The 257,534-nt window shown below is 34.2% G+C and overlaps 27 protein-coding genes, 1 long non-coding RNA gene, 1 other non-coding gene and 3 pseudogenes across 36 annotated transcripts; 12 read left to right on the top strand and 20 right to left on the bottom strand.

Moving 5' to 3' along the window:
- Positions 1-7,185: 7,185 nt before the first annotated feature.
- LOC120213303 lies at positions 7,186-9,970 on the top strand. The gene is made up of 3 exons (XM_039211475.1): positions 7,186-7,555; positions 8,434-8,650; positions 8,980-9,970. The coding sequence occupies exons 1-3, from the start codon at positions 7,328-7,330 to the stop codon at positions 9,468-9,470; spliced, it is 936 nt and encodes a 311-aa protein (XP_039067406.1). The 5' UTR covers positions 7,186-7,327; the 3' UTR covers positions 9,471-9,970.
- A 2,458-nt stretch (positions 9,971-12,428) lies between these two features.
- On the top strand, positions 12,429-13,228 carry LOC120213059 (glucan endo-1,3-beta-D-glucosidase-like). Its single transcript, XM_039211197.1, has 2 exons — positions 12,429-12,687; positions 13,143-13,228. Exons 1-2 carry the CDS (start codon positions 12,444-12,446, stop codon positions 13,166-13,168), a joined length of 270 nt encoding a protein of 89 aa, XP_039067128.1. The 5' UTR covers positions 12,429-12,443; the 3' UTR covers positions 13,169-13,228.
- A 13,566-nt stretch (positions 13,229-26,794) lies between these two features.
- On the top strand, positions 26,795-27,675 carry LOC120213028. The gene has a single exon (XM_039211177.1). It carries the CDS (start codon positions 26,869-26,871, stop codon positions 27,541-27,543), a length of 675 nt encoding a protein of 224 aa, XP_039067108.1. The 5' UTR covers positions 26,795-26,868; the 3' UTR covers positions 27,544-27,675.
- Positions 27,676-34,249: 6,574 nt separating this feature from the next.
- Positions 34,250-36,814, bottom strand: LOC120213302. Its single transcript, XM_039211474.1, has 5 exons — positions 36,677-36,814; positions 35,700-35,883; positions 35,455-35,581; positions 34,969-35,370; positions 34,250-34,420 (listed from the first exon to the last, which is right to left on the bottom strand). Exons 2-5 carry the CDS (start codon positions 35,806-35,808, stop codon positions 34,282-34,284), a joined length of 777 nt encoding a protein of 258 aa, XP_039067405.1. The 5' UTR covers positions 35,809-35,883; positions 36,677-36,814; the 3' UTR covers positions 34,250-34,281.
- A 1,862-nt stretch (positions 36,815-38,676) lies between these two features.
- Positions 38,677-40,363, top strand: LOC120213301 (KIN17-like protein). Its single transcript, XM_039211473.1, has 2 exons — positions 38,677-38,789; positions 39,122-40,363. The coding sequence occupies exon 2, from the start codon at positions 39,142-39,144 to the stop codon at positions 40,327-40,329; it is 1,188 nt and encodes a 395-aa protein (XP_039067404.1). The 5' UTR covers positions 38,677-38,789; positions 39,122-39,141; the 3' UTR covers positions 40,330-40,363.
- A 1,406-nt stretch (positions 40,364-41,769) lies between these two features.
- Positions 41,770-44,166, top strand: LOC120213300 (very-long-chain enoyl-CoA reductase-like). The gene is made up of 4 exons (XM_039211472.1): positions 41,770-42,095; positions 42,217-42,256; positions 42,938-43,698; positions 43,905-44,166. Exons 1-4 carry the CDS (start codon positions 42,027-42,029, stop codon positions 43,971-43,973), a joined length of 939 nt encoding a protein of 312 aa, XP_039067403.1. The 5' UTR covers positions 41,770-42,026; the 3' UTR covers positions 43,974-44,166.
- A 5,020-nt stretch (positions 44,167-49,186) lies between these two features.
- Positions 49,187-62,674, bottom strand: LOC120213432 (putative receptor-like protein kinase At3g47110). The gene is made up of 6 exons (XM_039211585.1): positions 62,431-62,674; positions 61,807-62,352; positions 60,249-61,492; positions 49,477-49,777; positions 49,254-49,384; positions 49,187-49,195 (listed from the first exon to the last, which is right to left on the bottom strand). Exons 1-6 carry the CDS (start codon positions 62,672-62,674, stop codon positions 49,187-49,189), a joined length of 2,475 nt encoding a protein of 824 aa, XP_039067516.1.
- Positions 62,675-65,418: 2,744 nt separating this feature from the next.
- Positions 65,419-68,184, bottom strand: LOC120213431 (putative receptor-like protein kinase At3g47110). Its single transcript, XM_039211584.1, has 3 exons — positions 66,612-68,184; positions 65,670-66,521; positions 65,419-65,573 (listed from the first exon to the last, which is right to left on the bottom strand). The coding sequence occupies exons 1-3, from the start codon at positions 68,182-68,184 to the stop codon at positions 65,419-65,421; spliced, it is 2,580 nt and encodes an 859-aa protein (XP_039067515.1).
- Positions 68,185-78,426: 10,242 nt separating this feature from the next.
- Positions 78,427-79,965, bottom strand: LOC120213297 (dof zinc finger protein DOF3.6-like). Of its 2 annotated transcripts, none has more exons than XM_039211469.1 (3): positions 79,813-79,965; positions 78,747-79,656; positions 78,427-78,662 (listed from the first exon to the last, which is right to left on the bottom strand). In XM_039211469.1, the coding sequence occupies exons 1-3, from the start codon at positions 79,861-79,863 to the stop codon at positions 78,631-78,633; spliced, it is 993 nt and encodes a 330-aa protein (XP_039067400.1). In that variant the 5' UTR covers positions 79,864-79,965; the 3' UTR covers positions 78,427-78,630. The 2 variants fall into 2 exon arrangements, with proteins under 2 accessions (XP_039067400.1, XP_039067401.1); XM_039211470.1 differs by having other exon boundaries at positions 78,747-79,647.
- Positions 79,966-90,550: 10,585 nt separating this feature from the next.
- Positions 90,551-94,717, bottom strand: LOC120213299. Its single transcript, XM_039211471.1, has 9 exons — positions 94,541-94,717; positions 94,382-94,443; positions 93,544-93,634; positions 92,808-92,894; positions 92,598-92,651; positions 91,809-91,993; positions 91,230-91,312; positions 91,016-91,116; positions 90,551-90,762 (listed from the first exon to the last, which is right to left on the bottom strand). The coding sequence occupies exons 1-8, from the start codon at positions 94,589-94,591 to the stop codon at positions 91,034-91,036; spliced, it is 696 nt and encodes a 231-aa protein (XP_039067402.1). The 5' UTR covers positions 94,592-94,717; the 3' UTR covers positions 90,551-90,762; positions 91,016-91,033.
- A 1,064-nt stretch (positions 94,718-95,781) lies between these two features.
- Positions 95,782-101,476, top strand: LOC120213293 (geranylgeranyl transferase type-1 subunit beta-like). The gene is made up of 11 exons (XM_039211466.1): positions 95,782-96,027; positions 96,417-96,492; positions 96,604-96,662; positions 96,741-96,880; positions 97,088-97,143; positions 97,235-97,311; positions 97,415-97,460; positions 97,765-97,889; positions 98,140-98,207; positions 98,284-98,371; positions 101,217-101,476. The coding sequence occupies exons 1-11, from the start codon at positions 95,782-95,784 to the stop codon at positions 101,367-101,369; spliced, it is 1,134 nt and encodes a 377-aa protein (XP_039067397.1). The 3' UTR covers positions 101,370-101,476.
- Positions 101,477-103,641: 2,165 nt separating this feature from the next.
- Positions 103,642-104,045, bottom strand: LOC120213430. Its single transcript, XM_039211583.1, has 2 exons — positions 104,041-104,045; positions 103,642-103,966 (listed from the first exon to the last, which is right to left on the bottom strand). The coding sequence occupies exons 1-2, from the start codon at positions 104,043-104,045 to the stop codon at positions 103,642-103,644; spliced, it is 330 nt and encodes a 109-aa protein (XP_039067514.1).
- A 25-nt stretch (positions 104,046-104,070) lies between these two features.
- LOC120213296 lies at positions 104,071-116,773 on the bottom strand. The gene is made up of 3 exons (XR_005524781.1): positions 116,740-116,773; positions 105,565-105,567; positions 104,071-104,223 (listed from the first exon to the last, which is right to left on the bottom strand). It is a non-coding gene; the product is annotated as an uncharacterized LOC120213296 (long non-coding RNA).
- On the top strand, positions 113,309-114,678 carry LOC120213294 (CASP-like protein 4C1). Its single transcript, XM_039211467.1, has 2 exons — positions 113,309-113,725; positions 114,480-114,678. Exons 1-2 carry the CDS (start codon positions 113,517-113,519, stop codon positions 114,670-114,672), a joined length of 402 nt encoding a protein of 133 aa, XP_039067398.1. The 5' UTR covers positions 113,309-113,516; the 3' UTR covers positions 114,673-114,678.
- A 695-nt stretch (positions 116,774-117,468) lies between the features above and the next one.
- Positions 117,469-118,891, bottom strand: LOC120213295 (dolichyl-diphosphooligosaccharide--protein glycosyltransferase subunit 4A-like; the record flags this gene model as incomplete). Its single annotated transcript, XM_039211468.1, has 2 exons — positions 117,469-117,702; positions 118,796-118,891. Coding segments are annotated over 2 exons (210 nt in total), but the record flags the coding sequence as incomplete, so codon positions are not given.
- Positions 118,892-119,043: 152 nt separating this feature from the next.
- TRNAH-GUG lies at positions 119,044-119,115 on the bottom strand. The gene has a single exon. It is a non-coding gene; the product is annotated as a tRNA-His (tRNA).
- A 1,189-nt stretch (positions 119,116-120,304) lies between these two features.
- On the bottom strand, positions 120,305-125,672 carry LOC120213292 (elongator complex protein 1). Its single transcript, XM_039211465.1, has 6 exons — positions 125,466-125,672; positions 124,704-125,037; positions 121,442-124,517; positions 121,219-121,317; positions 120,821-121,139; positions 120,305-120,513 (listed from the first exon to the last, which is right to left on the bottom strand). Exons 1-5 carry the CDS (start codon positions 125,622-125,624, stop codon positions 120,824-120,826), a joined length of 3,984 nt encoding a protein of 1,327 aa, XP_039067396.1. The 5' UTR covers positions 125,625-125,672; the 3' UTR covers positions 120,305-120,513; positions 120,821-120,823.
- Positions 125,673-128,309: 2,637 nt separating this feature from the next.
- Positions 128,310-144,285, bottom strand: LOC120213429 (annotated as a pseudogene).
- Positions 144,286-156,834: 12,549 nt separating this feature from the next.
- On the top strand, positions 156,835-166,361 carry LOC120213291 (annotated as a pseudogene).
- Positions 166,362-167,673: 1,312 nt separating this feature from the next.
- On the top strand, positions 167,674-168,656 carry LOC120213047 (putative expansin-A17). The gene is made up of 3 exons (XM_039211192.1): positions 167,674-167,818; positions 167,869-168,190; positions 168,297-168,656. The coding sequence occupies exons 1-3, from the start codon at positions 167,674-167,676 to the stop codon at positions 168,604-168,606; spliced, it is 777 nt and encodes a 258-aa protein (XP_039067123.1). The 3' UTR covers positions 168,607-168,656.
- An 8,910-nt stretch (positions 168,657-177,566) lies between these two features.
- Positions 177,567-180,141, top strand: LOC120213029 (shikimate O-hydroxycinnamoyltransferase-like). 3 transcript variants are annotated; one of them, XM_039211179.1, is made up of 3 exons: positions 177,572-177,680; positions 177,800-178,245; positions 179,138-180,141. In XM_039211179.1, the coding sequence occupies exons 2-3, from the start codon at positions 177,832-177,834 to the stop codon at positions 180,023-180,025; spliced, it is 1,302 nt and encodes a 433-aa protein (XP_039067110.1). In that variant the 5' UTR covers positions 177,572-177,680; positions 177,800-177,831; the 3' UTR covers positions 180,026-180,141. The 3 variants fall into 3 exon arrangements, with proteins under 3 accessions (XP_039067109.1, XP_039067110.1, XP_039067111.1); XM_039211180.1 differs by lacking the exon at positions 177,572-177,680 and having other exon boundaries at positions 177,882-177,929; positions 178,000-178,245; XM_039211178.1 differs by having other exon boundaries at positions 177,567-178,245.
- Positions 180,142-182,272: 2,131 nt separating this feature from the next.
- On the top strand, positions 182,273-191,970 carry LOC120213290 (shikimate O-hydroxycinnamoyltransferase-like). 4 transcript variants are annotated; one of them, XM_039211460.1, is made up of 3 exons: positions 182,273-182,409; positions 182,529-182,974; positions 185,658-186,716. In XM_039211460.1, exons 2-3 carry the CDS (start codon positions 182,561-182,563, stop codon positions 186,543-186,545), a joined length of 1,302 nt encoding a protein of 433 aa, XP_039067391.1. In that variant the 5' UTR covers positions 182,273-182,409; positions 182,529-182,560; the 3' UTR covers positions 186,546-186,716. The 4 variants fall into 4 exon arrangements, with proteins under 4 accessions (XP_039067391.1, XP_039067392.1, XP_039067395.1 ...); XM_039211461.1 differs by lacking the exons at positions 182,273-182,409; positions 182,529-182,974; positions 185,658-186,716 and adding exons at positions 182,422-182,461; positions 189,969-190,382; positions 191,003-191,970; XM_039211464.1 differs by lacking the exon at positions 182,273-182,409 and having other exon boundaries at positions 182,468-182,974.
- A 381-nt stretch (positions 191,971-192,351) lies between these two features.
- Positions 192,352-200,802, bottom strand: LOC120213289 (protein ALP1-like). The gene is made up of 3 exons (XM_039211459.1): positions 200,792-200,802; positions 195,220-195,406; positions 192,352-193,557 (listed from the first exon to the last, which is right to left on the bottom strand). Exons 2-3 carry the CDS (start codon positions 195,374-195,376, stop codon positions 192,512-192,514), a joined length of 1,203 nt encoding a protein of 400 aa, XP_039067390.1. The 5' UTR covers positions 195,377-195,406; positions 200,792-200,802; the 3' UTR covers positions 192,352-192,511.
- Positions 196,854-202,711, bottom strand: LOC120213428. The gene is made up of 2 exons (XM_039211582.1): positions 202,336-202,711; positions 196,854-197,398 (listed from the first exon to the last, which is right to left on the bottom strand). The coding sequence occupies exons 1-2, from the start codon at positions 202,709-202,711 to the stop codon at positions 196,854-196,856; spliced, it is 921 nt and encodes a 306-aa protein (XP_039067513.1).
- A 440-nt stretch (positions 202,712-203,151) lies between these two features.
- Positions 203,152-203,541, bottom strand: LOC120213427. Its single transcript, XM_039211581.1, has one exon. The coding sequence runs from the start codon at positions 203,539-203,541 to the stop codon at positions 203,152-203,154; it is 390 nt and encodes a 129-aa protein (XP_039067512.1).
- Positions 203,542-204,880: 1,339 nt separating this feature from the next.
- LOC120213426 lies at positions 204,881-205,864 on the bottom strand. Its single transcript, XM_039211579.1, has one exon. The coding sequence runs from the start codon at positions 205,862-205,864 to the stop codon at positions 204,881-204,883; it is 984 nt and encodes a 327-aa protein (XP_039067510.1).
- Positions 205,865-208,304: 2,440 nt separating this feature from the next.
- On the bottom strand, positions 208,305-215,680 carry LOC120213287 (ABC transporter B family member 20-like). 2 transcript variants are annotated; one of them, XM_039211457.1, is made up of 11 exons: positions 215,065-215,680; positions 213,835-213,889; positions 213,561-213,736; positions 213,253-213,453; positions 212,201-212,460; positions 211,817-212,127; positions 211,518-211,738; positions 211,069-211,409; positions 210,146-210,924; positions 209,815-210,056; positions 208,305-209,594 (listed from the first exon to the last, which is right to left on the bottom strand). In XM_039211457.1, the coding sequence occupies exons 1-11, from the start codon at positions 215,461-215,463 to the stop codon at positions 208,365-208,367; spliced, it is 4,215 nt and encodes a 1,404-aa protein (XP_039067388.1). In that variant the 5' UTR covers positions 215,464-215,680; the 3' UTR covers positions 208,305-208,364. The 2 variants fall into 2 exon arrangements, with proteins under 2 accessions (XP_039067388.1, XP_039067389.1); XM_039211458.1 differs by lacking the exons at positions 213,835-213,889; positions 215,065-215,680 and having other exon boundaries at positions 213,545-213,661.
- Positions 215,681-217,139: 1,459 nt separating this feature from the next.
- LOC120213286 (60S ribosomal protein L23a) lies at positions 217,140-218,902 on the bottom strand. The gene is made up of 4 exons (XM_039211456.1): positions 218,841-218,902; positions 218,693-218,732; positions 217,477-217,843; positions 217,140-217,394 (listed from the first exon to the last, which is right to left on the bottom strand). The coding sequence occupies exons 2-4, from the start codon at positions 218,706-218,708 to the stop codon at positions 217,310-217,312; spliced, it is 468 nt and encodes a 155-aa protein (XP_039067387.1). The 5' UTR covers positions 218,709-218,732; positions 218,841-218,902; the 3' UTR covers positions 217,140-217,309.
- A 1,569-nt stretch (positions 218,903-220,471) lies between these two features.
- Positions 220,472-221,893, bottom strand: LOC120213425 (annotated as a pseudogene).
- Positions 221,894-239,163: 17,270 nt separating this feature from the next.
- Positions 239,164-240,104, bottom strand: LOC120213040. Its single transcript, XM_039211187.1, has 2 exons — positions 239,442-240,104; positions 239,164-239,365 (listed from the first exon to the last, which is right to left on the bottom strand). Exons 1-2 carry the CDS (start codon positions 240,063-240,065, stop codon positions 239,249-239,251), a joined length of 741 nt encoding a protein of 246 aa, XP_039067118.1. The 5' UTR covers positions 240,066-240,104; the 3' UTR covers positions 239,164-239,248.
- Positions 240,105-241,511: 1,407 nt separating this feature from the next.
- Positions 241,512-242,351, top strand: LOC120213424. The gene is made up of 2 exons (XM_039211578.1): positions 241,512-242,141; positions 242,241-242,351. The coding sequence occupies exons 1-2, from the start codon at positions 241,512-241,514 to the stop codon at positions 242,349-242,351; spliced, it is 741 nt and encodes a 246-aa protein (XP_039067509.1).
- A 6,479-nt stretch (positions 242,352-248,830) lies between these two features.
- On the bottom strand, positions 248,831-252,809 carry LOC120213278 (protein-tyrosine-phosphatase MKP1-like). The gene is made up of 3 exons (XM_039211447.1): positions 250,248-252,809; positions 249,685-249,868; positions 248,831-249,027 (listed from the first exon to the last, which is right to left on the bottom strand). Exons 1-2 carry the CDS (start codon positions 252,723-252,725, stop codon positions 249,812-249,814), a joined length of 2,535 nt encoding a protein of 844 aa, XP_039067378.1. The 5' UTR covers positions 252,726-252,809; the 3' UTR covers positions 248,831-249,027; positions 249,685-249,811.
- Positions 252,810-257,534: the final 4,725 nt, after the last annotated feature.

The following is a 257,534-nucleotide window of genomic DNA, read 5'->3' as shown; positions in this document are numbered from 1 at the left end:
CTGACACTTGTAGTAAAGATTAATATATAAACCCCGTACAAGAGTGAGGAAGGAATTTTAAACCCTGTTTCGCTCATTTAGCCTAGTATTATTCATCATCGTTTTCCATTCATATTTTTTTAATAAAATCACTGATTGTGGCTCTTCTTTCAAATAAAAAATGAATCGTTTAAAGTTGTTGTAACCCACATTTTAGTATCAACAGGAACAAATGCACAATATAGTGGAGTCACTCATGCAACCAATGTGTTGATAGAATTGCAATTTGGATGTACATGATTGTGCTGTTGTCTAGGCTGTACATGGTTTGGATACGCATCTCCTTTTCATGTTGAAAACTAAAGTACTTTTTCATATTTAATTTAATAGTATTGCTATTAGCATGGTGAGCTGTTTGATGTATAAAATAAAGTTGAATCCCAATCCATAGGAATGGTCCCAAGGCATATTCCTTGTCTCCATCACATCCATTGCGCCAAATGTCTATCCTTTTGTGCAATAAGTCATAAAAGATAATCCTCATTTGTGTTTAAAAAAGGATGTGAGACCCCAAGAGACAGATATGGGTATTCTTGAGAAGCCAACTAGAAAAGTAATTCATGTTCCTATGCCAATTTTTTTGAATTTAATAAATTTTAATTCAATTTGATTTTATAAGGGTTAGTTTTCCTAAAATTTATATTCGAGATGGATTGAAGTGGGTTTTCTAAAAGTAAGAGTTGGGATTAGAGTAGAGTCGAGTTTAAGTTACAAAATCATTGACTCAACTTGAAATAATTAGTATAATGCCTCTTTATATAAGAGCCAAGTTACCCGAATCGGATGAATTTCAACCTGAAAAGTATGTTATGTCCCTAAATGGACAAGTTACTTGAATCCAACAGATTTTAATCTGATTTTATAAGTGTTAATTTTTTGTTGTTGTTGAAATTTATTGAATTTGAGTGGGTTTTGTGAAGGTGAGAATTTGAGTTGAAGTATAGTCATGTTTCAAGTGAAATTTATTGGACTCAATATGAAATAAATACTATAATACTTTTTTATATATTTAAAGATGATTACTGTAATGCTATTCTATATTTTATATTCAATTATTTTTTTATTTTCGGAAAAAAAAAGGCAAATGAATTTTTATTTCAAAAATCAACAAATGTGAAACTAACCTGTCTCGTGTCCAACACTACATGCTCCCTTATCTAACTTGATGGGAGAAATTGTAAATTAGTGTTTTTAAGTGCGCACATGCTGTGGGTCCTCTAGCTTTCTTTTTCTTTATTATTGAGATTAAAAAGAATATGAACCATAAACTAAAAGGATTGCTATCATCCACAACTTCCTAGGAAAGCAAAACCATATATTAAATTAAAGAAATGAATCTTAACATGATTAGGTTTGTTGATTGAGCTGTGTGAGCTTGAGGACGTGTCAGAAGCTCAGCTTATTTGTGTTTCAAAATCTTAGCCATGGAAGTTATATAGCAAGAGAATAAAACTGTTACTTGCCCTTTACATTATTCTCTTCTTCTCCTATCTTGTGTGCTTTATTTCTAAGGTATAATTGAGTTCATCTTTAGAAGAATTCAAGTGTCATCTGAGTTCATTATAAAAAGTCAATAATTTGAATTTGAATTTCAATCGATCCAAATTTATAATAATTTGTCCAAAAAGTTTTAAACTTAAAATAGTTTTGAATTTAAAATAAGAGAAAATAACCTCAGTGACAAAAAATGTCTTATAATATTAATTTTAACCAACTTTTTTTGGATTTGCCAAAATGACCAACTAAATCGCAATGCGATCGATAATTCGAAAGGCGATCTCCGGTATCGCAAATCAGTTTCCAGATTCGCAACGCGAACATCGACTATCGCAATGCGCTTTTCCAAATTCATTGCGATAGTCCAAGTTCGCGGTGCGATTTATTCCAAATTCGTTGCGATAGTCCAAGTTCGCGTTGCGATAGTCGAAGTTCGCGCTGTGATTTATTCTAAATTCGTTGCGATAGTCCAAAATCGCAACGACTGGTGGTATTGCATTTGTTTCTTAAGAATTTTCTCTAAAAAGATAGTCTTCGCGCGGACGTGTCGAAGACACATATTACCACGACCCGAGACGAGACGAGATGGACGGCGGCGGCGACGCGCGAGAGTCCCCCTTGTTCTCTATCACTCAACAAGAAAGTGGGAAATCCAAGCCTTAAATACCATTCTCAATAGTATTTCCAATACTATGTGGCATTGAGCATTACCAACACTTGTTCCCAATACTATGTGAGATTGAGCCTTAAATAGTGATATTATTTGTGAATTATAGTTAATGACTTTAGTATTTGTATAAAAAGTATTTGTTCGTTTAGTTTTCATGCAATTTTAATTTATTTTCAATTGATTGGTATTGTACGATAACAATTTTTTTATTCTCGCGAGTGATGCAATTTTTTTTAAATGTTTTGCTTAAAATTGCAATAATCGTGATTGATTGTAGATTGACTTTTAATTATGACATATTTAATCGTATAATACTAATGCAATCGGTTGTTGATTCAGTTGTTTTAAGGTGCATGATTGTTAATTGTTTCCTGAATAATTACATAGTATTGTAAACAAGTGTTGGTAATGCTCAATTTCACATAGTATTGGAAACACTATTGAGAATGGTATTTAAGGCTTGGCTTTCCCACTTCTTTATTGGGTGATAGAGAACAAAGGGGACTCTCGCGCGCCGCCGCCACCGCCGTCCGTCTCGTCTCGTCTCGTGGTCGCGGTAATACGTGTCTTTGACACGTTCGCGCGAATACTATCTTTTTAGAGAAAATTCTTAAGAAACAAATGCAATACCACCAGTCGTTGCGATTTTGGACTATCGCAACGAATTTAGAATAAATCGCAACGCGAACTTCGACTATCGCAACGAATTTGGAATAAATCGCAACGAATTTGGAATAAATCGCAACGCGAACTTGGACTATATCAACGAATTTGGAAAATCGCATTGCGATAGTCGATGTTCGCGTTGCGAATCTGGAAATTGATTTGCGATACCGGAGATCGCATTGCGATTTAGTTGGTCATTTTGGCAAATCCAAAAAAATTGATTAAAATCGTATATTATAAGGTATTTTTGATAACTGAAGTTATTTTCTCTTAAAATAAATGATGTGAAAATTTTAAAGTCTGAATTCAAATATGAACACTAGTATAAATATTTGAAGAAAAATAAGAACAAAAAGTAATTTAAATTTGGATCTTAGTAAACCATTTGCCTGTCAATGATAGGAGGGTTTTATTTATTGACTCAATCGGACATAGCCTACATATTTACCTACTAATAGCAAAGGCAGTTAGTTTATTATCTATGTCATTTGGTATTTAAACTAGTATTTGTTACGATAGATGAATAGATATAATTGTAAATAAAAATATATATAAATTTATGTAAAAGAATTACGAAAAAAATTATTATATCTACGATATATATAAGAGATTTTACAATGTATATAATACTTTAAAATTCTAATTATATATATATATATATATATATCTTAATTTAATTGTATTTTATTGTATTGTGAGATTATGCCCTCACGCTTTTACAAGATCAATGGTGAATTATGGCTCAGACTTTCACACTTACCATATATCTTTATTTTTCTTTTAATTTATTTTTTATTAAAATAATCATAACATGAATTTTTCAAATTAAATCATAATAAAATCCAAATAATAAATCTTAATAATTTGTACACAACGTTAGCTGGCATTGCAATATTATTTTAATATTTGATTTTCTTTTTGAAGGTCCGCTTTTTATGTAATTATTAGATTCCCTTTTGATGGAGATTCAACAGCTGTCGCCGGTATTCCACACAAGCCGGCTGCCTATAATCAATCATTAACGTTGTTATAATAATAAAAAAAATTACAAAATAATTATTTGATTATAGAATTTTATTTTATTAAATCTCATAATTATTAATAGTTATAATTAGTCTTTTGAACATAAAAAATTATTTTGTTAAATTTTTTTAACTATTAAAAGTTATAAAATAGTTCATTGATTATTAAAAATTATAAGATTATCACTTGACTATTTATATATTCTAAATTTTATCTTAGACGAGATAAAAAAATGACAAGTTTGAATATATGAATAGTCGAGTAACCATTTTGTAACTTTTAATAGTATGATAATTCAATAAAATAACGTCATTTTTAGCCATTGACAGTGTGCGCACATCTTACAAATATAATTATTTAAACTCAGGATTTTAAAAAAAATAATACTCCACTTAACCACTGAAGTCACTTAATCATATCTAATTTGTTTTTATTTTTGAAGATGATGTGGTTGAATAATGTTTGATAATTGAGAATTATTTATTAAATGGGAGGGCTGCCTGAGTAACGTCAACTTGCTTTAGTTATTCGGTATGATCAAATCAAACTTTAAATTTATCATCAATGATTGATCGAATTTTAGTTTAATTGATCTATTTATTAGTATAATATTTTAAAATATATTTAATCATATATTATATTTTGATTTATAAATAGAATAAATTATAAATAATTTAGTTATCGTATTTTAAAAAAAATTACTACTAATAACTAATACTTAATTACAAATTATTCGATAAATTCGATAATGTTGAGCTTGACATAATATAATAATCAAAACATTAAAAAGTAACATGAAATCTACATGACACGATATGTAAGTAAAGTTTTGTTTTGAAAAATTTGATAGTTTAATTCACCTATAGTTGTTGATGAATTTGATAAAATCATCATCAACATGAACAACTGGTAATGAGTTATAAATTCAAAATATGCCCTCCACTTTCGAGACGCACAAGACTGATTTTATTAAATTCGTATTCAGCTTATGACGACTTTATATGTTATCGTAGATTTTAATATATATTTTTAAATAATTTCACGAAACCTAAAACGTTAAATTTTATTTTTATTTTTAATGTTATTTCCTTAAAAAGCCAATACATACATATATTTAAAATTTTTAAGTAACAACACGGTATAATCTAACAATATCATATCAGAAGAAATAATATAAAAATTCAAGTTTAAAGATTCAAGTTGAAAAACTTAGGGGTAAACTACGAATTTAGTACATAAATTATTAGTTTTAATATGTTTTAGTACCTAAACTTTCATTTTTTTTCAAAACTATATCTAATGTTTAGTTTTTGTTTCATTTTAATACCCCGCCGTTAAAAACTTAACGGACGAGCTTGTCGGTCATCGCATCCAGCAATCAATGAAGCCCAAACTTTTCACAATGCACCTTTTTGACCACCTGAACGTGATTCAGGCCTCTGTTTCATCGGAAAACAACTTAATATCCTCAAATCGACGATGGACTCTTCGATTTATTCATCCTTCGATCTCCATGGTCCACTGTTCGATGAATTTGAAACGGGACTATGTTGATCAACACATCATTCTCTCTTGATCCACTATTTGGATTGATCGTCAGTCCACCGAATCTATGTCACGTCAGTCCGCCCGTTAAGTTTTTAACAACTTGTACTAAAATGAAACAAAAACTAAACATTATGAATGATTTTGAAAAAAATTTGAAAGTTTAGGTATAAAAATATACCAAAACTGATAGTTTAGGTACTAAATGCGTAATTTATCCAAAAAATTAAGTTTGGGGACTAATGATAAAACATTTATGAAACAAGAAGAGAAAAATTATTAAATTTAAAGACTAATTTACATTGAAATTGATTTTTTTCCTTATCAAAGCCTAAGTTGAATTATGTCAAATTGCTTGACCTAATAAGTTGCCTAATTTTTGTGAACATATTTAATTATACACTCATAAATGAGTCATAATTGGTCATGTGAAGTTAGGTGAATTCAATTGTTCTCTTTTTCATCCCCTAAAGTATTTAGAGTTTTCACACAAATAATGTGATTAATGTATTTGTTCATCTAACATTATTTGTAAAAGAAACAATAAATCATCTTTCCATTAAAAATGATTTTTTTTTATTTTCAGTCGAAATATATTTTTTTACGAACAATCAGTTGGTATAGTTGAATGAAACTAGATCTCTTAAATATGATCATTATTAGATATTATATTTTTTAAACATGGTCAATATGTGACAATAGATCTCTAACATTGTGAATGGAGTAAATTGGGTATTTAGTGGACCTATACAATACTTGATCCAAACTAGTAGATACTTTTGATATTTATGTGCAATGTTGTACTTATTTTTTTTATTCAATTAGGTATCTGACATTTTTTTAATCACACATCAAATTTGATTGGTTTATACATATAATTATGACATTGTTTAGTTAAAGAGAGAACATGTATAACAAATTCATAAGTTATGCGTTAAAATTATGAATATAAACATTGTATTTTTTTTCTTTAAAAAAACGTTAAGTATCTAATTGTATCAAAAAGATAAAATATTGGGTATCTAATTGCACTCAAAAAGTTTAAGTACTTAAATGCATCATCAAGAAAAGTTAAGTATCTAATTGTATAAGAAAAAGGGGTACCACATTGCACATAAATTCCAAAGTTAGGTACCGAGATTTATATTTACCCATAAAAACCCATAAAAAACAGAAGGAAAGTTCAATGAACTACCCTCTGTTACGTCCTCTATTCAACAAAAAAAAAAAACGTTTTGAACCTTATTTAGAATAATATAAAATTTTCAATTGTGAAATTTATCAGGTAAAATTAATTTTTTTAAAATAATTATTTGGTTTCATGAGATAAGACATTAAATTTTTTAAGTGAAATCAATTTTTTTAAAAAATTTTAAAGATATAAATGAAATAAAATGAAATGTCTTTTCATAATAAAACTATACAATCTTTAATCGAAATTAATCAATTAATAAATTAAATATTAATGATTAATTTTTAATCTAAATTATAATAAATAGTATAAAAACATTCTATAAATAAAACAAATTTAACTAACACTATTCATGTTAGTTATCCAACAACAAATTATTTGTAATGAAAACAGCAAAACTTCACATCTGTTATAACAAAGAGATCTCAAGCCCATTTTCGTCATTTCAAATTTCCGCCATTAAAAATAAAAAGCTCTTCGTCTCCGTCAAATTTCGTTCGCAATTTCCCCCTTCCCTTTCTTTTTTCAATTTTCTTTGCCTTACCCCCCCCCAAAAAAATAGCCTCTGATTTTCAATCTAAATTACGCGCACGGCCCCCTCCCGGGTTTTTTTTCGGTGGTTGGTGTTGAAATTGTAAGGAGGAAACGGGGAAATTTGCGATCGGACGACGGCGGCGGAGGTATTTTGGCTAACGATGACGGAGTGCGGCTTATGGATATCCGCGGGGGATCATCAGAACAATAAAGGAAATTCTAATAACAATAGTTTGTGGAGGTTTAGCAACGAAAGCGAACATGATTTGGCTTTGATGGTTAGTGATTTCTTGGAAAACAACGGGGGTAGTGCCGGCGCCGATTCTTGGTGTAGCAGTGATAGCGAGTCCAGTTTCTCCGATCTTATCCACCTCGCTGATAAAATATCTGTTAGTTTTTATCCATTTTCCCTTTGAGAATAATTGTTTCCTTTTCTGTTTTTTTTAATTCATATGTTTCATAATGGGTTTTGTTGTTATTTTTTTCATAAGGCTGAATATGCAAGGAAATTTACGTTATTGAGGTTGCAAATTTGAATATGATTGGTTTTTTGAATTCACCTTTTTGAGATTGAGGGAAATGAATTCTGGATTCATCTGTTTGGAGATTGAAGAGTACGTCAATTCTTTAGAAATCCTATATACGGCTATTGTTCATGATTCAGATCATGGAGGGATACATGATTTTCTGTTTAAGCGGGGCGAGTTTAGAAACTTATTTTAGTAATTTGGAGGTGGCGGTGCGGAATTATAAAACTTTAGGAGATGCGAAATTATTTTATTAGTAGAAAATGCAAAGAAAATTTCCAGGACCTCAGTCCCTCACAGATTTAGATATGCTTATCGTTATTGTGATTTGCCTCTCTTCATTAGCATAAATGATAAATGATTTTTTAGGTTAAATTGTATGAATAAATTCTGGATACCGACAAGGGATGGACACAAGATTCAACATCGGGTGGGGCCAAATTGCTAAACTTAAAAAATACAAGGGCTTGTTAAGTGTTTAAACTCAAAATTTAAGGGGGGACAAGGCCTAAATTGTCTAATATATAAACTTATAGGACCTAAATTGCCATTAGACCAAAAATACCGACTTCCGAGCTTGTGTAACACAATCCGAGATATTTGATATAGTTCAGAGTATTTGGGAATCTATAAGCATGGGAGTTTTGTGATTCTTTGTATTTTTAACCTCTTATTTTCCTACCAAAACCATTTGCTTATTGGCATCTAATTCTCTTTTGTTTTGTTCTGTTGTGTTGCAGTACCATAAGCACTCGGTCTGTCAATATGATTTGGACTTGTTATCAGTGGTTCATTCGCTTATATTATCGATGGCTGAGACGGACCTACACTATGTGAAGTCGGGTCCATGTAATGCCAGTTGCATCAGATATTATCTGGTAAAGCTGTTGAGGCTTTCCGGCTATGATGCGGCTGTTTGTGTATCGAAGTGGCAGCGTACTGGCAAAGTTCCTGGAGGTATGGCAATAGCCTCTGAATCCGAAATTATGCACTCGTATGCATATATACATTATTTTGTTTCTGGATCATTTGATACACTCTACTCTGTTGTTTCCTTGAGGGTAGAATATGTTGTGTGCTTGCATGAGAGTTTGTTGTGGAGAATCTATATTCTGCTGCATCCCTATCTTTGTTGCCTGTATCAGAGTGTCCATCCATGCCGTTCATAACGAAAATCGGTTTCTACATTCTGTTCGATTGGTCTAAAAATGTACGATTCATGGCAATTTTTTTTTATCTGAGCTGTAAAAGTAGTGACAAAACCAGTTCGTGACATATATGTGCAGGTGATCATGAGTATATTGATGTGGTCAATTACAACAACGGGAATTTAGAGCGTTTGATTATCGATATCGACTTCAGAAGCCATTTTGAGATAGCTAGAGCGGTTGATTCTTACGATCAAATATTGAATTCACTACCGGTTGTCTATGTTGGCTCCTGGACTCGGTTGAAACAGTTGCTTCAACTTATGGTTGAAGCTGCTCGGTCGTCTCTCAAGCAGAACTCAATGCCGTTCCCTCCATGGAGATCTCTTGCTTATTTGCAGGCAAAGTGGCAATCACCGTACCAGCGACAGATTGCTCCTCTTGAACACAATATTAGCGGCGGCAATGTTTCGTCCGGCCATAAACAGTGCAAAGGGCATTTAAGGAGGCTGCAGCCTTCGCTCCTGTCTGAATTAGAAGCAGAACGACTATTGAAACCCATAAACATCGATAATACCCGAAGATTGAAGCATGAGAGGGCTCGACGCTCTTCATTCAGGGCTCTCTGACATGCAAAGATTTTGATCCGAAAGATTGAAATTCTTTTTGTCATTTTTGTGAGAGATGAATTGTATCGCGGCGTTTCTTTTAGCTATTCTTTTTTCTCGACAGTGAATAACACGGGCCTCGGAATGAAATGTAGGTTCATAAAGCCGAAAATGGAGTCAATAACACACCATGTTATGTCGTTCGAACATTTCCATTTCTTATTTCGACTCGGGGAGCTATGCATACGCTTCTCGTCGTGTCGGTAAGTAACTGTACTGCGGAGTCGTTTGGTCCGAAACAACCCGGAAAGTCAACTACACTATATAGATTCTTATTTGCTTCCCCTAGCCTATTGTTTTTACGAGCTCGGGAAGTTTGTTCTTAGAATTTTTCTTTCTTCTTCATATGTGATTTGGTTGTGGAAAACGTAGCTTCATATCTCATGCAGCCATCAAGAACATATGCTTTGATTACAAATATTCAACAATGTGAAATAGTATACAGCTCTCTTTTTGTGCGATGTTTTATTTGGATGGACTGTGAGATTAATTCTGTTGATATTGAAAATAACGGTGACCGTGAGATTAAATAATGGCAAGCCTAGGGTTTTCAAGAACCAACAGATTAAATTTTCTTATTTTCAGTTTAATTTTTCAACTTTATATTTATTCAATTTGACCATCTGACAATAATTTATATATTTCATAAATTACGCGTGAATTATCAGTACTTTTATAAATTATACGTGGATTATCTTTAGAATTTATATTTATTTTATTTTTTATATATCAATTTTATAAATTAAAATATTAATAATTATTTTAATAGTTTTGAGGGTAAAGTACACAAATGGTCCTTTGACTATAAGGTACTGTTTTATTGAGTCTTCCGATTATTAAAACTTACAAAATAGCCATTTGATTATTCCTATATTCCAAACTTGTCCTTTTTTTTGTTAACAATTGACATCAATCTGAGTTAGATATATGAATAATCGGGTACCCACTTTATAACTTTTAATATCTGAGGTCTCAACAAAGTAACATCCTATAATCGAATGGCTATGAACACCCAATCACCCTAGCAGTCGCTGGTGTTCGAACCTATGACTTCTAGGAACAATAATGATTTCTTTAATCACTAAGGTAAGTTGGTTCGTCCTTGAATATCGCAAATTATTACCGTTGAGTTGGTAGAGAATTAATGGTCAGCCATTCATGGTTATGACAGAAAACAATTAGCCAATCGTGTCTTAAAAATGGCTATATCATTAATTATTTGAGATTTTTCTTTTTCTCCCAAGAATTCTAACGTTTTCCAGTTGGGTCCACTTCTTGTCAAGTGGTTGGTATAAAATGTTGTTACCTTTTATTCCACTTATTTCCTTAATAGTCCCCATTAATTATCTGAGGTGGATTTTCCATATTAATCTCTTAAATAATTTTATTATTATTTAATCAATCCTTCATATTTCATATTTTATTATATTAACACAAATAATATATGTTATATTATTGGTTAAACAATACTTGAATTTTCTGATTCCACAAGCAAAGGATAGTGTCAGGATCAAATACTCAGAGGGCAAATTATATAAGTTTTAAATAATAGGACCTATTAATCTAAAAATCAGATGATAAAAGTTTAATATTACTTAAATTTAAATTGATAGGGATCTAAAATATTATTAGATCCCTTCAAGAGTTCGGATACACTAGATGTAGGCGAACACGAGGATTTAGTGCTTCTAACAATTAAAATTACTCATTTCAATCAAAAAATGGCTAGAAATCAATTACATGATATTATGATTGATCCCTGTATTGTTGTTGCTGTTAGTTTGCCATTTAAGCAGGTTAATTCATGGCTTTCTCCTCCTCTCGGTTTCTTCAATTCAATTCAATTCAATTCAACGACGTCCTTCTCTTTTAAAAACTACCTAAGAAATTAAAGAATAAGTAATGGACCTTTTGTAGACTGTATAAAAATATTTTAGATAACATAAATATTTGGACTTTAAATTCATAAAAAGCCATTACTCCTTACCATTTTTATCCAGAGTACTCAAACCTCTATTCATGATTTTCTCATCTCTAGAAATTAAGTAATTTTTTAAATTTACTTTCATAAAATTAAATCAACTGAAATATTTAAAATAACCAAATTCAAAGAAAGATTTACAAAAAAAAAATTTTAATTAATGAGTTTATGTTTTAAATTAAAGAAAATTAATGAATTCTTCTCAAAGTTAATATATGCTTGAATTAAATACAAATTTAAAAGGCTTAATTTTACTTGAATTAAAAATAATTTAATTTGAAATTAACATTATAGTTTTAGAGTAAGTTACACGTTTAATACTTAAACTATTATCTCTGTTCCGTTTGGTATTTAAATTTTATTTTTTTTCAAAATCATACATAACGCTTAGTTTAGGTTTCAATTTGGTATCTGCTGTTAAAAAATTATTAGAATTGTTAACGTGACATTTTTTGTATTTTCAATGATGATGTGACATTATTTTATGGTGACACGTCAACATCACCATTAAGTTTTTAATGACGGGGTACCAAAATTAAATCTAAACTAAACGTTAGGGAAGATTTTGAAAAAAATATAAAGTTTAAGTATCAAAATGGAACAAAAATAATAGTTTATGTGCCTAAACATGTAGTTTACCCTAGTTTTTAATAGATATTTTACGAAAAATACATTAAATTAAATTAAAATTTAGTTATACTTACCCTAAAACTTAGGATACATTAATGGATGAAGATATAAACTCTCAGAGCCTCCCATATGTCAAAAATATTGATCATAAACTACTTTTCCATGGTTGATCCATCTTTCCTATATATATACACACAATTTACAACCCAAAAACAAGATCAAATATCAAAGTAAATTTGCAATAAAATAATAAAATAAAACAATAAAATTGGATTCATGAAGTTATCGAGCAGCGTTTTGTAATTCGAAGGTGTATAAATAATATGGGGAAGAAGTTGTGTGTGCCGAAAGATGGAGTTGGCGATGCTAAATTTCAGAAAAACCTCGATTGGTCACGTGGCCGAGGCATCGATTGTGGTCAGATTCAATCCGGTGTCATCTGCGTCGAACCGGCGATCGTCAGGTATCGTGCAACATTCGCCATGGGTTCTTACCATCGGAGGAAAGGAGAAATTGATAGCGCCAGTGATTTTAGTAACACTGCTCAGACAACAACCAAGGATCCAAGTAAGATTAACAAAAGGAAGTTACACATTTAGTACCCCTACTATCATTTTTGTTCTGTTTTAGCCACCCAACTATCTTTTTTTCAAAATCATATCTAACGTTTAGTTTTGGTTTCATTTTGGTCACCCGTCGTTAAAAAATTTAAGAGTGAAGCTGATGTGTCACCATAAGATAATGTCACATCATTATTGAAGAAAATAAAAAATGTCACGTCAATAGTTCTGTTAATTTTTTTAACGATAGGTGATCAAAATGAAATCAAAACATAATGTTATGTGTGCTTTTGAAAAACAAATAGTAGGGTGACAAAAAAGAAATAAAAGTGATAAATGGAGTACTAAATGTGTAGTTTACCTAAAAAGAAATATTTTGGTCAAATTTTGATTTTCATCCCCTATTATGTTTAAATTTGTTATTTAATCCTTATACTTTAATTTCGTGTTTATTTTATTCAGGTGAAGGGAAATGCAAACATGTTTGAAGGTTACTAGGAAAGATCATTTATGAGTGAAGGTTTTTACTTTGCTCCAAAAAAAATTCCAAAAAAGGATCTATTTATTTTTCTTTTTGTAAGTAAATGGATTCTTATCGTACAATGTAATTCTAATATATAATTTGATGAAATAGTCAAATTCTTGCTTCATTTTATTATTTAAAATTGATCAAATTCTATTTATTAGTCCTTATACTATTAATAAGTTACTGATTTAGTCTTTGCTTTGATTTGATCGACAGACAATTGAAGACAATTGAAATTCTATTGGTAGTCCTTGTATTATGCTTAGTTGTAGATTTAGTTTTTGTTCTCTAAAAGATTATTTTTTTTTATCCTTATTATGTAGTCATAACAATTTATATTAAATTTTAAATTTTGAAAAATTTAAAAAATTAAAATTAATTAAACTAAAATACAATGATTGAGATCTAGATATAAATTAATTGATTGATTTAGTAAACTCAAAATTTTTAGTAATTAGTTAATTGATTTTCAAGTTTGAGTCGAGTCTCTCGATTCTGTATGTATTTTATATGGTTAAAAATATTTAAATTGGAATCAAATAATATCATAATATTTATTAATATTTATAATTAAATTTAAACAAAAACTCAAAAATTCGACTTGACTTTACTCAAATTTTATAAACTTGACTTGACTAAAAAAAACTAAAGTCAACTTTTGAGGTATAAAATAGTACTCGTCAACTCGAATAACTCAAAATTATTTTACTCGACTCGACTAAATCGAACGTCACCCATAAACAACACCACCTCCTATAGATTTTTTAGTTTCACAAACTAGAAAATCTAGAAATATTTTTTAAGGTAAACGCGTATATTAACACCATAAAATTTTTATAAATGGAATAAGCATAAATAAAATTTCAATATGAATAAAATCAAAATAAATAAATAAAGCTATTGACAACAGACACACTCTCACGGGTATAATTACTTGAACCCAAGACAAACACCATGGGAGGGGGCCATGCCTCCCAATTTTTTATTTTTTATTTTGAACTTTAAATTTTTTTTAAAAAAACAACTAATTTGGCCCCTAATTTCTTTTTTAGAAATTCATATTAAACTTTAAAAATTTTAATTAAACCCTCCCATAATTTTTAAAAATTTTCCATTAAGCCTTTAAATTTTTCAAAAATTTTAATTACACCCCAATTTTTTTGAAAAATATAAACTGAACTCTTCAAAAATTTAGGAAATTTTAATTTACACCTCTAATTTTTTTAAAATTTTAAGTTGGTCATCCAAACTCTAATCAAGTTACACCACTGTTAAACTTTTAGGGAGAACAACACTTCCTTCAACCACTAAATCACTTGACGTGTTCACTTAACTAAAAATGTTTGGTTCATGTATTTTCTTAAAAAATAATTATTTGTATGATATATGTATTATACTTAATTCTTCAATATCATATAAATCATTTCTTAATTTCATATATAAATTATCGTGAAACATTTTACCCATTTTCGTCATAGAATCTTTCATGGCAATAGTGAGCCATTAAGAAATTGACACGTGATAATTTCCAAAATCTTTTTATTTGCTTAGAGTATGATAACAGGATTAACACTCAAAGATTCGATTTTTTTCAATTTTACCGTTAATCTTTAAAACTATACAATTAAAGATTATATAAAATATTCAAACCAATCAATGATTGGCATGTGACACTTCCCCCCAATAACACCTTTTACTTTGGTATAAAAGTAAGATTAATCATCAAAATTTTATTATTTTTGGGTAAATTATACCGTTTCTCACTGAACTTTATTATCTCTCCTATTTTACTCACTTAACTTTTAATTTTTCCAATATACTATTTAAATTTCTCCAATATACTATTTAACTTTATAGATCGAATTATTTTGCTCACTCAACTGTTTTATTTTTTACAATTGGATGATGTGGCTTTTTTTATTAATACATAATGATGATATATCTTTTTTATTAATATTTAATTATGACATGCAATATTTAAAATAAAATAAAAATGAAAATTCTTAAATTTTTATTCCTAAACCCTATTCCCAAATTACAGCCCCACCCCACCCTCACCCTCCAACTGCCGCCGTATCTCGTTTTAGCTTGCGTTTAAGCATTAGAAAAGCTATCGTTGATATGATTTATGAACTACGTTTTACCCTTGGACTTGAATCGTTTCCTTTACACCCATGGAGAATATTAGGCAGCAAAAACTACTGTATATGGCTTTAAAGTTTATGTTCAGTTGTTTGAGAGGGATCGGTGGCAGACGAAGGGTGATAGAAATGAAGAGGTTGATCGACAATGCCAGGCAGTCGATGAGCCCCCGTCGTTGGTGGAAGAGTGTGACTGTCAACGACGAATGACAAATATCTAATAAAAAAATAAAAAAGTATTCAACGTTAGATCCATTAAATTTAAGGGATTTTAGGTTAAATGGACACCGTATTTATGTTTAAGAGGACAAGACGAGTTAGGTGGAAAATTTTAGGGCTCATTGGTCACTGTCAACGATGGCCAACGGTGGTCGGCCACGACGAACAATGATCGAAATTCTACCATGTTGAGAGAAAATGAAAGAAATAAAAAGAAGAGAAGAAAATAAGGAAAATGAAGGAAATTTCAGGTATTTCAGGTTTTGTATAGATGCAAAAACGACGTCGTTTTAGTAAAAATTTAATTTTTTAAAAATGATGCCGCTTTGATGTCATGTGCCATGTTATAACGCCGTTAATTTTTTAACGACAGGGTGACAAAAACAAGATCAATGTCAAAGTTTAGTGAGCAAATTGAAAAAAACTAAAAGTTCAGTGTGTAAAATAAGAGAGAATAAAGTTGAGTGAGGAATAGTATAATTAACCCATTATTTATTAACCCATCAAATAAGGTTAGAGAGAATGTTGTTTTTATTAAAGATCTTAATTTCAAACAAGTACGATTATAAGGTGTGTAAGTAATATCTTATAATCACTACATATTATTTTAAATTTTTTTCACTATTACTTATTTCCACCTTCAGTTTTTTTAACAATGTTAATATCATTATTTCAAAAGTTTATAAATAATCATTTTAATTCTTTACATTCTTAAGGCATAATAGCAAAATTAAGCATAGTTATTTAATTAAATTTCCAATTGCATCCTTAATTTTTTATTTGATGTAATACACATGTCAAACAAACAATTAATCTTTTTCTTTTTTATAAATCCAAGATGAATAAATGTAATATTTTTTTATTGACAATGATGTTGGAAGCGTAGGTGGGCTCTCGGTAATTTATATAACTCGAACCATTATTGATACGAGGTAAAATCCGTTACAACGACGTTACCCCAATATTACAATACTACAACACTAGCTACGGCTTGTTTACAAACACAACCTCGCTATTCTAAGCTTTGCTAAGCTTTACTCAATTCTCTCTAATAGCTTTGCTAAGCTATCTCTCATTCTTGATTTTCTAAGTTTTTCCTCTTATTCCTTCTCTTGTATTCCATCTCATACATTGCATATATTTATGAGTTAATTAAACCGACGTATAGTTGGTTCTACATTCTTCATGCCGACTTATAATTCTTCACGTATTTTCTTGCTTTGTCGTCATGCTAGTATTCTCCTCTTTGGACAGCTGCAATTTTTGACTTTTCAAAGTCCATCCATTGTTATTTTCCACATGTTGGATAATTGAATTAATCTTTAAGTAATTCAAGAAGTTTCTCGTTAGTTGTTTGTCACGGTTTTAAATCACTTTCCTCATTGTCAAGTGTTTGTCAATATTCTAGAAATCAAGTTTGATTTCTAACAATGAATGTTCATACTTCTATATATATGGTGTTCAAATTCAAGACCTTAAAAAAATAACAAATCTCTTAATCACTAAATCACTTAATTCGTGTGTAATTAACCTTTTAAATAAACCAAATTTTTATATGGATAAGCGAAACCGTTGATTATTTGTTCCCCGTATGTCAAAATACTGATTAAAAAAACTAACTTCTATGGTTTATTCAGCTTCTCTGTATATCCACGAATTATACCCCCAGAAACAAAATCAAACGTCTAATAAAAATTGCAATAAAGAAATAATAAAATAATAAAATTGGAATCATGAAGCCATTGGGCAGTGTTGCTTTCCTCCTGCACGGCACCGTAGTCTTCCACCTCTTCTCCTCCGCCGCATCAGGGACGATAAGATGAGGAGGATCATTAGTGGACAATAGAATGAAGTTTTGTCTGCCGAAACCGGGAGTAAGCGAAGCCCAACTGCAGAGAAACCTGGATTGGGCATGCAAACACGGCATCGATTGCCGTCCGATTCAACCCGGCGGCGCTTGTTCTGTACCGTCCACCGTCAAGTCTCGTGCCGCATTCGCCATGAATTCTTACTTCAAGTTTAAAGAAAGCGATAGCGCCTGCGATTTTCATGGAACTGGTGCGATCACAACCACCAAACCAAGTAAGCTGGAAAAACTTTTAGGTCAAATTTTGGTTTTGATCCCTCGATTATGTTTAAATTTAGTATTTAATCTCTATATTTTAATTTGGTATAATTTGATCTTTAATTATATTATGTCATAGCTAGTAGTGTTTATTTCAATAAAAATGTCGACATGGACATTTTAAATAAATATTTTAATTAAAATAATTAGTAATATTAATAATATTCTATTTTTTTAATTTGAAGCTTTAAAAATTTTAAAATCAATGATAATATAGTTTAATTTACTTTACTTGATTGTTTTTTTATAATTGATTCGGGTTATCTCATATGCATATATGTTTGAAGAAACGGATAAAGTTGATCTAATGCGATGAGGTGTTAGGTTCTTAAACGAGACATTAGGTTTTTTAAACAATACCAGATCTAAAACGAGTTTGAATTTTCGTATGGTGAATGAATTAAACTGAATTAGGAGGATTATTGTCATAATAGGTTTCTACAAAATTAAATATGAATTAATCAATCAATAGATCAAATATCGATGAATATATATATATATATATATATATATATATATATATATATATATATATATATATATATATATATATATATATATATATATATATATATTAACTATTCATGTTCTTTATCCTCACTCACATCACATTGTTTGAATTTTTTTTCTTTTTTTTATGAAAATTCTAATTTCTTATTAAACTTAGTAAAATCTACTCTTTAAATTACTCTTATCGGAGTAGGCTGACTTTTGGAGTATATAAATATATACATTTAATCGAGATAAACACAAATTAGGGTAAATTCAAAACGAATTAATTTTAAATTTGTTTATAGATTAAATCCCCTTTAACATTCATAATCTTAATATTAAATAAATGTAATATTAAATAAATGTAGAATTATATACGTGACTTGCATATTTTGATATATCAAGAATTAACGCATCTCAAATCAGTAAATTGATAGTTGATATGTTGAATATGTATATTTGATATAGTTACATTTATAGATATGAAATCTAACTTGATTAAAGAGTAAAACATGCACTTTCAATGACATTATATGATTTTAAAAGAATTAAAATGTGAAAATAATTAATTCAGGTTGAATGATTTAATTATTATTTTATATATAATATTAATTCTTATTATATGAAATGTAATAGAATATTAAGATAAAAATAATCAAATTAGGCGAAAAAACAAAAGTTCAAGGGATCATGAATATCCTATTAAAATAATATATTTTTGATAAATTGTTAAATAAAAACCTTAAAATAAAATTAGCTCTTTATATAATTTATATATATATATATAGTTCGATCATAATATTCTAAGAGATGATTTTTTAACTTAAATAATCATGTAATTAATAGATAAAAAGTTGGAACTTGATTACATATAAGTTTAGCTTATATTATATAATTTTAAATGGTCCCTTGGCTAGCTCAATATTACTCGTGTTATGTATGGCTCATAAAAAGTCTCGTTGTGGGGTTACGAATTATGTGGGTTGGGGGTGTGGGGGCGCAGCCCCCGGTACGGTACAGGGTTGATTTTGTAATTATGTACCAGGGTTTTCTATTATAAATAGAGATGTAACCTAGACCTAAAATATCATTGAATAAAACTTCTAGCGCCGCCTAGGCACCGAGGACGTAAGCACATTGCCGAACCTCGTAAAATTCTCGTATTCTTTCGTTTTCTTTACCCGTTTTCGTCAACAATTGGTATCAGATGTCAGGAGCAAAATTCGAAGTCGCGAAATTCGATGGTCAGGGTAACTTCGGATTATGGCAAACGAGGGTGAAGGATCTATTGGCACAGCAAGGGATCTTGAAGGCTTTGCGACCTACAAAGCCGGCGTCGATGGATGAGGAAGATTGGGAAGAATTGCAGCAGCGAGCGGCAGGAACCATACGATTATGCTTGGCGGACGAGGTCATGTATCACGTCATGCATCTATCGTCTCCAGACGAAATTTGGAGGAAGTTGGAAAGTCAGTTTATGTCCAAATCCTTAACGACAAAACTGTATCTGAAGCAGCGGCTGTATGGGCTGAAGATGCAGAACGATCACGATTTGGCGCAACACGTGAATGTCTTCAATCAAATCGTTTCTGATCTGGCTCGGCTTGATGTGAAAATTGAGGATGAAGACAGAGCGATGATTCTGTTGTGTTCGTTGCCTTCCTCTTACGAACACATGGTGACTACTCTTACATATGGGAAAGAGACTATCAACGTTGAAGAGATTACTGCAGCCTTGTTGGCTCACAACCAGCGGAAGCAGAATACAGGGGAAAGCTCTCAAGCCGATAGCTTATATGTCAAGGGTAATCGAGATCGTGGACGGAAGCCAGAGAAGACAGGGTCCGGGAAGCGGAATTCCAGATCCAAATCCAGGGATAAGAAAACGATTCACTGTTACAAGTGCAAGGAGGCGGGACATATGAAGCGAGACTGTCCGAAGTTGAAAAAGCAGACCGATGAGAAGCGTGATGGCTCATCCAAGTCTGTGAACGTGGTCGAGGATGATACTTCTGATTGCAGTGAGGGTGATATGCTTTCTATTTCAACGACACAATTGACGGATGCTTGGATTCTTGATTCTGGATGTTCTTATCACATCACGCCAAATAGGGAATGGTTTTCGACATACAGGCCGGTTAATTCTGGTTCGGTTTATTTGGGTGATGATCGATGTTGCAATATTGTTGGTATTGGTGATGTCAGAATTAAGATGCACGATGGCTCCGTTCGGACGTTGAGTGGTGTTCGACATATCCCAAACTTAAAGAAGAATTTGATTTCCTTGGGCACTTTGCACAAGAATGGTTTTATCCCTAAGGCTGACGAGGATAGGGAAACCATTCGGATTGTTAAAGGAGCATTGACTGTGATGAAAGGCAAGATGACTGCAGGGAATATCTACAGATTGTTAGGGAGTACCGTTGCAGGTGGAGTTCACTCTGTTGAGTCCTGTGATGATACGACAAAATTATGGCATATGCGCCTTGCTCATCTTAGTGAACGTGGTATGGCAGAATTACACAAGAGAAACTTGTTGCATGGTGTCAAAAGCTGTAAGCTCGATTTTTGCAAGTATTGTGTTCTTGGTAAACAGACTAAAGTCCGTTTCAAGACTGCGAAGCACACAACTCAAGGGATTCTTGATTATGTGCATTCTGATGTATGGGGGCCTTCCACGACATCGTCTTTGGGTGGATCTAGGTACTATGTTACTTTTATTGATGATTTTTCACGGAAAGTTTGGGTGTATTTTTTGAAACAGAAATCTGAAGTTTTTGAGAAGTTCAAGCTGTGGAAAGCTGAGGTAGAAAACCAAACAGGACGAAAAATCAAGTGTTTGCGGTCTGATAATGGTACGGAGTACACAGATTCACGGTTCCTACAATTCTGTAAGGAGCATGGGATTCAGAGGCATTTTACAGTGCGCAAGACACCACAACAGAATGGTGTTGCGGAACGAATGAACAGGTCGTTGAATGAAAGAGCCAGATGTTTGCGGTTGAATGCGGGGCTTCCCAAACACTTCTGGGCTGAGGCTGTTAACATGGCGTGTTACCTTATCAACAGATCGCCAAGGGCATCGCTGGCTGGGAAAGTTGCAGAAGAGGTATGGACTGGTCATGATGTTAGTTTTGATAACTTACGGATTTTTGGTTGTCCTGCTTATGTGCATGTACCTGCTGATGAGAGATCCAAACTTGATGCAAAATCGAAGGAGTGCATTTTTCTGGGTTACAAGAAAGGTGTCAAAGGATTCAAGTTCTGGGATCCAGTTGCGAAGAAAGTTGTGATTAGTAGAGATGTCGTTTTTGATGAACAGTCTATGTTGCAGCAGAAGCAAGACACGACAGTGGTAGATTTCGAGCAGTTTCCAGTTGAGAAACCAGAAACTTCTCAACCGACTTCTGGTGGTTCCACTACGGATGATTTGCAGGATTATAGTCTCGCCAGAGACAGGGTGAGACGGACGAATATAAAGCCTCCGAACAGATTGGGTTTTGAAGACTTGGTATCTTTTGCACTTACTGTTAGCAGTGATGATCCAATTACTTTTCATGATGCCGTTACTAGTCAGGAAAACGACAAGTGGATGGCAGCCATGGTTGAGGAGATGGAGTCTTTGAATCACAATCGCACATGGGAGTTAGTTCCCCTTCCTGAGGGTAAGAAGCCGATTGGTTGCAAATGGGTGTATAAGAAGAAACCAGCAGTAACAGAAAAAGAGGGGGAGAAGTTCAAGGCTCGTTTGGTAGCGAAGGGTTTTTCACAGCAGAAAGGAGTTGATTATGATGAAATCTTTTCTCCTGTGGTCAGGCACACTTCAATCCGAGCAGTACTTGCATTGGTGGCTAGTTGGGATTTGCATTTAGAGCAGATGGATGTTAAAACTGCTTTTTTGCATGGTGATTTAGAGGAGCAGATCTACATGCGGCAACCTGAAGGTTTCACTCAACCTGGAAACGAGCATTTAGTTTGCAGATTGAAGAAATCTTTGTACGGGTTAAAACAGTCTCCGAGACAGTGGTATAAACAGTTTGACTCCTATATGATCAAGATTGGCTACAACCGATGTGAGTATGATTGTTGTGTCTATGTTAAGAGCCTTGATGATGGTTCTTTTATTTTTCTATTACTGTATGTTGATGATATGTTGATTGCTGCGAAGAACATGGATGATGTTATCGGTTTGAAAACTTTATTGAGTCAGGAATTTGATATGAAAGATTTAGGTGCTGCAAAGAAAATTCTTGGAATGGAAATTTGCAGGGACATAGACTCAAGGAAACTGCGGCTATCTCAACGGGGTTATGTTGAGAAAATGCTAGAAAGGTTTGCGATGAGCAGCGCGAAACCAGTTAGCACTCCATTGGCGAATCACTTTAAGCTCTCATCAGAACAGTGCCCTAAGACAGATAAGGAAGCTGAAAATATGGCAAAGGTTCCGTATTCTAATGCTGTTGGCTGCTTGATGTATGCGATGGTATGTACTCGTCCTGATTTAGCTCATGCTGTTAGTCAAGTTTGTAAGTACATGTCTAAACCTGGTAAGCAACATTGGGATGCAGTCAAGTGGATCTTTCGGTACTTAAAGGGTACTGTGGGACATGGAATTGTTTTGGGAGTCAGCGGGATAATCCTTTGGTTGTAGGATATGTGGATTCAGATTATGCAGGTGACTTGGATAATAGAAGATCTACGACAGGGTATGTGTTTACTCTTGGTGGAGGGCCTATTTGCTGGAAGTCTACTGTTCAATCTGTCGTGGCACTATCTACAACTGAAGCTGAATACATGGCAGTGGCTGAAGCTGCAAAAGAAGCTTTATGGCTTACTGGTTTAGTGAAGGAGTTGGGTGTTCAACAAGGTGGAGTTCAGTTGCTTTGTGATAATCAAAGTGCTATTCACTTGGCTAAGAATCAGGTGTATCGTGCTAGAACTAAACATATTGATGTAAGGTTCCACAAGATCAGAGAGTTGGTTGCATCTGGAGAGGTTTTGTTTCAGAAGGTACATACTGATGAGAATGCCGCTGATATGTTCACCAAGCCAGTTACGACAAACAAGTTCAAGCATTGCTTGGACTTGTTGAATGTTTCGAGTTGTTAAAGAAGCAAGGTAACCCAACCCACATTGAAGTTTCCAAGGGGCAGGATATTCGCCAAGGTGGAGATTTGTTATGTATGGCTCATAAAAAGTCTCGTTGTGGGGTTACGAATTATGTGGGTTGGGGGTGTGGGGGCGCAGCCCCCGCGGTACGGTACAGGGTTGATTTTGTAATTATGTACCAGGGTTTTCTATTATAAATATAGATGTAACCTAGACCTAAAATATCATTGAATAAAACTTCTAGCGCCGCCTAGGCACCGAGGACGTAAGCACATTGCCGAACCTCGTAAAATTCTCGTATTCTTTCGTTTTCTTTACCCGTTTTCGTCAACAACTCGTGAATAAAATACATGTTAAATTACGAACAGAGGGAAAGATTCTAGATGAGAAATAGATTAAAATTTTAATTAATTAATTAATAATTTCTAAATAAATGATAGGTGATTTAAGAATTAATTTAATTAAACTTAAAGTAAAAAAACATTAATAAACAATTATTGTTAGAATTAAAAAAAAGTTGAAATATAAAATTATAATTAAATATTTTTTACATATAAACATTATTATAATAAAATTAGTATTGAATATTTAAAATTATTTTATTAGGAAAATTTTATTATTACAATTATTTTAGTAGTGTGCAAAGATAATATTTGTTTAAAAAAAATTTAATTAACTGACAACATACACACACCCTACAAATACAACTACTTGAACTCTAAACTTTTAAAGAAAATAACATTTCATTTTATCTCGGGACTACTTGATGGTTTCCAAGTATTGCAAATTCTTTTTGAACAATTTCTACCCATGAGAGAGGGAATGGAAGTTTGCTCCTAACGAGTATTGAACCCACGACCTTGAGAAGATAAGAGATGTCAATTGAGAGCTTTTAACTATATGTTGTAGAGATTGTTGATCATTTATTGCAAATCTTTTTTCTTTAAATTATTCTTACCTAAATAAAAGAGGAAGGAGAATCTTACTCTTCACAGATATTGAACTCATCATCTAAGAGAAAGAAAATATCAGCTGTGATCTTTTAACACATATTCTAAAAATGGTTGATTGTTTATTGTAAATCCTAAATATGGATACAATTGATGTGGATTGTAATGTCCTTTCAAGGGGTAGTGTTGGTGTTTTATTGCAAAAGGAAGCATCGTTAGTATAAATCATTATTGCTACCTAATTAACTATCAATTTTAGGTGCTTGGATTTACAATGAAAAGGGAAATGCTTTGATCTAAAGAATCTCATAATATTGATTTTTTAAAATATAAAAAAACCGAATCACAATTTGAAGATGAGGTAAGAATTTAATTAAATCGGTTAAAAATCATCAAATTTAGTTGATTAATTTTTTTGAGTGTATGAATTTTGATAATATAGATGTATGTTAATAGAATGATCAAATATGATAAATTATTAAATGATAGTAGGATAAGACGTTAAGTCTCTTTAATAAAATTAGAGGCTTGAATCTTGACAATGATAATAGAGAAACTTTAATTGAGAAGATCGTCTTATAATAAATTTACGTAACATTTAATCCTGATTAATCAATTAATGAATCTAAAATTTTGGGTGAAAAAAAGAGAGAGTTGTTTTAGGCTCCATTGGTGGCCCCGGTTTGCTAGACTTGTGCTTTTAGTTGGTATCAAGAGACCTATGAAAGTTGTGTCCTATGAATGATTAAAGGCAATGGTGCCTGCCTTTTGAAGGAAACTACTTTAATGGGATGACTTATTGCTTTGCTTTACAACTCCAACCTACATGGAAAATGAGATTCATATTAAGCTAAAATTATTGAAAATAATGATTTTTTTAAAATAAAAAGATGAGTTATTCGGGATTAAAATTGAGATTTAATGTCAATCGAATTTAAAATGATATCTTTTATCAGTACATCACATAATTGATTATCTTAAACTAAAGGTTAATACATTTTAAATATGTTCGAATCTATAATTTTATTAATACTATAATAACAATTATATCAATTAAATTAATATTCAATTAACAATGTAAAATGTTATTATAATTATTCAATAATTTATAAAACTAAAATTAACATATACATTTAATTTGTGGGTCAAGAAAATTAAATCATTATTTAAAGAGAGAGAATTAATATTTGTAGTGGTTTTCCAAACAGGGATGTCCAAAATAGATAATTACATTTTTCATCATTTTTAAATGAAATTGTTGCTATAATATTATAGATATATCATTTTTATTTTATAATTTTATTTTTTGGGTTAATTACTTAATGAATTATTGGCCTTTATTTGCGACATTAATTCAATGAAGAGTTTTATAAGTATAAAAAAATGATAAAATATGAAAAATAATAATAAAAATATAAAATTAATAATGAATCACATCTTGTGTACATACACACTTGTTATTAAATAGACTATATCTTAGATGAATATCATATGAATTGGTATACGAATCAAACGACATTTGTGGTAAATGAATTGTTTTTATTTCTTGAGGTATTGGGTTCAAGCTCAATAACTACCTATTTAATTTCCCCATATATACATATCAACTACAAAAATTTATTAATTTATTTTTATAAAATATACCTGATTAATATTAAAATATTATTTAAATTATTAATAATATATTAATATAGTAAAATAACATATTAAATATTTAAATCCCTCTAATATTTAAATTAATCTAAAAATGCTATTTAAATTAGACCAAGTTATTACCAAATTAAGTTAAATAATAGAAAAGAATGTCAATGTAATACAACAAAGATATTCAAAAAGATAACATATAAAAATAATAATAATAAATTATTTAAAAAATATATAATAATAAATTATTATCAAATTTATGCAAAAGTGGTATAGTCATAGCTTTTTATTTTTAAATTTTGGATAACACTTATTTGTTATTATTTTAATATTTTTGCTTTGAATTTTTAAATTAAAATTGGATATATAATTTATGTTCAGAGATAGTTTATGAAAACGTTCGACTATCATTTTGATTTTCGATAGTCTTTCAATAATCTGATCATCTGTTGCGATTCGTTTATCGATGCAGTCAGATTTATTCATATTTATATCTTACTCGAATATTTTAGATTTTTTTTTAATAATTTTCTTATATGATCCTTATTTAATTTTAAATGACTACTTTTTATATATTAATAGTTATAAGAAATGTCATAGTTATATGTTTAATTTACATTTACAATTCTAAATCTTCATTATTGTTTTTAAAAATTATTTGTTTTTTAATAAAACTAATAGATTATATTTACGTCAAAAGATATCAATTATCAAACATATCCAACTCAATGTATTTTTAAAAAAATATAATTTCTTAAATAATTAAATATGGATATAAAATATTTAATTAAAAATAATATTTTTGAGTGAAAAATCATATCCTTGTGCTAATACAAATGAAATAAAAGAGTAATGACTGACAATAGCCAACAAACAAACTTCACACACCAAAGGAATTATTATTAAGTTTTCTCAGCACACTCAAATCAAAAACCCTTCGCCTCCACCAAACTTAGAAACCCAGAAAAAAAGGAGAATAATAATGGCAGAGAAGGAGAAGAAGAAGAAGAAGCAAAAACACCAACACCCAAATGGCCAGACAACAAAATCTGCACCAGCAGCAGCAGAGTTCTCATTCAAGCCAAGCTCCGAGGTAAAAGGTCTAAGATTCGGCGGTCAGTTCATAGTGAAATCCTTCACAATCAGGCGAGCAAAGCCACTCGAGCTCCTAAAACTCCTCGATTTCCCTCCATTCTCAAACAAATCCAACAACAACAAGGTACCCTTCCCTTCAACAACAGCGTTTTTGCCGACGAATTTCACAATCTTAGCTCACCAGGCCTGGCACACACTCACTCTGGGTCTGGGCACCAAGAAATCAAAGGTACTTTTATTCGTTTTCGAATCGGAAACCATGAAGGTTGCCGTCGATAGGATTTGGCCGACCGAGATCCCGCTCGGGGAAGTTAATAAGAAGCTCATAAGAGGGTTGAAAGGGTGTGAAATGGCGAGGTTTAAGTTCAGGAAAGGGTGCTTAACGTTCTACGTTTATGCTGTTAGAGGTAATGGAAATCTGGGTTTTTGTTGCGCTGATGATCTGAGAATCGTTTTGCAATCTGTTGTTGAACTCAGAGATTTCTTGGATCATACTACCATGCTTGCTGTGCCTAACCAGAGAAGCATTAATTACAGTCATCATGTTGCAATGGCTCACTAACTTTTTTATTTTTACCTTTTGAAATGTTTGGGGGAATTGGTTTATTTGTTGGATGACCTTTGTTCATGTTAATCTTCTTTTTTCTTGAACAAATTTGCAGTATGAATAAATTTGCAGTAGCTTATGTGGTAGCAATTTGTTTTGATCTTCCATGGTTTGGATGATTTAAGCAAAACACTTATGAATTTTGATCAAATGATTATGTGTATATTTTTAGATTAATCATCCAAATTTGATTTATTATTATACCAATTTAAATCAAATACTACAAATATTCATTATGAGAATAATTCTCACAATTTACTCTATTCATACTATTAGTATTATTTTTATATTTGGACGGACTATGCAATTTTAGTAGCTAAAAAAATAATTTTTTTAAGTATCGAGTTTAAATATTATGTTTAAATATATAAGTGTTTATTGTTTAATAATACTAAATCTTTCAAACTTATACGATCTTAGATCATCTTATATTAATAAAAAAATAATTATATATTCTTAAACCACAACTTATTTTAAATTGATCTTTAAAGTTTTAGATATTTTAATTTTATTCTTAAACTATAAATTTTATTTTAAATTAGTATCTTAATTTTGAATTCATTTCAAATTAATTTTTAAATATTTTAATTTCATTTTTACTATGGGTACATGTTAATCGCATTTCATACTAATCAAATCGTATCGACATTCAATATTTTGTAATAATAACATACTCGACTGTCTTGCAATAAGAACATTTGATTTTTGTAATGAATTAGAGTTTAATAAAAAAAATTAACAGTGTCAATAGTCAATTGAATTTTATAATTTGAGAAGTTAAGGGACCATTTTTTATAAATTTAAATACGAGTTAAATTTTAAATGTAAAGAGTATATGTACTTGAATTATATTTTAATTTTTAGCATTTAAAAATAATAAAAAGGCTAAAATAATAGTTTATTAATATCTATGAGGATTGAAAATTTAATGGCTAAATACGTCCAAAGGCTTGCCTCAATAACGATGGTGAATTTCTTGGAAAGTGTGCCCTGTGAATGAAACACGTGAAACCAATCGGCTGAGCTGCCTGCCTTGCGGTGCCGCGCTGTTCCCCAACGCCGTCAGGGCTGTAAATTGGTTGGTGTTGCAGAATGTGATAGAAGAAGGGTGCATGAATTTACAGTTTTGATGATAATAATGATGGCAAATTGCTAATGATTATTAAATATTTTATTCCTTGAGAAAATATAATAATAAGAGTTAACTATGATTCTTATTTTAAGTTGATTCATAAACTTTAAAATAATTTAATTATATTTATAAATTATTATTCTTATTCTAAATCGGTCTCTAAACCTTTGAGCATTTTAATTTTAGTTCAAATAATCAATATATATTAACCATATCTCCTGTCGACAAAATAGTTTTTTCAAAATATATTATTATATTTTTGAAAATAATAAAATTTAGGTTAAACTATGATTGAAACTAATTATATGTTTGGATGAATTTGAGGATGAAATTAAAAGATTTAAACGTTTGAGGACAATTTAAAATGGACCATAGTTAAAATATTCAAGAGTTTAAGGACTAATTTAAAATAAGAGTCATAATTTAAGGATAAATTTGAGTTATTCAAAAATTTAAGAATTGATTTAATATAAAAGTTATAATTTGAAGATATGTGATGTAACTTTATAATAAGAGTTAATTGTATCACACATTCTCAAAGTATAACCCTCATTTTAAATCGATCCCTAAATTTTTATGTCACACCTCAATATAGGGTTAGATTTCTTTAAATTTAAAAATATGTGAAGTGATATGGAGTTTGACTGGTAAATAATGGTGTTATCATACTATTATTATATTAAACAAATTGAGGGCCATTGATTAAGAGATATATTTTTTTAGTAGTAAGGATAAGGGTATGGCAGACAAGGTTGGAATCCATTGTTATCTTTCAATTCAAGCTTTGCCCGTTTGTTCACGGAGACTTCAAACAGAAGTTGAGATCGCTTCATAGTTATTACTCTTCTCCATAGATCTCTAACCATCACATACTCAGCTCAGCTCAATATATCAATTTATCATCAGCCGAAGAATGACCGCCCTCGCAGTTCAAAAGTTCGCTCAGTGCATCACTTGCCATGCTTGGAGTCCTGATCAATCCATGGTAACATTTTGTCCAAACAATAATGAGGTTCACATTTATAAATTGGTGTAGGACAAGTGGGAGAAAGTTCACGTTCTTTAGAAGATCCGTAGAATTGAAGTTTTGCCAGAAGAAAAACAAAAATAGCGGCTTCTCCTGTCAAGTTTCTCTTCGGATTCTTTATGACTTCCATATCATTGTGGATGGTTTTCATTTTTTTATTCAAGGTTGCTGACTTGGATTCTAAGAAGGATACTTGGAGCATCTGTTGGATTCCGTGTTGGTGGATTGAAATGTTTGAAGGATGTTGTGGTGAAGTTCAATAAGGGTGCTGTTGAATCCCTATTAGTGGGTGAAATCAAACTCTGAAATTAAATGAAATTGTCATATGGGAGATGAATTTAGTTGGTGACACTGCATAGTTTTGGGGGTTTCTAGAGGGGAGGCGGTCAAATCTTAACTTTAGTCATCCAATTAAGGTAAGAATGTGATCTTATCCCCACATTTCAATATATTTATATATATATAGCTCTAGTTAGACTAATTCAATTTAGTCCAAAATTGATAAATAAAGTATTCATTCAATCCTAAGTCATTGATTTTTTTTAGCGAATAAGACCCTCATTTATTAATTAGTTCTAATAAGTTATCTTTATGGCGAGGGAAAAATTAATTGGATTCAAGTTCGATGGCGATCGGATGGGGTTTAAACAATCGAGTAATATAGCTTGAAAATGCGAGGTAATACTTTACTACCTCTTTATGCTTTATGGAACATGTTGATATCAGTAAATGCATGAATAAGATAATGTTGATCACTTTTGTGGAGTTGAATAATTTATACACTTGATATGAATGTGGTAGAAATTCTGTAACTAAATACGGATCGAATGACTAAGATAAGAGATTGATAATTGTCAGAATTAAATTACAAGTTTGTGATTGGTGATAAAGAAATTAGCTCTGGATTTGTAACTTATATTTTGTATCATCAAGGGTTAAATGTTAAAGGTACTTGGATGAAAAATTATGAGAATACTCCGATATGGTAAAATTACGAAATTACCCTTATGTTGGAAAATGATAAGAATTTTCCCTGGAAGTTGATTAGTAAATCTGAAAAGACATTGATATGATAAAACTACTTATGTGCATAAGAAATGCTAGTTTTGTATAGGAAATGCGAATAACCGGTTTTTAAAACCAAGAGGGTTTGTGTAAGATATTAGAATTATATTAAGGAATTATTTCAAGATAAGAGAATGTTCGGGAAAGCAATTGATCATAGGATCTCTAAATTATAATTATTTTCGTTAAGAGCTAATATTGAAATTATCTGGTTAAAAAATTACGAAAATGCCCTTGAGAGATAAAATAGTCTGAATTGACCCTGAATGAGAAAGTACTTTGAGGATTTATACTTAACTCGATTAAGTACGAATTTAATTGTTAAGATCCTGTCTTTGTACAGAAAAATTTATAATATTCCGTTTGTAAAATCTGAGAAGACACTTGACCCGAAAATATTCGAATAAGGAGTAAATACTTGAAGAGTAATTTATCGGAGGTATTCTGCTGACAGAATTGTTCGAAAAGACTGAAGTAAATGATAAGATTGAATTAAATAATAAGACCGGATGGAAGGAAATGATTGAAATATTCTAGAATTATAAAATGACCAAATTACCCCTGTAATGGAAATGATTCAAGAATGTCACCAAGCTCAGGAATGAATGGATATACTCAAGCTTTGAAATGAATAGAAAAATGTTGAGCACCAAAATGACCTAGAATAAGTAAATGTCTTGGATTAATTAAGAAATCCAAATAAACATGGATGTTGTGCTACCAGTAAAAGTTGTGGAACGCAACTTAAGTGATCAACCAACGTTAGTACTATATCATTACCTGAATGATATAAGTATCACTTGAATGTTTGTTCATCTTCTCAATTTTGGATCGTTGATAATTCTGGAAGTACTTGGCTCATCTCAACTCTAGAGCGCATATAATACTATTAAGTGGGTATTCGTTAGTCAAATCAACCACGAATACCAGAATGACTTTATTATATGAATAAATTGAAATGAAATGAAGTACAACGTGTATTTGAAATTCAGAAACGTCTGAATTATTCTGGAAAACTTTAAAGTAATCGAGATAGACTTGCTTCCCAAACGAACTAAGTAACATCAATGACTAAGGATTAAATAGGTGATTTGATGAGTTTGGAAACACTGTTGAACTTACATGATGAATTGTCATTATGGGTTATGAGCCGTGGATCAAGAACGTCAGTATTTCCTGATATTGTTGAAACATGGAAATGAAATAAAGACCGTTGGAAGATTTAGTCAGTGATGATTATGGGGATGATCTATGGATCTGCATTATGGTATTAAAGAGTGAATACACTGGAAGGATAATGAATTGACTTGTTGACATGCATCAATTTGAGAGTTGTGTAACTCGAGTTGTTTGATAATATGATCGATAGTCGTAATGACTTGAATCTTCGATTCTATATTTCATCTAAAATCACTTGGGTCATGTTTGAAAAAAAAACAAGTAACGCAGAAGGAAAAGATTCTGAATATCTCATTTGGTTCAATTGGACTGAAATCCTATGAATTCAAAGCATATTCCTGAATACCCCTGATTGTTTGGGTAATGGAATCACTCGCAGTAAATCTGAATTTAGAATTATTATGTATAAAGGTTCCTGAACGTTTTCCTAATGCACACGAAAATATAGTGGGATTCTAATGTATCAACCTTAAATGTCTAGCTAGATCGGTTAGTAATCGATTCTCTTCAATAGGACCTTATTCCTGGAATTCGATCAAATTTCATAAGTTTCATGTTATCCAAAATGATAACTACAATGGCCTCTGAAAATACTTGGATTCTCTAGTGTGTTCCCTAATTATTACTGAACTGTTTTATTGGTTTTAATATGAGGTACACTGAGTTCTTTGGTTACTGTTTTATTGATGAACCAATTTAATGTGATGATTTATGGAATTTGTGTCACGGTGCAATTGAACTTTTTGATTGAATTACAATAGTATAGCTCTGATCAAGCTAATAAATAGAATGGGCCTAATGTGACTCTTGGGGCCCCAAGATACATTAGGTTGGCTTCCCTTGCTGTGTGCTTAGGGTAAGCTATATGGACTTGGACTTACGGGCTTAAGGATACAAGCTATAAAGCTTATCCTTAGGTTTGTTTTCTTTTTGATGTGTGCTTAGAGTAAGCTATAGATTTAATTTTAATTCGATTAATGATTATGTGAATTTAAATATGTGAATATTTTTAATTTTTTGTAGTCCATAAAAGTTAATGATTTTCTTTTTTATACAACTCATTTTGTAAGTTTAGTCAGATTTAAGAGAGGGTTAAAAAATGCATTGGAATCATGTTTATAGTTAATTTTTTTGTAAAATTATTTTATGATTTTTCTCAATTATTATTAGTTTATATGCTATTTATGACCTGAAAAGATTGTGTGTCAATTAAATAATAATTGGGATAAACCGGACCAAATTGAAATCTCGAAGGCTAAGATTAATAGCAAACAAATTGGCCCATCATTTCAAAGCCTACAAAAATGAAAAACAATGAAAATTAAAAAACACCCATCGTGGGACTCGAACCCACGACCACGAGATCAAGAGCCTTACGTTCTACCAACTGAGCTAAACGAGCTTTGTTGATAACAGATCCAAATACCACTTGAAGTCACTAGTCGATGGGAGTTTATACTTGATATTAACTAATGGAGCTTTTACTTCACGATGCAGATTTGGTCCAGAAGTGATACTTTTCTTTTCTTTCTTCCATCTATAGCATGATTGAAGTTTATCTAGCAATTTTGAGGATTGAAAATGTTTTTTCCTTAGACATGTTTCGCTGAAATGATTTAAAACTATTGTCCATGGTTGATGCTGAAAATGGTATGATGCTAATTAGTAATGATGTTATGCTGTTGCATCGTCTGTGGTACATGTTATCTGATGTTATCCACTTCAGATCCATCCAGTTACTGGAAAAGATTATGGATATTCAGGTGCTCGTGATACAGCCTTCCATATATCTAATACCCGAGCCATTGCATTCGCCTCTCGTGCTCATCTTAAGGAGAAAGCTCATGACAGGTCGGCTCTCGTCCTCATCTTGAGGAAAAAAATATATGCTACATTTTTAGATTAGTGCAATGCTGTCATACACGGACTGTTTTCAAAATGCATATTTTATGGCACTTTCTTGTTTTCGATGTTGAACTAGTTTTCCTCTGCAAATGGTTCCGTATTCCGGTGCTGTATCTGTAAACTGGTTAGAAGTTCCCGAATCCAAGGTAAACCTATTGAGCATACCCAACATGCTTTGGGAACTCGCCCTCATTTTCGTAGGATACAAAACTCGGATGTTGATAATTACCTCCTGATGCTGCGGTTTTTCCGGATGAATTGCTTAGCAAAAACTTAATTGCAATGATTCCCAAAAAAAAAATCTAATTATATTCTTTATATAAATGACATATAATAATAAGCACTGTCAACTCCAAGATTTCTCTCTGTAAGACAGCAAAATGTTTCAAGGTAAGACTGGCAGATCGACCTTAGCAAAGGAGAAGAAGCTGACACACCCGTTTTCTACGTGAAAGAACTTCAAAGGGATGGCACCATGCTTTCTCTCGACAGCCTCGATTTTGACTCTGGATGGTGGATTGCTCCTGTATGAGAAGACAAGTCGAGCAGAAAGTGATATTTCTATATAAACGGATAGTGAATCTTGTGCACGAGTATATATATGCTTCTAAACAGAATACATGTTCATTTCAAGAATGCAAGAAAGTCCCAAGTCCACAAATCAATCAATGCAATACATAATGTAACCATACCCTATCCAACACTCACCTGAGTCCAAGTAACTTAGCATAACAGTGCATTTATGCGTCGAACAGAAACTGTGTTCAATAATGAAGGACTATAGAATAGGCGTCATAGAACCAGAAAAGCTAGCATATGATAACAGTTGAAGAAAAGTTCTACATGAGCTGATTGCTCGCCTTTACCACGACAATTATGCAGTAAAGCCATTCAATAATTCTCGTACACTTGCACCATTAGCCATTCAAGATCAAGGAAAAACTATCTTCCATCAGAAAAATCCAACACAGAGACAGATATTTAATAGTATGAACGAAATAAATGCAGTGAATCACCATATACATGACATACAAGAGTTCCCAAACTCTTGTGATAAGCAATATAATCTTACCTACTCATGCATAGAATAAAATTCGGATCACCCGGAGAAGACTTTCTAAACTTGCTGTTCGGAAGATAAACATGAAAAGCCGGAGTCACTTCTGTAATCCGCATATTATTGAACAACTCAATGATGGAATTCTTGTTTTCTTGCTCCATTTCTAGCAGCTCATTACTCTCTTGACTGCTCTCGAGTGAACAGGTTCCAGACTTGATCTTTTGACCCTTCACAGACCAAGGGATACCATGGCGCCCAACTACATAACCAAGAGATTTCAGGTTCCTATACACCTCAAAAACCTCCCAATTGCATCCACTCTTTCCATCCGAAAGCTTCTCGTATAGTTCTTTTAGAGAAAGATACATACCATTTCGATCTAAAACATGCAAGGCCCCTATTTCAACCAAAAACCTAGAAAATTATTTCTTAAAAATTAAAATAAAGAACATGAACATTCAATAACCAAAATTCTAAGTCAGGTTGGGTTTCACATACACAGTTTCTTCGATGGAGCAATATGTGTTAACATTGCGAATAGTTCCCGTAGTCACCCACATCTTACCCTTCTTTTCAACAACCTCGGCCATAGCCAAATCATCAATCCATCGAGCATTTGAGATATCTTTTCCGAAAACAGATACTAACTTTTACTTTCCTAAAGATGTTAGCTATAAAACAAAAGCAAAATAACATGGTTTCATGCAAGGTAATGAAAACATATCTAACAAAACAAAGAGTACCTAAATTGTAATCTGGATACAAACCCGGATAAGTAGCAATCCTCTTCATCATTGTCTTCGTTTCTGTCTTTAAGATAGACCTCATTGTCTGAACAACTTTCCCAATCATCACTGTCCATTGTAATTACAACAGTTGGTGCAGAAGATTAAAAAAACAGAGATGATTCCTTTTATGAATTATCACCTGCAATGTAGGGAAAGAAGATGAAAACCTATAAATGAGAGATTAAACCGCTATCAAAGCCTTTAGCGGCGGCAGACAATGCCACTGCTGCTAATCCAAACAATTAGGGGTGAACAATCAGTCGATTTAGTTAAAATTTTGAAAATTTTATAAAAAAAAAAGTTTAAATTTTGAAAATTGATTTGATTGACTTCATAAATATGATAACCTAAAACCGAATCAACCTTGCTGGAAACCGAAATAGTGGCACCGGATTTAGTCGATCATTTAACCAACTAAACTGAGAACATCATGTAAGAAAGACTGAATGTTTATCAACCGGATTGCTCAAATTCACAGTAAAGTAACACTTTGTTCAAATTCCTTCTCAATCAACTAAAAATAATGACTAAAGTTCTTCCATTTTTTGATTGACTTCATAAATATGATAACCTAAAACCGAATCAACCTTGCTGGAAACCAAAATAACGGCACCGGATTTAGTCGATCAGTTAGCCGACTTAACCAAGAACATCATGTAAGAAAGACTGAATGTTCATCAACCGGATTGCTCAGATTCACAGTAAAGTAACAGTGTGTTCAAATTCCTTCTTAATCAATTAAAAATAATGATTAAAGTTCTTCCCTTCCCCCCCTAATCTGTTGCTTTTAGTATACAACTCCACAAAAACCAAATTATAAAGGAAAACAAAATTGATATCTGCCAAGTGTTTCAAATGAGAACCATTTAATGTCAAAAGAATAACATGTGTTTCAAAGAAAGGTTGAGCTTGAATTTTAAAAAGGAACTTACAGCGGCAGGGGAAGCAGCCGAGACTCGAACCGGGAAGGCCCGACCGGCGATGAGCTGTTGTCGGCCGACGTTTGGTTTAGTACTTTAAAATCAATGCTGTTTAGGTTTAAGCCTATAGATTATCAAAAAAAAAAAACTGTGGGTGAGAGAGGCACGGAGTAAACAATAATTTTAGGGTTTTACTTTGATAATTTTGGCATAATAAGACATTTAGTCTTCAAATTTTACACTTTGACCTTTAGCTTTTTTATTATAAAAAACCAATTTATTATATTTTAAATAGACAAATTTTTACGATAATGATCCAGGAAAATATTGCATGAATAATGGTGAATTAGAATTATTTACTCGAATAATGCATTTGCTATAGCGACTCGGTGTGACGTAAAAATTTCAGGGGGTGTTTGGTTCAAGGATTGTGGGATTCTCATGGGATGGGAATCCCACATTCCCATGTTTGGTTGGCCGGGAATCTCATTCCCGATAATGTTTTATTACCAATAGTAGATTTTTTGGGGTATATTACCGGGAATGTCATTACCTCCCTTCCCTTAGGTATTGTAACATTACCAGCGTTTTGGACTAAAATGTCCTTAAATTTTTATTTTTTTTTCAAAAATATCATTCTTCTATCATTGAATAATAAAAATTCTACGAAGGTTAAATTAAAAATTTATCCTTAAATTATTTTAGATTTACAAAAAAAATTCTATAATTAAAATTTTATATGAAGTTCAGAGATTAAAAAACATTTACCCTTTCATTAAACCTTTTTTATATTTTTAATTTTGTAAAAAAATTTATATAAATATTATGAATTTAATTTTTTAAAGAAAATATATAAATATTTTACAATTTGTAATATTATACAAATATATAATAAGGACAATTTGGTCAAATATACATTCCAATAATCTTTTATTCCTTTAACCAAACACGGTAATCTTACATTCCTGCTAAACCAGCCAAACACAAAATACAACATTCCCAGTAATCCTATTCCCTGGTAATCTTTTATTCCCACTGGTAATCTTACATTCCGTGAACCAAACGCACCCTCAGTGTGTCTTCGAGTATAATATGGGGAGACGCCATGATTGCAATGCGACTCCCCATTTTATATTTGTTTTGATCAGGTTGAGAAAAAATAAAATAAAAATAAAATGAGCCGAATGGTTTGATTCAATATCTTTGTTTTAACCCTTTTTATCTTTGTTTTAACTAATTGAAATTAAATTTGCTTATCCGAAATGATTTATATGTTTACTTATAAAAGGGGGGAGACACATTGCAAGCCTAACGTCTCCCCATATTTCGATTTACTGGGGTTCTTACGTTTCGAGATGATCATGTAATAAATGTATTATTCGAACAAATAATTTTTGGTACCATCATTCGAAACAATTTTTTCCAGACCTTTATTGTAAAATTTTTACCTATTTAAATAGAGATATGATTAAATCGATAAATCTTGTAAAATCTTGTATAGTGACTAATTTGCTCATATATGTCATTTTAGAAGATTTTATATCTGATACATTTCTAGAAAATGTGTTATATTAATTATGTTTTTTTAAAATATTTTTGATAGGATGATATATATATTTGTCTTATATAATCATGGGTTAAATTAAAATAATATGAATTTTATTTAAAAAGAAGAACTATGCATGATACATGTCCAAGACATAAACACAAATCGAGCAATGACAACAACCTGTATATGTGAACTTTGTTTTTTTTTACCATATTTATCGAGTTCGTGTATGTGAACTTTGTTTTTTTTATCATATTTACCGAGTTCTTGTAATCCTCTTTAAATACGATGTCACTTTCTTTTTTTAAACGATCAATGTGATCGAGTCACAACATTCTCCAGTTGATGAATCAAATCTAATAACTTTGACAAATTCATACTCTGCATAAAATCTCTTTAACATTAATGTCACGTGACAGCCCATGACAATTATATCAATTTGTTTCATCACAAAGACGTCCAGTCTCAATTCCGTTCCCACAGATCTTCACCGGCCGCCGCTGCCTCCTCCTCCAGTCCCAGACCGAAAGTCTTCTATTGCCTTCAAGTTTCCGACAGACTAGGAAATTAAATAAGGTAATTTTTTAAACCCTAAAGTTAAATTTAAGATTGATTTCTAATTGAGTCATGCGATTTGAGTTATCTGGTCTCTGCTATATCTGATTTTGTCTTTTCGATCGCATTGCTTGTCGTTTTGTCTCGTTCGTCCTCTCTCTGTGTGTTTACTTAGTCGAGATGATGAATTTTAATAGCTATTGGTTTATCAGGAATAGCTTTCCGTTATCGCCTCTATTGATGTGAAATTTGTTCACACTGCTATTGTTTGAATCACTATTCGTTGTGTGTGTGTTTTTTTTCTCTCTTTCTGTTCAATTGTAATTTCTGATTATTTTTCTTCAAACCCTAGGGTTTTTTGACTTGATCTCAGATGGGGAAAAATGATTTCTTAACCCCCAAAGCAATTGCGAATCGAATCAAAGCCAAAGGTCTCCAGAAGCTGCGATGGTACTGTCAAATGTGTCAAAAGCAATGCCGAGATGAAAATGGATTCAAGTGCCACTGCATGAGCGAATCTCACCAACGCCAAATGCAAATCTTTGGGCAAAATCCTGACCGGATTGTATCCGGGTATTCAGAAGAGTTCGAAAGGAACTTTCTTGACCTTATGAAAAGGAGCCATCGTTTCAGTCGCGTCGCGTCCACTGTCGTTTACAATGAGTTTATTAATGATCGACATCACGTTCATATGAACTCGACACAGTGGGCTACGTTAACAGAGTTTGTTAAGCATTTGGGAAGGACCGGGAAGTGTAAGGTTGATGAGACGCCCAAAGGTTGGTTTATTACCTATATTGATAGAGATTCAGAGACCCTTTTTAAGGAGAAAATGAAAAACAAAAGAATTAAGTTGGATATGGTAGAAGAAGAAAAGCACGAGAGGGAAATTCAGAAGCAAATTGAGAAAGCTGAGCAGTTAAAAAACCCTTTGGAAGCTGAGGATAATGAAAAAAAGGCTGTAATCAAAGAGTTAAATTTAGACGGTGGAATGAAAATAGGTTTTTCTTTAGGAGGGGGAAGCGCTGCAAAAGCAGAAAAAGGTGAGAGTTCCAGTACTGCTCGGCTGGTTTTCGAAGAGGAAGAGAACGAGAAGATGAAGGCGAAGGCAAAGATTGAGAGGAAAGAAAATAATGGGAGAAAAAGTGCTCTGGAAGAATTGATAAGGGAAGAAGAGAAGAAAAAAGAGAGGAGTAATAGGAAAGACTATTGGCTCTGTGAGGGCATCATCGTGAAGGTGATGAGTAACGCATTGGCTCAGAAAGGGTACTATAAGCAGAAAGGAGTTGTGAGGAAAGTTATTGATAGGTATGTAGGGGAAATCGAGATGCTTGAGAGTAAGCATGTGTTGAGAGTTGACCAGGAAGAGCTTGAAACTGTGATTCCACAAATTGGGGGTGTGGTAAAGATAGTAAATGGGGCGTATCGTGGGTCAACTGCAAGGTTGTTGGGAGTGGATGCGGAAAAGTTTTGTGCAAAGGTGCAGATTGAGAAGGGAATCTATGATGGCAGAGTGCTCAAGGCCATTGAGTATGAAGATATTTGCAAAGTTGCTCAGTGAGTTGTGCTCAGAATTCTGGCTTGTTGTAATGGAATTTGATGTTTATTCTCTTTATCAGTTGTTCAACAGAAAAGCTTTATAACTTTGCAATGCATGGTTCTTGTTTTGTAACGTATCATTCGCTTGATAAATACTGTTGGTCTATGTTAAAAACTTTCACTATCTTTAGTTACCTGGAAAACCTTCAGAATTCGACCTCTGCATTTGATTACATCTTGTGATGCTATATGGAATTGCTTTGATCCTGGAAAACCTGATTTTTATTTTTGTTTGAGATTGAAATTTAACACATTGGTTCACCTCACCTTAAGGCTGATATTAGTGAAGTGATGAGGATGCAAAAAGTTGAAGACTATCGAGTACTAGGCTATATTAGGTTATATTGATGAAAATTGGAATCTGATCTTCATTTTGTGTTAATTGTTCCTCACAGATTTCAGTACTTTGTCCAATGTATGCTGCTTCTGTTTTAAATTCATATGTTAGTTTTCTGGTTTGATAAAAAAACTCTGTTAATGAATGAAGGATAAATATGTTCAAACTAAGTGCATCTTTTTCCTTCTTTTAATGATTCCAGTAGCTTAAGCGTGCACTAGGAATTGGAAGGAGCCATTTTAGTACATCAAATTCTGTTGCTGATTGTTTGATTGTAATCATTTGGTTCTATAAGTTCTTAAGCTCTACTGTTATGATGGTTCGTGGTTGGATGGCTGTTCTGGTTCATTTTCTCTCCTTTTCCGGTTGTGGCCGGAAAATTAAGCTGTTCGTGTTTTAATTATTTTTTGTATCATATACATGTCATGTCGAATCCAGAGTTTACTTGTCTTATTCATGTGGTGAGAATGTAATGATCCATCTTTAGTGGTCCTTCCTCTATCCTTTTCAGAATTGTCTACCATCTTAACCAATCTTTGCTTGATAGCTTCTGGTTTGTGCATCATTTGAGTTGTCGCGAAATGCCTTTATGCACTGACATGTTTTCTTTGGGGTTGATTCATCTGCCCTCCTGTAGTCATTTGAGTTTTAGGTTCCGATGCTTAACACGAACTCCGGATCCGTTTGAGTTGTTTTAACTGCCTAACCTTACCTGAAATCACATTTAACTGACCGAATCAATAGTAAAATTAAAATTTATGCAAATCATTAAAATAAAAAAGTAAAGTAAAATCTGAAAGTTAAATTAAATTTTAATTATATATATAATTATTAAATTTATAATTTTTCACTGAATTAATAGTCATAAATAAAAAATAGATTGAATCAACGATCTGATTTAACATCTGTAACAAACCAAGAAAGCAAGATAAATCTGTAAAACAGGGTCACTTACTTTCTTCCATTATGTAATACAGAATTTAATGAAAACGGAAAAGATACAAGACAGATGATGTGTCAAGATCATCACCGTCGAAATGGTCCCCCTGCTTTCACTCAATCAATCACGTCAGCCATTAAAGAATCGGTGTTGGTTCATCGGCCAAGATAGTTGGCTCTCCTACCCTAACCACACGCCTTTAATATCTACACTTATAAAAATATCTTAATTCCAGCACCACCTTTGTCACTTTCTTTTTCCCAAGTTCCAATCTTTGAGATCTATGAAACTCTAAAGATCCAAACTTTTCCAAGCTCAAAGCTTCCAAGGGTTTGTTCCTTTTGCTGTAACAAAAACCGGGTTTCTTTTGTTTTGTTAAAGGATGAAGGTCAATCTAGTTTCTCGCAGTGGGAGAGAGTTCATCAAAGGTGGCCTCGAGCTTAATGACTCGGTATTCTCTCTTTGTTTCTCTTGTGAATTGTTTGTTTTTAATGGCTTGCTTCGAGAAAGAAAAATGGAAAGAAAGATTCGATTAGGAATTCATTGTGTTTCTTTTCTATTTTGTTTTGCAGGCGACGGTGGCTGATTTGCAGGAGGCAATTCACAAGAGAAGTAAGGGCTAACCTCTGAATTGGTGGAGAATAATTGCATATTTCTGGGAATTTGTAAATCTGCTTTTTTTTATTTTGTTTTGTTTTGGGTGTTTCTATTGCTTCAAATCTTTGCAGATAGAGTCAACTAGATACTCTTTTTACCCTTTTCAATGTTCGTTATGTCTTTCTATTTTTCATATTGTATTGCATGGATCATGGTTTCCTGATTGTATTGACTCTGAGTAATAAAGTAACTGAAAATATTGAATAAGGCGATGTTTCCTTCGGTCACTACATTTTCAGTTAGTGAAGCTTCTTTTCTTTTTTGTTCATATCCATAGTAGATCTTATGTTTCCAGTTAGTGAAACTTGGTATGTCGATCTTTTGACCGACCTTTATGCCTTCTATATTGTTATCTTGAGCATTTTCCCTTGATTCCTTGATGTGACCGATATCTTAGAGGTTGACATCTCCTTTAGTCGCTACATTCCCAGTTAGTGAAGCTTCTTTTCTTTTTTGTTCATATCCATAGTAGATCCTATGTTTCCAGCTAGTGAAACTCGGTATGTCGATATTTTGACCGACTTTTATGCCTTTTATGTTATTATCTTGATCATTTTCCCTTGATTGCATCGGTGCTGGCAGTTTCATTGGTCATTAGATTCTTTTTAAATGAGTTCTTGTGTGTTGTACTGTCAGCTAAAAAGTTCTATCCTTCGAGACAAAGACTAACTCTTCCCGTGCCATCGGGATCAAGGGAGCGGCCTGTTGTCCTTAACTACAAGAAGAGTCTCAAAGACTACTGCGAAGGGAATGAGAATAGCTTAACCGTAGTGTTCAAGGACTTGGGTCCACAAGTGTCTTACCGAACACTTTTCTTCTTCGAGTACTTGGGTCCATTGATCCTCTATCCTGTCTTCTACTACTTCCCAGTGTACAAGTTCTTTGGATACGAAGGTTTTACCCACCCCGTTCACCACCCTGTTCAAACATATGCTTTATATTACTGGTGTTTCCACTACTTCAAACGGATTTTGGAAACATTCTTCGTCCACCGCTTCAGCCATGCGACATCTCCTCTATCGAACGTCTTCAGAAATTGTGCTTATTACTGGACCTTTGGTTTGTACATTGCTTACTATGTCAACCACCCACTTTACACACCTGTTGGTGACCTTCAGATGAAGATTGGCTTTGGGTTTGGGTTGGTTTGTCAACTTGCAAACTTCTATTGTCATATCATACTGAAGAATCTACGTGGTCCTGATGGCAGTGGAGGATATCAAATTCCTCGTGGCTTTCTGTTCAATATCGTGACATGTGCGAATTACACAACAGAGATTTACCAATGGTTGGGTTTCAATATTGCTACTCAGACAGTTGCAGGCTATGTGTTTCTTGTGGTTGCTACTTCTATCATGACGAATTGGGCCCTCACGAAGCACCGACGATTGAAGAAGGTATTTCCTTTTACCACTTGAACTGCTAAATCAGATATTTCTTTGAGTAACATGCTAATCAAACGCATAGGCAAAGCTCTCTGCATATAAATTCCTATAAGTTCATGTGTGGTAGCATATTAACTGTATCGTTTAATTTCTGTTGCGGTCATCATTCCGGCGTCTATTAAAGTTTACGCTTGCCTTTTACTTCTTGTCACTTGCAGCTATTTGACGGTAAGGATGGAAGGCCGAAGTACCCTCGACGATGGGTCATTCTTCCCCCATTCCTGTAGAATGGACCAATGAACGTGCTACTTATTAAGTCTTTTCGATGTTAAATTTACGAAGCTGAAGCATGGTTTCCGAGTTTATTGAAAGATCAATTCTTGCTAGGTTTTGAATTTCAGTTTAGTGCTGAATCAATGTAATGCATTTGGATTTTTTTGTTTTTGTTTCTCCTAATTATTGAAAATCATTGCTGATTTACACTGTTAGTGTTGGCGGTTACTTCAATTGATGAATTTTGTTCTATTAATGCTTCAATTTCACAAAGCCGATGCCATTATCTTAGCTTCAATTTTTCTTAATGTTTCCCAGTCCGAATCCGAGTTTCAATAACACCCGATTATAGAAGGTCGGATCAAAACTTGTTAGATTCGAGTAAAATGACCCTCCTTTAGGCACAAGACGATCAAAACACATTAAAACTTTTCTTTTCTCAGAGCAGAATGTATACAAAAGAGATCAGTAAACACTTCTCTAGACCCAAGCCTCTCAATTTCATCCACACAACACCTTATGGTTGTCCCTTGTTCCCATATGTAATGGGGTAAGGGGAGGTAAGATAGTAGGCTGCCCCAACACCAGGTTGAGAGCAGCTTCTGTAGAAGATCTCCGAATTATGAAATGCCCTCCGTGGGACTCGATTCCACAACCTCAAGGTTAAGAACCTTGTGCTCTACCAACAGAAACGTAATGTAATTGTGGCTTAAGTGATGAAATGATAAAGTATTTTGCAAAGATAAGAAAGCATCAACATAACCTGATGATTGAGCATATTTAAATCCCATGACGGAATCGAATTGGACAAAGAGCCTGCGGGAGAAATAAAGAAAATGATTTCTCCGAGCCTGCGGGAGCAAAGGGTACAGGATTTCTAGTCATGCCCGATAACCACTCTGGTACATCCACTATTATGCTTTCTGAGCTCTCATTTCTAATTACTTACTCAGTAATTAGCTTTTCTGGTAATAATAAGCAACAAAATAAGAGAATTTTAGTCCATCATTATTATATTTAAAGAAATTATACAGTATACATGCACCAGTTTGAACAATGTTTCTGAGCTGGTTATGATCCTAAGACAAAAAATATATATTAATACAAACTACACTGACAAATTATTGGTGGAAAACTGGAACGAAAGAGAACAACAAGCACTCCTCCAGACCCAAGCCTCTCAAGTTCATCCATACCACACCTTAGATACCTGCAATTTATGATCGAGTATTTTGCTAAGATATGAAAGCATAATTATCAGATAATTGAGCAGCGTGTGACGTTTAAATCCCATGATGGAATCGAGTTGGACGAAAAAGCTTGTCCCACGCAGAACAATTCATCCCCATCCGCTCACTCGGTGATTCAACAGAATAAGAGAGACCTAATATCAAATTCAAGCATTGAAGATCGTCATTTCTCATTTTGTTTTCATTGCGAGTGATACCTGCAATTGTTCTTCCTCTGACACTCTCTTCTCTTGAAGAAGGATGGGTTCTATAATCTCAATCATTCGATCGGGAAAAGCTTCTCTAACAAAGTTGTGAAGATTTAAACCTTATTTGAACCTTTCATCAATTAGCCTTTTCCTGTAAGCATCTCTAGCAAGAGGATGTCATAGTCATACACATCACCTTTTGTTGACAGCTCGCTTCCCATGCCATATTCTACAATTAGTTCATCAGATATTATATATACAAATAATTGAAATGAAAATCCTCTAAATAATTGCAGAAGAAATTAACACATTTCTTACCTGGTGGAGCATAACCAATAATTCCTCTTATGTCAAGGGAGCTTGATTGATTAGTAGGATGGTTAAGCCTATCTTCATAAAGGATTTTTGCCAAGCCAAAGTAACTTATATGGCCAACCATTTAATCATCGAGTAGAATATTGGTTGGCTTGAGGTCACAATGGATGATGGATGTTTCACAACGATGATGAAGATATTCCAATGCATGAGCAACATCTATAGCCACATTAACTCTTTGGAAGAAGTTAAGGTTTTTCATCATATCATGTTCATTCATGCTAACAGATTCGAACCCGAAAGTTGTTTTGCCAAATTCGAACCCGAAAACCTCCGAATTGACTCATAAACCCGAATATGCATATGTAATTTAAGTAATTTATTTAAGAGATTAATCTAAGTGCATTTAATTTAATTTAGGGTCGAGGACTAATTTATGTTATCGTATATTTAAGTTACCCGCAATTCTCCTGATCGTTCATCTGCTCGACCCAGTTCCTCCCGATCCGCTTGACCGCTAGAGCCCGTGATTACTCGTATAGTTCTGCAGCCATGTTAAATACTCAGTTTAGTGTACTACAATAATAATTTTTGTTATGATATGACTTAGGTTCTCGTATAGCCGAAGAGTGTAGTGAAGTTGGTGCTTGATAGATCTACCAGACTGATTCTTTTTACGAGGTGTATTCATTGTGTGTTATATATAAATATTTGTTTTAAATATATGTTTGAAATATCATGTGCACATTACTGTTTTACCTGATTTGCAATATGACTAGTTGATCTAATTAATTTCGCATGATTCATCTGTTTCAAGCCTGATTTACTAAACTTTTAAGCATGATTGTTTGATTCATGTTCTCTGGTTATTGTTTTTACTGAATTAATATCTGTTTGAACTCTGATTTCTTTGCTAATGTTAGTTACTGTTCGGAAACTATTCTCTTCGGGGTACTTTGAGTCTAGTATGAAGTCTTTACAGGTTCAACTTTGATCAAACTGATAATTCCTTATACAGGTTCAGCACCGATCGAGCTGATAATTCCTTATGGACCTAAGGCGACCCTTGGTTGGGCTCCTTGGCCTAATAGGCCTAGTGTTAAGACCTTATGAACCCTAAGGTACTCCCTTAGGGTGATACCTCTGCTATGTGCATTGGGTAAGTCCTTATGGGTTTAAGGGCACACCCCTCATGTGGGCACCTATGCTTCGGTTAGGATAAGACCTTATGGACCCAAAGTGCTCCCTTAGGTTGGCACCTACACCCTTTGGGCCTAGGGTAAATCATTATGGATGTAGTTATGGGGAACTGCATATGGTGTACGGTTGGAGGGTTGTTCTGTATTTAAACTACAACTCTATTATCGTTTTCATAACTTTGATAATGAACGGATTTTGAGACTTAAATGTATGTTTTTATTTGCATTGCTGGAACACACTGAACTCCCTAGCTCACTCTCCAAACTTTTCTCTTTCAGATACTTTTTGATAGGCAATCCGGACCTGACACTTGAAGGATCGACACATTCATACAATATTGTTTTGTTGTAATATTTTTATCTTCCGAGTTGCATTTATTTTTTAAAATACTTGTTTTACGACGTATGTTGCTTTTGTTATTGATGTTAGATTTGTTTTGATACTAATTATAGGATATTTTATTTTACTCAGTCCTTACGACTTTAATTTACTGGAATTGAACTTTAATGCTATCAACTATATTTTTAAAGATGTTTATTCGTAATATGGTTTTAAATTATTAAAATAAATGTTTTGGAAAAATTTTATCGTAATCTACTAGATCTGATCGTAATGCATAGGCGGAGTCTAGGGATTACAAAGATTGTTATTAGAAAGAGAAATTCCAAGTAAATTTTGGCACTTACCTACACTTGAAGGGATTCTGCCTTGAAGACTGTTAAAATCATAAGCAAATTTGATTAACTCTCTTAAATTTCCAATGAATTGGGGAATAGTCCCGTAGGGAAAATTATCACCAGCATAAAAATACTTCAGCTGCTGAAGCCTCCCAATATCAAAAGGAATAAGACGTAATAGTAGATTCTTCCCAATATCTTGTTCTTTTCTATTACCAAGTGTAAAAGGGTGCTAGAAAAATTGCTAATGCATTCCGGAAATATCCCTCCAAATTATCATGCACTTATACTACTCTTCGTTTTCTCTAAGTTTATATGGATTATTGTTCATCTCACTCGTGGAGGTAGACAATGCCAAACCATGTTAAATATCGTCTCGTGTGCATGTTTTATTTGATGTTGATATTGCTTTAGTTAATTTTCTGCTCCCAAATTCCTAACAAAATAATTATGAACTATGAAAGTCATTAAATTATACCAATCAACACCATAACATTATACACATTTACAATGAAATTTGAAAATAAACTCGACTCGAATTTTATAAACTTAACTCGATTGAAAAAATAAATAAAATTTAAATATTAAATAAGACTCGTCAACTCGAAATATTTTGACAAGACACAACTAAATTCAATCAAATACTCACCCCTAATTGCATCACTTTCTAGCCCCTGTTATAGGGTATAGACTTTCACACCCTTTAACGGTCTCGTAACAAGACACATATATTCTAATTCCCCGTCAAGCACTCCAACCTATAACCATTTGATAATAGGTGGGGAGGTTCAACTTAAATTCACAAGAAACTCAAGAATTATAATAGATTGTGGATAATACAACTTTGACAAATATGTAGTATACAGAAGTCCAGATATCTAGAAGGACTATTAAGTAGCATCATGTAGTATCGATCTACTTTGACTATATTAGCAGCAAGGATGATAAATGAACAAACTAAGAAAATTTGAGTCTGTCTATTCAGTAGCAGTATTTAATGAAATTATGCTATAAACATGCAACCAGGTTGAACAATGTTTCTGAGTTGGATCCTCGCTTCTAAACGAAATGTTTTATTCCAATACCTCCCAGAAAGGAGTTTATGATGCTAAAAAAAGAAGAAGATAGATTAATACAAACTACACTGAACAACTCCATGTTTTTTTCTCTCAGAGCAGAATGTAAACAAAAGAGAACATCTAGCACTTCTCCAGACCCAGCCTCTCAAGTTCATCCATACGACACCTTAGATACCTGCAACTTATGAAACAAGGACTTATTTAAGTTCATCTGAAACGTAATGTAAATATGGCCTAAGTGAAGAAGAGTATTTGAGTATTTCACTAAGATAAGAAAGTATTATAACCTGCTGATTGAGGAGCGTACGGTGTTTGAATCCCACGACCGAATCGAGTTGGACGAAGAAGCTTGTCCCTAACAGAACAAAGCTTGGTAACAACATCATTCATGCCCATCCGCTCACTCGATGATTCAGCAGAACAAGTGAGACCTATTTCGAGTATCAAAATCAAGCATTGAAGACTGTTATTTCCCAGGCTGTTTTCATTGAGAGTGATGTCTGCAATTGTTCTTCCACTCATACTCTCTTGAAGAAGGATGGGATCTATAATCTCAATTATTCGATCCGGGAAAGTTTTTGAAACAAAGTTATGTAGATTTAAACCTTCTTTGAACATTTCATCAGTTGGCCTTTTCCCGGTAAATATTTCTAGTAAAAGGATGCCATAACTATACACATCACCTTTTGTTGACAGCTCGTTTCCCATGCCATATTCTACAATTAGTTCAACACAGTTTACATATACAAATAATTGTAGAGGAATATACTCAAAATAATTGCAGAAGAAATGAATAAAATGTAATTACCTGGTGGAGCATAACCAAAGGTTCCTCTTAATCCACGAGAGCTTGAATGATTAGTAGGATGGTTAAGCCTCTCTGCAGAAAGAATTTTTGCCAAGCCAAAGTCACTTATATGACCAACCATTTCTTCATCGAGTAGAATATTGCTTGGCTTTAGGTCACAATGAATGATCGGCGTTTCACAATGATGGTGTAGATATTCGAGTGCATGAGCAACATCTATGGCCACATTAACTCTTTGGAAGAAGTTCAGGTTTCTCATTGTCCCTGGTTCATTCATGGTGATAGATTGATGTAGCCAGTCCTCCAGGCTTCCATTTTGCATGAACTCATAAACCAAGGCTTTAAAATTTTTGCCTTTGTAATCAAACCCTGAAATGACTATTAATACCTTGACAAGATTCCGATGTCGAATGTTCTTCAAGGCCTCACATTCAGCTAAGAAACTCCTCGATGCTCCACGATTAAGAAGATTAAGCACCTTTACTGCAATAGTTGCACCACTCTCTTCAAGAGTTCCTTGTACACATAACCAAAATTTCCCAAACCAACCAAATTCTGTGTGGCAAATCCATCGGTAGCCCTTAGGAGACTTTGGTATGATAACTGCAAAATTGAATTTCCTCCACAAGTTGATGTTGGATTTTGCTCTTTCATCTTTCTAAACCACAAAATGAGGAGACAAGTGAACACCAAAGCCACTCCTAAAATCACAATAATAATTGCAGTTTTCCATTTAAGGGAAGTGTGTGATGATATTTTCAAGTTACATATTGATAAGTTTAACTCAGGGATGCCTCCACAAAGCTTATTGTTTCCCTCAATGAACGTAGTACTTGCATTCTTGAAAACTCCTTCACTCGGTAAAACTCCCTCAAAATCATTAAAAGAGAGGTTTAAATACTTTAATGCCCCAAGGTTCACAAGAAATTTTGGAATCTCACCTGAAAGATTATTGTTAGATACGTCCAAAACTTCAAGGCCTCTCAATGAACTCAAGGATGATGGAATGGACCCTTCAAACAAATTGCCTTCCAAGAACAGCTTCTCTAGACTTACACAACTACCAAGGTTGTTTGGAAGCAAACCAGATAACTTGTTTTGAGAAACGTCCAATTGACCTAAATTTCTCAGTTTTTCTACTTCAACAGGAAGCTCGCCAGTCAAATGGTTTGATGATAAGTCTAGTAAAATGGTCAAGGATGGGAGTCCAAGTACTTCACCAGGTATCGGTCCACTAAGATTGTTATGAGCAAGATCCAAAGAAAGCAACATTTGGCACTTGCCTAGACTTGAAGGAATGATGCCGCGAAGATTGTTAAAACCTAAATAAAGTTGGCTTAACATTGTTAAATTTCCAATAGAATGGGGAATAGACCCAGAGAGAGAATTAGTATGACTGTAAAAGAACTTTAGCTTTTGAAGCCTCCCAATTTCAAAAGGAATGAGTCCCGATAGTTGATTTACTGAAATGGCTAGCAGTTCCAAATTGATGAGGTTTCCAATCGCATCTGGGATTCTTCCAAATATTTTGTTCGCTTCTATATCTATTTGTAAAAGGGTTTTAGAAAAATTGTTAATGCATCCTGGAAATACCCCTCCAAAATTATTGAAGCCAATATGTAGATATTCTAGTTTGGAATTGTTGACTAAAGTGCAGAAAAAATTCAAGTCGCCTTCTCTCCCATTTCCCAAATGGTTTTCGTTTAGGGTTAACATGAATATGTTATTCATCTTTTCCAATGAAGGGACATCTCCACTCAATTTGTTATGACCAAATTGAAGTACACGCAGGTTTGAGGCATTGGATATTGAAACAGGGATTTGTCCAGAGATTTGGTTTGTCGCCATGGAAAAGAACTCAATATATGGTATAATGATTTCTAAGTCACAGTGAAGAGTAGCTTGAATCTTGTTTCCAGCAATATCAAAGACTCTAAGATTGGAGAGATTGAACATTGAGACAGGATTATTACCCGATATATCATTTTGGGCTACGGCTAAAAATGAGAGATTGGTCAGCCGTCCAAGAGCTTCAGGTATAATCCCACTTAATGAGTTATAAGTCAAACTAAGTTTCTCCATGCATGAAATGTTCCCTAACGAAGGTGGGATGCTCCCTCTCAAACTGTTGTTGGGAACGACCAAGAATTTCAGGTTTGACAACAGACCCAACGCATCGGGTATTTCTCCTGTTAGCTGGTTGCCTCTCATATGAACCCATGTAAGCTTAGAACAAGCTGATAAATTGAAAGGAATTTCACCACTGATGGAGTTATTGGCGAGGTCTAATGTTTCCAGTCTTCTTAAATGACCAATTTCTTGAGGAATCTCGTTGTAGAAGCTGTTGCCCACTAGACTCAACTCCCCGAGAAAGCTCAAGTTTCCAATGTATGGTGATAAAGATCCCGAGAGTTTGAAGAATGGCAGTTCCAACTTGGTGACTCTCTGATGCTTGCGACCGCATGTAACTCCACGCCACTGACAAAAGTGAATCGAACTATTCCATGACTCCATAATCTTGAGCTGATCGCCAGTTATCTTGGCCTTGAACTGGAGCAAAGCTTGTTGATCGGTGTCATTTCCTCTAACAGCAGGGGTTGCTGTTGCAATATTAAGACCCTGAAAGATGAAGCATGTGAGAAGAATTATAACTTCAAAACAAACAAGGAAAAAAGAGCTGGATGCTTCCATATGCTAAATAAATTTCTTAATTGATTAGATTGATTTGCAATTGAGAGTGATTTGTTAATAAACCAGAACTGAAGTTCAGTATAAGAAGCCAACTCTTCTGTTAGCTGGTTCATGTTCTCTGACTTTGAAAGTAATGCGGCTAATAATTGCAGGGAGGCCCTCTTAACTTGGTGCATATTTCAAGTGGAAGATGCAATATAAATGGTAAGAGGGAGACTTGAAGTAAACCCACTTTGTCACACTTTCTACATTTCTCCTAACACAAGTGTGGGCTGGTAAGAAGCAGGGGGTCAAACATCGGTCCTTGTTAAGAGGTCATGATTTGATTTTCGAGTTTGAACTCATATTTTATTAATTTGAAAAATTAAATATAATAATATTTTTAAGTTTTTTTAAAAAAAGTAAAAAAATTAAAATTATCAAAACGTAACATGTATTATTTAATGAAATTTTTTAACAGTAATTTACGATCTGGGTACCTAAAGTGGTAACGTTTGTAAGGCACATAGATTGATCGAAAAAAGTTTAGACACCTATTTAGAAAAACGGTATAGTTTGGACACTTATTTTTATATTAAGGCTAAAACAAATACAAAACACATGGATTCTAATCCCTCGTTAAGCATATTAGCATCATGTGGTATCGATCGACTTTGATAATAGTAGGAGCAAGGATGATAAGAGAATAAAATAAGAAAATTTTAGTCCATCTATCAAGTAGCAATATTACAAGAAATTATATAGTAGACTTGCAACCATGTCGAACAACGTTTCTGAGCTGGGTATGATGCTAAGACAAAAGAAGATAGATTGAAAAAATAATTTCAGTGACCGAAAATGCCTTATAATATACGATTTTATCCAACTTTTTTTGGATTTGCGAAAATAACCAACAAATTCACAACGCGAACTCCAATTTCGCAACACATTTTCCAAGCGAATTTTACAAATTCGCAACTCAGTTTCGGAATTCGCAACGCGATTTTCAAATTCGCAACGCTAATTACCGATATCGGTAAACAGTACTATCGCAACGCGATTTTCAAATTTGCAACGTGATTTTCAAATTCGCAACGCGAATTACCGATATAGGTAAACACTACTATCGCAACGCCTCAATTACCGATATAGGTAACCACGGTACAAAAAATCCGGTAAAAAAAATCCGAATTCAACAATTTGAAAACTGAGTTGCGAATTTGGTAAATGAATTGAACAAACACGAACGAGGGTATGTTCATGTTCGTTCGTTCGTTTAACTTTAACCAAACAAACGAACTGTCGAAATGATTTTTTCTTTAAGAGGTAAGATTTTACATTTCGTAACATGAATTTGTCAAATTCGCAACTCAGTTTTCAAATTGGTGCGAAAACGAAATTCATGTTGCGATAGTTGTGTTTACCTATATCGGTAATTAGTGTTGCGAATTTGAAAATCGCGTTACGATAGTACTGTTTACCTATATCGGTAATTAGCGTTGCGAATTTGAAAATCGCGTTGCGATAGTACTGTTTACCTATATCGGTAATTAGTGTTGCAAATTTGAAAATTGCATTGCGATTTTCGAAACTGAGTTGCGAATTTGGAAACTGTGTTGCGAAATTGGAGTTCGCGTTGCGAATTTGTTGGTTATTTTCGCAAATCCAAAAAAAGTTGGTTAAAATCGTATATTATAAGGCATTTTCGGTCACTGAAGTTATTTTCTCTTAATACAAACTACACTGTCAAATTATTGATGGAAAACCAGAACGACTCCATTTTTGTTTTCTTTTCTGAGAGCAAAAAGTCAACAAGCACTTCTCCGGACCTAAGTGTTGGGGAAATCGGGTTATTTCCCACATGAACGTAGTTTCAAAATTGACCTAAAATGTCAAGATCAAAACCACAAAAGGTTGCACAGTGGATAAACATGTCAAACTATTGAATATTGAAACACAATGGAAAAAACTGAATAAAAACAATAAATGAGATAACCAAATTTACGAGGTTCGACGAGAATATCGTCTACTCCTCGGGCACCACACCGGATGATAACTTCACTATATCGCCAATATTACAACAAATGGAATTTTTTGGAATTCCCAAAGTGGGAGAATGAAGAATACAAGAGGAATAGAGAACTTGTTTTGGGATGATTTCTAATGAAATACTTAGGCCTATTTATAATTGAGTTTTAAGGACTAAACTTATAAATAACCTAATATTTTAGGGATCAAACATGAAAAATAAGTTGGCCACCTACCAAAGAATTTTCTAATGTGTACAAGTTAGCCACCAAATATGAAATTCCCATATTCAAAGTTTGGCCACCAACCAAGATGAAATTTCCAATAAGTTGGCCACCAACCAAGATGAAATTTCTAACTTGCCAACTTAATTTTAAGCCAAAACTAACAAATCTCTACCATGGCTTGAAATTACCAAGCCTACTCAACTTCTTCAACTCCCCAAATTTGTAGTGCCTCTAATTGCGCTCACAAGCGCCACACACCCGAAGGTGTTCATACTTTCAGGATGTTAATCAAGTTCAAATAATGATTGAACTTGATTACTGTTACCACCTTGGTCATTATATTTGCAGGATTTTCTGATGTCGCAATTTTCTGAAGTAGAATCTTTTCTTCTTCAAATATCTCCCGCACAAAGTGATACCTCACGTCGATATGCTTAGTCCTTGAATGGTAGACTTGATTTTTCGCTAAGTGAATAGCGCTCTGACTGTCACAATATAAACTAATGTGACTTTGAACAACTCCCAAGTCTTCCATCAACCCGTTAAGCCAAATTGCTTCATTTACAGCCTCTGAAACTGCCATGTATTCTGCCTCTGTAGTAGACAAGGCCACCGTAGATTGCAATGTAGACTTACAACTTACTGAGGCTTTAGCAAGAGTAAACAAATACCCAATAGTTGATCGATGCTTATCCAAATCACCAGCATAATCGGAATCAGCATATCCAACCACACACTGACCAAGTGCTTCATCCTGTTCAAAAACTAAACCAATATCCACGGTTTGTTGGAGATATCGTAGAATCCATTTCACAGCTTGCCAATGTCCTTCTCCAGGATCATGCATGTATATGCTCACAACTCTAACTACTTGTGAAATCTCAGGACGCATGCACACCATTGCATACATCAAGCTCCCAACTGCATTAGCATATGGAACTTTTGCCATATACTCTCGTTCTTTGTTAGTTTTAGGAGATAATTGAGAAGCCAGTGGGATACTTACATGTTTGGTATTTTCATTCATGCCAAAACATTGTAATACATTTCTCAGATATTGCTTCTGTGTTAAACAAAGCTTCCCTCTCTGTCTATCTCTGCTTATCTCCATACCAAGAATCTTCTTGGCCTCATCTAGATCTTTCATCTCAAACTCTTGATTCAACTGAGCCTTTAATTTGTCTATCTCCTTTTGACTCTTCGAAGCGATCAACATATCGTCAACGTACAAGAGAATATAAATGAAAGATCCATCTTTGAGCTTTTGTAAATACACACAATGTTCATATTTGCTTCTAGTGTACTTTTGCCTCCTCATAAAGCTATCAAATCGCTTGTACCACTGCCTCGAAGATTGCTTCAATCCATATAGCGATTTGTTCAGCTTACAAACACATTTCTCACAACCACCATCTTTGTATCCTTCTGGCTGAGTCATATAGATCTCCTCTTCTAAATCACCGTGCAAGAAAGCCATCTTTACATCAAGTTGAGCTAGCTCCAAATTCAACTGTGCTACCAAGGCCAACAATATTCTAATGGAGGAATGCTTCACAACATGGGAAAATACTTCATTGTAGTCGATCCCCTCCTTTTGAGCGTATGCATTGTAGCGAACATATTTCTTGCTATGAGATCCATCTTTCTTTGCAAATACCCACTTGCATCCAATTGCTCTTTTACCTTTCGGTAATTGAGCCAGTTTCCAAGTGTTGTTCTTTTGGAGAGATTGCATTTCTTCATCCATGGCACTTTTCCACTTATCACTTTCCAAGCTTTGTATTGCTTCTTGGTAAGTGATAGGGATATCATCATCAACAACTGGAAGAGCATAGACCACCATATCAACAAATCGAGCAGGTATACAAATTTCTCTCGTTGGCCTTGTAACTGCAAGTGGTTCTGGTGTCTCCAATAGTTCTTGGGTTTGAACCTCTTCATCTTCTGATTCTTCTATTGGAGTTGAAGAATCAACTGCATCAACTTCTGGGATCATCTTCTACTGAAACTCCACCTATTTTGGAGTATGCTCAACCTGCTGTGGGGTACTACTTGTCTGGACAGCTTCATTTGTTACCTTCTTTATTAGGGCAGATTCATCAAAGGTAACATCTCTGCTTTGGTATCTAAACACCAAATGCGGATTCTCTTCACTCCATGGGTGATTCCCATAAAGAAAGCCTTCTTTGCTCTCGGATCAAGCTTGGATTCCTTCACATGATAATAAGCAGTGGATCCAAATACATGTAAGGAATCATAATCAGTAGCATATTTTCCAGACCATACCTCTAATGGTGTTTTTCCTCCTATCACTGATGACGGTAGACTATTGATGAGATGGCCAGCATATGTCACATCCTCAGTCCAAAATGCCTTGCCTAACCCAACATTAGACAACATACATCGAACTTTCTCCAATAGTGTTCGATTCATACGCTCTGCCACCCCATTCTGTTATGGTGTATTTCTAACCGTGAAGTGTCGAACAATACCATACTCATGGAAAACGTCAAAGAATGGGTCACTTTTATATTCCCTTCCATTATATGTCCTAAGACGTTTGATCTTTCTACCAGTCTGGTTCTCGATCATATTTTTTCATTTTAGGAAAATTTGGAGCACTTCATCTTTAGACTTCATCGGATACACCCAAACTCTTCTGGAAAAGTCATCTACAAAAGTTATAAAATAATGGTTTCCTCTCAAAGACGATGTCTTTGAAGGGCCCCATACATCTGAGTGAATATAATCCACAATACCTTTTGTATTATGTATAGTGGTGCCAAACTTCACTCTCTTCTACTTTCCCAGAACACAATGCTCGCAAAAGTTCAATTTACAAGCCTTTGCACCTTTCAACAATCCTTTCTTTGCCAGAATTTGCAAGGATTTCTCTCCAGCATGTCCCAACCGCATATGCCACAACCGGGTTGCGTCCAAATCATCACCTCCGGAAGCTGCTGCAACTGCTCCAATAATTGTACTACCTTGGTAGTAATACAAATTATTTTTCCTGATTCCTTTCATCATCACAAGTACGCCATATGTGACTTTTAAAACTCCATCTCTCATGGTGACTACTGAGCCTTTGAATTCCAAGGCTCCCAATGAAATGAGATTTTTCTTCAAACTGGGCACGTATCGGACATCAGTCAGAACTCTGGTTGATCCATCTTGATTCTTCAATCGAATTGAACCTATCCCAATAATTTTACAGGCATTGTCATTGCCCATATAAACAACTCCTGTATTTAGTTCTACTAAACAGAGAACCACTCCCGATTAGGGGGCATATGATAGGTGCAACCCGAATCTAATATCCATTCATCTGAATGGAATGTTGTTGATGAAGCAACCAATTATATGTTAAATTCATTTGCATCATGCTCTGCAACACATGCATCTGGAGTAGCTTTTCCTTTCTTTTTCAGCTTCGGACAATCTTTTTTCCAAAGGCCTTTCTCATGAAAAAAGGCACATTCATCTTTTCCCAGACTGGACTTCGACTTTGATCTCCCTCTCCACTTTGGCTTTTGACTTTTCGAGCGACCTCTTGCCACCATGGCTTCCACTGCTTCGTACTTGCTCTCCTTCTTGGTTTTCTTCCTGAGCTCATAACTATACAAAGCAACAGTTACATCTTTAAAGGTAACATTATCCTTACCATGAAGTAGTGTTGTCTCAAGGTGCTCAAATTTATCTGGAAGAGATGACAACAACATCAAGGCCAAATCTTCATCTTTGAAGGTTTTATCCATGCCCAATAAGTCTGCCACTAGCTCATTGAACGCAGTAATGTGTTCATTCATTCTGGTGTCTGGTTGATAATCAAATCTGAACAATCTTTTCTTCATGTGGAGATGATTCTGAGAGCTTTTCTTTAGGAATTTTTTCTCCAATGTTTTCCACATCTTACTTGCAGAAGTCTCGTTCTTGTAGCCATATTTATGCTCCCTGGAAAGACAAGATCGAATCGTACTACACGCCAAACGATTGATTATTCCCCATTCTTTCTCCTCCATATATTCGGGCTTTTCTTCCTCAATGGCGATGTCTAGACCTTGTTGGAATAAAGCGTCTAACACCTCACATTGCCACATGCCAAAATGACCAGATCTATCGAACAACTCCATCAAGAAATTTGCATTTGACATCACCCTCCTCACTGGTCCAGATGAAGAGCTTGATGTCTCAACTAATCCGTATTTTGGCATTTTGATTCTAACGAACAATATTCAATATCACGAGTTGTATCTTTTCAGCAACAGAACCACCAGAATAACCTCAATCGAAGCTCTGATGCCAATTATTGGGGAAATCAGGTTATTTCCTACACGAACGTAGTTTCAAAATTGACCTAAAATGTCAAGATCAAAACCACCAAAGGTTGCACAGTGGATAAACCTGTCAAACTATTGAATATTGAAACACAATGAAAAAAACTGAATAAAAACAATAAAGGAGAGAACACACCAAATTTACGAGGTTCGACGAGAATATCGTCTACTCCTCGGGCACCACACCGGATGATAACTTCACTATATCGCCAATATTACAAAAAATGGAATTCTTTAGAATTCCCAAAGTAGGAGAATGAAAAATACAAAAGGAAGAGAGAAATTGTTTTGGGATGATTTCTAATGAAATACTTAGGCCTATTTATAGTTGAGTTTTAAGGACTAAACTTATAAATAACCTAATATTTTAGGGATCAAACATGAAAAATAAGTTGCCCACCTACCAAAGAATTTTCCAATGTGTACAAGTTAGCCACCAAATATTAAATTCTCATATTCAAAGTTTGGCCACCAACCAAGATGAAATTTCCAATAAGTTGGCCACCAACCAAGATGAAATTTCCAACTTGCCAACTTAATTTCAAGCCAAAACTAACACTAAGCCCCTCAAGTTCATCCATATAGAACCATAGATACCTGTAACTTAGATACATAAGCACAACATTTCATTAGAAAAGTAATGTAAATATGGTTTAAGTGATGAAATGATGGAGTATTTTGCTAAGATAAGAAGACATTATAACCTGATGATTGAGCAGCCTATGACTTTTGAATCCCATGACTGAACCAAGTTGGACGAAGTAGCTTGTCCCTAGCAGAACAAAGCTTGGTAACAACATCACCATGCCCATCCGCTCACTCGGTGATTCAGCAGAACAAGTGAGACCTATTTCGAATATCAATTTCAAGCATTGGAGACTGTCATTTCCCATACTGTTTTTATTGAGAGTGATGTCTGCGACTCTTCTTCCTCTGATACTCTCTTGAAGGAGAATGGGATTTATAATCTCAATCATCGCTCGAGAGAAGCTTCCAAAACAAAGTTGTGAAGACTTAAACCTTCTTTGAACATTTCATCAGTAGGTCTTTTCCCTGTATACATCTCTAGTAAGAGGATGTCATAACTATATACATCACTTTTTGTTGACAGCTCGCTTCCCATGCCATATTCTACAATTAGTTCATCACAAATTACATATACAAATAATTAAGAGCAAAATCCTCTAAATAATTGCAGAAGAAATGAATACAATGTTATTACCTGGTGGAGCATAACCAATAGTTCCTCTTATGCAAATGGAGCATGACTCGTCAGCAAGATGGTTAAGCCTATCTTCATAAAGGATTTTTCCTAAGCCAAAGTCACTTATATGACCAACCATTTCGACATCGAGTAGAAGATTGCTTGGCTTCATATCACAATGAACGACCGATGTTTCACAATGATGGTGCAAATATTCCAGTGCATGAGCAACATCTATGGCAACATTAACTCTTTGGAAAAAGTTCAGATTTCTCATCATATCATGTTCACTCAATGCAACTAGTCCTCCAAGCTTCCATTTTCCATGAACTCAAAAACCAAGGCTTTAAAATCATTGCCTTTGTAATCGACTCCTGAAACAGCTATTAATATCTTGACAAGGTTTCGATGTCGAATGTTCTTTAAGGCCTCGCATTCAGCCAAGAAACTCCTTGATGCTTCACGATTCAGAAGATTAAGCATTTTTACTGCAATAGTTGCTCCACTCTCTTCAATAATTCCTTTGTATACAGAACCGAAACTTCCCGAACCAATCAAATTATGTATGTTAAATCCATCGGTAGCCCTTAAGATGGTTTGATATGATAATTGTAAAAGTGAATTCTCTGAACTAGTTGTTTTTGGTTTTTTCTCTTCCTTCTTCGTAAGCCACAAGAAGAGGCGACAAGCGAACACCAAAGCCACTCCTAAAATCACAATAATAATTGTAATTTTCATTTTAAAGGAAGTGTCTAGTGATTTTTTCAAGTCACATCTTGATAAGTGTAACTTAGGGATGCCTCCACAAACCTTATTGTTTCCCTCAACAAACATAGTACTTGCATTCTTGAAGACTCCTTCACTAGGTAACACTCCCTCAAAATCATTGAAAGAGAGGTTTAAATACTTTAATGCCCTAAGATTCACAAGAAATTTTGGAATCTCACCTGAAAGATTATTATCAGATGTGTCCAATGCTTCAAGACCTCTCAATGAACTCAAAGATGATGGAATGGACCCTTCAAACAAATTGCCATCCAAGAATAGTTTCTCTAGACTTACGCAACTACCAAGGTTGTTTGGAAGCAAACCGGATAACCTGTTTTGAGAAACGCACAATTGACCTAGATTTCTCAATTTTTCTACTTCAACAGAAAGCTCGACAGTCAAATGGTTTGATGACAAGTCTAGTAAAATGGTCAAGGATGGGAGTCCAAGTACTTCACTAGGTATTGGTCCACCAAGATTGTTATTAGAAAGATCCAAAGAAAGCAACATTTGGCACTTACCTAGACTTGAAGGAATGTTATCCTTAAGGTTGTTAAAACCTAAAGCAAGTTTGGTTAACATCGTTAAATTTCCAATAGAATGGGGAATAGACCCAGAGAGTGAATTAGTATGACTGTAAAAGATCTTTAGCTTCTGAAGCCTACCATTGTCAAAAGGAATGGGGCCTGATAGCTGATTTATTGAAGCATCTAGCGCGTCCAAATTAATGAGATTTCCAATCCCATCTGGGATTCTTCCCACTATTTTGTTCTCAGCTATTTCTATTTGCAAAAGGGTTGTAGAAAAATTGCTAATGCATTCGGGAAATTTCCCTTCAAAATTATTTATGCTCGTATGTAGAATTTCTAGTTTGGTATTGTTGACTAAAGTGCAGAGAAAGTTCAAGTCACATTCTCTCCCATGTCCCAAATAGTTTTCGTATAAGGTTAAAATTAATATTTTATCCAGCTTTGCTAATGAAGGCACGTCTCCACTCAATTTGATATCACCAAATTCAAGTACATTCAGATTTGAGGCATTGGATATTGAAACAGGGATTTGTCCAGAGATTTGGTTTTGAAATATTGAAAAGAACTCATATATGGCGTAGTGATTTCTAAGTCAGAGTGAAGAGTAACTTGAATCTTGTTTGCACCAATATCAAAGACTCTAAGACTGGAGAGGTTGAACATTGAGACAAGAAGAATGCCAGATATTTCATTTGAAGCTACAGTGAAAATTAAAAGATTTGTTAGTCGTCCAAGAGCTTCAGGTATAATCCCAGTTAATCCATTAATCGTCAAATCAAGCTCCTCCATGGATGACAAGTTCCCCAACGAGGGTGGGATATTCCCTCTCAAACTGTTGTTCCCAAACCTCAAGATTTTCAGGTTAGACAAGAGACCCAATGAAGCATGTATTTCTCCTGTTAGCTGGTTGCCTGTCATATCAACCAATGTAAGCTTAGAACAAGCTGATAAATTGAACGGAATTTCACCACTGATGGAGTTATTGGTGAGGTCTAATGTTTCCAGTCTTTTTAAACGACCAATTTCTGAAGGAATCTCGTTGTAAAAGTTGTTTCCCACTAGATTCAACTCTCTGAGAAAGCTCAAGTTTCCAATGTAGGGTGATAAAGACCCTGAGAGTTCGAGGAGTTTCAATTCCAACTTGGTGATTCTCTAATGCTTGCGACCGCATGTAACGCCACGCCACTGACAGAAGTGGATGGAGCTATTCCAGGACTTCATAACCTTGAGCTGATCACCTGTTATCTCGGCCTTGAACTGGAGTAAAGCTTGTTGATCAGTGTCATTTCCTCTAACAACAGGGGTTTCTGTTGTTGTTGCTATACCAAGCGCGTTAAGACCCTGCAAGTTGAAGCACGAGAGAATAATTATAGCTTCAAAGCAAACAAGGAGAAAAGAGATGGAGGCTTCAGAATGCTTTCTTGTTAGCTCCATGGAACTGAAACAATTTCTTAATTGGTGAGATTGATTTGTATTTGAGAGTGTTTGGTTCATCAACAAGAAGAAGATTTATGGAACCCTGATATTAACTTCTTCTATGTTTTCCAACTATGAAAGTCACATGGCCACGTTTTCCATGGCCCTGTTTCAATTAGACGCGTCTACATGGGTTTGGTTTTGTATGGTTGATATATTCAACAACACATGAATTTCGTGTATAAGAAAATGACGAGGAGACTTGTCAAGTCAACGCTGGGGAGAAAGCTGGATTCCATGGAGACATCACAATACTTGCCGCATGAACATGAAATGATACTCTTTTCACAAGCCAATGGACTAACTTCAAGCCTTCAAGGCATAATTAAACCTTCAAAATGGTCAAAACTTGATTGATTTCTTGTGCCAGTTTCTTGTGGATTAACTTCAGTTTCTTATAAGTTTAGTTTTCCTTTTAAAGAAATAAATTTAAATTTGAATTCAAGTTTTTGGAGAATTAGATCAAATCAGGTAACGTGTGTAAAAGTATAAAATCTTAACTCGACACGACCTATTATGTTCATCTTTAATTAAGATGCAGAGACGATTCATGAGGAATGATTCAACACGGTATTTGTAGACAAGTCTGTTTACTTTTATTACGCGATTCATGAGGAATGGTTCAAGTTCAACACGGTATTTGTAGACAAGTCTGTTTACTTTTATTACGCGGAAATCTACAGAAGCTGACCTTTTGGAGATATAATTTCAAATGTTTCATATATAGATTGTTCACCTTAAGCAATAATCAGTCAGAAGATCAGCCATGGCCGTAAAGGAATTGTGGGTTGAGAATTGCAGCAAAAGAGATGATTTAGATCAGCTTGACGTTGTCGAGAATGAACCTAGACCACCATCACGTAGCTGTTCGGCATGGCCAATGCTTGAAAGCAAACAACGCCGCGGCACATCGTTGATGATATTCCTCAAACTAGCGGTTGCTGCTTTACTAGGAGATCCGTCTTTGTTCGTTTCTTCGATGTTTCAGTTTAATCATATGTAGTTTCTAGGGTTTGCCCTACTTTTCTTGTCTCATTATATTAATTCTTCATGATGAACAAAACTCAATTCCATTAGATTTAAATTCCCTAATCCCTATTTCATTTTAAGTCCGTTTTCTTTATGAAATTTGAATCACATTTCTATCACTATAAAATGTCTATGTAACTTCAATTCTTATCTTTAATAACAAATTCATTCTTTTTTTTAATTTAATCTATTAACTTTGTATTTTATTCAATTTGATTTTTCTTACTGCAAGTTTTTTTCCAACTTCATTCTTCCAATCATTTTTTTGAATGTTTTATACTCCTATCAATAATTCATCCCTAAAATACTTTCTTCATCAAATAAAATTATAAATATATTTTATAATTTTCAATAACATTTGATTTATTAAATAATATATATGGCTAGATAAAGTTGTTAAATTGGATCAACCCACACCATAACATTAAAAATATGTATAATTAAATTTGAACAGAAATTCAAAAGCTCGACTTAAAAAAAGCCAATTACATGCATACACCGCATAGATATATCAATGCTTGTGAATTTAAAGGAGTTTACAAATCTGGCTTTGAGAGAAAAAAATTAGGAATTTTTTGCATAAATTTAATAATGAAAAAAAATTAAATTAAACGACGCTAAATAAAGACTTTACGGTTGACTTGAGTGACGGAAAAGAGCAAAATTTGAAAGTTTAGAGATAAAATTGAAAATTCTAAAAATTGAGTGGCCAAAATAGAAACTCGTTGAAAGTTAGGTGACAATATGTAATTTACACAAATCGTTATTATCCTATATGGTATTCTTAATAAGCAGTCACAGAGATCGTGGTCATAAGTGTAAATGGAGTTATGACCACAACAACCCCCCTTTATCATCATTATCCACTTGCCAATCCTATGAACTAAACTAGGATCAAATATTGAAAATTGTCTAATTTAAAAGAATATTGAACTTAAAAATTGAGGACAAAACCTAATTTAACTAATATTTAAACTAAGAGAACCTGCGGGAGAAATAAACAATAGACACGCACGATTATACTTTCCGAGCTCTCATTTCTAATTACTTACTCAGTAATTAGCTTTTCTGGTAATAATAAGCAACAAACTAAGAGAGTTTGAGTCCATCATTATTGTATTTAAAGAAATTATACAGTAGACATGAACCAGTTTGAACAAATTATTGGTGGAAAACTGGAACAACTCCATGTTTGTTTTCTTTTCTCATAGCAGAATGTAAACAAAAGAGAACAACAAGCGCTTCTCAGAACCAAGCCTCACAAGTTCATACATACGACACCTTAGATACCTGCAATTTATGAACAATGACTTATGTAATCACACCATTTCAACAGAAACGTAATGTAATTGTGGCTTGAGCGATGAAATGATCTAGTAATTTACTAAGATATGAAAGCATCATAACCTGATGATTGAGCAATGTATGAAGTTTAAATCCCACGATGGAATCAAGTTGGAGGAAGAAGCTTGTCCCTCGCAGAACAAAGCTTGGTAACAACAACATTTATGGGCATCCGCTCACTCGATGATTCGGCTGAACAAGTGAGACCTATTTCGAATATCAAATTCAAGCACCGAAGACTGTCATTTCTCATTCTGTTTTCATTGCGAGTGATATCTGTAATTGTTCCTCCTCTGACACTATCTTGAAGATGGATGGGATCTATAATCTCAATAAGGAAAAGCTTCTCTAACAAAGTTGTGAAGACTTAAACCTTCCATGAACATTTCATCAGTTGGCCTTTTCCCAGTAAACATCTCTAGCAAGAGGATGCCATAACTATACACGTCACCTTTTGTTGATAGCTCGCTTCCCATGCCATATTCTACAAATGGTTCATCACAAATTACATATATAAACAATTGAAGAGAAAAACACTCTAAATAATTGTAGAAGAAATGAATACAATGTAATTAATTACCTGGTGGTGCATAACCAATAGTTCCTCTTATGCCAAGGGAGCTCGACTGATTAGCAGGTTGATTAAACCTATCTTCATAAAGGACTTTTGCTAAGCCAAAGTCACTTATGTGGCCAACCATTTCGTCGTCGAGTAGAATATTGCTTGGCTTGAGGTCACTATGAATGATCGATGTTTCACAATCATAGTGTAGATATTCGAGTGCATAAGCAACATCTACGACCACATTAACTCTTTGGAAGAAGTTCAAGTTTCTCATCCTCTCCGATTCGTTAATGGTGATAGATGGATGCAGCCAGTCCTCCAAGCTTCCATTTTGCATGAACTCATAAACCATGGCTTTAAAATCATTGCCTTTGTAATCGACCCCCGAAACGACTGTCAATACCTTGACAAGATTTCGGTGCCGAATGTTCCTCAAGGCCTCACATTCAGTCAAGAAACTCCTCGTTGCTCCACGATTTAGAAGATTAAGCACCTTTACTGCAATAGTTGCTCCACTCTCTTCGAGAATTCCTTTGTATACAGAACCAAAACTTCCGGAACCAATCAAATTCTGTATGACGAATCCATCGGTAGCCTTTAGGATGATTTGGTATGATAATTGTAAAAGCGAATTTTCTACACAAGTTGATGTAGGCTTTTGCTCTTTCTTATTTTTAAACCACAAGATGACGAGACAAGTGAAAACCAAAATCACTCCTAAAATCACAACAATAATTGTAATTTTCAATTTAAGGGAAGTGTTTGATGATTTTTTCAAGTCACATCTCGACAAATGTAACTCAGGGATGCCTCCACAAAGCTTACAGTTTCCCTCAACGAACGTAGCACTTGCATTCTTGAAGACTCCTTCACTCGGTAACACTCCCTCAAAATAATTAAAAGAGAGGTTTAAATACTTTAATGCCCTAAAATTTACAAGAAATTCTGGAATATTACCTGAAAGATTATTGTGAGATATGTCCAATGCCTCAAGGCCTCTCAACGAACTCAAAGATGATGGAATGGAGCCTTCAAACAAATTGCCTTCCAAAAACAGCTTCTCTAGACTTACGCAGCTACCGAGGTTGTTTGAAAGCAGACCATATAATTTGTTGTGAGAAAGATCCAATTCACCTAGATTTTTCAGTTTTTCTACTTCATCAGGAAGCTCGCCAGTTAAATGGTTTGAAGATAAGTTAAGTAAAATGGTCAAGGATGGGATTCCAAGTACTTGAGGCGGTATTGGTCCACTAAGATTGTTTTCGGAAAGATCCAAACATAACAACATTTGGCACTTGCCTAGACTTGAAGGAATTCTGCCCTGAAGATTGTTATGATCTAAAAAAAGTTTAGTTAACGTTGTTAAATTTCCAATAGAATTTGGAATAACCCCAGAGAGAGAATTAGTATCAGCATATAACATCTTTAGCTTCTGAAGCCTCCCAATACCAAAGGGAATGGGGCCTGATAGTTGATTTATTGAAGCCGCTAACACTTCCAAATTGATGAGATTTCCAATCCCATACGGGATTCTTCCCAATATTTTGTTCCCTTTTATTTCTATTTGTAAAAGGGTTCTTGAAAAATTGCTTATGCATTGGGGAAATACCCCTCCGAAATTATTGAAGCCTATATACAGAAATTCTAGTTTGGTATTGTTGACTAAAGTGCAGAAAAAGTTGAAGTCGCCTTCTCTCCCATGTCCCAAATGGTTATTGAACAGGGCCAATTTGTTCAGGTTATCCATCTTTTCTAAAGAAGGCACATCTCCACTGAATTTGTTATCACCAAATTGAAGTACATTCAGATTTGAGGCATTGGATATTGAAACAGGGATTTGTCCAGAGATTTGGTTTTTGGCTATGGAAAAGAACTCAATATGTGGCATAGTGATTTCTAAGTCAGAGTGAAGAGTACCTTGAATCTTGTTTCCACCAATATCAAAGACTCTAAGACTGGAGAGATTGAACATTGAGACAGGAAAAATACCATATATTTCATTTTGGGCTACGGTGAAAATTGAAAGACTGGTCAGCCGTGCAAGAGCTTCAGATATATTCCCATTTAACGCGTTATAACCCAAACCTAGTCCCTCCAGAGATGATATGTTTCCTAATGAAGGTGGGATACTCCCTCCCAAACTGTTGTTCCTGAAACTCAAAGCTTTCAAGTTTGGCAATAGACCCAACGAAGTAGGTATTTCTCCTGTTAGTTGGTTGCCTCTCATATCAACGAATGTAAGCTTAGAGCAAGCAGATAAATTGGAAGGAATTCCACCACTGATGGAGTTATTCGCCAGTTCCAATGTTTCCAGTCTTTTTAAACGGCCAATTTCTGAAGGAATCTCGTTGTAGAAGTTGTTTCCCACTAGACTCAACTCCCTGAGAAAGCTCAAGTTTCCAATGTAGGGTGATAATGATCCCGAGAGTTTGAGGAATGACAGTTCCAACTTGGTGACTCTCTGATGTTTGCGACCGCATATAACACCACGCCACTGACAGAAGTGAATGGAACTATTCCAGGACTCCATAATCTTGAGCTGATCACCTACTATATCGGCCTTGAACTGGAGTAAAGCTTGTGGTTGCTGTTGCTATACCATGCGCGTTAAGACCCTGAAAGTTGAAGCACCAGAGAAGAATTATAGCTTCAACGCAAACAAGGAGAAAAGAGATGGAGGCTTCAGAATGCTTTTTTGTTAGCTCCATGGAACTGAAGCAATTTCTTAATAGGTGAGATTGACTTGTATTTGAGAGTGTTTGGTTCATCAACAAGAAGTAGATTTATGGAACTCTGATATTAACATTTTCTATGTTTTCCAACTATGAAAGTCACGTGGCCACGTTTTCCATGGCCCTGCTTCAGTTAGATGCATCTACATGGGTTTGGCTTTGCATGGAACTCTGTTTACTTTTCTTACAGAAGCCGACCTTCTGGAGATTTAATTTCTTTCTTTCATATGTAGATTGTTCACATTAAGCAATAATCCAGACATCGTGGGACAACGGGCGCTCAAATTTTACAAACTGTCTCCTTTAAATTATATTAAGAGTAAATTATACAAGCTATTATTCAACTTGACTTGATATGTCATTTATATCATTGAACTTTCAATTGTTCTAATTATAATATTAAATTTTAATTTTGACTTTAATTATACCGTTGTTTCGTTAAAATTCAAACATCATGATGACAAATAAAACTACATCGTTTTAGCGTGGATATTAATACCTACAATTACATCGTTTTAAAAACTTGTGCAGATCTACCATCGCTAATCACTTGTGTTGATAGCGTGGAACTCAAGCTTTGCGACGAACCTCCGACCGAATGTTTACAATGTCGGAACCGGTTAGTCTCGGATTCGATCAAGAGATTGTTGTATGAGTCTTCCTCCGGTGACTGGTCGGCATTGTTATCATGTGAAATGTATGTCCGATATGTTTTTTGATAAGTAGAGAAGTTGTTTTGAACTCGAATGTTCCGGTACGATATTGGAGCGGACGGAGGTAGGTTTACGAAACAATGGGGAAATCGCGAGGAATAATGACGGTTGGATTATAACTTTTCTCAAATATCTCAAGCTTTCTAATACTTTTGGCTTTAGTTTCTTTCATTTTGGAGATTGAAATAATGTGTATAATATTTGATAACTAATTCAATTTCATTCAATGTACTTAGCTGAGTGTTTGAATGAGTGATAACCTTTATATGTATATTTATAATCTATAATGGTCTAAATTGAGTCGATTGAGAATTTACTCGATTGACATTATTATTGTTATCGTAATATTCAAAATATCATATATATTTTTATGTGTGAAAAATACGTTATATTTAGAAGATCGTAGATTTTAATGTACTTAAACATAATTATCTCCAGTTTAAATCAGGTTAAAGATTATGAATAATTTAAAAATTATCATTGTATGTTCAAAAAAATATTTAATTTGGTTGTTGTTATATTAATGTAATTCGTGCTTATAAAATTTTGAGAGAAATATAAGTTCTAACTATAAATATATTATGGTTAAAATTTTATTATGAGTTTCTTTTTCTTCTAAATTGGATTTTTGTTTGTGAGATTTGTTAATATTATTGTGAAAATGAAAGGGATTTGTTTACTCAATTTGGATGAAATTGAAAAAAATAAAAAAATATATATTTAGAATATTTTTAGTAATCATAGGTTAAATTGATAAAATATGTAAATATTAAAAACTAAATTTGTTATTATGTGAATTATTAAATGATCATGTCACTCTTTCGTTAGAAATTAACAACATAATGACGAAAATAACCCATCTTGAATAGTTCAGCGATGAAAAAAATATTTTTTTAAGTCTGAGTTAATGGAACCTTATCATTTTAAAAAATTAAATTAAGACTAAATAAATATACAGGTTTATTTAAAAATAAAATAAAATCAATATAATATTTAAATATTAAGAACTTAATGTGTTTATGTATCAACTTAAAAGAAATCGCTTCTTCATTTGGTTAATAATTTAAAGATAATTATTCGAAAATATTAATGACAAAATTTTTGATTTTATTAATCCACTATTTGATATATTATCCATGTCCAAACCTAATATGAATTAGCCCATTACTCATTTATTAGTTGCAAGCCCAAAACTCTCCAAAGAAACCCAAAGCCCACAAACCCTTCCAACCCAAATCAGATCAACCCATTAAATCAAATTGGGTCAACTTATAAAGTCAAATTATGTCAAATCGGATTGAGCTAAATTAAGGTATTAAGTCGAGTCAAATTAAATCAAAATGACGTAAATCAATTAAATGGAATTTTTAATCATTCTAATTTATTTTATTGATAATTTTTATGACATTAATTTTATTATTATTTTATTAATATATAAATTAAATAAAAAAATTTGAAAGTTGGAATGATTAAATTAGGAGTAATTTGAAAGTTAAATAACTAAATTACAAAATAAGCTTAAGTGACCAAAATAGGAGTGAGAAGATCGTTGAGTGATGAACGATATAATTTACCAATAAAAAAGTGACATTTTGTAACAATTCCGATAAGTTTTTAACGGCGATGTATCAAAATGAAACAAAAAGTAAACGTTGTGTATGATTTTGAAACAAATGAAAGTCTAGGACTAAAATGAAACAAAACCGATAGTTTAGAGACTAAATGTGTAGTTTACCCTAAATTTTAACTCACACAAATAATCTCCCTTTAAAAATCCATTGAAGCTCCAACTAAACTTAAAAGCTAATCTTCATATAAATAGTTGAATTTGACGTGATTAATCATTGTTTAAGACTTCAACTCTTAACCAACACGTAAAATGGAAAATGAGTGAAGAGAGCTTAGCTTATAGGTACGCCCACCTCTAGTCAAAATCAATCTCTTAGGGATTTGATTACAAGGACAAAATAATTATGTTTCAAGTGATCATTTGCACAAATTTAAAGGCCGATCTAATCAGCTTTAAGGCTAAAGTGAAAGACTTGACACAAATTAAAAAAAAAAAAAAAAAAAAAAAACACCACCTTGTTTTATATCACTAGAATTTTAATTATATTTCATATTGAATTTGTTTGGACCATCGTGTTTTATTTCATATCACTAGAATTTTAATAATATGTTAATATTCTTTTATTTTTATCTATATCAGCTTAACCTTTAAGCACAATTGATGGTCAAATAATAAGGGGGTAATGGCTATACAACACGAATGACAAAATCAATGTCATTAGAAAAAGTAAAAGCAAACGTATAATACTCTCGTGAATCCATCCAATGATTTCAACGACAAAAAGATAATGTTATTCTTCTTAAAAATTTTAGGTTTAACTAACTGTATCCGTAAGGTTTATTTTGTTAATAAATTAAAAATATTCTAAACATACACTACATTGTAATCACTTCAGACTATTAAAAAAACTTACGACACCCTCGTTTTCGATTTCTAATGCTAAGTTCCTTTGTACAAATGGCTTCTCAAAATATTTTACATTACAAACAAGGAAGACTTAATTTTCTATCCTTAGTGTGTTGTTCATCCCTTTTTGTTGATCGAGAACGATATTAATTTTAGTGTTGGTTATCGATCGTCGGTATTCTCTATTGTCCTTTTATTTTCTCATATCACATCTTTATTTTTCTTTTTTTTTTAATTTTCAATAATTATGTTTGTATGACACGTTTTATTCTATCTTTTGACATGTTTTTCGGTTGTTTGATTTTTGTTTCATTTATCTTTTTCTAAAGATTGATTTGGCATCGCTACGACTAATCAAGATAATGTTTATTTCTTATCTTGTTAATCTTCTCTGCTTTAGACCATTGGATTAGATATGAATACTCGATTTGTGTTCGTAGATAACTTTTCACGTCGCTTTAGTCTGATTTGCAGTTTATCGATATTCTTTTAGTAACTTGATCCCCTTTTGTGATTCGTTTGATGATGCGATCAGATCTGTTTATATCTATATTTGTTTAAGTTTCTTAGTTTGGTTTTTAATCTTTCCATGTATGATCCTTATATGATCTTAAGGTGATTAATTTTTATTTATATGATTAAAGAAATTATCTTAATTATATGCTTAATTTATAATTATAAATTTTTATTATAATTCAAAATATTTTTTATTTTTAATAAAATTAACTTCTTCTTATTAAAAAATAGAAATGGCTCCCCAAAAGTGTTGGCAGTTGTTAAATATTGAGATAGACATAGAACTGACAATTGGGCGAGATGAGTGGTTTTTTTGTTCGCTCTAACTTTGAAAAAATAAAAATAATTTAACCCGTTTTAAATATATATTAGTTTTCAACTAGATTTTAGTTCGATTAACATAATTATTATTGTTGCAGATGGAGAATTTATTATTTATTATCAAATTACTCATTTAAATTTATTTATAAATTTATAATTAAAATATATAAAATTATTTATAAAATAAGTAAAAATAGGTAATTGGATAATTTTCTAAGGTAAGTGGTGGGATTTGATCTAAACTTAAATCCAACTCCAAAATATTTAATTTAAAAATTATCAAGCGCAAAATTCAATTTTATAAAGTTAAATTAGATTAAAACATATTAAATTTGAGTTATTTTATAATCTCTAGGTAAAGAAAAAAAATGAAACCCTAGAAACAATAAAAAATAGAAAAAATATGATTGAATATGAATTTGAATGCTTTTTCTATAAGTTCATAAACATGATATAAAAGCTATAGTAATTTCAAATTTTAAAAATCCCCTTACCTTATGATGTCTAAAGATACAAAGGCCAAGGTACCTTTTAATTACCTTTATGTATGACATGTAAGAATAGTAAGTAAATCTAATATAAAACCTAAAATTCTAGTAATTTGGGATTTGTTACGTTCAACCATCAAAAAATAATAAATTAAATAAAACAATTATATTTGTATCTATAAATGAATTAAAAATCTTGAATGTTGATTTTTTTCTACGTCACATTTATAAAATAACTCAAATTTAGCCCATCCGCCACATCATCTTTCACGTTGTTAACTACTATGGACCGTCACATCAACATCGTAACGGTCAACGACGGAAATCGTTGGTCAAAGGCCACATTGAGTGTAAAAAAGTAACAAGGACCACACTAACTTTTTTTTAAAAAAAAAGTACGAGAGCCTCACAAACCCTTTTACCTAAATATTTTAGTAAAAAAAAACCTTAAAAAACTATTTTAGTCAAAATTAAATAATTCTATTTTTAGTGTGTTTGCTTCTTTATGACATCTTCTTTTGTAATCATCTTATCTAGACTTCAACCAAAATAAATTTGCAAACAAAAGTTGGTGCTTAATTGCGCAAGCTTCCAATATTTTGCAGCCATGATTGATTGCATGGAGAATGTACGTTAATGATACATATAAAACATTAGAATTATGAGTAATTGTTTTCCTTAGCCAAAAGTCTTTTCTTATCAATATAAATTCATGATTGTTTATGTAAGGTGTTGCAACATCACCTTGTAACATTCCAAGTAATCTTGTACGAGTCTTTCAGATACTTGTATCTTTTTATATAATTATTTGTATTCAACTCATTAATTGATTAGTTAATATCATGTATTATAGAGATTTATTATAAGGGTGATCATATTAATCTAATATTCTTCTTCTATAATGTCAGGATTCGAACTTTTAATCTTACTTAAGAGATATAACGTTCTACCCACTTAATGAATGTAGCTCACAAACTATTTAGATTAAGTAGCCTAAATTTAGGCCACACATATTCAACTTAATTGAAGGCTGGACTTCTCTAAGGTTGAGCTCAGTAATGATTATATTATAATTTCAAATATTTTTTAATCGAACTTTATAGACACAATTATTTTGAAAATAATATTACTTAAAATTTGTTAATAAAATAAGTTGTGTTAGGAGGATTATTCTTATAATGGACCTTTCTAATATTCAATTTAGGTTAATTAATCAATAGGTCAGATATTAATGATTATGTCAATTTTATGTACATTTGATAAGATACGATATTTAAAAAGACACTTTAAAATCTTAAACATAAAATTATAAATCGAATATGAAAATATAATAATAAAGTGATGGAACTAATGAAGAATCTATAGAAGTGATGAGAGAGAATCTAAATTGAGTTGTATGATTGAGCACATGTGAAAGAACGTGGGGACTTAACCCCAGACACAAATGAGATTCCAAAGCAAGAAAAAGAAAAAGACACATAACAAGGATGTTTCAAAAGTGAAAGCTGCCATCGGAAACAGGGAGAACCAATTACATACATACATACATACATACATACATACATACATACATACATACATACATACATACATACATACATACATACATACATACATACATACATACATACATACATACATACATACATACATACATACATACATACATACATACATACATACATACATACATACATACATACATACATACATACATACATACATACATACATACATACATACATACATACATACATACATACATACATACATACATACATACATACATACATACATACATACATACATACATACATACATACATACATACATACATACATACATACATACATACATACATACATACATACATACATACATACATACATACATACATACATACATACATACATACATACATACATACATACATACATACATACATACATACATACATACATACATACATACATACATACATACATACATACATACATACATACATACATACATACATACATACATACATACATACATACATACATACATACATACATACATACATACATACATACATACATACATACATACATACATACATACATACATACATACATACATACATACATACATACATACATACATACATACATACATACATACATACATACATACATACATACATACATACATACATACATACATACATACATACATACATACATACATACATACATACATACATACATACATACATACATACATACATACATACATACATACATACATACATACATACATACATACATACATACATACATACATACATACATACATACATACATACATACATACATACATACATACATACATACATACATACATACATACATACATACATACATACATACATACATACATACATACATACATACATACATACATACATACATACATACATACATACATACATACATACATACATACATACATACATACATACATACATACATACATACATACATACATACATACATACATACATACATACATACATACATACATACATACATACTACATACATACATACATACATACATACATACATACATACATACATACATACATACATACATACATACTACATACATACATACATACATACATACATACATACATACATACATACATACATACATATACATACATACATACATACATACATACATACATACATACATACATACATACATACATACATACATACATACATACATACATACATACATACATACATACATACATACATACATACATACATACATACATACATACATACATACATACATACATACATACATACATACATACATACATACATACATACATACATACATACATACATACATACATACATACATACATACATACATACATACATACATACATACATACATACATACATACATACATACATACATACATACATACATACATACATACATACATACATACATACATACATACATACATACATACACATACATACATGCATACATACATGCATACATACATACATACATACATACATACATACATACATACATGCATACATACATGCATACATACATGCATACATACATGCATACATACATGCATACATACATGCATACATACATGCATACATACATGCATACATGCATGCATACATGCATACATACATGCATACATACATGCATACATACATGCATACATACATACATACATACATACATACATACACATACATACATACATACATACATGCATACATACATGCATACATACATGCATACATACATGCATACATACATGCATACATACATGCATACATACATGCATACATACATGCATACATACATGCATACATACATGCATACATACATGCATACATGCATACATACATACATGCATACATGCATACATGCATGCATGCATGCATACATACATGCATGCATGCATACATACATACATACATGCATGCATACATACATGCATACATACATACATACATACATACATACATACATACATACATACATGCATGCATACATACATACATACATACATACATACATACTTACATGCATGCATACATACATACATACATACATACATACATACATACATGCATGCATACATGCATACATACATACATACATACATGCATGCATGCATACATGCATACATACATGCATACATACATACATACATACATACCAAATCTTCTATCTCCTATTTTTGGAATCAGGAATCCATTAATTCAATTTAATCAACTTTTATATAAAATTTTAATCTCAGTTATCTTTTATATTCATCTAAAAATCTAAAAATAATATAAAATTAAAAATTATTCGATATTTAATTTTATACATGTAAGTGAATTCTACTCCGATATACCTTAAAGAGAGAGAATTGCTCTTCTGGATAGATGACTTTATTCCATGTTAGTAAGCAGCATTGGTTATTGCAAAAGCATATCCAAAACTCAGATTCCATTCTCTTATACCATTAGTTTGAAACACACCCAAGTCAAAAGCCATCAATTCTCAAATATTAAGCTATCAATGGCGTCAAGAGATTCACTCGTTCTTGGAATAGAAATATACATCATGCATTATTGCTTATATTAAATATTCCGATTAAATTAATTAGTTTTTAATTAAATTTATAAATATTTTAATTGAAATTATCTGATTAATTTAGTTTGATTTTATACTTATATTTGAACCTTTACATAAAATTTGAAATTAATTTATATAAAGTGTACAATAAAATATCAAATTTGGTTCGAATTTTTAAATAAGATCAAAATTTTGAATTTTGATACAATGAATGGAAAAGAACTAGGTTAAAAAGATTGTTATTATAATCAACTTCTACATTACTTAATTTAGATTAATTAATTAATATATTATATACCTGATAAAATTAAAAGGAAAGTCTTTGGAATATAATAAATTATTTTTTTCAATTCCTTCTTGTACTTTTGACTTCATCTGTCCTTTTAGGTTTTGGTCTTACTTTAAAAAAATGCTGACAAAAATGGAGTATCATTTGCATGGTTTTGAGTGGGATTTTTGGCGCTTTTCGTTTTCATTTTTTTAGTATATAATTTATAATTTTTATTCATAATTATCGTATTATTTTTTAATAAAAAAACACAGAAAGAATGGCAATATGGGGATGGGCAAACACATAAATGCATTGAAGACAAAATAATTATATATTATTATTTTTGGATTATTGGTAGGGTGAAAAATAACTAACCAAAGGTTAAAAACCCTAAAAATGTGAGACAAAGCAACATCTTAGGAATTTGAAATTTGCCATCGAACATGATTAAAGCGACAACTGAGATTCTGATGATCAGTGATCCCCCACAGCAGCAGCGAATCAATTGAATTCACTTTATCTTCAACACACAGTCGTCGTTGAAAGAAAAAAAAAAAGACTGAAACTACATTAACTGCATATTTTTACTATTTTAACTAAAATCGCGATAAATATGATACGATTAAAGTTATAACATTCATGTTAACGACACAATGGTAAGTTGTTTGCGATATTTTAAAACATGCTTAACGTCTGGAATTGACAAAGGTTGAATTAGGATATGACAATATTGAAGTATTTCGCATACGACAGAAGTAAAGCAATGTGATGCAAGAGAACACCGTTGTTGACAAAGTTTATAAGTTATTGCAGCTTGATTAAAATAAGAATTTCTTTTTTATATTCCTTGATAGATATCATTATCTCATTGCATGAAAGGGATTGAAGCTCACAGTTTCAGGTATGATAGAAAGTAGTATTTAACTCGACTGAGTAATTATAAAGGTTAATAACTTATTATTTTATATATTGGCGGTGAAAAATATTTTGTAAATAAGGTTACATTAATGTCATTCATCTTATTTAAGATTTAAAATTTAATATATATGGTTTTGAATTTAAAATTTTACAATTTCTCGTAATCACTCTTTTACCGTCTCCATGAATATATTTCATACAATCAATTAAAACCTGCCCAATTCCTTGAATCATTACAATAGCATATAGAAACACAACAAGATTGAAATGAACAGCAAGCTAATAGATTTCTTCAGGAGTAGAAATTTACCATTAAATTTCCTAATTGAACTCTTGTTTTACTCCATTGGAAACTTGAAATTTGCAAAAACTTATCTATCACTTGAATGTTGAATCCTCTTTGTTGAAACCTGTAAATAAAACAAGTATTAAATTGAGTTTTGAGGGAAGAATATGTATGTATATATGCATGCATGCATGTATGTATGTATCACCAGAAAGATCAGTCCATGAGTTGCTAGCATTGCCACCCCAATATTGATGATCATTGCCTGAAATTCCCAAGAAATTCCTTGATAAATTCAATCCTTGAAAGTCTTCCATTTTAACAGCAGCAAGCTGAGTAATAGCTCTCCCTGATGGCTTAGATCGGAGCGGATGGTGACCGTCGTAACTCGGTGATGGCCGGACACCTTCACTTTCAAATGGATATAACCCATTTTGGTGCTGTTCCAAGCTAGTCAAAAATGGAAATTGCTGAACCTGTTGCAGTGATCTCCACTGTTCCACTAAACCATTTGTTGAGCCTTGAAAATCCATGTCAGTGGCTCCGCCTGTCACCGCCACCTGAGGTTGAATTCCCCCGAAATTCAGCCCGATATCTCCAGAGTCGTAGTCGCCGAGATAATGTAAGGGGGGAAATAGTGGCAAATGTGGTACTGATAGGTTCGTGTGGCCTAAAATATCAGTGCAACTATTAGAAGCAAGTGTACCGGAAGACGAGGTCGAATCGGTTCGACGTCCGGAAACGACGGAAGGAGACTTTGATCTATTGCTCCCCTTGCTTCTTTTATTTCTCCGACAACCACCTCCGACCGGTACGTTCCTTAAACCGCCACCACGAGTCCAGTATCGTCTACAGGTCTTACAAAAGTGGCGAGGCTGAGAAAGGCTGTAATTGTTGAAGTAACAAAATTTCGTGTTCGTCGACTCACAACGAGGGCACTTGAGAGCCGACTCGGGCTGTGGGATTCTAGCTAGTCTGGCTCGTTCCGCCATCGAATTAGACTTTTTACCGCCTGCGCCACCATCACCGGCCGCCGTGGATGGTGGTGGAAGCTGAAAATTACCATGCCTTTCATTATTGATAACTCCAGCTTGCTGATGAGTTTGTGGCTGCAAAAACTTCTCACAAAAAGTAAAGGAAGAAGATCAAATAAATGGTATATTCAAGTGAAGATCAGAAAAAAGGTAAGAATATTACTTATATTTTTCTTGGAGAAGAAGCCAGCCAAGGAAAGAAAAGAAAATCTGGGTTTAAAAAAGAAAAAGAAAATTTACCTGTTGCCAATCGGGGGGATCTAGATAGACTGGAACAGAAGAGAAAGCCATGGCGTTTATTGAGCTTAAGCTTTCAATCTTTTTGTAAAGGGTTTGTGGTGATATGGTGGAGAATCACATAAAAAACAAGCGAGAGATGCAGGAAGAAGATGAAAATAAAAGGAAAGCAAAGGGAAGGGAAGGGAAGTGTTTGTTTATTTATATTTTGTTTTTTATCATCCCAGTCCCTCTTTTTGTTTGATTAAACTTCCTTTTATGGTTTGAATTAATAAGAGTTAATACTGACTATAAATAAATTTGTGTATTATTTAGATGATTGAGAATGTTATTTTTGTACTTTAAAGAGAAATACATAGTTCATGACGATCACATAATGTATTAGTCTTACTTCAATTTTTTAAATAGTTTAAGATGATTATAAGATAGTATATATTTATAATACCTTTTAATCATTGATAATGCATACACCTTGTAGACACAACTGTTCGAATCCAAAATCTATGAGAGAATAACACTTAACACTTCATTTAACCAGAGATTGCTTAAGGGTTAGAGAATAGAGACACAAGCATGCTATAGGTGAGAGTAATTTTAAAACTATTGAAACTAATTTTTTTAATTGTTTAGAGTAGTTATAAAGTAATATATATTTTAAAAAAAGATTTAATTAATTGATAACGTACATACGAACATTTTGTAGATAAATAATCGAAAATATCACTTTTACGCTTTAAAAAGAAAGATTATCTATTATGATGATAAAAATGTACTAATCTCAAATCTAGAAGGAAGTAGGAGATAAAAATAACAACATAATATTTAAATTTAGAGTGAGTTGTTTTATTATTACAGTGCCCGGAAAAGATATGATGAGTGGGCATGCTTGTCTTGAGAAAGAGAAAACCCTAGATGAAAATTTGTAATAATTAAATAATAATTGTTTCTACTAAGAACGTAATAATGAAAGAAAAAAAAAGTTGGCCTTGGTGGGGTAGTCTTATGGGTGGATGTGTCACTGTCGAATGTACCTTTGTTTCTCGGGTTGGTCCCCCTTATGATTTTATTTATTTATTTTTGCATGTAAAATATTTTGGTTTTATTTTTTCTTTCGTCCTTTGTTGTCTCTTCAAGTATAGTATCCTATCCATGCAGGTGAAGTTTTACATTCAACTTTTACTCAATATTCAAGAAAATCAGATGACAAAGATCAAACAAATATTGATAAATTACTTTAAATTGAATATTATAAAAAAAATTATAAAGAGAATGATATTCATAATTTAGTTTGTTTTAATTATAATATAATGATTTAAACTTCAAACTTTATTTAATAAAATGAAGTTGAAATTTTCATTTCATTAAAATAATAAATATTTTATTGTGAAATATTTTTATTTCATTCTCAATATGTCAAATGATCATTCTCTCATTTTATTTTATTCCTATCTATATTTAAATGATGACAAAGTAAGTCGTCGTTAGATGCTCGCAACCGAATTGGTTTTCATTTTCTTTAAAATTTGTCACGTGCCACGTAAGATTTAAGTGGGTCCCACAACACCGTCGGGTAAGGTTGTCTTTTGGGATTAGATTGGAATAATATTTTCTTTTCAAATTATAAATATATTATTTTTAATAAAACCGGTGTCACACCCCACATCTCTCCAAGGGTCCCCCACAAATGAAACACGATGCCGAAATTTTCGTCAAAACTTTCATGGAGTATAAGATACATTGATCATATGCAATGAGCAACTTTGTTGGGTTGATGATGAAATTTGCATCGTTGGATCTATTTTAATCATGGATTTATTAAAAAGAAAATGTACATATAAGTTTTATCAATACTGTTGGGGAAAACGGGTTATTTCCCATACGAACGTAGTTTTAAAATTGACCTAAAATGTCAAGATTAAAACACCAAAGGTTGCACAGCGGATAAACCTGTCAAACTATTGAATATTGAAACACAATGAAAAAGAACCGAATAAAAAATAATAAAGGAGAGAATACACTAAATTTACGAGGTTCGACGAGAATATCGTCTACTCCTCGGGCACCACACCGGATGATAACTTCACTATATCGCCAATATTACAACAAATGGAATTCTTTGGAATTCCCAAAGTGGGAGAATGAAGAATACAAGAGGAAGAGAGAACTTGTTTTTGGGATGATTTCTAATGGAAATACTTATGCCTATTTATAGTTGAGTTTCAAGAACAATATGTTCAAAGTTTGGCCACCTACCAAAGAATTTTCCAATGTGTACAAGTTAGCCACCAAATATGAAATTCACATGTTCAAAGTTTGGCCACCAACCAAGATGAAATTTCCAACTTGTCAACTTAAATTCTAGACAAATCTAACAAATCTCCACCTTGGCTTGAAATTACCAAGCCTACTCAACTTCTTCAACTCCCCAAATTTGTAGTGCCTTTAATTGCGCTCACAAGCGCCACACACCCGAAGGTGTTCATACTTTCAGGATGTTAATCAAGTTCAAACAATGATTGAACTTGATTACTGTTACCACCTTGGTCATCATATCTGCGGGATTTTCTGATGTCGCAATTTTCTGAAGTAGAATCTTTCCTTCTTCAAAGATCTCCCGCACAAAGTGATACCTCACGTCGATATGCTTAGTCCTTGAATGGTAGACTTGATTTTTCGCTAAGTGAATAGCGCTCTGACTGTCACAATAGAGACTAATGTGACTTTGAACAACTCCCAAGTTTTCCATCAACCCGTTAAGCCAAATTGCTTCCTTTACAGCCTCTGAAACTGCCATGTATTCTGCCTCTGCAGTAGACAAGGCCACCGTAGATTGCAATGTAGACTTCCAACTTACTGGGGCTTTAGTAAGAGTAAACAAATACCCAATAGTTGATCGACGCTTATCCAAATCACCAGCATAATCGGAATCAACATATCCAACCATACACTGACCAAGTGCTTCATCCTGTTCAAAAACTAAACCAACATCCACGGTTTGTTGGAGATACCGTAGAATCCATTTCACAGCTTGCCAATGTCCTTCTCTAGGATCATGCATGTACCTGCTCACAACTCCAACTGCTTGTGAAATGTCAGGACGCGTACACACCATTGCATACATCAAGCTCCCAACTACATTAGCATATGGAACTTTTGCCATATACACTCGTTCTTCGTAAGTTTTAGGAGATAATTGAGAACTAAGTTTCAAATGAGAAGCCAATGGGATACTTACATGTTTGGTATTTTCATTCATGCCAAAACATTGTAATACCTTTCTCAGATACTGCTTCTGTGTTAAACAAAGCTTCCCTCTCTGTCTATCTCTGCTTATCTACATACCAAGAATCTTCTTGGTCTCACCTAGATCTTTCATCTCAAACTCTTGATTCAACTGAGCCTTTAATTTGTCTATCTCCTTTTTACTCTTCGAAGCGATCAACATATCGTCAACGTACAAGAGAAGATAAATGAAAGATCCATCTTTGAGCTTTTGCAAATACACACAATGATCATATTTGCTTCTAGTATACTTTTGCCTCCTCATAAAGCTATCAAATCGCTTGTACCACTGCCTCGGAGATTGCTTCAATCCATATAGCGATTTGTTCAGCTTACAAACCCATTTCTCACAACCACCATCTTTGTATCATTCTGGCTGTGTCATATAGATCTCCTCTTCTAAATCACCGTGCAAGAAAGCCGTCTTTACATCAAGTTGAGCTAGCTCCAAATTCAACTGTGCTACCAAGGCCAACAATATTCTAATGGAGGAATGCTTCACAACAGGGGAAAATACTTCATTGTAGTTGATTCCCTCCTTTTGAGCATAGCCTTTAGCTACCAACCGTGCCTTGTAGCGAACATCTTTCTTGTTATGAGATCCATCTTTCTTTACAAATATCCACTTGCATCCAATGACTTTTTTACCTTTCGGTAATTGTGCTAGTTTCCAAGTGTCGTTCTTTTGGAGAGATTGCATTTCTTCATCCATGGCACTTTTCCACTTATCACTTTCCAAGCTTTGTATTGCTTCTTGGTAAGTGATAGGGATATCATCATCAACAACTGGAAGAGCATAGGCCACCATATCAACAAATCGAGCAGGTCTACGAATTTCTCTCCTTGGCCTTGTAACTGCAAGTGTTTCTGGTGTCTCCAATGGTTCTTGGGTTTGAACCTCTTCATCTTCTGATTCTTCTATTGGAGTTGAAGAATCAACTGCATCAACTTCTGAGATCATCATCTGCTGAAACTCCACCTGTTTTGGTGTATGATCCACCTGCTGTGGAGTACTACTTGTCTGGACAGCTTCACTTGTTACCTTCTTTACTAGGGCAGATTCATCAAAGGTAACATCTCTGCTACAAATTATCTTCTTGGTGTCTAAACACCAAAGGCGGAATCCCTTCACTCCATGGGTGATTCCCATAAAGAGAGCCTTATTTTCTCTCGGATCAAGCTTGGATTCATTCACATAATAATAAGCAATGGATCCAAATACATGTAAGGAATCATAATCAGTAGCAGGTTTTCCAGACCATACCTCCAATGGTATTTTTCCTCCTATCACTGATGACGGCAGACGATTAATGAGATGGCCAGCATATGTCACAGCCTCAGCCCAAAATGCCTTGCCTAACCCTGCATTAGACAACATACATCGAACTTTCTCCAATAGTGTTTGATTCATACGCTCTGCCACCCCATTCTGTTGTGGTGTATGTCTAACAATGAAGTGTCGAACAATACCATACTCATGGCAAACGTCAAAGAATGGGTCACTTTTATATTCCCCTCCATTGTCCGTCCTAAGACGTTTGATCTTTCTACCAGTCTGGTTCTCGATCATATTTTTCCATTTCAGGAAAATTTGAAGCACTTCATCTTTAGACTTCATCGGATACACCCAAACTCTTCTGGAAAAGTCATCTACAAAAGTTACAAAATAATGGTTTCCTCCCAAAGACGATGTCTTTGAAGGACCCCATACATCTGAGTGAATATAATCTACAATACCTTTTGTATTATGTATAGTGGTGCCAAACTTCACTCTCTTCTGCTTTCCCAGAACACAATGCTCGCAAAAGTTCAATTTGCAAGCCTTTGCACCTTTCAACAATCTTTTCTTTGCCAGAATTTACAAGGATTTCTCTCCAGCATGTCCCAACCGCATATGCCACAACTGGGTTGCGTCCAAATCATCACCTCCGAAAGCTGCTGCAACTGCTCCAATAATTGTACTATCTTGGTAGTAATACAAATTATTTTTCCTGATGCCCTTCATCATCACAAATGCGCCATATGTGACTTTTAAAACTCCATCTCTCATAGTGACTACTGAGCCTTTGGATTCTAAGGCTCCCAACGAGATGAGATTTTTCTTCAAACTGGGCACGTATCGGACATCCGTCAGAACTCTGGTTGATCCATCTTGATTCTTCAATCGAATTGAACCTATCCCAACAGTTTTACAGGCATTGTCATTGCCCATATAAACAACTCCTGCATTTAGTTCCACTAAATCGGAGAACCACTCCTGATTAGGGAACATATGATAGGTGCAACCCGAATCTAATATCCACTCATCGGAATGGAATGTTGTTGATGAAGCAACCAATGATATGTCAGAGTCATGTGCATCATGCTCTACAACACATGCATCTGGAGCAACTTTTCCTTTCTTCATCAGCTTCGGACAATCTTTCTTCCAATGACATTTCTCATGACAAAAGGCACATTCATCTTTTCCCAGTCTGGACTTCGACTTTGATCTCCCTCTCCACTTTGGCTTTTGACTTTTCGAGCGACCTCTTGCCACCATGGCCTCTGCTGCTTCGTACTTGCTCTCCTTCTTGGTTTTATTCCTGAGTTCATAACTATACAAAGCAGCAGTTACATCTTTAAGGGTAACATTATCCTTACCATGAAGTAACGTTGTCTCAAGGTGCTCAAATTCATCTGGAAGAGATGACAACAACATCAAAGCCAAATCTTCATCTTTGAAGGTTTCATCCATGCCCAATAAGTCTTCCACTAGCTCATTGAACGCAGTGATGTGTTCATTCATACTGGTGCCTGGTTGATAATCAAATCTGAACAATCTTTTCTTCATGTGGAGACGATTCTGAGAACTTTTCTTCAGGAATTTTTCCTCCAAAGCTTTCCACATCTTACTTGCAGAAGTGTCGTTCTTGTAGCCATACTTCTGCTCCCTGGAAAGACAAGATCAAATCGTGCTGCACGCCAAACGATTGATTGTTCCCCATTATTTCTCCTCCATATATTCGGGTTTTTCTTCCTCAATGGCGATGTCTAGACCTTGTTGGAATAAAGCGTCTAACACCTCGCCTTGCCACATGCCAAAATGACCGGATCCATCGAACAACTCCATCGAGAAATTTGCATTTGACATCACCCTCCTCACCGGTCCATATGAAGAGCTTTGATGTCTCAACTGATCCGTATTTTGGCATTTTAATTCTAACGAACATTATTCAATATCACGAACGATATCTTTTCAGCAACGGAACCACCATAATAACCTCAACCGAAGCTCTGATGCTAATTGTTGGGGAAAACGAGTTATTTCCCACACGAACGTAGTTTTAAAATTGACCTAAAATGTCAAGATTAAAACCACCAAAGGTTGCACATCGGATAAACCTATCAAACTATTGAATATTGAAACACAATGAAAAAGAACCGAATAAAAAACAATAAAGGAGAGAACACACCAAATTTACGAGATTCGACGAGAATATCGTCTACTCCTCGGGCACCACACCGGATGATAACTTCACTATATCGCCAATATTACAACAAATGGAATTCTTTAGAATTCCCAAAGTGGGAGAATGAAGAATACAAGAGGAAGAGAGAACTTGTTTTTGGGATGATTTCTAATGGAAATACTTAGGCCTATTTATAGTTGAGTTTCAAGAACAATATGTTCAAAGTTTGGCCACCTACCAAAGAATTTTCCAATGTGTACAAGTTAGCCACCAAATATGAAATTCACATGTTCAAAGTTTGGCCACCAACCAAGATGAAATTTCCAACTTGTCAACTTAATTTCTAGACAAATCTAACAAATACCTCATTTTAAAAAATTTACCTAAATATAAAAACATTTTTTTGGTTATCCTCTTAGTTACTCAAGATTTTATCTTGAATAATTCAAATCGACTTGTGTCGTACATTTAGTTTTGGTGGACGAATCTCCCAATGAAAATTTTCTACATACACAAAGGCTCAAACTCGAGACATACTTAAATGATATCAAATTGCTTATCACTTGAACTAACCCGTTAATAAATATAATTAACATTTTAATTTTGTAGAAGCTAAACTACTTTCATGAATAATAAAAACATACTACTTATATAAAAATATATATCTAGAATTTCTTTTACATATCCGGTTTGTAGATTTAATTTTTTGTTTTTGTTTTTAATAAGTATTCCTTTTTATAAAACTATAGATGTTTTTTTATTTTTTTTTAAAAAAAATTAATATTACTTTGCATGATTCTTCTTTTATTTCAATAGTAGATTTATTGTCGTATTTTCAATTGATGACTATTTGATTATTTTATTAATTTACATTTACTTTGGATTTTTAGGTTAATTCTCTAATCTTAATCGATGTTCATAGTTCTTCAGAAAAGAACGAAAAACATAAATGTTCACAATAGCCTCATATATGTCGTGCTTGAGTCATGTTAAAAAATCAGTTGTCATACTCAACTGTTATGTTGGTGTTGATGACGTTTATCCTTGATTATTGACAATAGTATTTATTTGTATCTTTTATTTTTTGAATTGTTTGTTAATTTTTTTTCTACTCTTTATCTCGTATAATTTTATTTACAAAACAATAAATTATATTAAAAAAATATTCATTACTATGAATATATAGCAATAATCAATAATTAATATGATCACTGTTTTACAATAAATTGAGAAAAAGTTCCAAATTTAGTTGTTATATGTGAATGCACATAAGATTTTATACCAAAGATATAAATTTTTAGGATGTATATTAAAAATTTAATAGTTACAAAATTAAATCATCAAAATAAAATATAAAAAATATCTAAATTATATAGAAATTTAAAACTTTAATAAGTGTAATTGTTGTAACACCCTTCTATCCGACCGTGTGAGTGTATGAGTTTATAATTAGTAAATGAGAAATATTTGTACGATTAAATTATACATTCCTCTTTCAAAAGAGATAGGGGTCCCTACAAATGCTTTGTCACGTGAAATTAAGGACCAATCAAGCATATAGTTGGCCCTCAAGTGGGTGGCACAAAATTAAGGACCCTTTTTTCTTGAATGCATTGAAGCTTTTACTTTATTTATTTTTTTGGATTATTTATTTATTTATTTATATTTATTTTTGATAAAATCGTTTCTTGTTCAAATAAATTTTAATTGTTTTAGGTATACATTGAAACTTTTAAAAAAAGTATAAAGTGAATTGTTTGGTTTTGTGACACGTGGATTATTTTCTGTTAACATGGAAGCCACTTCTTTTTTTCACTCATTTTTTCATGACCATCCGAGTAACAATATCATCTCTGACCACTCTAGATATTTGAACTCATCTTATCGTCTCTCTCTAACATTATATCAGTTTTTAAATTTTTTTAAAATATCTTTAAAACTTGCGAAACTTCAACTTAAAATCTAGAGGAAAATGACTCCAATCTACATTGTCCAATCATCATGGATTGAAGATATTTTGTTTATCTCCTCATTTTACACCTCCCTACCATTGAGATTTGAAAAAAGATGTTCCATCTTCATAAAATCAAATGTAATCCGAAAAGTTAGGTAAAAATCTTGAGAATGAGATTTCAGAGTAGTTTTACAAATTTAAAAGAAAAAATAATGGTGTTCTCGTAACTTTTAAAATATAGATGCTCTGTCATAACGACGTTAATTAATTAATGGTTGAGTAAAAAAACAAAGTAATATCAAAGTTGAGAGTTCAAATTGAAATTTTTAAAATTTTAGCAACCAAAATAGGAATTTGATCAAAGTTGAATGATGGATTTTGTAATTCACCCATCAAAGCATAATATAATTTTAAAATATTTTTAATTTATGAAGTATAAGTGAAGATTATCCTTATAACCCTATGTTATTGTTTAATATTTTAATTTTTCGAATTTTATAATTGGATTAGTATTATTTTACTAATAATAAAAAAGAATTTATGTTAACATAAATTAATGGAATGCAAAAAGCGACCTTTGCAAAATAATGGAAGTTGACGATTAGATGTGATTACCCCTTTCAACCGACTTATATTATATTATATAACAAGCTCTCTATGTAATTAGGTTAATAAGGACAAAATTGAATATTTGGATTTTTGAAGAGACTGAAAATGTAATAGTCCTAATTAAATACATCTTTTACAATGAACAACCTCTATTACTTTATGCAAATATAAGAATCGGATTGATAATTTATATGTTATAATTTTTTTAATAAATTCTAAACTTAAGGGAATATAGGGGAATAAAGGTAAGCAACTTGACCAATCAGTCAAATGTGCTTACTCTTATATAAATTATTATTTGATACGCAAACAACGTGAAATTTATTTTGCATAACCTATTCATTTTAATCGTAAATCATAAAATGAAAAATAATATCTTAAACCCTAAAATGTCAAACCATACAATTAACGGTAATCTCATTCCCGATAATGTAAGATTATAATAGTGGATTTTTTTGGATATATTACCGGGAATGTCATTACCTCCCTTTCCTTAGGTATTGTTGGATTACCGGTGTTTTGGACTAAAATGCCCTTATCTGTCATTGAATAATAAAAATTCTACGAAGGTTAAATTACAAATTTATCCTTAAACTAATTTAGATTTACAAAAAAGTCTAATTAAAATTTTATATGAAGTTCAGAGGTTAAAATAAAATTTTACTCTTTCATTAAACCTTTTAATATTTTCAATTTTGTAAAAAAAATTATATAAATTTTATGAATTTAAAATTTTTAAAGAAAATATATAAATATTTTTCAACTTGTTAAAAAAACAAATATATAATAAGGACAAATTTGGTCAAATATACATTCCAATAATTTTTTATTCTTTTAACCAAACACGATAATCTTACATTCCTGCTAAACCAACCAAACACAAAATATAACATTCCCAGTAATCTTATTCCCTGGTAATCTTACATCTCACTGGTAATCTTACATTCCGTGAACCAAACGCACCCTAAATATTAAATCCTAAACCTAATTTTTTTATTAAAAATAATTTATATATCACAGAAATTTCCTATATTCTTTTTTTTTTCTTTCTAGAATTTTGCATCAATATTATATATATACTTCAAAAAGAATATAGTTTAGACGATGAGTACATAATATATTCCCAAACATGAGATTGTGAAGGGTGTCACATCATGCACTATGATCCACTGGGTCTAAGAATATCAAGTTGTGGCCACTGCCCATCTATGAATTTGTTGAGAAATTGACCTAAGAAACCGACATTACAATTCAGGCATTTCAACCTTCAACCAATTTGCTCAGATTTTTCTTTATCATAATTTATGTTCTACATGTATTTATAACTTTTGATAATGAATACAAATATCCGTATCCGACACTTGAACTTATGTCACCATTGTTATACATGGAGGGTGAGGAAACAGGGTTGGAAGAGCATTGTAGTATCTGTTTTACTTTCTACCCCAGACCACTGTAGCTAGAGACCATTTTGATGGCCTCTTCTTCCATGAGCATAAGTTGCTGACAAAAGGACTCGACGTCCCGAGCCTCTTCTTTGAACGGGATCCTGAATTGCTTCCATTGGTATTCAGCTTCTTCATCCACGGAAGCTTTACTGAGAACCTTCCCTAGGACGTCGAAGCCCTTACGATCAAGCGAGAGTATGTATGCATCCTACAAAGAACGATTAGTTGGTTATCAGACCACAGCAAGCCGAAGCTATATGCAAGTATATGCAGCTTATGATGGTGGAATTCACAGCCTTAACTCTATAGTCTCATACATTCGGTCAATCCATGCTTAACGAGGACATGATACAGTGGACAACGTCAAAATCAAACCGAATGCTTGAGGAAACACAGAGAAAGTAGAAGCACAAACAGCAGTAGAAGTACTAAATTGAAATTGAAACGGATAGAAATCTTACTCTTGCATTTACGTTCAATTATATGAAACAAAAAAGGGTCAGTCCTCTGCGTCGAGCTTCGTTTTGATTAATGCCATCAATGAGCTTAGCAGAATAAGGTGCTATAAAAGAAACAAATTGAAGATAAATGTTAAAACTTCCGTGGTCGTAATTCCATGCCAGAACTATCCATAAGATAGAGAAGTCAACTATTTTTCTGGCAGTAACGTCTTACCTAGCAAACTTGCTTTACATTTTTCCATATCTTCGAAGTCTACTTCACGAGCTCCTCCATTGCCATCAACAAACATACAAGAACTGTACAGCAGATATTTCCTTTCCGATGAAGTTTGCATTTCATGTGTCTCTTTTTGTTTTCCTTTTCTCTCAAACTAAACTTCTTTCTAATCATTTATATTCTAAATCTATCAACCGAAGAAATTACAGTATTTAAATACAATTACTCGACCAAAATCAATTCGAACAGGAGACTAATGTAATATTGAAGGTTCAGTGCATAACAGAGGGATCCCTATTGGATCCTCATTCAGAAAGCATTTCAACCGAACATTTTACTTGATCAGCAAAAAGATCATGTAATATAATGTCCCGAATAAAAACCATCATTTTTAAGGAAATGCCAAGCTACAAACAACTTCATTTTTGAACCTTTTTTTCATGATATGGTATAATATCACCCTTTCCTGATTCGGCAAAGAAGCCAAACCAAGCACCATTGCTACTATGGTTCATGTGATGACAATTTTCTACATTTACAGTACGATAAATCAACAATATCAGTGGAAGTTTATACCTCAGATTGAACTTATAAATCACAAATTTTTCACCCCCGTCAATCAGTTCCTTGAGGTTCTCGCTTCGAGATGTGGAAAAGTGGTTAGAAGAACTTAATACACCAGAAACTGTATAACTAAATTCTTTAACTGCTTTCTCCTCCGCGAGCATGACTTCGTTATGGAATTCTGCAACGGATTGAGCCTATAACATGAAAAAATTAATAATGTTTACAACCATTCAAAATATAAATTCAATCTAGATTACCAATATTATACTTCCAAATAAATGTTTCATTTTGCGAGTATATAAAAGTAGCTTAACAAATCTAATACTCAGGAGAAGATAGTCCTCATATTGTTAAAAAATCAAGTGACTGGTGGTATACTAATTGTTCAACAAATACGAATCCCCCAAAGAATTTATACTCCGATCATTACTAAATGATGTATAATCTCCGTTTTTTGTAAATATTTGGTTTAAGCTATGCCAGAAAGTCTTATCTTGGTTGCTTTGATACTATATGCCCAGGAACATTTGGAAAGTTAGCATAAAGAGCGTTCTAGTTACTTGAACCGGAAGAAGTATTTGACCAGCATACGCTGTCTCTCGAGTCTTGACATACAATGAATACTTAACATGAAGGTTTCTGCAAACAATGGTTAATCCAATTTTTCCCTCTAAAAGTATACAAGCATACACAATTGCATTACCAAGGGTGTGTTTAGTTGCAGTAGCATAATCCTGGGCATATACTCATAGCTGTATGAAATTCCTATGATCAAGTCAGTTTTTCAAATAGAATTACCTTTTTATCTGTAAGAGGCACAACATCCCCGGTTAGAGCGACCCGAACTGGAAACTGCAGCAAGGAAATATAGCAAATCACACCATTGCTTTGCTTCGAATCGAAAATACATGCTCAACACAATTGTCAAATTATATGCTACCAAAAGAAAGGAAAAATCACTGCTTACAGGAAAAGAAAATTTGAGCAAAAGTTGAAACAGACACCAACCTTGTTCATTGATTTGAGTAATTTTCCAAGAGGCCCAGGGAACGGGCTGGCTACAGAAAACGAACCACGTTCATCAATTAAAGTATTCTGTGTGCAAGAGGTAAGGGAAATAATGAAATAAGTAAGAATTCAGTTGCCACGGTGAACAGACAGTTCCTCAAAGTTCTAAGAACTAATGCAAACGAAAAGCATAAGTTCTACATTCACAAGTGTTTTAACTTTCAAGGCCAACGAACATCTCGAGGAAGGAATTTAAACTTTATATAAACAATACAATAGTTATTCCAAATAACATGTATGCTTGAACTGTTCAACATATGACACAAATAAATACAATAGTTATTCCAAATAGTGCATCAACCAAAGGAAGAATAAACAGTTCAACAATGTCATCTAGTCTAGCCCTGAAATAAGTACAAACTGTTTTACCCCGACATCTTTAAAAGAATATAAAAGCATGGCCTATTTTCCTCCAACTCTTCATTTCCTTTTAAGTATTCATATCTGACACATTTTCGTATATGTGTACAATGATATGACCTTCCAACGACCCTCCAAAAACATAGAAAAATTTAAGGGGGAAATTTGAAGATGCATTTGTCGGACACATACCCTTATTTGATACTTACAGCGGCGTCCAAATAACATCGATTATGGGGCCTCAAGATACTTGAATATTAAGGAAACATTACAAGAAACAAAACAAAGTAGAGCCATAGCAGCAAGAGAAACATACCACATTATGCAAGTCATGTTCTGGTACCCAGATAAAAGGTTTCCCCTTCTTTACAATGTACTTAACCTTCGAGGTGTATATGTTCTCTTTGCTGAGATACAACCATTCAAAGCAATCAAGCACTATATATCCAAATGCAGCTAACCTCAACTATTTTCACTAAAACTCTTCTTTCCCCGTACCATTTCGGGGTAACCATTCAACTAGGGCTGCAAATGAGACGAGACAGATCACGAGCTACTTGTGTTCGAATCGGTCCAAGCTCGGTCAAAACTCGAATCGAATGGACTAGACTCAAATTCTTAACAAACCGAAACTAGTTACTTGATAATGATACCCGACTCGAAAAGCTCACGAGCAACTATATATATATTGAATTTTTAATTTTTTCAATTAAATTACTAATAATATTAACATTTATAGTTTTTTTAATAAAAAAATCTAGGATTTCATGTACTTGGTTCAAATTGAATCAAGCTAAGTTTGAGAATGTTTCAAATTCAAGGTTTTTTGAGCTCGAAACGAACTTCAATATTTGATTTCGAGCCGAGCTTGTAAATTTTAGGCTCATCGAGCTTCAATTTTTTATTTCGAATTTGAGACAAACTTGACAATTCTAAGTTCACCAGCTTTTGATTCAACTCAAACTCAACTTTCAACTTTTCGAGTGAATTAACAATATTCGAACTTGACTCGGCTTGTTTAAAGCCCAACATTTAACAAAGCTGAAGACTTTGATTGATGAAACCTGAAACACAAAACAAAAACACAACATACCTAATTGAATTAAAAAGAAAGGGGAAAACAGCAATATTGAAACGAAATATGAAAAGGGTACCTTCCATGGGCATCAGTTTTGATGGTATTAAGATGACCTTGCCAGTTTGGTGCCAATATATTCTACAACAAGGGGGCAGAAAAGTGAAAGTATTTAAATGTAAAGTGAGAGTAAAGCCGCTAACTTGTAGATTAGAAGAAATGGTGAAGAGTATTGAACCTTGCATTTCTCGGCAAGAGTTAAAACAGTAGCTTTGTTGCTGCCTTTCATTTTAACACCAGGTGCTCGACCAAATTACTCTTTCAGAATCTAGCTTCTCTGCTTTCGAAAGAAATTATCTTTTTCCTGGGTTTTCAGGAGAGACGCCCAAAAGAGGTTTATAGTGTTCAACAGGGTTTTAGGGATTTTTGTTGTTGTTAAATGTGTTAAATATTCCTCAATTATTTTAAAATTTAGAATTTAATCCTAATATTTTAATGATTTTACTTTTTATATTTACAAAATAATATATGTTCATAATTTTTTACACATGCGTACAATTATTCAAATTGAATCGTTTAAAAAATAACATTATCTTTTATCATCGATCATACTTAACGCTAGCAAATACACAATACTTTATTTAAAATCTACATAAAAATTAAGTGGTTGAGGATTTAAACATTGATATACTGATTACTCATAAATCTAGTTTGAATTCGACTCGACAACATTTTAAGGTCCTTTGTAGAATTTTTAAGCTAAAAGATGATGCTATTACTTTAAATTAAATCGAATTATGATTTTCATTCTCCTATTATACTTAAATTTATTATTTAATCTTTATATTTTAATTTGATAGTTTAATTTTATAATTTTATTAGTTTTGAATAGTATAATTTTATTAGTTAATTGAGCTAATTAATATCATTAATATATTAATCAGAATAGTTAACGATGTAAAATAATAGAATTAATTAACAATAATATAAAAGTAAATGATTGAATTATGTTAAATTAATGCATACGGACTAAATCTTAATTTTGAGAACAATAAAGGGAGCAAAATCAAATTGGACCCTTAAATTATTCTCTTAGCAAAAAGAATGAGTAAAATATTTTATTGATCACTTTTCTTCTATATTTATACACTTTTGCTCACAAAATCAAAACAAATATATTTCAGTCATTTGTGTTATCGATTTGTTAAATTTTAGTCATTTATGTTATTGATTTTATATTTTAGTCACTGATTCATCAATAGGAATTAATGGATCAGTGATCAAAATGTAATAATTGTTAACATAAGTGACTAAAATTTAACAAATTGATAATATAACTACATAAGTGAGTAAAGTGTACAAGCATAAAAGGAAAGTGATCAATAAGTTAGTTAAACCCTAAAAGAATAGTGATCAATATGAAAATATAAAGTTAAATAGAAAAACTTTGGAAGAAAAATTGGCAGAAGCGGAAACGGAATGGCGACGAGAGACCCATTGGATTTTGATGTCGGAGTAGAAGTAGACGAGGAGGGAACGCCGTCACCGTCTTCGATATCGCCGCCTTCATCTCCGCTGTCCTACCTAGACAGAGATCGGCACGTTGCGTTCTTTGAAATGTTGTACGATTTGATGCCTTATCATTACCAATCGCAGGAGATCAATCGCCTCACTCTTGCGTTTTTCACTATCTCTGGCCTTCACCTTCTCCAAGCCTTAGATCGCGTAACCTTTTAATTGTTTTCTTTTCTTATTTTGTTGTTTTAGAAATTTTAGCTTTCAAATTTAGCAGAAATATAAATTTGAAGTAAAAATAGCTGAATTTGAATTAACTACAGATGTCTGGCGCTGCTCTTTTTTCCATCTTATCTCGGTTAATCTGTACTCCTATTGGTTGATTGCAATAGCGAATTAGCTTCTTATACCTTCATAAAAAGTTAAAAGATTTTTTATTAATTTTCTTACAAAGGTTGTTAATCATCTTTTCTAGTTAATTAGGAAGTGAAAGAATCCTCTTTCTTGAGACATTCTGATCATAAATTGAACAACTTAATTAGACGGTACCAAAAAAGGAAAAAAGTATACTTATTAAATCTGATTTGCATATATTTTAGGTTGATAAGGACAGGGTTGCCAATTGGGTTTTATCATTTCAAGCACTTCCAAGAAGTCGAGCCGAACTGAAAAATGGTTCGGCCTTTTGCTTAATAATGTTGTCTTATTTTGTTTCCTTTTGATGCTTCATTGTGCTTTTGATTTATATAAGGAAGATATTTTCTAAAAGGAAATGCTTTTTTGTAGGACAATTTTACGGGTTTCATGGTTCTAGGACTTCACAGTTCCATCCGGATGAAAATGGGGTATGAAAAAGTCATTATATTGTCTTTTAGTCATTAATTGTTTGGTTTAATTGTTTTTTCTGTTTATTCTGCATATAGGTTTCAGTTCATAATGCTGGTCATTTGGCAAGCACTTACTGTGCACTAGCCATACTAAAGACGGTTGGCTTTAATCTCTTGACCATAGACAAAGAATCAATATTGATATCAATGAGGAATCTTCAACAGCCAGATGGAAGGTATGCTTCAAAGTGTTGCCCATCTGCCTGTATTGTTTGTAAGGGCAATTAATATATATTGAATATTGATGATATTTCTGTGCACCAATGTAGAATAGAAAGGGAAGGGGATTTTTTATTCTTCCTTTCAAATTCTTCTGTGATAGATCTAGCTAGTAGATTGTTTACTTTTGCATGAAGCTATTGGTGTTTCTCTTAATCTTGCAGTTTTATGCCGGTGCACGTTGGTGCAGAGACGGATCTTCGATTTGTATATTGTGCTGGTAAGAACTGAAAGCATTACCACTAAAATTCAAGCTATATCGTTTCAAGTTGTGCATAATGAAATCTTGGTTTAGCTAATTGATGTATCAGCTGCTATCTGTTTTATGCTGGAGGATTGGAGTGGCATGGATAGGGAGAAAGCCAAGGACTACATCTTAAATTGCCAGGTATTCCTGCATTGCACCGCTGAATTATCAACACTTCCATATTATCTTTTTTCTCTGCATATGCTATGGCATGTGTACTAAAAAGGTGGTTTTATTCTTTCAGTCTTATGACGGTGGCTTTGGCTTGATGCCTGGTTTAGAATCACACGGTGAGTTAGATCATATCTCATCTAATTGCTGATTAATGTTCTGTCAACACCATGCATCTAGAGTGGACCTAATCACTGTTTCTCTGAAACTTTTTCGTTGCTCATAGTTAACCGAGGCCAGTTTCTTTTGCCCCCACACGCTACTTATATCAAAATTTCATATTGTCCTGTGTAATTTGCTGATGGGCCTATATTTCAGTAGTAAAAGCTTATTCATGAAGCAGTCCTGGTCTTTTATTTCTTTAAGTTCATGATTGTGTTCACTTCGATGATAATTCCAATGGCATTAGTCTTAGTGATGCAGGGGGTGGTACATATTGTGCTGTGGCATCTCTTCGGTTAATGGGGTACATTGAAGATGATCTTCTGTCAAAAAATGCAACATCTTTCATTGTAAATGTGCCATTGTTGCTGGACTGGTGTATGCAGGTTTATTTCTATCATTTAGCATCGAGAAGCTTCACTTAATGTGCAGGGAGTTTTTAGCTTAATATATAGAAATAGACAATGGACCTCTTAAAAGCCAACTTAACTGGAAGTGCTAACAAAGCAAATTTTTAGATGATTCAATATTGTTACCTATGGGCAAACTCGATTTTTGAGTTGAGTGTTAGGCAATACCTGCATTCATTTTGCCTCAAGAATGATTTCATCCTTTCTTCTGTCATTTCTCAAACAGAGGCAAGCAATTGATGGTGGATTTCAAGGAAGAGCCAATAAATATAGTGATACATGCTATGCATTTTGGTAAGGATAAGAAAAACCTTTGTTCTTTACGGGGTGTAAGCTGCCTTTGATTTGATGAAACGATGTTCATGTGTAGGGTTGGGGCAGTTTTGAAGATCTTAGGGGGCTACAAATTAATAGACAAGATTGCTTTACGCAGATTTTTGCTGTCTTGCCAATCTGAGGTACTGATACTGCTACTTTGCACTTATAAATTCATCATGCATTTAAAAGAGCCTTCATCTAAATGTTGGTTCACGGGTAGCTTGTCTATTATATGCCCTTTGCATTTTTTTTATAAGAATTGAAGGCCTCGTTAAAAACCCCCTTCTTGATTAAAGGAACTCGTAAAGAAGCTCCTTAATCAGCGGAAAGAGGAAAAGAGTGCCTTGAGATTTCATTAAACATAAAGAAAGTTACAAAAATACAACACATAAAAACTCCCTTTACAAGGACTAAAAACCATAAGATAACCGGAAACAACAAGACAGAAGTCATCCTATTCCAGCCTTAGCTAGGGCATCAGCCTCTAAATTAGCTGTCCTAGCGACCCATCTAACAACACCCTCAAGAGCTCTAAGCCTATCAACAATGTCCTTAACAATACAAACATACACATCTGGACATAAATCTACATTCTGAATCCACTCCACTGCCACCCTGCTATCGCTCTCGATAATCAACCGATCCTTAACAATCTCTTGAAAAGAGACAAAGAAGGATAAACCCCTTTGAATAGCTTTAAGCTCCATCACTGTAGGAGGGCCCGAACCAGAAGACTCATTAAAAGTGCCTATAATCAAACCAGAATGATCTCTTAAAACGCCACCTAGACCACTCTTCTTCCAGTCGCAACTAGTTGCAGCATCAACATTCAATTTGATGAAGCCCTTAGGGGGAGGGAACCAAGGGATCTTAGATAAAATCACTTTCTTGTAGGATAAACAAGAATCCCCTAGTGAAAGATCATAAATAAGAGAATCCTTAAGGATAGAAATCTCCCTAAACTTAGCTAAAAACCAAGAAACAAGCCTAAATCTTGCTAAGAAAAATAATTCTGTCTGATCTAACTTCCCCCCTTCGAACACTATATCATGCCTGACTTTCCAAATGGTCCATAGAACAACCCTTGGGATAAATGACCATATATCTGAATTAGTCTTCAAATCATCCCAAGCAAGTAGAAAAATCTTGGCATTAGCGTGTAAAACAGAACTAAGCCTCCAAAACTTCATAAATTTATTCCATAAGGACCATACTACTGAGCAGGTGAAGAATAGATGTGTGGAAGACTCCTCCTCCAGCTTACAAAGAGGACATAAAACATCTTCAATACCCTGGACCCCTCTTTTAACCAGTTTGTTCTTAACTGCCAGCCTCTGAAGAACAACTTGCCACATAAAGGATTCCACTCTTGGAGGAAGCAGACCCCTCCAAATTATATTTTTCCAGAAATGAACCTCCTCCGAACCTGAAGAACACAAATTAACACAAGAGTTAACTGAATACACACCATCCCCATTGCCTTTCCATATCAAAACATCACTGGAGTCTTTAGAAAGAGAGTAATTTGAAATGATAACCATCAGATTAGACCATTGTTCGAGCTCCCAGTCATTTAAATTCCTTCTCACTTGAACATCCCAAATCCAACCCATAGAGCGATATTCACCAAACTCACATAATTTGCCATTCTTGTTTGATGAAATAGAAAACAATCTAGGAAAGATAACCAGTAGCGGATAATCCAAAGCCCAACTATCTTGCCAGAACCGAATGAACTTTCCATCACCAACTTGGAAACTACAGAAACTTCGAAATTTAGAGCCGAAGAGGTCATCTTTGAAATGGTTATTCACCGATGATCTCCAAATCCATGAAGCTTGGTGTGGAACCTTTCTGTCAAATAATAACAAGGATGCGTCAATATTGTATTTGTTGCACATGAATTTCCTCCAAACAGAGTTTCTTTCATTGGAAAACCTCCAAGACCATTTCCCTAGAAGCGCTCTGTTCATGCTGTTGAGATTCCGAACACCCAAACCTCCCTCATTCTTTGATTTACACACATTGGACCATTTAACCCAATGTATATTGTTTTTTCCATTCCCCCTCCCCATAAGAAGTTAGACATGATAGAGTTGAGGGTTTTGTAAACGGAGGCAGGAATCTTAAACAACGACAGAAAGTAAGTAGGAAGCGAGCAAAGGACTGACTTGACCAATACCAATCTCCCTGCTAATGACAGAGTAGAAACCTTCCAACCAGCTAGTTTCTTGTGAAAGTTTTGAACCACCGGATCCCAAAGAGCTGATGAATTCCTGGTAGCACCAAGGGGCAGTCCTAGGTAGTCTGAAGGAAAGGACCCAACTGAACAGCCAATAGACTGCCCACTCCAGAATAACCTCTTGAGATAAGTTAATTCCAAACAATTTGTTTTTCTTTAGATTTAACTGAAGACCGGACATAACTTCAAACACTCTAAGAACCCTCTTCAATTTCAAAATCTGCATCTTTAAAGCTCCACAAAATATGATTAGATCATCAGCAAATTGCAAGTGTGATAAATTAAAAGACCCATCCTCCCTACCTATAACCATTCCAGAATTGCATTTAAATTTTAAGTAAATGGAACAGCCTCATGATCAATGGAAGACAGGACACCGCTTTCTTGGGTGGTTAAAGCTAGCACCACTGCCTGAAAGTGGTCTTTGTATGGTAGTCACTGTCTCCTAGTAGGAACCACTAATTATCTAGAGCCAAGTTTGAGGGACTGTGAGATTATTGAAATTCCTATAGAAATGCTATTTCAGAAAGGAATTTAAGACCAATTGCAATGGAAAATAGGATCAAGGCAAGCTGAAAATGTCAAACCAGTTGCCTTGCATCATGTACATATATTCAATTTTATACTCGTATATGTAACCCTTATCTCTGCATCAATATCTCATTTATTTAAATCTATTAAGGTTGAGATTCTTATCTGTCAGATTGTCAATTATATTCCTATTTTGGTCTTATTTTGATCAGTTCGGAGGTTTCAGCAAATATCCCAGGGAACTGCCTGATTTATATCACTCCTACTATGGGTTTACTGCATTTAGTCTTTTGGAAGAGCCTGGCTTGAATCCACTCTGTGCTGAACTTGGAATGATAGATCTTGCTGCCTTAGGTATACTTTGACACCATTTTTATTTATTACCTTCGTTTGTTTGCAATTCCTGTACTTTGAACTCCATCGCACCTTTGATAGTGCATCGCATTCACTTATTGGACTTGTAGTTTGTGCTTATCTTTTCTCGTTTCTGGTCCTAAACCTATTCATTTGTATGCGTGGTACGTAGTTCAGAAAACTTGAACATAGTGTGTTTTATTGATGAATTTATTTCATTATATAAAAACCTCAAATGTTGTCGGGATCGACAATACACCCCTAATTAGTTTGATGCTAATTGCATTGCCGTCCTTTATATCATCCCACATTGCCATGTATGCATCTCTTAGGGTTTTGATCACTTGTGCATATAGCTTGAACATGTTGGTGGTGTTGCTTTCATCCATAATCCACATTAGTTTCGAGTGCATTTCGAAAGTTGTATTTTCAGACAGATCAAAAGTGTTGCATCATTACACACACACAATCTTTGATTTGTCCAGGTTTCCTACCTTCTTACTGTAAAAGAAAATGACGCAAGGCTTTTGTGTGGTGAAAAGTCACACTCACTGCAACAAAAGCCTCGGTGTGGTGAAAAGACAATTCCCACTGCACAGTTTTCACCAAAAGCGTTATGAAGAGTCCGCCTTAGAATACGAGGCTATTTGAACGCTTTAATAGATGAAAAGCATGGTTGTAGCTTGGTATAGAACACTTATACCAGGAGTAGTCGATAGGATGGCACTTTGACCTGAATCCAATTATTTTCAACTCGACCCAATCTAATAGTGTCCCTTTTTTTTTCTTTTTTAAAAAAACTTGGTTTTGGGATGAGTTGGTTTTGTAAAGGTTGAGGTCGGTTTAGGTAAGGTTCGAGTTTAGGGTGAAAAATCTTTGACTCGACTCAAGATAATAGTATAATTTTCATCTATATATTTAGAGATAATTGTTATAATACCCCTCTCTATAAGTATAGATTCTTATTTTATTGAATAAAGATAAAAAATATATATATTTGAGTCGGGTTGAATTAGAAGCATGTTTTTATCATAAAATTTAGGTTGGGTTTTAGGTCAGATGGGGACTCTTTAAAGTCGGGTCAAGTTCGGGTGGAGGGGTATGCTTCTCAAGTTGGGTTGGGTTCGATTGGTAAAAGCCCGATCTATTGCCATCTCTCTGTCGAATCAGGTAGTATGTATATTTTTATGAACAATATCTAAATCAGTCATAACCCCTTTAGACCTTAAAATTAAAGAAAAAAATACGCACACATCAGTTGTAATATACATATTAGTTGTAACTAAAATAGTATCAATTGAATTAAGGTTCAGTGGGATGATGAAAAGAATAAAAATATAGGAGAGCACATAATAATGATGAGTGGAGGGGCAACCCTGCCTAGTCGTCCGGGGTAATTGAAGCATAGAGGGAAAATGTGATGATTCTTTGGGTTTACTTTTCACGGGCGATTTCATGTGCTTTGTCGTTTTGAAAACAGTATACCTTAACCTTTATTCGTTTCATAAAAAAAATGAATAAATATGTTCGTACATGATAGTTTTGAATTATAGTTTTTGCATTGGACACATATCTATATCTTTTAAAATAATGAGATTTCAACGTTAAACTTCTTTTGTACGTATTAAAAAATCTTTGCATTAGAGTAAAAACACATTTTTGTTAATTAACTAATTATTACATTTAATATGTATTTAATATAAAAATAGTTTATAGTATTTAAAATAATAAATAATATATTCAGACTATGGCCAAAATAAAAATTTAGTGGCGTAGATTACCTTTTCTTTAATGGAGTAAACACTAAACAATAATCATCCCGTTGGAGAACATCATGCCAACATCAACAACAAATTTCCAAGACGAATTAAATCATCCTTAAATTGCTCCAAATTTTGCACATATCATATTCGAATTTTATCAATAATCTTTTATATTTCACTAAAAATTTGTACAATTCAAAGCAAAGAGTTTGTAAGAAATATACAGTGCTCTCATTGAAATGATTACAGAAGTATCAAACAGCTAAGTACACATGGAGGTTGAAATTAAAAATAAAAATCCCCCTCCCACTAAAAAAATAGGATTTTTTCGGTTTCAGTTTTGGTTGATCATTAGAAGAAAAAACTCGAAATATTGTTAATTTAAATGGAAATTGGCCGTTGCTGGTAAAGAACAAGAATAAGAGGCAAAGTACCTGATATTGTGATCCACTAAACCCTGTTTTATTTGTTTTTATCTGCAATTATTATGATAAAAGATCCATCATCTTCAGCATTGTCATCAACTCCTTCCATTAATGTAACCATTTTTGAGCTTCTCCTCAGCCTCTTGCAAGAACTTGAACTTTGGAGGAGGTGATGATGACATGTTGAAATCTCCACCATTTGATAATTCAATCAAAGGGTTGAATGATCCATGCTGATTGTAACAACAAGCAGCCTCTAATGGTGTAAGTGGAGGTGTCAAAAATGGAGGTGAAGCCAATGTGGTCAAATATGGGGTTTCAACACTAAAGACCACATCACTCAAGCTCCTCCCTTTCTTTGATTTAGCTTCCTCAGACTCCAAATCCTCCTTTGTTTCTTCAATAATGGTGAACAATAACCTTGGTGACCCATCATCATCATCATCATCATAGGGCTTGAAAAACAAACCTTTGTTTGATTGCAGATGATGAACCTCATCATGATGAGATGGTTGCTATTGGATTTCATGTGGATTCAAAGCTGATTTCTTCCCACAAAACATGTAGAACAATCTCTTCTTCCACCATAGCAAGTAATACAACTCGGCAATCAATGCTAAGAACAGAAGAACAAACACTATGCTCAAACCAAGCCCTACACTGCTCAAAGATTTCATCTTTTTGTATCACAAAAACTATAGAAAAAAGTACTTCAAAATCGCCCACTCAAAATTACCCTTTCATCAGTTGAAGAAACAAGTGAAAAATCAAGAGAAAAACACTAAAAATATAAGAAAAAAATAAGGGTTAATGAGAGGTTTCAATCAAACAAAAACCCAGAAAGGGAAGGAGAAGTAAAGTGATGAACTTTGACCAGAAAGATAAAACATCCCCCCACCCCAAAGTGAGTTATATGATTCTCAGACCTCTCTTTTCTTTCTTAAAAGCATTAGAAATATACAATTATTCAGTTTTTATCCTTATTTATTTAAAATACAATTAAGATTAGAGAAAATCGCCTCAGTGACCAAAAATACCTTATAATATACGATTTTAACCAACTTTTTTTGGATTTGCCAAAATGACCAATAAAATCGCAACGCGATATCAAAATCGCAACGCGATTTAGAAAATCGCAACGTTAAAAAGAAAATCGCAACGGTCAAAAAAAAATCGCAACGCGAGCTTCCAAGTTCGCAACGCGATTTAGAAGAAAATCGCAATGCGATTGATAGAATCGCAACGCGATTTAGAAGAAAATCGCAATGCGACTGAGAGAATCGCAACGTTGAAAATAAAAAAAAACATTTGTTTATCTAAAAAGATAGTATCCGCGCGGACGTGTCGAAGACACGTATTACCACGACCACGACCACGACCACGACCACGACCACGACCACGACCACGACCACGACCACGACCACGAGAGTCCCCCTTGTTCTCTTTCACTCAACAAGGAAATGCAAAATACAAGCCTTAAATATAATTCTCAATAGTGTTTCCAATACTATGTGGGATTGAGCATTACCAACACTTGTTCCCAATATCATTATTCTTCATAAGTTATCATCCATTACAATATGAATTATCGATAATAAATTAATTCATTTTAATAAGTATTTAAAATTATAACTTGATAAATACATGAAATAATTCTATTATTAAATAAAAAATATATTTTTTATATTAAAATTATTGAGATAGATATTTACTATAAAAGTAAAAGATTTTTTTTTCACATACAACCTCTATGTGAATTAGTTTCACAATAAGGTATCGGTTATGCATTGGATTCTTTCGTATTAGATGGTCTTTAATAAGATCATCATCATCATTCTTTTGTTCAACAATACCATATATTAATGAGGTATATTGGTTCATTAACACGACTAATTCATATTGTAATGGATGATAACTTATGAAGAATAATGATATTTGGAACAAGTGTTGGTAATGCTCAATCCCACGTAGTATTGGAAATACTATTGGGAATGGTATTTAAGGCTTGTATTTTGCACTTCCTTGTTGAGTGAAAGAGGACAAGGGGGACTCTCGCGCGCCGCCGCCGCCGCCGTCTCGTGGTCGTGGTCGTGGTCGTGGTCGTGGTCGTGGTCGTGGTAATACGTGTCTTCGACACGTCCGCGCGGATACTATCTTTTTAGAGAAAATTCTTAAGAAACAAAAATTTTTTAACTATTCTTTTGACCGTTGCGATTTTCTAAATCGCGTTGCGATTCTCTAGCTTTAGAGTTTAAACGATTAGGAATTTAAGATATATATATATATTTTGGAGGGCAAGTAGGGAAACTATTCAAAAAGAGTTGAGCAAAATCCTTTGTATTTTTATGGTTGAGAGGTCGCTGGAGTGCTCATTTTTACTCTGATATACCTTAAAAGATTATTTTAAATATCATTTTACAAAATTAAATTATACTCGTGATCATTTAATTATAAATATATTTTAACGTGTTCATCAATATTTTAATTTTATTATTCAAATTGATTAATTATTTAAATGATGTTAATCAAGTTATTAGTCATTAATATATAATTGGATAAAGTGATGTGTCATTATTTAATTTGATGATTAAATTTATTGAATTAAGTTATGATTAAGACGAAATTAATAAAATATGTAAAAAAGAATAGAGATCAAATGTATAATTATACCAAAATTTTTAAATATCACGTCATCTTATACCTTAAATGTTAATTGTTTGTGCCTTGAAAAACATAATTTAAATAATTTATTGCTCTGATTAATAAAAAACTTTAAAATAAGTAGTCATCAGTGTAACTTACTCTTTTTAAAAGATAAAGATTTATATTCAAAGGTTATATTCATAATAAAAAAAAAAACATTACAAATCATGTAGATTATGACATATGTTGCGAATGTGATTATAATATTGTGATTATAAATATCATAAACATTAATTTTACAAATAAAAAATCATTGAAAATAAATATAAACTATATACTCTCTTATGTATTTTATTTAAGTTATAAAAATGAAATGATTTTATAAATAGAAATTCATTGAAATAAATGTAGACCATATAAACATTTTTATGTTAAATAGTGGATAATAACAAGTAACATTTTGACCAATAATATGTAAAAGATTTAATGTTAAAAAAATATAAATAGTCTTATTTTTAAACATAAAAAAAGTAAGTTTGCATATTAAATTATTATTTGATACGTTGTCGGTGGAAGTTTTTTTCAAGTATATTTAAAATTTTAAACGATTAAAATTAGATAATTTGCATCATTTAAATTATAAATGAGAATCTTTGAGATGATGATTAATTAATTTCATTATCAATTATAAGCAAATTATACGACGATGAATCTGTAAATGATTCTTGATGTGATATTAGAAGTTATTTAAAATGTTTCATTAATGAGGTTTCACATTTTGGATCACTTAGAGGTCTTTTATAATATTTAAACTCGACCCGGTAATGTCCTGATAACGTCCTCAAATCTTCGTCTTCTTCGAATTGAGACAAACACAACGCACACATTCCACCATCATCGGCCAAACTCGTGCCCTTTCATTGGGAGGGGATGAGCTCAGTCGTCGAATTCTCTAAGCTAATAATCTCCAACATTTTGTGTCTGATCGCATGTTGTTGTTGATCTTCTTGTTTTTGTTGTGATTTTCGACCTCGGACATTATTATTATATTGGTAGATCGTTACGACCGGGGGCGGATGTACATGGCTCCCTAGAAGAGCCATTGCACACTCATTATTTTAAAAAAAGTGTTAAATTTAGTTTAATTTGTAAATAGGAATAGAAAAAAAATTGTATACCCAAATTTTTTTAAAATAGGGTATTAAAATTTTGGACCCCCAATTTTTAATTTCTAGATCCGCTGCTGGTTACAACAAGGCTGCCGATCTCATGCCGACTAAAATGATGGACGATCTGCTGTCTGCGAACAGTCATCGTTGTCATCTTCCATGACAGAGAGTGAGCATGTTGCAGAGTTTTTTTGGGGGAAGGAATTTTATGCAAGTTGGGGCATTGCTTTGGTCGATGAGCGCAACGATTAGCATTTTCCTATGAAGAATATTAAAAAGTTAAGTGAATGTTATATTATCATGTTTTTTTAATTAATCTAGTTATGTGATTACAAAATAATATATGTTTAAATATTTTTAACTATTTGATATTGAATGTTCATACTCCTGACATACATAGTGCTCGAACCCAAAATAAAAAAATAATAGCACATTAATAATTTTTTAACTACTAAAGTCAATTTGATTCGTGCTTATTATGTGTTTTTATATGTATTTGTTTACAATTTTTTTATATGTAAAAGTTAAGTGAAAGCTACATTATCAAGTGTTTTTATATGTAAATGTTCTGTTGGTCTTCTCGGTCCTTAAGAATTTTATCCTAATTAATTCGAATCAATTTATATCGTATATCTGATTTCGATGGATGAATTTTTTCAGGAAATAAATATTTACAATTTAATTCATATGATTTAATTTTTTACGTCAAACTGAAATATCCATATGATAAGTAAATATGTACTTATAATTTAAGCCATGTGTTATAAATATACTCTACGAGTGCGTTTGGTTTACGGAATGTAAGATTACCAGTGGGAATGTAAGATTATCAGGGAATAAGATTACTGAGAATGTTGTATTTTGTGTTTGGTTGGCTTAGGAGGAATGTAAGATTATCATGTTTGGTTAAAAGAATAAAAGATTATTAGAATGTATATTTGACCAAATTATCTTTATTATATATTTGTTTTTATAACAAGTTGAAAAATATTTATATATTTTCTTTAAAAAATTTAAATTCATAAAATTTATATATTTTTTTTTACAAAATTGAAAATATAAAAAGATTTAATGAAAGGGTAAATTTTTTTTAACCCCTGAACTTCATATAAAATTTTAATTATAGTTTTTTTTTTGTAAATCTAAAATAGTTTAAGAATAAATTTGTAATTTAACCTTCGTAGAATTTTTATTATTCAATGACAGAAGAATGATATTTTTGAAAGAAAAAAAATTTAAGGACATTTTAGTTCAAAACACCGGTAATTCAACAATACCTAAGAAAAGAGAGGTAATGACATTCCTGATAATATACCCCAAAAAATCCACTATTAGTAATCTTACGTTACCAAGAATGGGATTCCCGGACTAACCAAACGGGGAATGTGGATTTCATTCCCATGAGAATCCCACATTCCTCCATCCAAACACCCCTACGTAATATTCAAATCGACCGTCAGAATATATATATATATATATATATATATATATATATATATATATATAACCCCATATTAAATCCATCAATGAAAAATAAATAAATTCACACACAGATATCCCAAAGTAGTTGAACAACATATATAAGTAGTTTAACGAGGAAACATTAAAATGATTGAATCCAACATATTGATATTCATGGCTTGGATGGTGGATGCCTATTTCCTCTCGGATTTGGAGCAGATGGAACCTTTTTCATGCTTTCATCCACCTTCGTCTCACTTTCCTTCATTGTTACACACAAGAATATTCAGACAAATAAATATCCCGGTCCTATCATAATCTAATTCACTGACCATGTATATGTCGAATAACTTACCCAAGTAGCTAACAAGAACCTGTTCACAGAATCTGGGTTTGTCTTTGCAGGTCTGATCATCTTCATATCATCGTCCACTGCAAACGCAGATTATTACAGTGTTTTGTATAAGATTATTCCAAGATATATATATTTAAATAGCCTGAGTGGTTATAAGTAATATCTGTTCAAAATTATTTTTTTAGTAATCTACAACGTATACACCTCTAGAGAGAACAACACTCTATTTGACTATCGAAGTCACTCGATCAATGAGTTCGGGGACATATATGTTTGATTAAGAGAAAACAAAGCAACCAAGAGAAGAACTTGCCTGTCTCGATGGCTATTGAGAACTGGGAAGATGTAAGAAGTGCAAGGAGCAGATAGGGGAGAATGACTTGGGTTTTGATCTTCATGTCTGGCTCGAATTGTGTGTGCATGAAGGTGGTAGGGGGCTGGGTATTTATGGTGGACAAATTGGGTTATTTAATGATGACTTAGTTTGAAAAACACGGGAACTGTTACTACAACTGTCTGGGAATCCAATGCTTTTTTTTTTCTTTTTACAGATTTGGATTACGCTGGCTAGAAAATGTGGGATTTTTATTCCTTGGCGTTTCACGTTGACTCCACTTGATGGGGACAAACCAAACCATGTGATTGAGCTATTTATTTTTTCAAGTATTCATGCCTTATTTTAGGATGAGTAAAATTTGACTCTGTTCAAAAAGTTGATAATTTTTTATTTTACTTAAATTGAATGTACTTATAATTTTATAGACTCAATTTGAAAAAAAATTAAATACGATTCGAGTTATAAAATAAAACTCGAATAACTCGAAAATTTTAAAAATTAATGAATTGATTTTCAAGTTTGAGTTGAAACCCTCAATTTTGTATGATATATGTATATCACATCTGAAGAAATATATATGATTATAAAAAACCATTTAAATTAGAATCAAATAATATTATATTATTATAAATATTTACAGTTAAATTTAAATATAAACTCGACTTGACACAAAAAAATTCAAATAAAGTTTAAGTTATAAAATATGACAAATCAACTGGAATAACTCAATTTTTTTATTCGACTCGACTTGATTAAAGACTCACCTCTACATGATTTGTAAATTTGACATTTTAAGATAAAAGTAAAAGTAAAAATGAGTATTCAATCAAATCAAGTGGAGTAATTCGAGTTAATCTATATTCAACGCCTACAACTGAATTTAAATATAACATTGATTACTCCGTTGATGAAAAGTAGCAAGTGGTGGTTTGTAAATGGGAAAGTTAATTGTTGATTTTTCTAATCATGTAATAGAATGGTCCAAAAATCATTGCTTTTGCAACGTGACATTGTCATCCCAATGTTCCTCACCACTTCTTGTTGGCTGCAAATTTAAACTCTTTGTGTTGTATTACTTATTAAAAACATGTTTCTGCTTTTACATTATTATACAATCCGTGACCAAAACTCTATAGCTCAAACTAATTGGGTTTAAAATGTTAAACCGTCAAATTATTAACTTTTTCTTGCTGTCTCTTTTTTCAAGATTTACCTTAATTAATTCGGATCGATCTACATCGTACATATAATTTTAATAGAAGAGTTTCCTTAACGAGAATTTTCTATATTCATAAAGACTGTTAAATTATTAATAATTGGATGTACGATAATCTAATGTTATATAAAATATTTTTTTATTCATCAAAGTTAGAAATTTTATACTTATTTTTATCCTAAATACTAGTGTACTTGTCTCATCTCCTCTGCTATTTTTTTGAATTGGATTTAAAAAAAACATTTTTTAGAACTTACAAAATTTAATAAAATTCTTTATTTTTGTGATTTTTTTTATTGAATTTGAAAGGTTTGGAGTATTTGTTCGAAGATCCAAATGAACAACATATTATAAAACTAGCATAATCGAATAATCATGGAGGAATTAAAGTATTAGAAACCTTTAGATAGATTTTTGTTGATTTTAAACGGGTTTCGTGAAAAATCAATTCAATAAGAAAAATATGATTGAAATATAAACGTTAACAATCTAATGAATTAGCATATGAATTAATTAATTCATAAACTAAAATTCAATATCAAAATTTAAGATATTCTAAAATTTAATAATAAAATCGATAAATAAACTATCAGGTCGTTAATAATTTATAAGGTATAAACCATTGAAGAGAATGTTTTGCAGCTCTTTCAAGAAGTACAGTGTTTTGACAGTAACTCCATTGGAGTGGAAACCCCAGTTGGCAAATATAGAAAAGAAAGAAAGGTAAAAGCAAACACACTTGAAACCTGGATCTGCGTAATAATGGTGTCATGCCTCATTGACCTCATGAATCAGACAAACCCCTAATCATAACATTTTTGTTTCTATGCATCTGCCTCGGATTTTGGAGATCTAATTCATAACATTGGGGTTTCCTGTTATGCTTGTGGTTCTACTTCGTCCTATTAGTTTTGGGTTTGAGTCCGAATAATTTATTTATTTTTATCATATCGAAATGATATTTATTGTTATAGTTAAAAGAAAATAACAAATTTAGATATGATCTTTGTTGGAAAATAGGTTGATGTAAAATAAAATCTTAGTATTAATTGAAAAAATAATTCATATAGAAATAAATCAAATCATAATTATATCGTGTAAGAATTACTATCTAAATTTGTCATGATTAGTGTAATTATAAAATAGATGTCGCCTCATGAGATTAACACAACTTTTCAATGTTCGTACACTCAAATATTGAAATGGAATTCAATCGGTATATTTGTTTGTTAGTTTTTTTTTTTTTTGAAAAGATGATATTAAGGTTAAAGATGTCTTCATAAAAAAGAAATTTTACGTAAGAGATAAGGGAAGATAAGAAGAAATTACCGTGAGTGTTATGTTTTCTAAAAGTGAACAACTTATATTTATAGGTTCAAACTGAGGGCAAAAGAAATAAAAATTATAAAAAAATTTATCTGTCATTAATATTATTTTAATGACTATATAATATTTTAATATTTTACAATAACTAGTAACGGTATAATATAAATTTTGAAAAAATATTTTATCGACAGTATTGTGTCTAAAAAGATACAAGACTAAAAATTAAATCAAATTAAACAATTTTTATTCAATGTGAAATTCTTTACGTTACCGACAATGCTAAATGTACATTTTATATTGACGAACATATAAATCATGTTATATTGTTGATTAACAAATAAGTAAAAGTCTACTAGCTCATTTTTATAATTAATGGATGACCAACCCCGAAAAATATGCATAAATATTTTTGTTGTTGTAGCTCAGAATATTTTAATTTTGTCCTGATTAATCTGAATCGATTCGTGTCTCACATCTAGTTTTGATGAGTAAGTCCACAATAGATATTTATACATAAGGTCTCAAACTCGAAACTTGTTTAAGCAATATCAAACTTATTATCACTTTAATTAATCATAGTTGATATTCGTAAATAAAATTTAATTCAATTCAAAAACAAAATGTTTTATTAATTTAAAGTTGAAAAACCGTTTTAAGAATCACGTTAAACCTACTTGCTACTTCCATTGTAAATTCATGATCTAATTATATTAATCTCCCAAGCTTGGTTCAACAGAAATTTCGTTGCGTCCGCAATGACATTGCCGGGGTTCATGGACCAAAATCATTAAAGACTTCAATGCATTCTGTTTCCACTTCAATCTTGTCGAATTTCAAATTCCACGCCTGTTTTAAAGCATCGTGTGCCACCTATAATTCAGAGAGGTAGACAGAACACAATCAGACTTCGTAAAAAGTCAAACAATCATCACGTATTACTCCATCACACGAGGCCGCTCCATCACCTCATCTCATCGCTCCATCGGTATTAACTTTTTAACTCAACTATAAGATCTTCTCCATTGCAAAGCCTCACGCACAATAGCATGTTGTAAACCATTATGTTTTTTATCTTCTTCTAGTAAATATCTTATTATTTCTTTACTGCAAATCAAATTGTTAATTTTAATCTATTTATTAAAAAAATTTAAATCTATATAAAATCAAAAATGTTTTACAACTATATGAGAAAATCTCAACCCTTGTCATATGCATATACTATTAATAAGTGTAAAATCTCTTTTTCCAGTTTTCCCTCTCCTTTCCTTTCCTTTCCTCCGTCTTTTCCTTTCTTTTCACAACATTTTCCCTCTCGTCTCCTCCCTTATCCCATGACTCCCACCTCTATTCCCCGCGACTCCCAATTCCTTCCCTTTTTCTCTCATGACTCTCTCTTTCCCTCCCTGTCTCTTCCTCATTCTCCCACCACTAAATCCTCACCCTCATAATCGCAGCCCTTCATCATGCGGTCGCCACAGGCTTTCCGCAACGGAGACACCCCTTCCCCTCACTTTCACAACACCGTGACTCTCCGTAAACTCAGACGATTCAACACACTTATTCTCGTCTTCCGAGTTACTGCTTTCACTTTCTCCTTCGCTTCCTCAGTCTTCATGGTCACTAACTCTCGCGGCTCCGATTCCCCTCACTGGTTCGATTTCGACGCTTTCAGGTCATTTAATTCAATTTTTACTTATTTGAAGTAGATTTTTTTAAAGTATCAATTTCGATTTTGTTGATGTTTTAACAATTAAAAGTTATAAAATATTTATTTAATTTTTTATATATTTTATTTTTTTATTTAAAAATTAATAATTATTTAAATTAAATGTTATTTTGTTAAATGAGATATAATAAAATTTAATCACTTAACTAGTTCAATTGTATTTTTTGAAATCAATTTTATGTTTACATTATATCATCAATTCAATATTTAAAATTTTATGTTATTAAAAATAACAATAGTGATAATAGACATCATTCAAATATAATTTATTATATGCCAATTATTATGTTAATATTCAATTTAAACGATTTCTATTTAAAAAAACGAGTTTAAAATATATGAACAACAAATTATCATTTTGTAACTCTTAAAAATTAAAAATTCAACAAAATAATATTCTGTAATCAAAAATTATTTTATAATTTTTAAAAATTAAAGAATTTAATAAAATAATATCTTATAGTTTAAGAATATTTTTATAATTTACCTTCAATAAACAAGTCATAATATTTCTAGGAAATTCACAAAAAATATCTTATAAAAAACATATTTTAAAATTAAAAATAATTAAATGACAATAGAATACTAAATTAATTTATTGAGAACCATAATTTGAGGACCTCTTATGAAATTCGACCTTGTGTTTTGGTAAATAAAATCATGTTGGATTAGGTATTTGCGTATTTATTATTGTCGGCAGATTCCGCGGGAACAGCGATGACGAAGATGTTGAAATGTACGGACACGTGTACGGCATCTATCTTGATCTGCATGCAGTCCGATATATCCGTGGCATTGGGTTCCGCCGGGTTTTGTTTCTCGGGTTGTCGTCGTTGCTGTCGGGTTTTCGTGTTGTCTGTTTTATTATCAACGGCTCTCGTTTCATATTCTAAAGACACTATTTTTTTTTGATGTACCGAAGAGTTTAATTCTCATTTTTACCCTTATGACGTCGAGAGTTATGCAATCTTTATTTTGTTTTTTTATTGATTATCAGATTATTAGACATGATTTTAGGTGCGTTCGATTCAAAAAATGTAAGATTACCGACAGAAATAAAATTATCGGCTGGAAATAAGATTATCGGCGGGAATAAGATTATTGTGAATGTTGTATTTTATGTTTGGTTCGTTTAGTAAGAATATAAGATTACAATGTTTGATTAAATGAATAAAAGATTATTGAAATATATATTTTATTAAATTGTCCTCATTATATATTTGTTTTTTAACAAATTAAATTCTACTATAATTAATTTATATATTTTCTTTAAAAATTTAAAATTTATATAATTTTTTTTACAAAATTGAAAAGATAAATAAGTTTAATGAAAAGGTAAAATTTTATTTTAACCCCTGAATTTTATATAAAATTCTAATTATGGATTTTTTCAAAATCTAAAATAGTTTAAAGATATATTTGTAATTTAACCTTCGTATAAATTTTATTATTCGACAACAGAAGAAGGATATTTTTGAAAAAAAAATTAAGGACATTTTAGTCTAAAACGTTAATAATCCAACATTACCTAAGGGAAGAGGGTAATCACATTCCCGGTAATATACCCCCAAAATACCACTGTTGGAAATAAATGATTACTGAGGGTTGAGAATGTTTACCAACCAAACATGGGAACGAAATTCCATTCTCCCGGTAATCCAATATGACGCCAACCAAACGCCCCTTATAATGCACAAATATTCCATCCACTAAAAATTACAAAATGATTCTATAACTATAAAATATTATTTTATTAAATTCCTTAATTATTAAGGCTTAGTTTATTTTCACTGTGCAACCTCTTCAAACCTCTTATGTCTGCGCCACGCTGACCACGTGCAGACATTAGAATTCGCAGACTGTTTGTTTTTTAAAAGACATAAACTCTTCTAACGTCTGCGCGAGCTCTTCTTGGTGCAAACATGGTTTTATGTCTTCAAACCTCTTCAAGAACAATTATAAAATATGATTATTTATTAAAATAATTTTAAATAATTTAATAAGATTATTTATTTTAAAATAATTTATTTTAAAATAATTTACTATAAAATAATTTATTTTAAAATAAATTATTATAAAATATAGATTGATTTATTTTTAAATAATTTATTTTAAATAATTTATTAGTATGGATTGATTTATTTTAAAATATAGATTGATTTATTTTAAATAATTTATTAGTATGAATTAATTTATTTTAAAATAGGAATTGATTTATTTTAAATAATTTATTAGTATGAATTGATTTATTTTAAAATATTAATTGATTTATTATTGTAGTTGTATTGATTGATTTATTTTAAATAATTTATTAGTATGAATTGATTTATTTTAAAATATGAATTGATTTATTTTAAATAATTTATTAGTATAGATCGATTTATTTTAAAATATGGATTAATTTATTATTATAGTTATATAGATTGATTTATTTTAAATAATTTATTAGTATTGATTGATTTATTTTAAAATATGGATTGATTTATTTTAAATAATTTATTAGTATAGATTGATTTATTTTAAAATATAGATTGATTTATTATTGTAGTTGTATAAATTGATTTATTTTAAATAATTTATTAATATAGATTGATTTATTTTAAAATATAGATTGATTTATTTTAAATAATTTATTAGTATAGATTGATTTATTTTAAAATATATATTGATTTATTTTAAATAATTTATTAATATTGATTGATTTATTTTAAAATATGGATTGATTTATTTTAAATAATTTATTATTGTAATTGTATGAATTATTTAAATTTCAGTATTGTAAAACTAAAATTATTTAAATCTCAGTATTGCAAAACTCTTTTAAGTTTAAAAAACCAGTTTAGTTATATTTCAGTTTATTTTAGCAGTCTGCAGACGTTAAAAAAAACAGTCATCTTCTTGCAGGCTGCAGACTTTTGGTCCACCTCTTCTGCTGCAGATGTGGTCCGCAGACTGCAGACCTTTTACCTCTGCAAAAACAAACACCACCTAAAAGTTATAAAATAACCACTCAATTCATATGTTTTAAACTCATCTATTCACATATTTTCAAGTTTAGTTAAGTCCCTTAACTTTGTATGATATATACATAACATATGAAAAAACACGAAGATATATATATATATATAATTATAAAAAACCGTTTAAATTTGAATTAAATAGTATCATAATATTATAAATATTTATAATTAAATTTAAATAGAAACTCAAACAACCAGATTCAACTTAAAAAATTCAAATAAAGTTCGAGTTATTAAATAGGACTCGTCAAATCGAAATACTCAAAAAGAATTTATACGACTCAACCGAACGCTCACAACTCATCACTAGCCACTAGTATTCTAAGGACTAAGAAGGCAGGGGGAGCCTTTGTTTTCTGCCTTAAAAGGAAATCAATGAAAACATAGCTCAAACGAAATGCTAGTCTATGTTACTTTGAAATTAGATGTGAGTGTGAGATACGAGTATGCATATGATATAAATAAACTCTATTTCATATCTCTATACATATGTTCGAAAATGTATTGGTCACGGATACTTAAAGAAAAAACAAGAGTTGAAAGCAATTATCTAAATGCATGTACAAGTTCAAACATGCATATCATGTGGGGTTCAAACATGTACAAATTCTTATTTAAATGCATTGAAAAACTAAGTCAACATGCTTCAAATCATAAGAAAAATGGTTATAGATCAATCTTTAGTAGAAAAACAAAGTTGCAGTTCAATCATGCAAAGAAAACTAACATGTTACAAACATAAACTAAGTTCTTATCTAAAAGGTGCATATATTAGCTCAGTACAGGGTTTCAGTTTCCTTCATATTTTGGATCAGCCATCACATAATGGTAAGCAATTACCAGCGCAAATATAAAAATACCAAGAAAATTGGCAAGAAACCCCAGCTGTTGGTCATCAATCTTCTGCGTGAACATGTAAAATCCCCACAAATCAATGGCTCATCAAAAACCAAGCTTATATTGACAGTCTTGACATCAATGTAAAGTAAAGGTCAATGTTTGTTATTAGTCCCTGTACTATGAGTCAGGGCTAAAATTTACATGGCCTAAAAATAACCAAATTAGAATATAGGTGCTAAATTCACAAATTATGTATAGTACAAGGACTAATAGTATAACTTAACCTACAGTAAACTATGTGAAAGGTTATTCCAAACAAATTCAGACTAAAAATACTTCATTTCTTACACATAATGAGGCTTGCTATAAACAATCAACATTGTAGGGCATAACTACCAATCATTTCAATACTAAAATTACTTCTTTTCATCCAATTCTATTCATATTAACCAAACTCATGCTTCGAGAACTATTTACATAGCTTTACACATTGCTATAAGCAATTATCAGTAAAATGATAGAGATGCCATTCGTTTCTTCGGGTCTAAATGACTTCATCCAATTCTGAAAAATTAACTATAACTCGTGCAGCGAAAACTAATTGCACAGCTTTACGTATTACTACAAGCAAATATCAGTAAAATGAAAAAGAAACTAATTCAAACAAAAACGTAAGCTTTCTAATTTTTATTTTTCGCAAAGCTCAAATCAAAGAAGGAAAAAGATATAGAGCGATCGCAGTGGGATTCGAACCCACAACATTTAGATCCGGTATCTAACGCGATATCCACTCCGCTATGCCATGGATCTTATAAAATAATTATGACATTCATTTATATTAGTACAACAAATACCGGAAGCCTGCAAGTTCCAAAGACCTAAAAAAAAAAAGGAAATGTAATCTGCTCATACAGTGAATCTAAAAGAGATCGACGATCTGCTAAAATGTCTAAATGAAAAAGCAAAAAAAGTGAAGAAGAAGAAATGCAATACACACGCGCGCGCGCTCATATGTATATGATCTGCTTAGAGAAAGAGTGAATCTAGAAGAGATAGGCGATCTGATTTAAGATGGTTACAATTTTCTTCGATTATAAAGGAGAAAAACAAGAAACAGAGGCAATAAAGGGGAGGAATTGAATCAGAAGCAACGCACCTTTATGGATCGAGGAGAATCCAAAGCAACGAGCAGATCTCCAGCAAAACAAAAATGGAAAAATTTTTGAATAAGCGAAAACAAAAACGTCTTTGTTTAAGTCAATGAAAAACAGCAGAAGTTCCCATGAAATTTTTATAATTTGTAGCTGTCGGCAAAGATTTTGAGGAAGCAAAACGGCATGAGTCTTGGGCTCTTGTCAACAAAAAGTGGGCCAAAGTAACTGAGTTGAAAACTTAATGCAAAGCTGTGGCTGCTGGGATTCGAGCCCAGGTCTCCACGGCCACAACGTGGAATTCTTACCACTAAACTACAGCCACAAGTTGATCTCTTTCAAGAAATAATATTATAAATTATAATACTTTTCTTACATTTTATTTGACTTGTTTTAGAATTTATCTAATTATATTAATATATTTTTTGTATTTTTGTCATAAATATAAATATATTGCAACTATTTTTTTATGAAAACAATGATTTTAAAAATTATAAAAATAATAGATATACAACCCTTTAAGCTCCGTTTTAACTTATGAAAATATCTAGTTAATTGAAAAGATAATCATCATAGATAATAACATTTTTTTTAGAATTTTATTCTTATAATTTGTCCCATTCCCATCACGTTAAAAAAAATATCAATAGTGGTATTTCTCTTGGTAAATTATGGAAATGTATTTGTCGATTCTTATCATTTTAAATAAAATTTTCTTGAAATAATAAACTTTCTTGACATAATAAAATTTTCTTGACTATTTTTGTTTTATATTAATTAAATATTTAAATGGTGTTATACAAATTAAATAATACTTTAATATTTAATATATAATATATTTTTATTAATATTATGTTCATAATGTCTTTTATATTTCTTAAATATATTATTTACATATTACCTTATAATGTTGATTTGATTGAAATCATATAAAATTTATTCAAATTTGAGTCTTATTTTTCGTGTAAAAGTTTTACTTGTATATTTGAATTTAGTTTGATAATGAACATGTTAAAACTTAAAATTTTAAAATTATCTTATTTCTAAGTTCTTTAGGAGTTAAAAAAGATATTTTATTTGACACCCTTTGAAAAGCTTGATCATCATCTAAAAATAAATTTTCAACTCTAAACTATTTTTTGAATAATTTAAGCATTTATTTTTATTCACTAAGAAATATGTCGGAAGTAAATACAATTTATTTATTTATATAATTTTTAAACGTTATTTAATACAATAACTACATTAATAGTAATATATTATATATAATTCTTCTATATAAAACTTAGATAATATATCAACAAACAATTAGTGCAATTAGAAAAGATATTAGATTTCTTAAATAAAGTCAAAAATTTAAATCGAGACGCTATGAATGAACCAAATTAAGTTAGATTTTCATCAGAGGCTTGGGGTTCCGAGCAAGAACTAAGTTACTTTTACGGCCGTGTTATATGATCAAGTTACAGTATATTTTGGTAAATGGAAACACAAGCTTGTATAGTCTCTATTATTAAATAAAAGCTTAATTAAGCAAAAACATAATTAAGTAAAGCAGATGGAACAAATGCAAAATCCAATAAAGTTTCTAATGCCAAAGAAATGAAGGGTGGAAGATTTAGAAAGCTACTTCCATGGAATAAATAATCAGTGACTGCTATCTCCCGACTTCTCTCATCATCTCAAAATGCACAGCAGCTTGGGTGTATACATCCCCTTGGGCCTGTAGACAAGCAGTTGCGAATATTCGACGTTAGCCAATTGAATTCAAAGGGGTTTATCAGATTGTAACTAATGGCATGGATTCTGAAGCTGTGTTTGAAGAACGAATCATGAAGAAAGCGAAAAGTTATGGCAATGCAATTTTAGTTTATGTATGTGCATGGACAGGGGCATGCATGTTTACGAGGGGAACTACGCGAGATAAGATTCAAAACTAAGTTGGTTCAAAGCGACTTTGACATTGATGCAGCAGGAAAGTTATGCAGAATTTTGGACTGAGGAGGGTCATTGGCAAGAAATGAGCTAACCTGTCAAGGAGAAAAGAATACTCGACTGCACCATGAAAAAACATTTGAATCCTGCTGTTCCGTTTTCACTTTCTGTAGGTATCGCTCCAAAGTATGTGCCTGCTCATTTATTGTATCATCGGATAATGTATCTTCAGCTAGTCTGACTGCAGCCATGTGAGAAAGTTGAAAGTTCTCTCCCACGTGTTGCACCTTTCGAGCAGTTTCTTCCTCGCCAAGCATTACAAGAGAAACCAACAACGACTTTAGTTCCTTCCTTGCTCCAGCTGTTAGGGACATGGCTTTCAAGTGTTCTACAAGAGCCATCTCCTCGCCCGGGCTACAAAGTCAAGAAATGGTCTCAGCAAAATATATATAGATATAAGCAAGGAGATCCCGATACTTCAATAACCACATACCTGCCCGGACGAATTTTTCCTCTACTTCGCTGACGCCTAGTATCTCTTGCCCTGCTAGCTGCGGTTGAGGCAGTTGAAGCAGCAGAGCTTTTTCTTGTCCTGTTAATGCAGGAAGCAAACAGCACATTCAGAAATGGATGGAACTCAAAAACACAAAACATCACATGTTCTGCAACAAGCAATAAAAGCTACGTGTAAAACACAGAAGATACAGAACACGTACCCTCTGGTGTAGACACTCATTCCACTGAATGTACTACTAGCTTCTGAAGCAGTATCATCATCGAGGTCATTTATTGACCTTTCCTCTGACTGTAGCTTTGCTGCAAGAAGCAACCTTCTTTGCCGAACAGCTAAATAGCGAGTCAAATATTTCCCCACTTTCTCCAGCCCTTCCTTATATTCATCTATTAGGCTGCTTGCACATTCCAGTGCTGCATTTTTCACCAACAAGACTAAATCCTCTCCGCTATGCAAAAAGGCAACCCTCAACGCCTCCTCCCAATCCCTTGCACTGATTAGCAAATTAATTCCAGCATTAATATCTCCACAATATTCCAATGCAATCTTGGCAGCTTCTCCAGGTTTACCAAGGGCTTGGAGTTCCTCATAAAGCTCATGAGCCAGTTGCATTACTTCATTCTTTTCCAGCTTTAACAGCCCAGCAACTGTCAGCACACCACTCCAGTTACCACATTCACGATAAGCCTTCAAAGCCTTTTGCAAATTGGAGCAACACAAGTAAGTTGCAGCAGCATCTTCAAAGCATTTTTCATCACTGAGATGATCTCCCCAAGCGTCAAGGACCTGCCGTCTTCGAGTAGGATCAGTAATCAGCTGAAGTCCTAGAGGAAAAAGTTGAGGATTTTTCTTCATAAGGTTCATGCAATCAGAGAAATGGGCATCACCTGCAGATACAATATGTTTGAGAGCTTTCTCAAACCTGTGTAGCCTAAGGTCAATATTATAGCGCATCAAGAGAATAGGCATATGCTCCAATTCCTGGAGAAAGGGAAGAAATTCCTTAGGGTCTCGCTGTGAATTCAGTGCCACAATAGCTGCAAGGTTCAAATCATAAAGGCCCAAAGCAGCTTCAAAGACGGCCTCTGAATCTGATAACCACAGAAGATGTTTCAGAGCTTCTTCAGCAGAAGGGCAATTTACTTGTCTTGGGTCACCAGAACCTGATAACTCCATCTCCCGGATTATCTTTACCCTCTCTAAAGCCTCTTCAAGAGCAGGGGGTTCACTACGAGCTAGAGTGGTCAAAATACAGAGCTCCCTGGCAGGACTTTCAGATACTTGTTCCTCAAGAGCGCTCCTTACGGCCAGAAGCACTGACGATACCTTGTTATTCACATCTAAACTAGCACCAGAACCCTTGAACTCATTGGTTAATAGATCCTTTTGCTCCTTGCAGCATGGTGAAGAGAGAAATTTCTTGTAAAGTTTCTCCATCACATTTTCGTTTTTAATTGCACAAACAAAGTCAGTTATGTAACTCAAATTTTTTACTTGCTTGACAAACTCTGAAGCTAATTGATTGAACACCTGCAATCCACAATAATCAACAATCACATTGAAATCGATCCTGTGTCGCCTCACTATAAGAAGTGCATCCCTAAAGCGCCTTTGGTTCAAAGCATTGACAATTGAGGCTAGCACCAGTTTTCTCGGACAGATGCATTCCAGATTTCCTCGATTTGTTTGCAATATGACAGCAGCTTCATCTCCATGTAAAACCCCAATGATTTTGGCACCTCTTTCCCAAATATTTATGAAGTTAATATTCTCCTCTTCCTTTTGTTTGCTACCAGCATGGATAAAGTTTTCATATGTTAATTCTAATTCTCCATGCAATATATCACTGATGTCCACGATAAAGAGCAAATCCTGTTTTGTTGCAAGAATCAAATGTGTGATTACATTGTCAGCTAAATTAGAGTAAAATGAGAAACTGCTGCAGTTGCTGCATAGTATTTTCCTACCAACATGAAGCCTCCCCATATCATCAAGACCAAAAAGCAAAAGCTTTGATGGTTCAGTTGCACCAACTAGAACCACCTTCATCCAGGGGCAAGATGAAAAAAACCTTAACTCATCATGTTTAAAATCCCGTTTGTTAATTCCCAACTTAGATGTATATTCAAAAACTTCTCCACCATCAAACTGGACAAAAGCTGAACATTTTTTAGCAGGATTGGGAGTAATACCCATTACAAGTCCTTCCAACAAATTCTGATGTGAAACTTTTGCATGCCAGCCAGAGCAAGTCAGTAGACCTGGGACGCTATCCTCAGAACAAGCAAGCTCAATTTCCTGCAAATAGAAACCAAGAAGACTATCCTCATTTGAAGAGGTTTGGAAATAACAATTGATGTGATTGAATCCATGCTGAGAAACAGCAAGAAGCAGGTGTGAGTCCAGCCATGTAAGATGTACAAAGGAACCCACAGGCGTTTCAGATGCACACAGTTCCACACTAAATTCTTTGCCCTCCAGAGAATCCCAAGTGTCAGGCATAGGAAGCTCTGCAACACAGAGACAGCCATTTGATAAAAACGCAGCCAAGCGATTCTTACCAGCCATGGAATAAAAAACCATTTCTCGAACAGCACTTGGGAAATTAAGGCTAAATAAATGCATCGGAGGCGGCATTAAGAACAAAGAGAGGGGGGTCACAAGGATCTTAGAGCCATCTATAACTAAGGCTGTTGACTCATCCATGACAGCTGTTACCCAGATGAATTTGAAAACTGTGACCTGCCCATCAAGAGACCAACAAATTAATTGCTGTGACTTTGTTGGATCCCACATGAATCGAACTCCATCTTTCCTTGGGTATTTGATTTCATGCTTTAGATACCAATGGTTGTTGCTGAAAAGCCAGATCTTAAGAGAATCATAATTTCCAGATCTGACAACAGTCGCAAGAAGATCAGAACTGCAATTCCACTTCAGAAGTTCTACACTTGCATCAACTGGTTCACCAGTGTTAAATGAGTTTCTCTCTAATCCGTTCCTTTCATAGAAAACTATTGATGGACCCTCATTCTGTGCCTTCCTGTCACAAACGGTAGCAATTTTCGCTCCACTAGGCATCCACTCCAGAATAGACCCCATTAATTCCTTTGGCTCTGAGGAAGTATGTACTGTTCCAGCATCCCGCTCCCAGACCTTAAGCCTCTTATTTGAAGAAGATGAATTCAACACCTCGCTTAGAGTGGCAAAGTACTTCCCATCACCTCTCCAAGAGATGGGACTTCCAAACATTTCTCTGGATGAAAATCCGGGTTCACCTTAAACCAGGTTACACTCAATAAAAAACCAATACAAAAGCCAACAAAAGCAAAATATATGATAGAAAAAAAAACATTATTCTACATTTCCGACATAAGTATGAAGCGCACAAATACATGGAAATTCATTAGAGTCAGAAGTAAAAGGTCAAAAGAGATCACAGAAGAATGGAGGAAAATCCTTACACACGTCAACTCCATCAGGGTGGTCCTCCAATGCAGTCTCATACAACAAATCCCAATCATGAGTCATAACCAGTAATTGTCTGAAACCCGTGGTTACGCCAAGCAAGTCTCCATCCGGACTAGGTGAAATGCACTTGACTCCACCGTCGACCCGACCAACGACTTCTGTTTCCTTTCCATCCACGGAGTGCAGTAGCAAAAGCCCACAAGAAGTACCCACTATCAGTGCTTCTTTCTCCATAAGATAATCAAATGAGGTAATAACATCCTCAGGCTCCAAATCCAATGGATCGATTTCAGCTTGTAACGGAGCTTTTGACCACCCCCGTTCATTCTGAGAGATTCATCAACTCATGTCAACAAGTATACATGGTAATAGAAAAAAAAACTCGATTAAAAAACCCAAATCTCAAAGAACAAGTGTATAAGCTACATAACTAAGTGATGATTTTCTCCTAAAAATTCATTAGTCGTTTTGCTCCTTCCTAAACATTTTAGCAGAGTTCGTCTCACCTTAGAATTATAACAAATTCCCCATTTCACTAGATAAAAAAATGTGTTATTTCCTTCGCTAAAAAGAAAAAGAGAATGAAAAAGAACTTATAATAGTAAAAACTAAACCATCATCTTTCGAGATAAAAGTCAAGTCATAAAGTTCGATTCAGCTAACCATAAAACATTTATCGATTTAAAAAGAAATACCCATGATTTATTTGCACAATATTAAGTAATTAAAAAGAAGAAGAGAAAAGAAGAGCATACTTGGAGAGAAGAAAGATGGAGTGTGTAAATAAGATTATAGGAAGAAGCAAAGAAGAAGCGATTTCTCTCGATATCATATGCAGAGAACAGTAATACTTCGCCTTCTGATTGTAACTGAAGGTTCGATGTTATCTCCGAATAAAGCTTCAGGTTTTTCATCTTCTTTTCCTTATTTTCAAGAGCTGGAAAACCCTAGCAAAAATTGAAGCCAGTTAAAGTGGAATTAAGGGTTTTGATTTGAGGGTTTTAGTTTTGCGGTGATGAAAAGAAAGCCAAACCTAGTTAGAAAAATGTATAATTATGATTTTAGTCCTTTCACCATGTTGACATTTTAAAACGTATCCTCCTACTTTATTTTGACATAATTTAATCCTTTATAGTAAAATTAGTAATCTGTTTTTATTATATTGTATAATGAAAGTCTAAAGAGATGAAATCATATCAAATAAATTGAAAGATTAAATTCATCAAAATTATTTTTTTATGAATCCGAAGAGAATATAAGATAATATATGTCCAAACACTCTAAATCATATGATATTAAACGTTCATATTCTTATATACACAATACTCAAATCCGAGACATCAATTGATAACAACAAATATTTTAATCACTGAGATCGCTTAATTTGCACATCTATTAAAATCAATTTTAATATAATATATAAACTAAAATCATTATTATGAAAGAGCTTTAATAAGATATGCAATGTATGAATATTGTTTGGTGTATAATTATATATAGAAAAACCTTTAATCTTTGTTCAATTTTCACACACCAAAATCTTTATTCAAGATTTATCACTTAAAATTATTTGCACTAAAAATACCAAGGCTTTATTTATTAAATTAAACCAAAACCCCAAATTTAATTAATCCATGTTATTTATTAAATTAAACCAAAATCCCAAATTTAATTAATTCATATTAAATGTTACAATATTTAATACAAGAAACTCTTACGATCCATATTTTCCCATTCACAACACTAAAATTTAAACAATTAAATATCTAACACTTTATTTATTATATTAAATTAAAACCGCAAATTCAATTATTATATATATATATATATTTCTTGAATGATGTCACGATCTATGAGTTCTTGAATGACCGACAGTGGAGAATCGATGAACAAGATTTGAGAGATGTAGTAAGACCAGGAAACTTGGTTATACAATCGGCAACCATGCTACATTCACGGGGTGCCTAGGTAATATCAACGGCCCAACTTCAATCACGGAAATGTTGGATGGCACGAATAAGAGAAATTGAACTCGACTATGTTTCGGCTTCGAGAAGGAGCTTGATTACCTCAGAGCAATCGGATTGAAGATTACAATGCTCAAAATATAAGATATTCTCTCAACCCGAATTCCTCCATTCACAACACTAAGCTTTAAATCATTAACCATGCTTAAAGATCTAATACCTTAATGAATTCTCTATTCACAACACCAAAATTTAAACCATTAAGAATCTAACAACTTATCCCACTGATAATTAATATTGGTTTTATTTATTACATTAAATCAAAACCCCAAATCCAACTGATTCATATCAGATATTACTATAGTCAACACAATACACTCTCCTAATCCGAATTTTTCCATTCACAGTACCCAAGATGTAAACCATTAACAATATAACACCTTAGCAATTCAGATTTAAACCATCAACAATCAAACACCTTAGCAAGTCCTTCATTCACAACACACCACCAAGATTTAAATAATTGACCTTGCTTAAGGATCTAACACCTTATCCTAGTAAGCGAACTGATAATTAATTGATAATTGATTCAAATACAAATTTATTAAGAAAAATGAAAACACAAAATAACATAAAATGTACGTAGTTTGATTGAATCATTTTCGAAAAGGGAAACATAACAAGAAAGGTTTGATAAAAAGCTTTACACAATAATTCTAATAAATCAAACAATCAAAACGTGCATATGAAGCGAAATTATCATCAAACATTTTACAATAATAGAATTAGTCTAAGGCGAGATGACAATCAACGAGAGTAAAAAGCCAAATTCACATATTTACAAGGTCAGGTCATGCACGCTTTGGAGATGCCCCTTAAAAACAGACATCCAAGGAGATAAAACTCCCTATTAATGGAATCTGAGAGCATTAAAAGGTCCTACTTTGTAGAAAAATAAATGATCCTCTGTTTGTATTGCCATCGCGGCAAAGAGCATACCATCAGTTAAACATCGGAGGGTCTTTTTTTACTACTTAGTTAATAACCCACACGGAAAAAAGTTAAGTTATAAGAAAGGCCATGGGAAAATATAACTTTGTACAAAGAAAGAGTCTCCTTTAGTAGCCCATAAATTCTTCTGTGTTGTGTGAAGCTCAAGGATAACTGTTCCAAAATTGAAGAAATATTAGTGCAAGCAACAATTCATGTAACGATGATAGAACATTTTCGGGTTCTAAAAATATTAATCTTAAAATTTGATATGATAAATAGCTTTGTTTCAGATGTTCAGCGTTTTTAAACTGGATCTTCGAAAAAGTTGATAAACAATGTGCATAAAATTTAGCCTATGTTACCCAAAGTCGGAGGTGAGTCTTAGGTAGGTATTCTCTAGTTTTTGATGTTTTTCTATATATTAAGAGGGTCATACCCTATACACATATCCGGTTATGTGTCGTATATGGATGTCGGACAACAGATAGTAAATTTATGAATATGTGTGAACCGATGACTTAATACGAATAAGATAGGGAATACCTGAAAGTATGTTCAATCCCTTGACATACACAATCCAGAAGCAGAATCGAAAGGCGTATGAATTGACAGCTCCAATCACTCCGTTTTTCCGTTTTCTCCTGGCATTTCTGAAATTTAAGGTCTCAAGAAATAATCATATATTTCTATAAAGTTGCAAAACTCCATTTAGTTAATGTTCGAACAAGTAGACTGAAACAAAAAGTCTCACCTTCGTCTCTATTTGTACAGCAGATCTGGGAGCATATATATCAGCATGCAAAGAATTTACACCGTCATCCAGTCTCAAAGCTCACAATTTCTAATCTTCTTTTTACTTCTAGAAAGTAAGGGAGTTGAGCTTGGAATCTCGCACTCTTGGCCAAAATTCAATAACTTTGCAACTACTTTATGATTCCAAACTATCTTGTGCAGGCTCACTAAATCAAAGCATACATCAAGAACGGACTCAGAGAGTCGGGCCACTCGTCGCTAGGGTTAAAATTTCATTAAGGAAAGTCATGTTAACACTACAGTGCCTCCAGCCGGATGTATATTTAAATTCTGCAAAGAAAAATCATGATACACAACGAAGTTCAAAGCTCATTTGATAGCTGGAATATCCCGCGCATCTGAAGATATGGATTCTCAAGCAACTTTTCATTGTTACTCTGCAGATTTGACACAAAAAAAAAAAAACACTTCAGCAACAAATAAATTAAAAGTAGCAGCAACAAATGCCGTTATCCAGAGTTTCAGACTAAAAACGCCATCAATATTCATTCCAATATTTTTTCATCAGTTGTTCTCATGTATCTGTGTTTCATAATTGCAATTAAGTGGGTTCATACTTAACATTGATGAATCACTTACCTGTTGAGCTTTATAAACAAGCTTTTGTAGCATGTGTTGGTACTTTTCTGGTTTCCCGGTCATCATTCTCTGCAAAGTTCCCATACTTGAATGGCTTAGTGGAAAGGCATAACCACAAAAGGAAGGACTAAGGAGGGAAATAAAAGGGAATATATAGCAAATAAAATAAAACAAGTGGGAGAGGCGAGAGGGAGAAAGAAAATCGCAAGATAGATTTTTTTACCTTCAATAGGAAAACTGAAGAGTAATACGCCACCCTAGAATCAGTATCATCCAAAAGTTCCCTAAAAGGAAGGGTAAAAAGGAAAGTTAATATTTCGAAAAAGTCTGTGGTTAAGCTTTTATCAAAATCATTCTTGATAAGCAAATAAATTGAGATCACCTGAAAAAATTTTCTCCAAAAACTTCCTGAAAAGCTGTAGGATCAGCAGTACATTTACCAACTAGAAGCAAAAGAAGAGTAGCCCTAATGTCAGAAGTAGCACCAGGAAGTTTCCCTCTTCCTTTGCTTCCAACGGCAACACCTAGTGCGATGTTATCAGTTGCTGCACCTGCAAGTTGAATCAAAGGCCAATAAAACAGAGCAGCTGGAACGCGTGCAACTAATTGCATTGGTGCAATAGCTTGTCCTCGAAGTAGCAATGCAGCCATAGAAGCTGTCTCACAAATAGGACTACTAACACCATAGACTGATTTGCTATCAGTTTCTTCCATTACTTCATCCCAGCGACCGCTTGCTTGAGTTACAAACTCAGCATTACTAGTTTTTTTAATTCCTTCTGTGCAAGTGAAAACTTTACTCCGCTGTATTCCTTCGCCAAATTGCATTGCAGTTGAATGGGGAACTTTCAAGCAAAATTGAGAGAATAAAATATCGCACATCTGCTCAACAAAGAGAAAGGAATTGTGACACTTGTTCTAAAGTGCGAACTAGGAAACAGTGCACAAGAATTTCAAATGCAAAATGCAGAAGTTAATGATAAAATCCCCAAAATCTCAGATGTATACAATCTATTTTATGCTGTGCATCTTCTATTTGTTTGGAAATATGAATGGATAAATCCATCTGAGAGGAACCACCGAGCGTGAAATTCAATCACAATAAACATCTGAATCTATTTTGGCCATCTAAACTTCATTTTCTTCAAAAGTCAAATGGAAAGAGGTTTACTCAAGAATTACAGGTTACAGATGATAGACAAAAGACCACAGATCAAGAAGCAGGAGAATGTATATGATGAAAATGTAACATAGATCCTTGAATGATTCATAACAAAGTCAACAGAGGGGGAAAAAGGATACTTATGACTTGGTATACCTATAGAATTTTGAAATGGCTCTATAGTCCCTGACAGTATAAAGAGATCTAAATGACGGACTTTTGTCCTTCACGTCGCTCCAGTTGGTTAAAATATGAAAAGCCACTTACTATACCACAAAGATCACACTAGCTGGCCAACTGCTTGTAAGAACAGGTATCAAGCAAGGTGGTCAAATGAGGAACCTCGTAGGATCTAAGCACATCTAAAGAATATCCATACTGTATAAAGTAGAAAAACGTAGAGAAGAGATGATACAGAAAACCACCAAAACTTCCCATGTAACAAATCAGAAAGTCATAAGATAGAAAACAACATTATTGCATAAAGTGTTCCACCTAAGACATTGTGGGACATTACTAAATGGTAGGTCACTAGCAGTTTATTCAAGCGTTGTTCTTGTCTTCTGTTTTCTTTTATAGATAAATTGATTTTTGCCTAACCAATAATCTAAATCACAATTTATTAACTAAGGTTATTTGAGTGTAAATTAAATGACTATGAACTTGAAAGTTAGTAACAATGAAAAGGTAGCACGGACTATTTTAGATTAAATTAAGCAGAAAAGGCTTAAATCAGAATCACCCTCAGTCCTCCAAGGATTCTTTCCCAGGGACTGAAAATAAAGAACTGCAAAAATATTTACAAGAAATTACCATATGTAAGCGCTCGCTGTTAGGCTATCTAGACAACGTCGTAGAAATTGATCTTCTCAAAAGTTCCCCAATTCCTTCCACCCCGAGCTTAACAGAAATATAAAAGGCTTCCGGTGCATCAGCCAAAGAGAGAAGTGCAGCAATTGGCTGAATCTCATCAACACTATATTCAGAAACTCCAGTTGATATGCAAGTTTCATTTATTTGATGCAAAACATAGTCGAAAAGCACCAAATAAAGATGCTTTCTTTCTTCCCTTGAGGTTGACAACGAATACTGCACTTGATAATTGAAAGAAAAAAAAACATACATTAAAATATTTCTCTATATTTAAGAACTTTTGCATATATTTCACTTACCCCCATATTTATGAGGTGTTTAAAAATCATAATGTTAATTTATTTTAGGTCAAACAACTTCATAAATATGAACATTGCAAGCCATTACATAGAACAAAACTCACATTCCAAAAACTTTGTAAATCAATTGGAATCCCCTGCATCTGTCATGTGATTAAATATTGGGTGGGGTCCAAAGATTTTTTCATTCAGGAATCATTCGGGAAAACAATCATTTAAAAATTGTTACATGGAGACCAAGAGTAGCAGGAATATTGCCTTATGCGTAGGACAAAATAAATCTTATTCCTACACGTGCCCATATCAAACTAATCAGCATACCTCAAAGAAAATAAAATCAATTCCACCAATGAGGTCAAGCTGGTCAACAAGAAAGCTTGCCGCACTCATGATGGCTGTAGTAGAATCCTCAGGTACTTGATATAGCATGTTTGTTAGGATACTAACAAGCTTGCAATGAACAAGTCCAGCCCAGGAATTTATCCGGCTAATCACCATAAGTGCCTTGACAACCTGAAGACAAGTGAAGAGACCACAAACGAGACAGATTTATTGCCGTAATATTATCAAGTTTAAATAGATTTAAGCTATCACCATCTAAAAAACCAACCAAATCATAAAATTACTCAAAGGAAATCCAACCAAAATTTAGGTCAGCTTTGATCAACAAGACTGCATGAGCATAGTTTTGATAAAGAAAAATTGTGGAGCATGAATAACACAAAAGACATGCGAAAACTAGAGTTATGGCTAGCATAAAAGATGAGACCCTGAATTTTTACACTTTTTCTAAGTAAGCCCTACACTTTTATCAACCTAAATAAGCCTGTAACCTTCAATTTCCGTCCAAATAAGACCTTCCCATACAAAAAGTTTACTTTTGTTAAAGCCAATGCTAGTTGGATTTTTTTCTCCAAATGAAGTTAGTGTGGTCTGCTGATGTGGCTGAAAATTGAAAACTCTTGAGAAATATATTCAGGTACAGACTATGGATTAAGGCATATTTGTATCTGTATGCTATAAAAATATGGGCTTACATGGGGAAAAGTGGTAAGGTTCAGGGTTTCTTTTTTCTGTTGAAGTTGTTGCCATTTTAACCTAAAATATTCCAACATATTTAGTTTTCCAATGACAAGATGAGAATATGTTTCAAATGAGGCAAACCAAATACCAATCCCAATATCACTATACCTTAAGGCTAGAACTGAATCACATATCAAGCAAATTATATCAAAATATAATGCAGAGGGTGCACTATGTAAAATAAAACTGAAAATTAGGGCCAACTAACTCTTTTCAACATATGCAATTTACCAACAAGAAAAGGGTTGTCTTTCGATTGAGGCATACCAAATACCACCCAATATTCTCGGAACCTACACAGTTGGAACTGAATCACATATCTAGCAAATCCAACCAACTTTCAGTTTTGCAATCCCTCAGACTACAGTAAAGAAAAACTTGCTCCAAGCATGACCCAACAGAAAGTGGCATCAGGATTATTCAGAGGAATTGTAATGCTAAGATAACATTGTGCATAGATTGATCGTAGAAATTCTTGCAAAGCAAAGTTTGAACTTTGTTGGGAGGCATTTCACACTGCTAAAGCATGCCTCAGAAGTTTAACATGATAGATGCAAAAGTGCCATGTTATCAATTGGAGACCGATAAGTCTACAGGGATGTTTCATTTTTTTCATAGATGTTAAAAGGAATGCTGCCTATTTTACAGGACACATACTTTCAAAATTGGAGACGTGTACAAGAAATAGAACATCCGAATCACCTCTTAGACATAATTTCCTCCACACACGTAGACAGAGCTATCATGGGTTAAGTCAGGGTAAGAAAACAATATGGTAAATTTGGGAGAGCTCAAGGAAGTGGTAATTAGGCAGGAAAAACTGACTCACCCTGATGTCAAGTTGTAGGTTATGCGATAGATAAGGATAATTAATTAGTATTTTAATATAACACTAACTCTTAGAAAGTTAGATAAAGATAACTACCAAGTAGTTTAGTTTAAATTAACTCTTAGAAAGTTAGATAAGGATAACTACTAAGTAGTTTAGTTTAAATTAAATACTTGTTCTCACCTATTATATATACATATTAAACTTGTAATCTATTGTTACTTGAATATACGACAGTGAAGTTTTTCACTTTTTCTTACCTTTGTCATTTAATTTATTTCATCACCCAATTCCTTTTACTTCACTTTACATTAGCCCTATTTTCAACATGGTATCAGCTAGGTGACCGATCCTTCACCTAAATCTAACCGATTTTTTCCCTTTTTTACCCTAAATCTAACCTTCAATCATGAATTCCACCACTTCTTCATCGGAGGTCACTTCGGAATTCCTCATTAATTCACCCCATTCTGATGTTTCTTCAGCCTCTATCACCTGTCACCGATTGAATGGTGACAATTATATCCCTCTCTCTCAAACTACTACTCGGCCAAAGAAGGGGAGACCTTGGTGTGACTCTTGTAAGAAGGTTGGCCATCTGCGGGATTCCTGTTGGAAATTACATGGCAAGCCTACTGATGGGAAGTCTTCAAAACAACATCAACAATGTGATACTCAAGAAAACTGTGTTGTGAATACTAATTTACAAGGAAGTTCGTTTACTAAAAAACAAATGGAAGAGTTGCAACAGTTTTTTAGTCAGTTAAACACTCATTTTCAATCAGTACCTGCAGGTAAAATTCCTTCTGCTACTTTGGCTAATACATCCACCACTCCTACTTGGGTTGTGGATTCTGGTGCAAGTGATCATATGACAGGTGATATTCGGCTCTTTCACACTCTTCATGCCGACTCGTCTATCTCTCATATTCGAACAGCTGATGGTTCTCTATCCAGTGTTGCCAGTCATGGGTCTATTCGAATAAATCATGACATTTTGTTATCTCATGTTCTTTATGTTCCCAATTTATGCTGATTTATGATGTATCACGAAATTTAACTCTGATTTTTGTGAATTTCAGGATTCTAGCTCGGGGAAAGTGATTGGCAGTGCTAGGCTTTGTGGGGGTCTTTACCTACTTCCAGCAACTTTATTTTCCCACCCATCTACTTCCTACCATGTTATACAACAATTTCCTTTACTTGAACCTTCAACCGATGTTATGTTATTGCATTTTCGTTTAGGACATCCCAATTTCTTTTATCTTGCAAAATTGTTTCCACATTTGTTTGTCAATAAGAGTCCAAAATCTTTTTCTTGTGATATTTGTCCACTTGCTAAACAAACTAGGAGTGTTTATCTACCTTCTTCATATAAACCGTCCAAACCATTTACCATGATCCATAGTGATATTTGGGGACCATCTCGGGTCGCATCTTTACATGGGTTTCGGTGATTTATTTCATTTATTGATAATCACACTCGTACTACATGGATCTTTCTCATGAAAACCAAATCTAAAGCTTGTGAAATATTTAAACGGTTCCATAAGATGGTTAAAACCCAATTTCAGTGTTCAATCCAAATGTTTCATTCTGACAATGGTAGTGAGTATTTTGCCAATATTTTGGGTTCTTTCTTTCAGGAAACCGGGATTGTTCATCTTACTTCGCGTGTCAATTCTCCTCAACAAAATGGGATTGCTGAGCAGAAAAATAGACATCTTCTTGAGGTTACTCGGTCTCTACTTTTTTCCACAAATGTTCCTAACTATTTTTGGGGGAAGCCCTTTTAACTGCCACTTATTTGATTAACCGTCTCTCTAGTAAACCGTTACAATTTAAGTGTCCGAGAGATGTTTTTCTTTAGTTTTTTTCCCAATTTTAAACCGATGACTTCATTGTTACCCCTTAGAGTTTTTGGTTGTACTGTGTTCGTTCATAACAATGTTCCTTTCAGGTCCAAATTAGATCCTCGAGCATTTCGGTGTGTGTTTCTGGGTTATTCATCGACTCAAAAGGGCTTTCGGTGTTATTATCCTCGTACAAAGAAATTCTTTATTACTATGGACGTTACTTTCCTTGAAAAAACACCTTTTTTCCTTAAAACTACTATTCAGGGGGAGTCATATAATGAATATCAGTTTGTTAACTCACAACAATTGTCACTTGATTTGCAGCCAGCTCTTTTTGATCAACCAACACCGTCAAACCAGTTAAACCAGTCAAATAAGCCTACAAAATCGCTACAGCCATACCAAACAACACTATCGAACCCAGAAAACGTATCCTTGCCAAACCAGTCCACCGAAACACATTTACCTCGGCATGATCAGTATATCACTTCGCCTCAAATACCTCAATCCGAGTTGCAGATTTACAAGAGACGAAAAAAACCAATTTCTAAATCAATCCCTGAACCTAATTCCGAGTCTCCCACACAACATGAACACTGTCATGAACTGGAACCGAACGAGAATCCTTTGGAGAATGAAGAAGATAATCAGAGTTCTTCCACTAATTAAATGCTTTAATTGATGATAATGACTTGCCGATAGCTCAAAGGAAATGAGTAAGAAAATGCAGAAATTATCCAATTGAGAGATTTGTTACATACGGAAAGCTAATGCCTTGTTTTAAGAACTTTACAGCAAGTGTAGATAGCATTACTATTCCAGATACGGTGGAAGAAGCATTGAAAGATCCCAAGTGGAAAAAGGCAGTAGAAGAGGAATTAAAAGCATTGGAAAATAACAATACTTGGATTATAGTTGATCTTCCGAAAGATAAAAAACCAGTCGGCTGCAAATGGGTATTCACGGTAAAATACAAAGTTGATGGGAGCATTGAAAGATATAAGGCGATATTAGTGGCGAAAGGATTCACTCAATCTTTTGGAGTTGATTACCATGAAACGTTTGCTCCGGTAGCAAAACTAAACACTGTGAGAGTGTTACTGTCATTAGCAGTTAATGAGAATTGGGTGCTTCATCAGTTAGACATCAAAAACGCATTTCTAAACGGAAACTTGGAGGAGGAAGTATATATGCGAATTTCACTGGGTGTGAATAGTAATACAGGAAAAGCATGTAGATTACTAAAGTTTTTGTATGAACTTAAGCAATCTCCAAGAGTCTGGTTTGACAAATTTACAAAGGTGATTATTCAGAATGGTTACAAGCAATGTCAGTCGGATCCCACTTTATTTGTCAAAACAGCTTCAAACAACAAAAAGGCAATTTTGATTGTCTATGTGGATGATATCATTCTAACAGGTGATGATTGTATGGAGATAGAAAGATTAAAAAAGCTACTGGCGAAGGACTTCGAAACCAAAGACTTGGGAACTTTACGATATTTTTTAGGCATGGAGGTTGCAAGGTCAAAAGAAGGAATAGTGATCAATCAAAGGAAATATATCCTTGATCTACTATCAGAAACTGGAATGAAGGGATGTAAGCCGGCAGAAACACCCATGGAAGTAAATCTTAAGCTAAGGAGAGAAGAATTGGGAAGTCCTGTGAACAAAGAACAGTACCAAAGGCTAGTAGGTAAACTAATTTATTTATCAGTTACTAGACCTGATATTGCGTTCCCTGTCAGTATAGTGAGTCAATATATGAATGATCCAAGAGAAGAACATTTAGAGGCAGTGAATAGAATTCTAAGATACTTGAAAATGACACCAGGACATGGTTAATTTTTAGAAAAAGTGATGATAGAATGGTAAGAATATTTTCGGATTCAAGCTGGGCAGGTGAATTAACGGATAGAAGATCTACAATTGGTTATTGTTCATTTGTTTGGGGAAATCTGGTTACTTGGAGAAGTAAAAAACAGGCGGTGATGTCTCGAAGTAGTGCAGAAGCAAAATTTATAGCAATGGCACTTGGAATTTGCGAAGGAATTTGGCTTCAAAGAATGTTAACTGAGTTGGGGTTATGTGCTAACAAATGGTTTGAACTTCAAAGCAACAGTAAATCTGCAATAAGTATTGCAAAAAATCCAGTTCATCATGACCGAACGAAGCATGTGGAGATTGACAGACATTTCATCTCTGAAAAGGTGAATGGTGGAACTGTGAAACTCAATTATATTTCAACGAAGAATCAGTTAGCAGATATTCTCACCAAAGCACTTCCAAGAATTACCTTTGATGAGATTATATCCAAGTTGGGTCTTTTCAACATTTACTCCCCAACTTGAGGGGGGAGTGTAGGCTATGCGATAGATAAGGATAATTAATTAGTATTTTAATATAACACTAACTCTTAGAAAGTTAGATAAAGATAACTACTAAGTAGTTTAGTTTAAATTAACTCTTAGAAAGTTAGATAAGGATAACTACTAAGTAGTTTAGTTTAAATTAAATACTTGTTCTCACCTACTATATATACATATTAAACTTGTAATCTATTGTTACTTGAATATACGACAGTGAAGTTTTTCATTTTTTCTTACCTTTTTCATTTAATTTATTTCATCACCCAATTCCTTTTACTTCACTTTACATTAGCCCTATTTTCAACACAAGTCCTTTTAATCGATTTCTCCAAATGTTGCCTCTATCACAAACAAAATATAGTAAACAGCTTAGGGCAGAAGCCCAGACAGATTCTTCCATCTCATCAGCCTGCAATAAGTATTAAAGGCATGAGAGAGATCATAAAGACTACTGAGAACAAATGCAATAGCATGGAAAAGTAAAATGGAAGTATAGACAAGCAGGGTCTGAACATCCTAAAATCAAAGCAGCCAAAGTGCACAAGCTTCAGCTGAAAGACTGCCTGTACCTGAACAAGAAGGAGAAGTATCTCATATAAAATGTTTAAAATCCAAGACTCAAATTTATCAGTAGCTGAGGGCATTCCCAGCTTCTTGGAAGAATCTATTTTCCTCATCCCTTGTGTGGTAAGCTGATCTTCACTATTTAAAAGTATTTCTTGAGAATACTCTTCCTCAATTGGAGAACTGTCATCAATTATCATCGGCTCTAACAAGTGCACATGGACTGCAAGGTTTAGAATTAAATCAAAAGCACGCACCCTACACGTTGTCCTTGGAGAACTAAGCATCTCCTGTAAGAAAGTTCATAAAACAATGGTAAGAATTAAAAGATGCTTTCACGATACTTTTGAATAAAAAACTAAAAATGTAATAAACAAAAACCAGAAGCATAGATAGGGTGAGAGGAGCAGCAGTTCCAGAATCCAAGACATACCTACAAAACAAAATTTTCAGCAACTCCATACCAACAATCATCATTAGATGTGAAATTTAAAAGAAGAAAACAAGCCAAGAAAAACACAATAAAATCAATCACACGATTCTGTGCAAAAACAAGTTATATTGGCAATTCAGGTTCAAGCCCCTGGTAACGTTTAAGAATAACTGACACTTGCAATGGGTCAGATCTCCACCTATATTAAGGAAGCGACAATTTGAAGTGTGTTCAAACCATGATCAAGGGGAAGTCAACTTCAGATACTTAAAATGGATTAATACATTGTTTTCTTGGAGAAATTATTGTTAAATGGCAACGAATTAGTGAACCATTCAAGAAGCATTAGAATAACATTTACTTAGGATTGCAGGATAAAAATTAAAAAGGAGGAAAGTTTATCGCATAAGAATGATTCCAAAATAACTTATGCACCTTAGGCTAATACGCAAAATGTAATATTATTATTATAAGGACAAAAGAAGGTTGCTAAGGAGAGAGGGTGAGAAAGAAAGGATGCATTGAAGGCATAAAATACAGGACAAAAGAGGTCCAAGTAAAGAGGAAGAAAGAAACATTATTGTCAATAACCAGTTTAATGAGGAAGCTCACAGCCACATCCATTGATGGCTTTGGAGTGTTACTACTTAATCTAGAAGACATCATCATGGTGTTAGCATTTGTAAAAGATGTCTCAGAACAAACAGCAGCAATGACCTCGCATACCTCAGCAGGGTTCAAATGGAGAGGTTGTTGTTCACTGATATACACAAAAATATTTGATGAGAGAATAAAACCATAGGCATAAACTAAACCACATTGAGATCTATCAATGCTGTGAAACAAACAGCGCTTCAAAATAAATACAATAATTTTGCACTCCAGCACAAGAACAGTGCAGGATAGACCCAGCCACGGATCATGATGCTATGGAACAATTATACAAATTGTAGTAAATGGATGTTAATAAATGCTTCATGTTCAACTCAACAACATAAATGTCCTCATATTAAACATGGAGTATTTGCTAACAGGAAAAGGGAGAAGATCCGTTTTAATTCCAGAACCTAGCAAACTAGCAATAGAGGCAAAATTCATTACCTAACAAATTACAAAAGAAATTAAGGGATGTCAAATGGAACACCTGTAATGACGATATTGGAAAAGTGGTCGGGCATGTGGGCGGAATGTGCTTGCTGGAGAATCATCCCTACACAAATCAAATGCAAGAACCCGAACTGTAACCATACAACTTCAAAATTAAGGCTTAAACTATGCATGGTTAATTTTCTCTTAAACTCAACAGTTCCGTCTTACTAATTATACCACATTTAAAGAAGCTTACGTTTTAAAGTAGTCAGAATGTTATGCTAGTTTTCTCTTAAACAGAAACACATATCTGTCTAACTGGATCAGTTAAACTCTTTTAAATCCAGATTATGGTTAACATCAGATTGGTTGTACCAATTTGAAAAACTCCATAAAAGCAGTCATAATTTATTAGAAAAAGGTTTTATAGACAAACAGAACCTGTAGCTACAAGATTCCAACCACTAACTAGGAAAGAAACTTGAAATCATTGCCTTAAAAGCTACCAGTCTACGACCTTTCCACCCATCAAATAGCAAAGATAAAGTTTGACAGCAGAACCATATAAGTCTGACAAAGTATAATAAATCCCTACGAACCATGATAATGTTAAGTGAGACAAAACATAAAGTCATCAAAGCAATTATCTGAAAGCAAGTGAAGAACATACCAAAATTGTTGAGGTCCTCCTTTACTGCGTTTCAATGCAGTAATTGCTCTCAAGTGGGAGTGAGCAGAAGCGGAATGGCCAATTGTTGTGACCGGTGAGGGCTGTAAGAGTTGATCAAGATAAGGCATATCAGCTGTGCCGAAATATTTCCAAGGCTGGTCATTCATTTTAGCTTCCATGACTCCAACAAGTAAAGCCGCTGCTCCTACTTCTAAGCAATTATGTGTTCTCATGTCTTGCATATTCGCATATTGATCGCTGTTTCTTGAATATAAAACATTTCATATGTTAAATTGACTTTGAAGCAGTAGAACACATGGAAGAGCAGTGTTAAAAGCCAAAACATACCAGAGACAAGACATATAAAGGAAGAAAATAAAGACAACATGAACTATTTGATACTTGATAAGCATACGCAAATTGCAAATTGCAAATTGCAAATTGCAAATTGCAAAATGAAGTACCTTTCAGTAAACACTGGCGACTGATGATCCCTAAGCCAGCGCCATTTCAAAACATCATGTGCAATATATTCAGGCTTCTCTATTCCATCAGCTTCCTCAATGTTCGACAAATTTGAAACAGATAAAGTTGCTGCATCTTGTTTCTCTAAAGATTCCCCAACATTCACAGGGCATAGCTGGGAATTGAAAGATCTACTCAACAAAGATGACAACGAAGGAAGTGGTTGCCTAGATGCCAAGGTTGCCCCAACAAATGCTGCTGACTGGAATGAACGCTTTGGAATATGTTGAGCCACTAAGGATCTCAAATAATTCAATGACTTTACAAGGGCTCCAGAAGCAAAACTAGATACAGGCAACAAAGGAGAAGCACTTGCGGATGGTGTTGGTGTTGGTGTTGGTGTTGCTGACGTACTAGGTTGTTGATTTAAAGATCGAGACCAAGGTGACAAGCTTTGATTTGGACTAATGTCACATTCAGCTATTAAGTTGACACAAAACCGATCTATTTGCAGCAAAGTCTCCTCGCTGGGCTTATACCTGCACCAAATAGAACACAACAAAATTTTCAAAGAAAACAACAACATAAAATAGACCCTATAAATCTTGGAACTTGTGATATTTTTAACTTTTCCAGTCAGTCCAAAACTGGATATCGACCACAGCAAGTTCTATATTTACAAAGAGACTATACTGATAACCAAATGTTATGAATACTTGCTAGATGTTAATTCTGGTCCAAATATTGCATTCTGAAACCAACAAACATTCAAACGCTTCCCTATTCTACATAAAATGAAAAGAGAAACACAAGTTCACGGCAAGAATAACATACCTTAAGAGGTAACGCTTTAGGAGTGCCACACACCTTCCCACCACAGCTGGACTGACACAAATTATATACACATTAGCCAAAAAGAAAATTAATTCAAGCAATGTGCTAAGCGTAATGACTAGATTAAAAAGGGGAAAGTGAACTTTGAATGACTTGCAACAACAGTTAAATCAGTAATCAACTGTAAAATAATAATTATAATAATAATGCAGCTGGCAACAATTGTTTATAGTATGATTGGACTAAAGGACGGTAATCAACAGGATTGAACAGTTATGCTCTCGTTTTTTCTGGAAAGGTACTGATAAGGCATCATCTGGAGCTAGAGTTAGTTGGGAGAAGTATGCCTCTTGAAATCTGAAGGAGGGCTTGGACTAAAGGACATCAAGTCTTGGAATAAAGCATGTATGATGCAATTAATCAGGAAAATCCTTGCGGGTGAGGGTTCTTTGTGGGTAGCTTGGCTCAAAAGATACGTGATAAAGGATAATGACTTCTGGAATATGGAAGCTGGAATAAATTCTAGTTGGAGCTTTAGGCGGATACTTAAAATGAGACTTGAGGCATATCCTGTTTTAACTTCTGGATGTAAGAAGATTAGAGAAATATGGGAAGTGATTAGAGTGAAGGGAACTAAAGTCCCCTGGCATAAGCTGATCTGGTTTCCTCTACACATCCCTAAACATAGTATGATTGTATGGATGGCCTTATTAGACAAACTTCCAACAAAGGATAGGCCGAAACGTATGGGGCTCGATATTGATGATAAATGTGTTTTTTGTAAAGATTCACTGGAAACAAGGGATCACTTATTCCTCCACTGTTCTGTGGCTGTTTCTTTGTGGGATGCAGTGTTGAACCTTAATGGCTTGCGGAGAAGATCACTTTCATGGGAAAATCATTTAGCTTGGGCTTGTGGTGCATGGAAAGGAAAATCCTTACTCACAACAATCATGAAGTTAGCTTGGACCGCTTTAACTTACACTCTATGGGAGGAGAGAAACAAGAGATTGTTCCAAGGCTACTCGAGAAATTTTGAAGAGATGATCCATTCTATTAAGGAATCTGTAGCTATTCAATTAAGGGGTAGGAATATTACTCTTTGTAATCATTGGGGTATAGCTTAATTGATGTTTTTGTTTTTGTAAGTAGGATGTCCTTTTGTAATCAGGAAATTGGTTTTTTTTGTAGCAGATCTCTGCTTCTTTGGGTAATAAAAATGAATTATCCAAAAAAAAAAATCAATTGTTTATAACAATCATGCATCATTTTCTCTTTACATGTTTTTCTTTGCAGTACTATATTCCATTCAGGTGTTTAAGAAAAATTGAAATAAATTGCATATTCTTCTGCCGCTGTCTCTATGAAATTTCTAGACATCCAAACATAACTCGGGTGTTTCTAGAAGAACTTACACAACTTGTATAACATTGCATAAATTTGGTGTAAATATACTGTCATATGATTGGAGCATTCTAAACTTTCAACACATCGACAACATGTTCAAACAATCTAAAACCACAACATCATTTATCAGATATAGACATTACCTCACAATCACTTAAAATCTGTATTTCCAATCTATTTAACACTCAAACATGTTCATAACCCCATCTGACTCTAAAACACTCTTGTGGTCAGTCATATAAGTACACACTAAGCAAATAAATTACCTGCGTTCCCTCTCTGCAATTGTATGCTCTAAAATAACAATGTAAGCCAGGTCAGTTGTTGAGGGCGCTGCCAGATAGTCCTGTCATTGTTAAATATAAGTTCTGCTATTATAAGGTTCAAATACCAATTCCACAGGTTAGGCAAAAAGGTCTAATACTAAAATATGTATACTAGCAAAAACTCCAGAAGAATCTAAAATACATGAATCATAATATTACAAAATTCAAATATAAATTCCACAGGAGAAGTTAAAGGAAAAGGCTTAGAATTTCAATTTTCAACTAATTAACTTATGATGTATTCCATTGTGCTTTTACTACGTTTTTGCTCGGCCGAAGCAAAAGAAAAATTGTGAAGAACTAGAATTTCAAATCTAAATTTTGCAAATAACAAAATGCACACTTAAAATTCTTTTTCACTATTAAACTTAACACTCAAATCATTTGGTCATTCTCATTTTTAATCAAATAGGATGTCCATTTTCATTATTAGCTTCCACCAATTTATAAGCATACAGAACGCTTCTCAGTAATATAAATCCATTATGTTTCCAAACGTTTTGCCACCTAAATGAATTCTAAACGAAAAATCTATTATGTTTTTTTCCCTTTTTTTTCAATATTTATACACAGCAGAAAACCACTCTTTATATTACAAAACATAAAAAAACAGACAACAATATTTCAAGATCTAATAACAAAACAATAAGAGGAATTTCAAATCCAACAAAGAATAATAACGAACCCGAAGTGTCCTCGAAGCTTCAGTTAAAACCAACGGACTCCCATGGTGATACGAGCCAACACCTCCAGCTCCCGCAGCCTGCGACGAAGAAGAAGAAGACGAGGAAGAAAGACAATCCGCCACCGCCCGACGCAACGGCTCGGGCGGCTTCTTGAGCGACGGAGATCTAAGCCGCGACACACCACTAGCTGTTCCTAACTGAAATCTCGAACTCCCGGAACTCCGACCGGGACTGAACATCGTTGTCATCGAATTTCCGCTTGCTCCGAATCTAAGCTACGACTGTCTTGCAATCCAACTCCTCAAATTAAAAAAATTTAAAATCTAATTAATTATTGGAGAAATTAAGTGTTTAATTGGGCGTTTTTCTAAAAAAAATCAGCTGTGAGCGATATATTCATTGATCTAATATTGATCAAATTATATTTCTTGATCTAACACATATAGCAGTAAAGCACGTTCATGTTTCGCGTTATATGTTAATTTGACGATACATGGGTATAGCGCGCCCCTTGTACAGTTTTATATGTGGGTATAGCGCGCCCCTGATCCGCGCTATACGTTACGTAGGGATATAGCATTGTCTATGCTCAGTGTTATACCTGGGTATGAATTATATTTAGCGTGGATCACCTTTTATCTGAATAATTACATATATCGCGGTACAAGTACCGCGCCTTATATGGTTATAAATACCTTTCACTTCCTGTTAAGTTTCTCACATCTCCTTATATCTCTCATCTCAACTTATAAATTAATACAACAATTCCGTCAATGAATAATAATTCTAGTAATTTTCTCATATTTTATTTAGAAATTCGTGCGATTTTTCGTTATAAATTTTTTTTATTATACTTATTATTTATTATGATTATTTGAAAAAATATTATACTAATTATTTTCAATTAATTTTTGTGTTTATAAAATTGAAAAGCAGAAGCATACATCAAAATAGTTTTACGGTACTTATAATAATATAAAATTATATTATTTAAATTATTTACGTTGATGTGTAAAAAATTTATTGTGTTATATTTTCGTTCATATATAATTTATTTAATCAGGTTTGTTTTATTTTTTTTGCAGATATAATATTGTCGTACTTTTAAACTAAAAGAATGGCGCGACTTTCAGCTATTGTTTATTATGATGGTGAAATTCGAGAAGATGAAATCGACGTTGTTTTCGTATCAAATGAGCGTGTTAAAATATCATTCAAAAGAAACATAACTCTTGAGGAGCTGATAACGAAGATTTCGATGAAGATTCATATTGGAAGTAGTAGAAGAATGTCGTCGTTGCAGTACAGATTTACAACATCATTGTTGTCATTAACTTATACAACGTTCGAACTTTTGAACAATGATGATGTTCAAATGATGGTTGAAACTCAAAGTAATTATTCAGACGCCGCTATTGAGATGTATACACATTTTGTTCAAGTGCGTGCTGTTCGGGGTCAATCATTAAGCTCCCACTATGGGCTGGCTGAACAAGTTGATCAAGTTGACAGCCCGACTACAGTAATGTGTAATGATTTTAATACCATAATGGGGAGACATTCATCCGCAACTCCTTATGATATGTACCGAGGTGGGTCTACGAACAATCCGTATGACAACACCGCGTCCAGTTCAAGGGGAAGTCATTCATCTGCAAATTTCTTTGACCATATGGAGATGCCATCTACGCAACCATCTGTGCAGTTTCCATTTGACACGATGGCTTCAAGCTCTAGGGGGAGGCATTCGACTGCGAGCTTTTTCGATCTCAATGTCGACATGCCTTCTAATTCAAGGAGAAGGCGTGCAAGTAGTAGATTCTTCGACCTAAATGTGGAGAGCATGGAGGAACCATCATCTCCACCAGAAGAACCGCTTCGTGAGCCTGGTGCGGATGGTGCTGAGACTGGACTATTCATTCACCCAGAATCACCGCAATTCAACTCCGATGATGATAAAGTTCCAGGAAATGTGGCACAAACTGACCCTCCTGCACACATGTATGAAGCTGATTATGGTGCAATGTACGGGCCAGAATTTGCGGATATGCCTCATCTCGGTGACTATGGATATTACTCATCAATAAATAATGGTAAGTTATATTTAGGCATAGAGTTTTCAAGCAAAGAAGAAGCGGTGATGGCTATAAAAAATTACAATATTCGTAATTATATTCAGTCCAGAGTCAATCGATCGACGACTAAAAAATATGTATGCTATTGTGCCCGACTAGAAAACGGATGCAATTGGATGGTTCGCGTATCGAAAATGAAGAGGAAAAACAACATATGGGAACTAACAGTATACAACAGTCCTCACACATGTTGTGCTAGAGGGGTCAACCAAGATCATCTCAACTTGGACTCTGAAATGATATGTCAAGACATCATGCCCATGGTAAAAAGAAGCTCTCATATAGCTGTTGCAGTATTGATTTCAGCTATACAATCACAGTATGGGTACACTGTCTCCTATAAAAAAACTTGGTTGGCAAAACAAAATGCCATTGTCAAACTTCATGGCGAATGGGATACATCTTACAACGAACTTCCAGGTTGGTTTAGGTTGGTGCGGACGTTGAATCCTGGGACAATTGTGGACTTCGAAACCTCCTATGCATACCATAATGATCGAGTTCTTCGCGATCGAAGTCAATTCTACCGGTTTTTTAGAGTTACCCATAGTGTGTGTAATGCTGTCAAATATTGCAAGCCTGTGGTCCAGATCGACGGGACTTTCTTGTATGGAAAATACAAGCAAATTTTATTATTGACAGTTGTCCAAGATGGCAATCGCAACATTCATCCAGTTGCTTTTGCTCTTGTCGAAGGAGAATATATAGATTCTTGGGCTTTTTTCCTTCGAAATTTACGTGTACATGTTATCACGAGGGAAAACATCTGTGTCATTTCAGATCGCGGAGCTGGGATCAAAGCAGCAATGGAGTATTTGGGTCCAATGTGGCAACCACCCTTTGTCCAACATAGGTATTGTCTCCAACACATTGTTGCGAACTATCATGGAAGGTACAAGAAGAATGATGAGCGTCAATTAATTGTACGCATAGGTAAGTGAAACTGATGTAGTTTGTTTTCTTTCAATCGTTTTAATTTTGCAAAGAAAGCAAGTTAGTAAGTTATACATTTTTTGATCAGGTTACGAACTACTTCCTCGAACGTTTGAATCAATGCTTCAAGATTTGCGGGCGAAGAACGAGGAAGGATACTGTAACACCCCCAACCCGTATCCGACCCGGATACGAGTCCGAAGTGTCACATTGACTTTTCAAACCTTGACTCTTAAGAAAAATCCCGGGAAATTTAAAACTTTATTTAAATCAAAATAAAGACTTTATCAGAGTGCTCGTACTTAATGACTTATTACATGCCAACACTTTATACATAACCAAATACATACTTTGTCAAATATTTCTGATCTGATCTTTTGGTAAGGAAAACTGACCTGTCTTGCTCCGCATCACTCCTTACTCTTCTCGAAACCTACGTGTGAAACAATCACACGCTAAGTCGAAGACTTAGTGAGGCATAACAACTTATAATGCACTTTAAAACATATATTGATACATGCATGTTCTGTTCTATCATGTTATAGCAATTCCATGCATTTTTCATGTATAAAATCATATCAGATTAATTGCAGTAAATACATACATACACATAATTCATCATTAACAGTTTATCATATAATCACATACTTTTTCAATCAAACACTATACACACACAACATCATATCATTTCTATAGCATTTATCATGCCACTAACTTATATTTGTTCATATCTCTGGATTAGCCCATGTACATATGTGAGAACTATCGATATGTGAGTCTATAGAGGTTGTGCACTATGTTGTCACCACAGCTCGTATAAATGCACCGAAGTGCCCCGTAGAATTGCACCGTAGTGCCATATAATGATGTCCATAAGGACCACATAGAATTCTTTAAGAATCATATACATATGCTAGGGATCAAGTATGTGTCTTTCCAGACTTCACACATGTTCCAAAGAATATACATATGTCCCGAAGAACCGCGTAGAATTGCACCGTAGTGCCATATAATAATGTCCATAAGGACCACATAGAATTCTTTAAGAATCATATACATATGCTAGGGATCAAGTATGTGTCTTTCCAGACTTCACACATGTTCCAAAGAATATACATATGTCCCGAAGAACCGCGTAGACCCTCGACTCTTGGCATGCCAACTATACCCCTAGCTCTCATGACACATAACATGGGCGTTATCATTTATTTCATTTCAAATATTCACATAAACTTGTAATTCACTTTCACATATCACTTATCACATAGCTTCTTTTCATATGATCACATAGTCACGTAGTTCACTTACACGTAAATCATTTCCATATAATTCACATGTCACATATGTCATGTTTTCATATAATTTCTATCATTTCTCACCCAATCACCTTTATTCATGTACACATACTCATCATATTTTGTTCACATATGATCATATACTTCATATAACAGATAGGAACACTTTCACGTAGCTTATAATCATAGGTTTTGTCTCATAACATATACTTGTTTTCACATATATATTTCATATCAATTCTTATACCATCACATAATTCCTTTAACATACATAACATATCATGTAACATTATAATAGAAATACTTATAAGTCATATCACTTAGAGCACATATACTTATAGTCACATTGCTTATATCTTAATCTTATGCCTTCTCTTAGACATATATATATATATTCACATGTTCAGGTAATCCACCATTTCATCACATAATTGTGTATTCATATAACTCATTTCATTTCATTTCATATCTATCTATATATATATCCTCAAGATTATCCTAATATAAATCATATAGCACTCTTATATTTCGTATTCATATTCATCTAGGGCAGACTTATAAACATATCTCACTTCTATTATTTCTCTATATATAATCTAATTTGTTTACTTAATTCAATTTCATATAACTCCTATAATCTTCTCATATAACTTCATAATTTTCTATCATACAACCCATGTGTTATAGTTTTATTTAAACATATGAATCTTTCCCATCTAGCTTATCTTATATGTTCATCTTATCATTTATGTTCAAATCTCCTAGTTAGTGTACTATTCTCACTTCATCCTATAGATCAATATTATCCAGCTTATTTCACTTATCATATAGTAATAATTATATTTTACTATGATCACATAGTTTATATCTCATATAATTCATAACCTTTCTTATGTAATTACTTATACTTTATCATCTAACACATAAAAGAACAGATCAATCCATATACTCAAGCATACATACATGCATATTCAACTCATGCCTTTAATCATGCATTCATGTGTAACACTTCAGGAAATAGACTCATCGCAAGTCTTATTCCCATTGCACATCATATACTATTGAATATGCACTCACCTGGCCTCACTAGTCAATTCCAATCTATTATCTTTCCCCTTGATCGATCTTACTTGTCAATGGTTCCAGAACTCGTTTAAGCTCTGAATCTACATAATTATACATTTTAAGGCAATTATTAGATACCTACACCTTGTAATTTGATACTAGCAACTTAAACGAACTTATTAAACCCATATTCCCAATTTTCCTTTAGGGGGAATCGGTTCCCTACTAAGGGGGTATCGATTCCCTCATGACATTCTGGAAATTTTGTCGTTTGAAGGGGTATCGGTTCCCCTTGAATGGGTACCGATTCCCCTTGCCCAGAAATCATATTTTCAACCCGAAAATTACTTCATTTCCTCTCAAACACTTCATATATCATCCCCTTTTCATTCTTAACTCTAGTACACATACTTAAACCAATCTATATTCATTTATTTCATCTTAAACCTCAAAATCCTATATTCCATACGAGATTCAAAAATCATACCAAATTTTCAATGTGTTCTAAATCCGATTCTAACACTTTATACTTCTTAATTAGATTGATGACAAGTCAAATTCATCCTTAGAATTTCAAAAACCTTTCTATATCAAAATTTCATTTTTAATCTTTTAATAGAAATTCCTTTCTAATTCTCCCTTCTTGATGTTTTAAGTTTATACAAGCTTTCCTTAAGCTTATATAACCCCCAAAGATTCAAAACCAACTTATAAATTCCAGAAATCAGTTAAAAATCAAACTTACCTTTAAGCTGGAGCTACGAGAAGAAGAAGAAGAGAGCAAGAAGAAGGCTTCCAGAACTCTCCCAAAACCCACGTATATCACCTGTATTTAAAGGAAATACAAAATATCCTTTAAGCTGAAAAGACTAAATTGCCCCTTTAATTATCCATCTATGCTATTCAATCCATCATCAAAATTCTTTACTTAAATCCCAACACTTTTAACTTATTTCAAAATTGAGCACACAGTTTCCAAAATTTACATTTTAGTCACTGATCCGGCTTTTGGGGATGTTACAGATACAATTACATCAGCCTCATCGATAAAGAAATATAGACGAACGCATATGATGGTGGATATCGATATGAACACATGACGACCAACTTGGCTGAGGCAATCAATTCAACCTTAAAGGGTGCACGTCACTTACCTGTAGCGGCTTTGGTAAAAACTATATATTTTTATTTGGGGGCGCTTTTTGCGAAGCTCGGGGGACAAGCTCAAACCTGGATGCAAGGCGGTCATGTCTATCACCCTATATTAGTTGCAAATCTACAGAAAAAAAATTGTTGCATCAAATGGAATGTCTGTAACAAGCTTCTCTAGAAGGCATGAAATGTTTCGTGTCACAGAGTTACCGCAACCTCTTCAAGAGATTGAAGTTGTGTCGTTAATAGTAAATCTAAGGGACAAAACGTGCGACTGCGGGTTTTTTCAAGCTCTGAAGTATCCATGCTTTCATGTGATAGCATCTTGCTCGCATACACGTCAATACTATAATCATTTTGTGGATCCCGTATACCTACTATATGAAGTTTTTAAGGTATACAAATTTGATTTTCCCCCATAGGTAATGACAAAGACCCTGATGAGGTTCAAGATTGGCTTCCGATTGTACCAAATCTGAGTTTATTGAGGGAGCGTGGTCGTCCAAAATCTAATCGAATTCATTGTGATATGGATATTCGAGAATGATCTAGACAAGACAGAAGATGTGGGCATTGTAGAAACCCAGGACACACTAGAAAAACATGTCCACTTCTGTTGTCATCAAGTAACAATTGATGAGGAAATGATGTATTTGTTTATCAAATAATAATTCTTGTACTTTAATTTGCATTTACTTCAAGTTAATGTCATTCGATAATCGCTGATGAAGATTAAAAAAACGAACACAATCACTAAATTTTATCAAACTAATAACAATTTGGTATTTGAATATAATTTTAAATACAACAAACTTACAATAAGAATTAAATGGTAAATGATAACCAAATTACAATAACTGATATTAAATGGTAATAAACAAAATCAACTGAAATACATTAAAAAAAAGTCCAACAAATTTAACAAAATAAAGTAAGTATTAAATGAGAAATAATAAAAAATTACAATTTAACAAAATAAAGTAAATACAAATATAAAAAAAATCTATCGATGCCTGCGACGCGAATGTGTTCCGCAGGGCGGTGGCTGTCAGTCTAGAGGAGGATTTCTTCGTATCACTGGTTCTGACTCCTCTTTGTCATCATCATCACCTTCGTCGTCGTCGTTTTCGTCCTGAGCAGGTGCATTAGGTTGATGAGGAGCTGATGATGATGAAGCACCTCCATAGAATAAGGACCCTGGAGGTGTATGACTGACTATCCCACCGGCCTGCGAAAACTGGGAAAACTCATTAAACCCAGACATCGCTGAGTGTGAAAACTATACAGGAGGTGTCTGTGTTGCGGCCATAGGTGATGAGGTTGAACCCGCCAGATATCCAACATATGAACCCTAAGTTGAATCTGCAAACATTGACCCATAATAGCCTCCAGGAGGGGTCATCTGTGACAGTGGCGGCGACGGGGTCATAAAACCAGGTGAAGGCGGTGGCGACATCTGGTAATGGAAAGACGACGTCATCATATATGGTTGCAGCATCATAAATGGTTGTGGTGGCTACTGTGAAGGTCCTGCTGGTGCAGTTGAGGATGAACCGGAAGCACCTGCTCTCCGTCCATGAGTCGGGGGGACGATGGTGCTGTGTCGGTGAACGTCTCTGTCGACGTCGCGGAAAGATATGCCCTCGTGCATCCTCGGGAAACAGAAACGGTTTCCCGTTACTGTTGAACCACTCATAATAACCGTCAGCAACCATCAAGATGTCATCAAAAATAAGCTCTCTACGAGGAAGGCACCGATGTCGATCCTCTCACAACACGACCCACTCATGATGCCTCACCAGCCAATTTGTATCTGTCTTGCCGCGTCTATCTAAGCTATGCAACTCATCCATAATGCGAGGTGCTTCCGGAATTGGTTGAAAACAACCAAACTGCCGAAGCACACGATCAGTAGAGTGCCACTTGACGGTCGCATAACAGATCAGAGGGACCATCACCATCCAAACATCTGATGGGCCCCTCAACTCAGGTGGGATCACTGCCCTCACATCATCAGTACAATATGAAACCCATTCAAACTAAAACAAATATTATATAATTTTTTATCAAAATAATAATCTAATTATATAACTATAATCTAAAATCAATTTTTAAACATTAAAATTCATACCTGTGTACTAGCCTTATGATCGATTAGCACCCTAATTTTTTCTAAATCATCAGGTAGCTCCTGATGATTTTTCCTATCAATAGACCACCTATTCAAGGAAAAAAATTACTATACGTTGTATAAAATTATTAATATACAAAATCAGTTTTATAATTACCTCAGAAGTAGTGGAAATATGAATGGGTTCTTCACAACGGGACATAAAAAGGGCAATCGATACCATGCCCAAGACTGCAGCAGCAGGAAACATCTATCGATAGTATTACGCCTGTAGTTAGTGGCTCCACACATGTCCCTGTACAGCAAAACCAAAACTGTCGAGCCCCAACTGAATGATCCAACCAGACGAAAGTCGCTAAGATGTCGCAACCACATGCAGTGAACTAGGTTGCGCGATTTGTCTGGCATCAGCAACCCTCCTATCAACTGCAGTATGCATGCCCATGCATACATCTTAACTTCATCCTCAGAGGCGTCTGCGCTCAACTCCCGAAAATTGGCATCTAACCAATTTAACGATATCCTACATCCGATAAAACTTTCTGGGACACGTCCTAGATTATCCCGACACAAAGTAGTCCAGAAACCCTACGAGATCCCTGATATCACATCTCCATCCACCGGAAGCCCTAGGTGCATAGCAACATCCTCAAGTGTAATCGTGCACTCTCCGCACGGAAGATGGAATGTGTGGGTCTCCGACCTCCACTGCTCTACTAAGGCAGAAATAAGGTCTGGTTATATCTTACAGTGACCATGATATCTACCTATGTAACCAAATCCAACCTCTAATAAATACGGCAAGACACGACTAGGTATCACTAACTTAAGATTCCTAATAAAAGGATCTAATACACGGTCATTCTCCTAAAATTAAATAATCACACAAATTAATTGTTAATCTAATAATCATGCATTAAATAAATCAACAAATTATTACAAATAATTTAAATTAAATTAAAACGTTAAAATGTTAATGTATCAGCAAAGTGTCGAGATATATGATTTTCATCCAAGCGAAGTAGACCACCTTCCATTATATATCTGCAAAAAAAATTATATTAGTAAAATATTAAATAAAGTAAAATACTTAAATAAATTAAATACATAATATTAAAAATATTATAAAATATACCTTAAATAGAGAGAGTATTTGAGAGAATATGGTGTGATGAAAGTAATAGAGGATGGAGTATTTATAGGGAAGATTGGGGGTAATTAAAGGTATAGCGCGCCCCCTGTACCGTTCTATACCCCACGTGTCAGATAAACAGCTATAGCGCGGATCAGGGCCCGCGCTATACCCACGTGTAAGCCATGTCAACATATAGCGCGGTACAGGGGGCGCTATACCCCATATGACGCCAAATCAGCATATAGCGCGGGGTAAGGAGCGCGCTTTACTGCTACGAGTGTTAGATCAGGAAATATAATTTGATCGGTATTAGATCGATAAATATACAGGACACCGGTGATTTTTCGAGAAAAAACGCCGTTTAATTGATTGGATTAGTGATTTTGGGAGTTAAATTCTACATTTGAATAGAGAAAAGTTCGCCGAGGGAGTCTTAGCTGCAAGTATGAGCGTAGTTCTACGCGAGGTGTTATTATGAGTTGGCAACCGCTATTTTCTGATAATTTCTGTTCTTACCTTTTGTTTTCACATTTTTTGCTTGGTTTATTTTTGGTAATTTTTTTTAATTTGTCTTTTATACTAAATTAGTTATTATTTTTAAATCCGTAATAATATTATCAGTTGGAATGTTCGTGGAATGAGTTAAATGAAATCCACGTTCAAATGGATGAGTACATGTTTTATGGGTGGTGGTACGAAGATAAGAACAAAAATTAAACATGCATAAGTGATGGGCAAAAGTTAATATGAATGTACTCGTTTTTCTCACCTGTCTTGTATTATTATTTTTTCCTTACATCAAATTAATTATTATTTTTAAATTCGTAATGTAGGAATGTCAGTGGGACAAGTTAAATAGATTCCGTTTCAAAATTCAACTGCATGAGGATAAAGTGCGAATATAAAAACAAAAGTTAGGCCTACATGAATATGATTGTAAGAATTCCAGTGACATATTAAATAGTTTTCATTACATTCCGAACTCAATTAAATGAGGACGAGTATATGTTTTGTGAGTGATGGTACGAAGATAAGACAAAAATTAGGTCTATTTGGATAGTTGATAAACATAAATATGACTTTGTATTTGTTTATCGATCTCACCTATTTTACATTATTATTTGTATTCAAATATTATTGAAACATTTTACTTTATGAATTTTATGTCACATATGTGATAGGAATCGGAGGATATATATTTTTTATAAAAAATATTTTATATCTATTCACTTGATACTTATAAATATGTTATATGAGGTGGGTTACATACGGGTTGCAATGTGACTACAACAAAATGAAGGGAAGAAAACATATCATTAACAAATTTCACGGTTGGAGAATGAGCTGATGTAAAATGGAAGGTTATACTTTTTTCCTTTTGGCTTAAGTGAAAGGTTGTGCATAGAACTTAAATGAGGAAGAATTCATCAGTTCCGAGGATTTCTAAGCCTTACACGGCGGAGAATGATGAAAACCACCTCAAATCCTACACGATCTTCACCGAAACAAAGTGCCGCAGGTGAAGCTGATGAGTGAGAACGGCCTAAATCACAACTCAACTATGACCATGTCAGCCATATATTGCACCTCTCCTGTCAACTCCAGTAGGCAATATGCATAATAGCAGCATCACAATGCTCCGGCACTATAGACCGTATTGAACTTGTCATCATTGATGCCGGTACCTTCCGCGTCAAAACAGATAGATGTTGCCGATACACGGTTTTCCGACCTAAAACCTTCGTCCTTAACAATCAATCTCAAACAATTGCCGAAAGTATTAACATAGGTGTAAGAATCCAAATATTATAATGGTATATAGAACACTTATAAACCATTTTGACTTGACAAAGATGATAATGGATAGCCTAGATTCCGATATTCGTAATTATTCGATTCGTTTTCACATATTCAAATATTATAAAAAATTAAGATATTCCATTCATTAATGATGAATTCAGAAAAAATTTATGGATTGAGTGAATATAAATATAATAAAAAGTTCATTATCATAATTCATATATATTTTTTATTTTTAAAATATAATAACAATTATATATATGTGGATTAAATCTAAGGAAAAAATATATTAATGGGAGCAATATAATTTTCTTAACATAATTCATTCAAATTTTTATTTAGGGTAAACCACTTATTTGGTAACTCACCTATTATTTAATTTATGTTTTGGTCAAACAACTATTATTTTTTTCAAAAACATACCTAATATCATGTTTTGGTTCTGTTTTGGTCACCAGTCGTTAAAAATTAACAGTGATGCTAACGTGAATTTTTTAATTATTTTTCAATCCTGATGTAGTATTATCTTATGATGACACATTAACATCACTGTTAATTTTTTAAAGACGATTGACCAAAATAGAAATAAAATATAACATTAGGTATGATTTAAAATAAATAATAATTGGATGACCAAAACAAAAACTAACTAATAAGTGGATGACTAAATAAATAATCTACCCTTTTTGCATAAGGTGGGCCATGACCTAGACCTAGATACGCCTCTGCGGCTCATTATCATCTCTGAGACTCGAAAATAAGATTAACATTTTGAAATATGTTAATAATTTCATTAATAATTTAATAATACTTTAATGAGATATATCAGTGGTTCTATTAAAAATTTAACGACGTATGATCATTTGTAGAAACTTAAATAATATTTTAATCAAATTTAAATTACTATATATATATATAAACATATGTGAATAAGCTAATTAACTTCATGCACAAGTAATTTTTTAACCACAACTGTCTCCATTTATAACGGAAAATGCACTACTTATATACTAACGCCATACTTATCTCCTTGATCCTTTGAACCATTTAATTAACTATTTTCTGCATATTTGAAATATCATTAACTTCAGTATTTTGAATTATTATTTCACAATTTATATATATTTTTGGTTTTTTTATTTGTGTAGACGTTCATTCCTTGATAATTAAGACTTCGAAGAACAATCTTGATTGTTTATTGGCAATTCATTCTGTATAGCTTGTGCCATAAGTAATGGCTCGGTTTAGAGCATGTTCATATCTGGGAAAGTTAGCGATCAAAAGAACACTTCCCCAACTTGGATCATATGCAGTAAGAAGCCAAATCTTTCATTTATGGAGTCGATGTTTTCGTTCCACTGTATTCAACCCGAAGGAGAAAGCCTCACCTGTTCCAAGAGTTGTGCCTCTCTCGAAGCTGTCTGATAGCTTTCTCAATGGGACGAATAGTGTTTACTTGGAAGAACTTCAAAGATCTTGGGAATCTGATCCTCGCAGTGTCGATGAATCCTGGGATAATTTCTTCAGGAATTTCGTTGGACATGCATCGAGGAGGGATGGAGTTTCGGGCCAAACAATACAGGAGAGTATGCGTTTGATGTGGCTTGTGAGGGACTACCAAGTTAATGGTCACTTAAACCCCCTTGGTTTGGAAGAAAGGGAAATCCCTGACGAGTTAGACCCTGCATTCTACGGTTTCACCGACATTGATCATGACCGCGAATTCTTCATAGGTGTATGGAGTATGTCTGGATTTTTATCTGAAAATTAACCGGCTCAGACTCTCAGGTCGATATTGACTCATCTCGAGCAAGCCTATTGTGGGAGCATTGGGTATGAGTTTATGCACATCGAGGAATGAGAGAAATGAATTTGGTTAAGAGAAAAGATCGAAACTCCGACACCTATGCACTACAACAAGGATCGCCGTGTTGTAATTCTTGATAGACTTATGTGGAGTACAAAGTTTGAGAGTTTTTTGGCAACAAAAATGAAAACAACTAAGAGATTTGGGCTTGAAGGTGGGGAAACGTTGATTCCCGGTATGAAGAAGATGTTCGATCGAGCTGCAGACTTAGGGGTCAAGTGTATAGTAGTTGGAATGTCTCATAGAGGTCGATTAAATGTTTTAGGTAACATTTTCCGCAAGCCACTACGACAGATATTCAGTGAGTTTGATAAGAACACAAAGTTTGAAGATGAAAGTGGGCTATATACAGGCACTGATGATGTTAAGTACCATTTAGGAACTTCTTATGATCGTTCCACTAGGGGTGGGAAGAGGATTCATTTGTCTTTGGTTGCAAATCCGAGTCATTTAGAAGCTGTGGAACCGGTTGTGATTGAAAAGACTCGAGCAAAGCAATACTTTACAAATGATTTGGATCGGACTAAGAACATGGCACTATTGCTTCATGGGGATGGAAACTTTGCCGGACAAGGTGTGGTGTATGAAACTCTACACCTTAGTGCACTTCCAAACTACACGACGAGTGGGACTATACACTGTTGCGGAAGACAACTATCGGATAGAGCAAAATCGCAACTGATAATTTGAGAAAATAAAAATAAAGATAAAAGAGACATAAAATTTACGTGGAAAACCCCTAAATAATATAGGGTAAAAACCACGGGCAACGGTAGAAGAATTTCATTATTAGAAAATAGGAATTACAACTTCTCTCGATCGACCAAGGAGAAAACAATGATAATTCTCTCTTGATAAAAAGGAGAAAACACCTCTCAATAAACTCTCTAAATTCTCTCTAGTTTTGGAAGAAAGCTAGAATGCTTTGGGATGGTTTTGAAGCTAAATGAGCTAGGGTATTTATAGTTGAAGTTTTAAAGACTAATTTGTAAATACCCTAAAGTACAATGACTAAAATTAAGCTTTTACCATTGTCAAAAAATCAACAAAAAACAACCCATTTTTCTATGCATTTAATTATTTGCACTTTCGGTGGATATGTGCAGCCAATTTGGACTTTGGAATTTCAACAATCTCCCACTTGAAGATTAGATTGGAATAATCATATCTTCACACCATTCTTTCTACCTTTTACCTTCATATTGCTTACGTTTCTGACAGGCCACAGAAGGATCGACACCAGGTAAATTTATCAGCATTGATTGCCTTCATCATGAAATCTGCTATGTTGTCTTTGGTATGGATCTTCTGCATATCTACCGTTCATTCTTCCACCTTTTCACGAATGAAATGGTACTGAACTCCTATGTGCTTTGTCCTTGAATGAAATGCTGGATTCCTTGCTAGATGCAAGGCGCTTTGACTGTCACAAAATAGAGAGACATACTCTTGATTGTGCCCAAGGTCCTCCAATAGCATCTTCAACCAAATTGCTTCTTTACTGGCTTGTGTAGCTGCTATATATTCTGCTTCTGTTGTGGATGTAGCCACAACTGACTGCAACTTAGAAACCCAGCTTACAACTCCATCAACAACTTTGAACATATATCCTGTTGTAGATTTGCTTTTATCCAAATCCCCTGCATAGTCAGAATCTACATACCCATTGATTAGTAAGTTTGATCCTCCGTAACATAATGCAACATTTGAGGTCCCTTTGATGTATCTCAGGATCCTCTTTACTGTATTCCAATGTTCTTTGCATGGATTCGCCATGTACCGACTAACCACTCCCACTGCTTGTGCAATGTCTGGTCTTGTGCATATCATAGCGAACATTAAACTTCCCACTGCTGATGCATACGGTACTCGAGACATCTCCATCCTCTCTTTTTCACTGCTAGGACTCATACTGGAGGATAATTTGAAGTTAATAAGAAGAGGGGTAGAAATTGGCTTACAATCTTGCATGCTGAATCGTGATAAGATCTTCTTCAAGTAATTCTTTTGTGAAAGCCAAATCTTCCTATTACTTCTATCTCGGTGAATTTGCATCCCTAGAATTTTGTTTGCTGATCCCAAGTCCTTCATTTCAAATTCCCTAGCCAGTTGTGCCTTCAATTCTTCAATATGATCTTTATTGGGTCCTGCAACCAACATGTCATCCACATACAACAACAATATAACCAAATTGTTATCACCAAACCTCTTGAAATAAGCACAAGGGTCTGCATTAAGTCTGTTGTATCCAAGGCACATAATGAAGGAATCAAATCTCTTATACCAACACCTCGGCGCCTGTTTTAGACCGTACATAGATTTGTTCAACCTGCAAACCAAGTTCTTCTTTTATTCTTCTTCAAAACCTTCAGGTTGGAGCATATAAATCTCTTCTTCAAGATTTCCATGAAGAAAAGTTGTTTTAACATCTAGCTGCTCTAGATGTAAGTTTAATGTAGCACACATTGCCAAGACTACTTGAACTGTTGTTAGTCGAACCACAGGAGAATTTTTTTTATTGAAATCAATACCTTATTTTGAGCATATCCTTTGACCACCAGTCTTGCACGATACCTCTCCACTTGATCGTCACCATTTTGCTTGATTTTGAAGACCCATTTGTTACCAATTGGCTTCCTTCCTTGTGGTAGTGGCACAAGGTCCCATGTATTATTTTTATGAAGGGTCTCGATTTCTTCTTGCATCGCCATCATCCACAGTGAAGCATCTTAGCTGTTTATTGTCTCCTAGTATGATTATGGCTCACCGTCCTCTATTAAAAGACAGTATACAACATTTCCTTCTATAACATAATCTGAGTGTCAATTGGGACGTCTTCTCACACGATCTGATTGTCGAGTTGTTGGAGCTTCAGAACTCTCTGGTTCTTGTTCATCATGTACTGATTCTGCTTCAGAAGAATCTCCTTGTTCAACCTCTTTTTCCACATGTATCTGTGTAGTCTCTGACTTTTCAGCGCTATCATCATCTTCTTTTCTTTGTAGCTTATCTTCTACAAATATAACATCCCTACTGATGACTACTTTGTGGGTAGTGGAATCCCACAAGCGATACTTCTTGACTCCATCAGCATACCCCAAGAATTTGTATTTTCTGGATTTTAAATCCAGCTTTGAGATTTCTTGGGAGTTATACATCACGTACATAATACTTCCAAATATATGGAGGTTTGAATAATCAGCTGATTTACCAGTCCACATCTCCATTGGTGTCTTCAGCTCTATTGCAGTTGATGGAGCTCGATTCACCAAATAACAGACGGTATTGACTGCTTCTGCCCAGAATGATTTTTCTAGGCCTGCATCCCTCAACATTGCTCTTGTTCTATCTAACAAGGTTCTGTTCATCCGCTCTGCCACTCGATTTTATTGAGGAGTGTTCTCCACTGTGAACTATCTTTTGATGCATTCTTTCATGCAAAAGTCATCAAATTCTTCGCTTGTGTATTCTCCTCCATTATCTGTTCTGAAACACTTGATCTTATTTCCACAATCAAGTTCCACATGCGCTTTGAAGTTTTTGAAAGTTGAAAACACATCTGACTTCTTCTTAATAGGGTATACCCAACATCTCCTGGAGTAGTCATCAATAAATGAGACAAAGTATTTTGCTCCACCTAGGGATGTAACTGGTGCTTGCCATACGTCAGAGTGAACCAATTCTAGAACACTTTTGCCTTTAGAATTTGATTTGTTGAATTTCAACCGGTGCTACTTACTTGTTATGCAATGCTCACATAAAGTAAGTGATACATTTGTTAAGCCTGGAAGTAGCTTTTGCTCCACAAGGACTTTCATTCCTTGTTCTGACATGTGTCCAAGTTTCTGATGCCATAGCATTGCAGAATCTAAACTACATGAGGCAACAGAGGCTTCTGTTTCTAACAAAGTCTCTCCCTTTAGCATGTACAAGTTTGTTGCTATCTTTTCGCCTTTCAGTACCACAAGCGCTCCACCGAACACCTTCATGATTCCTTTTCGTGTTTCAATATTGCTTGCATTATTATCCAACAATTAGTAGGATAATAAATTTTTCTTCAGGCCTTTTACGTGCTGCACATCTCGAACAACTTTAATTGTTCTATCATACATCTTCAATTTGATGGTTCTCACGCCAACGATCTCTAAGGCATGATCATTGCAACCATACACAGATCCTCCTGAGATAGGTTCATAATTATGGAACCATTCTCTTCTTGAGGTCATGTGATATGTTGCTCCCGAATCAATGAGCCATATATCTGCAAATCTTTTTCTGCCTTCAACGGTGGTTGACGCTTCACAGCATAGATCATCTCCATCATCTGAAGTGTTTGCGGTATTGCCTTGTGGATTGGAGTTTTTATTTAGACTCCAACAATCCTTCTTCAAGTGACCATTCTTTCCACAGTTGTAGCACTTTAAATTCTTCTTGCTCATCGACTTCGATCTAACATGTTTGTGATTGCTGCTTTGGCTACGTTCTGTTGATCTCTCTCTCATTGTTGTCAATGCTTCTGCTTGTTGCAGATTTACTTGTCTGTCTTCCTTGTTTTTGTGCCGATTTTCTTCTTGTAGAACAGCAGCTGCAATGTCATCAAAGACTAGACTGGTGACATTATTGTTTGTCAAGTTTATGATGAGTTGATCATACGAATTCGGTAGACTTTGAAGTAGAAGTTCAACACGTTCTTGTTCTCCTATTTTACAGCTTAAAGATGTAAGCTGAGAAAATAAAGTGTTCAGTGTATTTAAGTGCTCCGTCACTGAAGTAGATTCTGGCATACTGAGAATATACAATTTTCTCTTAAGGAAAATTTTATTGTGCAGCGATGTGGCCTCGTACAGTTTGGTGAGATGATCCCATATCTCCTTAGCTGTCTTTTTCTCCTCGATGCTTGACAATACTTCATCTGCTAATGCTAGATGAAAGTTTGTCATAGCATTGCCGTCCATTTCGATCCATTTGTTGTCATCTGTGAAATCTACCGACCTTTCACTGATAGCTGCTAAACAACCGTCTTTCCTCAGGATGGCCTTCATCTTCAATTTCCACAATGAGAAATTTCTCCCATTGAATTTTTCAATATCAAATTTCGTTGCCATAGCTTCTTTTACGGATAGCTCTCACTATTTCACTATCGTGAATAGTTCTTTGGAGCCTTCAAAGAATGATTAATAACTTCTTACTTTCTTATGTTGAATGATCCACATTTTGGTGGCAACCACAAAGACAATAAGCAGATATTACACACTCTAATCTGGCTCGGATACCAATTGTTGTTGAAGACGGCTATTGGATAGAGCAAAATTGCAACTGATAATTTGAGAAAATAAAAATGAAAATAAAAGAGACACAAAATTTACGTGGAAAACCCCTAAATAATATAGGGTAAAAACCACGGGCAACAGTAGAAGAATTTCACTATGAGAAAATAGGAATTACAACTTCTCTCATTCGACCAAGGAGAAAACAATGATAATTCTCTCTTGATAAAAAGGATAAAACAAGTCTCAAGAAACTCTCTAAATTCTCTCTAGTATTGGAAGAAAGCTAGAATGCTTTGGGATGGTTTTGAAGCTAAATGAGCTAGGTATTTATAGTTGAAGCTTTAAGGACTAATTTATAAATACCCTAAAGTACAATGACTAAAATTGAGCTTTTATCATTGTCAAAAAATCAACAAAAAACAATCCATTTTTCGGTGCATTTAATTATTTGCACTTTCGGTGGAAATGTGCAGCCAATTTGGACTTTGAAATTTCAACATACACATCGTAGTGAACAATCAAGTGGCATTCACAACCGATCTGAGGTCCGGACGATCTTCGCAATATTGTACTGATGTTGCCAAGGCCTTAAATGCTCCCATTTTTCATGTTAACGGCGACGACATATAGGCTGTCATTCATGTATGTGAGCTTGCAGCACAATGGCGCCAGACTTTCCATTCGGACATCATCGTTGATATCGTGTGTTACCGGAGATTTGGACATAACGAGATCGATGAGCCATTTTTCACGCAACCGAACATGTACCGGGTCATCCAAAAGCATCCCTCATCACTTGAAATTTATAAAAACAAACTTTTGGAATCTGGGGAGGTGACTGAAGAAGATATTGGGAGGATGCACAAAAAGGTCGATTCTATTCTCAATGAAGAGTTCTTGAACAGTAAAGATTATGTTCAACAAAGAAGGGACTGGCTTTCAACCAATTGGAAAGGATTCAAGTCGCCCGAACAACTTTCCCGAATCCGAAATACCAGGTTTGTACACATGTTATTAATGTTGTTCTTGTTTCTCAATCGGAGAACGGCTAATCAGTGTCGGAAAATTTAGTGACAGTGACACTAATGCCTTCTACTGTAATAAAATTTTAAGATCCGTCACTTTTTCTGTCACAAATCTAACAGGGTGAATCCAGAGATACTAAAGAAGGTTGGGAGAGGAATCTCAATTCTGCCCAAAGATTTCAAGCCCCATAGAGCGGTGAAGAAGGTGTACGAAGATCGAGCGAAGATGATCGAAACCGGAGAGGGCCTCGATTGGGCGATGGGGGAGGCACTTGTTTTTGGAACATTGTTGGTGGAAGGTAAGCATGTTAGACTGAGTGGCCAAGATGTCGAACGAGGCACGTTTAGTCATCGGCACGCAATCGTTCATGATCAAGAAACAGGCAGAATTTATTGCCCTTTGGATCATGTCATGGAGAACCAGAACGCAAAGATGTTTACAGTGAGTAACAGGTATAAAATTTCTTTTATAATCGAAACTATGTTATTCGGACTTCGGGGTATGGTCATATCCCTGTATATATGCTATATGTGGTTTAAATGGAGTATATGTCAATGTGGCAGCTCTCTTTCGGAATTCGGTGTTCTCGGGTTCGAGCTGGGATACTCGATGGAAAATCCAGACGCCATTGTTATCTGGGAGGCACAGTTTGGTTATTTTTCTAATGGTGCTCAAGTTATATTTGATCAATTTCTAAGCAGCGGAGAGGCTAAGTGGCTTCGGCGAACGGGGCTTGTCGTATTGCTTCCTCATGGCTATGATGGCCAAGGTCCTGAACATTCGAGCGCAAGACTTGAACGATTCCTTCGGGTTCGGATTCGAGTATCTATGTTATTTGGATTTGGAAATGAATGTCGAATATGTGTATGAATGTGTAATAGGAGTTTATGTCCGATACCGAGATTGACAGATGAGCGATGAGGATCCTTATGAAATTCCTGAAATGGATCCAACACACAGAAAGCAAATACAGAAATGCAATTGGCAGGTTGTCAATGCTACAAGTCCTGCAAATTACTTCCATGTTATAAGGCGACAGGTTAGATGGAGCACTTCATATTTACCATATAAATTACTCGCTAGCTTCTCGTACATCGTATGTTACTCGAATGCGGATTTATGTGTCGGATACGAGTATATGTCCAACACAGTCACATGGTTTTTCATTTTTGTAGATGCACAGGGAATTCCGTAAGCCGTTGATTGTACTGTCACCGAAGAACCTGCTTCGTTACAAGTTCTGCAAATCGAATTTATCTGAATTCGACGATGTTCAAGGCCATGAAGGCTTTGACAAACAGGGAACCAGATTCAAACGTCTTGTAAAGGACCAAAACAACCATTCGGATCTCGAGAAAGGTATCAGACGATTGGTTCTTTGCTCCGGGAAGGTATGTTTCCTCTTTCTATATATTCGGTATTATTTCCGAGAGAATTTTATTTCCCGATTTTATTCATAGGGAAGTTTATGAAGTGTAAAGGCTGCTTGAAAAGACAAGTCCTGTCACAGTTCGGACCCGTGCCCTATTACATATTAAACATTATAGACACGGGTCCATTAAACATTATAGGCACGGGTCCGAACCCATTATGCAACTCTTTCGAGGCCTAAATGATTAGATTTTTCTGTGAATAAAGTCAAAAAACAATGTCTTCTACAATCGTTATTGAATTTTTTTCAGGTTTATTACGAGCTTGATGAGGAGCGTCAAAAGCGCAATGCCAATGATATTGCAATTTGTAGGGTGGAACAGCTTTGTCCCTTCCCATTTGATCTCATCCAGCGAGAGCTTAAGCGTTATCCAAGTATGTTCCATGCAACACGAGTTCGTTACATATTCGAATATGAATATAATTTCTCAAATATTAAAAATGATAATACATGTTTCATAGAACACAAGTTCCATACATATTTGAGCACGAGTTCAAGATTCAAATCGTTTTATTTAGTCGTCGTGTTTCGGGTTGGATCATTTTGACTTTTAGTACTTTGAGTTCAACTTATATTAAGTTCAAATAAGCTTGTTTAGTGTTCGAGTCAATTTTTGGTTTAAGTTAAACCAGTTTAGATTCTTAACTTTCTAAGATCAAATCAAATGAGGTCTAGTTTAAAATTAAGTTGATTAGATTGTGTTTTCATATTCTATTCTTCCAAAAAGTTAAAATTCTTAAGTTAAAATTCTTATATTAAACGCGTACTCAAGACTAATTTACTCACACTCGAATTCGAATAACATAACTTTGCAACTCGAAAAACGATATTTTATGTTTGTTTATATTATTAATTTGTGATCTTGAAATTATCAGATGCTGAGATTGTGTGGTGCCAAGAAGAGTCGATGAACATGGGTGCATACACCTATATCGCTCCTCGTCTTTACACCGCCATGAAGGTCTTGGGTAGGGGATCTATGGAAGACATCAAATATGCCGGAAGGCCACCGTCGGCTGCCACCGCCACCGGTCTACTGCAGGTTCACCAAAATGAACAAGCTGTACTTATAAACCTCGCAATGCAGCCTGAACCTATCAAGTATCCTTACTAGAGACAAATTGGTCCTTAATTTAGTCCATATCAACTTCGGTAATCAGCAATCAAGGACAAATAATCATGTCATTAATATTTTCTCTCAATTTTATATCGTTTTGATTGATATAATAACAAAATTAGTCTAATGTTTATTCGTTAAATCAATTTATTTTTAATTCTAAAAAAATAATAAATTTAGCATTCAACAGTTACAAATATATAAAGGGTAAAGTATAGTAATGGTCACTGAACATTTCTGAAGCTTGCATTTAGGTCCCCCAACTTTTAAAACTTGCAATACAGTCCCCCAACATTTATTCCGTTTGCAATATGGTCCCCCAACTTAAACCACCGTTAGAAAATTAGGATAAATTATATAAATGGTCATTGAACTTTTCAGGACTTGAATTTAGGTCCCCAACTTTTAAAACTTACAAAATAGTCCTTAATTTTATTCTAAACCCCAAATTCCAAAGTAATTTAATTTCATTCTAAACCCTAAATTCCAAAATAATTCAATTAAATTCTAAACCCCAAATTCTAAAATACTTCAATTTAAGGTTTATAATGTAATTGAATTATTTTGGAATTTAGGGTTTAGAATGAAATTAAGGTGTTTTGAAATTTTGAACATGAATTTACTATTTGACATTATCTACAAAGGGAGAAGATATTTAGAAGTCTTCTGGTTTACTTTGTTAGAAATTATTTAATTTTCTCCTGCAATTTTATATTGCCTGCTTGACAATTTGCTACTCAATTGTACAATAACGTACCATGAAACTATAATGCGTTGAATTTACAGATAATCCCAGGAATTTATTGGAAATAATAGTTAGAGCTGGCGACCCTTTGATTTGTTTCTCTTATTGCTATCAAGCATAAGAGAATTTTAGGTTATGATCATCTCTTCGATAAATACATGTGTTGTTGAAAAAATAAATAAAAATCAGATGTATAGTATTTAGCTTGTCAAACTTATATTCACCCTGAGATTGAATAAATTGTAGTAACTTTTATTTCACCATTTATGGTAGTAGATTGACGAAAGGCATGAAAATATTATCAACTGCAGAACCAAGATTTATAACTACTGTCACATGGGTTTGAATATAAAAATAGGATTCCCATATGACATTATGAATTACGATGATTTATTCTATCATTTAAGGAATAAGGATAATAGCATAATATTTAAAAACTCTATCAATAATTTTTCATAAGCTATCAACAGGGTCTATCACTGATTATAAATATCTAGGCAAAATGCATCTGTGGCATCAAACTCATCCTTCGCTTACATTCTCCAACGTAAAAGGAAAAAGAAAATGAAGAGTTCCTATTTATTTACTACTGCTATTCTCATTGTGTGTTTTTATTTCCCCCCTAAATTTCATGTAGCAGATGCAGCTCATACTTGGCTCTTAGCACATGCAACATTCTATGGTGGAAGTGATGCTTCCGGCACAATGGGTAAGTTTCTTATTTTTGGTTCATTTCATTGAATATGTTGGTTTTTTCAGGTGGAACTTGTGGTTATGACAATCTCTACACAGACGGTTATGGAACAAACACGGCCGCACTCAGCACAGTTTTGTTTAACGACGGCAAGTCATGTGGAGACTGCTATCAGATAACTTGCGATGCAAAAAAGGTACCCCAATGGTGTCTCAAGGGTAAATACATTACCATCACCGCCACCAACTTCTACCCTCCGAATTACACACTACCGAATAACAATGGTGGTTGGTGTAATCCACCCCGACCATACTTCGACATGGCTCAACCCGCATTTGAGACCATAGCGAAATACCGGGCTGAAATTGTACCAGTCCTCTACAGGAGGTATGTCCACTGTTCTCATTCTGCCATAAAAAAAAGAAGAATAAAAAAAGAACTTGAATACTAAGCACTGTTTGACCATTGCAAATCTGAATAATTTGTTTTCCAGGGTTACATGCAGGAGAAAGGGAGGCATGAGATTCACCATCAATGGAAGGAATTATTTTGAGCTGGTGCTGATATCAAACGTTGGGGGTGCTGGAGAGATTTCAAAGGTATGGGTAAAGGGTTCCAAAACCAATAAATGGGAAAGCATGTTGAGGAGCTGGGGTGCCAATTGGCAGAGCTTAAGCTACCTAAATGGTCAGACCTTATCTTTCAGGGTCCAAGTCAGTAATGGCAAGACTCGAACTGCACTTAATGTGGTGCCTTCAAATTGGCAATTCAGTCAGTCTTTCAAAAGCAATGTTCAGATTTAGAACTTCTCATATAATCTCACATATGTATTTGTTTATGTATTTTGCTTATTACATTTACTTCCAAGATGTATTATCATATTCTCATCACTTAGGTTGTGGCTTGGCGTTTTACTCTTGAAGCCCAGCAAGTGATTTGTTTACAAAATATACCCTGTTGTAACGGTACTGATGGTTGGAAGTTTGCAATTAATGTTCCAAATTTTCATTTATGGTTTTTGCTCAACCGAAATGATGGAAAATTTCTGGCGACACGAACATGATACTGTCAAATAGTAAATTCATGTTCAAAATTTCAAAACACCTTAATTTCATTATAAATCCTAAATTCCAAAATAATTCAATTACATTCTAAACCTTAAATTAAAGTATTTTAGAATTTGGGGTTTAGAATTTAATTGAATTATTTTAGAATTTAGGGTTTAGAGTGAAATTGAATTACTTTGGAATTTGGGGTTTAGAATGAAATTGAGGATTGTTTTGCAAGTTTTAAAAGTTGGGGACCTAAATTCAAGTGCCTGAAAAGCTCAATGACCATTTATATAATTTACCCTAATTTTCTAATGGTGGTTTAAGTTGGGGGACCATATTGCAAACGGAATAAATATTGGGGGACTGTATTGCAAGTTTTAAAAGTTGAGGGACCTAAATGCAAGCTTCAGAAATATTCAGTGACCATTACTATACTTTACCCATATATAAATTATGAGTTAATTTTTTTTTATAATCGGTATTAAATTAATATAACGTGCAAGTATTTAGGATTATATTTATTATTATATTAATCAAAGTTACGTAAAATTAACAAAAATATTAAAATTGTGATTAATTTTCTTGAATTACTCATTTTTCAAAATTGATTGAAATTCAATTGCTTATCTTGTAATAAGATAGAGGCATTCACCATTTACAAGGAAAGGACATAAACTAAAAATTGGAATTATTTTGATGCAAATAGCCAATTTTATTAAAAATATTAAATATTTAAATTAAATTAAGTTAATAAACTAAATATATAATTAAAATATATTTTTATAAATATTGACACAATAAATTAGTCATTCGATATCATACAATGATTATATAAGAAAAATGTTAAAAACTCATCCAAAAGGTATATACAAACAAATCAAACTATATCGACAAATAAACCACAATAGTAGATTAAACTATTGAAAGACTATCGACAGTCGTAAATCATAATTGAGCGTCGTGAGAAAATTATCTATGAACGCAAATTGCGTACCCAAGTCAAATATGAGATTCCAAAGAAAGAAATATCAATAGGATAACAAATAAACGTCATTTTGATCAGTAAAGATGATGTTAAATCCAACTCTAAGAAAATTAAACAAAAAAAATAACCAAACGACCGAAAATGTGCCATAAAGACAGAAGAAAATGTGTCATGAAGACATATAAAAACATATCATAAATGTAAAATTATTAGAAACTAAAAAAAGTAAATATACAATATAAGAAAATAAATAAGAAACAAGAAATACAGGTGGTCGACTACTAACGTCAAATTTGGTGCTGCCACCTGTCAAACAAATTTTTAAAAAAAATATAATTAGGAATGTGTGTGGGTTACAACCTCGAGTTTATCAACCTGGAAACTTTTGCATTCATTATATTTTTTTTCTTCTAATTTTTCTAATAATAGGTAACAAAAAGAAACGAAAATTTAAAGTTAGATATGATTTTGAAATAAAAAAATTATTATGTGACCAAAACAGAATAAAAATGATAGTTAAGGTACTAAACATGTAGTTTACTCAATTATATATATTTTTGGTAAAATAATTAGTATATGATTTATTAATCGAATAACTCTGATGACTGATCAAATACTATAGAGGCTAGGATGACCCTCTCAATCCAGTTTATTCTATTTGAAAATATCAGGATTCAAACCTCTAATTTTATTTAAGAAATTTAGTATCTCATGTCTCACTAGAACAATTGTTTGTTGATTTTTCCTAATTATAATTATATATTAACAACGCATCAAATCTTCATCATAATATAGCACGTCACAAGATCACAATTACTACCAAATATTGAGAGTGTGTTGCCGGCTGGGTTGTTAATTTGTTAGCAATCTGTTTGGGCTAATAGTTTGTGGTTATTTTTTTGGCATGTTGCTCCAGAATTGGGTCAAACTTTTTCTAAAAGGAACTTGGTTTATGGATTATTTTTTGACTAAACTTTTGCTCCAGAATTGGCCTGTTGCCGGCTGGGTGAATTATTTTTTTAGGAATTGAGACTGTTCATGTGTCTAATGGTCTCTTCCTTAATCAAAGCAAGTATGCTGCTGAAAAGCTTATCTTTCGATATCGCAAGTGTACATTGGACTATGGTTTATGGATTTGTCCTCAAACTGATCCTTTGTCTCTTCGTGTGTTCATAAATACAGATTGGGGAAGTGATGCTGATGACCGTCGGTCTGTCTCTGGGTATTGTGTCTATTCTGGCAAACACTTATTGACTGGAGCTCCAGGAAGCAATGGTCATTTTGTGTATATGAGTCTTGCTGATGCCACCTCTGAGCTTATATGGGTTGAGGCTGTGCTGAATGATATGAATGTGCCATTATCTTGTATATCTAAAGTTTGGTGTGATAATACTAGTACTGTGGCAATGGCTGCCAATCCGGTTTTACATGCCAAAGTTAAGCATGTAGATCTGGATGTTCATTTTGTGCGTGAGAAAGTTTCAGGTCATTCATTGGCGGTAAACTATGTTCCAGCAAAGTCCTAGGTGACGGATGTGTTAACTAAACTGTTACCTACTGCTCGATTTCAGGCTTTGCGTGGGCAACTCAATGTTGTGTCTCTGAAGTTGATACTGGTTTAATTTGTTCTTGTTGAAGATATGCAGAGTTGGAAAAGCTTGGTGAATATTGAGAGTGTTACCAGCTGGGTTGGTTGTTAATTTGTAAGAAATTTGTTTGTGGTTTTTTTTTTCTGCCCGTTGCTTCATAATAGGATTAAACTTTAGTGTTGACTCAGAGCAACAAATGAGCTATATTAATTGAAGAAGAATAAAGAGCTAAGATTTTTTTTTTGCCTTCTGGGCATACGATATCTTGTAGCCTAAATTTCCCCTCCCTATTTTTAACCGTCTTCATCTTTCCTCGTTCTTTTAACTATTGGAAGCATAAATGAGCTCTCGATAACTTTATAATGCACACTTTATTAATTGGTACGAATAAAAATACAAATACGATATAAACACTAACTGCAGTTAATTTACAAACACAACCCTACTACAATTTTTGTAGCTCTCTTAATCTCTTTAATTTTGTGTCTCTTGTTTTTGCTTCCACCACATAATTGTTGTCACTTTTATGTTACAAGCTGCTGCCACTTCACACCTTAATTAATCTTAACCCTTAAGGTTATCTTGATGCAACATAGAGCTTCCATACTTTTGCCAACACATTAATTAGTTGCTGCAGTGATTTCATATACTTAATACTTTTTTATGGACATCGGTTTAACTGGTAAACTGCAGTATTTTGTAAGATTACCAGTGAGAATAAAAGATTACCAGGGAATAGGATTACTGGGAATGTTGTATTTTGTGTTTGGTTGGTTTAGCAGGAATGTAAGATTATCGTGTTTGGTTAAAGGAATAAAAGATTATTGGAATGTATATTTAACCAAATTGTCATTATTATATGTTTGTATAATATTACAAATTGTAAAATATTTATATATTTTCTTTAAAAAATTAAATTCATAATATTTATATATTTTTTTTACAAAATTACAAATATAAAAAAGATTTAATGAAAGGGTAAATTTTTTTTAACCCCTGAACTTCATATAAAATTTTAATTATAGATTTTTTTTATAAATCTAAAACAATTTAAGGATAAATTTATAATTTAACATTCGTATAATTTTTATTATTCAATGACAGAAGAATGATATTTTTGAAAAAAAAATAAAAATTTAAGGGTGTTTTAGTCCAAAACGCCGGTAATGTTACAATACCTAAGGGAAGGGAGGTAATGACATTCCCTGTAATATACCCCAAAAATCTATTATTGGTAATAAAACATTACCGGGAATGAGATTTCCGGCCAACCAAACATGGGAATGTGGGATTCTCATCCCATGGGAATCCCATAATCCTTGAACCAAACACCACCTTAAGGTTATCTTGATGCAACATAGAGCTTCCATACTTTTGCCAACACATTAATTAGTTGCTGCCGTGATTTCATATACTTAATACTTTTTTATGGACATCGGTTCTTCAGGTAAACTGCACATCGTACTTCTTTGGCCCAAAAATTTCTCCGTAAGTGCTTACCTTTTATCATGTTTAACGTCATGTCAAGAATTGTGCTATTCTTTCTTTCAGCTATTCCATTTTGTTGTGGCATGTGTCTGACTGTTAGTTGATGAATAATTTTGTGCTCTTTGCAGAAGTCTTCAAACAAATTTGATGTATATTCACCTCCTCTATAAGATCTGAGTATCTTTAAATATTGATCACTTTTGTCATTGCTTTGAATTCTTTCAATTTCTCCAATAATTCTAATTTTTCTTTCAATATATAAACCCAAAATTTTCTACTAAAATCATAAATAAAAGTTAAATAGTACATGTTTCCACCAAGTGATGGTATGTCAAAAGGACTAAGTATATCTAGGAGTGTTAAAAAATCTCCAACCTGTTAACCTGCCGGTTGGTTAAAAAATACCAGGTATTTATAATAAAAATATTAGATTTTTTGAGTTGGGTTATTTTCTTGAGTTTTTGGGTCACGACCCGGGTCACAAAATATCTTTTAACCTGGTACTTGTAGACCAGTACTCGGTTTCTTATATATTTTTATTTTTTTATTTTATATTAGATTTTTTATTCCTAATTCTCAAATTATTACACCCTAACATTTTAAATTCCTAATTTCTTAAACCATTTCACTATAACATTCTAAATTATTAATTTTTTAAATTATTTCACCATAACAATCTAAATTATTTCTTTTAACTTCAAAAAAATTTAAATTTAATTGTTATTTTTAATAAGTTTTATCTTTTAATTATATAATTTTAAATTTTATGAGTAGATTAGTATTATAAACCTTTAAATTTTAGAATTTTTCTATGTTTTTTAAATAATATAATTTAAAGGAAAAAAAGATATGAACTGCGAACCCATGATCCAAAAATATGGGTACCCGGGTTTTACGGGTACTCGATTTACGAGTACCCAAACTTAATGGGTTGGGACACAGGCTGACATTTTGATACCCGAAAATTACGAGTATCCGATTTTGAACACCCCTAACTATATCTATGTGTACTATCTCCTACGGCCTTCAGGCTCACCATGATCTGCTAACTTTAAAGATTTGTGTGTGTTGCTTTCTTTTGATGCAAGCCTCACGTAATTGATTTGTAGGGTTGATCTCTGATAGTTCTTTTATCGTACTTGCTTCTGATAAGAGCTTCAGACTCATAAATCCAAGATGTCTATATCGTAGATGTCACATCTATGAATCATTTTTATCGCAATCTTCATGCATTTTACTTCTCTTGACTCGATTTTGATGGTAAAGAAGCCATTTCGAGTCATATCGACTTTGACAATTAATTTTTCATTTTTATTTTTTATGATGAGGAGATATTCTCCACTTCGTATCATTTTTCCAAAAGTTGACCAATGTTGATGATGTTACTTTTCAAAGTCGAGACACATTAACCTTTGAAATGTATTTCTTTTCTCTATTTTTTCGAGTTATCAGAGCTTCGCCTTTGACTTTGCGTGCAAGTCATCACCCAAAGTTACTCGACCATGGACTGTTCCATCTAACTTTACGAACATCTCCTTTCGGCCACACATATGGTTGCTGACACAATTATCGAAATACCAAATATTTTTTTTTGAATTCTTCATTTTCTTTGTAAATGAGAAACAAATGAGATTTTTAAACTTTTCTTCTTCATCTTCTGATACATTATTTCTTTCTTTATGGTTAGGAGCTGATCTGCACTCGTAACTAAAGTGATTATACTTGTTACAAATTATAACATCATACCTGTGATTTATTTCCTTGTTGATATCTACCTCTACCTCGACCTCGGCCTCTGAATCCTCGTCCACGACATGATGTTTGATAATTTTCACACATTTGAGTGGTGTCATATGATCGACTACCACATTCTCGAGCTCCTCGTCCGCCTCTATTTCTTCCACAAAATCCTCCACTATTTCCTCGGCTTTTTGGTGTTGTTGCTGCTGGCTTTTCCTTCGCGGATGTTCATTTTGCTTTGCAACGGTTGTTCCAAAGTTTCAAAATATTCATTTTGTTTCATCTTCTGCTCATAGGCATATAGTGAACTCACAAGCTTATCGATCGATATATGAAATAAATCTTTTAATTCTTTGATTGTAATGACCACGTAGTCAAATTTTTGTGTCAGTAACCGCAAAATCTTTTCCATTATTCCAACTTTATCGAGTGATTCACCATTCTTCTTCATTTCGTTTACGATCGCTTTTACACAGCAAATATAATCATCGACACGTTCTGTATTTTTTATTTTCAATGTTTCAAACTCAGCTCTTAGAGATTGTAAATGTATTTTTTGTTTTCGGCACCTTGAAGAGATTTTTGTAAAATCTCCCATGCCTCATTCGCGGTCCTCACATCTAAGATTTTTTCAAAGTTAGATTTATCTACTCCTTAAAAAAAATAAAAACAATGCTTTATGGTCTTTCTTGTGGGATTCTTTTAGTGTCATTTTCTCTTCATTTGATAAAGTAACTTCTGCAGTTGTATTTTCGGGTTCGGCATAGCCTTCCTCGACGACATCTCAACAATCTTGGGAGCCAAGTAATGCCTTCATTTGGATACTCCAATTGCCATAGTTCGCCTTGGTCAATCTTGAGATTTATGGTTGAATCATATTGGTCATCTTCTCTACCACGTTAAACTCGAACCAAACTATGATACCACTTGTTAGAAGCGTAAATGAGCACTCGATAACTTTATAATTCACATGATATTATCGATACGAACCAAAATACAAATACGATATAAACACTAACTACAACTAGGTCAAAAACACAACCCTACTACAATTTTTGTATCTATCTTAATCTCTCTAATTTTTTCTTCTCATATACATTCATTCACTCATACATTTATATTTAAACTAAGCTAGAACACATATACATAGAATTATTTAACCGCTTGATTTTGTCGTCGTTCATTGCTTGCCGTAATGGAGTGGTAGACACTCATTTTAGTCCGGGCAAAAAAATATTATACTATTATTATTATTATTATTATTATTATTATTAATGTTACTTTATTTACATTTGTCCAAGCTTGAAGCCCACCATTATAAGCGGATCCAATCACCCCAGCCAGCCCAATACTCAAACCCAACAACCCACCAACAGTGATCCAACCCAATAGCAGACCTGAATCCAAGTGCAAATGGAGCCCCAATGACCCATCAACCAACCCAATGGCCGATTCGATCTGACCCATGATGCAACCCTAATTTTTTAGGGTTTATTTTCTTCATCAACAGCAGCCGCCACCAACAGGGAAAACCGAACCATCCACCGGTGCGTGTGATCCACGCACTCCTCCAGACCGGTGCATGAGCCGCCGCTGAGCCACTGTTGAATGCTTCTCGAAGCCATCATCCACATACGAACAGTGCACCCACATTATCTACAACAAACAAATCAACCAAATCCCACTAAACCCACTAAAAATAACAAAATAAATCCAGGAAAATCCGGATTTGATTTTAATTACCCTACCCACTATTCAACAACCAGTCGAAGACCCACATGCATGCAACCATATATTAGGTGAGAAGCATTCGAAACAAGGGAATTTGGGGGTTTTTGAAGAGAGAAAAAAGAGAAAATCAAGGGAAAAATGAGAAAAGAAAAACTAGGGGAGAGAGAAAAATATCAAGAGATTCGAGGAAAAAGAGATCAAAGGGGAAAAGAGAAAAATACCAGAAATATAAAAAAGAAAAAGTTTACATTTTCTCCTTTAGATTTGCTCCGATCTAACCCTATCTCAAAAATTCGACCCCACATCCTTGTTGAGAAGGAAAAAGTGCTTCAAATAGTGTTTTGTTCGCGTTTTTATGCCGTCGGCGGACGGAGGTTGATGCCAATGAAAAAATGAGAAAAATGAAGCTTTGGCCGAATTTTGGCCTTGTGTTGGCCTTTAAATACCAAACATGAAACGGCATCGTGTTGAAGGGACGGGGCTTGTAATTTTGTGCATAGGGTAATATCAATTCTAGTCCTTTTCATTTTGTAATCTGCCCTTTCGACCATTAATATAAGTCTTGTATTATTTTGTTCTAGGTATATATATTTTCCTCGATTATATTTTAGTCCTTATTTTTTTATTTCACCATTTGTGTGAACGTTCGAATTTTGCCCTAATATTTTTTATATTTTATTTTAGTCACTTAATGAAATATTACGGTATTATATTCAATAATGGATAGTAGAACAAATATGAAAGATGTAGTATACATGTTGGTAAAACAACAGTAATGCGCATTATAGTTATCGTTAGGAATGTGATCTTAATTCCCTCAAGTCAAAACTTTTGCTGTGGAAATAGTTTTTTGCATTGCTTTTTGTTCAAGAAATTAAACGAAATTGGAATCTAATGCCATAGTTTCTATTAAGTTGTTCCCACATATATTCCTTTATGACTATGTTCCGACAAAGCAACAATTATTAGTGGGGTTCAAAGAGAAGCACATAAAAGGAACAAATGATTTATGTTCACATATTTGTGGCCACCTCTGTGTACAAGCTGCTGCCACTTCATACCTTACTTAAACTCGTAAGGTTATCTTTAATGCAACGTGGAGCTTCCATACTATTGCCAACACATCAATTAGCTGCTGCCGTGATTTCATATCCTTAAATGCTAAGGATTTCAAGATATTTCTAGCCATATTGCTATTATGTTTAATTGTCACTTTTGATATTCTTGCCGACATTTAATTGTTCATCCAGAGTGCTGCTGCTTCAACACCAAATGCATTAATTGCCTCAAGAGTATCCAGCCCCACCATTCTGCAACTCCACCTTCTGTTTACACTGTTTCAAGTTTTGAATCTTGACTAACATATTCCATTTTCCTTCTCTTTCTTCCTACTTTCTCGCCTTCCAAACAGACAAAATCACAGAAACTTCAACTCATCGACAGATGGAGATCACCATAAAGGAGTCCACCATCGTTCGTCCTGCTGAAGAAACTCCCCAGAAAACCCTATGGAACTCAAACTTGGACGTGGTGATGACGAGGTACCATCTCCCCACTGTTTATTACTATACAAACCCTAATGGTTCTTCTGGTTTCTTTGATACCTTAAAGCTCAGGGAAGCTTTGAGCAAGGTTCTTGTGGCGTTTTACCCCATTGCTGGAAGGTTGGGGTTTGACGAGAATGGAAGACTTGAGATATTGTGCAACGGTGAAGGAGTTTTGTTCGTAGAAGCCGAAGCTAGTTCGATCATGGAGCATTTGGTTGGTGATTTCAGTGATGATTCTCAGGTTTTGCAACTGATTCCAAAGGTTGATTATTCTGGAGGAATTTCTTCTTATCCACTCGCTGTATTACAGGTGAGTTTTCAGCATTTATCCAACCAAAACAAAATGTCGAAATAGATTATATAACGTTATTTTTTTCATAATACCAAAAATAGCCCTCAAAGTCCCTAATCTTTTTTTAAACATTTTGGCCCTCACCTTTTTTTTAAACATTTTCTTTCTAACGTTTCATTTTAAGCAAAAACACTATTTTTATATATAAAAATCATTAGTTAACACATGATTAATGCTCTGAAATAGGAGTCTTTTTAACTTAAAATAAAATATTGAGGGTTAAAGTGTCATTGAAAAAAAAAATAATGGTCAAAGTGGTTATTTTGTCAAATATTAAAGATCTTTTTCCCTCTAAAATAAAATGTTAGAGGTCAAAATGTTCTTAAAAAATAGAATAGGGGTAAAATGATCATTTTAGTAAATGTTGTAGGCTAATTTTAGTACTATGCCTTTAAATTTTGGGAATATAATTATTTTGAGATTTAGGTCATTTGTTACGGTTCACGTGAAACTCATCATATTAAAAAAATATAAATTGGAATAAAATTGTATTTAAAAATAAAATAAAACTCATTATATTAATTAAAAAAATTATATGAAACTCATCGTATAAATTGGAACAAAATTCTCATATTTAATGAGAATAAAATTATAAATACATTTGTACCAATTGCATGAATATTTTAGATTTTAACTTGTTTTGTAAAAAGAAAATATTATTCATTATCTTTTAACACGCAATATTTAATTATCTATATAGTAAGTACACCTATGTTTACAATTTGATTCATATGAACTAATATTTAACATTTAATCTGATTTCTATTTTAACCAAAAGACTTAATTGATATAATATTAATATGTTTGATATAATTATTCGTGATAATTTATTGTCTGTATATTTTACTAGGTAACTAAGTTCAAATGTGGTGGAGTTTGTCTTGGAGTTGGGTGGCAACATACTTTAGGAGATGGCTTATCGGCTCTTCATTTCATCAATAGTTGGGCTGATATTGCAAAAGGTTCGTCGCCCACCGTTGGCCTGGTCATCGACCGAACTCTTCTCCGTGCTCGAGATCCGCCGACGCCTAAATTCCACCATGTTGAATACGATCCTTTTCCTTTAATGAACTCTACATCAGATGATATCAAGCCATCCACTGTGTCCACCTTTACGCTCACAGCTGATCAATTGAATACACTGAAAGATAAAGCAAATGCTGCAAATGCACACAGTGGTATAAAACATAGTAGTTTCAACATCTTAGCTGCACATATATGGCGTTGTGTAAGTAAAGCAAGGGGTCTCTCAAATGATCAAGCTACCAAGCTGAGTTTTCCGATTGATGGTAGATCGAAATTGGATCCTCCTCTCCCAGAAGGCTACTTCGGCAATGTAATCTTTCCGGCTTCACAGATTGCTCGAGCCGGTGATCTCAGAATCGAACCGTTTATCGATACCGTAAAGAGGATCAATGAACGATTGAAGGTGATCAATGATGAATATCTGAGATCATCACTTGATTACATGGAAAAAGTGTCTGATTTAAGCGCATTGGTTAGGGGACACCATACCTACAGATGCCCTAATCTTAATATTGTTCCATGGATATATTTGCCCCTATATGATGCAGATTTCGGATGGGGTCGTCCCTTGTACATGGGACCAGCAAATGTCGTCCATGAAGGCAAATTTTACATAATTCCAAGTCCAGATAATGATGGGACCATGTCACTGGTAACTCGCTTGGAAACCTCTCACATGAAACTCTTTGAGCAACTTCTTTATGAATTTTAATATTTATGTTGTTTGATCAATTTCGTACTTGTGATGTAATAGATGGGAACTAAGATTTGTATTTTATGTTTCGGATTCTAATGTTTGATTGTTATCGTAATTTTTTATTTTGAGTAGGGATAATGTATTGATTGTTTTAGTAAGTTATATGATTTCTATCTAGTTTGCTTATGAGACTTTGGTGATCTGAAACGAACATAGTATTTGGGCTTTTAAAAATAAGTATTGAAAAAAATTATATTATAATAATAAGAAAAATTAAATAAATTGGCTTATAAATTATTTTTTATTACGTTCAATAAATTATCTAATAAATACATCAAATTTTAAATAGAAAACATTAATAAATTTCATTAAATACTCAATTACTTACACAAAAGCAAGCATGATTCTTTTTTTTTTGGTTGTCTTCCAGATTCCAATGCTTCAATTTGACTAATCCAAATTGACTTTCGTTGTACACCTAGTTTTAGTGGGTGAGTCTCCCAACAAGAATTTTTTACATACACAATGACTCGAACTTGAGACTTTGCTTAAGTGATATCAAACTACTTACCACTTAAATCAACTCCTTTCGGCTAGCATGATATTTTTTTAAAAAGATACATGTTAGATTTTAACATTCACTATCTTGTCAAAAAAAATAATTAAGTGAAAAGTAAAAAAAATTTAAAAATACCACATCAGTATTGTCGTTAATTTTTATTAGTGAGTAATAATAAATAAATAAAATATAACGTTAAGTATGATTTTTAAAAAAATAATAAGTGTGACTATATAAAACATTTCTATTACATGCTCTAGTTCAACTTTACAACTGTTTTTTAAAAGAACAAAGGTAATAAAATATACAAATGTTTTTTAAAAGTTTTGGTGAGGGGCTACGTTGATCTGCAAAGTGGATAATAATGTTTTGAAAATCGGACCGGCCGGTTCAATCGGTTTAACCGAGAATCGTTGCTTAGTTCAGTTTAATCTATACCGGTTGAACTATTATTATTGAATCGGCCGAAACCATTGAACCGTTCAAACTGAACCGGCTGAAAACCAGAAAAAACCGTTAATTTTTTTTTAATTAAACCAAACGACGTCGTTTGTTAAACAAGCCAAGTCGAACTCGAGTATTGCTGAGCTCGAATCGAACTTGAAAATTTTAAAAGTAAGCTCAACTTGACTCAAACTCACAAGCTAAAAATTATCAAGTTCAACTCGAACTCGAAATATAATATTGAAACTTGAACTCAAAAAGGCTTGAACTCAAAAAACATTTAGAAGCTCAATTGAAGCCTAAAATTCGAGCTTAATTGAAGTAAAATAATAGTTCACTCAATGCTCACCAAAAGGATCCATGATTTTGAATGTCAAATTACTTTATTATTTATAGAAGTTAGTTGGGATGCTCTTCTATGTTTATTAGCCATGTGGGATTGTTTTGTTCTCATATTTTTACTCTTTAGACTTTTGGGATGCTCTTCTATGTTTCTTAGCTATGTGGGATTGTTTAAAAAAAAAATTAAACCAAACAATATCATTTTGTTATGATTTTTTAGTGTCAAATTTATTTTTTAATTATAGTTATATAATTATATTTATTATTTAATATGTTTTATCTTAAATATTATGTTGTAGTTAATTTGAATGTTTTTAACTTATATATGTTATGACTTGCTTTGAATATTACTTATGATATAAAAAATTATTTTTTATTAAATATTTTTGGTATTTTTATTTAATTTTTTAAATAATTATAATATCGTCCGGTTCTTCTGACCGGTCTGACCGGTTGAATCAGTAAATCGATAGCATGACCGGTTCGTTAACCGGTCCGATTCTGAAAACCATGGTGGACATAGCGTTACAATAGAAGTAGTTTGTAAAAGGTGAAATAAAATAGGAAAATAATTTGTTTTGGAAGTTTATATGAACGTTGCCATTAAAATAAATGCGACACGTGAAAAAATTTATTAGTGGGGTTCAAAGAGAAGCTCATAAAAGGAACAAATGATTTCTGTTTACATAATTGTTGCCATCTTCGTGTTACAGCTACTGCCACTTCATACCTGAATTAAACCCGTAAGGTTATCTTGATGCAACGTGGAGCTTCCATACTTTTTCCAACACATCAATTAGCTGCGGCCGTGATTTCATATCCTTAAATGCTAAGGATTTCAAGATATTTCCAGCCATATTGCTATTATGTTTAATTGTCATGTTTGATATTCTTGCCGACATCCAAAATCAGGTTTGTGTCTAACATTAACCTAGATTACTCTTCTTTGTTTCAGCCGTTCGCCTTCCTGCCTCATTCAGTGTACCTTTCCTGGCTTTAATTGTTCATTAAGAGTGCTGCTGCTTCAACACCAAATGCATTAATTGCCTCAAGAGTACACAGCCCCACCATTCTCTAACTCCACCTTCTGTTTACACTATTTCAAGTTTTGAATCTTGACTAACATAGTCCATTTTCCTTCTCTTTCTTCCTACTTTCTCGTCTTCCAAACAGACAAAATCACAGAAACTTCAACTCATCGACAGATGGAGATCACCATAAAGGAGTCCACCATTGTTCGTCCTGCTGAAGAAACTCCCCAGAAAACCCTATGGAACTCAAACTTGGACGTGGTGATGACGAGGTACCATCTCCCCACTGTTTATTACTATACAAACCCTAATGGTTCTTCTGGTTTCTTTGATACCTTAAAGCTCAAGGAAGCTTTGAGCAAGGTTCTTGTGGCGTTTTACCCCATTGCTGGAAGGTTGGGGTTTGACGAGAATGGAAGACTTGAGATATTGTGCAACGGTGAAGGAGTTTTGTTCGTAGAAGCCGAAGCTAGTTCGATCATGGAGCATTTGGTTGGTGATTTCAGTGATGATTCTCAGGTTTTGCAACTGATTCCAAAGGTTGATTATTCTGGAGGAATTTCTTCTTATCCACTCGCTGTATTACAGGTGAGTTTTCAGCATTTATCCAACCAAAACAAAATGTCGAAATAGATTATATAACGTTATTTTTTTTCATAATACCAAAAATAGCCCTCAAAGTCCCTAATCTTTTTTTAAACATTTTGGCCCTCACCTTTTTTTAAAAATTTTCGTCCTAACATTTCATTTTAAGCAAAAACACTACTTCTATATATGAAAATCATTAGCTAACACATGATTAATACTCTGAAATAGGAGTCTTTTTAACTTAAAATAAAATGTTGAGGGTTAAAATGTCATTGAAAAAAAGAATAATGGTCAAAGTGGTTATTTTGTCAAATATTAAGAGTCTTTTTCCCTCTAAAATAAAATGTTAGAGGTCAAAATATTCTTAAAAAATAGAATAGGGGTAAAATGATCATTTTAGTAAATGTTGGAGGCTAATTTTAGTACTATGCCTTTAAATTTTGGGAATATAATTATTTTGAGATTTAAGTCATTTGTTACGGTTCACGTGAAACTCATCATATTAAAAAATTATAAATTAGAACAAAATTTTATTTAAAAATAAAATAACTCATTATATTAAGAGAAAATCGCCTCAGTGACCAAAAATACCTTATAATATACGATTTTAACCAATTTTTTTTGGATTTGCCAAAATGACCAATAAAATCGCAACGCGATATCAAAATCGCAACGCGATTTAGAAAATCGCAACGTTAAAAAGAAAATCGCAACGGTCAAAAGAAAATCGCAACGCGAGCTTCCAAGTTCGCAACGCGATTTAGAAGAAAATCGCAATGCGACTGAGAGAATCGCAACGCGATTTAGAAAATCGCAACGTTGAAAATAAAATCGCAACGGTCAAAAGAAAATCGCAACGCGACTGAGAGAATCGCAATGCGACTGAGAGAATCGCAATGCGATTTATAGAATCGCAACGTCGAAAATAAAATCGCAACGGTCAAAAGAATAGTTAAAAAAATTTTGTTTCTTAAGAATTTTCTCTAAAAAGATAGTATCCGCGCGGACGTGTCGAAGACACGTACGACCACGACCACGACCACGACCACGACCACGACCACGACCCGACCCGACCCGACCCGACCCGACCCGAGACGAGACGGCGGCGGCGGCGGCGCGCGAGAGTCCCCCTTGTCCTCTTTCACTCAACAAGGAAGTGCAAAATACAAGCCTTAAATATAATTCCCAATAGTGTTTCCAATACTATGTGGGATTGAGCATTACCAACACTTGTCCCCAATATCATTATTCTTCATAAGTTATCATCCATTACAATATGAATTATCGATAATAAATTAATTCATTTTAATAAGTATTTAAAATTATAACTTGATAAATACATGAAATAATTCTATTATTAAATAAAAAATATATTTTTTATATTAAAATTATTGAGATAGATATTTACTATAAAAGTAAAAGATTTTTTTTTCACGTACAACCTCTATGTGAATTAGTTTCACAATAAGGTATCAGTTATGCATTGGATTCTTTCGTATTAGATGGTCTTTAATAAGATCATCATCATCATTCTTTTGTTCAACAATACCATATATTAATGAGGTATATTGGTTCATTAACACGACTAATTCATATTGTAATGGATGATAACTTATGAAGAATAATGATATTTGGAACAAGTGTTGGTAATGCTCAATCCCACATAGTATTGGAAATACTATTGGGAATGGTATTTAAGGCTTGTATTTTGCACTTCCTTGTTGAGTGAAAGAGGACAAGGGGGACTCTCGCGCGCCGCCGCCGCCGTCTCGTCTCGGGTCGGGTCGTGGTCGTGGTCGTGGTCGTGGTCGTGGTCGTGGTCGTGGTCGTGGTCGTGGTAATACGTGTCTTCGACACGTCCGCGCGAATACTATTTTTTTAGAGAAAATTCTTAAGAAACAAAATTTTTTTAACTATTCTTTTGACCGTTGCGATTTTCTAAATCGCGTTGCGATTTTCTAAATCGCGTTGCGATTCTCTCAGTCGCGTTGCGATTCTCTCAGTCGCATTGCGATTCTCTCAGTCGCATTGCGATTTTCTTCTAAATCGCGTTGCGACTCTCTCAATCGCGTTGCGATTCTATAAATCGCATTGCGATTCTATCAATCGCATTGCGATTCTATCAATCGCATTGCGATTTTCTTTTAAATCGCGTTGCGAACTTGGAAGCTCGCGTTGCGATTTTTTTTTGACCGTTGCGATTTTCTTTTTAACGTTGCGATTTTCTAAATCGCGTTGCGATTTTGATATCGCGTTGCGATTTTATTGGTCATTTTGGCAAATCCAAAAAAGGTTGGTTAAAATCGTATATTATAAGGTATTTTTGGTCACTGAGGCGATTTTCTCTTATATTAATTAAAAAAGTTATATGAAACTCATCGTATAAATTGGAACAAAATTCTCATATTTAGTGAGAATAAAATTATAAATACATTTGTACCAATTGCATGAATATTTTAGATTTTAACTTGTTTTGTAAAAAGAAAATATTATTCATTATCTTTTAACACGCCATATTTAATTATCTATATAGTAAGTACACCTATGTTTACAATTTGATTCATATGAACTAATATTTAACATTTAATCTGATTTCTATTTTAACCAAAAGACTTAATTGATATAATATTAATATGTTTGATATAATTATTCGTGATAATTTATTGTCTGTATATTTTACTAGGTAACTAAGTTCAAATGTGGTGGAGTTTGTCTTGGAGTTGGGTGGCAACATACTTTAGGAGATGGCTTATCGGCTCTTCATTTCATCAATAGTTGGGCTGACATTGCAAAAGGTTCGTCGCCCACCATTGGCCCGGTCATCGACCGAACTCTTCTCGGTGCTCGAGATCTGCCGACGCCTAAATTCCACCATGTTGAATACGATCCTTTTCCTTTAATGAACTCTACATCAGATGATATCAAGCCATCCACTGTGTCCACCTTTAAGCTCACAGCTGATCAATTGAATACACTGAAAGATAAAGCAAATGCTGCAAATGCACACGGTGGTATAAAACATAGTAGTTTCAACATCTTAGCTGCACATATATGGCGTTGTGTAAGTAAAGCAAGGGGTCTCTCAAATGATCAAGCTACCAAGCTGAGTTTTCCGATTGATGGTAGATCGAAATTGGATCCTCCTCTCCCAGAAGGCTACTTCGGCAATGTAATCTTTATGGCTGCACAGATTGCTCGAGCCGGTGATCTCAGAACCGAACCGTTTATTGATACCGTAAAGAGGATCAATGAACGATTGAAGGTGATCAATGATGAATATCTGAGATCATCACTTGATTACTTGGAAAAAGTATCTGATTTAAGCGCATTGGTTAGGGGACACCATACCTGCAGATGCCCTAATCTTAATATTGTTTCATGGATATATTTGCCTCTATATGATGCAGATTTCGGATGGGGTCGTCCCTTGTACATGGGACCAGCAAATGTCGTCCATGAAGGCAAATTTTACATAATTCCAAGTCCAGATAATGATGGGACCATGTCACTGGTAACTCGCTTGGAAACCTCTCACATGAAACTCTTTGAGCAACTTCTTTATGAATTTTAATATTTATGTTGTTTGATCAATGTCGTACTTGTGATGTAATAGTTGGGAACTAAGATTTGTATTTTATGTTTCGGATTATAATGTTTGATTGTTATCGTAATTTTTTATTTTGAGTAGGGATAATGTATTGATTGTTTTAGTAAGTTATATGATTTCTATCTAGTTTATTTATGAGACTTTGGTGATCTGAAATGAACATAGTATTTGGGCCTTTAATAATAAGTATTGAAAAAAATTATATTATAATAATAAGAAAAATTAAATAAATTTGCTTATAAATTATTTTTTATTACGTTCAATAAATTATCTAATAAATACATCAAATTTTAAATAGAAAACATTAATAAATTTCATTAAATACTCAACTACTTACACAAAAGCAAGCATGATTCTTTTATTTTTTTTTTGGTTGTCTTCGAGATTCCAATGCTTCAATTTGACTAATCTAAACCGACATACGTTGTACACCTAGTTTTAGTGGGTGAGTTTCCTAACAAGAATTTTTTGCATACACAATAACTCAAACTTGAGACTTTGCTTAAGCGATATCAAACTACTTACCACTTAAATCAACTCCTTTCGGCTAGCATGATATTTTTTAAAAAAGGTACATGTTAGATTTTAACATTCACTATCTTGTCAAAAAAAATAATTAAGTGAAAAGTGAAAAAATTTAAAAATACCACATCAGTATTGCCGTTAATTTTTAATGGTGAGTAATAAAAAATAAATAAAATATAACGTTAAGTATGATTTTTAAAAAATAATAGGTGTGTGACTATATAAAACATTTCTATTACATGCTCTACTTCAACTTTACAACTGTTTTTTAAAAGAGCAAGGGTAATAAAATATACAAATGTTTTTTAAAAGTTTTGGTGAGGGGCTACGTTGATCTGCAAAGTGGACAATAATGTTTTGAAAATCGGATCGGCCGGTTCAATCGGTTTAATCGGAAATCATTGCCTAGTCCGGTTCAATCTACACCGGTTGAACTACTATTAGTGAATCGGCCGGAACCATTGAACCGTTTAAATCGGACCAGCTGAAAACCGGAAAAAATCGTCAATTTTTTTAAATTAAACCAAACGACGTCGTTTGTTAAACGAGCCAAGCCGAACTCGAGTATTGCTGAGCTCGAATCAAACTTGGAAATTTTAAAAGTAAGCTCAACTCGACTCAAACTCACAAGCTAAAAATTATCAAGTTCAACTCGAACTCGAAATATAATATTGAAACTTGAACTCAAAAACGATCCTATTCCATTAATGAACTCTGCATCAGATACTATCAAGCCATCCACTGTGTCCACCTTTAAGCTCACAGCTGATCAATTGAATACACTGAAAGATAAAGCAAATGCTGCAAATGCACACAGTGGTATAAAACATATAGTAGTTTCAACATCTTAGCTGCACATATATGGCGTTGTGTAAGTAAAGCAAGGGGTCTCTCAAATGATCAAGCTACCAAGCTGAGTTTTCCGATTGATGGTTGATCGAAATTGAATCCTCCTCTCCCAGAAGGCTACTTAGGCAATGTAATCTTTCCGGCTTCACAGATTGCTCGAGCCGGTGATCTCAGAATCGAACCGTTTATCGATACCGTAAAGAAGATCAATGAACGATTGAAGGTGATCAATGATGAATATCTGAGATCATCACTTGATTACATGGAAAAAGTGTCTGATTTAAGCGCATTGGTTAGGGGACACCATACCTGCAGATGCCCTAATCTTAATATTGTTCCATGGATATATTTGCCCCTATATGATGCAGATTTCGGATGGGGTCGTCCCTTGTACATGGGACCAGCAAATGTCGTCCATGAAGGCAAATTTTACATAATTCCAAGTCCAGATAATGATGGGACCTTGTCACTAGTAACTCGCTTGGAAACCTCTCACTTTAAACTCTTTGAGCAACTTCTTTATGAATTTTAATAGTTATGTTGTTTGATCAATGTCGTACTTGTGATGTAATAGATGGGAACTAAGATTTGTATTTTATGTTTCGGATTCTAATGTTTGATTGTTATCGTAATTTTTTATTGTGAGTAGGGATAATATATTGATTGTTTTAGTAAGTTATATGATTTCTATCGAGTTTATTTATAAGATTTTAGTGATTTGAAACGAACATAAAAATTAAGCCTTTAATAATAAGTATCGAAAAAAATTAAATCATAATAACTACAAAAATTAAATAAATTTGCTTTTAATATTTTTTATTATGTTCAATAAACTATTTAATAAATACATCAAATTTTAAATAAAAAACATTAATAAATTTTATTAAATATTCAACTACTCACACAAAGCAATATGATCCTTTTATTTCTTTTTTGATTGTCTTCCCGATTTCAAGGCTTCACCTTGACTAATTCAAACCGACTTGCGTTGTACACCTGGTTTTGGTGAGTGAGTCTCCTAACAAGGATTTTTTACATACACAAAGACTCAAACTTGAGACCTTGCTTAAACGATAGCAAATTGCATGATCCTTTTTTAAAAGGACACATGTTAGATTTTATTCCTCTACTACTACTATAAAAGAGATAATCACTCTTTTTCACTAATATATACAATTGATTGTTCATTTCTTTCTTTTAGAAAAGTTTTTTTTAAGAGATCAACACAAATTCCACTTCACTACTTTTGGTGTATGAGATTTGAAAGATTGTATTGATCTTAGAGCGCAATATCCACTAGTGAGATTACATCAATCCAAATGAAATAATTTATAAGATAATGACTTTTACCACGATAAAATAATTTATATCTTTTTTTATTTTTAACATGTTCAATTCTTTTCATGTCATACGAATCAAGTGGCCTCGGTGGTAAAAGAATTGTTATTATTTCTTAAGGTCTTAGGTTTGAGTACCCTAAATACCAGGAGTGTGAGTATTTAATATCAAATGGTTAAGAGTTATCTTTAAACAAATTTTACCTTATCTTAGATTAATAAAAAATTTCTTTTTATTTTTTTCTTTTCTATTTCATCATTATTTATAATTGACCTCCCATAAATTAATATTCATGAAAAATATTTTTTTATTTATAAAAAAAATAAAGGTTTTAAGTTGGGCCTCTGCCAAGGATTTATCATTTTCTTTTACTACAATTTTCCCATATAATTAATTTTTTTAATTAATAGTAATGGTAAGTTTTATCAAATATCGAAGAAACACTTTAAAACTTATGTTTAAAAATCTAAAAATAATATTAATTATATAAATCGAACATTTTCTTTAAAATCAATCTTATAGATTAATTGATAATTAATTATTTAATTTAAATTTTAATGTTCTATTAATAATATAACTAATAATTGCCTCGATGAGAACACACAGCCACAAACAGTATAATCTACTCCATTTTCCTTCTCCTTCTTTCTTCTTTTTCGTCTTCCAAACAACCAGATGGAGATTACCATAAAGGAGTCCACGATTGTTCGTCCAGCTGAAGACACTCCCAAAAGAAGCCTATGGAACTCCAACTTGGACGTGGTGATGCCAAGGTACCATCTCCCTACTGTATACTACTATAAGAACCCTAATGCTTCTTCTGGTTTCTTTGATACCTTAAAGCTCAAGGACGCTTTGAGCAAGGTTCTTGTGGCGTTTTACCCCATTGCTGGAAGGTTGAGGCTTGATGAGAATGGGAGAATTGAAATATTATGCAACGGTGAAGGAGTTTTATTCGTGGAAGCTGAAACTAGTTCAATAATGGATCATTTGGTTGGTGATTTTACTGATAGCTCTCAAGTTTTACGATTAGTTCCCAAGGTTGACTATTCTGGTGGAGTATCTTCTTCTCCCCTTCTTATATTGCAGGTAATCTAAGCATATTATATATATATATATATATAAGATCGACGGTTACACCGTGGAAGTAATATTATGATTGACCAGAAATGTAAAAGTCGATATATCTTTTATTTGGTAGTATGACGTACAGTTTGTGAGATATTAGGTTAAACTTGTTTGTTTTAGTTATATTCTCGTCGTTATTTTGGTGTATGTCGGGTATAACTAGATGTCTTATCGTTTGAATAGTCGTCGTAGTAATTCGCTGTCTTTTGTTGGTATTTTCTTAGGAGTTTAATGTTTGTCCAGGTTGTAACCCTGATTGAGAATTGATCGATGCTATTGTAGGGGAAATTTTTTGAGTTATTTTTGTGTATTTTGATTAGATTTAGGTGTGGATCTTATATGGTTCTTTTGAGAATCATTTTATATTTATTGTATGTAGATTTTTAAATAAAATAAAATATTTATTGTGTAATATATATATATATATTCAGATTCAGATCAACTTATACTAGTATAAAACTTTTAATTTTTTTAATTAGCTTATTTTAACGAAAATACTTGGTTGATATAATACTAATATCATGAGGACTCCAACTGATACAATTATTTTGTCTTGATTTATTGTCTGCATATTTTACTAGGTAACTAAGTTCAAATGGGGTGGAGTTTGTCTTGGAGTTGGGTTTCAACATACTTTAGGAGATGGCTTATCGGCTCTTCATTTCATCATTAGTTGGGCTAACATTGTGAAAGGTTCGTCGCCCGCCATTGCCCCGGTCATCGACCGAACTCTTCTCCGTGCTCGAGATCCGCCAACGCCTAAATTCCACCATGTTGAATATGGTCCTCCTCCATCAATGAAACGTACATCGGGTGATCTTAAGCCATCCATTGTTTCCACCTTTAAGCTCACAGCTGATCAATTGAATACACTGAAAGCTAAAGCAAATGCTGCAGAAGCACACAGTGGTATAAACCATTGTAGTTTCAACATCTTAGCTGCACATATATGGCGTTGTGTAAGTAAAGCAAGGGGTCTCTCACATGATCAAGATACCATGCTGAGTTTTCCGATTGACGGTCGATCGAGATTGAACCCTCCTCTCCCGGAAGGCTACTTCGGCAATGTAATCTTCCTAGGGGCACAGATTGCTCGAGCCGGTGATCTTGAAACCGAACCATTTACCGATTCCGTAAAGCGGATCCATGAACGATTGAAGGGGATCAATGATGAATATCTGAGATCATCACTTGATTACATGGAAAAGGTGTCTGATTTAAGCACTCTGGTTAGAGGACACCATACTTTCCGATGTCCAAATCTGAATATTTCTCCGTGGATATGGTTGCCTATATATGATGCAGATTTTGGATGGGGTCGTCCCATGTATATGGGGCCAGCCAATGTCGTCCATGAAGGAAATTCTTACATAATTCCAAGTCCAAATAATGATGGGAGCTTGTCACTGATAATTCGCTTGGAAACTTCTCACATGAAACTCTTTGAGCAACTTCTTTATCAATTTTAATAGCTATGTTATTTCATCAATATCTTACTTGAAATGCAATAAATGATAATCGGTATTTATATTTATTTTGAGTTTGCGGATTATAATGATTGGTTGTTATCTGAATATTTTATTTCGGGTATGGATAATATATTGATTGCTTTAGTAAATTATCTACTTGTATGATTTTTACGAATGCTGGTCTTAATTAATACTGTAATAATCTAAGGATAATTTTTTCTACAGAAAAATTACCGTGAAGAGAATAATAGTAAGGTTTAATATAAAAAATTGTTAAATTATACATCTTTTCTCGTTTAGATGTCTAACGTTTTTTGTTTGTTAATGTAGGCATCTAATATTTTCGACGTTATCATTTGAAGTATATGACCATTAAAAAAATTCAATAAAAATTAATACATAAATGTATTACTCTCGTGTTTGATAATAATTTTTTTTTATTTTTTTATTTAAAGATAATCAAAGCTGAAAACGGATGAGCTGCTTCAAAATAGTACTTTCCGGTTCGACCAACAGAGGTAAAAATCAACATAAATTTGTCTCTGGACTCGCTTCCTTTGCGAATTAAGGAGAAATATCTGGGAAAACTACCATGGTGGAGAGACGAGTGATACGGTATTTTCAAGGTGGCAATTTTTCTGTCAAGTAGAGAGAGAGCTTGTCTCGTATAACCAAGGCGGCCTGATCAGACGATTCGCAGTATTGTCGACAGTAACCGATGTCATGATGATGAGACAGCGACATATCGTCCAGCACTTCGTCCTCGAGATCGATAAGAATGTTGTGCAACAAGCAGCAAACGAGGATGATTCTCGGCAATCTGTTCCGATCAGGCATCCACATCACCCCATGTATTATTCTCCACATCTCCTTGAGCCTCGCCAGTGCCATCTGCACTACCATTCTGGTTGCAGCGTGTCGTTTGTTGAACTCGATTTGAAGATCCGAGAGGCCTTTTCCTTGATACGGAGTCAAAAGCCACGGCAATAGGGGAAAACCTGCATCCCCTATAATATATTCTCTTATCTCGGTTCCTTCGGAAATGTTTAGCTTCTTTCCGCTTAGCCTCTTTCCTTCTTCGGAAAGTTTGAATAAGCCTGAGCTCCTGAGGACGATGGCATCACTTAAACTCCCTGGCCACCCAACAATCACATCACGGAACCTCATCTCGGGGTCCACAACTGCCTGCAAAAGCATGCTGTAGTTCTTCTCTCGATCAAACCAGACATGGTTTGAAGGGTCTATTGTAGGCAGAGTCATGACAACATGAGTGATGTCGATTGCACCGCAGCAGTTAGGAAGGCCCCTTATTTTCTCCAACTTGGACTTTATTGCCTCCATCTCTGCTTCATTTGAAGGCCAACTGAGATGGTGCAGCCCTCTTGCCTCCATGGCTTCGACAAACCGCCAGGTTATCTGAGAAACAGTCGACTGATTCATCCCAAAAGTATCTCCAATGATCGATAATGATTCACCAGAGCTAAGCCTTCTAAGAGCAACGGCAACTTGATCATTTAGAGACAAAGGCCTGCCATTTATATCAGTGTAGTTCGATTGCCTAGCCATCAAATCTTCTTTCACTAGTGAACAGATGTAGTTGAATGTCTTTCTTGAAATTCTGAAAACCGATTCAAAATTTTTTGAACCCTTCGATTGGGATAAAGGGCCTAAACAGTGAGAAGAAAACAGTTGATGTAAGAACGTTAACTTAATCCACGGAAAATCTGTTTACCGTAAGGCTCGCTGATCCCAGCATATCAACAACATAAAGGCTCGTAACCTAGAATTAAAACAACATCACATACCCAAAATAAAAGTTCAAAGCAATATCGAAAAGCACATCTCTCTTTGATTTTCATCACACATGTCGAAGCTAATCAGATAATTCAGCATTTTCTTACCATCGACTTGCCATCTTTACTTAAGCAAAAGATGTGTATGGAGATATAAACATTGATTTCATGGTCAATTTCTGAGTAGAATTTGCATGATGAGGCAAGATCCACACTCCAGCTGTGTTTGGCATTTAAGCTCTTCTTAAGGACATTTCCTAAGACCATTTAACAGACGACTTCGTACAAACAAAACCAAGTTTCAATTAAAATGACAAGTTGCAATCTGAAATTTATACGAACTTGCATATCACTCATCGATTTCATGGTCATTCACATGCAAACGATATCTATAACATACCAACTGCAATATCAAAATGGGAAGTTTATTGTGCAGTGTCTCAAAATTCATTCTGGAGAAGGGAGTAAAAGATGAAAATAGACCTGGGGAGACTCACTGCTTAGCTTTTCAAGATGCACATACCGAAAACTCTAATACCTAGTCCATAAAGGAAAAGGAAAGTATCGAAACAGGTTCCTGTCATAATAAAAATGCCTGTCATGATAGCTGACGGTAAATAGAGTTTGAGAAAGGAGACTCCTTGCTTAGCATTTCAAATGCACATACCGAAAACTCTAATACCTAGTCCATAAAGAAAAGGAAAGTATCGAAACAGGTTCCTGTCCTAATAACTATAAACATGTCGATCTAACTCATGCCTGGATGCCCTTGAATAAACAATGCCTGTCATGATAGCCAACGGCAAATAGAGTTTGAGAAAGGAGACTCCTTGCTTAGCTTTTCAAGATGCACATACCGAAAACTCTAATACCTAGTCCATAAAGGAAAAGGAAAGTATCGAAACAGGTTCCCGTCCTGTAACTATAAACATGTTGATCTAACTCATGCCTGGACATCCTTGAATAAACAATGCCCGCCATGATAGCCATTGACAAATAGAGTTCGAGAAAAGACTAACATCAGTACATCACAGGCAGAGGAAACACGAACTATGCGAAAATACATTTCATATTAAGTTATAAGGGATATTTACTAACCGCATTCCACCCAAATGACCTTACATCAACTTACTCAATGCCCTAAATCTAAAATTTCATCAGAAACTGATTGAAACAAAAACCTAACAGATGCATATTGGAACAGAGTTCATAGGGATAACCAAATTCCCAGCAATGCAAAACAATCCGCAAATACATAAAGCTTCAAACTTGCAGAGAATTTAAACCAGCAAAGCTCTATCTCATACCATACTAACACAAACCGGATATATTTATAAATTCAATCAAATTAAAAGAAACCCATTTTGACCCAAGCCATTAAATTTCACCAAACACAATGCAAAAGCCAATAGAAGTTGTAATCACCATAGATATTCAAGTTCGAGCCAACAGAAAAGCATTGTACAGAAACTGAAGAATAACATAATCAAATGCCTTAAACATTGAGAACTATGGAGAAGCATCTTGTTGTAATACCTGAAATCCTCTTGGAGAACTCATCCCACCAATCCAAAGGCTGAGGTTGATACCCCAAAGAAGGAACAATGGTAGAAGGAGGAGGCAAGACACTCTGGTCAACCACCTTCTTGTCTGCTGTTTTTCTTCTTCTTTTGAACCCTTTAATGGGTCCCATTGAAAGAAACCCAACCCCCTTCAGATTAAGCTTAGCCTAGAAGAACTTCAAAGAACCTAACAACAAAGATCAAGAGAATCTCGGGAGAAAAAGATTGTGGGTTTGGGTTTTGAATGCATTGAGAAGTGGTTGAATGAAGCTAGTCATAGGATGGATGGTGAAGATTGAAGAACCAAAAAGGACTTTGAGAACACAAAAACGCAAAGAAAAGAACCCCTAGGTAACTATGTAGGCATTAGGCAAGTGAGGTGAGTGATTTTCTTTTGTTGTTTAAGGAAACACTATGGGGAGGAAGAAAGACGAAACAAGTTTCATTGCCTTTTCAATGGTCATTGACCTCAAGGACCAGGTCGTTATATATAGAGATATATTTGCAGTGAGAGAATTAGATCTAATTACACAATATTAAATTTATTATTTTTACATTAATTAATATAATTTGAAGAGAAGTGCAAAAATGTTGTTCACGGTTGTTTTATTGAATTTTGATTATTAAAAATTATAGAATAGTCTCCGACTATAGTATATTATTTTGTTGGATTTCTCGATTATTAAAAGTTACAAAATGGTCACCTAGCTATTCATATGTTCCAATCTCTTTTTTTTTTGTTAAAAATTGATGGTCGTCTGAATTGGACATTAACCTATTAACCGAGATATGATAAAATCTAATCACAGAACAATTTGAGTTATATTTTTAGATGTTAACATATTACCGTCTAATTCAGATTATCGTCGTTTTTTAATAAAAAAAATAACAAGTTTGAAACATATGAATAGTCGGGTGATTATTTTATAACTTTTAATAGTCGAGGGACTCAACAAAGCAACGTCTTATAGTTATGAGAATATTTTATAATTTTTAATAGTTGAGATACTCAACAAAATAATACTCTATGGTTGAGGGATCATTTTTGTACTTTACCCTATAATTTTAACAATTGACTTTTATTAATTTAATCATTATAAGATGTAAAACATTTTATATTGTATATATATTTTCTGTTCTTTGTTCAATAAAAAAAAATCTATCACTGAATTTTCAAATATTATATTTGATCCTTTTGTAATATTTTAAAAGTTGTTGATAGAAATTATTTTAATACGATTAAGTGATATTTAATATACTTTATCCTTTGATTACCGGATATTGTATTTAGCTAGTAAATTATGTGAAATTGTTAGTGGTTAGCTAATCGAGAATATAGAGCTTCGGAGACTTCAAAATTCGATAAGTAGAAGGCTGGCAACAAAAGTATAACAGGCAAAGAAAATCCGAAAAAGGTATAACAACCCATACTTCAAAAATCAATAACAAAAGATTATCTGTAGTTTATATTATATGAACTACATACAAATAAATAAATAAAAAATCAAATTTCACAAACCAACGTGTCACACTGACATCTGATATCACAAACTATTTCCAAATAACATACTTGGGTGCAGGCGAGCAGAATCGGGTGCGATCTAACAACTATATCGATGGGCCAGGCAGATAGATTAGAGGATCGATACATTTCCAGTGAACAATGTAGTTACACCCATTCTGTAGACACTCAACAGATAGATCTTCACAATGCCGATGACATCCATGGCATTCAGGGTAGTCGAAGACTTTTCGGACGAAAGTGAGTGGATGTGGATGTTCCGTTGCTGTGTAGGTCTTCCCGATCTTCATAAATGAGTATTTATCAATAGCACACTTGCGATGAACAGAATTGTCACAGATTGCACAATGATAAAACCACTGGCTTGGATTTCTTTTTGTTTCACAAACATCACAATAATGATATTTTGAATAACTGTTATCTTCATGATACGTAAGCATGAGGGGATGTTCATCACACTTGTGTAGAATCTTGTTGGGAAGCCTAAGACAACGGTAGCGCACAGAAAAATTGCACTCTTTGCATGCAAACGCAACAACTAGTTCATTTACACAACCATTGCATTGCCCTTCATACTCATCGTAAAAGGTAAGGATGTGTTCATGCCCTTGGCATGCGGGGTTATCTGAAACTTGAACACAAACAAGGCAGAAACATTCCTTACACACATTACATTGGTATGCCAAACCATTGTTGAACTCAAATTGACAATCTCTACACCAAACAATGTCATAAAAAATGAGGGAAATGGGACGTTGGTGAAGATGACCCCAATAATACATCTTCTTAGTCAATTCAGCACATGACTTGTGGAGAAAGAAATCACATTGTGAACAATAATAAAACGAAGTCGAGATGAACAACATGCATCCATCACAGTATCTATCATCCTTAACATCATCGATGAAAATCAAGTTGTGGGGATGGCTTACATGGTTTATCTCCGTCGGTACATCGTTTTCTCCAAACTTGGTCTCTTTAATAACAACAAGGCTGAATTGTTGTTAAGCAGATCATCTGTTTCTTCCAAGTCATCATCGAACTCGTACCAACTGTGTTAGGTATGGCTCATAAATATACCAGTAAAGACATGGTTAATTTTGTAATTATGTACCAGGGTTTTCTATTATAAATAGAGATGTAACCTAGACCTAAAATATCATTGAATAAAAACTTCTAGCGCCGCCTAGGCACCGAGGACGTAAGCACATTGCCGAACCTCGTAAAATTCTCATGTTCTTTTGTTTTCTTTACCCGTTTTCGTCAACAATTGGTATCAGATGTCAGGAGCAAAATTCGAAGTCGCGAAATTCGATGGTTAGGGTAACTTCGGATTATGGCAAACGAGGGTGAAAGATCTATTGGCGCAGCAAGGGATCTTGAAGGCTTTGCGACCTACAAAGCCGGCGTCGATGGATGAGGAAGATTGGGAAGAATTGCAGCAGCGAGCGGCAGGAACCATACGATTATGCTTGGCGGACGAGGTCATGTATCACGTCATGCATCTATCGTCTCCAGACGAAATTTGGAGGAAGTTGGAAAGTCAGTTTATGTCCAAATCCTTAACGACAAAACTGTATCTGAAGCAGCGGCTGTATGGGCTGAAGATGCAGGACGATCACGATTTGGCGCAACACGTGAATGTCTTCAATCAAATCGTTTTTGATCTGGCTCGGCTTGATGTGAAAATTGAGGATGAAGACAGAGCGATGATTCTGTTGTGTTCGTTGCCTCCCTCTTACGAACACATGGTGACTACTCTTACATATGGCAAAGAGACTATCAATGTTGAGGAGATTACTGCAGCCTTGTTGGCTCACAACCAGCGGAAGCAGAATGCAGGGGAAAGCTCTCAAGCCGATAGTTTATATGTCAAGGGTAATCGAGATCGTGGACGGAAGCCAGAGAAGGCAGGGTCCGGGAAGCGGAATTCCAGATCCAAATCCAGGGATAAGAAGACGATTCACTGTTACAAGTGCAAGGAGGCGGGACATATGAAGCGAGACTGTCCGAAGTTGAAAAAGCAGACTGATGAGAAGCGTGATGGCTCATCCAAGTCTGTGAACGTGGTCGAGGATGATAATTCTGATTGCAGTGAGGGTGATATGCTTTCTATTTCAACGACACAATTGACGGATGCTTGGATTCTTGATTCTGGATGTTCTTATCACATCACGCCAAATAGGGAATGGTTTTCGACATACATGCCGGTTAATTCTGGTTCGGTTTATTTGGGTGATGATCGATGTTGCAATATTGTTGGTATTGGTGATGTCAAAATTAAGATGTACGATGGCTCCGTTCGGACGTTGAGTGGTGTTCGACATATCCCAGACTTGAAGAAGAATTTGATTTCCTTGGGCACTTTGCACAAGAATGGTTTTATCCCTAAGGCTGACGAGGATAGGGAAACCATTCGGATTGTTAAAGGAGCATTGACTGTGATGAAAGGCAAGATGACTGCAGGGAATATCTACAGATTGTTAGGGAGTACCGTTGCAGGTGGAGTTCACTCTGTTGAGTCCTGTGATGATACGACAAAATTGTGGCATATGCGCCTTGCTCATCTTAGTGAACGTGGTATGGCAGAATTACACAAGAGAAACTTGTTGCATGGTGTCAAAAGCTGTAAGCTCGACTTTTGCAAGTATTGTGTTCTTGGTAAACAGACTAAAGTCCGTTTCAAGACTGCGAAGCACACAACTCAAGGGATTCTTGATTATGTGCATTCTGATGTATGGGGGCCTTCCACGACATCGTCTTTGGGTGGATCTAGGTACTATGTTACTTTTATTGATGATTTTTCACGGAAAGTTTGGGTGTATTTTTTGAAACAGAAATCTGAAGTTTTTGAGAAGTTCAAGCTGTGGAAAGCTGAGGTAGAAAACCAAACATGACGAAAAATCAAGTGTTTGCGGTCTGACAATGGTACGGAGTACACAGATTCACAGTTCCTACAATTCTGTAAGGAGCATGGGATTCAGAGGCATTTTACAGTGCGCAAGACACCACAACAGAATGGTGTTGCGGAACGAATGAACAGGTCGTTGAATGAAAGAGCCAGATGTTTGCGGTTGAATGCGGGGCTTCCCAAACACTTCTGGGCTGAGGCTGTTAACATGGCGTGTTACCTTATCAACAGATCGCCAAGGGCATCGCTGGCTGGGAAAGTTGCAGAAGAGGTATGGACTGGTCATGATGTTAGTTTTGATAACTTACGGATTTTTGGTTGTCCTGCTTATGTGCATGTACCTGCTGATGAGAGATCCAAACTTGATGCAAAATCGAAGGAGTGCATTTTTCTTGGTTACAAGAAAGGTGTCAAAGGATTCAAGTTCTGGGATCCAGTTGCGAAGAAAGTTGTGATTAGTAGAGATGTCGTTTTTGATGAACAATCCATGTTCCAGCAGAAGCAAGACACGACAGTGGTGGATTTCGAGCATTTTCCAGTTGAGAAACCAGAAACTTCTCAACCGACTTCTGGTGGTTCCACTACGGATGATTTACAGGATTATAGTCTCGCCAGAGACAGGGTGAGACGGACGAATATAAAGCCTCCGAACAGATTGGGTTTTGAAGACTTGGTATCTTTTGCACTTATTGTTAGCAGTGATGATCCGGTTACTTTTCATGATGCCGTTACTAGTCAAGAAAACGACAAGTGGATGGCAGCCATGGTTGAGGAGATGGAGTCTTTGAATCACAATCGCACATGGGAGTTAGTTCCCCTTCCTGAGGGTAAGAAGCCGATTGGTTGCAAATGGGTGTATAAGAAGAAACCAGTAGTAACAGAAAAAGAGGGGGAGAAGTTCAAGGCTCGTTTGGTAGCGAAGGGTTTTTCACAGCAGAAAGGAGTTGATTATGATGAAATCTTTTCTCTTGTGGTCAGGCACACTTCAATCCGAGCAGTACTTGCATTGGTGGCTAGTTGGGATTTGCATTTAGAGCAGATGGATGTTAAAACTGCTTTTTTTCATGGTGATTTAGAGGAGCAGATCTACATGCGGCAACCTGAAGGTTTCACTCAACCTGGAAACGAGCATTTAGTTTGCAGATTGAAGAAATCTTTGTACGGGTTGAAACAGTCTCCGAGACAGTGGTATAAACGATTTGACTCCTATATGATCAAGATTGGCTACAACCGATGTGAGTATGATTGTTGTGTCTATGTTAAGAGCCTTGATGATGGTTCTTTTATTTTTCTATTACTGTATGTTGATGATATGTTGATTGCTGCGAAGAACATGGATGATGTTATCGGTTTGAAAACTTTATTGAGTCAGGAATTTGATATGAAAGATTTAGGTGCTGCAAAGAAAATTCTTGGAATGGAAATTTGCAGGGACAGAGACTCAAGGAAACTGCGGCTATCTCAACGGGGTTATGTTGAGAAAATGCTAGAAAGGTTTGCGATGAGCAGCGTAAAACCAGTTAGCACTCCATTGGCGAATCACTTTAAGCTCTCATCAGAACAGTGCCCCAAGACAGATAAGGAAGCTGAAGATATGGCAAAGGTTCCGTATTCTAATGCTGTTGGCTGCTTGATGTATGCGATGGTATGTACTCGTCCTGATTTAGCTCATGCTGTTAGTCAAGTTTGTAAGTACATGTCTAAACCTGGTAAGCAACATTGGGAAGCAGTCAAGTGGATCTTTCGGTACTTAAAGGGTACTGTGGGACATGGAATTGTTTTTGGGAGTCAGCGGGATAATCCTTTGGTTGTAGGATATGTGGATTCAGACTATGCAGGTGACTTGGATAATAGAAGATCTACGACAGGGTATGTCTTTACTCTTGGTGGAGGGCCTATTTGTTGGAAGTCTACTGTTCAATCTATTGTGGCTCTATCTACAACTGAAGCTGAGTACATGGCAGCGGCTGAAGCTGCAAAAGAAGCTTTATGGCTTACTGGTTTAGTGAAGGAGTTGGGTGTTCAACAAGGTGGAGTTCAGTTGTTTTGTGATAATCAAAGTGCTATTCACTTGGCTAAGAATCAGGTGTATCGTGCTAGAACTAAACATATTGATGTAAGGTTCCACAAGATCAGAGAGTTTGTTGCATCTGGAGAGGTTTTGTTTCAGAAGGTACATACTGATGAGAATGCCGCTGATATGTTCACCAAGCCAGTTACGACAGACAAGTTCAAGCATTGCTTGGACTTGTTGAATGTTTCGAGTTGTTAAAGAATCAAGGTAACCCAACCCACATTGAATTTTCAAGAGGCAGGATATTCGCCAAGGTGGAGATTTGTTAGGTATGGCTCATAAATATACCAGTAAAGAGGACAGGAGATGGAGCGGAGTGAGCGAAGCGAACATCAACTGTCCTTACAAAGAAAGTCTCGTTGTGGGGTTACGAATTATGTGGGTTGGGGGTGCGGGGCGCAGCCCTCGCGGTACGGTACAGGGTTAATTTTGTAATTATGTACCAGGGTTTTCTATTATAAATAGAGATGTAACCTAGACCTAAAATATCATTGAATAAAAACTTCTAGCGCCGCCTAGGCACCGAGGACGTAAGCACATTGCCGAACCTCGTAAAATTCTCATGTTCTTTTGTTTTCTTTACCCGTTTTCGTCAACAAACTGTAATCTTTTTTTGCACAATTTGCATGGACAAGATAATTACAGCCAGAACAACAGTAACACCCGTGGTTCGAATTCACCTCCTCGGAGCAAATTCTGCATTTCCCTGTTTCGATCTCGTGTTTCCCAAGGAAGAAAGTGTGCGAAATCGGATGACTGTGTCGTGGAAACCTTTTGATGAAGGGTTGCAATGAAATGCACTTCTCATGGACTATAAGTCCACATGGAGAACAGATATAAGAGACACAATCTCCGCTTGTTCCACATGCATCACAAATGAATGGGACTTGTCTCCAAAATAAGATGAATGGGTGTTCATGAATTTCACCTTTGATGGTAGGTTTTGGAGAGAGACACATGACATGAAGGCCAAACTTGCATATGGAACAATAATAAGAAGATGAGAAACCGTGTGTTTATCGACATATTCGACAAAGGAGATGTGTTGAATCGGTCTGCAGAATAAGAGGATGTTCACGGTGACAAGGGTGGCTATAATTTTAGTTGGTCGATCAGCACATGCGATATGAAGGATAAACTCACAAAGGTGAACAACCATAAACAAACCCCCTAAGTTGAGTTTCTCAGCAAATTTGGCAAGGGAGACCCGAACCATTGAATTGTAAAACTAGAGGGTGTTGGCTGTGGAGAAGATGATTGATTTCAGTAGGTAGGTCAAGACAGTTTTTGTGCATGTGAAATCCAGAACCAAGAGAAATGTATGGAGAATCTAGTAATGGTTTCCAACATGCAAAACACTCGGTTTCTTTAAGCTTTTCAGAAGACACCAATGGATCATTTAGGGAAACATCAAAAACACCCCAAGCCTATTTTCAGCAATGGTTTTTGAAAACAAAGCACATTTGATATGAAAGTTCAACTCACAAGAACAGTGATAAACAAACTTCTCACATATGTTATTGCAGAAACCACAAAGAGGATTACCTGCACCACATGGAGTGCTTGTTGGAAGATCAAGGCTATGGCTGCGATGAAACGGGTTGTTCATCTTCACAGGTGCCTCTGCACAATTCTTGTCAAGATGAAACCCACATTCCATGCAGCTAAACCTCGGACCGGACACCGACTCCCCGCATGCACAACAATGAATCTCCTCCACACTCTCTTGGCTCCCCTCATCATTGAAAACAAGAGGATGAACATGGCTAAAGTGTTGAAGAACTTCCATCTCTCTCCTTTTCTTTCTGTGTAAGTTTGTAGGTGATGTAGTTGTTAATGATTTTGCAGATGCACATACTCATGTTTATACACATCAAAAATTTCAAAAAGAAAGAAAAGAATTTTACTTTATCTTCAAGTTTATGTTTGTGCCAAAGCATTTAGATGTACTATCAATAACTTGCTATGAACCCTCTTTATAGGGATTAATCTTTTCCATGTGTCCAGGTAAAGCATAACTCTTTTTTCCTTTTTTTATGAAATAAATATATTAACATAGTTCCTCTCCTTCATATCAGAATAATATATAAATTTCATGAAATTTTTAGAAGAGTAGTTAGCAAGATTTACCTTTCAACCTCCTTATAACTAATGTGATATTTGATTCCGTTGTTTTTACCTTTCTTTTTATCTTATTTTGTAACTTATAACACTCGAATTTAATGTGTCATTTTATTTTGCAAAATTTACATGTTTTACCTTTGTTTGATGAGTTCAATCTACCCTTAACTTTATTTTCAAGTTTTTGTTTTTTTTTACCCTCCCACGATTATCACCAGCATTCTGATCTTGTTTCCCATGAACAATGAGACCTTCTCATTGAAAGCCAGATCCAACCCAAGATGTTTTATTCTGTTATACGAGATTAAGAAAATATAAAAACTTCATCAATTGTGAGAGGCCCGTGACTATATAAAATTTTATCTCAAAAGATTGAATAAGATTGAGGTAACGAACGAAGCAAAATTAATCTTGAATTTTGTTTATTATACTTCACTTTCATGGCATTCAAATCCAAGATAATTTCTTTAAAAGAAGTTCAATGTTCTACTAAAGACATGCATTCTATTCCAATTGAGAGGAATAAAGTTGTTTTAGATGTAACTTATCGGTTAGGGTTTCGACATGCATAATTGCTCCAGCTACACCAACTCAACAACAGTCTTATCCTTAAATATTTCCTGTAAAAGTTCATTCGACAAATACAAATGTAATTGTGATAGGATCTTACGACAATTTCACTTTTTTCCAGTTGTTAACGTCGAAGGCATCCTATTTAACCCAAGCAGGACATCGTCCAAATACATCTGCTCAAGAATTACCTTTATCTTTACTTGTCACGACGCAATTATGAAGTTGTGATCTAACAACAAAAATATCATAATCCAATAACACAATAAGCAATAGATCCTAATTTCAAATAAAAAAACCTCGTAAGTATACATAACTGAGATTACATTATGCAAACGTTTTGTACATTATCAAATGATGACAAGAAAACAAGAAAATCACATATACTTACAAAGAAGAAGATTGAAGAAAAAAAAATCTCCTCACAAGTGAATATTTCAACTTTGATCGCCATGAGCAACAATCTCTTTATTTGATGGTTGTGAACCATAATTATATACTTTGCCGTCCGGAAGAGACATGAAGGGAAGGTTGCATTCCCAGTTAATGATATATTTGCATGCTACATCCGAACACTCAACAGCCAAACCCAAGCAATGCTTACCACATATGCAACTTTCGGGATAATCATAAACCTTCTGCACGAACTCCAGAGAGGGTGGATGGTCGATCTCCCTGAAGGTGATCCCACGTTTGATAAACCAATAATCTGGTAAAATACACTGGTGGTGTGCTGAGTTGTCACAAATTTCACAATAGTAAAACCAAGTGTTGGTGCTTCTTTCTTCTTCACAAATATCACAGTAAAGATATTCTGAATAACCATTATCTTCATGATATGTGAGAACAAGACGATGTCTGTCAAATTTGTACCAAGCTGTTTGTGGTAGGCCGTGACAACTAAAATGCACATTGAAATTGCAAGCCTTGCATCTATATACATTGAATTCACCATTATTTTCACCACAAGCATTGCAGTACTGATCCATATGATCATACTTGTAGTAAAAGAGAAGCGGGTGCTTGTGAAATTCTGCACACCGAACACGTGTATAGTCATTGCATAAATGGACCATACATTTGTAGGCAAAACCACTACATTTGAAGTGACAAATGTTGCAAATAAAAAGGCAGTTCGGAATGAGGTCAACTGGGTCTTGGTGAAGGATCCCAAGAACTTTCATTTTCCTTGGTAACTTGGCACATGATTCGTGGAGGAAAAAATCACAGTCAAAACCATAAGACGAAGTCGTTGTGAGTCCAGTGCAACCATCACAATACCTTTGATCCGTGACTTGATCACTTAACACTAAGTTATGTTGATGGCTAAAATGATTTATCTCTGTATTTATCACTTTTTCTCCAACTTTGATCATTTTAATAACGGAAAAGCTTGGATCCATAGCACCCTCTTCCACCATTGCATTTTCAAACTCATCTTTTGACTCAATTTTTTAATACGACACATCATCCTCTAGTGCACAATTCACATGCATACTGAAGTTTCACTTAGAACAATAGTAACTCCCACATGCCATGTTCACCTCCTCATGACAAAGACAACAATCTTGTGTCTTACACTCATTGTCTACTACAAAGTATTTGTGAGAAATAGGATGGGCATGCCATATGTTTCTGACGTAACGTGGCATTGAAATGCATTTCTTATGGATGATCAAGCTACATGTCAAACAAATGTAAGAGACATGATTTCCTAAAGTGCCACATATATCACAGTTGAATGGAAGTTCTCTTAAACACAAGGTGAATGGTGTTCATGACTACTTGGGTCCTCAATAATAGGAGGTGGTGACACACATTCAACGTGAATGACAAATTTGGAAACCCAACAACAATACACCAGACCTTGATGTTGGGTTTCTTGGCAAATTTTGCAAGGGAGATGATCACTGTTGAATCGTAAGAAAAGGGAATGGTGTCTGTGGGAAAGGTGATTGATTTCAAGAGGTGACTCGAAGCATTTCTTATGTAGGAAAAATCCAGAATCAGGAGAGATGTAATCGGAATCTAGTGAGGACTTCATGCAAAACACTGAACTGTTTCGAGTTCTTAGGGGTGAGATTTGGAAGAGATGGGTGGGTCTTGATAGACAAGTGGTTGAGTCTCCCTATGGGGTTTTTTCAAGGATTTTGTATGAAAGAAATTCAGTGGAGATGTGCCTTCGTTAGAAAAGTTGGATAACCTGAACAGATTGGCCCTGTTCAATAACCATTTGGGACATGGGAGAGAAGGCGACTTGAACTTTTTCTGCACTTTAGTCAACAATACCAAACTAGAATTTCTGTATATAGGCTTCAATAATTTCGGAGGGGTATTTCCCGAATGCATTAGCAATTTTTCAATAACCCTTTTACAAATAGAAATAGAAGGGAACAAAATATTGGGAAGAATCCCGTATGGGATTGGAAATCTCATCAATTTGGAAGTGTTAGCGGCTTCAATAAATCAACTATCAGGCCCCATTCCCTTTGGTATTGGGAGGCTTCAGAAGCTAAAGATATTATATGCTGATACTAATTCTCTCTCTGGGGTTATTCCAAATTCTATTGGAAATTTAACAACGTTAACTAAACTTTTTTTAGATCATAACAATCTTCAGGGCATAATTCCTTCAAGTCTAGGCAAGTGCCAAATGTTGTTATATTTGGCTTGAGAGGAACTATTAGTTATGCTCCGCCAGGTAATTACATTGAATTCATTTCTTCTACAATTATCTAGAGCGTTTTTCTATTCAATTACTTGTATATGTTATTTGTGATGAACTAAATGTAGAATATGGCATGGGAAGCGAGCTGTCAACAGAAGGTGATATGTATATTTATGGCATCCTCTTGCTAGAGATGTTTACAGGAAAAAGGCCAACTGATGAAATGAAATGTTCGAAGAAGGTTTAAGTCTTCACAACTTTGTTAGAGAAGCTTTTCCTGATCGAATGATTGAGATTATAGATCCTATCCTTCTTGAAGAGTGTAAGAGGAGGAACGGTTGCAGATATCACTCCCAATGAAAACAGATGAGAAATGAAAGTCTTCAATGCTTGAATTTGATATTCGAAATAGGTCTCAATTGTTCTGCTGAATCACTGGCTGAGCGGATGGGGATGAATGATGTTGTTACCCAGCTTTGTTCGGCGAGGGACAAGCTTCTTGGTCAAACTCGATTCTGTCATGGGATTTAAACGTCATACGCTGCTCAATCATCAGGTTGTGATGCTTTCATATCTTAGCAAAATACTCAATCATTTCATCACTTAAGCCACATTTACATTACTTTTCTAATGAAATCTTGTGCTTAAATAAATCCTTGTTTCATAAGTTGCAGGCATCTAAGGTATGGTATGGATGAACTTGAGAGGCACATGTCTGGAGAAGTGCTTGTTGATCTCTTTTGTTTACATTCTGCTAGTGAAAAGAAAATAAACATGGAGTTGTTCCAGTGTTCCACCAATAATTTTGTCTTAACATCATCCAAGGTTTTTGGAAAAACAAGAGTTGCAGAAATTCATTGAAACAAGTCCAAGAAAACACACCTTAAATAATCTAAGATCATCAACCCTTCTCTGACAAGTAAACAAAATTAATATACCATGGAGACAAAAGGACAGCCCCAATCTAATGCTGCTTTGCCCCCCTTAAAAGAATATGGATCTCTCTCTCTTAACAATCACCCGAATTCACAAACCCTAAATTCTAATCCCCGTCTTTAAACAAAGTAATGCCTACCCGCCATTGTTGATTTCGTTACTACCCTCGATGAACATCGTTACAGGTTGCATCATCCCCCAAGTGTCATTTCTGATGCAGGATTTTTAGGGGTTGGTGGTAGTTACGGCTATTCAAATGAGCGGAATGTGTAATATACAAAAGAACCAAAGTAAGGTACACTCGATCACAAGGCAAACTAAATCAGTCGGTACTGGCGCAAGCCTTTCCCGAAATGAGGTTGCATTAAGCGAACATACAAGCCATTTTTCGCTACCAAAGAATCATGTGTCCCTTCCTCCACGATTCGACCGCCGTTAAGTACAACGATGTTGTCGACATGTCTCATCATCGCAGCTCTATGGGCTATCAAAATGGTAGTTTTGTTCCCCATTATCAGCGTATCAAGCGCCTCCTGCACCACTCGGCTTGACTCGGATTCAATGGATGAGCTAGCTTCATCCAATAATAAGATGGGAGCATTCTTTAGCACCACTCGAGCGATAGCAATTCTTTGTTTCTGTCCTGGGGTCAAATCGACACCCCTCATGCCAACATGTGTGTCGTAACCATGAGGCAAGCTGCTGATGAAATGGTGAGCATTAGCTATTCTCGCGGCTTCTTTCATCTCAGCTTCGCTAGCATTGTGCCTTGCATATATAATGTTTTCCTTGATAGTAGTAGAGAAGATGATGGGTTCCTGTTGAACAAGACCTAAGTGATTCCTCAACCACCTCAGATTGTATTGTTTTAAATCCCGCCCGTCGAGTAGAACCTGACCTGCTACTGGATCATAGAATCGCTCGATGAGAGATATTATGGTACTCTTCCCAGATCCTGAAACTCCAACAACAGCTAAAGTTTGTCCGCCATTAACTTTAAGACTAAAATTGCTTAATACCAACACTTCCGGACGAGTAGGATAGCAGAAATCAACATTTTTCAACTCAATCCTCCCATATACATTAGGTGGCTTCAATGCCGAGTTATCGTCTGGCTCAATTTTAGGGACTCGCTCAATAATTTCAAACACTGAAGCGAGAGATTCCCGTCTCTTGAGAATGTATGGTGCCAATCCAAATGGCTCCACCAGTGCAAAAGTTGCAAAGGAGAAAACCATGTACTCCTTGACAGCAGTAGGCAGATCCATATAGCCTCTTTTAACACAGAGAGCAGTGTACCAAAGGAGAAGAGCATTGCAGGCGAAAAGAAGGAACTGTGAAAAGCCGAATGCAAACCCTATTGCCATTCCATGAAAGAAGCTCTTTTTCAATATTTTCTTCAGCTGCAACCTGTAGAGCTCCATTACCTTATTACCGGCACAAAATGCTACAACCGTGTAAATGTTTCTCACGGCATCCTCAAGGACCAATGATGCCTTCCTATGCATCTCCTGGATTCCCTTAGAAAATCCAGCAAGCCATAATTTCTGAAACATTCAAATATGCAACAATTCAGAAATTAGGACATGGGCAATCTTCCATCCAAGTTTAAATAAGAAAGAAAAAGGCAAATATATTGAGGAGAAAAAAAAAGAAGCAAACATAATACATGGAATTGAGAACAATTAACTTGCACGGCTCTCTAGAGACTCCACTTGTTTTTATCCAATAATGAAGTGAATTAATAATAATAGAAGATATGAAAACCTGTGCAATAGCAGAGACAGTTAGAACTGGCAGGGTCGCAAACGCCACAAGTGCCAACCGCCAATGTAGCAACAACCCAATTAGCAAAGCAACAATAACAGCAGTACTATCCTGTACAAATATTGAAAGTCGGTTGCTAAAAGCAGCCCGTACAAATGTAGCATCATTTGCCAATTGCATCGACAAGGTGTCAGCGTTATTCTCTTCTTCATCAAACCATCCAACTTCATTCCGCAGCATTGCTGTCAGTGATAGGCAAAATATGGTAAACAATGTGCATTGAATTCAGCATTCTAGTAAATTTGCAATATGGATTTGAAGAATCAGATACCTGAGAACATCATCCTACGAACTCGTTCAGTCATCTTTTCCCCCATAATGCCAAAATAGAAGTGCTGCAAAAAGTTGGCAACAACAGTTACTATACCCATACAGGCAATTATCAAACACCACCTGTCAACTTCATCCTGTAAGTGATGATGTTCCTGTCTCCTATAATATGCTGTTACTATCAGAGCGATAACATAAGCAAGAAGTGGATTAAAAGAGCCAAAGATTGCTGCACCAATGCTTCCCAACACAGCGTAGAGCCATTCTGCGAAACTTAGCTGTGCTAACCTCCAAAAGGATGGAGCTTCCTTATGATGCGCTTCCTTAGCTTTCACTGGGATGTCACCAGAGTGACTGATAGGACGACTAAAAGTCTGAGAATGAGAACGTTCACTTTTAGGATCAGAAGTTAGAAGGGGTGATACAGGGGATTCTGGGTCAGAACTGTTAGATTTCTGCCTCTGGGTAGACTGAATGTCAAGCTTGGGCAACTCTGGTAGCCTCATTTCAAAACTATCCTGCCTCTTGATTGATGGTTCCTTATCATTACTATCCACAGGCAAACCATTTTCATGCATTTTCTCTGGTGGTGGACTATGGGCCTTAGGTGATTCTTTTGACTTAAAAGCACCATCATGGGTCTGAAATACACCAGGAACTCTTTGAAGAGATGGTGATTTGATCAATTTTGGAGATGATGATTCTTGGAAGCTGTAAATTGATGAAGACTCATTTTCAATCTGGAAAGTTGACATCTCCTTGTAGTTCCTAACTGGCGTCCTGAAAAAGAAAAAAAACACACAAAACCAGAATATAGAAACATAGGAGCCTTTTTTTTATCTAAACTAAGAAAAATCATTGGCAAGAAATAGACTTCCATAGCCTTCCAGCCTTCTTAATAAAAGCATATATAGTTCTAATTACCTTCTTGGAAGTTTTACTGCCTCTTCATATTTTAGGAGCTCTGCATACAAGCCATCAAGGGCTAGTAACTCATCATGTTTACCCATTTCAACCAGTTGACCCTCCTCCATCACAGCTATATAATCAGCATTTCTTATGAGACTAAGACGTCGAGCAATTAATATAGTTGAACACCCCAACATCAGAAGATCTAGAGCTTCCTGAACAGTTCTTTCAGCTTCAAAATCAAGTCCACCAGTAACCTCGTCAAGCAGAAGGATTGCCGGGTTCAAAAGCACAGCTCTAGCAATAGAAAGTTTGATTTTCTCTTCTTCTGTCAATGTTAAGCCAGCCCTACCCACCTGAAAGTCACGGTAAATTGATTTTAACAAAATGACACAAATGAGAAATAATCAAAGATGATCAGTAAGATTGGCAAAAACAGTATATCTTGTTCTTCCATATTTCACCTGTGTCTCATATCCTCTCTCAAGTGAGCTAATAAACGTATGCGCATGTGCTATTTTTGCAGCTTCTTCGATTTGATCAAGTGTAGCATCTCGCCCATAAGCAATATTATCTTTTATGCTCAAACTAAGTAATGCAGGTTCCTGAGTAACAAGTCCTATTTTGCTTCTCAGCCACTCCAGATTTAGGTTTTTAATGTTCTCTCCATCTAGAAGAACTTCCCCTGCATCATAGAAAATATTTCAACACCTAAATCGCATGCCACTGCAGTGTGATACATAAAATCGTATGAACATAATACCTAATGTGGGATCATAGAACCGTTCCATAAGTGGAATAATACTACTTTTCCCAGAGCCATTTCTGCCAACAAGGGCCACAGCCTTTTTAGCAGGTACAGTGAGGTAAAATCCACTCAATATAGGGATTTCAGGTCGAGAGAGATAACTAAAATATACATTGCGAAACTCAATATTTCCTTGAAGGGAGGGTAGGATGTCCCTCTCCTGATTAGAACCAGAGGATGACCGACTAATCATCTCAAAAAGTCTATAAGCAGCGATTCGTCCTTGGTCAAATGAATAGAAATTTGTTGCGGCTTGGTTCAGCCCACTGCACAATATGGAAAGGATCAGTAAGTATGGATTAAACAAAGCACGAAAAAAAGAGATAAACTAATGCTTACAGGCCACTTAAAATTACAGCAAAGAGAGCTGTTATTATTTCACCACCATGAGCTCTATTATGTGTGACCAGGAACCTTCCAACCCAAAGTTGTAAGGCACAAGAACATATTGCAAGCCCATATGTAAATCCAAGCCCAAGCCCTTGCACAAGACTAATCAATATACCATATCTCAAAGTTGCTTGCAATGAGGTCGCATAAGAATATTTGGCCAAAGTTTCATTAGTAAATGCATATAAGGTCCTAATGTAAGAGATTGCCTGCAAAAAAACGAAAACTATATGTATATTAGCATCACTTCCTACTGTGCTTACCCATACAGTAGGTTGATTCTACGGAGAAAATGAAGTTCAACAAGAATGCATGTCACCATTTCAACAAATTCAACCCTCAAAGATACAATATGCATGACGCACGTATAATAAAGAAAATGTCTAGTGCAAGTTCTACTGAGCTTTAGGGCAACTTCTTTACCTCAGATAGCAGAAGCAGTGTTCAAAGTTTAAACAGAATTTTAATTAGCTTCTATAGAAACTGTAAATCAGCTTTTCAAAGGCTGAAAGCTGAAACCCAAAGTTGGATCTTCTGGAAAGAAACACTATGTAATAGCTGGTTGACAAGTTCAGTAGAAACGTCAAATAACAAAAGTTATTCTTAGTTAACTCAAGAAATTTCAATTTAACAACACCTTTAAAGCTAGCAGCACTTTTTTTCCCACAAACTCCAGCCGGGCCAAAGAGGCTCCTAGGCTAAGCGTCTAAAGGTCCTATAAATATCAAGCAAACGTTGGGGGTAACTTTGCCTTCGTTTCTGTTTCAAATACAAAATAACTAGTAAAATTTAGTCCATAGGTCCTTCTATTAACAGCCAGTTCAAATAAACTCGTTGTAGTTAAAATGTCATGGTAACTGCACTCTTAAGTCAGTTTATGCATTTTGATCAACTCATTCTAAATGAACATTAAGCAAAGTAGCCAATTCTTATTCAAAATAACAATATTAACAAAATTAAGTTTGGTTGAAAGGAGTGGAGCCAGAAGAGAAGAGAAAAACCTGTTCAGCAACGCTAGCTGCCTCAGCATAAGCATCTTGAATGTTCTCAGCAAGCCTATGAAGAAATATATTGGATATGCCTCCAGCTGCAACAATGAATGGACCAGTGGCTAGAGTTATGAGCGTGATCTCCCAACAGTTGATAAAACCAATAATTACACCACTGAAAAATGTAGCCATGTTATGAATGTAATTCCCAACCTGTATCATCATACGAATATTAGGATTAGAGCAGACATCCGAAAGGAAATCCGACCAGACAATAAATTATTAAAAAAGTAAGCAAACCCACATGTGACTGAACATACTTTTTCACTAAGAGCGGACTGAATGAGCAATACATCACTCAATACTTGACTCACTATGTCTCCATTATTTCCATAAGTATCAAAAAAGCTCATATCTTGGTTCAATAAAACTTTTACATAGTTTGACCTGATGACTGCAGTTTGCCGCTCTCCTGTCAGAATCCAGCATGAAACCTCTATTACACAGAGCAAGTCAGCGACAAATGGCAGAAACAATGCATCAATCAGAAGAAAATGGAAAGGAAGCAATCACTGATTTTGATAATCAACTTACCGATCCAGCCAGCAGCAAAAACACCCACAGCAATATAAACAATAGTTAAAGCAAGCTGCAGAACAAGAATGAAACAGTTGGTGATAAGAACAAGTACAAACAACAGTGTTTGAAGGAAACTATAAATGATAGTTGCTTAAATCAAGAAAAAGAAGAGATCAATCAGACAGAAACTCAAGCCACAAAAGATGACTTTGCTTTGTCCCATGTTATTTGCACATTATGATTATATTACTAATTAACACTTCTTAGGAATAAAGGCAATCCAGACTTAACCAAGCAGCTAGAGAATTTCTATATTTTCAAGGAAACGATTAAAACAAAATATTATTTGCAAACAAGCAGAGATAATCACATAGAATCAGTTCACATACATCCATGATAACAACTACATGAGAGAGTGGCTACATAACTCAATGCCCATATCATCTAACTGGTACTACAACCAAAATGTGGCAGCTTGATTTGCAATTAATTAAACCATCACATAAAAGATTCCATTCTTTCTGTAGCTCACTACCCATTTTTCCCCTTCCTTTGTTTACTGATCTACAAATACGCAAGGCTTGAAAAATATAAACATAAAATACATCCTTCCCTTCCGTAATGCTAACCTTTAGTTATCGGAGAAAAAGTAATCAAGGACTGTGTTATCGGAGTAGTCAAGGACTGTGTTATCGGAGTAGTCAAGGACTGTCTTATCGGAGTTTAGAGTTGAGTGTCTGATACAGGCATGCTGAAATTTTCCTTCGTTTTTCATATATTTGGAAGATCATGTCTATACCCATGTCCGAATATTTGGAGGATCACACCCCATACCCATATTGAGGATTTAGTAGTCAGACACAGGTATTTTAAGGGGGGGAATGAAGACTCCGTATAACATAGGTTAAAGACATCAATCCACCCAAAAAAAAATTAAAACAACAATATACTACCATGGCAATACCTAACCCTATACAAGCAATAATCATTAATATCTTATAAACTAGATTTCCAACGTTACATGCTTTTTTACACCACAAAATTTCCTATTGATCCACTTCAAAGCTAAAATGGTCCATCTCCCCTAATTTCTCCAGCTCTCTAAAAGTAAAACATCTCAATTAACTACACTGTCAAAATTGTAAACTCCTGAAAAACTATAAACTAGTCAACTAAAACAATAATCTAAGCCTTTAAAATCCCAAAATTTAGGCTTTTAACTTCCGGAATACAAAAATAGCTAACCTCTGTAAACCTTTCAAATTGTTCATCCAATCTCTCCGGCCCCGGAACTGACGACCCAATTCCAAGAACATGAACAATCTTCGCAAAGTAATGCAAGTAAACAACGAGAGCTGTCCCGTGAGCAGCAGCAGCAAGCGACCCAACGATCATGAGCGCCCAATCAAGCCGGTCAGCACAGGCGAAGAGTCGCGAGAAAGGAACAGCAGCAGGTGGCGGCTCCAGTTCTTCAGCCTCCTCCATTTCCTCCTCCGCCTCCACCTGCGCCACTGCAGCAGCTGCTTCCGCACTCGTATCCAAGTACGGAGAAGGCGATTCCGGCGGCTCCGAAACCTCCGATACCGGTGTCAACGGTTGTACGTGGGGTGGTGACCACCCAAATAAACCTCTTGATATCATCATCTTCGAAGAAAACCAAAACCCTAACTCTAAGTATCCTTCCTCTAAATTTAGCAGGAGCTTTCAGCAGATCTGCTAAATTCAGAGACCAAAAAATCGCAAAAAAATATCAGCTTTTTCCCCTCTACAAGTTAATTAAAGGTTTGGGATTTTCATTTAGCTTTTCTCCTTTTGAAGTAAAAACGGAGACCAGTTCAACGATGGCGGGGAGACAGAAGAATAAAGAGAACCTGGAGAAACCCACGATTAAATTCAAGCAGTCGAGAAATAAAAAAAAAAAAAAAATTTAAGAAATTTAAGGAATTTTTTTAGCCTTTTTAATGATTCCAGTTTTTGTTTTTGTTAACTGTAAAAAGTTTATTTATTTATTTATTTAAGATTATTTAAATTATTTTCAATCAATTTAAATGTTTGAAATTTTTTAGGTTATCAGAATATAATATCTGTTATTTAATAAAAAAAAGTAACGATTATTATGATTAAAACACTTAAAATAATAATATTTATAATATTAGATATATAAATTAACTAAAAAATAATCTAAATACTTAAATAAAAATAATATAATTTAAATATTTATTGTTATATGTTTAAAAAACAGACAAATAAATTTTATAATAATCTTTATTAGGGGAACATTAGGTGTGTGTGGGAACAGCTGGATCTTCGGTTTACATAGAATACTGTAATATTTGGTCAGTTTAGCATTGCTCAGTGTAAGATTTTATTTTAGATGCAGCTTTCCCTCTGCCATTGCCAGTCCATTTGCTCTGTACTGTACTCTCTTCCTTTTTCCTTTTTCCTTTTTTTTTCCATAAAACAAAAATTAATTTTATTGAATTCAACACATATATATAGATATATGAATTGTAATATAATTATTTGATAAATCTAAATAGATGTACAATATTAAAATAAAATTATTTAATTTTTGTGCGAGAATTAAAATAGAAAATACTAGTATAGTGTATTAATTTTTATTATATATTTAAGTTTAACTCATAATTATATTTTTTTTATAAAATTAATAAATTTTACATTAGATATTTCTATATATCCTTATATTATATATATGACGGGGGAAACTGTGATTCCAAAATTTGTGTTGTGGTACGTTCAAAAAAAGTTATGATTGTCTTGGTAATATTTTATTTAATTATTGAGGATATGTTAATGGACAGATTGACGCGTATGATCCAGAGTCATAAACAGTAACCAAAAAAGTGATTAATAACTTTGGATACCATTAAACTTTAGCATATTAACAGAGAAATTAAATCTATAAAGTAAAAAAAATGTGATGAATGATTTTGTATACCATTAAATTCAATAGAAAACGTAATATCATTAAATATTCAACGAGGAAATTTTAACATTCTTATGTGAAAATTAAATTTGTTAAATGATTTAAATGAGAATGAAATTAATAGAATTTTACAAGTGTTGACGACTAAAAACATGTGTGCGAAGGGTCAATTTGATAAAATTTGTAAATGTGAGAGCTAAATTTATTAAAACTATTTAGAATTAGTACCAAGTTCATAAAATTTTAAAGTGTTAAAGACTAAATGCAGAATTATACCAATTGAAAAACTAACTTCAACTACTACCGACTAAATTGAAACACACCAAACTACAAATCCAATAGTTTTGTTACTAACGGGTAGTTTACTCTAATTAAAAAGGAAAAACCATTCATACAGGACATCAAGAGTGTAAATCTTAATCCAAATCCCATGCAGAATTTAAGTAGGAAAAACATTAAGCCGACGCAAAATCGAGTCCAAACATAGTTGATCCGATCACACTAACAAAACTGTTGAAAGCACAGAAAACATCAATCGATCGCTTAGATAATTCCGATCTTGTTTGCGACATCCAAGGCATCATAATCCGGAGTCAACCTAACATATGCCTTCTTAGTTCCATCAGGCCTGCATAATGATCGTACGAGTTCAATAACGAAGTAAATGTTCGGTTTCACACAACAATTGATCAAAGTATAACAGAATTTACCTGATCAAAGTATTCACTTTCTTTGTCTGAATATCGTACATCTTCTTCACAGCATCTTTAATCTTCTTCTTGTCAGCACGGATGTCAACAATGAAAACCAAGGTGTTGTTGTCCTCAATTTTCTTCATCGCAGACTCGGTAGTCAGAGGATACTTGAGGATCTGATACTGATCCAACTTATTTCTCGGTGGAGCACTGATGCGAGGATACTTAGGGTTCCTATCCTTCTTCAAAGTCCTTGGCCGATGAAATGTAACTTTCGTCCTGATCTTCTTAGCCTTCTTCTTAAATGTCGCACCGGATTTCACAGCCTTTGCAGCTTTCACTGCTTGAGCCTTTGGATCGGCCTTTTTCTTGCTGTTGTCAACTGCCAAAGGTTAAAAAATTAATAAAAAATGGCACCACTATAATAACAGTGCAATCAAACACAGTTGCTCGAAGCCTCGAACAACAAAACTCTGTGGCTACAGTTTGATGCATGATGCTTACATAGAAGCTATATTACAAGAACTTAGCATACAGATCAGTAGCAAACCTAACTACATAAGACAGATCGGAAACAGTTCGATTAACTAAAATAAGAACTAAAAGACTGCAAAGGTTGATTCAGGTCGACCATGCCTACACCTTTGCGAATCTTAAACCACCAAACCACGGTGTAAGAACGGATTATAAACAAGTTACAATAAGAACGGATTATAAACAGGTAAGTTACGATCCAAAAACTATCCTTTAATGCATAACTTTAAAGGGTAAAACCAACACAGTAGCAAACCTAATTACATAAGACAGATCGGAAACAGTCCAATCAACTAAAATCCGAACATAAAGATTGCAAAGGCTGATTCAGGTCAACTATACCTACACCTTTGAGCATATTAAACCACCTGACCGCGATGTAAGAAGAACAGATTACAAACCGGCAAGTTAAAAACCGAAAACTATCCTTTAATGCATAACTTTAAACAATAAAAACAACACGAACACTTTATCCAACTAAAACAACCACTCTGAATCAACGTTCTTAACAGTATCCCAATATCCAAACTATTGTAAAAAACTAATCAAAGAACACAAACTGATGGGGAAATCCAATCTGATCATGTAATCATACTTAAAAGGTATCATCCTCAATTTAGATTCGAACCCTAACGTTTTCGAACAAACTTTCCAATCCATTATACAAGAATTACATTAAAAACTGGACAAGCCTTACCTTTAGCCGGAGACATTGCTGAAACTCTTGCTTCGATAACCTGGGAATGAAAATTGAAAATGAGAAAAAGATTTAAAATAACTTCAGATATCCCAAATTAATGAATTAAAAGAAAACCAATCAGCATAACTTAAAGAAATTCAGATACCCTTTATTTCCAGCAGCGACTGCTAGAGAGTTTTAGGGTTTTCTTTCCCAAATGAATAAGAAGAAGAGAATGGCGGCTTTATAATTTAGTAGTAAAATTTTCCCACTACAAGCTGGAGTTTTATGGGCCTAATTTAGTAAGCACATCAAACTATAAGTTAGAATTTTAACTCTAAAAGTGGGCGAAATGGGTTTATTTAGGCCCATTAAATTATTAACTAATGGGTTAGGCTAATTGTATTGCCCAGATGAAAGGGTTTTTTTACCCATATGTCGATTCCCAAAATTATCAATCAAAATAGTACTTCAAAGATTATTTACGAAAATGATACTCATTTGTATCAAGTAAGATAAAGGCATATCTAATTACTTGTATCTTTTAGGAGACATGTTTGATTGTGCATGTATCTATCTTACGAGACACAAATAGCGATAGACACGTTGAACAAAAACATATATTTTAAGGATTTTTTTTTTCATGTCTAATTTTAGGTTAGTGATTTTGTGTTTAATTGATTTAGGATTTTTGGATGCTTTAAGGTTTTTGCAGGATTTTAGTTGGAATTCGTGGTATTGTGAAATAAGAGCGAGTAGAGTTCAAACAAAACTCAAAATTGATGAAAATAAGTAGGCATCATATTTGATGCAAAACAGCTTTGTTAAATTTATTATCTATTATTATTAATCAAATCAATTATTTGATGAAATGCTCCAATGAGAGGGGTATAAATAAAAGCGGACGGCGAAAAAAAAAATCATACATAAATCCATAATTTTTATAATAATAATCGAACACTACACACGTTCGGAGTTTTACAACACGCGACATGAAGATTTGTCATTCAATTAAAATATAAAAATTATCACTACGTGCGTTACATACATTGTGCATCACAATATGCAACAATTTTGTAAAGTAATGCTACCTCGATTATCTAATGGTAATTTGTGAAACAACTATAAGTCTCCTCACACATACATAGAAATTGTTGTAATGGTTGGATGTACACTTTGAGCCATAAATTCGTGAGCATACGTTTGGTAAGCTTCGACAATAATAGAAGTCAATATTCGCATTCCATATGACAATGATAAAACGCGACAACTTTTCAATTCTTAGTCCCTACACAACAACAATAGGCTCAAGGCATATAAGACTTCAATCAGCCCTATGTCGAAAACTACTTCCAACAATTGTAAACTACCGTCAATATCCATAAGCACCCCACAAAAACACTTTATCAGCTCTTCCTGACACAATGCATGCCATTACTCGTAGCATGCATCCTCATGATAAACGATTCAGTTGGAGACCATGTTTGACAACCGTACGTGTGTAAGCACGTCATATGTGTAATTTACCCATTAAAAATTATATTTTTACTTGTATTTTTAATAGTTTGTGATGATTATAAGATAATATATATTCAAAATATTTCTTAATCATCGACAAAGCATACACATTCTATAACATAACTACTCGAATCCAAAACTTTTAAAGAAAATAATACTCACTTGTAAAATTTGAATTCGAACGTAATAGGAAGAACACATATTTTTACTTTTGGAGAATATATATCAAACTAGCATCCAGCTTGTTAGACCGATTTATTAATGGGAATAAATATTTATTTAGTTTCCCAATTTATATTTTGGTCCTCCTAACAGACACTCATCATTAAGCCAACCATACTTCTAAAAGGATTAACTGGGTTCCTTCTAGGGTATTCATCAATACAATCTGCCCAAACCCTAGTATCCTCCAAGCCATCTTTCATCACCTCCCACACACAAGTATTACTCATGAAACCAGCTCCAAGGCCGACCATTAAGATCTTGTCACCTTTCTTCAACCTCTTCTTAGCTTTCATGTAGCTCAAAACATACCACAAACCACTGCTTGCTGTGTTCCCAAATCTGTAAAGTGCCATTCTCGTTGGCTCCAAGTCATATTCACAAAGCCCCAAACTCTTCCCAATCCCATCTATCACTCCCCTTCCACCAGGATGGAGACAGAAATGATCCACCCCGGATTTAAGATTGATATCGAAACTCGAAGGAGCCCTGGGTGCAGTTGGATATCGGCCTTTCATCGTTGCTTTCCGTCCGAGGGCCGATATCGAGTATTGGAGCAGTTCGTACACCGGTAATATTTTGGGGAGTAGGATTTTGAGATTCTCTGTGAAAGCTTTAGCTGCAACTTTTGGTAAGGTCTTGGTGAGGAGAGCGCCCTGGTGACCTTGTTGATCTTCGACATGTATGGCACATCCGTATGCTTCGTTGTATCCGATATTGGTCCCCACGGCGCATCTCAACTTGAACAAGCAACGATCCTTCAAATCCCCTTTGTTCGTTAGAGGAATCGAAGCCCCTCCTCAACGGAACAGGCAGTTCGATAACATCATCGACCTCTCCTTGCCACAATACCAATTTGGAGAAATGGATTGGCGGCTCACGACGATCGCAAACTGGTTTGCAATGGTCTTGAACAAACGTTGCACGAGGTCTACGGAAACCATGCTTGCACTACATCCCGTTCGGGAAAGGTTAAAGTACTTGATGGTATCCCTCATCTTGTACCTTTTTATGGTCCGGGATGTCAACGACGGTGACGGAGAAAACAAAGAGACGTTCACGACGAGTATATCGATCTTGGACGGGGAAATTCCGGTGTTTGCAAAGAGACCGTCCAGAGTGGTGAACATAATCTCGTCCATCTCCAAATGCGCGTCGACTTCAGAAGGGAACTCTTCTCGACCGTCGATAATATTCCTTGGACCATAAGTTTCTTCGCCAAGACCAGAACTGGCGATTGCCTTTATCAGAAACCTGTATTGTTCTAGACCCAGATTCTTGTTCCTCATCATGACTTTGATACACGTTCCGGGGTCCAGCTTCTGGTCATCGGAAGCCTTGAAACACTCATAATCTAACACATAACAATGTTGATTTCTCTTCTGAAAAAACATGTTAACAAGGTATGAAACGAGGTTACAAAGGAATATGAGGCATATTTTCATTGAGAACTCCATTGAAAAAGCCTAGAGAGATATTGAGGAAATATACTAATTGGCACACTCTATGTGGGTTGGATGCATGTCTATTTATAGTTTCCATTTGGGTTATTCGTTAGCTAAAATACCATTAATCTTTTGGATAAAGTACATAAATGGTCCCCTGACTATAGAACATTGCTTTGTTGAGTCTCTTAACTATTTACAGTTACAAAATAGTCATCCGATTATAGGGTGTTGCTTTGTTGAGTCCTTATATTATTAAAAGTTACAAAAGGGTCACTCAACTATTCATATGTTCTAAACTCGTCATTTTTCGTTAAAAATTTGGCGGCCGATTGATATGAATGTTAATCTGTTGATTGGGATGTGATAAAATCTGATCCTAAAATCGTTTTAGCTATATTTTGTGGATCGAATCTCCGGTTACATTATGTTGTGAAACCAATGCTTGAAACATTATGCTGGCGAGCCAATGCTTGAAAGTAACAACGTTGTCAATATACATCATTAAAATACGATTTTATTACATGATACATATATAAGTTGAGAGATTCAAGTCAAACTTTAAAATCAATCCACTAATTACTAAAATTTTCAAGTTATTCAAGTTTTATTTTATAACTCGACTCAAATTTAAATTTTTTCCAAATCAAGTCAAATTTATAAAATTCTAAATCAAATATAATTAATTTTTTTTTATTTTTTGAAGTCTAATCGAATATTTCTCGTTACTTCAGCCCAAGTTTTCTCATTGGTTCGTTCATTTCAAATTATTACAAATGAATTTTAAACAAATCATTTCCTTTTATTACCTGAACACATCATTCAACCAATTGTTATTATAACCACACAACTAAATCATGTGACCCTGTCGTCGTCTTCCTTTTAAACTTAAGACTAAATTTGACTAAAATGTTTTGGGTAAAGTACACAACTGATCCCTCAATTAAAGATAATATTTTGTTGAGTCCTCTTACTATTAAAAGTTATAAATGGTCCCTCGACTATAGGACGTTGTTTTGTTGAGTTTGCGACTATTAAAAGTTACAAAATGGTTACCTGACTAATCATATGTTTAAAACTCATCATTTCTTGTTAAAAAATTGATTATCGTATGAGTTGAAGGTTAACCTACTGATTGGGATATGATATAATTATATTTTAATAATATCTATCGGCATCACCATTGCTTTCAAGCAACGATTCAACGGTATAATCTTTCAAGCACTAGCTCCACAGTATAATTTAAGCGAAGAGTCGATCCATAAACTACAACTCAAACGGTTCTATGAACATATTTTTATCATATCTCAGTCAATGTTATTGTCTAGCTCAAAGGACCACCAATATTTTAACGAAAATTGATGAGTTTGGAACATATGATAGTTGAGTGACCATTTTGTAACTTTTAATAGCCGAATGACTCAACAAAGAAGCATCCTATAGTCGAGGGATCATTTTGTAACTTTTAATAGTCGAGGGACTCACAAAGTAATGCCCTATAGTTGAGAGACTATTTGTGTACTTTACCCAATATTGCTTTGGCTAACTGTTTTTTAGGGTAAACTACACATTTAGTACATAAACTATTACTTTTATTCCGTTTTAGTACACAAACTTTATTTTGTTTCAAAGTCATACTTAACGTTGAGTTTTGGTTTCATTTTGGTAACCCATCATTAAAAACTTAATGGTGATTGTAGACAATAATTTTTCACTTTCATTAAAATTATTTTATTATTATTATTATTATTATTATTAATATTAATATTATATATTATTATTTAAATAAAATACAAGCCCAAGACCCGGAGGCCCGTTTTACAAATCTTGGAGGCCCAGACCCAATCCAGGCCCAAACAGATAACCTAAACCCTTTAGGGTTTGTATCATTCATGCTAGGGTTTCAAACCCTAGCCCCCAGCCGCCTCCAAGATTCCAGAACATCCACGCGGCGCCACCTCCACATCCAACCGCTGTTGCTGACGTTTCCACTGCCAGGTGACCCAACCAGATGCTGTCGACGCCTTGCTGCCACTACGCCGTCTCAATGAAACCTCCAGAAGTGTTGTGTCATCGCCCCATGTCGAGCTCTATGGTGAGTCACCACCATAGCTATGGTGACTCACCGAGAAACCCTTCTGTGACCGGTCCAAGACAAGCACTGGAGGTGGCTATAAAAGCCACCACACCTGCGAGACAGAGAAGACAGCGAGCAAGAACGAAGAACATATCAACCAAAACAGAATCGACAGCAAAAAGAGAGGATAGACGAAGAACAGACCACAACAGCGAGCCAAATAACACCCATAGTAGCGAATCGAAAACAAAGAGAGAAGAAAGGAAAAGGCTTACCCTCGGGAAGCCTAAGCATAGCCAGAAACTGTGTAAAAACCGAGGTAAAACCGTCGGTTTGTTTCCTAGATTTACTCCGATTAGGAGATTTTTAAGGAAAACTAAGGCTAGGTTCGACTTTAGGGGGTTTAGAGCTCCGTTTTGGGGTATTTTGGGATTTTCCGGCCACCGTGACGGTGGCCGGCGGTGGTGACCGACGCCGGAGCACGGCTACCGGCCGGTGGTCTCCCTCTCTGTTTTAGAGAAAAGGCAGAGCTTCTCTCTCTAAGAGAGAGAAGCTGAAAAATGAAAATGAGATGAGATGGCCATTTTAGGCCGGTTTTAGGGTATTTATAAGCACCTAGAAGCCCTTTTCTGATATTTTTAAATAAATAAATATGTTAAGAATATATATATATATATATATATATATATACATATTAATATATTTTCTTTAAATTATATTAATAAATTTGAAATAACAAGATTATAAATTAAACATATCTTTGAATTTTTAATTTCTAATAATAGAGACAATTTATAATTAATAAGTACCAATTTTGGGCGTTGTGGGATGCTAATCCTTCCCCAAACGTAATCGACCATGAATCCCTTTTCATTATTAAAAAGAACGAATCTTTGGTTAAAAAGAAGGTCAGTTTATCTTTTAACTGATGTTTTCTTAAAATCTCTTTTAAAAGATAATTTTTAGGTATTCGACCTACCTGATCCAAAAGGCCGATGGCGACTCCCAAAACATTTTAAAAACCATTTATTCATATTATTTTTCCCGCCAAGTAAAAATTTCGTGCCCGGACGAAAACCGGTTACGATAGCTTGGCGACTCCGCTGGGGAACTGTCAAACTTTAAAATTAATTATAAATTGTCTCTATTAATTAGAAATTAAAAATTCATTTACTTAAATTTTAATTCTTTTCTTTCAAATTTTTATTACTTATGATTTTCATAATATTTATTATATTTTTTATTTTTATTTTTACTTTATTTTCAGATATTAAATTTTTCATTTAATTATTTGTCAAAGGTTTGAATATTTCTCCTCACACACAACACTTGCATTGCATAATATAAGCTTTCTAATCAAGCTTGTCCCTTTTAAGTAGGAGTGAAAGCGACGTCTTCGTGAGAATTTATTCTCCGTGTCAGACCTAGCAAGTAACTTTCGAGGTTCATATGCTCTATGTCTTCGTGAGAATTTATTCTCCGTGTCAGGCATAGAGAAATGTGTCCCCTCGAAATGAGCTCGATCCGCTTAAGTCTGTAATGGACTAGGATTGAGGGTTAGCAGCCCAAGGGGGCACTAACAAGGACAATTCTAGTACGTTTACTTTTAGAACTGAAACCCGGCATATAATAAACCTTAGAACTTCTCCTGATCTATGACAATACTAAACCTCTGTCCATAGGTATACACAAAGGAGAAATAAGCTCTAGTTTTTAATTTATTTCCTTTTATTTTTTCTGAATAAATGCATGCGAACTAGAAATCATGCGGTTAGGTTAATTTCTTCCAAACAAAGCATGGAACTAGAAAGCATGAGGTTAGAATTTTTATACCTTGATAGATAGAATCTTTTCTTTCTATTAATTGGTACTAACTATTCTATTTTTTTCTTATTTCTTTTGTTTGCATTGCATGATCATGGCATAACCAAAAGGTGTTTACTTGAAAGATTGTTCATCAAATTGGAAAGAAATCGTAAATGGACAAAAAGTTTTATGATCAAACAAAATATAATGCAGCCAAGGAATGACATCCTGAGGAAACTCCGAGGATAGAAGCAAACTATGCACCCAAAGATCATATGCCCATTGAAGAGCAAAAAGAGATACGAGAAATAAGAAAGCAAATGACCAAGATGATGGATAGAATATCAATTTTGGACAAAGGAAAAGAAATTCCTGCACAGAAAGAGAGAGAGCTCAATGAACTTAACCCTGCAATATCAGATACACAAGGGACTTCGGATCTTAACCAACTTGAGAAATTACAGACAGTCAGCATTCGTATTCACAAATCGTCTGGAGATACCAAAGAAATGGTGACCATTGTAAAAGCTCCCAGAGATGAGAAGAAATAATGTAATCTGAAATCATCGAAGTTTAGTCTGCTCCCAACATCTAAAACTTAGGTTCAATCCAAGATAAAAGGTGGTTCTTATCTTGATACTATCCCCATATCATATAAAGAGTTGTATGAGAAGCTACTTGAAGCACGAGAAGTGGATCCATATTATATAAAAACGTTCCAACCTCCGTATCTGAATTGGTATAACATCAACGTTTATTGTAAATATCATGCCGGAGCTCAAGAACATACCATTGAGAATTGTCTTGCCTTCAAATGTCGAGTCCAAAGTCGTTTGGATCAGGGAATCTTGCAGTTTATGATAAATGATCAACCTAGTTTGGTAATTGAAGATCCTGCCAGATCAACACCAAATGTATTCAAAGGTAATAACATCAGTAGGGACGTCCAGAAGGAAGAAGATTTGTTGAGGTTCGAAGCTCAAATATGTCATTTGAATGATCAAAACGATAAATTGAGCATCGAAATACAAAGCATACAAGAAGATTTCCAGAAGGTCAGTCAAGCCTTTCAAAATGTTGATATAGGGAACACCCCAGAAGAGTGGATAACAGGGGTCACCAAATTGAAGAAGAACTGTAACATACATGAAGGACGAGCCAAGAAGTTTTATCATAATTCACGAGTTGCAGAAGAAAGGTGCAATACGTCTGTTAGTGAATTGAAAAGATGTCAAGTCGAAAATCAAATTTTGAATAGTGCTATGACCAACATGGAAGTTTCATATCAGATTCATCAGCATGAGATTGATACTGAATTAAAAACCACTATCAACAAGAACAAGACATTGAAGAAATGTTTAGATGATTATGGAGATCTTGTACGAGAACTCTGTAACCATAAAGATTCCCTTACAAGGGAAAATGAGCAACATTGCCTACAACTCCGGGAATTGACACAGAAGATGAAGGAAAAAGACACTGTCATGAAGGAAGTTGTTGTTCAAGCAAACAATGTGGCTTATAAGCTGGTGGACATAGCTGGCTTCGCAAGAGAATTAAAGCAGATTGAGAACTCCACACCTGAGCATGAGTGGAAGTTAGTTTGGCTTTTAAGGGAAATAGAGAAGTTAGGAGTGAAAGTTATCCCCTACATGTAAAAGTTTTGTTTGATGTACCGAAGCTTTTGTGTTCAATGAAATCTGTTCTAAGATGATCACTCTTGAGTAACACCTTTTCATACATGCATTTACATTTTGTATATGTGCATTTTCATTTTGTATTCTTACTTTTTACATCTTTGAATTGCACATTTTGCATTTTTTTTTGGCATTTATGCATTTTCGTATTTACATTACATTTTTTATTTAAGTATTGTTATATACATTAAATATAAAAATATGTAAATAATTAATGAAAGGTTTTGTAACAGTAAAACCAATGTCATTCATTCATTTTACTTTACCATCATCATGAAAACAATAGAGCAATCTTATGAGGGACTACAAGATCCGTGGCTAGAATAATTGATAGGGTTACCTCAGGATACAAGGAAAGAAGCATCAGATTCAGTACCAGATGGATCAAATCAAATTATTCAGGGAATGGAATCTGATAAAGAAGAGATAGACGCTAAAGAGAAATCGTGCTATCAGATTAAAGAGTCAAGAAAGATAACATACCCTGGGGCATCCCAATTGGACCCAAAGAATAGCCTCATTAATTATTCACAATAAGAGGAGAGATTCAAGAAGATGGAGAAAGCAATCAGAAACATGAAAGATGTTAGTGCCCACCACAAAGAATTAGAAGCATGAGAGCTCAGCTTGGTTCCAGATTTGGTTATTCCCCATAATTTCAAAATGCCTGATTTTGAGAAATATGATGGCACCAGTTGTCCCTTAATCCATTTGAGAATGTTTTGCAGAAAAATGGAAGGATATTTAAGTTCTGATGATATGTTAATTCACTCTTTCCATGATAGCCTTGTTGGCCCAGCAGTAGTCTGGTATAATCAGTTGACACAAGAACAGATCAAGAGATGGGTTGATTTAGCTGATGCATTTTTGGAACAATATCGGTATGTTAAAGGCTTAACTCTAACACGTATGGATCTTCGAAGAGTAAAGAAGAAAACCAATGAAAGATTTCAAGAATATGCCTTAAGATGGAGAGGAGTGGCGGCACAAGTTCAACCTCTCATATTAGAAGAAGAAATATCACGTATGTTTCGTGATTCCCTTCCAGCGCCTTTCTTCGAGTTAATGCAGGCAAATCCGACAAAGGAATTCGAGAATCTTGTGACAAGTGGAGATTTAATTGAGAATGTAATCAATGAAGAAAACTCAAAAGTCACATCCAGGAGCCCAACGGATCAAAAAGCAAAAGCTGATCATGTGAATGAGTGTCGCATCCAGAGTCCTCGCAATTACAAAAGAAAAAGAGCAAGTAACTGTTCGGATCGACCAAAAAAAGTCATGCAATCAAGAAAAACTTTGGAAGTGTTCCAAACCTCTATTTCAGACTTGTATCCTTATTTGGTTAAAGGTCAATACATCACACCAAGACCAACTAAAGTGACACCAAACCCTTCTGCTCATAGCTATGATCAAGATAGTGTTTGTAATTTCCACTTGGGGGTAAAGGGGTATTCTACAGGCAATTGTAGGCCACTGTTAAAAGAAATTAAGACGATTGTTAACAAAGGGGTTTTGACACAAGAAATGATCAAGAAATGGGGGGCAAATGAGGAAAAGAACCCTGGTCCAAATACACTTAATCTTATAGGAATAATGAGGCATGATAAATAAACAAGTGAAAGTATTACCTACCACTGTAGTACCTTTCATTTTCAGCATCTTGTTTAAATTTGTTTTTTGTTCCTTTCTCCACCTTTTGTGCAATAAATAAATGTGTGTTGCTTTTATGGTTATGAGCAAGAAATCAATTTTTAATCTTGAGATTATTGAGTATCAAGCAGATTAAATATTCTTTTAATTTTTCAAGAGTTATAGATCTTTGGCAAGTGGTAAAATTATATCTTCCATATCCCATACAATGCCAATTACTCGACCCGTACCAAAACCAAATTCTAACACTACAATTATCTGAGACTCTGAAGAAATGTCTCTACCTGTTTTTGAGACACTCACTCTAGATGTTTATCTTCTCGGGTAGAATTGATTGATGACACTATATTCCACCATATACATGACTTCATAAGTCACACATTTATCCTTCCAAATACAAAACCATCATAAACCAAAAAAAAACCTCAAAAGAACCAAACTTTCAATTATCCGGGAATCTTCCTGCAAGAAGAGACTAGATGAGGCATCATGGACCAACTTATCAAAGATAATTTTGAGTGATTGGGACATACTCAAATAAGAAGGAAAAAGTGATTGATTGAAATAAATATATCATGTATTAATTACATTTTTTCATGTAAATAAAGTTAATCTTGAATATTCATCCCCCTGTGGATACCTCTTTTTACAAAGGTCTGTGTATGAGATGATGAACGGCATTGTTTCATTTATCATTTAATATATATATATATCATTTATTGTCCCCATTTGAGCCTGAATGATTTTTCTTTTAATTCAACCCTAACCAAGGATCACCCTCCATATTGGGGGTAAAGTGAAGGATATTTGCTCACAAGAATAAAGATTGTCAATACAGTTTTATTACGAAGACAAGTTTCCATGAAGTCAAGAAAGTTTTAAACTACAAGGTATGTCAAATACAGAGTGCCTGAATATCAATCCAATCAAGAATAATGGAAAATCTCCAAAATGCAAAAGGAAAAGGAGGTGCTCAAAGAAATTGAAGTATTATACTCATCCAGCAAAGAAAGAAGAAGGAAAAAAGGAAAAGGAAAAGGAAAAGGGAAAAAAAGAAAAAAGAAAAAAGAAAAAAAAGAAAAAAAAGGAAAATTGAATCAAGATGGGTGACTTATTGAGCCTCAAGTTACAAGGTTGATCAAGTACAAACAAGAAGAGCAAGAAATGATGGAGATATGAGAAAATGGAAATGAATCCAAAATTTGGCAGTCTAGAGGGATCCAGATGATGGAAAAATCCCCAACAAAGCAGATCCAAGTTAAGCAAGGCAAGGTGAAGGCATCAGAATGAATTGATCCTTGGTTTGATTACCTTTAAACACTTATTTGGGCCTTTTTATCTCTTTATTTCGTAACCATAAGCCATGGCCTACGTTACGTACCTGAAAAGTCCATTCTAATCATACATGGATTTCTAAGTGAAAGAGAATTTCTTCATATTTCATTCCGCCTCTCAAGATTGATTTTTATTTGCAAAAATTGGTTTTTAAAATCTTTAATGCATGATATGAAAAATGATAAAGGGGGTTCAAGATGTAAATTTTTAAATAACATCTTAGAACCAAAGGAGGATTCGAGTTGAAAACCTAAAAAGGCGGCTCGAATATTAAATGGTGCAACAACGACATAAGAGACGATCTTAAGCTCTTAATGAAGCACCACACATCTCAAAGATGTTCCTGAGAGTCAGACACAATAAATATCTCTACGAGATGAGCATAACAACGAGAAGTATCTCTACAAGATGAGCATAACAATCATTTCTTCAAGTTAACCCAAAGAGACATATATGCTGGACTAACCTGAGAGACCTTACTTTACCAGAATCCACCTACACCTTAAACCAGTCAATAGTTTTGACACTTGCCATAGGACTATGATTTTTGAATGAGTTAAAAGAGTAGTTGATCTATTTGATATTTATTAATTTCATGTCTTATGATTTCATTCTATTGTGAACCTGTAAAGGGCAATACTTTACAAAATTATTTCATTCTTCAATAAAAAAAGGAGAAAAAACATTTTCAAACAGGACAGTCTCAAATGAGGAAGGTCCTTGAAGCAAGTTGTTGCATATTCTACCTCTATTGAAGAGAAAGAATAAGTCAGACCAAAATGATGAAGCACTCTTGAAATCAAGTGGTCTAAGAAGCCAGAAAGTTTGGAGAATTGAACTTATGATGCTCTTCTGTGACATTATCAACAACTTATCAAGAATGATTACCTTGTTCTAAAGAGAGATACTGAAAGACAGTCACTTTAGCAGCCATTGCAAGAAAAAGGTTGTTACATGGAATGCCACCGGCAACAAGGTCGAATTCGACAAATCTACTCATCAATTGCTCTAATCGATCATCATTCAGTTCTTGCACATCTATTTTCAAAGGTATGCCAAGACAGTAGAAGGCAACCTCTGCATCACTAATCCCAGAAAAAAGAGACAGGACATTGATATCACCGGAGAACATGTCTCTAGTAGCTCCTCATGTATGGTTTTTAGGGAAACCTAGAAGCATTTCTACCTCATCAAGTTTAAGTGGAACAACTTTATTTCTTCCAACCCATACCAGATTCCATTTTTGGCACTCATCAAGAACATACTTTTGGACACTCAAAGGTGGCTCATCGTCATAAGCTTCAAGAGCCTTACAGATCATCTCTGTCAATTTGGCACCTCCTGTACATGTTTGTAAACAGTTCAATTTTGTTTTTGGATCCCAAGAAGGTCACCATTTTCTTTGTCAATAAAAAACATCATGTATGGTGCGTGAAGGAAATAGAACAAGAGAAAATCTGTTATCAATTAGCAGATTATGAATATAGCCTTTTTGCCGTGCAGCAGCACAAAAATACTTCGAATCTATGAATTCTGGCTTTACATCGTATAAGTACCGTGACATTTCGGTCCAAACATCAACTGGAGCAAGTGTCACGTTCTCGTAGTAGAAATAAGGAGGCCCAATAGCATCTTCTGAAAGTGTTATTTGAGTTATCTGATCTGATTCTGTAAAAACCCCAAAATCAATCATTGGATTTGGAAGATGAAATGTAGGTCGTCTTCATTAAGGAGCTTCTTTTCAAGCTTTCTTTGCTTCTTCCTTTTCAAAAATCATAGCCTGAGTTTTGCCTTTGCTTATAATTAGGGTCATTGCATAATGGTTTCTTATCTTCTACTGAAAGAAGTGCGTCAGCAGCCTTAGACATTTGAGCAGCACATATAAAATCTGTCAACTCTGTCATTGATGAATCCGGACTACATCTCTTCATGGCTATTGAAGCCTCAACCTCTGAGTATTCCATTTTTGTCAAGAATAATAGTTTTTTCTCCTCATCAGAGTTAGAATTCAGGATTTCCTCGGTATCAGAAGAACTATCAATATCTGTGAAATCATCCTAAAAGATCACTTCATAATCAGATGAGTAGTTATCAGAATCAACATGTTGTATGGGTGTGGATTTTTGAAGAACCGGTACCACTGTATATGTAGTCTTGCTATTGCATCAGATTACTGTTCGCCGAAATTGGTTTCTCTCCCACTTAAAAGTATATTTCAGAGATAGCCTTCACTGAAAGATGATAAGCCACTGTGTCAGCCTGGAATGGATTACCAAGCGATTTATACCGCTCTGTCCGACTAGACTCCTCCAGAAAAGACACATATCTCAAATGGTTCTGTCAGAATGATTGATTACTTCTTAATTCTGTGACAACATGAAGAGAATTCCAGTTACTTGATAACACTACTGTTTAGTGACACCAGAATGAGAGTATTCAAGATAAATAGATTTGGGGCACGAATAAAGCCACAAGTACCCACCATAGTGCATTGTCAAGATTGGACCTCGTGGGGATCATGATATTCAAGTCAAATAGACGTTGAGAGTAAGCCTTACAGTTTAGAAGGTCGGGGGTATTTTGAAGGCCCAATTCAGACAGGTCTATGTAGGACATCTTGAAATCCCATTTCAACCAGAAATAGAATATTGGGGCATTCTGAAGGCCCCCGTCAGTATGAATATTTGGGCATTCTTGGAGGCTCATCTCAGCAAGAAATAATGTTGATCACACTTTTAACATCTGTATCAGCAAATATTGGGGCATTTTAAAGGTTCCTTCAGACAGATCCATGTGGGGTATTTTGAAGGCTCAGATTAACAAGAAGCAAATGTTGGGGGCATGTTGAAAACCTTTTTCAATCAGAATTAAGAATATTGACACATTTTGAACATTTGTGTTAGCCAATGTTGGGGCATACTGAAGGCCCACATCGTCATATGTTAAAGATCATTTGACATGAGCAAATATTTCCAATGAGACAGAAAGATATGAAGAATGAAAATAATGAAACAGTGATAGTCGAGCTAACTATACATAATTGCTTCGTTCATCAGGCAGTTGCATTAGAATCTTGTTGTTGAACAAATATCTACTCAGCAAGTATGGTTTCAAATACCCAATCTTCTTAAACCATGTGTCACATGACATTGTGTTCTTTGTTAAACTACATCATGGATAAAGATGGTCCCCAGGCAGACTACTCGATCCAGGGTTCAGTTCCTCAAGATCTCAGCTTTGAATTTTCTATTATGTGTGTCGGTGATGATTGGAAAAATTTCTTTGAGATTCCTGGCAGTTAGTTACAACCATACTGTTGGGATTACGAAGCTATTTTTCATAATAGTTTTCGCTTAATCGACGACATTGGAAAGGGAGACTCGACTCACTTACATTACTGTTATTCCTGCTGTTACTGGGGTTATCATTGCCAGCCAGGCTGAACTGAATTTTTATTTATTTTGGGTTTTATCATGTGCGTTTCATTCCCAGCAGCAAGAATTCTACGGATATCTTTCTGTACATGAATCCTATAGCTGAAGTGTTTCTACTTTCTACAATGCTCATTACAGAAGAAAACGTGATCAGTATTACACTTGCCCTTGCCCGAGATGATATCAAGATCAATTAGTCTCCTATTCAATTCGACACTAGCATATTTTGTGAATTTAACCAACTTTTTGGTCATGAAACACACCAATATATCACTTGTATTCGCATTGAGTTTTGTTCTCAAGTGGTCTTGTGACATCATACAAAAACTTTGAACACTATGCAAAGAGCTTCATTGACCAGAAATCCGGGCAGAAGCCATAGGAAATGATGAAGGTGTTATCAAATGTTTTATGAACCAGTGATTATGGTGTTGAACCAATGTTGTTATCATATGGTTTTCCTTTATTGATACAAGATGAAGTTTGTTTTCTTCAACCCCAAGGTTAAAGGTGATATATGATGAAGATTTTCTTTCCACAAAAGAGAAGCAGAAATTTTAACAACAAGAAACTCATGAAGCCAACTGAGATTGAAAAATAGGTTGTTGTTAAGCATCTCGACATGATATGGTTCAAGTTGTCTTGTTCGAAATCCGGTTAGATGTGGAAACATGAAAGGAATTAGGATGAATCCTCCTTGTGCCGTGTTTCAAGAGTCAAATAAGATCAGACTCTACTCTCCTAATTCATCCTTGCTGAATTGGGCATATCTACATCTACATTCTTCAAAGATGATAGATTATCTCTTCAAAGATAATAGATTCTCTTTTCAAAGAGGAAAACTTTATTGGATTTCTACATAAGTCCAAGCAAAGAAAGCTGGTGTTATCCAAGACAAAATGAGGCATCAAGGTCATGATTCTGATTACAGCAAGAGTTCCACAAATGAAACACTTCTTCTGAGACTTAAATGAAGCAAAGAAGACACCAAAATACAGATTGATTAGATGATTCTGCAGAAATGCAAGCTTGATAGCATAAGTTACTACACTGATATTCAGAGGTAACCTTGGAAATAAATGATGAAATGAAGGAAGACCAAGTTCACCACTTTGAAGTCAAATGAAGATTGCATCAACATTCATGCATTCATAAGAATATAATTTACACAATAGACAATGCATTACATTGATACATCTGAGTGCATTCAAACATGAAGTTTTACAGATCTTCGGAAGAACAAAAAGATTCATGGTAAAAAATACCTTACAAGAAAAAGGTATTCAAAACTGCAAATACAAGAATCACGCAAACATCTAAAGAATAGATGGACGTAATCCACAAAAATGAGCATTATCTTGAGATTGGGGCATGTTACCCAATCAACATGTTATTTTGAAAAATAATGAGAAAACGATTTCCATAGTTTCTCATTCAATCTTTTCTAAAAATGAAATTGTTGAAAAGTAAGAAAACGATTTCCTTAGTTTTTTTTACTTAGTAAACTATTTCCCACATCTGTAAGTCCTGCAGTGCATGATGTTTCCAAAAAGCCTTCGGGAGCTTTTTGATGTTTTCAAAGCCTTAGGGTCATCTGTAAGTTGTACAGTGCATGATGTTTCCAAAAAGCCTTCGGGAGCTTTTTGATGTTTTCAAAGCCTTAGGGTCATCTGTAAGTCCTGCAGTGCATGATGTTTCCAAAAAAGCCTTCGGGAGCTTTTTGATGTTTTTAAAGCCTTAGGGTCATCTGTAAGTCCTACAGTGCATGATGTTTCCAAAAAGCCTTCGGGAGCTTTTTGATGTTTCCAAAGCCTTAGGGTCATCTGTAAGTCCTGCAGTGCATGATGTTTCCAAAAAGCCTTCGGGAGCTTTTTGATATTTCCAAAGCCTTAGGGTCATCTGTAAGTCATGCAGTGCATGATGTTTCTAAAAAGCCTTCGGGAGCTTTTTGATGTTTTCAAAGCCTTAGGGTCATCTGTAATTCCTGTAGTGCATGATGTTTCCAAAAAGCCTTCGGGAGCTTTTTGATGTTTTCAAAGCCTTAGGGTCATCTGTAAGTCCTACAGTGCATGATGTTTCCAAAAAGCCTTCGGGAGCTTTTTGATGTTTTTAAAACCTTAGGGCCATCTGTAAGTCCTACAGTGCATGATGTTGTTTCCAAAAAGCCTTCGGGAGCTTTTTTATGTTTTCAAAACCTTAGGGCCATCTTTAAGCCATTCAGTGCATGATGTTTTTTAGGACCTCTGGAATGATGTTTTCAACATTTCAGTCTTACTCAAAAGAAGAAAAATGAAAAATTATTGTTTTTTTTCGTCTTTGCTCTATTCTTGTTAACACAAGAATGAGCAAAGAGGGGCAGCTGTAGACAATAATTTTTCACTTTCACTTTCATTAAAATTATTTTATTATTATTATTATTATTATTATTATTATTATATATTATTATTATTTAAATAAAATACAAGCCCAAGACCGGAGGCTCGTTTTACAAATCGTGGAGGCCCAGACCCAATCCATGCCTAAACAAATAACCTAAACCCTTTAGGGTTTGTATCATTCATGCTAGGGTTTCAAACCTTAGCCCCCAGCCGCCTCCAAGATTCCAGAACATCCACGCGGCGCCACTTCCACATCCAGCCGCCGTTGCTGACGTTTCCACTGCCAGGTGACCTAACCAGATACTGCCGACGCCTTGCTGCCACTACGCCGTCTCAATGAAGCCTCCATAAGTATTGTGTCATCGCCCCATGTCGAGCTCTAAGGTGAGTCACCACCATAGATATGGTGACTCACCGAGAAACCCTTCTGTGACCGGTCCAAGACAAGCACTGGAGGTGGCTATAAAAGCCACCACACCTGCGAGACAGAGAAGCCAGCGAGCAAGAACGAAGAACATAGCAACCAAAACAGAATCGACAGCAAAAAGAGATGAGAGACGAAGAACAGACCACAACAGCGAGCCAAACAACACCCATAGCAGCGAATCGAAAACAAAGAGAGAAGAAAGGAAAAGACTTACCCTCGGGAAGCCTAAGCATAGCCGAAAACTGTGTAAAAACTGAGGTAAAATCGTCGGTTTGTTTTCTAGATTTACTCCGATTAGGATATTTTTAAGGAAAACTAAGGCTAGGTTCGGCTTTATGGGGTTTAGAGCTCCGTTTTTGGGTATTTTGGGATTTTCCGGCCACCGTGACGGTGGCCGACGGTGGTGACCGACGCCGGAGCACGATTGCCGGCCGGTGGTCTCCCTCTCTGTTTTAGAGAGAAACTGAAAAACGAAAATGAGAGGAGATGGCCATTTTAGGCCGATTTTAGGGTATTTATACCCTCTCCCAAATGACGCTGTTTTGGGGGAGGGTATCTGTGTAATTTCCCTTTTGGGAAAATCATTTCCGCAACACCCACAGATTCATAACATTGCAATTTAGTCACAAGAATTAATTGCTTATCCTTTTAATTTAATATCGTAATTTTTTTTTATTTTTTTTTAGTCCCTATCTACATATATATTTATTTAGGGTAAATACCTAATTTAGTCCCTTACAGTTTAGTAATTATCATTTTAACCCGAATTAATTAAATAAGGCTAAATTACATTATTAGCACTTAGATCTTTTTATTATTCGATTTAGAACCTTTAATTTTAATAATGATCACTTTAATCACCTATTAATAATTAGGGTTAATTACATCATTAGTAATTATATTTTTATAATAATATAAATAAGGGCTGTAAAATTTTAATTTTTATTATTTTAATATGTTTTAGTCAATATTTAATTGCAATTTAATTTGTATTATTATCATTTCAGTTCCAATATGTTTAAATGTTTACTTTAATTATTATTTTAGTCATATATATATATATATATATATATATATATATATATATATATATATTTGTTTAATTGATAATATTTATTTATTTTTAATATCAAAGAAAAAGACAGTCTTAAAGCAACTAGATGTCCTATTCTGATATTTTAAAATAAATAAATATAATACTTATAAAAACAAGAAAATACATATTGTTTTATTTTATTAGAGAAAATTATTATTTTTAATATTTAAATATTAAGAAAGTACAGTCTTAAAACAATTGGATGTCCATTTTCTGATATTTTTAAATAAATATTTTACTTTTATCAATTATATACATTAATCTAATATTTTATTATTTTTATTATTTTATTAATATTTATTTATTTATTTTAAGGAAAGAGCTGTCTTAAAGCACCTAGAAGTCATTTTCTGATATTTCTAAATAAATAAATATGTTAAGAAAATATATATATATATATTAATATATTTTCTTTAAATTATATTAATAAATTTGAAATAACATGATTATAAATTAAATATATCTTTGAATGTTTAATTTCTAATAATAGAGACAGTTTATCTTTTAACTGATGTTTTCTTAAAAACTCTTTTAAAAGATAATTTTTAGGTATTCGACCTACCTGATCCAAAAGGCTGATGGCGACTCCCAAAACATTTTAAAAACCATTTATTCATATTATTTTTCTCGCCAAGTAAAAATTTCGTGCCCGGACGAAAACCGGTTACGACAGTGATGTTTATGTGTCACAATAAGGTAATGACATTTCATCATTGAAAAAATAGAAAAATGTCGCGTTAACAGTATTGTTACTTTTTTAATAATGGAGAACTAAAATGAAATCTAAATTAAATGTTTGGTATGATTTTGAAAAAAATAAAGTTTGCCAATAGGGAGATTTATCTATTAAAATTAGGTGTGTGAGGTTGGTCGATCCAGATTAATCAAGGCGAAGCTCTAGAAGTAGGAGGAAAAAAAACTTTCAAATATTATTTATGTTTCTGATTTATTTTAATTTGATTAATTTTTTATATTTTTGAAATTTGACCAATTCACTTTTTTCATCAAAGTCGATCGTTAAAAATTATCATTTTTTGGATAAGTTAATGTAGTGTGTAACGTCTTGGTGTTGCTAAATGTAGGGATGAATATGAGATCGAGATCCAACGAGTTTTGATTTGACCCAATTTTATAAAGTTGAATTTTTTTAAAAAAATGTATTTAAATCATATTTGAATTTAGGAAAAAAAATTTGACTTGATCTGATTTAATAATATTATAATTATCCATTATATATCAAGGATAATTACAATAATATATTTCACTCTATATTTTCTCTATTTAAATACTTATTTTATCGAATAAAAATAAAAATTATATATATTTTATATCAAGTAAGCAATACAACAACCTATGTTTAACATAGGTAAACCTTAAAAGGTTTTTCAAACCACGCCATTATGAAATAACAGATCATAGAACCAGTAATTCATACTAGACTGAGATAATCTTGAAACAATCTTGCAGTCTGGAATTCAACCAGCCTTTCCTATATAATAATCGAATGTGAACCGGTAACGTCACCGTTTTTGCTGGCTTTCTTCTCGATGAACACATCGGTGAGCACGGCCTTGGATTGCAACGATGCCTTGAGCAACTTCACACCCTATTTGCAAAGGGGGGGGGGAACAATGTCATATTATCAAAATTAAGGCAGTAAAAGAGAAGGGATTATCTCTTACCTCATCCATTCCCACATCGATGGTTTTCTCCTCAAGAACACCAACATCCTTGACATTGAACTTGTTGAGTAAAGTAATACAAGAGATGGCTGACATAGGCCGTACAACAAGATCATCCATGATCATGTATGTAATCACTCCTTTCACATAACCTCCGTCGTCAGCGGTGGATGAATCCTTCCGTTTCGGATTAACAACCGATGCATTTTGGTTCATGACATTTTTGCAGGAAGGACAAATGGACGTAGAGTCTGTTGTAACGTAGGGAAGGCAGTTTTTATTGTAAAAGTTACCGCACCGATAAATACCGACGGGTTTCGGTGATTCGATGGATGGCAACAGAGGAGGTACATTTGCAGTAGTGTTGGGAACTACAGGGTTTAAAAGGGTTTCTTTGTTTGCTGATGGCTGAATGTATGTGTCATTCATGTTCTCAAGGCTGTCATACAGGTTTCCAAGTGAACCTGCCAAGTCGTGTTTCGTGAGAAGCCTCGTGACGGTGCCGATCGGCAACGATAGAATGTTGAATAGAAAATCGACAAAATCTTTGCCGGATTCAGCAAACAGAACTCTTTGGCTTGTTGAGTCGACCAGAAGCTTCAAGCTAACGGTGTTGGCAGCCATGTGTTTGTGTGTAAGTCCTTTGAATTGAGATCAATAAATAACTAAGTTGAAGTGAAGAACAAGGGATTCTATCCATTATCTTCAAGACTCCTTAATTTTCTGGATAAGATTCTTAACTTTTAAACAACCGTGCAAGTTTTACAAATTATTTACCTCCATAGATATGCCTAGTTTCTTTAGCAGGAAATCTAAGCATTCTTTGGATGCTTTACCTGATTCACTCTCATACCAATGACTTTCTCTTCAAGAACCCTGGACATTGAAACTGTTGCATGATCATATAGGTAACACAACAATCCCATCTGCATTTTTATTCATAAACCAAGTCTTTCCGTATCATTTGTCATAAACATTAAACAAATGTGATCTCGAGGCTTGCCTGCATCTATAAAGAATGACTTTGCATGTTCATATAAGGTTTATTTATGTTCATTTATTAATCTATATAAATGAATATGAACAAAACTTTTATATTTATTTAATAAATGAACAAACACGAATAAAGATATATTTGGTACATTTATGTTCATGAACAATCTCATTTATTGACTCGTTTATAAGCTCATTCATCGACTATTTATAAACTTGTGTACTTGTTCTCCTTTTTTCCTTTTTTATATTTTAAATATTATTAAAGGTATGGACTAAATTGAATATTGGGTAAACTTTGGAGTTAAAACTGTGAAGTTTAAAAATTTAAGGATTAATAGCATAGTTTCACCATGTTTCTTTGCCTTCAAATAGAAGGATAAAAAGAGCTGGTTGTTGAACTATAAACCAACGTTAAATGAATATGTTTGCGAACGTTAAATGAGTCGAACACAAACACCTTAAAAAATAAGCAAACGAACACGAATATGATATTTAAAATTTTAAACGAACATGAACCAAATACGAACATTCTCAAAAATAAATAAACGAACACCATCTCATCCTTATTCGTTCTGGCTCAATTTATTTACATCCCTAATCTCCAGACAGCTTGGCTTGAGTCTAGTCAGGTTCAAAAGTTCTCGATTCGATTTCAAGTAAAACTTGAACTACTCGAGCTGGCTCAGTTAAAACTTGTTTGTTTGATTTCCATGTTTTAGGCACGGAGTTCGAGCCACGTATTAAGGCCTATTTTCCCACATAAATCTTCGTTACTTATTGTTTTTGCTCGTATATGAAAAAGGTTAGGCAAAGCGTCCTATGAGGTATGAGCTGTTGCTGATTCTCCTAGTGACGGATTCAACTAAGTTTAATGTTAGTAATAAAGAAAATTCCATTAATGTTCACATGGCAGGTTCAAACAACTGATGAATTACTGGAAAGTCAAGAGTTTTCTTTTGTGAATGTTCCTTTTGTCCTTTCCGATTCTTTCTCAATATCATGTTTATGCTGAAGGAAACATCTCTATATAAAGCAAGCAAAATTATCTCACCATTTTACAATTAGTATTAGTTCATGGCTGCTCCCAGGCCCACCACTGTCAGACTGAAGCTTCTGATAGCCCCAAAATCCCAGAGAGTTCTGTATGCTGAAGCAGACAAAGATTTTGTTGATTTTCTCTTCAACATCTTGTCATTACCCGTTGGCACTGTGGTAAGGCTCCTTAATAAACAAGGAATAGAGGGGTGCATTCGAAACATTTATGAGAGTATTGAAAATGTGGGCGATTCCTACATGCAATCAGCAGAAAACAAAGATATCCTTCTGAAGCCAATGGTTGCTAACTATGCTGCTAATGTAGCTCTCCTGTTGCCTACACTGCAACCCTCATCATACACCAATCTCTATAGGTGTGACAACTTTAATAATGTCTATTGTCGCCCAAAAGTGACAACTAATCCGAATACCATTTGTCCTTCATGCTCTTGTTCTATGAAACATAAAGTAACTTTCGTGAATCCGACAATCAAAGCTTCAGGCTCGGTTGAGGTAGGTTTCGTCAAGGGAGCTGCAACTTACATGGTAATGGATGATCTGGTGGTGAGGCCTATGTCCACTGAATCTATAATTACTTTGCTCAGCGAGCTCAACATTAAGGATGTGGGTGATCTCGAAGTGGAAGTCGTTGGTGTTGGAATTAAGGAGGTAAAAGATTATCTTTTTGTCTCATTATAAGTTTATAAATTAGTTTGACACTGAATCCTTAATGAAAATAGCTTAAACTTGCTTTTATTTGTGAAATAGACAGTGGAATTGCTGAGGGCATTGATCTGGTCCAGGTCCAAGGCCGTGCTTACTACTGTTTTCCTTAGTGGGAAGAAGGAGCCTTCTGTAAAGTCTCAACCACTGCACTGAAATCTTGGACTGAACGAGCAATCTATCATCTTCTGTTCTTTCAATTTTCATTTCGAAACTGTCATCTTCTCAAATTGATTATTTGATAATAAAAAGTATGGGTTATGTTCTTAACTTGTTTTAGTTTATGCATATTCAACTTACAAGTGTCATTCCAAATTTATAATTTGGCTCTGTTCTACATTCCGTCATTGCCTATTGGCACTATCAGTAGCAACCAAACACATCCTTTTGAAGCCTCAAGCTTTAAACTTTGCTGCTTATCTTGTTGTCATCCATCCAACCCCGGCATACACCCATTTATATAAGTGTTGTTAAAGTTATGAGTCGATTTCTTCCTAGATTGACCCATAAAATTACAATCAAAATAGTGGGAAAGTGAGGCTAGTAGGACGGGGATGCGGGGTTCGTAGCTCCCGTGGTACGGAATAGTATAATCTGATTGATACCTGTAAATAAAAAGTATGTATAAGAGTTCTATGATATAACAATTATAAAAGATTTTGTATTTTTAACATAGTGAACAGTTTCTTCTCCTCTGTCCTGTTTTTTTTTTGAGTTTTTTTATGTAAATCTTAGTATATTTTATTTTTTCTTAAGCGTTACTTTTGTTCCAGTAGTAGACTTAATTTATCATTTTCGCTCTTATTGTATTTTCGTATCAATTTAATCCTCAAAGTTATTTAATTACATCATTCTATATCCTATCCCTAACTTAAAACCCTGAATTGATAACCTTAAACTCTAAACCATAACCCATTAACTTCTAAACCCTAAACCATAAATCATAATCTCTAATTTAAAGTCCTAAAGCTTAATTTAGGGTTTTAAGTGAGAAATATGGTATAAAATGATGCAATTGAACAACTTCGAGAGCTAAATTAATACGAAAATATGATAATAGTGAAAATGATAAATTGAGTCTACTACAAAGATAAAAATAATCTTTTTACCTTTATTTTTCTATACAATAAAATCCCGACCTTAATTTCAGTTTTGTCAATATGTCAAACAAGGTTGGGGAAGGCTTTGTCAAAAAAGTTGTAACTTAAGCAATAAATAATTATTTAGTAGAATCAGATACTTAATCTTTTAAATATAATTAAAAATTTCAATTATATTATTGTGAATAATATACTAAATTTGAAGGTATGATCATAATGGACCTTTATAATATTTGATTAGGATTTATCAATAAATAGATCAAATACTAATGTGATTTTTCAACAAAAAAATTTGCAACTCATATGATCATATATGATTTTTACGTTATCAAATAAATAATTAATAAAGATAAATTTAAATATATAAATAATTTTATTAAAGTAATTATATTATTTAAATACTCTATTTGTGTAGGGTTAGAATCACCCTCAAATTAGCCGCTTATCCCTTTTGCTTTTTTTTTTTATCATAATGATATCAATCTTAATATTAATTGCTATAATTAATCATTTTTATTTTTCATTTATTTCTTTAATTATATTTTTTAAAAAATTTTAATAATTTTATCTTTATGACATGTTTTTTATTTTGTTTTTATGGTATATTTTTTGTCTTTTGGTATGATTTCAGTCGTGTGATGTTGTTTTCGTTTATCTTTTTCTCATGGTTGAATTTGACATCATCACAACAAACAAAATGACGCTTATTTGTTATCATGTTGATCTTCTATGCTTTGAACTATCGGATTAAATTTGGACTTTTCTTATGTCGTTTACTCTCATTTGTAGTATGTTGTTGATCTTTCAATAGCTTCATTTCCTTTTGTGATTCGTTTATGCAATCAGATATGTTCATATATATCTTTTGTTCAAACTTTTTAATTAAATCCTTATGTAATCCTAAGCGAATAATTCTTGTTAAATAATTATAAAAAATAATTTTAATTATATATTTAATTTATAATTATACTTATAAATATGCATTATAATTTTAAATATTTTTTATTTTTAATAAAACTAACTGTCATAAAAAAAAGTGACACTCAAATTAAGTTTATACCTTAAAAAGGTAGCTTGAAGCTTGTGGTAGACACGGCAACCCAAAATCAGGTCAGTGCACTAATTGCACCGATCACCCTATTGCCGCACGGCACCACTTTGCCCTACACGCTATCATCACCAGCCCCCTACGCCCAGCTCCACCAGCAACCATGCATCTCGTTATAAAAACCAAAAGAAAATTAAAAACAAAGGGTCTTAGAATTTCTCACATTCAAACAATAGTTCTCTCTTCTTTTCTCCCAATGGCCGACTCCAGTCCCACTAGCATCAGCCTCAAGCTCCTGATGGACTCAAACTCCAAAAGACTCGTATTTTCCGAAGCAGGTAAAGACTTTGTTGATTTCATTTTCAGCATCATGTCATTACATGTCGGCACCGTGGTAAAGCTCCTCGGTAAACATGCAGCACCTGGATGCACTAGGAACATCTATGCAAGCATCGAAGGTTTGTCTAGTTCCTACATGGTGTCGGAAGCTGAAGTGAACATCCTTTTGAAGCCGTAAGCTTTTAGCTATGCTGCTAATGAATCGCTCTTGTTGCCATCCATCCGACCCTCATCGTACACCAATCTCTATGGCTGTGGTGTTGGTTCCAAAGGCAAGTGTCGCCGATATGTGGCAAATAATCCGACAACCCGCTGTCCTAACTGCTCCAATCTGATGAACCGTAACTTCCATTTTGTCAAACTAAACAAGGTTGGGGAAGGCTTTGTCAAAGAAGGTGTGAGTTACATGATCACAGATGATCTAATGGTGAGACCTATTGCCACTAGGTTTACAGTCTGCTCAACAATCATAAGATCAAGGACGTGGGGAAACTTGAAGAAAAAGTTGTTGCCATCGGAGTTAATGAGGTAAAACAATATTTTTGTTGTACCATAATGATTGTCTAATGTTATTTTCTACAGGACAACATAACATTTGGTTTCGTGAAAATAGGGTGTGAAGTTGCTGAAGGCATCGTTGCAGTCCAAAACTTTCTCACCGATGTGTTCCTCGGGAAGAAATCAGGGAAAAGCGACGTTGGCAAATCCGGTATAGAGAGAACTTCTGGTTGAATTACAGTCTGGGAAGAGAAGCTTTTTGTTTTATCTTTGAACTTCTGCATTTTGAATGACAATTGCCTTCTGCCTCGTATGTAGTAATGGTGTAGTTCGGAAGGTGTTCAAAGTTGAACATATGTAAAGCATGAAAATCGGTTGGCTTCCACCAGGAATGTGGAGATCGTTTGACTTAAATATGTGTCTTCCATCTGGTGTGATTGTAGTTGTGTGATTTTGAAACAATTTTACTGTCTCGTATTGATAATTTTGATATATGAATCTCAATTAAAGTTTGTACCGAGGGTTAGAACCAGAAAGAATGATTTGACTATATAGATACTGAACTGTTATTGCTCTTGCTTCTGGATTTCAGTGGTCAAAACACCAGATGGATTTCTGTAATACTTTCTTACAAGAGAATTTGAATGAAGTTTATATGCAGCAGCTCCTTGAAAAGTCTGGATAGATGCTGGAGTGTAGGGTACATAAGTCTCTATGGTTTGAAGCAAGCATGTAGGCAAGGAAATTATATTGTGGTCTTATTGGTCTATGTTGATTAAGGAATTGAAAGGGATTCTAAATCGGAATTCAATGATGAAGGATCTATGTGAACCTTAAGTTCTTTTTTTGAATTGAAGTGTTGAGATCTAGGGAATTCTTTTGAACCAACGCAAATATGCTCTAGAACTCGTCAGTAACTGCCTTGACACCATTAGAGAAAAATCTGAAGCTTACGGCACCATTAGAGTAATGTTACAGGTCGAGGTTGAAGAGAAGACAAGAAAATTTGAAAGATCTTTCAAACTATAATCATCCCCAATCCAACAACTAACACTTTGTAGCTTTTGATAGATCCAAAATCCCATAGGCTTGTGTATGCAGAAGCTGGTGAAGATTTTGTTGATTTTCTTTTCAGAGTTATGTCATTGCACGCATGTTGGCACTGTGATATGCCCCTTCCATTGTTTCATTTCTCCATAGTTTTATCCAAGACTATATAGAGAAAGGAGCTCATCTTATATTTCTGAGAGTGAACGCTCGGTAATGTTACATCAGCAGTTTTAGGGATCAAGATCACCGTGTAGCTTCATCACACTTATGAGCTCTTCCAAAGCATCACTTCAACTGAACTTGTTCCGGTGCATGAGCCAATGATACTACTGGAAAGTAAAGAGTTCACGTTTAATTGGTTACTATGGTTATGGTCGCTGAAATTCAACAAAACTTGTTTTACATGCATTAGCCTTTCCGCTTCTCTATGCATTTAGCGAGAATTGGAAAGGACAAATTGAAACATTCACCACAGAGAACTCTCGACATTCCACTAGTTCATCTGTACATAATTTGAACCTGCAATGTAGCATTAAAGGAGTTTCTTTAATTCCAATGTAGTTGATACAAAAAGCTATGGATATGATCATTAACCATTCCACTTCTCTATGCTCGTAGGTTTACTTCAATTTAACCTCTATATAAAGAATTCGACTCAGCTAATATCATCAAGGCAGTAGCTGTATTGAAATCCTGTTATTATCTCGCCTTTTACCTTCAGTATTTTTTCCATGGCTGCCCCCAATTTCCACCACTGTCAACCTGAAGCTTCTGATAGCCCCAAAATCCCAAAGACTTCTGTATGCTAAAGCAGGCAAAGATTTTGTTGATTATCTCTTTAATATCATGTCATTACCTGTTGACACTGTGACGAGCATCCATTGTCTCATTTATATCGCAAATGGTCCGAAATCCTTCTGTCCTCGCTGTGACAAACTTACGGACGGTAAGTTCACTTTTGTCCATCTTCCAAACAAGGTTGAGGAAGGCTTTGTCAAAGATGCTGTAACTTACATGATCACGGATGATCTTGTGGTGAGACCTATTGCCACTAATTTTATTGTCGCTTTGCTCAACAAGTACAAGAATAAGGATGTCGGAGAGCTTGAAAAAAAAAGTCATTGCTGTCGGAATTAACGAGGGTGTGGAGTTGCTGAAGGCATCTTTGCAGTCCAAGACTGCTCTCACCGATGTGTTCCTTTAGAAGATTTCTTATTCACATATGTAACAATGGAATGTGGAGAACTTTGATTTAAACTGTCTTCCATTGCTTTAAATCTGATTCAAATGTGAAAGCTGAAATCCTTGTAGCCTTTTGAGTTTTATACATTATTTATACTATTTCCATTAATGGAGGAAAGAATCCCTTGTTTCTCACTTCAACTTTATTTGTTTGAGAACCAATGAAGATAAAAGTATCCATACAGTTGCTTAGGCTCTCTTATTTACATTATTCGTTGATTGAACAACTGTGAAGATCTCACATTAGTTTTCTTCTTTTTTTCCCAATGACCGGATCAAGTCCCACTAGTGTCAGCCTAAAGCTTCTGAGTGACTTGAAATCAAACAGGCTCGTGTTAGCTGAATCAGGTAAAGATTTTGTTGATTTTCTCTTTAATATCATGTCATTACCTGAAAATTTGAGCGATTCCTACATGCAATCAGCAGCTAACAAAGAAATCCTTCTGAAGCCAATGGTTACTAACTATGCTGCTAATGTTGCTCTCCTGATGCCTAGACTGGAATCCTCATCATACACCAATCTTTATAGGTGCGACAATTTCAATTATCAGAACGTCACATGAATGTGACAAATGATCCGAATACCATTTGTCCGTCCTGCAGTCGTTATACTATGAATTATGAAGTACTTTTTGTGAATCCGACGAGCAAGCCTTCAAACTCGGGTGAGGTAGGTTTAGTCAAGGGAGCTGCAACTTACATGATAATGGATGATCTAGTGGTGAAGCTATGTCCACTGAATCTATCGTCACTTTGCTCAACGAGTTCAACATTAAGGCTGTGGGTCACCAGCAATTTAAAGTCGTTGGTGTTAGAGTTAATGAGGTAAAAGTTTATCTTCTTGTCTCATTACAAGTTTATAGATTAGCTTGACACTGAATCCTTAATGACAATGGCTTAAACTTGCTTTATTTGTGAAAATTGGGTGCAAAGTTTCTGAAGTCTTCGTTGCAGTCCAAAACTGCACTCACCGACATGTTCGTCGAGAAGAAAGCAGGGGGAAGTGAAGTAAGCAATTCCGGTGGTTCGGTCATGAAAGAGGAAAATTCTGGTTGAACTTAAGTTTGGGAAAATCTTTCAAAAGCCTAGGAAGAGAAGCTCTTTGGTTTTTCTTTAAACTTCAGCAGTTTTTATGTCAATCTGCCTTCAACCTGTAATGTAATAACAGAATTAAGAGAACTTTGATAGTTTTATACGTTTTTTATACGATTGTAATGAAACATTTTAAATTACTGTTTACCGAATGTTATGTCTTATTTATGCTAATCAATGAAAGAAGATGCAGTTTCTGAATCCAGCATTTGCTGAAATTACTGTCAAAGCCTGCGTTTGCAGAAAGTTAAGAATTGAAACAGTTTTGAGAATTGGAAGAAATGAAAATAGACCAAAGAGGGGAAATTGCAGTGAATCTATTTTGTCTGCAACAAATGATTTAGAGTAACACTAAATATACAAATAAGTCTGTGGAACAAATGACTATCGGTTACAATGGTGTTAACGACAATGCTGTACAACCAGGGTGAATTGCCACACGATCCTTCCCAAAAGCAGTTGCCTGCAAACAATCATAAACATACATTGTAACAATCTATGGATTCACAAAGAATCTAGATGTGCACTCAAAAGTGAAAAGTCTGCAACTGCAAGTTTTATTCAAGTAAAACTGAGCCAAAACCTTTCAAAGAGATGATGGTCAAAAGCTACTAGACCATGTTGGGCAAGAATCTCCACTTTTTGGTGCCCACCGCAAAAGAATTCAAAACATACATTGTTTAAAACTCTGAATTGCACAGCTAAAAACGCTCGCCAATTCATGCTTGTGCTTTCATATCCATGGTGAAATTCTAAACATTCACCCCTAAGGAATAGTTTCATAGACAACATGTTTTGGTATACATCTTGGACAAATTCTCTTGATGTACTATAACTGGAGTTCAGTTAATGAAGTGAAAACAACCAACATAGAAGTGAACTTTCAAGGACATCATGTACAATTGAGGCCTAGCAACCATAAGAATATCAATGTTGTAGAATACTAGAATATCTGCACAGAATTTAACCTAATTGAATAATATGGAGTGCCTTAAAATGCTTGCATGCAGCTGATGCTGGCAGGTGCATAAGTTTACCATACCAATCTGCATAAAAGCTGCTAAACCATGTTGCAAAGAAAACCATGACGAAAATACATACAACCAGTAAGGTTAATTACCTCATTTGTTTTGCCATGGGAACTAGGCTTGATGCTTGAAATTCTTGAGCAAAAATAGGCCAAGTGAATAACTGGGTAGATAATTTATAAAATCTATTGGCTTGCAGGTCTGTACTCAATTGCAGAACTACAGTGTCTTCAGCATCGCAAGCAATTCAGTTGGTTCTTCGTCTTCTTTGACAATCTGTTATCAATGATTAAGGTACAAAATATAAGGTCGGAAGGCACTATTAATAATTTGCATCTTTTCTATGGGGTGAATCATAACGAAGTAGAACAGTTGTGCTGCAAAACAGAGTTCAGAGACAAATCTTATAATTTTCTCCTACAATGCAAATAGGCTTTCCACAACAAAAGCATCAAAGAGAACAAGTGGACATCTCAAACTTAATTTTACCCTGCCATAAGTAGAACTGTATCTTTTGGTTTGAACATTTGAATAGCAAGCCGATTGCAATCATAAATGATCTACAAATGGATAGAATGCACATACTTCACATGTAAACATAATAACAAAAAGGAGCATATCAGAAGCTTCAAATATATATATCATTGGTCCATACCTTCACAGGGGTGTCGTTTGGCAAACCCACTCGAGTTAGAACAACATAACCAACTTGGTTCCAGTCAATATCTTCTCTATACCCTGGCACTTGGCTGCTATCTAGCTGAATCAAGCTTTTGTCACAATGAAAAAACCTCCCTATCCAAAAATATAGAGTGCTATCTTTATTTATGCCTACATCTGTAGCCGGAGAAAAAATTGCAAAAGCAGATTTTGAATCTAGATCACTTCTATTAAATTTTTTCATCTTGTCTATGCCGGGCCAGCGCCATACTAAAGGTCTAACTACACCAGGACATGCAGGAAAACTTTCCTCTATCCTATTTGGAACAGCAGAAACAAAACCGTCCAGGTGACTGTGAATTCCTTGAGGTTCACAAGTACCAACAAAAGTAGATCCCTTATCACCTGAGCCGATATTAGCTCTTCCACGAGGAGATATCTTCAAATCAGAATCTTCAATCATAATATTCCCTCCATTTCTTACACCATGACTGGAATCAAAGACAATTTCAATATCCGACTCGCACGATGCACTAGTATTGTCATTTATCCAGACCCCATCTTGCTTGACAAGAAAATATGACTGATCATTTGTTTCTCTTGTATTATCACTCAGCACTGGCAGCTTCGGAGACTTTGACAAACTGCCTCGCCCTTCTGCAAGGGACGGTGAAACAGTTTTCAGGTGTGAAGATGCAGCCTCAGGTTGAGAAGAGAAATTGACGCTGACAAATCCTGAGCTATTAGATTTGGGGTGTGAAGAAGTTTCTGATGAAACAAGAGACAAGCTAGAAAAATTAGGCGAAGTTGAAGAAGATTGGGGAGAACTAGAAACAGCCAAAGGTGAATCCAGAGAGGACTCCGAAAAGTAGTTCGAACAACTACTGGAATCAGGAGAGCGATACAGAGGTGAGGAAGAAGAAGAGGACGATGCTGATGATGGTGATGATGCACGAACTATCATCATGGAATCTGAATACATCCTAGAGAAAAATATCTTTGGTGCGGTGACAAAGTCCTTCATTACTCCAGAGGCAAACTTACATCTAAGCATGCTCCAACTGCTTTCTCTAGCAGGAAGGTGGGTTTCATGTTCATCCTCTGATGGTGCAAATGGAGGGACAAAGCCTCCCTTTATAGCCTTCTCAAAAACCTCAAAATCAACATTATATGACTCCACTATCCTCTTACCAGGGTAAATCTTAACTGCTGACTCCCCTACTTCAACTTTATTTCCGGATTTATCCATCAAAGGTAAAAATCTCGAAAAGGCACTCCAAAAATAAGTCGGTTCTTCTCCTTCCTTTATCAATATTATAGGCCCCTGCACTTTCTCATACCGAACAATCTGACATACAGCACCTCGCGTGTCTCTTTCCATGATAGATTCACAGCTTCTACCAACCCAAACATATATTGCAGAAGGTATTTGAACAATAAATGCACCTCTAGAATCCAGCACAGAAGGAGATGGATCATTCAGCATTTTAGGGACCAGGTGCAACGGATCGTAAGGCGAGTGAAGTGCAATTCTATACATTCTCAATAAAGAACTGGGGCTCAAAGGGAAAGCATGGACCCTCTTTTGGCACTGTAACAACTGGCAAGCAAAACCCATATTTGGATCTGCAATTCCTCTTGCTGCCTTTACATACTGAAAGGCATCATCAAAATTATGTCCTTCTCTCCACATCAGATATGCTATCACCAGTGATGTGGACCTTGATACCCCCTGGCAACAATGAACAAAAACTCTTCCGCCCTGCTCCCTAACATCCTCAAAATAATCAAAAACATCATAAAGTATGCTAGTAATATCCTCTGATGGACTATCTTGAAGCCACAAAGTTCTGTACACAAAATCAGCCTTGAAATATTCCGGACAAACAAAGCCCACGCAGTTCAAAACATGAGTAATCCCATTCTGTTTGAGTATTTCCATGTCCCTGGCAACAGCATCTCCACCAAGATAAATATGTTGAGCAACTTTTGAGCATTCTTTATCGAAGGAAGCAATCTTATCCCTCTTCATAAGCCCACTATTCTTATCATTACCCCACTGAATCGATGATAAGTCAAGCTTCAACCTCTCACCACTCTTGTTCCCACTAGGAGTCGGCGGCTGTGGCCACTCTCCAAGATCATCAGAACCAGCCTTCGGCCACTCCTCTAAACTCCTCCGTGCAATTGACAACGGCTGCAAGGGTGGCAAACATGACCTGGCCTTGGAGTTCTGTTGCGAACGTGGGGTTAAGGGAGGAGGAGGAAACCGGCGAGTTTGTCCATCATTAGTACCATAATTAGTACCATTCTTAACATTAGGATCTGCTCCTAGATCTTTGCCAGCTTCAGGAATTTGAAGACCGGTTCGGGATGCAGACCATGAAGCTGACCGCCAAAACATTTTCCGAGAGCCAGAAAGCTGGCATGATGGAGCCCTAGAATTAACAGGAACATCTTCTTTGCCCACCATACCCACTTCACAATATCACCTTTGCTAAAATTGCAAAACAAGCACAAAGATCCAATTAAACCCTACTACTAATTCACCATGCTTCCAACATTACAAACACCTTCATAAGGTCATCAAACAAATATAACCCAGATCCACAAACCTAAAAAAAACTCTTTAATTTTGCACCAATTCTACCGTTTTCACTTTTCACCATACCTAATTTCAACCTTAAATCTTTAGACAAAACCTAGAACCATTCAAAAAGTTACAAGTTGGGAATTGAAAACCTCACTTGAAATTACGAGTGTACATGGATGAAGTAAACCCAATATGTGATAAAATCGAAACCCAAGCCATATCAGCCATAAGGAACGAGTCACTGCAAATACAAAAAAAGAAAAGGCAAATCAAAATACAATCTTAAAAAAAAGCACAGGAAAAAAGGGAAAAGAAAGAAAACCCAGAGTTCCAATACAAGGTATATAAATAACAATGAAATAAAATTTTAAAAAACGGTAAACCCAAATCGTAAATCTATCTAGGCAACTTAAGAATAACATCAAAAATTAAAATATATACATATACATAGATATGCATATATATATATATATATATATAGAGAGAGAGAGAGAGAGAGAGAGAAGAACGATTTGGGGCTTACAGGGGAAGGAAAGGACGGGAAAGAAGCCATGGAAAGAGTGAAGCAGAAGAGGGAAAGAAAGAGGGGGAAATAAGTAAAAATAATGAATGAAGAAAAGGGGAAATGGAAAGGAGGGGTCTGGAAGTGCGGGATATGTTACCAGTCTTTTTTGGTAGAACTTATAAAAGATCCTCCTACTATTTGATGTTTTGTGAATTTAATCCATATATTATGATTTTGATCACTTATAACCTTCTATTTTCAAAATATGTTGTTTTCAATCTCGAGATCAAAGATTTCTGTTACTTTCGAAAAATAGTCTCAATTTAAAACTTATGCTCTTACTAATAATTGAATGACCTATTATGTAATTTACTCATAATAATTCAATTTTTTAATTAAAAAAAGCAGTTTTATTAGGGTATCCTATGTTTTCTTCTAGCTGCAGACATAATAAACCTTTGATATGACAAACAATAAAAATAAATAAATAACACAGTATTCCAAAACCTTATTAACTATTACCAAACCTAGAGTTGTTTTTCAAAAATAATTATTAAATTATATTTATTTATATTGCAATTCAGATAGCTTCAGACAAAGTGAAAAATATCGACGTGAAATTTTATATATATATATATATATATTAAAGTTTGAAAGCATCAACATATCGACGTGGAAGAATGAATGAAGCTTAAAGAATCTAAAGAAAGGGATAAGAAGGAATTTTATATACATATATATGGTTGAAATGAGAAGCAAGACATGATTTGCATATTGTTTGCATGATTTCGTATTGACGTTATCAGCTTTCCTTTCTCATGCTGTTCATCGAGGGTTGGTGAAACGTTGTTTTCATAAGTATAGTTCGGATTTAGTTCGCATTTAATTTCTTATGATTTAAAGTTTGGATTTAATTTAGTTTATTCATATAATTATTATAAAAAACGAAATTCAATTTGTTTAGAATTCAAATTTTAGTATATCTAGCACTTTCTTTTATTATCGAATTATGTTTAGATAAAATTTAGAAATATTCGAAGTTTCATTGCATAATTGCTTTGAATGATCATATGGAACGAACCCATAATTTTTTTAGCTGTTTTAAGATTCCCCCCCCCCCCACCCCTCAAAGAAATGTCTCTTCTTGTGTCATTAACTTCACTTTAATCATATTGGGGGACCATGCAGTCAACATACCAATGTGAAATGCACCAATTTTCCTTGCCTTGGCAGGCTTTTCTAACAAGTTAGCTAAAGATAGAGATGGCATTGAAATCGACGTTCCGATATTTGTATTTGGTACTCAAACTCGAGTCCAAATAATTATTTTGTAGGATATATGAAGTTGACGATAGCAAGGTTTCCTCGAGTCAAAGAACTGGTAACATCATTCTACAAGTTGTTGAAAAGTTGCTCCCATACAATTAGGTGAAGTACGAGTATGGTTGGAACTAGCATCAACCATGTTGTCCCCGGAGATGATAACTGGTCCGGCGTTACCGAGAATGTTCTTGCCGAAGCAGGTATAAACCGATGATCTCAACTCCAAATTGAATATTTTCTCTGTGCTCGACGAGCGTTCTATAGGAAGATAGACCGGAAGCAATACGAGGGCATACCCCTAGTGTAACATAACAATGTCAATAGTCAGATTTTAAATTAGGATAACCTACTTTGAATATCACTGAACTTTAGGTTATATATTATTTTCACCATCAAAATTTAAATTGGTTTAATTTTAGTATAGAACTTTAGTTTCGAGTTTAACAAGGGTATTGGACCGTTAAATCGTCGATGACGTGATAACATGACCGTTTCTCTTTGTGAACTTTAGTTTGAGTACTTATTTTGTCACTATACTTTAGAACACTTCAATCTTAGACATTAACCTTTAATTTGTGTATTAATTTGGTCATAGAAATCCATCAATTCCTTTAGTTGTCATTATTGCTCGCTTATCGCCCGTCGTTATTCGCGACAAGATCAATACCAAAATGGTAATATTCCACCCTTCTTTATTCTCATTGGATAGTTTTTTCTAATAAATTCGCTCAAAATTGAAAAAAAATCATCTAGAAGTTCAACGTTTTAATATTTCGATATCCTTCAACGACCGTCTGATGAGACTAGTTTTGAGATATATTGTTTGTCTTCTTGAAAGAATGATTCTCATCTTTCAAATTTTTGAATAAAACAACCTCAAATAAAAAAAATGATTTTTTATTCAATTTTGTAAGTTTTAAAGAGATTCCAAATCTAAACCAAACGTTGGAGAATGGTGATTTACAGCGACAGCAAAAATAGACGAAAAAATTAACTTTAACGAAGAAGATAATAAGGTGGAATAAAAAATATTTTTGGCTTCCACGTCAACACTAAATTACCATATCATCCGGTTGCTAATGGTTTAATGATCCAGTGCTTTAATTGAACATGAAACTAAAGTAATTTGGTGTCAACATTGAATCAATTTAAAATACAGTAGTAAAATTGATTACAAATCCTAAAATTCAGTGACATTTGGAATAGTTTATCCTTCAAATTAATTTCTCTTCAATCATATTGGGGACCGTACAGTCAACAGCCCGTGTGTGGAAATTCAAAAAAAAGAAAGTTATCAATGTGAAATGCATCAATTTTCCTTGTATTGGCAAGCTTTTCTAACAAGTTAGCTAAAGATATAGATGACACTGAAGTCGAAATATCGATACGATACTCGAATCATTTAGTATTTGTGTCTAATATATATTCGTATTTGATACTCAAACTCGAATTCAACTAACCATTTTATAGGATATATGAAGTTGATGAGAGCAAGGTTTCCTCAAGTCAAAGGACTGGTAACATTATTCTACAAGTTGTTGAAAAGTTGCTCCCATACAATTAGAGTGAAGTACAAGTATAGTTGGACCTAGCATCAACCATGTTGTACCCGGAGATGATAACCGGCCCGACTTTACCGGGAATGTTCTTGCCGAAGTAGGTATAAACCGATGATCTTGACATCGAATCGAATATTTTGTAACACGAAAGGAACATCAGCAGATTATTCGAAAATGCTCAAAGTGAAAACATAAGCAAATTGGGAGAAACTACAGCAGACAATGCCTCCTCCGTGCTCCACGAGCGTTCAATAGGAAGACAGACCGGAAGCATTATGGGGACATATCCCTAGTGTAACATAACAATGTTAGTATTCCGGTTTTAAATTCGGGTAAACAACAACGAGTATCACTGAACTTTAGGTTATATATTGTATTTATATTAAACTTTAAACTTAATTTTATTATTAAACTTCAATTTTGAGTTTAATAAGAGTATTAGATCGTTAAATCGTTAACTGTGTAATGATGTGACCGTTTCTCCATGTGAATTTTAGTATACGTATTGATTTTGTCATTAAACTTTAAAACACTTCAACTGAATTTTAGTTTACGTATCAATTTGACTCATGTAGAAATTCGTCAACTCCTTTAATAATCATTGTCGGTTAATCGCCGCTTGTCATTTGTTGTCATTCACGACAAGATCAGTACCAAAATATTTACACCAACTTAATTCCCCACGAAATTCACTCATAATAGAAGAAAAATCATCTAGAAGTTTAATGTTTTAATTTTTTGATCTCCTCCAACGTTCGTCTGATGAAACTAGTTTTGAGATATATTATTTGCTTCTCGAAAGAATATTTCTCATCATTCGAATTTTTAATAGAACACCCTAAACCCTCAAATATGAGAAAGTCCTAAAATCCTAAAAGATAATAGATTTTGTTGTTGTTTGATTTTATAATTTTAAAAGAAATTTGATACTCGTTATTTATTTCTTCTTATGACTAACATAAAAGCTAAATTGTGTGTGACAATCGATATATGTTATATAACAATATAATCATATTTACAACTTAATATTATAATTTCTTTTAAGAGATGACGAACATCTAGATTCATTGATACTATAAATTTTCTATTAATATATGTTAAAAAAGAAAAATTTATGGAAAAAACATGAATATTTTTAAATCTATATATGAAAAATTAATCTATTCATTTTAAATAATTTACACTAGCAATAAATTCTAAAATAATTTAATCTACCCAATTATAAGTAAAATAAATAATAATCACTTATGTTTTATATTCATTAAATAGTTTAAGTGAATTTGATCATGATTAACACGACTC

This window comes from Hibiscus syriacus, unplaced genomic scaffold (genome assembly GCF_006381635.1).
Source record: "Hibiscus syriacus cultivar Baekdansim isolate YM2019G1 unplaced genomic scaffold, ASM638163v2 tig00110020_pilon, whole genome shotgun sequence".
Taxonomy (NCBI): domain Eukaryota; kingdom Viridiplantae; phylum Streptophyta; class Magnoliopsida; order Malvales; family Malvaceae; genus Hibiscus; species Hibiscus syriacus.
This window is presented reverse-complemented; position numbering and strand designations above follow the sequence as displayed.

Bases quoted from the DNA above. Each gene is read 5' to 3' on its own strand.
- LOC120213303 (XM_039211475.1), top strand. From the start codon at position 7,328: ATGACGGAGTGCGGCTTATGGATATCCGCGGGGGATCATCAGAACAAT. The intron at 7,556-8,433 runs GTTAGTTTTTAT...GTTGTGTTGCAG, and splicing joins ACCTCGCTGATAAAATATCT to TACCATAAGCACTCGGTCTG. The intron at 8,651-8,979 runs GTATGGCAATAG...ATATATGTGCAG, and splicing joins TACTGGCAAAGTTCCTGGAG to GTGATCATGAGTATATTGAT.
- LOC120213059 (XM_039211197.1), top strand. From the start codon at position 12,444: ATGGGGAAGAAGTTGTGTGTGCCGAAAGATGGAGTTGGCGATGCTAAA. The intron at 12,688-13,142 runs GTAAGATTAACA...TATTTTATTCAG, and splicing joins GACAACAACCAAGGATCCAA to GTGAAGGGAAATGCAAACAT.
- LOC120213028 (XM_039211177.1), top strand. From the start codon at position 26,869: ATGGCAGAGAAGGAGAAGAAGAAGAAGAAGCAAAAACACCAACACCCA.
- LOC120213302 (XM_039211474.1), bottom strand. From the start codon at position 35,808: ATGATTGGGAAAGTTGTTCAGACAATGAGGTCTATCTTAAAGACAGAA. The intron at 35,582-35,699 runs GTACTCTTTGTT...TTTTCGGAAAAG, and splicing joins GTATCCAGATTACAATTTAG to ATATCTCAAATGCTCGATGG. The intron at 34,421-34,968 runs GTAAGATTATAT...CTTCTCATACAG, and splicing joins TTTATTCTATGCATGAGTAG to GAGCAATCCACCATCCAGAG.
- LOC120213301 (XM_039211473.1), top strand. From the start codon at position 39,142: ATGGGGAAAAATGATTTCTTAACCCCCAAAGCAATTGCGAATCGAATC.
- LOC120213300 (XM_039211472.1), top strand. From the start codon at position 42,027: ATGAAGGTCAATCTAGTTTCTCGCAGTGGGAGAGAGTTCATCAAAGGT. The intron at 42,257-42,937 runs GTAAGGGCTAAC...TTGTACTGTCAG, and splicing joins GGAGGCAATTCACAAGAGAA to CTAAAAAGTTCTATCCTTCG. The intron at 43,699-43,904 runs GTATTTCCTTTT...TGTCACTTGCAG, and splicing joins AGCACCGACGATTGAAGAAG to CTATTTGACGGTAAGGATGG.
- LOC120213432 (XM_039211585.1), bottom strand. From the start codon at position 62,674: ATGGAGCTAACAAGAAAGCATTCTGAAGCCTCCATCTCTTTTCTCCTT. The intron at 61,493-61,806 runs GTTCTTTTCAAT...TTTTGCAAATAG, and splicing joins AATCACTACGCCATATATGA to AAATAGCTGAGAACAAAATA. The intron at 49,778-60,248 runs GACTAGTTGCAT...GGAAGCCTGGAG, and splicing joins TGGAAAATGGAAGCTTGGAG to GACTGGCTACATCAATCTAT.
- LOC120213431 (XM_039211584.1), bottom strand. From the start codon at position 68,184: ATGGAGTCCTGGAATAGTTCCATTCACTTCTGTCAGTGGCGTGGTGTT. The intron at 66,522-66,611 runs GTAATATTCCAG...TACCGAGTGAAG, and splicing joins ATCTCACAATAATCTTTCAG to GAGTCTTCAAGAATGCAAGT. The intron at 65,574-65,669 runs GTAATTAATTAC...AACCATTTGTAG, and splicing joins TATTGGTTATGCACCACCAG to AATATGGCATGGGAAGCGAG.
- LOC120213297 (XM_039211469.1), bottom strand. From the start codon at position 79,863: ATGGCTTTCTCTTCTGTTCCAGTCTATCTAGATCCCCCCGATTGGCAA. The intron at 79,657-79,812 runs GTAAATTTTCTT...TTTTGTGAGAAG, and splicing joins ATCCCCCCGATTGGCAACAG to TTTTTGCAGCCACAAACTCA. The intron at 78,663-78,746 runs GTGATACATACA...TTTTATTTACAG, and splicing joins CTCATGGACTGATCTTTCTG to GTTTCAACAAAGAGGATTCA.
- LOC120213299 (XM_039211471.1), bottom strand. From the start codon at position 94,591: ATGAAAGGCAGCAACAAAGCTACTGTTTTAACTCTTGCCGAGAAATGC. The intron at 93,635-94,381 runs GTACCCTTTTCA...GTTGTATCTCAG, and splicing joins AAAACTGATGCCCATGGAAG to CAAAGAGAACATATACACCT. The intron at 92,895-93,543 runs GTATGTTTCTCT...TCTTGCACACAG, and splicing joins AACATGACTTGCATAATGTG to AATACTTTAATTGATGAACG.
- LOC120213293 (XM_039211466.1), top strand. From the start codon at position 95,782: ATGGCGACGAGAGACCCATTGGATTTTGATGTCGGAGTAGAAGTAGAC. The intron at 98,208-98,283 runs GTAAGGATAAGA...GTTCATGTGTAG, and splicing joins GATACATGCTATGCATTTTG to GGTTGGGGCAGTTTTGAAGA. The intron at 98,372-101,216 runs GTACTGATACTG...TATTTTGATCAG, and splicing joins TGCTGTCTTGCCAATCTGAG to TTCGGAGGTTTCAGCAAATA.
- LOC120213294 (XM_039211467.1), top strand. From the start codon at position 113,517: ATGCGGTCGCCACAGGCTTTCCGCAACGGAGACACCCCTTCCCCTCAC. The intron at 113,726-114,479 runs GTCATTTAATTC...TATTGTCGGCAG, and splicing joins TTCGATTTCGACGCTTTCAG to ATTCCGCGGGAACAGCGATG.
- LOC120213292 (XM_039211465.1), bottom strand. From the start codon at position 125,624: ATGAAAAACCTGAAGCTTTATTCGGAGATAACATCGAACCTTCAGTTA. The intron at 125,038-125,465 runs GTATGCTCTTCT...TGAATCTCTCAG, and splicing joins TCCATCTTTCTTCTCTCCAA to AATGAACGGGGGTGGTCAAA. The intron at 121,318-121,441 runs GTACGTGTTCTG...CTGCATTAACAG, and splicing joins ATGAGTGTCTACACCAGAGG to GACAAGAAAAAGCTCTGCTG.
- LOC120213047 (XM_039211192.1), top strand. From the start codon at position 167,674: ATGAAGAGTTCCTATTTATTTACTACTGCTATTCTCATTGTGTGTTTT. The intron at 167,819-167,868 runs GTAAGTTTCTTA...TGGTTTTTTCAG, and splicing joins TGATGCTTCCGGCACAATGG to GTGGAACTTGTGGTTATGAC. The intron at 168,191-168,296 runs GTATGTCCACTG...TTTGTTTTCCAG, and splicing joins GTACCAGTCCTCTACAGGAG to GGTTACATGCAGGAGAAAGG.
- LOC120213029 (XM_039211178.1), top strand. From the start codon at position 177,832: ATGGAGATCACCATAAAGGAGTCCACCATCGTTCGTCCTGCTGAAGAA. The intron at 178,246-179,137 runs GTGAGTTTTCAG...ATATTTTACTAG, and splicing joins ATCCACTCGCTGTATTACAG to GTAACTAAGTTCAAATGTGG.
- LOC120213290 (XM_039211461.1), top strand. From the start codon at position 189,969: ATGGAGATTACCATAAAGGAGTCCACGATTGTTCGTCCAGCTGAAGAC. The intron at 190,383-191,002 runs GTAATCTAAGCA...ATATTTTACTAG, and splicing joins CTCCCCTTCTTATATTGCAG to GTAACTAAGTTCAAATGGGG.
- LOC120213289 (XM_039211459.1), bottom strand. From the start codon at position 195,376: ATGGGACCCATTAAAGGGTTCAAAAGAAGAAGAAAAACAGCAGACAAG. The intron at 193,558-195,219 runs GTATTACAACAA...CTCACTGTTTAG, and splicing joins GTTCTCCAAGAGGATTTCAG to GCCCTTTATCCCAATCGAAG.
- LOC120213428 (XM_039211582.1), bottom strand. From the start codon at position 202,711: ATGTGTCTCTCTCCAAAACCTACCATCAAAGGTGAAATTCATGAACAC. The intron at 197,399-202,335 runs GTAAAGAAAACA...TTTGTGTTCAAG, and splicing joins CAGTTTGTTGACGAAAACGG to TTTCAGATAACCCCGCATGC.
- LOC120213427 (XM_039211581.1), bottom strand. From the start codon at position 203,541: ATGGAAGTTCTTCAACACTTTAGCCATGTTCATCCTCTTGTTTTCAAT.
- LOC120213426 (XM_039211579.1), bottom strand. From the start codon at position 205,864: ATGGTGGAAGAGGGTGCTATGGATCCAAGCTTTTCCGTTATTAAAATG.
- LOC120213287 (XM_039211457.1), bottom strand. From the start codon at position 215,463: ATGATGATATCAAGAGGTTTATTTGGGTGGTCACCACCCCACGTACAA. The intron at 213,454-213,560 runs GTATGTTCAGTC...ATGATGATACAG, and splicing joins AGTCCGCTCTTAGTGAAAAA to GTTGGGAATTACATTCATAA. The intron at 212,461-213,252 runs GTTTTTCTCTTC...GTTTTTTTGCAG, and splicing joins CAGCTAGCGTTGCTGAACAG to GCAATCTCTTACATTAGGAC.
- LOC120213286 (XM_039211456.1), bottom strand. The intron at 217,395-217,476 runs GTAAATTCTGTT...ATCATTATGCAG, and splicing joins AAAGTGAATACTTTGATCAG to GCCTGATGGAACTAAGAAGG.
- LOC120213040 (XM_039211187.1), bottom strand. From the start codon at position 240,065: ATGGCTGCCAACACCGTTAGCTTGAAGCTTCTGGTCGACTCAACAAGC. The intron at 239,366-239,441 runs GTAAGAGATAAT...CTTTGCAAATAG, and splicing joins TCGATGTGGGAATGGATGAG to GGTGTGAAGTTGCTCAAGGC.
- LOC120213424 (XM_039211578.1), top strand. From the start codon at position 241,512: ATGGCTGCTCCCAGGCCCACCACTGTCAGACTGAAGCTTCTGATAGCC. The intron at 242,142-242,240 runs GTAAAAGATTAT...TTTGTGAAATAG, and splicing joins TTGGTGTTGGAATTAAGGAG to ACAGTGGAATTGCTGAGGGC.
- LOC120213278 (XM_039211447.1), bottom strand. From the start codon at position 252,725: ATGGTGGGCAAAGAAGATGTTCCTGTTAATTCTAGGGCTCCATCATGC. The intron at 249,869-250,247 runs GTATGGACCAAT...CATTGATAACAG, and splicing joins CAAACGACACCCCTGTGAAG to ATTGTCAAAGAAGACGAAGA.